At 43.8% G+C, this 243,793-nt stretch overlaps 9 protein-coding genes and 3 long non-coding RNA genes across 28 annotated transcripts; 8 read left to right on the forward strand and 4 right to left on the reverse strand.

Annotated features, from left to right (window-relative positions):
- The first annotated feature begins 24,282 nt into the window (after window positions 1-24,282).
- LOC148642039 (uncharacterized) lies at window positions 24,283-33,381 on the forward strand. Its single transcript, XM_088616997.1, has 9 exons — window positions 24,283-26,758; window positions 27,032-27,156; window positions 27,933-27,997; window positions 28,257-28,456; window positions 28,764-28,932; window positions 29,350-29,520; window positions 30,199-30,266; window positions 30,889-31,031; window positions 31,890-33,381. Exons 1-9 carry the CDS (start codon window positions 24,394-24,396, stop codon window positions 31,950-31,952), a joined length of 3,369 nt encoding a protein of 1,122 aa, XP_088473123.1. The 5' UTR covers window positions 24,283-24,393; the 3' UTR covers window positions 31,953-33,381.
- Window positions 33,382-45,648: 12,267 nt separating this feature from the next.
- On the reverse strand, window positions 45,649-60,343 carry errfi1a (ERBB receptor feedback inhibitor 1a). Of its 2 annotated transcripts, none has more exons than XM_088616745.1 (4): window positions 60,136-60,343; window positions 53,729-53,928; window positions 53,097-53,179; window positions 45,649-50,591 (listed from the first exon to the last, which is right to left on the reverse strand). In XM_088616745.1, exons 2-4 carry the CDS (start codon window positions 53,878-53,880, stop codon window positions 49,465-49,467), a joined length of 1,362 nt encoding a protein of 453 aa, XP_088472871.1. In that variant the 5' UTR covers window positions 53,881-53,928; window positions 60,136-60,343; the 3' UTR covers window positions 45,649-49,464. The 2 variants fall into 2 exon arrangements, with proteins under 2 accessions (XP_088472871.1, XP_088472872.1); XM_088616746.1 differs by lacking the exon at window positions 60,136-60,343 and adding an exon at window positions 54,423-54,518.
- LOC148642041 (uncharacterized) lies at window positions 58,748-64,468 on the forward strand. The gene is made up of 2 exons (XR_015929528.1): window positions 58,748-58,923; window positions 64,241-64,468. It is a non-coding gene; the product is annotated as an uncharacterized LOC148642041 (long non-coding RNA).
- Window positions 64,469-75,933: 11,465 nt separating this feature from the next.
- On the reverse strand, window positions 75,934-162,413 carry LOC148642042 (uncharacterized). 7 transcript variants are annotated; one of them, XR_015929634.1, is made up of 17 exons: window positions 156,776-158,071; window positions 156,215-156,299; window positions 155,422-155,495; window positions 154,684-154,743; window positions 153,743-153,850; window positions 150,003-150,059; window positions 149,615-149,745; window positions 149,062-149,173; window positions 148,761-148,853; window positions 147,280-147,414; window positions 146,589-146,690; window positions 138,937-139,101; window positions 138,362-138,584; window positions 131,443-131,581; window positions 130,931-131,069; window positions 90,230-90,331; window positions 75,934-76,118 (listed from the first exon to the last, which is right to left on the reverse strand). XR_015929634.1 is itself a non-coding variant. In XM_088617297.1 (15 exons), the coding sequence occupies exons 3-15, from the start codon at window positions 158,194-158,196 to the stop codon at window positions 138,459-138,461; spliced, it is 1,341 nt and encodes a 446-aa protein (XP_088473423.1). In that variant the 5' UTR covers window positions 158,197-158,305; window positions 161,278-161,403; window positions 161,979-162,413; the 3' UTR covers window positions 136,725-138,458. The 7 variants fall into 7 exon arrangements, 6 of the variants coding, with proteins under 6 accessions (XP_088473423.1, XP_088473425.1, XP_088473424.1 ...); XM_088617297.1 differs by lacking the exons at window positions 75,934-76,118; window positions 90,230-90,331; window positions 130,931-131,069; window positions 131,443-131,581; window positions 156,776-158,071 and adding exons at window positions 158,104-158,305; window positions 161,278-161,403; window positions 161,979-162,413 and having other exon boundaries at window positions 136,725-138,584; XM_088617299.1 differs by lacking the exons at window positions 75,934-76,118; window positions 90,230-90,331; window positions 130,931-131,069; window positions 131,443-131,581; window positions 156,776-158,071 and adding exons at window positions 158,104-158,296; window positions 161,278-162,413 and having other exon boundaries at window positions 136,725-138,584.
- LOC148642043 (uncharacterized) lies at window positions 88,312-92,002 on the forward strand. Its single transcript, XR_015929636.1, has 2 exons — window positions 88,312-88,434; window positions 90,936-92,002. It is a non-coding gene; the product is annotated as an uncharacterized LOC148642043 (long non-coding RNA).
- On the forward strand, window positions 104,960-115,412 carry LOC148642044 (uncharacterized). Its single transcript, XR_015929635.1, has 3 exons — window positions 104,960-105,668; window positions 106,282-107,672; window positions 113,379-115,412. It is a non-coding gene; the product is annotated as an uncharacterized LOC148642044 (long non-coding RNA).
- tas1r3 (taste receptor, type 1, member 3) lies at window positions 118,660-126,681 on the forward strand. The gene is made up of 8 exons (XM_088617286.1): window positions 118,660-118,862; window positions 119,208-119,508; window positions 119,839-120,195; window positions 120,680-121,117; window positions 122,228-122,431; window positions 123,739-123,859; window positions 124,615-124,985; window positions 125,361-126,681. Exons 1-8 carry the CDS (start codon window positions 118,660-118,662, stop codon window positions 125,928-125,930), a joined length of 2,565 nt encoding a protein of 854 aa, XP_088473412.1. The 3' UTR covers window positions 125,931-126,681.
- On the forward strand, window positions 126,801-137,159 carry odad1 (outer dynein arm docking complex subunit 1). Of its 2 annotated transcripts, none has more exons than XM_088617295.1 (15): window positions 126,801-126,974; window positions 128,984-129,068; window positions 129,498-129,594; window positions 130,267-130,456; window positions 130,965-131,090; window positions 131,435-131,548; window positions 132,078-132,145; window positions 132,438-132,625; window positions 132,878-133,009; window positions 133,198-133,280; window positions 134,067-134,235; window positions 134,530-134,693; window positions 135,222-135,325; window positions 135,585-135,675; window positions 135,846-137,159. In XM_088617295.1, the coding sequence occupies exons 2-15, from the start codon at window positions 129,002-129,004 to the stop codon at window positions 135,948-135,950; spliced, it is 1,698 nt and encodes a 565-aa protein (XP_088473421.1). In that variant the 5' UTR covers window positions 126,801-126,974; window positions 128,984-129,001; the 3' UTR covers window positions 135,951-137,159. The 2 variants fall into 2 exon arrangements, with proteins under 2 accessions (XP_088473421.1, XP_088473420.1); XM_088617294.1 differs by having other exon boundaries at window positions 126,804-126,974; window positions 129,495-129,594.
- Window positions 162,414-166,698: 4,285 nt separating the features above from the next.
- On the forward strand, window positions 166,699-170,565 carry LOC148642047 (uncharacterized). Its single transcript, XM_088617302.1, has 5 exons — window positions 166,699-166,892; window positions 168,492-168,578; window positions 168,992-169,055; window positions 169,335-169,426; window positions 169,540-170,565. Exons 1-5 carry the CDS (start codon window positions 166,842-166,844, stop codon window positions 169,606-169,608), a joined length of 363 nt encoding a protein of 120 aa, XP_088473428.1. The 5' UTR covers window positions 166,699-166,841; the 3' UTR covers window positions 169,609-170,565.
- A 3,199-nt stretch (window positions 170,566-173,764) lies between these two features.
- slc45a1 (solute carrier family 45 member 1) lies at window positions 173,765-184,687 on the reverse strand. Of its 4 annotated transcripts, none has more exons than XM_088617292.1 (9): window positions 184,562-184,687; window positions 182,503-182,904; window positions 182,034-182,126; window positions 180,982-181,206; window positions 179,449-180,215; window positions 178,410-178,563; window positions 178,144-178,320; window positions 176,494-176,699; window positions 173,765-175,673 (listed from the first exon to the last, which is right to left on the reverse strand). In XM_088617292.1, the coding sequence occupies exons 2-9, from the start codon at window positions 182,900-182,902 to the stop codon at window positions 175,401-175,403; spliced, it is 2,295 nt and encodes a 764-aa protein (XP_088473418.1). In that variant the 5' UTR covers window positions 182,903-182,904; window positions 184,562-184,687; the 3' UTR covers window positions 173,765-175,400. The 4 variants fall into 4 exon arrangements, with proteins under 4 accessions (XP_088473418.1, XP_088473417.1, XP_088473413.1 ...); XM_088617291.1 differs by lacking the exon at window positions 184,562-184,687 and adding an exon at window positions 184,318-184,550; XM_088617287.1 differs by lacking the exon at window positions 184,562-184,687 and adding an exon at window positions 183,461-184,155.
- A 2,127-nt stretch (window positions 184,688-186,814) lies between these two features.
- prxl2b (peroxiredoxin like 2B) lies at window positions 186,815-199,504 on the forward strand. The gene is made up of 7 exons (XM_088617565.1): window positions 186,815-186,991; window positions 187,923-188,127; window positions 190,121-190,172; window positions 190,936-190,999; window positions 191,862-191,937; window positions 193,426-193,544; window positions 198,600-199,504. The coding sequence occupies exons 1-7, from the start codon at window positions 186,929-186,931 to the stop codon at window positions 198,624-198,626; spliced, it is 606 nt and encodes a 201-aa protein (XP_088473691.1). The 5' UTR covers window positions 186,815-186,928; the 3' UTR covers window positions 198,627-199,504.
- A 6,877-nt stretch (window positions 199,505-206,381) lies between these two features.
- mmel1 (membrane metalloendopeptidase like 1) lies at window positions 206,382-243,214 on the reverse strand. Of its 6 annotated transcripts, none has more exons than XM_088617559.1 (23): window positions 242,922-243,214; window positions 230,994-231,160; window positions 225,382-225,441; window positions 224,403-224,564; window positions 224,112-224,192; window positions 223,879-223,974; window positions 222,934-223,052; window positions 222,311-222,376; window positions 221,290-221,424; window positions 220,593-220,682; window positions 219,887-220,023; window positions 219,239-219,332; window positions 218,248-218,376; window positions 217,880-217,978; window positions 217,569-217,652; window positions 217,181-217,284; window positions 215,960-216,018; window positions 214,928-215,047; window positions 214,094-214,227; window positions 213,401-213,466; window positions 213,112-213,207; window positions 209,306-209,382; window positions 206,382-208,371 (listed from the first exon to the last, which is right to left on the reverse strand). In XM_088617559.1, the coding sequence occupies exons 2-23, from the start codon at window positions 231,148-231,150 to the stop codon at window positions 208,272-208,274; spliced, it is 2,265 nt and encodes a 754-aa protein (XP_088473685.1). In that variant the 5' UTR covers window positions 231,151-231,160; window positions 242,922-243,214; the 3' UTR covers window positions 206,382-208,271. The 6 variants fall into 6 exon arrangements, with proteins under 6 accessions (XP_088473685.1, XP_088473689.1, XP_088473690.1 ...); XM_088617563.1 differs by lacking the exon at window positions 242,922-243,214 and adding an exon at window positions 232,432-232,563; XM_088617564.1 differs by lacking the exon at window positions 242,922-243,214 and adding an exon at window positions 232,289-232,371.
- Window positions 243,215-243,793: the final 579 nt, after the last annotated feature.

The raw sequence follows: 243,793 nt of genomic DNA on the forward strand, positions 1-243,793 counted from the left end.
ACTGCATCAGCGTCTGTTTCAGAAAGAACATAGCGCAACGTGGCTGAGCACAAACTACGCATCCCTGAATAGTTCATTATTTGGCTTTTCCTTATATTTATTGTCATGTCCAGTGGTTTCATGCATAGGGCAGCACAGGTGAATGTACCTAGTGTTCAAGCTTCATGTTTGTGCCTTCTCTTGAATCATCTTCAAGAAAATAAAAAAATGTATGGTATAATATGTGACTCTTTTAATCTAATCTGAAATCAGTCCAATCTGTGTCCCCCAGTTGACTTGCAGAATCTTATTATGTATTTCGATTGCAGGGCTCCAGAGTTTGCAGGGTATCAGTAGCTTCAGATCTGTGCTGGGCGGCTCACTGAACTAAATTATGAGTACAATACTGTAAGACCTGGCTAGTAAGGCAAAACTTATAATACTTTGTACAGTTTTGGTCCTCCTTACATAAAAGATATGGCTGCTCTGGCAGAGAAGATTAACCAGATACATTCCTAGGCTCAAAGGAATTTCCTACTATGTTAGGCTAAAAGATTAAAGCTGACCCCTTTGAACTTCTTTAGAATCTACAGTGAAACACAAAAACACACATGGGACACAAGAGGAAACTGTAGGGAGCTGTAAATTAGACTGACAATATACTGTAAGGAGCTTCTTTACAGAAAGGGTTGTGGGAGCATGGATCAAGCTACACAGCCATGTTGTCAAAGCAAATACCCTGACGTCATTCAAGAAACACCTGAAGGTTATCAATTATTTACTAGCAACCAACTGAGTAAGAAGCCCTAACAGCCTCTTCTCATTTGTAGCCTTTCTTTTGTTCTCATGATGACTAAGGAGATGCAAAAACCCTGCTGGATTGTTCTGCCTTCATTGAGCAGACTTGGGGAGCCCCGGTCTTTGTCTCTTTGTAGAAATGTTTTCAACAACCTTTCAACAAATGAGAAAGTGTGTCCGTCCCAATCAGAATGATCAGATATGAGGTATCTCCAAAAGACTAAAGTAAAGAAACACAATGATTGAATAATGCCTGAAGTTCACACCTAAACGAGGCTCCACAGTCGAAACATTGTGTTTTCTTTTCAGCATGGAATAAACCTATTACTTGTTCCTTTGCAGCCTATGCATACATGTTGATGCAGCTGCCCACTGAACTACAAATTACATATATATGAGGGAATCAGAATTGATCATATTTATACACTGCACTTAGCACAATATCAGGAGTTATTTAATGCTTAAGACTCTCTGCATATTTATCCTCAAGAATATATCTTCACACGATCGCATATATTTGATCACTGAATGTAATACGTAATGAAAGTTTGCCTAAGGTGTGTACTGCCTTAAACACTGTTTCACAGTAATTTGCGCAGCTCAAAAATGCGGCTTCATTCTACTGATGAGATTTATAAGACTTAACAAACAGACCTGTGTGACTTTTTATCTTTAATTTAAAAAAGTAGAGGTCTGAAGAAAGACATCATTTCATAGCAGAAAGCACACTATAAATAAAAAAAACTTTAAAAAAAACTGTATTTAAACTTTTTTCAGGGAAAGCTTGGGACGTAACTTTTTCTGCTTTGGATATATACAGTTTATATTTTTATTAGCATTTCCTGCATGTGAATTCCTTCAACTTTGTGAAACGTGCGGGAATCTGTGATATCAGTTTGAAATGAAGAAGAAAAGGACAATTTAGGAATGTTAACTAGTGCTGACTGAAAATGAAGAGTCTCTACGGACAGTTTGAGGGACAGTGGTCCCTTTTGTTGTGCTGCTCACTGTTTATATTTATTATAAATTCAAAGACTGCGGATTCAACATTAACCACAGGTAAAGAATATCTTTTTATTTTATAAATATTTTTTTTTCTAAAATGCTCTGGCTTTTATTGGTAATTTTAAGTTACACCCTTGATATGGTGTGAAATGCATCACTGAAAATTTGAATATTAATTTACTAATTTAATTTACATTGAATTGTAAAGCATACAAATCTTCGCAACATTAATGATCTACTTTCTTCTGGGGGGAGAAACATTTTTTCTGTAATGTTACGCTCTTTAGAACAAAGCTCTTCAAATCACATCAATCAAATAATACTTTTATACCCTCTTCAATAATTTGCCACCTAAAAACATAGGATTATCTACTTTGAATCCCAATACAACAATGACAAACTTCTCAATAATAACTTTCTATGTACTTCACATCATCACATTACTTTCAGTGACCTGTTATCCAATTCAGATTTAGAGTTGCCTGGAGCCTATCCTGGGAAGCACTGGGCACAAGGCAGGATACACTCTGGATGGGACGCCATGCAGGCAGGGCACGCACAGACACGAAAACACTCACACGCTCACACTAGCACCAAATTACAGTTAATGAACCAGCATTGGTCTTTGGCCTGTGGGTGGAAACCCAGAGGAAAACAATGCAAATCCAGGGTAAACGTACAATCTCGATGCAGATAGCACCCCAGGAATTGAACTTGGGCCCTGTGAGGCAGTGATGCTAGCCACTTTGCCACCATGCAACCCCCCCCAATCATTCTATGTACTCAACTATTTGAACAAATTAACATTCAATTTGAAAATAATTGGCTATAATAAGTAGCTAAGCCAGAACTCAGGCTGGGCTCCTTGAACTACTTCAATGATTCTTTGTTGGACTATGGTGACTTCGAATGGGTTCCCCTAAGCCGCATATGAAAGGTTACAAAATAAGAGGAATCCATTCAGGGCCCCTGGCCTGTTTGGCAGTTGCTAACTGATCCACGGATTTCACCCAGTTGTTTGTTGCAAATCATGTAAAACATACAAAAGTATTTATGATTAGTTTGTTATGCGTAAAATAAAATGTTCATCTAAAGCACAAGAAGCTTTGCGGTTAGATCCTTTTGTTATCACAAAACAGCGATGTGTATTTAAATGAGTACAGATGCTCATTTACTTAGTTACCTAAATGTGTGGGATGTTGAAAGAAAATACATTTTAAATACAGTATTCTTTCAGAGGATCAATATTACCTACCCTATAGGTAGAACTAAAGCAGTGGGAAGAAAGTACTATGTTAATGCACTTAATTACTATTACTGCATTAACAACAATTGTGACAGATGTCTTTGCTCCACTATGTCTGTAAGATTGGTCAGGGCAGTGACCGGTAGACCAGGGCCAGTAGATCAAAAGCAGTAATTGTCCCAGTGTTGTGAGGTATTGTAGCAGCTGTGTGTGTGTTTCTGTGGAGTTGAGGTAAAGGGCTCAGCTGTCCCCCAGCCAGAGAGGTAACTAAGTATACTGTAGTTAGGGCTCTTATGAGTTACATTTTGTTTTCCATAAAGGCTGTTGTTTTTGCTTTTGGAAGAACAAAAAGCCAGGACTTATCCTGGCACATATACTGGCCAGAACCCTGGGTGTGTTGACCACAAAAGGTTAGAAATACAATAAATGTACCCTTTTACGTTTTAATAAAAAATCTGAAATCTCACATACATTGGGTGATATTCCGAGCTTCCAGTCTGATATAAATCTTCCAAAACACTCTGCATAAGAAAGGAATACTATTGAAGAAGACATTACTTTAATAGAAATAAGGAAAGCTGTTGCTTCTTCTCCTAATAAATCGCCTGGACAGGTGGTTTCACTGCTAAGTTTGACCAAATCTTCTAGCTACAGCTTATTCCACCGATGTTGCAGGCATCTGACAATATGTGGTTAACAGATACTCTGTCTTCATTATTAAGGGAATCTTGAATAACATTAATATATTAAAAGGGCAGAGTTCCCTTGTTATGTGGTAGTAATTGTCTAGTAAGATTAAGATTGAATGTGGGCAATAAGATTCTGGCAAAGATATTGTAATTTATGTAAATCTCTACCATAGCTGATACATCACCATAGGAATGATGAAAATATATTCTTTAGACAAATTAAGATATATCTGATAAAATCATGCTAAACTTACTAAGTGAGCATCTCCTATATGTACAGATTATGCAGAAAAGACTTTCAATACAACTGAATGGTGTTACCTTTTAAATGTACTGGAATTGTATAGATATGGTCTTAATTTTATTAAAGGGATTCAAGTTTTATACTGTGGGCTCCAGGCTTTGATAATGATTAATAATTGCACTTCCTGTTCTTTTAGTTTGCATAGAGGTAATAAATGCTGATGTCCCCTCTCACCTACACTTTTCAATTTTGTATAGAGCCCTTAGTTTGCAAAATTAGGTAATCAAAATGTATTATATGCAGATTATGTGATATTATATCTTACAGATGTACACAAGTCCTTTTCGGGGTAGGCAACATTATTAAAAGATTTTGTAAGTTATCTGAATTTAAGGAAACAGTGATGAATCAGAATGTTTTCCTCTCAATTTTTCACATTTTTATAGTAGGTTTATACTGCATAGCCACAGCAACCGAAAAAGAAGATATTCTACCTCAGGTTGCAAAGAAATCTATTAGTAATGAAACTTGACACATTTATCTTATAGAAATATTAAATCAAATTTAACCCGAGTTACCTTTCACATTATAGGGCAGAACGGAACGGATGTAATTAAAATGACACTCCCTTAAGTAAATTACATTTTTAGAATGCAGCCAGTAGTATTAAATAAAAAATGGCTTGATGCAGTACATACAATAAACATATCCTTTATTTGGGCAGGAAAGAAATCAAGATGCTGATTTGAGAGAGCAGCAATTAGCAAAGGTGAATTTACCTAACTTTTATAACTACCATTTAGCCTTTGTCTCACTTCATGTAAAGGAAAGGTTTAATCCAAGTGCAAAAATAGATTGGGTAAGAACTGAAAAAGATACAGCTGATGGAATGGACATTACCTTAGAAAGCCTGTACTACAGTAATGTATTTTCAGCAGCTTTCAACGATACACGTATTGCCTCATCATTTAAATTTTTTAAGAGCTGTTCTAGTCTTTTAATGCATCTTTGAGTCTTAATCAACCACTGTTCAGATCTTCAGACTGACCCATCAGTGAAGATGGTATTTTATCATTTATCTTAATACACAATCAGATAGATCTTTTGACAGATGTGCCTCTTGTGGGATACAGTAGCAGATCTTAATTAATTAATTGGGATGAAATAGACTGGGCTATGGTGTGGCTCAATGCTAACCAGTTATTAAGAGCAATAAATAAATTACTTCAATTTAAGATTTTAAATAGGCTTTACTGTAATCTAGAGAAATAAGAGAGGATGAAGATCCACAGCACAGGTCTGTGTCTTAAATTCAATATTGATAAAGGATCATTAATGCAACTGTCCTTTTGGACAGCTACAGTGAAAAAAACACTAAGACACCTGGATCTATTGAATCCCATTAACAGCTGTAACTTGCATCTTGGTGGAATTTATCGAACTTTAAAGTATCAGCTCAACATAAGAACATATTTTGACACTTTGCATTTTTGCTAAGAGAGCTATGCTGGAGAAATGGTGGACAATATGGAGCCAACCCACATGGAATGGGTCAGTGAACCATTTCCATTTTAAATACTGAACGGAGATTAAATTACTTTGTGAGCTGCACTGTTTATTGAAATAACAAAATACTTAACCCAAATAATTTCATAGACTGTTGTGCACCAACTTAAAATGTAATTAAATCTCTGCATAGCCATTCAAAATATATATATTTTAATTAATACATGAACTGTATGAAAATATACTTAAATGCCTTTTCTAAAAAATGAAGTTCCTGTTAGCATGAAAGTAGGAGCCCTATTTGCGAAAATGACAGATCTGAGATACTCTATATGTAAAGTTTATAATATAAAGTTTATAAGTTTATAATATTAATAAACTTTATCTAAGTTGTTTAATCAGTATGACAACATTAAACATTAATTTGTCAATTTCAAAAGCAAAACATGCTTCTCCTCTTCTTTTTGTTAAGGGGACAGAATAAACATTAGGCAAAGATTATTTTGCTTTTAATACAGTCCAAAAATATATAACATGGATACAAATATTGTTATTCTTCTTATTATTTTTATTCAAATGTACATTTGCAAAACAATTACATCTAGCAAACACAAGGTCACAAATTTGTGTTTTGGGGAAAAGGGATTGTGTTTTTTCTGCCAAAAAGACAAGCGGAAATCTTTATTGAGTTAAAAAGGTGATTAAAATTAAACTCCAAAATTAACAGCTCTTCATTACAAACCAAAGCTTTTTTGATTAAAGAGATATTCTTGCTAAACAACTATATTATACATCACAACAGCCAAATAATAATTAATGTTATTCAGAACATAAGAAGATACCTGATAATAAGAAAAATTACTATTTCCTAAAAATGTATACTTTGATCTCCTACAGGTGTAAATACAATGCATTCCCCAGCAACAATCTCCTCAACCTCAGGCCAATCTGTAAGTGTTTCAAAAAAAGAACTAATTCTCTCAACAAATAAAACTTCAACTTCAACCCAAATCTATACTTCAGAGCACGTGTCTCCAACTATCAGCCATTCAACACACTTTTCAACAGAAGAAAATCAAGTTTCAAAATCAGCACATTCACCATCCATGTCCACGACTGAAGGAGAGACTTCCATTGCTTCAGGCTCAACTGCAAAGCCTCATACTTCCAGTTTGGAGAGTGTTACTCAAATCCATACTTCAGAAAATGTGTCTCTAAATAACAGGCATTCTACACACTTTTCGAAAGAATCATCTGATGTCTCAAAGTCAACATATTCACCTTCCAAGTCAACAACTGAAGAAAGGACTTCAGTTGCTTCAAGCTCACCTCAAACAGCTCATGCAACCAGTTCGGAGAGTGTTACCCAAATCCAAACTACAGAAAATGTGTCTCCAGCTATCAGCCATTCAAAACACTTTTCAACAGAAGAAACTCAAGTCTCAAAATCAGCACATTCACCTTCCATGTCCATGACTGAAAGAGAGACTTCCATTACTTCAGGCTCAACTGTAAAGCCTCATTCTTCCAGTTCGGAGAGTGTTACCCAAATCCATACAACAGAGCAGGCATCTCCAAATATCAGGGATTCTACACACTTTTCAACAAAAGCAGATGATGTCTCAAAGTCAACATATTCACCGTTCATGTCAACCGCAGAGGGCCAGACTTCAGTTGCTTCAAGCTCACCACAAACAGCTCATATAACCAGTTCGGAGAGTGTTAGCGAAATCCATACTACAGAGCAGATGTCTCCAACTATCAGCCACTCTACACACTTTGTAACAGAAGAAATTCAAGTCTCAAAATCAGCACATTCACAATCCATGTCCACAACTGAAGGAGAGACTTCCATTGTTTCAGGCTCAACTGTAAGGCCTCATACAACCAGTTCAGAGAGAGTTACCCAAATCCATACTACAGAGAATGTGTCTCAAAATATTAGCCATTCTACACACTTTTCAACAGAAGAAACTCAAGTCTCAAAATCAGCACTTTCACCTTCCATGTCAACGACTGAACGAGAGGCTTCCATTGCTTCAAGCTCAACTGCAAAGCCTCATACGTCCAGTTCAGAGAGTGTTACCAAAATCCATACTACAGAGTATGTGTCTCCAAATATCAGGCATTCTACACACTTTTCAACAGAAGAAACTCAAGTCTCAAAATCAGCACATTCACCATCCATGTCCACCACTGAAGGAGAGACTTCCATTGTTTCAAGCTCAGCTGTAAGGCCTCATACAACCAGTTCAGAGAGACTTACCCAAATCCATACTACAGAACAGGTGTCTCCAGATATCAGCCATTCTACACACTTTTCAACAGAAGAAACTCAAGTCTCAAAATCAGCACATTCACCATCCATGTCCACCACTGAAGAAGGGACTTCAGTTAATTCAAGCTCACCTCAAACAGCTCATGCAACCAGTTCGGAGAGTTTTACCCAAATCCATACTACAGAACAGGTGTCTCCAGAGATCAGCCATTCTACTCGGTTTTCAACAGAAGAAACTCAAGTCTCAAAATCAGCACATTCACAATCCATGTCCACAACTGAAGGAGAGACTTCCATTGTTTCAGGCTCAACTGTAAGGCCTCATACAACCAGTTCAGAGAGAGTTACCCAAATCCATACTACAGAACAGGTGTCTCCAGATATCAGCCATTCTACACACTTTTCAACAGAAGAAACTCAAGTATCAAAATCAGCACATTCACCATCCATGTCCACCACTGAAGGAGAGACTTCCATTGCTTCAGGCTCAACTGCAAGGCCTCAAACTTCCAGTTCGGAGAGTGTTACCCAAATCCATTCTACAGAGCAGGTGTCTCCAAATATACGGCACTCTACACACTTTTCAACAGAAGCATCTGATGTCTCAAAGTCAACATATTCACCGTCCATGTCAACAACTGAAGAAGGGACTTCAGTTCCATCAAGCTCACCTCAAACAGCTCATGTAACCAGTTCGGAGAGTATTACCCAAATCCATACTACAGAGCAGGTGTCTGCAAATATCAGGAATTCTACACACTTTTTAACAGAAGCATCTGATGTCTCAAAGTCAACATATTCACCGTCCATGTCAACAACTGAAGAAGGGACTTCAGTTCCTTCAAGCTCACCTCAAACAGCTCATGCAACCAGTTCGGAGAGTATTACCCAAATCCATACAACAGAACAGGTGTCTCCAACTATTAGCCATTCTACACACTTTTCAACAGAAGAAACTCAAGTCTCAAAATCAGCACATTCACCATCCATGTCCACCACTGAAGGAGAGACTTCCATTGTTTCAAGCTCAGCTGTAATGCCTCATACTTCCAGTTCGGAGAGTGTTACCCAAATCCATACTACAGAGCAGGTATCTCCAAATATCAGGAATTCTACACACTTTTCAACAGAATCATCTGATGTCTCAAAGTCAACATATTCACCGTCCATGTCAACAACTGAAGAAGGGACTACAATTGCTTCAAGCTCACCTCAAACAGCTCATGCAACCAATTCGGAGAGTATTACCCAAATCCATACTACAGAACAGGTGTCTCCAGATATCAGCCATTCTACACACTTTTCAACAGAAGAAACTCAAGTCTCAAAATCAGCACATTCACCTTCTATGTCTACGACTGAAGGAGAGACTTCCATTCCTTCAGGCTCAACTGCAAGGCCTCATTCTTCCAGTTCAGAGAGTGTTACCCAAATCCATACTACGGAGCAGGTGTCTCCAAATATCAGGCATTCTACACACTTTTCAACAGAAGCATCTGACGTCTCAAGGTCAACATATTCACCTTCCATGTCAAGAACTGAAGAAGGGACTTCAGTTCCTTCAAGCTCACCTCAAACAGCTCATGCAACCAGTTCGGAGAGTGTTACCCAAATACATACTACAGAACAGGTGTCTCCAGATATCAGCCATTCTACACACTTTTCAACAGAAGAAACTCAAGTCTCAAAATCAGCACATTCACCATCCATGTCCACCACTGAAGGACAGACTTCCATTGTTTCAAGCTCAGCTGTAATGCCTCATACTTTCAGTTCGGAGAGTGTTACCCAAATCCATACTACAGAGCAGGTGTCTCCAAATATCAGGAATTCTACACACTTTACGACAGAATCATCTGATATCTCAAAGTCAACATATTCACCTTCCATGTCCACAACTGAAGAAGGGACTTCAGTTCCTTCAAGCTCACCTCAAACAGCTCATGCAACCAGTTCGGAGAGTATTACCCAAATCCATACTACAGAACAGGTGTCTCCAGATATCAGCCATTCTACACACTTTGTAACAGAACAAACTCACATCTCAAAATCAGCACATTCACCTTCCATGTCAACGACTGAAGGAGAGACTTCCATTGCTTCAGGCTCAACTGCAAGGCCTCATACTTCCAGTTCAGAGAGTGTTACCCAAATCCATACTACAGATCATGTGTCTCCAAATATCAGGAATTCTACACACTTTACGACAGAATCATCTGATATCTCAAAGTCAACATATTCACCTTCCATGTCAACAACTGAAGAAGGGACTTCAGTACCTTCAAGCACACCTCAAACAGCTCATGCAACCAGTTCTGAGAGTATTACCCAAATCCATACTACAGAACAGGTGTCTCCAGATATCAGCCATTCTACACACATTTCAACAGAAGAAACTCCAGTCTCAAAATCATCACATTCACCATCCATGTCCACAACTGAAGGAGAGACTTCCATTGTTTCAAGATCAACTGTAAGGCCTCATACAACCAGTTCGGAGAGTGTTACCGAAATCCATTCTACAGAGACTGTGTCTCCAACTATTAGCCATTCTTCACAGATTGTAACAGAGGAAACTCACATCTCAAAATCAGCACATTCACCATTCATGTCCACCACTGAACGAGAGACTTCCATTGTTTCAAGCTCAACTGTAATGCCTCATACAACCAGTTCGGAGAGAGTTACCGAAATCCATACTACAGAGAATGTGTCTCCAAATATTAGCCATTCTACACACTTTTCAACAGAAGAAACTCAAGTCTCAAAATCAGCACATTCACCTTCTATGTCTACGACTGAAGGAGAGACTTCCATTCCTTCAGGCTCAACTGCAAGGCCTCATTCTTCCAGTTCAGAGAGTGTTACCCAAATCCATACTACAGAGCAGGTGTCTCCAAATATCAGGCATTCTACACACTTTTCAACAGAAGCATCTGATGTCTCAAAGTCAACATATTCATCTTCCATGTCAACAACTGAAGAAGGGACTTCAGTTCCTTCAAGCTCACCTCAAACAGCTCATGCAACCAGTTCGGAGAGTATTACCCAAATCCATACAACAGAACAGGTGTCTCCAGATATCAGCCATTCTACACACTTTTCAACAGAAGAAACTCAAGTCTCAAAATCAGCACATTCACCATCCATGTCCACCACTGAAGGACAGACTTCCATTGTTTCAAGCTCAGCTGTAATGCCTCATACTTTCAGTTCGGAGAGTGTTACCCAAATCCATACTACAGAGCAGGTGTCTCCAAATATCAGGAATTCTACACACTTTACGACAGAATCATCTGATATCTCAAAGTCAACATATTCACCTTCCATGTCCACAACTGAAGAAGGGACTTCAGTTCCTTCAAGCTCACCTCAAACAGCTCATGCAACCAGTTCGGAGAGTATTACCCAAATCCATACTACAGAACAGGTGTCTCCAGATATCAGCCATTCTACACACTTTTCAACAGAAGAAACTCACATGTCAAAATCAGCACATTCACCTTCCATGTCAACGACTGAAGGAGAGACTTCCATTGCTTCAGGCTCAACTGCAAGGCCTCATACTCCCAGTTCAGAGAGTGTTACCCAAATCCATACTACAGAGCATGTGTCTCCAAATATCAGGCATTCTACACACTTTTCAACAGAAGCATCTGATGTCTCAAAGTCAACATATTCACCTTCCATGTCAACAACTGAAGAAGGGACTTCAGTTCCTTCAAGCTCACCTCAAACAGCTCATGCAACCACTTCGGAGAGTATTACCCAAATCCATACTACAGAACAGGTGTCTCCAGATATCAGCCATTCTACACACTTTTCAACAGAAGAAATTCAAGTCTCAAAATCAGCACATTCACCATCCATGTCCACCACTGAAGGACAGACTTCCATTGTTTCAAGCTCAGCTGTAATGCCTCATACTTTCAGTTCGGAGAGTGTTACCCAAATCCATACTACAGAGCAGGTGTCTCCAAATATCAGGAATTCTACACACTTTATGACAGAATCATCTGATATCTCAAAGTCAACATATTCACCTTCCATGTCAACAACTGAAGAAGGGACTTCAGTTCCTTCAAGCTCACCTCAAACAGCTCATGCAACCAGTTCTGAGAGTATTACCCAAATCCATACTACAGAACAGGTGTCTCCAGATATCAGCCATTCTACACACATTTCAACAGAAGAAACTCCAGTCTCAAAATCATCACATTCACCATCCATGTCCACAACTGAAGGAGAGACTTCCATTGTTTCAAGCTCAACTGTAAGGCCTCATACAACCAGTTCGGAGAGTGTTACCGAAAACCATTCTACAGAGACTGTGTCTCCAACTATTAGCCATTCTTCAGAAATTGTAACAGAGGAAACTCACATCTCAAAATCAGCACATTCACCATTCATGTCCACCACTCAAGGAGAGACTTCCATTGTTTCAAGCTCAACTGTAATGCCTCATACAACCAGTTCAGAGAGAGTTACCGAAATCCATACTACAGAGAATGTGTCTCCAAATATTAGCCATTCTACACACTTTTCAACAGAAGAAACTCAAGTCTCAAAATCAGCACATTCACCTTCTATGTCTACGACTGAAGGAGAGACTTCCATTCCTTCAGGCTCAACTGCAAGGCCTCATTCTTCCAGTTCAGAGAGTGTTACCCAAATCCATACTACAGAGCAGGTGACTCCAAATATCAGGCATTCTACACACTTTTCAACAGAAGTATCTGATGTCTCAAAGTCAACATATTCACCTTCCATGTCAACAACTGAAGAAGGGACTTCAGTTCCTTCAAGCTCACCTCAAACAGCTCATGCAACCAGTTCGGAGAGTATTACCCAAATCCATACAACAGAACAGGTGTCTCCAGATATCAGCCATTCTACACACTTTTCAACAGAAGAAACTCAAGTCTCAAAATCAGCACATTCACCATCCATGTCCACCACTGAAGGAGAGACTTCCATTGCTTCAGGCTCAGCTGTAATGCCTCATACTTCCAGTTCGGAGAGTGTTACCCAAATCCATACTACAGAGCAGGTGTCTCCAAATATCAGGAATTCTACACACTTTTCAACAGAAGCATCTGATGTCTCAAACTCAACATATTCACCTTCCATGTCAACAACTGAAGAAGGGACTTCAGTTCCTTCAAGCTCACCTCAAACAGCTCATGCAACAAGTTCGGAGAGTGTTACCCAAATACATACTACAGAACAGGTGTCTCCGGATATCAGCCATTCTACACACTTTTCAACAGAACAAACTCAAGTCTCAAAATCAGCACATTCACCATCCATGTCCACCACTGAAGGACAGACTTCCATTGTTTCAAGCTCAGCTGTAATGCCTCATACTTTCAGTTCGGAGAGTGTTACCCAAATCCATACTACAGAGCAGGTGTCTCCAAATATCAGGAATTCTACACACTTTTTAACAGAAGCATCTGATGTCTCAAAGTCAACATATTCACCGTCCATGTCAACAACTGAAGAAGGGACTTCAGTTCCTTCAAGCTCACCTCAAACAGCTCATGCAACCAGTTCGGAGAGTATTACCCAAATCCATACAACAGAACAGGTGTCTCCAACTATTAGCCATTCTACACACTTTTCAACAGAAGAAACTCAAGTCTCAAAATCAGCACATTCACCATCCATGTCCACCACTGAAGGAGAGACTTCCATTGCTTCAGGCTCAGCTGTAATGCCTCATACTTCCAGTTCGGAGAGTGTTACCCAAATCCATACTACAGAGCAGGTGTCTCCAAATATCAGGAATTCTACACACTTTTCAACAGAAGCATCTGATGTCTCAAAGTCAACATATTCACCTTCCATGTCAACAACTGAAGAAGGGACTTCAGTTCCTTCAAGCTCACCTCAAACAGCTCATGCAACCAGTTCGGAGAGTATTACCCAAATCCATACAACAGAACAGGTGTCTCCAGATATCAGCCATTCTACACACTTTTCAACAGAAGAAACTCAAGTCTCAAAATCAGCACATTCACCATCCATGTCCACCACTGAAGGACAGACTTCCATTGTTTCAAGCTCAGCTGTAATGCCTCATACTTTCAGTTTGGAGAGTGTTACCCAAATCCATACTACAGAGCAGGTGTCTCCAAATATCAGGAATTCTACACACTTTACGACAGAATCATCTGATATCTCGAAGTCAACATATTCACCGTCCATGTCAACAACTGAAGAAGGGACTTCAGTTCCTTCAAGCTCACCTCAAACAGCTCATGCAACCAGTTCTGAGAGTATTACCCAAATCCATACTACAGAAACGGTGTCTCCAGATATCAGCCATTCTACACACATTTCAACAGAAGAAACTCCAGTCTCAAAATCATCACATTCACCATCCATGTCCACAACTGAAGGAGAGACTTCCATTATTTCAAGCTCAACTGTAAGGCCTCATACAACCAGTTCGGAGAGTGTTACCGAAATCCATTCTACAGAGACTGTGTCTCCAACTATTAGCCATTCTTCACAGATTGTAACAGAGGAAACTCACATCTCAAAATCAGCACATTCACCATTCATGTCCACCACTGAAGGAGAGACTTCCATTGTTTCAAGCTCAACTGTAATGCCTCATACAACCAGTTCGGAGAGAGTTACCGAAATCCATACTACAGAGAATGTGTCTCCAAATATTAGCCATTCTACACACTTTTCAACAGAAGAAACTCAAGTCTCAAAATCAGCACATTCACCTTCTATGTCTACGACTGAAGGAGAGACTTCCATTCCTTCAGGCTCAACTGCAAGGCCTCATTCTTCCAGTTCAGAGAGTGTTACCCAAATCCATACTACAGAGCAGGTGTCTCCAAATATACGGCATTCTACACACATTTCAACAGAAGCATCTGACGTCTCAAGGTCAACATATTCACCTTCCATGTCAAGAACTGAAGAAGGGACTTCAGTTCCTTCAAGCTCAACTCAAACAGCTCATGCAACCAGTTCGGAGAGTGTTACCCAAATACATACTACAGAACAGGTGTCTCCGGATATCAGCCATTCTACACACTTTTCAACAGAAGAAACTCAAGTCTCAAAATCAGCACATTCACCATCCATGTCCACCACTGAAGGACAGAGTTCCATCGTTTCAAGCTCAGCTGTAATACCTCATACTTTCAGTTCGGAGAGTGTTACCCAAATCCATACTACAGAGCAGGTGTCTCCAAATATCAGGAATTCTACACACTTTACGACAGAATCATCTGATATCTCAAAGTCAACATATTCACCTTCCATGTCCACAACTGAAGAAGGGACTTCAGTTCCTTCAAGCTCACCTCAAACAGCTCATGCAACCAGTTCGGAGAGTATTACCCAAATCCATACTACAGAACAGGTGTCTCCAGATATCAGCCATTCTACACACTTTGTAACAGAACAAACTCACATCTCAAAATCAGCACATTCACCTTCCATGTCAACGACTGAAGGAGAGACTTCCATTGCTTCAGGCTCAACTGCAAGGCCTCATACTTCCAGTTCAGAGAGTGTTACCCAAATCCATACTACAGAGCATGTGTCTCCAAATATCAGGCATTCTACACACTTTTCAACAGAAGCATCTGATGTCTCAAAGTCAACATATTCACCTTCCATGTCAACAACTGAAGAAGGGACTTCAGTTCCTTCAAGCTCACCTCAAACAGCTCATGCAACCAGTTCGGAGAGTATTACCCAAATCCATACAACAGAACAGGTGTCTCCAGATATCAGCCATTCTACACACTTTTCAACAGAAGAAACTCAAGTCTCAAAATCAGCACATTCACCATCCATGTCCACCACTGAAGGACAGACTTCCATTGTTTCAAGCTCAGCTGTAATGCCTCATACTTTCAGTTCGGAGAGTGTTACCCAAATCCATACTACAGAGCAGGTGTCTCCAAATATCAGGAATTCTACACACTTTACGACAGAATCATCTGATATCTCGAAGTCAACATATTCACCTTCCATGTCAACAACTGAAGAAGGGACTTCAGTTCCTTCAAGCTCACCTCAAACAGCTCATGCAACCAGTTCTGAGAGTATTACCCAAATCCATACTACAGAAACGGTGTCTCCAGATATCAGCCATTCTACACACATTTCAACAGAAGAAACTCCAGTCTCAAAATCATCACATTCACCATCCATGTCCACAACTGAAGGAGAGACTTCCATTATTTCAAGCTCAACTGTAAGGCCTCATACAACCAGTTCGGAGAGTGTTACCGAAATCCATTCTACAGAGACTGTGTCTCCAACTATTAGCCATTCTTCACAGATTGTAACAGAGGAAACTCACATCTCAAAATCAGCACATTCACTATTCATGTCCACCACTGAAGGAGAGACTTCCATTGTTTCCAGCTCAACTGTAATGCCTCATACAACCAGTTCGGAGAGAGTTACCGAAATCCATACTACAGAGAATGTGTCTCCAAATATTAGCCATTCTACACACTTTTCAACAGAAGAAACTCAAGTCTCAAAATCAGCACATTCACCTTCTATGTCTATGACTGAAGGAGAGACTTCCATTCCTTCAGGCTCAACTGCGAGGCCTCATTCTTCCAGTTCAGAGAGTGTTACCCAAATCCATACTACAGAGCAGGTGTCTCCAAATATACGGCATTCTACACACTTTTCAACAGAAGCATCTGACGTCTCAAGGTCAACATATTCACCTTCCATGTCAAGAACTGAAGAAGGGACTTCAGTTCCTTCAAGCTCACCTCAAACAGCTCATGCAACCAGTTCGGAGAGTGTTACCCAAATACATACTACAGAACAGGTGTCTCCGGATATCAGCCATTCTACACACTTTTCAACAGAACAAACTCAAGTCTCAAAATCAGCACATTCACCATCCATGTCCACCACTGAAGGACAGACTTCCATTGTTTCAAGCTCAGCTGTAATGCCTCATACTTTCAGTTCGGAGAGTATTACCCAAATCCATACTACAGAGCAGGTGTCTCCAAATATCAGGAATTCTACACACTTTACGACAGAATCATCTGATATCTCAAAGTCAACATATTCACCTTCCATGTCAACAACTGAAGAAGGGACTTCAGTTCCTTCAAGCTCACCTCAAACAGCTCATGCAACCAGTTCTGAGAGTATTACCCAAATCCATACTACAGAACAGGTGTCTCCAGATATCAGCCATTCTACACACATTTCAACAGAAGAAACTCCAGTCTCAAAATCATCACATTCACCATCCATGTCCACAACTGAAGGAGAGACTTCCATTGCTTCAGGCTCAACTGCAAGGCCTCATACTTCCAGTTCAGAGAGTGTTACCCAAATCCATACTACAGAGCATGTGTCTCCAAATATCAGGCATTCTACACACTTTTCAACAGAAGCATCTGATGTCTCAAAGTCAACATATTCACCTTCCATGTCAACAACTGAAGAAGGGACTTCAGTTCCTTCAAGCTCACCTCAAACAGCTCATGCAACCAGTTCTGAGAGTATTACCCAAATCCATACTACAGAACAGGTGTCTCCAGATGTCAGCCATTCTACACACATTTCAACAGAAGAAACTCAAGTCTCAAAATCATCACATTCACCATCCATGTCCACAACTGAAGGAGAGACTTCCATTGTTTCAAGCTCAACTGTAAGGCCTCATACAACCAGTTCGGAGAGTGTTACCGAAATCCATTCTACAGAGACTGTGTCTCCAACTATTAGCCATTCTTCACAGATTGTAACAGAGGAAACTCACATCTCAAAATCAGCACATTCACCATTCATGTCCACCACTGAAGGAGAGACTTCCATTGTTTCAAGCTCAACTGTAATGCCTCATACAACCAGTTCGGAGAGAGTTACCGAAATCCATACTACAGAGAATGTGTCTCCAAATATTAGCCATTCTACACACTTTTCAACAGAAGAAACTCAAGTCTCAAAATCAGCACATTCACCTTCTATGTCTACGACTGAAGGAGAGACTTCCACTCCTTCAGGCTCAACTGCAAGGCCTCATTCTTTCAGTTCAGAGAGTGTTACCCAAATCCATACTACAGAGCAGGTGTCTCCAAATATCAGGCATTCTACACACTTTTCAACAGAAGCATCTGATGTCTCAAAGTCAACATATTCACCTTCCATGTCAAGAACTGAAGAAGGGACTTCAGTTCCTTCAAGCTCACCTCAAACAGCTCATGCAACCAGTTCGGAGAGTGTTACCCAAATACATACTACAGAACAGGTGTCTCCGGATATCAGCCATTCTACACACTTTTCAACAGAAGAAACTCAAGTCTCAAAATCAGCACATTCACCATCCATGTCCACCACTGAAGGACAGAGTTCCATTGTTTCAAGCTCAGCTGTAATGCCTCATACTTTCAGTTCGGAGAGTGTTACCCAAATCCATACTACAGAGCAGGTGTCTCCAAATATCAGGAATTCTACACACCTTACGACAGAATCATCTGATATCTCAAAGTCAACATATTCACGTTCCATGTCAACAACTGAAGAAGGGACTTCAGTTCCTTCAAGCTCACCTCAAACAGCTCATGCAACCAGTTCGGAGAGTATTACCCAAATCCATACTATAGAACAGGTGTCTCCAGATATCAGCCATTCTACACACTTTTCAACAGAAGAAACTCAAGTCTCAAAATCAGCACATTCACCATCCATGTCCACCACTGAAGGACAGAGTTCCATTGTTTCAAGCTCAGCTGTAATGCCTCATACTTTCAGTTCGGAGAGTGTTACCCAAATCCATACTACAGAGCAGGTGTCTCCAAATATCAGGAATTCTACACACCTTACGACAGAATCATCTGATATCTCAAAGTCAACATATTCACGTTCCATGTCAACAACTGAAGAAGGGACTTCAGTTCCTTCAAGCTCACCTCAAACAGCTCATGCAACCAGTTCGGAGAGTATTACCCAAATCCATACTATAGAACAGGTGTCTCCAGATATCAGCCATTCTACACACTTTTCAACAGAAGAAACTCAAGTCTCAAAATCAGCACATTCACCATCCATGTCCACCCCTGAAGGAGAGACTTCCATTGCTTCAGGCTCAACTGCCAGGCCTCATACTTCCAGTTCGGAGAGTGCTACCCAAATCCATACTACAGAACAGGTGTCTCCAGATATCAGCCATTCTACACACTTTTCAACAGAAGAAACTCAAGTCTCAAAATCAGCTCATTCACCTTCCATGTCCACGACTGAAGGAGAGACTTCCATTGCTTCAGGCTCAACTGCAAAGCCTCATACTTCTAGTTCGGAGAGTGTTACTCAAATCCATACTACAGAGTATGTGTCTCCAAATATCAGGCACTCTACACACTTTTCAACAGAAGCATCTCATGTCTCAAAGTCAACATATTCACCTTCCAAGTCAACAACTGAAGAAGGGACTTCAGTTGCTTCAAGCTCACCTCAAACAGCTCATGCAACCAGTTCGGAGAGTGTTACCCAAATCCATACTACAGAGAATGTGTCTCCAACTATTAGCTATTCTACAGACATTTCAACAGAAGAAACTCAAGTCTCAAAATCAGCACATTCACCTTCCATGTCCACGACTGAAGGAGAGACTTCCATTGCTTCAGGCTCAACTGCAAGGCCTCATACTTCCAGTTCGGAGAGTGTTACCCAAATCCATACTACAGAGCAGGTTTCTCTAAATATCAGGCATTCTACATACTTTTCAACAGAAGCATCTGATGTCTCAAAGTCAACATATTCACCTTCCATGTCAACAACTGAAGAAGGGACTTCAGTTCCTTCAAGCTCACCTCAAACAGCTCATGCAACCAGTTCGGAGAGTATTACCCAAATCCATACTACAGAACAGGTGTCTCCAAATATCAGGCATTCTACACACTTTTCAACAGAAGAAACTCAAGTCTCAAAATCAGCACATTCACCATCCATGTCCACCACTGAAGGACAGACTTCCATTGTTTCAAGCTCAGCTGTAATGCCTCATACTTTCAGTTCGGAGAGTGTTACCCAAATCCATACTACAGAGCAGGTGTCTCCAAATATCAGGAATTCTACACACTTTACGACAGAATCATCTGATATCTCAAAGTCAACATATTCACCTTCCATGTCAACAACTGAAGAAGGGACTTCAGTTCCTTCAAGCTCACCTCAAACAGCTCATGCAACCAGTTCTGAGAGTATTACCCAAATCCATACTACAGAACAGGTGTCTCCAGATATCAGCCATTCTACACACATTTCAACAGAAGAAACTCCAGTCTCAAAATCATCACATTCACCATCCATGTCCACAACTGAAGGAGAGACTTCCATTGTTTCAAGCTCAACTGTAAGGCCTCATACAACCAGTTCGGAGAGTGTTACCGAAATCCATTCTACAGAGACTGTGTCTCCAACTATTAGCCATTCTTCACAGATTGTAACAGAGGAAACTCACATCTCAAAATCAGCACATTCACCATTCATGTCCACCACTGAAGGAGAGACTTCCATTGTTTCAAGCTCAACTGTAATGCCTCATACAACCAGTTCGGAGAGAGTTACCGAAATCCATACTACAGAGAATGTGTCTCCAAATATTAGCCATTCTACACACTTTTCAACAGAAGAAACTCAAGTCTCAAAATCAGCACATTCACCTTCTATGTCTACGACTGAAGGAGAGACTTCCATTCCTTCAGGCTCAACTGCAAGGCCTCATTCTTCCAGTTCAGAGAGTGTTACCCAAATCCATACTACAGAGCAGGTGTCTCCAAATATACGGCATTCTACACACTTTTCAACAGAAGCATCTGACGTCTCAAGGTCAACATATTCACCTTCCATGTCAAGAACTGAAGAAGGGACTTCAGTTCCTTCAAGCTCACCTCAAACAGCTCATGCAACCAGTTCGGAGAGTGTTACCCAAATACATACTACAGAACAGGTGTCTCCGGATATCAGCCATTCTACACACTTTTCAACAGAAGAAACTCAAGTCTCAAAATCAGCACATTCACCATCCATGTCCACCACTGAAGGACAGAGTTCCATTGTTTCAAGCTCAGCTGTAATGCCTCATACTTTCAGTTCGGAGAGTGTTACCCAAATCCATACTACAGAGCAGGTGTCTCCAAATATCAGGAATTCTACACACCTTACGACAGAATCATCTGATATCTCAAAGTCAACATATTCACGTTCCATGTCAACAACTGAAGAAGGGACTTCAGTTCCTTCAAGCTCACCTCAAACAGCTCATGCAACCAGTTCGGAGAGTATTACCCAAATCCATACTATAGAACAGGTGTCTCCAGATATCAGCCATTCTACACACTTTTCAACAGAAGAAACTCAAGTCTCAAAATCAGCACATTCACCATCCATGTCCACCCCTGAAGGAGAGACTTCCATTGCTTCAGGCTCAACTGCCAGGCCTCATACTTCCAGTTCGGAGAGTGCTACCCAAATCCATACTACAGAACAGGTGTCTCCAGATATCAGCCATTCTACACACTTTTCAACAGAAGAAACTCAAGTCTCAAAATCAGCTCATTCACCTTCCATGTCCACGACTGAAGGAGAGACTTCCATTGCTTCAGGCTCAACTGCAAAGCCTCATACTTCTAGTTCGGAAAGTGTTACTCAAATCCATACTACAGAGGATGTGTCTCCAAATATCAGGCACTCTACACACTTTTCAACAGAAGCATCTCATGTCTCAAAGTCAACATATTCACCTTCCAAGTCAACAACTGAAGAAGGGACTTCAGTTGCTTCAAGCTCACCTCAAACAGCTCATGCAACCAGTTCGGAGAGTGTTACCCAAATCCATACTACAGAGAATGTGTCTCCAACTATTAGCTATTCTACAGACATTTCAACAGAAGAAACTCAAGTCTCAAAATCAGCACATTCACCTTCCATGTCCACGACTGAAGGAGAGACTTCCATTGCTTCAGGCTCAACTGCAAGGCCTCATACTTCCAGTTCGGAGAGTGTTACCCAAATCCATACTACAGAGCAGGTTTCTCTAAATATCAGGCATTCTACATACTTTTCAACAGAAGCATCTGATGTCTCAAAGTCAACATATTCACCTTCCATGTCAACAACTGAAGAAGGGACTTCAGTTCCTTCAAGCTCACCTCAAACAGCTCATGCAACCAGTTCGGAGAGTGTTACCCAAATCCATACTACAGAGCAGATATCTCCAACTGTCAGCCATTCTACACACTTTTTAACAGAAGAAACTCATGTCTCAAAATCAGCACATTCAACTTCCATGTCCACGACTGAAGGAGAAACTTCCATTGTTTCAAGCTCAGCTGTAATGCCTCATACAACCAGTTCGGAGAGTGTTACCGAAATCCATACTACAGAGAATGTGTCTCCAACTATAAGCCATTCTACACACTTTTCAACAGAAGAAACTCAAGTCTCAAAATCAGCACATTCACCTTCCATGTCCACAACTGAAGGAGAGACTTCCATTGCTTCAGGCTCAACTGCAAGGCCTCATACTTCCAGTTCAGAGAGTGTTACCCAAATCCATACTACAGAGCATGTGTCTCCAAATATCAGGCATTCTACACACTTTTCAACAGAAGCATCTGATGTCTCAAAGTCAACATATTCACCTTCCATGTCAACAATTGAAGAAGAGACTTCAATTGCTTCAAGCTCACCTCAAACAGCTCATGCAACCAGTTCGGAGAGTGTTACTGAAATCCATACTACAGAACAGGTATCTCCAGATATCAGCCATTTCACACACTTTTCAACAGAAGAAACTCAAGTCTCAAAATCAGCACATTCGCCATCCATGTCCACAACTGAAGGAGAGACTTCCATTGTTTCAAGCTCAACTGTAAGGCCTCATACAACCAGTTCGGAGAGTGTTACCGAAATCCATACTACAGAGAATGTGTCTCCAACTATTAGCTATTCTACTGACATTTCAACAGAAGAAACTCAAGTCTCAAAATCAGCACATTCACCTTCCATGTCCACGACTGAAGGAGAGACTTCCATTGCTTCAGGCTCAACTGCAAAGCCTCATACTTCCAGTTCGGAGAGTGTTACCCAAATCCATACTACAGAGCAGGTGTCTCCAAATATCAGGCATTCTACACACTTTTCAACAGAATCATCTGATGTCTCAAAGTCAACTTATTCACCGTCCATGTCAACAACTGAAGAAGGGACTTCAATTGCTTCAAGCTCACCTCAAACAGCTCATGCAACCAGTTCGGAGAGTATTACCCAAAACCATACTACAGAACAGGTGTCTCCAGATATCAGCCATTCTATACACTTTTCAACAGAAGAAACTCAAGTCTCAAAATCAGCACATTCACCATCCATGTCCACGACTGAAGGAGAGACTTCCATTGCTTCAAGCTCAACTGTAAGGCCTCATACAACCAGTTCGGAGAGTGTTACCGAAATCCATTCTACAGAGACTGTGTCTCCAACTATCAGCCATTCTTCACAGTTTGTAACAGAAGAAACTCACATCTCAAAATCAGCACATTCACCATCCATGTCCACCACTGAAGGAGAGACTTCCATTGCTTCAGGCTCAACTGCAAGGCCTCATACTTCCAGTTCGGAGAGTGTTACCCAAATCCATACTACAGAACAGGTGTCTCCAGATATCAGCCATTCTACACACTTTTCAACAGAAGACACTCAAGTCTCAAAATCAGCACATTCACCTTCCATGTCCACGACTGAAGGAGAGACTTCCATTGCTTCAGGCTCAATTGTAAGGCCTCATACTTCCAGTTCGGAGAGTGTTACCCAAATCCATACTACAGAACAGGTGTCTCCAGATATCAGCCATTCTACACACTTTTCAACAGAAGAAACTCAAGTCTCAAAATCAGCACATTCACCTTCCATGTCCACGACTGAAGGAGAGACTTCCATTGCTTCAGGCTCAATTGTAAGGCCTCATACTTCCAGTTCGGAGAGTGTTACCCAAATCCATACTACAGAGCAGGTGTCTCCAAATATCAGGCATTCTACACACTTTTCAACAGAATCATCTGATGTCTCAAAGTCAACATATTCACCGTCCATGTCAACAACTGAAGAAGGGACTTCAGTTGCTTCAAGCTCACCTCAAACAGCTCATGCAACCAGTTCGGAGAGTGTTACCCAAATCCATACTACAGAGAATGTGTCTCCAACTATTAGCTATTCTACAGACATTTCAACAGAAGAAACTCAAGTCTCAAAATCAGCTCATTCACCTTCCATGTCCACGACTGAAGGAGAGACTTCCATTGCTTCAGGCTCAACTGCAAAGCCTCATACTTCTAGTTCGGAGAGTGTTACTCAAATCCATACTACAGAGTATGTGTCTCCAAATATCAGGCATTCTACACACTTTTCAACAGAAGCATCTGATGTCTCAAAGTCAACATATTCACCTTCCAAGTCAACAACTGAAGAAGGGACTTCAGTTGCTTCAAGCTCACCTCAAACAGCTCATGCAACCAGTTCGGAGAGTGTTACCCAAATCCATACTACAGAGAATGTGTCTCCAACTATTAGCTATTCTACAGAAATTTCAACAGAAGAAACTCAAGTCTCAAAATCAGCACATTCACCTTCCATGTCCACGACTGAAGGAGAGACTTCCATTGCTTCAGGCTCAACTGCAAGGCCTCATACTTCCAGTTCGGAGAGTGTTACCCAAATCCATACTACAGAGCAGGTGTCTCCAAATATCAGGCATTCTACACACTTTTCAACAGAATCATCTGATGTCTCAAAGTCAACTTATTCACCGTCCATGTCAACAACTGAAGAAGGGACTTCAATTGCTTCAAGCTCACCTCAAACAGCTCATGCAACCAGTTCGGAGAGTATTACCCAAAACCATACTACAGAACAGGTGTCTCCAGATATCAGCCATTCTACACACTTTTCAACAGAAGAAACTCAAGTCTCAAAATCAGCACATTCACCATCCATGTCCACCACTGAAGGAGAGACTTCCATTGCTTCAAGCTCAACTGTAATGCCTCATACGTCCAGTTCGGAGAGTGTTTCTGAACTCCATACTACAGAACAGGTATCTCCAGATATCAGCCATTTCACACACTTTTCAACAGAAGAAACTCAAGTCTCAAAATCAGCACATTCACCATCCATGTCCACAACTGAAGGAGAGACTTCCATTGTTTCAAGCTCAACTGTAAGGCCTCATACAACCAGTTCGGAGAGTGTTACCGAAATCCATACTACAGAGAATGTGTCTCCAACTATTAGCCATTCTACACACTTTTCAACAGAATCATCTGATGTCTCAAAATCAGCACATTCAACTTCCATGTCCACGACTAAAGGAGAGACTTCCATTGCTTCAGGCTCAACTGCAAAGCCCCATACTGCTAGTTCGGAGAGTCTTACCCAAACCCATACTACAGAGATGTCTCAAACTATCAGCCATTCTACACACTTTGTAACAGAAGAAAGTCACATCTCAAAATCAGCACTTTCACCTTCCATGTCAACGACTGAAGGAGAGACTTCCATTGCTTCAGGCTCAACTGCAAAGCCTCATACTTCCAGTTCGGAGAGTGTTACCCAAATCCATACTACAGAGCATGTGTCTCCAAATATCAGGCATTCTACACACTTTTCAACAGAATCATCTGATGTCTCAAAATCAGCACATTCACCTTCCATGTCCACGACTGAAGGAGAGAGTTCCATTGCTTCAAGCTCAACTGTAAGGCCTCATACAACCAGTTCGGAGAGTGTTACCGAAATCCATTCTACAGAGACTGTGTCTCCAACTATCAGCCATTCTTCACAGTTTGTAACAGAAGAAACTCACATCTCAAAATCAGCACATTCACCATCCATGTCCACCACTGAAGGAGAGACTTCCATTGCTTCAAGCTCAACTGTAAGGCCTCATACAACCAGTTCGGAGAGTGTTACCGAAATCCATACTACAGAGAATGTGTCTCCAACTATTAGCCATTCTACACACTTTTCAACAGAAGAAACTCAAGTCTCAAAATCAGCACATTCACCATCCATGTCCACGACTGAAGGAGAGACTTCCATTGCTTCAGGCTCAACTGCAAAGCCTCATACTTCTAGTTCGGAGAGTGTTACTCAAATCCATACTACAGAGCAGGTGTCTCCAAATATCAGGCATTCTACACACTTGTCAACAGAAGCATCTGATGTCTCAAAGTCAACAAATTCACCTTCCAAGTCAACCACTGAGGGCCAGATTTCAGTTGCTTCAAGCTCACCTCACACATCTCGTGCAACCAGTTCGGAGAGTATTACCCAAATCTATACTACAGAGCAGGTGTCTCCAAATATCAGACATTCTACACACTTTTCAACAGAAGCATCTGATGTCTCAAAATCAACATATTCACCTTCTACGACAACAACTGAAGAAGAGACTTCAATCGCTTCAAGCTTAACTATAAGGCCTCATGCAACCAGTTCGGAGAGAGTTACTCAAATAAAAACTACGGAGTATGTTTCTCAAGTGTCATCACATCCTTTACATAGTACCGTTATCCATTTCACAGAAGGATCTTCATCAATAAAACCGTCAGAACCTTTTTTTACAACAAGAACTCAGCCTTCCTCATTCCGAACAGAAACTCCATCTTTTTCTAGACTGACTGCATTTCCCTCTGTTACTCATTCATCACATCTTGTCAGCACTACAGAATCCAGAGTCTCACATCGCCCCACCCAAAACACACCAGAGGCGTCATCCCGCCCTGTAACCCAGTCTAGTTCCACACATGCAGCCCCTACCAGGACAAGTACAGCATTTGCCAATACAACAACACAACGATGCGATGAAGCTGACTGCAACTGCAATGGGGCTCCTTGTGCACTCAACGAGACATCTGGAAAATGTCAGTGTAACTGTTTTAAATTCACCATAGGAGAAAACTGCTTAAGTGGCGAGAATTACACTTCAGCTATTATTGGTAAGATTTTTGTTCTTTCAAATTTTATTTGGTAGGGAGCCTTATGTATAATCTTAATTGAAACTTGATTATTCCGAATAGTAATATTAACAGTAATTTGTATATCTATATTCACATAATATCAATTTCATAAAGGGATGTAATGTAGTAATAAATTGCTAGAAATTTTTATAATAAGCATGTGTTCCGAAAAGTTAGTATTTTTGGCAAACTACAGGAAACCTTTCCAAACGAGATGTTAATGTCCAAAATTTCTTTATGTCTGTTTCACAGATAAAAAGGATGTACCAACCAGAAAAGTGAACATCTCTCTAAGAATAATAAAGGAATTTGAAAAGGAATTGGAAAATATATCTTCATTGCTGTACAAGCACTTTTATGATATTATACATCCTCAGGTATGACTCACAAAGAGAAAGCTCAGCTTCCCAATTAATTACACAACCTTTGGCTCTTCAGGGAAAAGGTCAGCTGCTTTGTAACTTACTGTATGTGTCCACTCTTTCACCTTATCTCTACTTGAGGCCCACATTGACAGATGGCATTGATTTCTCATCCTCGTAGGCAATTTACCTGCACTTCAGTCCTTTTGTGTTTCAAAAATACATTTATTTCCCTTATTCCATGAAGCCTACTATCACTGTTGAGTCATGAAACACAGTCAGATGGCCAAGGCAGAAGGACAGTGTAATGAAATGAAGCATGTGTAGTAGCACTTCAAGTCTCAGTTGTCCTCTCCTTAGCACCATGAAACCAAGAAGTAGAGAGTGCTTTATCAATACCCATATTTTAATCATGTAATTTTCTAATTTATATAATATTCTGCATTCTTCTTGAATTTTCATGAGTATTAAAGCAACAGATGTCCCCTAAAAACTTTCTTTGCAGCCTAAAACAGAGATGCTCAAAGTCTGCACTAATTATGCGTATGGTGTTTTACGATATCCATGACCCACAGAACAGAAACGTCATTCGAGAAGTTAGTGAACCTGCCAGCACTACATGTGAATGAGAAACACGTATCATCTTGCAAGCACATGCACATGAATGATGTCAAGGATGTAAGCTGCATCCAGCTGCAAGACACCACAGTAATTAATGTTTTATTAACTGCAGAAAAACAGCATGCACTTTGTGGATAAACTTTTAACTTGTATTACTTTTTCTTTTGTAGTTAGAGGCGATGTGTAAACATGCTGATAAAAACTATTTCAAAGAAGTTAATATCACTGGTTTCAGGTAAGCAAATTCTGTAAAAATTTGTTGCTCATAATTTTGGATTTAGGATTAGATTTCTGGTGTAATTAACAAAAATAACACCTCCCGAAGAAATCTTATATTTATTATTAACATCAGAACTCATGTTGCACGTTGATAACATAATTTGATCCAAAAACTATTACAACTTTAATATCAATGTGGGTTTTAAGGATTAAATGTTTTATTGTTATGTACAGTAAAAATACATTGAAAAACTTTATCTTCTTTCTCTTTTCAGGAATGGGAGCATTATTGTAGAAAGTGTTGCACAATATATCTATCCCAACAACGCAACTCAGATTGCCTTCCTTAATAAAGGGCTGGAAAACACTTTGGAAACAATTTTCAAGAACACTACCAATTACCAGAACATTAATAATGCACTTCATGCAAACACAACACTGTACAAACTTGACCTGCAACCAACAAGTATAAAAAGTAAGTATAAGTTTAAAATTCTACTATACATAATTTCACAGATATTGAATGCATGCTTTATTTAAAAAATATATATATGATTTTAACAATATTTTAATTGGGGGGAGCACTCATTTGTAACTATAACACAACAGAAACTGGCATGAAATCTAGCCTGATGAGTCTCTAGGCTCAAGCATGGATTTTACTAGCATATACTCATCATGTACCAAAAAGAACTGGATTAATCAGAACTGATACTGAACTTATTACAGCAATCCTGACAGCGAGTCATTGTCTGCTATTCTTTTTTTTCTTTTCCCTCTAGATATCAGTGATCTGAAGCCCTATGTAAAAAACTGTTCCCTAAATTACATTGGATACACAGTAGAAGTTGTTGGTGAAAGTTTGCAGTGTGTGGGAACGTGTGCCACAAATACAGATTACTGTAATGGGCACGGGGCATGCTCTAACCTAAAAAATGGACCATCCTGCAGGTAAAAACATATGTCATATTCTGCAAAGTGACCTACTTGATATCTGTAGATCTGCAGGTCACAACAAGCTAGACTTTACAAATGAATTAAACCAGTTTCATCATGGAACATTCAAATTAGCACTTAAATGATCATGTATATCACTATTTCTAATGTCACGCCCATGTAACTCTTTAGAAGGCTGATTTTAAGCATGAATGTACATTTGCATATAATTTGATATCTTTGTTCAATGAGCTGATGTTTGACTGCAGATTTTCAAAAGAGAGATGGTTCTTCTGAGACCACAGCAGTGATTGAGCAAAAGCACAAGCAATGAGGAACTTAAACCCATATTCTCTTCTCCTGATGGGTCCACTGTTTGTATGACTGGCCACTCTCAGCTTTGCTCACCATTTTTGTCTGGGTCCCGCACAGTTGCTTCGCGTCCGACTTCGTCCAGTACTCCGGCGAGCGGTGCCAGCTCTTCGAGAGGAGCGCGGGGTTCTACGCTGTCCTCTTCGGGGTGCTGGGAGCCGCCCTGCTCCTTCTCATCATCCTCATCATCGCAGTCATCGTGCTGAGGAAGAAACAGAACTCAGGATCGTGGTGAGCTGACCTGTCCCAACCGCAGCCTCCCAGAAACCAATAAGGGTCCACATGGGAAAACCAGGGCAGCACGGTGGAACAGTGGTCAGCACTGCTTCATCACAGCACTGGGGCCCTGGGTTCGGCTCCAGACCTGGGCTGCTATCTGCATGTGTTCTCCCTGTATTTGCGTGGGTGGTCTTCAGGTGCTCTGGTTTCCTCCCACAGTCCATAGATGTGCTGGTACTGTAGGTTAACTGGCTTCTAGGGAAACTGGCCATGGTGTTAGTGAGCGCATGTCTGAGTGTGACTATCGTCCGAACCAGGGTGTAGCCCTCCTTGCGCTCATTGCTTGCTGGGATAGGGTCTGGCTACCCTATCTTTCGCGACCCTGTATTGCATAAATCATCTGGAAAATGGACGGGTGGCAAAACCATCTGATTTGAGGAACTTTGGACAAGATGTAGTAGGAACAGTATGAAATCAGGAAAGACCTGAATCAGTCTCAATAGACAGTCTCATGTATAGGACATAAATTACAATCGAATAAAGGAGAAACAGCAAAGTGACTAGTGTTACACTGATGATAGTGACTGTTTACTGTATTCAACGATACTAATATAAAAATATACAAACACAAAGAATACAAATAGAGCAATAATAGATCAGATCGAGAAATCTTTTGTTTTCCAATTTCAGGACTAGCAACCAACAATCAAGAAAGTGGTTTTCACTGGATGAGGAATACTTTAATTTTTCTCACACAGGTAGGTTGTGACACGTTAACATTTCTGCCCTTTGGTTTTACCTGTAACTTGCGTATTTGCATGAACAATTTCGGGAAAGTGACATAACCACAAACAAGGACGTTTTGTTTTTGAAAAGGAGCCACTCGTGCCTCTTACTCCTCGGGATAAACTCTCAGAGAGTGGGTGCAGTCTACTTCCTGTCCCCCCCCACCCACCCACCCTGTCGTCCCAATGTCATTCGATTATTCAGCTATAGAAGTGCTGCCACTTACAGTATCTCTAATGTGCTCATCTGCTACACAAACATTGTGTTAATCTCAGAGGTAACAGTGGCGAGGTAGTTAGTGTTCCTGCATCAGAGCTCCAGGATCCTGGATTTGTTTCCAGCCTCTGGCATTTTCCCAATTTACCCCCAGAACGCACCAGATCACACCAGTTCTCCCACCTCCCAAAGACACATGGGGCTGCTGTGCTTGGCTACTGTATAGGGCTCATCCCTGGGGCTCCTCACAAGGAAGGAAACTGAACACCTCAGCTCATTACCCCGTCCTGTTAAGAGTGACCCTGGTGCCACTCTGCTTCTGCCTCTGGAGTCGAGCATTTGTTGCTGGAATTCATTAATACTAAAATTAATTTTCAGATCTTAGTGGCAGGAGCTCAAGTCCTGAAGGATTAATGGGGAGAACAGGAGCATACAACCTTGAAGACAACCTCACTTACGCCAACGAATTCACTCCAGGGGTTTTCCGGCCTCGGCTGGAAAACGTTGACACTTCACTACAAGTATGTATCCTGTCCTCTAACAGAGCTCTAGCAAAAATATTTAAATCCGTACTGTAAAAATAAAGACCAGCTGTGCATCAGGTGCTATTAATTTCTCTATGCTCATGGACACTCCTGTAATTAACCAATGAATACACCATCATTGCTCATTGCTTTAAATGCATCTCATCTGTCTGTATTTTACTCATGATCTGATTTACCTGTTTGATAAACACATTCTGATTTACAAACACAATAGTAACTTTGTTATTTCATGATCACGTCATCCACAAAAATTAATCTGCAAATATAACATTTTCTGGCTGAAAATAAAATTCTCTATCCCAACTATGGTGTATATTGCACAATGAGTCTTAGTATATTTTGTTTTGCACTGTCAGATCTAAGCCCCCATTTCCTTAAGACACATGCAGATAGTTATTTACCAAGTGCCACACAATACAAAGGGTGTTTGCTCTGATATTGCAAACAACTTTGATTCAATATTACACTCCTACACAAACATTACAAATACATGCACGTGTGAAAAAAAATGAAAAGATGCATTCATAAGCAGCTTCAAAACCTCATAAATGAAGGGATTTAATTCGTTTTTATACTGCAGCCATAAGAGCATCTATACCACTGCTAAATTATGCATTTAAATTCACAGATTAACGCAGTAGAAAAGTGTGATTACACTTTCATGTGCTTTTCTTATTTAGACAAAGGAAATTTAAGAATAGAATGTGTTTGTTGAAGATGATTTTCGTTGAATTAATTAAAATCCAATACGTTTCAAATGCATTTATCTTTAATATTCATTAAAGACACCTACAGTGGCACTTACTTTAAGCATATCTAAAATGTTTTTTCCAGGTAAAGACAAAACGACCAGAAATATTGATGCCAACCAGTGACCAGGACACCAGTAACAACTGAGCTCAGTCCCCTGTGTGCCAGCTTGCAAATGTATTTATTTCTGCAAAAGGATTTGTTTTAGTTTTTTTATGTAATTATCAGTCTGTTTTACGTCTGACATGTAACCATTACAATAATTTAATATAATCAACTGTCACTTTTTCCTCATCGGGCATGTTAATACTTTCTCAGTTCTCTCAACATATGGTGAAGGTAGTTTGCTGGTGGCTTTGACCTCTTCATTCAGGAATCTTTCATGGAATGAGGTTAAGACCAGTTAAGCACGTACTGTATGAGACTGGTAACCCAGTGCTTGGCAGTTGGAAGAGGGTTTGCCCTGCACGGCATCTTAATGGTCCTTCTATGCACAGTTAAGAGCTCAGATAAGAGAAGAAATCACATCCACACGTTACAATGTCACAAATACCACAGATGGCAGGGCTGGATTTGGAATTGAATACTTAAAGGCAAAACAGAAATTGTAATCGATCAGGCTGAACTGACATAGACCTGGAATCACAAGAAATGAACAAAAGGAACTTAAATCAGTAATAATCATATAACTTGGAGAACTGACACTGGAAGGTTAAGTAATACAAAACCTTATTGGTACACGAAAACCTTCCTAAAGATGCTAGTTAGTTCACAAATCAAATATGATAGTGTACAAATAAATTGGTAACTTGTTGTTGGGTTTGGTTTAACATTTTTTAGCACTGTCCTCAGAATAAACAGAGGTTTAGCAAACCTTTATATTGCCTCTGGAACAATAACACTTGTAACAGTTGTGGATTAATCAGAATTAAATGAGACCTTGTTATTTTCTTTGGGTTTACTTATACAGTAACTGCAGTAATACTGCCCCTTCCCTACACTCTTCCATGAAACCTTGACAATACATCCTGTTATTTATGGAGTCACAAACTAATTAATATCCTTCATTTTTGTTTTTGTCACTCAAATTACGTATTTTCTCCATTAAGGAACTGATATATTAAACATGTATTAGTCAGCACTGTTGTTTGTTAGTTAAATGGAAGACACATAAAACATAACTCAGATTTTTGCAAACTCTGCTTTTTCCTCTAATGATCTACTATACCTTGGGATTATTGCAGCACTCTCCATCATGTGGAACTTATTAATAATGAGTAAATTTCACTTTTGCTTTGCAAACAGCCTGTTTGAAAAGTAAATATTAGTAAACAAGGTTAGAAGTGAGATTTGCACATTGAGATAAATTATACTGTTTGATCTAATGAATAAACATATTCATAATCTTAAAACAAACTTAGGAAGGAGAAACACTTTCAATGTAATTAAAGAGACATTCTAAAATATACCTTTTTAGCTTTGGTTTGGGATTCTCAAAGCCAAATAGCTGTGTAACTAGACAGGCTATAATGATATTTTGTAATTTGTAATATCATTAATAAACTGTTTACTGTTATTTGACCCCGACTTGCATTTTGTTGTTCTGATGAGTGAAAACATGTGATCATGCTGAAACTTCTTGACACACTGCACACTACAAGCACAAAGCAAGTCATCAATTATTTCAGAATATGACTCGGAATATTCATCCAGCCGCACAGAAACAAACAAAACAATAAACTGAAGACCAATACGTTTTTGTTCAACCTCTTATATGGAAGGAGACCCACTTCATCCGTTATTGAAGTGCCCACCCAGCACATAACAGTTCAGCTAGAAAAGTGACAAGTTACTTTACTATTTGAATTAAAAGAAATTTAGAGCGTCCTGATGGTGTACGATTAGAGCTGAGTGTATCCGAGACACCAAGGTTAGCACCTCTATTCTGAAAGATGGTCTTTCGTAAAGCACGTTTGGAAGTGCAAAGTACAGTAGTTCATGCTTAGGAACGTGACATTTTAAACATGAAGTGACCTTGTATTTATATGAATCAAACCACCTCACCTCCGAGAAATTATTGTTTTCAACCACGTTTTGTGTCGCACAACAAGCACACCTACTGTAGCACTACAGTTTACTGCCTCTACACTTGTAACGTGTAACATTTTTCAACATTCTTCATCAATTTATAGATTTTGCCTTTCGCTTACAACGACGAATATAAAAAATGAATAAAATGTGCGTTTACCTTACCTTGGTAGGTTAATGTACACACTGTCAGGCTAAATTGCGCGTCAGGTAAGCGACGCCAGGTAAGGGGTTCAAGTCTTCCACAGTGATATTGGTGGGAGGCAGTTAGGTTTGAAATTTGTGAAGACAAAAAAAACGCAAACGGAAATTCAGCTGTCAATAGCTTATCGTAAAGAAAATAAAGTAAAAACGTCAACTGTGACTTGAATAGTTAAAAATTGTACATTTAAATTGGACAAAACACGCGAGAAAACAATTTTCACCCCCCTCCAATATCCCAACAGTTGGGACAGACCTGTGTCCAACTGTCCAGTTTCGACCGTTGTAAAGTACCCGATAATATTGTTAATTGTTTGCAATTTTAAAGATGGTGATACCATACAAAATAAGAAGGTTCGATGCTTCCTTTAGGGCTCCTCGACTCAACTTTGTTTAATAAGACATTTACCGTATCTGCATGTATGCTTTTAATTATGTTATTGGAAGTTGGGTTTCTTCCTGCTTGCACACATTATTATACCCGTATAACTAAGAAGTTTTTTAAAAAAAAAAACTCTTAATACGTTCGTCTCGAAATGTAGTCATGCAACACGTTAATTTTAGCTATTAGTCCGTGGTAAGTAGGTAACTCCACTGTGCATACAAACTGACCCGGGCATCCATGGTGTTTTGACTCAAGCCTCGCACGGGTAATGAACTGTATTCTTTAAAATCATAGTATTAATATCGGCTGACCAATGTCTGCCGTCTTCAGTGTTGTAAATTGGAAATGGAAAAATTTGAGATGTATCCTACAATGCAAGAAGATCTTGATAAAATAGATGTGATAAAAAAAAATAAGGTACGAAATGCACTGCAATAAGTATTGAAGTGGACAGACCTACAGTAACAAATTAAACGCATTTCCCCACAGCTGATGAGAGTATTCCGAGCCGGTGTAACCCCGGTTTCCAGAGGTGAATCACCGCCACAGGCTGTAAGCTTTTCCATGGGTGTAATCCCCCCTCTCTGCCACCAGAGGTCATGCTATAACCGATATTTAATTACAGTGCTGCAGTCGTCCCTGGAAAGTGTTAGAAGGATGAGCAGGTGGTCCCTTTTGTTTTCTGTCTTTAGGAGCTTCCAAAAAGGTGACCCCCATAACATTGAGTTAATTGGTAACTTCTAATCATAATATTAGAGGAACGCTACCGTTAGTTAAATGCTTTCCACTTGCCCCTTTTAATACTAAGCAATCAAAAGACAGAGCACGTCGATAACAGGATTAATATTAACTTCGGCACGGAGACTACATGTTCTGTACTACAGGACGTTGTGGGGTTGATTGTTTTGGGTAGTTTTTGGACATCATATGAGTGACATTCGAGAGGCTAAATGGACGTCAGTTCTGTATTATTATAAGGCCTACTGTATTGGTGGCAAAGTTGGTGTATGTGCTTGACTTCGGGTTTGAAAACTGGAATATGTACTAATTTAAAAGTACATCCATTCGTCCATCCATTTTCTAACCGCCTTTTCCAATAGTGTCGTGGGGTAGTCGAAGCCTATCGCTAAGAGTACATCTTTGGTTGAATTTAAGGAAATCTCCCATTTCTCAAGCCAACGGTCAGCCTCGATATCTTCCGACTACTCATTTACTCATATAGAAGGTATATGGTTTTATATAGAAAATTGAAGAAGGCATTTTTAAAAGCTCCCCAAATTTTAATTTGCGTTGCTTATTCATCGTGATTTGCCTTAAGTTGTTTAGTGCTGTATGACCGTGAACCGCAAAAGTCAAGTAATGATGTTATTGATAATGCAGTACGGAGGTTTAAAAGGAAGCAGGACAAAGCGCAGTGCAATTAATACGTGCATTTCCGATTGTTGTCACTAGAGGGCGGTGTTGGTTCTACATCAAAAACCTGTGCAATTGAAGTGTTTAATATATTTTTTCAGTGCCACTGCGGTGTTACAAAGACTGTAGCTAACAACATCTGTAGCGATGATATATCCCAGATAACTTTTCTCTCCTCTGTCAAAAAGAAGAAGAACCTTGGTGTAACTTTAAGGTAGGGATTGGAATGGCCTTTGTGTTGTGTTTATTTGTGTGTAATGTAAATGTGGAAACCAGATACATCACGCTCCAGTGAGATAACACATTATTTTAGCCCCCATTCTATATTGAAAGCTTGCAGGGTCACCAAGGCTGAGGAAACATAAAGTCAGTGTCATTCCACCCACGCAAGGTCTGTCTGGACATGGACATGAAAGGGATGTTCCTCTGCAGGAGGTCTATGTTAAAAAAACACACAGAGACAGTGGAGCATCACTAAATCGTGTACCGGCTTCAAGGGTTGTGTCAAAAGCTGAATATGCTGGACTGAAGAGCCTAGCTTTTTTCACATGAGAGGTATTGCAGTATACCCATGTGGGAGGATTACTGAAAATATTGTTCCACTGGAAATATTATTATATCCAGGCTCACACCTGGTCAGTACCTGGAGTGGAGACCTCCTGGGAAAAACTAAGGTCGCTGCTGGAAGAGGTGTTAGTAGGGCCAGCAGGGGGCCCTCACCCTGCGGTCTGTGTGGGTCCTAATGCCCCAGTATAGTGACGGGGACACTATACTGTAAAAAAGTTGCCATCCTTTGGATGAGACGTAAAACCGAAGTCCTGACTCTCCGTGATCATTAAAAATCCCAGGGTGTTACTCGAAAAGAGTAGGGGTGTAACCCCGGCGTCCTGGCCAAATTTCCCATTGGCCCTTACCAATCATGGCCTCCTAATAATCTCCATCTCTGAACTGGCTTCATCACTCTGCTCTCCTCACTGATAGCGGCTGTGTGGTGAACAGATGGGCGCACTATACAGTAGCTGCCGTCAGATGCCACCTTTATATCAAATGGACACTTTAATTGGCGCTGTCCTTTCCTGTTCCCTTTGCAGCGTAAAGCTGATCGAACAATTGAGAAATCGAGCCTCAAACAACAGTTCAGGACGTGGCGACACCAAGCGAGAGCAGGTGAAAAATAGAGCAGCCGATGGCAGGAGAGAGAGAGTGAATGGGGAACAAAGACATTTCTAAAGAGGGCACAGTGGTGAGCCATGCAGAGCTGGGGGCCTGCAGTGCTGTCTGGTGGAGTTTGTATGTTCTCCACGTTTGTGTGGTTTTCCTTCCCAGAGTCTCTAGCTCCGGTTTCTTCCCAGAGTCCAAAGGCATACTGGTGGGTTAACTGGCTTGTGGGAAAATCGGCCCTGGTGTGAGTGTGTCTGTGTCTGTGTGTGCCCTGTAAAGAACTGGAGAGTCTGCCTTGTACCTGTTGTACCTGTTGCTTTGCTGGGATAGACACCAGCTCCCCCATGACCCTGAACTGGAAGAAGCCGTTAGATAACAGATGAATGGATTTTGAAAGAACTGTGCGTCTGCAGCAGAAGACTGTTTAAAAGCAGAAGAGGACAAATGTTTTATATAAAACAAAGGCGACTCTCACAGTCTCCTATCCCCTGCACTGATTTCTGCTTGTTACTGTATGTTTGTCTTTTGTAGCTTGCTGTTTGTAATGGAAATTAGCAATAGCCTGCCAAGCTGTAAAAAGGGTTTATTTTAATGGATATACAATAAATAACACAGACAACTGCACTGGGAGTCTTGGCATCACTCGTTCACAATAATAACTTAACAAATGTGAATTCGAGAGGGACATTTGAGTGGTTATTCTGCCTTCAAAATGTTGCTCACACAAACCTGTGTTTGGTAATGAACCTGTAACTCAACCCCAAGGTTTTACACCATGGTGATAAACTCTGTAATCTAATGAAAATCCACCACAAAGCCAGTCCAGCCTTGTGAAACGATACTAGACCGAATTCCTGTTTGGTGGGAATATCCAGCTGTATTGGAAGAGATTTCGATGGAGTAAAAGAATGCTATAACTTCCAAAATGGGAGGGTTGGGTAGCTGGTGATGATCCCTTTGTTTTGTGTCCAGGTTCTTTGAGCAGGCCTTCATATTATAACCATCTCTCTAATCCCATCCTTATTCTAACCCAAAAGGCCTCTTTAAAAAGAAGTTGACGAGAACAACTATAGGCTTGGCCTTGATGTGTAGCTGACATCTACACTGACATCTTCTTTACAACACAGTGAAAAACTGAAATGAAAATTTCTAATGAGCCTGGGTGAGCCTGGCTGATTTAGGCTTGGTGGCCTGACTCACATTCTGATTCTTTGCATTAGTTGACACGGGAGCATTAGAATGCATTTTTAAAGAGAAACCCACGTGAGCATACCTTGGGGGAGAATGCCTGATTACACCTGTCACTGTGATGACTGTCTCACCACGTTCTCTCTGGTACCGAAAGGTGATTCATGGATCTGTGGGTTCTTAGCAGGGAATATTGGACATAATGCAATCTGGAGCACTACTGTAGAAGCCTCAGGTAACTCTGAGCCTAAAATGGAAAAAAAAAACAAAGGTACTGATTCTCTTCACACCAGTATTATAATGAGTTCCACCAACATTATGCGATGAGACAGAGATCGCTTGAGCCGAAACCAACTGAGACCAACGGAATGGCAAAATCCATCTGGAGTATGTTAGACCACGATTAGCGATTCATGAGAAACAGACACTAAGATCGCTGAAACATGAAGGAAGTACGGTTAGTCAAAGTCACAGGTGACAGATAGCTGCTTTTCTGTAGACAGGATATGCTGGAGTCAGCTGGGTGTGACAGATTACTCCACTGCTGCCTTGACAACCCCACAGAGAACTACGCCTCCTCATTGTGCCCTCTGTTAAAGAGATAATGGTGCTGAAACACATTACTTTAATCATAAAAATAATGAATTCTCAATCTTATATTCAGGTGAGCTTGTTAGCAAAATCACGGGAGTGAAGGTTACCCACCCCCACCCCCGGAACAAAAGATAAAGCAAACTGTTTTCAAATCATAACATTTCATGTTTGCCAAGAAGAATATTTGTGGTTTTTACACCGAGTTTACAGAAAACATTTGGGAAGAATAGCAATAGCCAAGTGCAATTGTCCTCAGCTGTCCTAAATCATAATCATTCCTGATGATCATTTCCTCAATTTAAGAAAAGTATAAATACTATACGTCAGCCCCTTATCTCCTTCAGCCCATCTCCTCCTCTGCAGTCAGCCCTGTGTTCAATTCTCCCTCTGCATGGGGGTCCCATTCTCCTCGTCCTACAGGCGGGAGGTTGGCCCTCAGCCAGGAGCGGGTGAAACCCAATTGGCTCTGACAAAAACACTCCAGTTTCTACATTCAAATTCCAGCACATCTAATTTCGGGTGGGGGGGGGGGGTGTTTCCTCATGACCCTTTGATTAAAGAACAGTAAAGGGGTGGCAGTTAGAGTTAATCCAGACTGTCAGTCCTCCCAATAGCAGACTCAGAGACACACGAACGATTCAGGCAAGGCAGACAGGAGGGCACGTGGCCTCCGTAAGATAAGATAAGATCACTTTACTGGCCATATACAATTTCTTGTATTAGGAATTTGTCTTTTTGCATACCCCAACTTGCTCTCCAAGAGACACACCGACATAGAGAGAAGCTTGGTGTCAGAGCGTTGGGTCAGCCATTTTTATATGGCGCCCCTGGAGCAGTTGGGGTTATGGGTCTTGCTCAGGCGCCCAATGGAGTAGGATTCCTCTGCCTGCCATGGGATACGAACCAGCAACCTTCCAGCCACAGGTGCAGATCCATAGCCACAGAGCCACCGCAATGCCTATGGGGCCTGTGCTTTTGTATCAAGGCTTTGAGGATTGACTTGCTTAGGTCAGGATCCGGCTGACATGCTGTTGAAACCTACTCACTGCTGGAAAGAGCTGTCAAGCCCAAACAACTGTATTTATGCTGTAAAAGTTCGGCACTAAGTTAATTTAGGCACTGCTTAATTTGATGGTGTCATCTTAGCATCACCTGGATCTCTGGAGAAGAGTAAGACGCCAGAATTGTGGAGAGCAACCCTGCCCTACAGAACCGCAGGCGGGATTGTGATAACTACAGGCACCAACCATGTCACCACACCGATTTGCAAAGCGCTCCCGTTAGTAAAGTCTGTTTGGGCTGACATTGTTCAGAGCCAGCCGAGAATGAAAATACACTGGGTTGATGTGTTCATCTGGTAGATCCCTGGTCAAGAGAAATAACTCCAGGAAAAGATGGATTTGCTCTGGGAATGCCAGGAGGGGGAGAACATCCGAGGAAAACAAGCCCACATGGCTTGAGCAGTAACCTCTAAGTGTTCCCCCTGAGCCTTGAGTGAATGATTGCTATTACAGAGAAGAATGGTAGCACATTGATTGAAGACCCCCATGTGCCCCCACCTACACTTGATACAGACCTGTATCCTCCAGAGCTCCCCAGGCTGAAGGCTGGAATCCACCTCATCTTGAGATCGTCTTGGGGAGAGCTGCTTTCTCCATTAGCATAGCTACAGCCATGTCCGGTACCATGATTTCTCCGGCTTTCACCAAGATCCTGTGGACGACGTGTGATGCACAGTTTTTGATGTTTTTTCCAAAAGCTTACGCACATGCAGATCTGCTGTGGTTCGGCAGGAAGTGTAGTTTTTCTTGCTGTTCCACGAAGACAAACACGATGCGGTTTACAAGCGAAAAGAACTTAGATCCACATTACAAAGAGGAGAAAGTAGCGGTCAAAATGATTTCTCACCCTACCATTAGTTGCCTGTTTTAAAAAGATATAACATAAGAAGGAACTATCTCAGTCTGCTGTGTGGTCGGACATCTTGGGAGGCAGTAGACTGAGGATGCAGCCCACTGGATTTCGGTTTAAAGGGGAACTGCAATGCTATTTTTCCATTTGGGGGTTATAACGAATCAGCAATGATGAGTGCACGATGAAACTATACCGAGCACATGGTAACCTGTACAACCCCCAATTTACATCACAACAGAAACAAAGTTTAAACATACACATAGTGCCATATTGCCCTCATCATCTACAGTTCAGAACGAGGCAACAAAACTTCCAATGATGCAAAAACAACCCTATTACATTGCGAACATGCTTTAGACCATTGAGTGAATTTTGCTACTATATTAATAGTAAATATTTTCATGGAACAGACACAAGGCAACATATTTTAGATAGTATTGCAAAAAATGAGCAACCTGCCAACTAAATCAAATACACTCACAATAATTAATGTTGTTGGGGGACCATGTTTCTCACTTGCTTCCAGGGACTAGTGAGCAGGAAGGGCCACTTCATGTCACAATTAATGTGACCTCTCGCTCTTGCTGTGGCGAGACCAGGGGTTTGCAACAACATGGCAACTCTACAATACCACAGTACAAAGTTCACGATTTTACACTTAATTAGAAATTCATAAAATTTTGCGATACCACCTATTGATGTATTTTGTTACTGAGATTTAATAACGGCTCTGAGGAATTGGGAATGCTCTTCCCCTTTAACACACCACTTCCATCAATCCATCTTGCATTGCATCTTTGTATAAAAAGCCCCGTATATGCAGAACACAATATAAACAGTACATCAATCGCTCACACATGCACTATAAATTTGAAAAACATAAAAACACTAAAATACAAGATTTGGTATGTTGAATAAAATAGTGAGGGTTGCTCCAGAGTAGGTGTGAGCTGAGATACAGCCTGTGGGTGCAGATTTGGAAAAGACAGACCAGATAGACCAGCAGAGCTTGACACTTCTATTACCTTAAATACCCTTAAAATAATTAAGGATTTGCTGGAACTGACTTGCCTTGACCTGACCTGCACACTAACATCACTGCAGGCACAGCCTGACAAGAAGAACTGCAGGAAGGTAATGATACCGCTGTTATACAGGGCATTTTGAATTTAAAGTAATATGTACAGTAGCTGTTTGCAGTGATAATCACACATAAACACATACACTGCATACCTCCAGTGAGATACTTGGGCTTGTCTCTAGGAAATAAATGGATCAGGCTGGAGTGGAATTTGAGAAAGGCTGACATGGAGCATAGCATTTAAAGTTGTTTACAGCTTACACCTACTCTGTTTTCATAACAGGCACAGGTGAAAACCTTGACTCACACAGATACATGGCAGAGAAAGGCAACAGAAACACGATTGCCTGCAGTGACCGAGAGGAATATTCATTGAAAACACTCATTTGTCTGAATGGAGGCTGTTACTTAAAAGTAAAGTCCCTTCTCCCCTCCAAATTTCAAAACAACAACTGTGAACACATCGGTTTCTAATTGATGACAATCAAGTGAGCCATGCTCAATATCCTGTGAAACCCAGAAGCTTAGTGTTTTTAGCACAAATGACTGAGGGCTCAAAATATAGTTTGAGTGTAATTAATCCTGTTTACCACCATACCCCAGATGGGTACAGTAAGATATGATCACTGATACTATATTCTGTATAATGCTGGCCTAATGTGCACTTCTGCTCATTATGTATCAACTCCAGGACCCACTAGAGAGCACCTCACAGACCACTGGTAGATCGAAGCCCACTGGTTGAGAATCACAGATCTATTGTATGAAACAGCTCATCTGTTTAAAGGGGCTGTCTGCTGCCCACTGTGCCCACAATGAGCAGGTGTTCACTACAGCAATTTTAAAGCATGTTGCTAATTAAAAGTAGTCAATTTACACAAGTTTCTGTTTCAAAGTATTCTTTCATTTCATTGAAGGCCTGTTGTACTGTCATGCTGTGTAATAATATACAGTTTAGAAACTGTAATGTCTTTCAGTTTAAGTGCTGTGGGCGAATTGCCTTGAGCTGGGTGCCCTGTTCGGTTGGCAGATTATAATTTAGTGACAAGGCTGCCCACACTGGGAAAGGCGCAGATTAATGTGGCAGTAAAACTGGAAATAAACTAATAACCCTTTTATGCTTGTCTGAGAGCATGATTGAGCCTGAACAGACCAGGTACCCCACTATCACTGTATTAATAGTACTAAAGATAATCATAATGACTGCAGTAAATCTCACTCCTGTCCCACAGAACAAACTCAACTGAAAATTACTGTTTGCCTTTACAAGTGAGAAATCCAGACAGGGGCGCATTTCTTAACTGTTAAATGAAGCAATTCTGCTTCTTTTTCTCCTTTGTAATATAACACCAGCCTAGCTCACAGAGCTCTTGAACAGGTTTACTGTGTTGAATCTGCATATCTTACTATGCAGGTTTTTCGCCTAAAAAGTCCCATAACAAATACATGTGTTTTCCTTTATACTGTACCTAGTGTATGATACATACAAAATTAGTCCTTCTGTCCATTGCTGGTCTTGTTTCTCATGAAGTAATGGAAGGTACTGTGCAGAGTAATGGCAGAGCAATTGTGTCCCTGCTCCTGTACTAAAAGCCCTGTGCTATCACTCCATGCTGTTGTTGAGGCTGCAGCTTGCTGGAAGGGTTAATTTCCTGGGAGGTGACCTAGATTGCACAGGTGATGTTTGCTCTCATCAGACAGCTGGTTCAGAATCAATGTTTACAAGCTGTAAAGGTTTGTGGCCAAGGCTGATGGAAAAACAAGGGTCCCTATAGAATAAAAAAAACAGGCTTGGCCATGGGTTTGTCAAACACAGTAATCAGTAAAAACAGGAACACCAAGTCTCAGTGTCTGCTAATCTCCTGCACTGCCCAGGCCTTGTTATTGACTTTAACCCAGCTCCCCCAATCCCTTCTGTACTGATAAGGAGAAAAGCTGTTGTTTATTTCATGGAGGTAGTGTGTCAACATGTCAGTTAACTGTCACATGCTGAGGATCTAAACAGGGTTCTCCTGAATACGTCATGCATTACACTGTTGCAAAGCAACTGCTGAGGAAGTAAACTCACCCACAATAGATGGTGTTGGATGGTGACTGAAGCAAGAAGACAGACAACCCTATATTCTCTAGGGGGTCACGGTCTCACGTGAAGAACTCGTATTTAACCAAATCTTCAACTGCTGAATCAGGAGTGAACAGGATTACTTCCTTTGTTGCCACCTCATTGTAATTTGAGACGACACGAAAAGTAAATCTCTTTGGAAAACAAAATATTGCCTGAAAACAGCCTAGAACCAAGTATCTCTAATTAGAAATGACCTTTTTGTCTATATTAGGATAATTTGGTTTGCTTCATGCAATTGTATGTTTTATTTTCAGGCCAGGTGCCTACTGCCACACTAAAGACAACACGTTTGCAGGTGATTTTGTTATAGGATAGAACAGCTTTTGGAAGCACCAGTGACCACAAGTCATACTTGAAACTGTGTGTGTCTCATACCTGAGAGGGCTGGGCACTCCTGTTTTGGTGCCATCAGAACAGAGGCTTCCTCAGGAGGTAGTTCATGCCTGCTTCACCTGCAGGGAGAGAACCAGAAACATTTGCGGGTTTTTCTGTGCTGGGGAGTCCACCTGGACCTAACAGAGCAGAGACAGAAAGAGACACTGCCAAGCGCTGTGAAATCAAGTGGATTAAACACACCTCGCCGAAGCAAGAGATTTCAGAAAAAAAAATCTCAATCGAGTTTTGTGCTCATCGTATTCAGTAATATAGCTGTAAAATGCCATAGTGGTTGGCTCTACAATGACAGAGGATTGCAGACTAAGTCTTTCGTCGGTCATAAACCCTGCTGCATACTTTCCTTTAAGGATTTCAGATATCAGATTTCGGACACGATGAAATAATTAACAGGCCTATAATCTTTAATAAATAACGGTTTATATTAAAATGCCTTAATTTCTTTGTAGAGATTACAGGTTTTGATAGGGAATTAGTACAACAGGTTGTGATTTTCTTAAGGTTTCATCCAGCTAAGCGAGAGAGATTCCTAATGTTAAGGCAGGTGACATATTTAACTGATGGTCAGTAGTGTAATCATTCTTCTATTATCCCATAGTAGGCAATCTTCTGTCCTTCATTGAAGCTCTTCAACTTCACATAAATTTGTTTTTAAATTGTTGGACTGCCCACTTTCATGTAACTGCACTTACTACTCGAGGCCCAATGTGACAAGTGATTTTTAAAGTGTGAGAAACTGATGTTCCTTCAGTGGAAAAATCCACAGTTCTATTGCAGAAATGCGCTCTCTGAGTTTTTAAGAAAATATAACGCACTAAGTGGATCACACAATTGGCATAATGTGGTAGTCGTGCAAGTGGGACAATCCACATGGGACAAAAAAAAGACACCCAGTAAATCGATTTAAAAAACAAATAGTGATTTTTTTGCACGTGCATACATTAAGAACTTCCAACAGAAGGGCAGCATGGTGATGCAGTGGCTACCATTGCAGTGCTGGGGCCTCTGGTTCAATCTAATCTGGGATCAAAGCTATCTGCATGGAGTTTGTAAGTGCTCCCTATGTTTGCATGGGTTTCCTTCCACAGTCCAAAGACATGTCAGCAGGTTAATTGGCTTGTGGGAAAAATAGCCCTAGTGTGAGTGTATACGTGTTTGTGTCTGTGCCCTCTGATGCATGCAGGGTGTAACCTGCCTTGCTGGGATAGGCTCCACCTCCCCCATGACCCTGAACTAGATCATTTGAGTAGAAATTTCAGTGGATGGATAGAACTGCAACAGAATCCCAAACGCCCATGGCTTCATAAATAAGTAATTTTATTTTTTGTTTTTATAGACAACAGAGTATTATGGATAACATACATTTTTCAATATGACAAAAGGAATTTTGTCAAATACTGTACACATTACAACATACTGTAATATCAGTGCATTTGCTTTTACCACACAGTAGAGAATGTCAATTCATTCATGATGAACGTGCCTTCATTTAAGTATTTTTAGTAAGACGTGTAAATAGGTTAAGATATTAAATAATTCACATCTAGCAGTTCTATAAATGTAAACAAGTTTCTGACAAAAAAACGACAAAAACATATATTATCCGGTCAGCATGTCTATCTTTGCATAAATGTATGATGTAGATGGCTTACAACTGTGCTTTTATTAAATATAATCTTAAATCTCCAATGTAATAGATCATTCTGGGGTTAGATCACAAAGGCTGAAGGATTTTAATTTGAAAATAAAAGTTCCAGTACTATTCAATTCACTGCCATCTTTCTGAAAATCTTTCACAGATCCTCAAGCTACTTATAAATATAGTACAGGTAACTTTTATTGGGAATTAAACACGTTTAATCTGCTAAATCTTTTTATGGGGGTAAAAACCCTTCAAAACCCTTGTGATGAGAAACAGATTATTCAGAACAGGTGCAGCAGCAATGTCCTGAATTTGTATCAATGCTCCTCTAGAATCACTGAGACATCACACAAGAGTGACATCTTCATCACACTCATGTATTGGATCACGTCTCTTGATAAAAAAAGGTCAGCTAACAGTTGAGAACAGGGTCCACGTGCTGAAGTAAGGATGAGAAACTAAAGGGCAGGTTAAACAGATTCTCCTTTTCAATTATGGAAAGTATTGAGCAAGAACAATCCCCTTGCAGCTGAAGAGATCTACCGCCATCAAAAACAGTAAAAATCTGTAAGCAGATGCTGCTGCTGCTACCCCTATGTGATTTTTTTTTTGAGGTTACAGTAGGCACCTAGGAGACAACGGCAAACCTGACCCCACATGGTCTTCTGCCCTACCAACCATACAAAGATCACAGCTATCAAAGAAATCCGAGCGGCACCCCTGTCATCAGTTACACCATGCCCATAAAAAGTACCTGGAGAAAATCATACACAAAGCAGAGGGCAGTGCAATTCCCTGCAGAACAGAACAGGAGGCGTCCTCGAATCAGGTGGTTTATCAGTAACATTACTTCTCTGCTAGTGGAGGGGGTGCAGAAGACAGAAGATGATGGAAGCAGGGATTCATTTTTAAACACACCTTACAACCATCCTACGAGCAGAAGTATGCGTTCCTAAAACAAATAAAGTGGCCCGGGGCCCTCTTTTTACTACATCCGTGCTGAAATCGGCAACGTAAATGCTACATATGTAGTTTCAGCTTGACACTTTTTCCTTTTAAAACAAAAAGAGCTTATAAAATTGAAAACGTATTTTCTAGCTTCCAGCAGCCAAAGTCTGCACAACCACACCCACTGTAATCACAGTCAGACAGGAGTCTATGTACAGGAAATGCTACGCATGTCAGATAAGGCCATTTCAGTTCAGTAACCTGGGTTTAATTTTTTTTTTAAGTTGATAAACCCAGATCCTCTAAACCAATATAATTAACATCCACTCAGCAAGGGTAGTAAAAAGAGCTGGATTAAATGATCTTAGAAAGATTGAGTGACTCCATCTTCCCTTTAAATTGACCCCAGTATATTGCAGTATAAAAACCGCAGAGAATGTGCATTGATACCACACACAGACATCTATGAGAACTTTGGTGCGAGGCAGTTGGACAAATGGGATGTACAAACTGGGTTGTTAAAGGAAAGTTCTGAATTTTCCCCACCTCGAAACGCTGAATTTGGAACGCACATGCAGTGCTTGTTACAGACAGCACTTTACAGAAGGTGGTCTTTTTGATGTTGGAATAAAACCTGGCTTTTCAGAAAGCCAATACTATTGCAATGGTTGGATAATGGATTCTATTTCTATTAAATTCTGATTCCCAACTTTTCCTCTCTAGATGATGCTGGATAAAATATGGCCATTTGAGATCAACTGAAAACAAAAGAAAAAGGGGAAAAAATTTACTATAATATTATTAAAAGTCAAAATGTAACAAAATGTGAATGTAACAACCACAGAGTACATGGTATTTAAAAAAAAAAAAACTTCCAAGATTGAGCTTTACGGTAGTATTAGTAGGAGCAAATACACATTTCTGAATAGGCTCTAAAGACCCAAGAGGACTGTAAATCCACTAATCAGAAATGTGTGGCCATGCGTGTCGAAGTTAAAGGAGGGCTTAGCTAAGATACTCCTTCCGAACTGGCCTGGTATTTCCCATTAGCTCAGTCTTGTTCAATGTAGTTAGTTCTAGATTGAGGTAACAGAAAGAATTGGATTATTCTAGTATTTTGTGATTATGGATCAGATAATGTTAGCCATAATCAATTTATTTCCAGACATGACTAGAACAGACAATTTAAAAAACAAACAAAACAATGACATACATTCATGAGCAGAACAGATCCACTTTTTTGTGCAGGAAAAAAAACAAAACAAGACTTGTTGAAAAGAGATTCCTTCATATTTTTTTTTTTAGTTCATCTGGGTATTATGTACTCCTGCATTGAAACTGCTTTAGTTATCCAGTATATCCGGGGGCAAATGATAGCAGAAAAAAAGTCAGGTAATGCATCAGAACAAAATTTTGGCTTTTCTAGAACATCCGGAACAGACAGCACACAGTCCTCACACAGCTGGTCTCCCACGCACGGACACTCAATCACAATGCACAGAACACCATTACTCCCCCCTCAGCCCATCTCACAAACATCGGGAACACACTGTTCTTGCCTTTACAGACAGACGCACACTATACACCACTCCCCAGACGCACACATACACACACTGTACAACCCTTCCCTCATTATACACACAGAAACCACTCTGTCTGGCATTCGGTACGAGGAGAACAGCCGAACTCCTGCTGTACTCCAGTTTCCAAACACAGCCACAGAAGCTGGATTCTGCACATACAGTACACAAAGGAAGGCAGGTTTTGTACATGATGAGTTTTGCCTTCATAGTAACTCAGAAAAGAAAAAAAAAATTTTTACTTCCGCCCCCTCATGAATTCAAAGTGACCCTCTCCGACTCTTCCTACAGCATACACAAGCTGCTGCCTGGAAGTACAGTACAATAGCCACTACTGACAAACCACACACGACGGAAACACTTATCTGCAGCGCTGCGTACGAGAAATAAACACTGAAGAGCAAGGCACAAGTCCAGCTTGTGTCACACCTCCTGACATAGTATCATTACTAGGTCAACACCACAATACTAATATTCATACAACATTCATAAAAATAACAGCAATATCAAAAATAACGTCTGAGTGAATTATATTCCCCACAATAGATAACTGTCTGAATAACTCCATTTTGACTTTTTTTTTTTCTTAAATGCAAGATACTGAATCCATGTCTTGAGGCAAGTTTTGCTTTTCTGGGGAGGGAAAAAGAAAAAACCCCTTCAAACTGTTGGTACATCGCTTACCCCTCCCTCCCAGCAGATATGCTTTACTAATTTCGTAAAATGAAGAGAAAACAAGAAAACGAAAACAACCGTCTGGCAGGCTGTTTTTAAAAGTGTCCACTTTTAAGCGGTTATTGGCTTTGAGGAAAACAAATCGGTCAGCACAGGCGGACAAACGACGCTAGCCGCCCGAACGTTTTCGGCTTGGGGTGGGGGGGGGCGATGGCGGCAGGGCGCTCCCAGACAGCGCCCCGCGAAGGGCGGCCTTCTCCAGCGGCCACGGTTACGGCGACACCACGTGCGCGTGGTGCTTCCGTTTCGCCTGGCAGTCCCACTTGGAGTCCGTGCTGGGGCCGCCGCCGCCCGACTCGGCCTCGGCCTCCCTGAAGTACTTCTCAAAGCGGTCCAGGTAGACGGGCCGCTGGGGGAGCAGGAAGTAGTGGGTGGTGCTGGCCTTCCTCCCGTTCTCGATGATGGGCAGGATGCAGGGGGCGCGGCAGGCGGGCGAACCCTCGCTGTTCTGCCGCTGCAGGCCCTTGCTGACGTACTTGGGGTCTGGGGCGAAACTCTGGGTGGGGGGCATCACCCCGTTGAGGTACGTGGGCAGGCTCTTGGGGCTCGGGGTGCGAGAGCCGCTGCGGGACAGGGGCTCCCTGGGGGGCACCTTGGGGGGCTTGTCCTCGTCGCTGTAGCCCCCCGAGGTCACCTCGGCCGACCAGCGGCGGTAGTCTCCTGCCTTGGCGGGGCGGGGGGGGATGGGCACGCGGGGGGGGACTTCCGGCTTGTCCTGGACGTGGCCGGGATGATGGGAGGACAGGCGCAGGGCGACAGGCTTGTTGAAGGAGCCCGCCGGGCCTGAGTGGGACCGGCGCAGGCGGCGGTGGGGACGGTCCTGCTGTTTAGCGCCGTCTTTGGCGGCTGCCTGCTGCTGCTGCTGCTGCTGCTGCTGCTCGGACTCCTCCTGGCACTGCTGCTCCTGGATCTGGGATCCGCTGGGGCCGTCGAAATAGGCATAGTTGATCTGCCCACAGCCTCTGAAACTGCGACGGCTCGGCACTCCATACCGGAAGGCTAAGGGCTTAGAGCAGGTCTCCGGCACGAGGCAGCAGCTGTCGTCCGAGCTGGTGAGAAACTCCACCTCGCTGTCGACGGCCTCATCCGAGGACAGATCCGCGCTCTGCGGTCCCGGAAGGGGAGGCAGTGGTTTGGCTCCCCTCCCTGGGGTGTGGGGGGGTGTACGCTCGTACACGGACAGCCTCTGGAAAGAGGGGACCACCTGGTCGCCTTCCGGAGAGCTGGACAAGAAGGGGTCCGTGCAGGGGGGCAGGACGAGCTGGGAAGGGCGAGATTTCTTGGGCGGCAGGCGCTGCGCACCAGGGCTCTGCGGGGATTGATGGTGACTGTTTTGCCCTATTGAGCAAAAAAAAAAACAAGATTGGAAAAGCACTGATTAGCCGAGACAGGAAAAATAATTTGTTCTCTATGTAATCTATGGCCAAGGAATACACCCGATACAGCATTCAGGGTCTATTTTCTCAGCATGTGAAGGAGTGCACTGTTGCCAAAAAACAGGAAAGTAGAATACACACTTATCGCATACCAAAAGATTACACTGCACAGAAAGCCCAGAGTACAGACAACAGCACACTTTGGCTATTTTCTTCATTAAAGTATTTTCAGCCACAACAGGATGGCGAGAGATTATTTCAGGAATCGGTTATCAGGGACATAAGTGGCACTATCTTCCAATAACTTCCCATAACCTTCTGTACTTTTAAACAACATCCGCCACCACTTTCAGGAACACAGACAGACCAAACTGCCGAAAGCCACGATTTTCCCTCGTGCTTTGACTCTGCATTGACTGGCCCTTATGGCTTTTACACTAATGGAAAGTCTCAAGGCAATTTACACCAAATGAATCCCCATTGCCATCAAGGGGAAGGTTCAAAACATGCTTGTGTTTCGTTTGGTTTTTTATTGTCAGACACATTTCTAAAGAGTTTTGCTGTAAAGTAACTTTGTATTGTAGAAGATAATGTTCTTAACACAATGGCGGTACAGTAAAAGAAATGCGAGTTATTGGAATGAAGTCCAATTTGGCTACAACAACAAAAATGGTCATTTCGGCATAACTTAATATCCTTACAAGGTTTGTTCCTTCAATTATCCAACTAAATCAGATGCTGCTATTTTGATTTAAAAAAAAAAAACATTAGCCAAGCAGGCATAAATACACAGTATTTAAAAGCTAAATAAAGCTGAGCTACAGTATATAATTGGAGGAGCAGTCAGAATAGTCAAGGAATGCTATCTTTCTAACATCTGACCTGAATGCTCAAGGCAAGAAAAAGCAAACCATCTGGTTTAGAACAGAGACATTCAACGACGTCTTAGTTCTCCCGGGAATTCCAAACACCTTAATTAAAAACGAACTGAAGGAACACCCCCTCTGTAATCCACAAGAGAATTGTTCTGCGTTGACTGAAATGCAAAGAACTCTGCCTGTAGAAATGAGGCAATTATTTCTCTAATGGATTCACAGGTTGGATTTTTTTTTCCAATTATATACATGTTACCCATTTCCTATAGCCTGTGACCTCTTTAATAACCACTTGCAGTCAACAGTCCTATAATTCACACGGCCCTATCGGGTCTCTAGACAGGCTGAAGCTATGAATGGGAACATACTTGACAACCTGAGATTACACCATGGGCGTAGAGGGAGGGGGCTGGCCTGAAATAAAAGCTGTCTGAGACACTCACAGGGCCCTGTTTGATCCAGCCATGTTAGAACAGAACACAACCCGCAAGAAGCAAAAAGGTCAGAACAAATTACAATTGAACAAATAAAGAAAGATCACCATGGGCCGGCTGTTGAGTATTTTTCAAATTCTCTAGTCTGAATTCCTTGCAACTATGTCCCTTTAATTCCCAGCTTGACGCCGTCAAGGAAAAAGGCTTTCAACCTTGAAAAGCACATCCAAATTGAGCACATTCTTGTGCCACCCTTGCAAACAGGGGACAAACTATTCCATATTTAGTAACAGAAGATAATGTACTTGTCACTTGTCTGTTTTAAGTCCTTCCCCCCCACCACTCGTGGCGTTTTTGCTTGATTAAAAAGGTCAGAAAGGCAGAGTATCTGCGTGATTGCAAAGCAGGAAACCAGTATTCCCATCAAGTCTCTGTTCCATGAAGTAAAACTTCTAAGCTTCTAAGTGTTACAAAGCAAACCATTGCAAGGTTTCCTCTGCCAGCCTGTGGCTTCACCAAGTTTCAGAGCTCTAAGCTGCTCACAGCTCTGAAGTGACCGCAAAGCTCTTGCCACAGTGCCTGGGAGTTGCAAGTAAACTAGCTGACCAGACAAACACGTGGTGACCTCTCCCTTGTACGCAGAATACACTCAGGGGTTATATTTAGAGCAGAAGAAGGCTGCCAAGCCCACAACACCCACCCACAGACTGGTAATGCCATTGAATAAAAACTTCACCAGAAGAAACCGTCCTGGTTGAATGATGCAGATTACTATATGGCCAGAAGGAGATTGGTTAAAAAAGCCTATTAACGCACTCAAAATAAATCCCAGCATTATTAGGCGTAAAGCTTGCTATATCACCCAAGCATAAAAACACCATGAACAGAGCTGGATAATACTATTCATTGGCTCCACACTTTGTCACAGCTCAAACTCTTGACACAAAGAAGGAAAAAAACAAACATTTATGCACTGAAATCTATAAATAGACAGCTTGGTAGGTGAGGGTTCCTAGTATATTTGTGTCTGTGTGGGGGTGGAGAGTTCCTGAAGCTTGAGCAAACCAGAAGCAGGAGAGTATGGAATCACTCCCAACAGGAGACTCTGTCTGGGTGTGGAGCCGATTATCAGCACAGGAATGTTCTTTCAGTACTTACTCTCAAAGCTCAGAGACACAGGGACCTGCTGGTGTGGTTTGAGGTTATACCCTAATGACGCTGGATCGAGGCTGAAGTACAAGCTGCAAAATAAGGGAAGGCACAGTGACTAAGTTGCCACAGCGCAGGTTATCTTTAAGTAAACTCCCCTGTAATAAAGCCTCAATTTTAAAACACTCAGATCATAAATATGGTCTGTAAGTCAATATGCCCAAAGACACAATCACATGCATATTTAGCAATCCAACTGGTATACATATAAAGAAGATTCAAATGCAAAAAATGACTTTGGCTCAATGCATAAAAAATGTACAACCTGCTGCATGCGCACATCTTTCTGAATTTAGGAGAAATTGTATTTTACATCTGTGCACAAAAAATGCTGCAGCTCATTACGATATAGTCTATGAAACAGCTGAAATGTATGCGAGCAGCAGATAGGATAATATCCTGATGTTGTGCAAGAAATTTGAAACAAAGTAGTAAAGGAATGGCAAGTGAACACCAAGAACTCACAAAACACACAGATCAAGCAGCTACGCAATTAGTATTTTGTATACGTTACTGAATACAATTTCCCCATTTTACGTGTATGCCTTAATGACTGCTCTCCCAGCAGCGTCAGTACTCACTTGTCCAGGTCATTGTGCTGGTCCCAGTAGGGTCTGGTGCTGGCCATGCTCGGGCAATGGGTCCTGTGCAGGAAAGGGCTCTTCAGAGGCACACGTATCTCCTGGGCAGCAAGTCCTGCTGTTGACATACTCCAGCTGCTATCAGGACGCATCCAAACCAAGAAACTCCCGGCTTTCCTAACTTGCAGCTGCTGGCATACCTTAAAGAAATACAGAGGTGGGGGGTTAGTTATGCAACAGCCAGCCGCTTAAATTAAAAAAGCAAAACAGATCATGAAATACTGTACATTCCCTGTCTTTAAAAGAAATCCAGGGACTTTTACGACTACAAACTCTATGTAAAGGTTAATAATTATATTAATGTCTCAAGGAATAAATGCATACAAATGTGCATGAAGTACAGAAATCTGCGAATTTTCAGTAACCTTTTAGATTCACGAATAAAGGAATAAGAAAGAAACAGTCCAACAGAGTCAAACATACAGCGTGATTGTTTTGTGCAATGCACAGCGATGCAGAAGAACACTGCACATTCCAAGTTGTCTAGGCGCGCGCGCGCACACACACACACAAAAGAAATAAAAGCACACAAAGACAGGGCAAACATTCCTGCTATAGAGGAGGTTCAGCCAATCAACCGCCTCTGACTTTTCTTGCCTCCTTCCCGGTCAGAAGTAAAAAAAAAAACACTCACAAAACAAAACCAAACCTCTGTATACATTTTTTCACAGAGCCCTTGTCTGCAGCCTAGTAAGCGCACAAGCCCTGAGGTCATCTGTGAAGAGCCCTTCCCACCCCTGTCCACTCCCCCCCTTTTCCAGCCCTGCCAGGCGGCCCAGCCTTTTTACCCCGGCCCTCTGTCTCCGCTTTCAACTGAGCGATTGTGCAACTCGCTGCTTGGCTCCGCGCACTCTGGAGCGACAAGCTTTCGGTTTGACAGCACTCTGAGACGCCTGCACCCCCACACCACCACCCACACTGGCTGCAGCGCCTGATCGAAGCTGAAGGGTTTGCGATATGTGAACACCATGCACATGTGGAACATGCACACCCCTGGAATGCAAGGAAACCATTCTTAGGGAGCACGTGTCTTTTGTTAGGGTCAGTGTTTGTTTTCGTTTTTTTAAAGACAAAAGAGGCTTCCCTTATTCTGCTGGGCACAAATCATGATTGAAAACATCATGCCGGAATTTGGAGGCATGCTTAAATCCATTTGAGAAGACCTGGATTTCTTTTACTCCACTGAAAATACAGCACAATCAAAATCGACGAAAACAAGAAGTTGTCGGTGCACAAGAGCAACTCCGATCGGACTACTGAGCCATGCAGAAGGGCGTCCTTCACCATCAGTGTCATCGGTGTTGACAACCTCCTGCTCACTAAGAGGACAGAACGTCCCCAGCATGCAAACAAAAGGCAGCTCTTTTTGAGCCACCAGCAAAATCCTCTGTGTTGCAACAGGCCCCCGAGTCGCAAAACATTCTCAAGTTACTCCTTGACAAACGGCTCCCGTGTAAGGCTGCAAAACCAGGAGTCGTGTTTGGTAAAAGGCCTTGCATTCTGCCACCCGATACTGCATTCGTGGTTATATACGGAATCCAAACTTATATCTTCATGCAATATGATACAGGCTCAAAAAGAGATAAAAGAGGAATAAAAATATAAATTTGTAAATTAAACACTTGGAAAAGAACAAGAAAAAACAGAAACAGAATGTTTGGACACTGGGACATTACACTGAAAGATCTCAAGCCTCCATACTAGAACAAGTCTACAAAGCATATCTTGCCTACCAGGGCTTGGTTATTGTAAGCCAGGTTACTCCAGCATTTCCAGCTGTGTAAATAAGTGACAAAATCTTTATTTAATCTAAAAAGGGTTTTTGTAAGCACTGTAATTGCACTAGAAAGAAGCATGCATCAATTAATAATTAATTGAATTGCTATTGCAATATATCGCACATACAGTCCATCTGTTCCAGATAAACCTTTATTGCTCCTTTATTCTAGTGCTTGACTTCCAGCATGGGGCTGATGACACAAGACAAGCACCATCTAAACACAGGCACAACACAATTCTAACCAATTTAACATCCAATGAGAGCAGGTACAATCCAGACAATTTAGGATCGAGTTTAGGCCTGTATGAACTTAAAACAGTCAAGCCTCTACCAATCATTAAACATTTGTAAAGTTATTTTGTGTCCTAATCCTCCCAAGTTGAAACAGTTCATGGCTAAATCGTCTCTGTTCCCCCTCCGTCAGTCCGGTGCCAGGCAGGGGAATGGACAAGTGATGTACTGCCATCACTGTTAGCCAGGTGAGATCTAGGGCACATCAGCCACTCAGAGTCAATCTTTTGGCAGTGCTTCGCCTCCAGCTCCACCACCTGGGAAGTCCCAGTCACAGTGAGCCAGCAAAACAGCCCCGATTTCAACCAGTCATGCCAGGACTGTAGCACTAACCTGCACCTCTGTCTGCTTTCAGTTTCTTGCTTGACTTTCACAGAAAGACACTTGGTGGCATTAAGGCTGAAATCTGCAGGTGAGCAGCATTTTGCATTTTTTATTAAATCTGCACCATGGTCCATCTCAGCCGTGTTCATTTTTCTAAGTTACGTAAACTGTTTTGCAAAGAAGAAAAAAAACAGGTTCATCTGCAGGCTGTACTATTAAGCCAATACTGATAAACCTACAGTTCCAACAAGACGCCAGCTATAATACGTCAGATGCAATCCGATATGCATTGTGCTGTAGCCTCCAAGCTTAGCACATGCTTCATTAGATATGATCCACGATTTCAGCACACAAGGCAGAACATTGTTTACGCAGTTCCAAGTGTGTTATTTCTTTGTGAACCTGAGTTATTGTTGGGGACCAAATCGTGTTGTTTTTTTTTTAGTCTGTCTGGTTTACACGTCTTTTGCACGTCATTGTGACCGAAAACCGGCCCATGACAAGCAGACACAAGAACAGCCATGCCTTGATGTTGAAGTCAGATAACGAGAAGAATTTGTTTTTGGAAAGACAAAGCCGCACTGCAGCTACATTATGCACATCTAATCAGAATGCTACCACAACAAATAGGAAAATGCAGCCAACTGTGCTGCCAAATGACTGAACATGCAAGCTCTTTTAATAACCTTTTCCACTGTGGCTGCAGACTCGTAACCGTCAAATGTAATTCTTAAAGGAACGTGCGCAGCATTGCCCAAATTCAACTCCAAAACAGAAGACATAAGGGCCTTCTGAGAATGTGATGCACGTACATTACCCCTGAGCAGTGGATTATTCAAAGGGGTTTTAAGAATTTTAAATGTAGTCTATTTTGGGTATCCAGAATAGATGTTTTTTTCTGGGTACAATCAGAGAAAAGCAGACATTCCCATTGGAAGGCTTTTACAGGAAGCTGCGAGAGCAATGCTCCGAAAAAGTAAACAATTTGCTAGCTAGAAGCTTCCCTTTCAACAATGTTTATTGATGCTGGGAGAGGAAGAAACAGAAAGCCAAGGCCATTTCACATGACACCCAGCCTTGTCACTCAGGCCTCTGTGTGCAACTGAGCTGAGGCTTGGTCACATTTTTCTGTGTCAAAACAATAAACTACTGGTTTCCCCCCCCAATCTTGCAACTCTCAGTATGGTTACTGGTTTCTCAGATCAACACCCCTCATCATGCATTCTGCAGCCTTTCTGTTCCTTCTTGCATGTTTCCGTGAGAGCAGTTTAACTAGTAACCAATCCCCAACGAATCACTAGCTCATTAGAGACAAGGAGAAGCTAAAACGGTTTAACAAGACTATAAAGCCCTCAGCGGTCAAGCACACATGTTTGCTGGTTCCCATGACATGAACCAGAATTTCTAAATTCATGTTCCAATGCAATTTTTGCAAAAATATCTATATCTCTTTCAAGAGTTTCACCTTATTTAATGGTTCCCCCTTATTATCTGGAAGTAAATGCAATCAGATTCCTTTGCATTGTAAAATCATTAAATTAATGTAGTTTACATAACCGACACCAAACTACTACTACTGCTGCTGCTGCTATTGTTTTTTGTGCAGCAGGACAAAAAGGCTTTTTTGAATGAAAGGCGCACGTCTCGCCGTCTTCTACGCAATTCAGGATTTTATTATAATACAGCTAAATACTACCCTTTACTAGATCCCTTTTCAAAGCATTGCGCTCCCTTGATAAAATTCGTCAAAACGAAAAGAATTTGCACGATCTTGTCTGTATAAATAATGAAAATGAACGTATTACAACTGGTCAAGTGTTTTCAAAGAATGTTACAACGCGTTGGCTGAACTGACAGGGCTTTTGCACCTCCAAAATTACGTTTATTTCTACACCGTCGTACAGTAGGTAAGCACATACCTGAATTTCTGGGGGGGGGAGAGGTTAACTGTATGTCTTTGGAATATTGACGAAACCAACCATAACACATCCCAACCAGCAAACAACGGCATGCAACTTCAAGCATAAAAGATTTTGTCGGGGTTTTTTTTCCCCAACAAACCGAAAGAACTAAACGTTGACTCTTACTGCGGCTCTTTGCCCGGTACCCCAGGTCACGAATGCACGGAGCAAGACTGTCAGCCGCACAGTGAACCAGCAAGCACGAAACAATTTTTCCAGTATTAGGTGAAACGACTGGAAAGCTGTAACCCGTTGTCTTAGAAACTGATCGCGCACAGACAGAGCTGCCCATTTATTTGCTGCCGTGACCCAACTCTACCCTGGACGGAGCCGGGCACAGCAGCTAGGAGGGGGGTTAGGGGGGACTCGATACCCAACAATGACCCATTCATTCAGCTCGCCTTTCCCCGCGCAACAGGTGCACCAACAGGACTGCGTGCGTGGCGCGGCTTTCGCTGCTGGGATCGCTGAAGAGGACCTTGCAGCAGGCGAACACATGCCCACTATATTGACCCTCATATAGCTGTCAACAAAAATGTTATTGATAAGCGTTTATTATTAACTACGTGGGACCTGGGTACAATGTGTCGAAAGCATATTTACCTTTCCAGAAAGCACGTACTGTGTGTGACTGCGTGCACACCCCGCACTCTTCATTGGGTTGGTCATTGGTTAGAATGCATTTCCAGCTCGTCGCTTTACACAAGCATACCGTACACGCAGAGATACCCGACATCACACAGCCCACCTGAGCTTGCTGTGCATCACGCCGAATTTGGGTAGGTGCAATAAAGTCGCGGTACTTGCTTCATATAAACTTTGCACAATTTCACCCGTTAACGACGGTTTTAAGGCAAATGTTTGCGAGCATTCAAAGCAGTAGGAGAAAATCCCCACAAAAGGTCTGCTGAATCTAGCTGTTAAACTAGAATTACACTACAGTCACGCACAAACGACACAGAGAGACAAAAATCAGGGGACCTTTTTCTACGGTCCCTACTTTTACTGCAACCGGTAAATTGCTGAACGACAGCTTACCCGCAACACTTAAGCAATCTGATGCAGTTTACCGAGACACAGTAACTTCTCCCAGGTATGCACGTGGGTTACTGCATTTTAGTAATGTGGCACTCATTGGACGTGCTCATTTCGAAAAGAAATTCAGTTCAAGGATGAAATAAGGCGTTACATACCAATGCAACAGTTCTGTAGGCTTTAATCTAAATTAGCCTATCGGATGCCCCTAGGGTCACAAAAGCACTTTCTGCTCCCCAGCAGCAGAAACAGAGGCGAGGAGAACAGGAACAATCAGAGGACACACACCTTGCTTTTCCTCACCCTACAGCGGTTTCCGAGCAACCGGACCCGCTCTTCCTGCGCCGCCAGCGCACCTGGGCGCACGCTTCGCTTCCTCCTGCCCGCGCCGCGCTCTTCATTGTATCCGAGCGGCTCACAGCGTGAGTCAGGAACGAATCACTTATCTGCTAACAATTCATTCTTTCGATGGCACGCCGACTGATGAAATAAGAGGCATACGTGCCTTAAACACACAAAGGGGTAGCTATACTGTATGCACATGATGAATATGACTTAAGAACTGTCCCCTACCTTCTGTTAACAATATAGCTAATTAACCATTAGGGCGTCAATTATTATTATTTTTTTGTATTCGACTATCTAATTTAAATCCCTTACTGTGAAGGCACTTTACAATAATTCAAAGAAAAATCATTTTGATCGAGATAAAATTATTTTGCCATTTGCATAAAAATGGAATTTACAATATGACGCGCGCGTGTGTGTGTGTACCGCGTTTGACACTGTACACTTTATTCTACACGAATAACTGCTGTTTTGTGTATATATACACACAGTATATAATATATTGTATTTCATAATCTTCTATCTGCATATTGCTACAGTGCGCTACACACCGCGCTGCTTTCGAATAGCATCGAAGAACCCAGTCCGACGAATTATAAAATCCTCACCTTACACACCGCGTAGTATTTAATATTTTCTCACTCTTCGCCAGGGTTAGCGCATAATCTGTAAATCCCTTGTGACGCTGTCTGTATCCAGAAGTTCCTGTCAGCTGTTACCTTAAATACTAATACAGCCAACCGAATATACAAGTCTTCGACACCTCACCGCCTCTACATTCAGAATTGGGAAAAACACACTAGCTCATGAACCTTCTGCGTTTGCTCTTATACGCTGAGCGCAGTTCTGAGATCCAGCTCCGCCCCTTCACTTAAAGACATCATCAACATTTTAGACGAAAATGTCATTTTCAGACTTCTTTTTGAAAGAGAGTGGGAACATCGACCCTGCGACCTTGTACAGTTTTGGACTCACCGGCAATTGAAAATAGATGACTTGAATAATCGGGTTTTTTTATTATTTCTTTCGTATTTTAAGCACTGCCATAAATGGAGGGTTTTCACTAAAAACCCACCGTATTCTACAAAGTACAGAAACACGGTAAAAGAAAGGCAGATTTTTTAAAAATAAATACAGACCCTCCAAAATAATTCAGTAATGTAGCTCAGCTACGAGATTTCATTTAATGTAAATCTCGCTTCTGCTTCTTCCCCTTGTCTCCAGAGACTGTGTATCCAGTAGGGCTGCAGCAGTGATGAAACTCTGAATTGAGAATATTGAGATTCTTACTCATTAAAGCCGTAATAGGCACGTATAGACATAGAAAAACCACAGTGTATAAATACATAACAGACAAAATGAGATCCTTTTTGAATTCTGTAACTTTTGTGTAGAAAACCACAGTAAAACCCAAGCAGTACAAGAAATACATGAGTAGTTACTGAAGCACGTTTCCAGAAGTATTGTGAACTTACAGAATTGTGTAACAGACCCTTTTAGCCTGGATCTGATGAACTGATCAAAACTACATGGAGACCCGATAACATGTCATCAAAATCTTCAACGGCACTCACACAACCAACCCTGGCTTCTTTCAAGAAACAGGTGGATGAGGAGGCTGGGATCAATTCCATACTAACTGCCAAACATGCTGGATAAGCTGAATGACATCCTTTCGTTTGTAACTGTTCTTCTTTTGTTATGAACAACACACAGGACGGCCTCTCACCACTTGCTTAGGGAGACTTCAATAAGTCAGATTAAAGAAATCCTGTTACTCTGTTCACTCTGTTATTCCGTTATGATGGGGTGGAAGGGTTTCATATCGTCTAATGTCAAAAATAATTCTGACACTTGCCCAGTGACGGAACACATGTGCGCTCATGTTGCAAAGAGCAATTTCAATATTACACTCATATTACAATACTACACTCGGACTCAAAACCACAGACTATTGGGAAGAAAACGTAGATTCAAGCATGTTGAGGTCTGTACAGCTGTAGAATGAAATCCGTTTATTACAATAATGGGGTAATATTTTAAGTACTGTACCTGTACTGTACAGAATCTTTAAAGCCCATTTCATGAGATGGATGCATGATCCAACACCCCAGTTAGAACAGCTTGTTTTATAAAGCAAAATATATACATCTCGAAATCTGCACTATTTGGAGATTATGTTTTTATATGCAAGTGAAAATGAATGACACAGTCCCTGTTCAAAAGGTCTAACCATGGTGGCAACATGTGGTTTTTAAATGAAGCTGTTGCCTAAATGTCAGTTTTGGCAGGGACGGAGCTCAAATCCTGCTGCAACTGGTCGTGCTGCACATCAGGTAAGTAAGACAGACTGGCACAGAGTGTACTCGAGTGTCAGTGTTCCTTCTCCTATCAGGTCTTTTTTCAGGAAAACAGCACTATTATCCATTAACTCCAGGTAAATAACAGGCCTCCCATTAAGAGTTTGTTAAGATAAGCACTTGTACTATCACTTTATTTGTGTCTTCCATCAATGTAGATGCCCTTGTTTGTATTAATGAAAAATGTGTATTTTGCATGCATTTTAAGAATGCAGGTTTTTGCTGTTTCAATATTTATTTTACAGCTCTCAGTATAGCTCTGTAGGTCAAACACAGTTTAAAGGGGTACTAGTATGGCTACTATCTTGTTACTCGCTATAACCCCCAAAACAAGCTGAATAACATGACAGAGATTACTTTAAAAAAATTAAAGTTTCTTTCTATTTAAAGAAAGAATTTGGAATGCTGAAGTCATTGTTTCAGTGAGGCGCTGGAAAAAATATAGCAAACCTGTTTAGTGTTTAGTGTGACCATATTAATATTGGCAGCTTGGTACTGTATATCTGCAGTTAGGGAAAGCTGAAATTAAGCAGCACAGTTTACCCATGAGTTGTAAAATGCACAACTTTGTTAAAGCCTTTGAGAAAAGATATGATTGCTTGTATATATGTTCCAGAAAGAATCAGTCTGTTATTATTTTTCCAGTAAACAAAAATTAAAAGCTAAATTTTGCTGCCTAATTGCAACTTTTGCTCCTCTAAGTCACAACATTTTAAACAAGCACAGCATTTAACCTGCCTTAAATTACTGGTTCCGCTATTACAAGGCCATGTGGTGCCAGCAGGACTATAAAAACCACCCTGACCATTCTGTGGGCTGGAATCTGTTTACCCTCGATTACAAGAAAGGGATAGCAGTTGTGAATGTTTTGTGTGCTGTTCAGTGCCTTCAACAAGACAAAGAGGAGAAGGAGGCAGAGACAAAGATGGTTTGAGAGGGAGAGGCAGTGCAGGAAATAGTGGAGATAATATGTAAGGCAACAATACACAGAGAGAGATAAATGTTTGTTAAGATTAATGTGCTTAGGTGCCTGGATGGAGCCCACTATGTCTGGCTCGTTATCAGATTGATATAAACCATGCTGTTTACCAGCAGCCCCATATGTACACAACTTAATCCTGTATCTGACAGGCAGAAGAAAAATACCATATATAGGATGGAAAAATAGAGTGCGAAGAATACACTTCATAATAATCCAATTCATCTTAATTAGGCAGTCAAGTGTCTAAAAGTAAACATGGCTGAGCAATTAAAACATATTGTCAGAGGTCTGTTTTATATTTGATGTATAAAATGAAAAATCTCATAGCTATTTTTGCAAAACTAAATGAAGTACTTAACCAATACAGGATTTTTTCTGCATACCAGTTTGCTTTCGGTCTTTCTCCATTACAATCTCCTTTGGTCGTTTTGACTGTTTCGCTGGCTCGTGTTCAGCACGGCCGGGTCCTGTGGAAACCACAGCCTGTTGCTCAAACGAATCCCTCACCGGGAGTTTGGAAGCACACTGATAAGGCCAGGGAGCAGGTGATGTGATCAGTGCATTAGTCAGACATGGTGTGTTTGGCAAATTCACCTCTTTGTGTGTATTCCTGTCGTACGTGTGCGTGCCTACATGCGTTGAGAGTTAACGTCAGAGAGCATTTGTTTCTGTCACTGTTCACTTTCGCACACTTGATATGTCTTTTTCTTCTTGAAATGTGTGGCATTGCTAGGACTACAAAAACAGTTACATTACCTATTAACAGCACCAGAAGTAACAGAATGTGGACCTAATATTAAACTGGACCAGAAAACAGTGCTCAAAACATGCAGTCAATGCACAGTTTTCACAAGCCCAGGGATTGTAAGCTTTACACAGGATGGAGGGAATGAAATGTACTCAGGAAGCAGTTGGTAAAGACTTGCAGAATGTCTTCACCTCAGACCTCTCCGCCTTATCGTTGGAAATTTGTCTGCGGACAAGCAAAGCGTTCACTAATCCCCTTCTATAATTTCAAGCACATTTCTCGCATTCCGCTTTTCCAGTTGTAGCTGGCAGGAAAACGTGGGTCTGAGTAAGTACACGAGGGCGTGTGTGGGGGTGTGTGTGTGTGTGGGATAAGGATGTGAGCCGTGTACGCCTCCTCTGAGTGTGGGTGCGTGTGTGCATTGGGTGTGTGTGTGTGTGCGCCAGAAACAGGCATTAAACCCCGCGATTGAGTTGTGGTGTAATCTTTGTGCCGGCAGACACCTATAAGTATATTAAGAAAGAGCGAAGGGAAAAAAAAAACGTGGGCTGTCCTAAGCTGAGATTGCTCTGTTGATGAAAGACGTTTGGCCATGAACTTTCCTCCTCCCCTGTGTCTTACAGAGCACTCCCTCCCTCGCGCTGGGGCTGCGTGATGTCAGAGCTCACAGGAACTGCCTTATAAAGCTCGCCAGGCAGCAGGCTGGCCGATTGGAGCCCTGTAGGGAGCTGGCCGTAGATCTGCACCTGCTGGGAGCATACCACTCAGACTGCACGGCCTAGATTTAAAGCAGTTTGTACCCCATCTTTCAAGAAAATGCATGCAAATAAAGGTGTTTTAAATGAACAAAATGTTTATGCAATAATCACAATGTCTAGATGCAAAAAAAAAACAGTGCAATTATAAGAGAATGTTTACAACAAATAAAAACAAAGAGCTGCAAAAACTATATCAAATTGGACGGTCCAGAGCTTGGAAATAGCCATAAATAGGTGTATGGCAAATAGAACAACAACAGTCCGAGCTCGGAACCCACCTTTATTCATTAGTCTATCACTAACCCTGACATTTAGGAGGAAGCCAATGAAAAAAGGTGGGTTTTTAATTTGGACTCCAACATAGAAAGGGTAGGAACACAAGTGGGAAGAGAATTCCGGAGAGTAGGAGCAACAGAGAAAAAAGGAATACAGTGCACTCTACATACATCAAAACTTTGGAGAACTGACGACGGTGCTACATACAGTATTTGATCGCTCTACAATATATTCTCACAGTGATAACCCTTGAGAATCTGATGTGGTTTGCCTCATCTGTGGATTCCTCTGGTATTTCACAAGCCCTTCAAGTGAAATAGAAACTACAGATTAGCCGGTTACGCACTGTGAGGATCTGTCCTTCGTGGTGCTGTAGCTTTCCTGCACATGTCACACCTGTGGGAAAGGAACGGTGCGGAGTGGTGGCTCTGTGGCTAAGGATCTGCGCCTGTGACCGGAAGGTTGCCGGTTCAAATCCCGCGGCTGGCAGAGGAATCCTACTCCGTTGGGCCCCTGAGCAAGGCCCTTAACCCCAACTGCTCCAGGGGCGCTGTACAATGGCAGACCCTGCGCTCTGACCCCAAGCTTCTCTCCCTGTGTCTGTGTCTCCCTGGAGAAAAGCTGGGGTATGCGAAAAGACGCATTCCTAATGCAAGAAATTGTATAGGGCTAATAAAGAAATATTATTATTATTATTACATTATAAGGTGGAGAGCAAAGGGGGAAATCACCAGCAATTGTTCACACAGAGCTCAGACAAGAGGGAATTTCCCTTTCAGAGACTGGATCACATCACAAGGAAATTCTGCTGATTTCTCTTCAGCAAATTACTACGGAATTCAGGCGGGGTTTGAGCATAACAAAAGAAAAACTTACTCGTCACCCTCTGTAATCAATTAACTAGCTTCCCGTTTATCAGAATTATGACATTTTACTATTATGCATTAGTCAGTACTGACACTGTATGCCTGCATTTCGGTATCAAAGACTTCCTGTGAAATACCACCTCCAGTACCAAAACATTCCTTTTACCAGCAGCCTGAAACAATTATAAATATGACCTAAACCTGGGCTTTCCAATTCTAGTCCCTTTGACCTGTGGGCTGGTTTTGCCCACAGATTTAACTCTTACACTATCAGCTTTCCACCCATAAACAGGAATGCCTTGGTTAAGTTAACTGAAAGATTGAGCCCTGTAGAACTGGCCTGAATATGTAATTACTTTTATGAACAGTAATATCAAAATAAATGATTGAAATTTAAAGCCAGTGGAAACTTGGGGGTGTCGCTGCAGATTGTGATCATTTTAAAATGGGGTTCCCCAGAGAGAAGTATTGTTGGGAAATATTGTTACAGGGGGCTGTTATTGTTATACAATACATTATAGAGGATTACTTCAAATGTAGCGTAAACACTGTAAGTATAACTTCTGTTTTACTATATGTCAATAGTTGTATGTCAACATGTACAGAGCGCATTGGAAATGTTTGACTAATGTACTGTATGTTTAACTAGGGTATAAAAGTTCTAACAGATATGAAGTTGGCTCACATCTGATTTCATGCAGTCTCTGTAAACACTTAACCTACATGGGTATGAGAGAGCTTCTCTGGTATTGTACTGTGACTGTCAGTCACACCAGAACAATGAGCTGCAGAGCTGTGAGCTGTGGGGGCTGGCTGAGCTGTAGTGGGCTGAACTCCCACGGGGGAGGTCGAGTCACTTCCTGCCCTTGGGCCTGTGTCCCACACAGCTGCTAGTGCCATGCACTCCCTCTTCCCCCCCTCCCAGAGGAGAAGAGATGGAGTGTTCCGGTTGGAATCTCCAGGGGCACATAGCATGAAAAAACAACAGAACAACAAAAGCATTCGAATATTCCCCACAACTCTTGACAAATCGTGATTGTTTTTTGGTAAATGGTCCATACTCCACAATATGTAAAATAAATAAACGAAATAAGAAGGTTTTTTGAATAAATATGTTCCTCAACAATCAAAACAAAAATGTTGATAACCTTCTGGATCTTGTGAAATATAGTACAATATTGCATCGTATAAAATCAAAGCTGAGACAGCTTTTTCTGAAGAAACAGATTACTCATAAGTGCCCCATTTAATCGAGTGTGTCAAGGAACGACCGTCCTAAGACTCTATGAGAGACAAATTCTTTAATTCTCTTCAAATCTGAACTTTTTACCAGGGTCTGATCATGCCTGATTGTCCTACATTCCATCTGTATAAACGTGTCTGGTCTTGTTTATTTTCTTTCTTTTTATTGTCTCATTGAACTTTTTTTATTTTTTCTTTAGCACTACGTAAAGTGTCCTTGGGTTTAGAAAGACACTTTCAAAGATTATAATTATTGTTATTATGTATGGAACATAATGGTCTCTCAATGGTAAACTTTCGTATGTTCTGAAAACCCTGGAAGAAGAAGCTGAGTAGGTCTGCTCCCATCTTTGATATGTATTTGCGGAGACTGATGCTGCTTTGTTTTTCAGTTTATAAAAACAGGCTTCCCAGACTATTTACATCACCCACTTATGGAAATTTAAATATTACAAGATTACAGCATGGAATCGTGAATTCATGCACTTCCACCCCTTCTGAAGATTAATCATTTCCTTTAATCTTCCTTTTCTTTCTTTTTAAGGATTTATTTTGGGGGGAGAAATGATAAAACTTCTACCAAACCACAGGGCGTTGACGTCCAATAATGGGAGTGAGCATTTTCAAAATACACACAAAATTGCATTGCATTTTTGTGATGTCATTCAGAGTTTGTTGCTGGTGCCAAAGCCTGCAGCGAGACAGAGGCATCACACTGCTGGGGTGTGTTTAGACTGCGCTGTGCAGCCCACTTGAGATACAGTCACTGCTACTGTCTCATACTGTTAAGCCAATCATATGATTGGCACATTGCATAATTTGAAGACGACATGTCTAATGCTGAAACCAAATGGTGGTTAACATGTAATAATAATTAACAACCAAGTCCAGGAAACGGGGGTGGGAAAGCGCCTGTGTGTGTTCTCAGAGAGCTGAGGTTGGGGGGTGGGGGTTGTGTGTTACAAGCACAAACATATTTTCCATCAATGTCAACTGCTAAAAACATAACATCAGTGTATTAGTAAAATCATTTAAAAAGGTCTCATCAGTGGCCGGCGTAAAGTTATTTTGTTCCCAACAAAAAAATTATCTTTATTGTCTCTGACCTCACCTACACACAGTATGCACTCATCATTCTATTTGTCAACGATGTGGATCACAGTGAACAGGGAGGAATTTAAAATGGGCCTGTCCAGGGTTCCAACTACACCATGATAAAAAGCAATCCCTCTAAATGAGTTCCCGAGGACAGCAAAACACCTATAGGTCCAGCAAGCCTTTTTCCAGTACTGTATGTACGCGTGGCACTGGTCTAAAATAAACAGAAAAGTATTCTTTCTAAATATTGTGTAACAACCGGTTCAGTAAACTTAAAATGACAAAACACTAAAACTGGATGCACCAATTCAATTTTAGAATAATTAATAATCATAATAATTCCATACACTTACATGGTGCTGTCTGGTCACTCCACTCAAAGCGCTTTACAGGTAATGGGGATCCCCTCCATCACCACCAGTGTGCAGCCCCACCTGGCAGCCACAGTGCGCCGGTACACTCACCACACACCAGCTATCAGTGGGGAGGCGAACGGAGTAACAAAGCCAATTCATAGGTGGGGATTATTAGGAGGCCATGATTGGTAAAGACCAAAGGGAAATTTGGCCAGGACACCGGGTAACACCCCTACTCTTTTTGAGAAACACGCTGGGATTTTTAATGACCACAGAGAGTCAGGACCTCGGTTTTACGTCTCATCCGAAGGATGGCGCCTTTTTACAGTTCCTTGCATTATACAGGGGGATTATATAGAATTGCCCCAGCTCAGGTGCTATAGAGAAGATGGTCAAGTGAGGTCTATGAGCTGTAGAGGGTGTTGAGGTTTATGTGTCCTCCCACCCTTTCATTAATTCATTGACCCCCAATTACTGTTCAAAATGTCCAGGCGGCCCATGTACATAACAACTGATGCTTTTAGATCAACACAAAATCTGTGCTTTTCCACTTTAGAAGACAGGATTGCCAATGTATCTACATCGGTAACAGATCGCTCTGAAGCGATAGTTTCTGATGTCAGCAGCAACAAAGGGGTTAAACGTGCGAGCCTTCGGCAGAAGTCGATGAGTATCCCAGGTTTTCCTGTGTTTCACTGGGAGCATTTGGGAGACAGTGTCGGGTTTTGTAAATGTAACAATCAATATAATCCAGTATGACAGAGCAGAGACTAGGGGGAAGAGGGCTCACACAGGCTTCCTGAACTGCTTGCACCCCTGAGAGACACGGAGAGCCCCCAGTCTACTGACGGGTAATAAAGATTTCAGATGTCCAGACAGGGGAAGGAACATCATGCTTTTTGAAAAAAAAAGAAAAGAAACAGACTAAAAAAATAGTCCTAGAAAAATATGTTAAAAGAAAGCTAATGCCCCTCTTTCCCATAATTCTGTCATTTGCTATTAGCCATTTGCTAATTTACTTCAATGCAGGAAAAAGAAAGAAAAACACTCCTTGCTCACGCTCATGCATTTTGTCCTGAGCACTTTTCAACCTCTTCCTGCAGACAGAAGAAAAGGGCCTGTGAACAAAAGGCTGTTTATTTGTATGATTTGAAGTGGGCAGCCATTGAAATCAGAATGTGCTCGCTGCTCCCCTGTGTTTACAATTTTAACGATCTGTTACAAACAAAGATCTGTTGGGAGAGCTTCTGTTGTTTGTGTTCCGTCTTGCTGTATGCATTACGAGTTCGGTTCCATCCATGCACTTATAGACCACAGGCATCCTGTTGTCTTTGCTATAACTAATCTGTAGTATACTGTATCAGTGCTTGTCCTGTTTTCTTCTTGCTTTGCAACTAGGTACAAAAGATCCCATTGTCTTTGCGGCACCTAGTCTGTGCATATATGTTAAGAATAAAATGACTGGTTTGTTAACATAATGTTCCCAATGTTCATGCATATAATTTACACATGGCACGTTTATGGCTAGGGTTGTAGTCGGCTTTCAGACCCAAGCCCTTCTGCTGGTGTTTCCTTTTGGATATGAAGTAGAGAAAAGGAAATGCAAACTTGCCTGGATATGTAAGAGCTCAGAACACAAAGTCAAAAGCTTGCAGGGTAACGCACTGTAATGCCAATAGGGTTTGTACTCCATTAAGGAGAGAGTACATTTTCTCGATTGGATTTTTTTAATGGGCTGAATGTTTCCTGTAAAGACAGCCACGAAAAGGTTTTCGGGTACAGATCTGCAGTGACATTTATTTGTAACTGCAGCCCCAGCACTATTTCTGCCTTCCCTGCAGCTGGTAACCTCAAATTAATGCATACTTCAGTCAGATTGGGAAAAGTCAGGCGTGTCTTATTAGATCACAGCCAGACCTGAAATAGCTCAGACCGCCCGGTGACTCTCATTTTCCACCTGGTACAAGCGGGGAGTCGTGTTGGGGCATTGCTTCAGTATAATTGCATATTCCACGATGTCAAAGGCAAGTAGGAACAATGAACTTCCAGGGACCTTGCCTTTTATGAGCTCCAGTCACTAAATTGCACAGAGTCTGCTAAAAAAGAAAAAAAAGAGACCAGAGCTAACAATGGTATTCCATACCCTGAACCTGATTAATTGAGTAGTGGTGTGAAAGTTTCAGCTGTGCGAACTGCACATTCCTTACAGCACCCAAATGCAGGCTATGTACAACAATTTATTCTGACCTGCTACCAGCACTCTAAAGGCTTAAGGAAAGCTGACAGAGTTAGGCAGCAGCCTGCATTTTAACGTCAGCCTTCAGTTTCAGCACCAATCTTGCATCTTCATACAGTACAAACATTCTGAAGAGAAGTCTTCAAATCATCTGAATGAAAACTGGGATTTGCACGCCTCCGGTTAGTGCTGAGAAGCGAACATTTTCCACGCAATTCTTTAGGAAACAATAGGGCTCTAAAAGTCTTGGAATTACCCAGAAAAAAACTCTCTCCGGATGGAAAAAAAAACACCTGACATTTCACACACCAGCACTCATCTAGATCTTTAAAAAGCCATGTGGTTAATTTGATGGCTGACTCAAAGAGTTAAACAATAAAGCCGTATTATTCCCTTTTGTTTAGGGAATGATGACCTATAATTTACATGCCGTTCCTACTAAAAATTTTCAACGGAAAATGATACAACTATACCTACAAAAAAAAAAGGAATATGACAGTCCTATAATAAGATAAACCCACCACAGTTCAAAACAAGTTAAGTTAGACAAGAATGTAGAGGAAGACCATGGAGAGATGTGCTCTTTGACTTGTTCAGAGTTTCCATAGTTTTCCTAAGGGTTAGTACAGAGCTGGTACAAGCTGGTTGCAACCGGCCTGGGTCAGTCTGGTGAGGGGCTTTGATTTTGTGTAAGGGGTTTGAAAAATGGGGAATGTGTTTGGCAGACTCTCTTTTGTAGATTAAGCACACACAGAAACAGTTTATTTTACTTTGCTTTCTGGCCTCCTGCAAAGGAAAACAGACATTAACAACCCAGCAGCCTGCGATCGGAAAGGCTGACAGGACGTAAATCACTTGTGAGACATAAACTGGCCGGAATATTGCCTTTGGTGCGTGGCAGCGTGGGCGTGAGGCCTGATGAGGTGTGCATTGGATACTGTTCTCCATGGCACCTCTGTGTACCTCCTGTACTCATTGCCCCTGGCACACGTTTTCCATTCACCTGCCACCCGCACCACAGTAACAAGCTACAGATCAGTGCCCCTCACATTACTGGAGTCCCTGTTTCCACATGAAAACCAAATCACCATGAAACTGCTGCAGCGGGGATATGCAAAATGAAATTAAAAAAATGATGACAGGCAGAAAAGCTTAAATACAGTACAGGTTGTTACAATGTCAAAAAGCATCTCAAGAGCGTCACTTTGAGATACACTGCAATAATGATCTGTAGTGATCGATGTCTATTCATCAACAATAAAGCAGTACAGTACTTTACACCCCACGTGGCACATCTCATTCACTATAAAGATGCACAGTTTGCTTAAACTTGAATCCCCTCTCTATAGTTTGAAAAATGGTTGTAGCATAGCCCAATATCTGAACAAGTCATTTGACCTCCACCATCGTTTGTTGCATGAGCAGAAAACAGTCGAATGCTCTCCTGGTTTACTCAGGAATGTAATGTGGAATGTCTGTCCAAATGCACTGAGGCAATGGATTGCTGGAGGTCATTTGACTGGCCGGTGGTTTCTAGTAGCAGGTGGATATGTGTGAACTCCATTTGACTTGATCAAGCAATATCACAGTGTGCAAAATCACCTTCTACTGAAAGAGCAAATAATAAAAGTATTCAGTTTTTTTTTTGCTGGGAATCCCTATACAACATGACCTAAGACAGGTTTTATAAACTGAAATGGAATCTGGCCATTAACACACTGATAAATTGATATGGGTGATTCATTTCTACAAGGCTGCTTTCCAATACAATACAATTAAGGCTGCCAAATATTTTTTTTTATACAGGAAGCCTTTGAATTTTTTTAAACCTGTATCTTAAATGCAGCCATAGAAACAAATACAATATTTTTTTATTTCTCTTTTAGAACCAATAATTTGATTTGCTCACTGATTCTGCTAATCATGTTATGATAGTTCTTTACAGTGATCAGGCAATATTAACACTAATACAGAAGAGATGCAAATTCTAAAAGAATTATTTAAATTGAATCTTAAAATGCACATGCAATTCAAATAAATTTGAACTCTACTGTTGATGTGCATGGGTTAACTAGGCTGGAGTTGACAGTTCAGCAATGATTTAAGCATAGACACGAACCATTTTCTGTCTAAAGGAGTCTTTAAAAATCCTTTATCATGAGTCAGAGCTTATAAGCTGTCCAGTACAGATTCTTACGCACAACCATACAGGGCGTTTATTTCAGTATGTCCCTGTACAGAGGTGAGAATGAGACAGGAGTACAGAACCATTCCCTTAAACACACCTGCAAACCTTCTCATGCAGATTGTAGAAAACAAAGAACAAAAGCAAATCGAATCAATTTGGAGACGTACTTAGATCAGTATCTTGAAAATGAGAAAATACCTGCAATGTACATTCTTATTAAATCAACAATAAGAGAGACCAATGTACAGAAAAGAAATAGACATTAGAATAGAAATAGAATCTGTTTTTAAGAAAATGTGTGTCCTTAGAATTCTGATATTCTTGTTTTGCTGCTCATTAAGATGAACCTTAGCAATTTAGCCATCGTTTTAAAAGGAGAAAGCTAAGAAGTTGCATGTAGATTTGATACATACAGGTACTTTGATTAACAATAACCCATATCAGTACAGTAGTAGTAGCTGCAGGGACCGAAATAAAAATGATAGATAGGTCATTTTGTTGACTATCTTTGTGTGATCTGACTGCAATGTACACACCGTACCATTTTTGTGTTAGAAATGTTCGTATCTGTATGTATCTGCCCTGAGCTGGTTCTGACAAATGGGTGACTCTGAGTCAGGAGAGCTTGGCTCTGCTGCCCTGGTGTTCCTCACTTCCTTAGAGACCTGACGGACCAGAATAACCAGCCAGACAAAGTACACAACACAACCAGATTCCCCCCCCTTCCACCGTGTCTAGCTCTCTGCCTCACCCCAAGGTGCAAAGAACTCGGCACTGCTATGTGGCTGAGCCTATTGTCACTGCTTTCAGCACTCCGACTGCTCAATCACATGACGCCATGGCCAGGACTGAGCTTTACAGGGGGGGCTCAATGCTTTTGAATTTATTTTAAAATTCATTTAACATCAATTCATTTCTCAGGTATTTTATTATACATCTGGGGGCTCACAATAACATTTCAGCAAACTGGCAAACCCCAGTTCCTGATCAGCTGATGGCCAGCTCATTAAATACAGACTTCAAGACCAGGAATGGCCATCCCCAGTCCCAGAGAACCGCAATCCAGCAGGTCACCTTGAACACATCGATTTCCAGCGACTTGAGACTTGTGAGTTTTGACCAATTTAGTCATAGGCTCATTACCTGGCTGTGGTGCTTGAGAGCTATAGGATGCTGCTATTTCCATTTCAGGTTTTCTCTTAAAAATCTCACTCACCTGCTTAAGTGGTCAGAACGAAATCGATCCAAGGGTTTAAGAACCTGGTGACTTCAGGACAGCCTATAAAGCCTGCTCCATTGTGGCTCTCCAAGGCTATGCAGTTCATGGATCAGTTGGCCATCCTTGCTCAAGACCAATCTACCCCAGTACTAGTCAAGATAACACCCTTCTACCATCACCTGCAAATAATCCCGTCCACTTGACTTGAAGAGGGCTCTGCCTGTCTTGTCCACACTCGTCCGGCCAGGTGATCATCCCATCAACAGAGAAGGATAAAGACTAATATGCGGCCACATTTTGAGGTTGGACTGTAACAGATGAAGTACAGCAAAGGTTTTTTTTTCTTTAATTGATAATTAGCCTGAAAACACTTCTACAGTACTTACCATGTATTACCTTGCAAAGATATCTGTGCTAACTAAAACCGCTAAAATAATGACAACTGGTCAAAACCGTGGATCAGCTCAGCAATTTTTTTTTACTTTTGCCAGTCCAGTGAAAAATTCCCACAATTTGAGTCTGTGAGGGAATCCTATTCTACAAGTGACCCTTGGGTATTCTCATCTTCGACTGTGGAGGGGAAAACGATACAATTTGAAACAGATATTGCCATTTCAAGTTCTAAATAGCTCCACATGGCAAAAATCACATTTTCATCTTTTATATGCAGAACATATCTGGACATTCCCTCAATAAAGTAAAGCTGTTTCATTCACAGTTCTGAATTACTAGACTTACAGTATATCAATTTAAGCTATTGATATAAGTATATCAAAGAAGCTATTTGCCATGATGACTGTGTGCTTTTTTCATTTCAATGGAACTACCCTGGGACTGAGTTCTGTATCTTGGTAAAAAGACTCTCAAGGAAGCAATTAAGTGCCTACTGGGCAGAAATAAGATTAATCGGATTAGTGCCCTTTGAGCACTGAGAGGCGGACTGCAATAAATGCTAAAAATAGGCAAAATCAAACACTTTGCAGTCTTTCGAATTTTTTTATGTTCTTACAGTCATTTTAAATCAGTGCATAAACATCAGAAATTCTTGCAAAGAAGAACTTTAGCGCACACATACTGTACATCTAGTGTACATGCAGATAGTGTGATCACAAAGTCCAGAAAATGTAAAAAGGTAAAGGTTCCTCTGTTGTCAATTTGGTACAGGAAAAACCCAACAGACTGCATTGTGGCTAAGGAAATCTGTCATCCCTCGAAGAGCGTCTTTGTTCAAGAACGTAGGAACACACTGTAGCCACTCTGGCTTTCAGCCAAGAACCATGACAACACAGCTCAGGTAATCAGCCATTAACTCCTTCACTGCCCCTTGGGTCACAGGGGACTTGCTGAAAGTACATCAAGACCCTTCTAGCAAGAGCTGAGCACTACAGTCAACCCCAGACCTCAGAGCACTGATGCAGACTTGTGCACAGATGAAACCGGCGATTTTGCATTTTCCCCTTAACAAAATTGGATAAAAAGTTGAGTAATACACAAGACTGCATTTCCTCACAGTGGCATTTCATTATTCACTTTGTCTTCAAGACTTCCATGTTGTGTCAAATGAGATTGATAGCATCTGCCAGCCCCAATGCAACCTTAATGCAAATTGCATCACATATCTGCACCATACTAATCTGGTACACGATCTACATTTAATTAGAAATGCATTATTTTTTTATTTTCAAATGAAAGACTCATCTCTATTAGGAATTACAGCCCCTCTGGCTGAGCTATTCAACGTGCTCATTAAGATTGTCAGCTAATTAACACTTTCACCGTTGTGTTCCTGTCTCCATCTGTGTAGTGATTCGTTGCCCTTTACATTGGCAATACACCATGAGATAAAAATACTGCACCTTCACTCAGAATTAAGGAACACCCAATCTTTAGGTAACACAACTGGTTATTACAAAACGCCTAAAGGGATTTTGCATCAAATCTTAGAAGGTTCAAGGTATTCACGGATTAAGTTTTCTATAAAATCTCAATGTCAATAGCTATTGAGCCGAGATTCAATTTATGCACATATCAGACTTTATATATATATATTTAAATAATATTCTTGTACCACTGACAATGTAATTGTGAGACTTATTATTCTCATAGTTTATGAACACAATACAGGGTAGTACATACACAATACATTGTGCTTTTATTACACAGTGCACGCAAGTAATGAATCCTTCAAGTGGTGTCTTCACCTTTTGAATCTGCGTTTTCAAAACAGAAACATCCTTTTTTTTCTCTCCAAATGAGGAGGTTCTGAGGAGGGAAAAGGACAAAGGAAGAAGAAATAAAAATGTGCTGCAAATGCATAACTATCATTTTTTACACTTATATAAATGTGCCAGAACCTTTCAAAGTTGGGGAACCTGAAAAGGCTGTTGAGTGGCTTTGCTCTTGTTGGTTTAATAAGCTATCATGGTTTTTGGACACCCACTGCATATTTTCCACTGACTGACTTGCTTTGTTGTGAAGAGACAAGCACCTTTTTTTGCTGGGCCGCCTGCCAAGGCCCCTGGGCTCAATGACTCAAAGCTGATCATTAGGCGAGTTGGGTGCCATTGTCAGTCCACATCAATGTCAGGGCACAGCACGCGCCTGCCGCCTTGCCGATTTAAATAACAGGGCGGAGAGAGCTGGTCGAGGGGGCGCGGTTGCCTGGCGCTGGCCACCTGCTTACGAGTTGTTCCTAATGTGTGTACAACCAGGCCCTACACGAGGGGGAGCCAGCAGAGCCATTTGGCCTGGGCCTCACCTCACAGGGAGGCCTCACCTCAGCCCAGGGTGCATGGTCCTCCACTTTAATCCTTTGGCTGTGTTTCTCGACCTAAGTCGAATGTGGAACTTTTACCACCTACTGTGATTCTCGACTAAAGTCCATGGCTGTGAAAAAACATCCCCCTTTCAGTGCTGAATCTACCCTGCTTTAGGAGTTTCAAAATGGCTGCCTTACTCTTCCCATCATGCCATTCTTTACATTCAAATATTTTTTTACCCCTCTTCCCAAACAATGAGGGGGGCTCGCAACGTGAAGTGGCCTGGGCCCGATCTGAGCTCTCAGAGGACCTGTGTACAACGCAATGTGTCCGAGATCATCTCGCTCTGTGCCTGTGCTCCTCATCGTCAGGGTGGTCAGAGTGCATGGCTGTCCGTTAAAATATTGTGCGTGCTGCAAACACAGACCCATGGACCCATCCTCCTGGCCAGAAATGAAAAGAGGCCAGTGTAGAAAAGTACAGCAGCAGCAAAGCCTCTGATGGCTGAACCCGGGATCCACAGAAGAGGAACATGCACAACTTGGAATGTGACTGCAAGACTGGGACCCTTCGAACTTGCTAAGAGTTTCTGCCATTGCCATTGGAGTTTTCTCAAGCTATATCAAATCAAATCATCACGCAGGATGTTCTGGGCTTGTCTGCCGTATTCTCAGAATCTGATTCGCTGAAAAAGGTAAATGCCCTTTTTTATGGGGGGCGGGGGGTGGAGGGTAACTTTAAAGACAGAGTGGCTAGGAATAATTGTTGAGAGAAGTGAAATATCCCAACATTTTAATAACATTTAAATGATGTTATTTGAGGTCAAATCTTATTTTGTTGAACACCACATATAAGAGTTTTTGATCAGCCTCTGTAGATGTCTATTGCCCTTTTCTATTGTAATAGCTAGCTTCATCCTGAAATCGTATGCCTCACCTCTATCAAGAGGCGAAATGAGATAGAGACTTTATAAAGAAATTATATTGAAACCAGGTGTCTAGGATATAATATCTAAATCTTGCCGGTAGTACCTCACAGGTACTGATCAAAACCAACTTACAATTTAGCAATTTTTATAATGTATTGATCTCAAACTGAAAAAAATGAAAAGTTCACACAACATCCATGTGAAGAAATGTGCATACTGTATATACAGTACAGTAGATCGGAGTTCAGTTCTTTAAACCTTTTGAACATCTCCTCTGTTCTTAGATGGGGACTCTTCCCTCACACCATGGCATGAGAGCTGCAACGTAATGTGAATGTGAAAGTGGTCACGAAGAAAGACAGTTGTGGTGGCCAAGATCTAACTTAGAGGGGTGTGGGAAATCGCAGTCTGGTGGTAACAAGTAGGCAGACAGCTTCAAAGCAGGACGGTCCACTCCCTTCGCTACCCTAAACACTTTGCCCAGTCTGATGTCACATACAGGCCTCAGTGAAGCCACAGTTTGTCTACACACAATACACGTAATCTCTCTGGGACAACCTGTCTTAGACCACAGCCTGGGAAGTCCGGTTGTGGCTGTAGTACGCACAGAGATACCAACCACGAGTGGGAAGGCATGGGAACTTAAGGAGGCAGATGACATTGTTTTTGTTCGCTAACAGACCAGATAGAGCTACATTTTCCCACAGTCTTGCTCATCATGACTAAGAGAACAACGGAACAGAGGCGAAGAGGCAGACAGTCCTACGTTTCGGCTGAAGAGTTTGAGTTCATAAGCCCCCCCCCACCAAGAAGGAGGTTATTGTTTTTCACTTTTCTTCAATTATCTCGAACGCACAAGTACGAAACCTTTGAGAAAGACAGCCCACCCCCCCAAAAAAAAATCAGAGCATTAACGACACCAGGACCGGCTTTGACGACCCTGACAGGAGAAAAAGAAACTTTCCCTGTTTACGGTGAGCAGGCGAGAGGCCAGAAAGAAAGGAAGGAAGAGAAGAGAAGGTGAAGCAAGGAAAAAAGAATCAAAGAAGAAAGTGGGGGGGAAATGAAGAGCAGAAGGAGAAAGTTCAGGAAGGAGATAGAAAGAAGTGTTCTTTCCCTGGCAAAAGCAGGTGATGAATAGCATGGCACAACACGGTGGGAACTGGCTGTTGAAAGGGAGCATTATTGCCGTTTGCCCAGGATACGGCTCAGGCAGCACGGGCAGCCCACTCACCCCCGATTCCAGGCTTCGGCAAGGACAGGAGCCCTGCAGGCCCAGCGGGGTGCCTTCCGCCGCCCATTGTGAGAAGGAGGCCAGCGCATTAATCTCTTCGCAGAGCCCCTGCCACTGTGTCAGAGGCACGGAGAGACAGAGCCAGGCCTCAGCCATTGCCCCCCACCCTCCTCGCCTGACAAGGGCACAACAACAGCAGCAGCTCTCCGCCGGAGCCTGGGCTGGCAAGCGTCAATGAAAGAATGAATGAACAAACGAGCGGATTAAAAAAAAAATCCGCTCCGCGCTGCGCTTGACCTCTGCCTCTCCTCCTCTTAAGCTCTCCATTCTCCTCTAACTGGATCCAGGAGCGATTGAACCCCAATCACACAATCCAAGTAAACAATTAGAATCTCGCTACGAGGGCTGCCAGAAAAACCTGCATGCCATACACAGCTCTATAGCTCAAAGGAAAAAGCAATAAGAGCACTATGAATCCTAATAACCACCAAGGCAATACCCTAAAGCAAAAGAACATAAGAAAGGTTACAAGTGAGAAGTGGCTCTTCAATCCATCTTGCTCATTTGGTTGCTTGCTGGCATCTTTGCTCTCTGGTGACAAAATCTTAAAGGGGAACTGCAGTCCCAATTTCCCAGGCCGGTTATTAAATCTCAGTAACAAAATAAAAAATTGACGTTCTAGAAAAATTGTAAAACATTTCTAATTCAGCACAAAATCGTGAACTTTGTGAAAATGCTGCAAGTCCCCATGCTGTCCCAGACTCGTACTCAAGGTCCTAGGAATTGCAATGCGAAGCAGCCCTTCCTGCTCACTAGTCCTCTGTAATGAGTAATCTAATGTGATATACAAGTGAATAAGTACAGGTTGTGCAGCAGACATTTCACTGCAGAACTGTTCCAATACGATCTGCATGCAGAGGTGCAGGTATGAAATATTTGTCGGCAAAACCATCTTGAAGTCGAGGGCAAGATTTAATAAAGATGTATTAACAAGCCTGTTTGTTTACAATGTAATAAGGCTGCAGACTCACTGGAAGTTGTGTGGCCTCGTTCTGAATTGCGGAACATGGCACTGCGCATACCTAGAAACGTAGTCCATTCCGTGATGTAAATGAAAGGTTTTACGTGTTACTGTGTGCATTTTACAGTTGTGTACATCTTACTCTAATTGTGGTTTGAAATACGCTCATCAGTTGATTCTTAAATATAAAAATGGAGTCGCAGTTACCGTTTAAATGCATGATATTGCCCGCTAGAACAGAAGAAAAACAATACCGGAAAAAAAATGATAATTTGAATAGCGACTAAAAAAATCAAGCACTGCAGTTAAAAAAATGAACATAACCAGTGACAGTAACGCGCATGCGGTATATACAGTAGATTGGAGTAAAGTTCTTCATACATTCCCCATGTGCCCAATTTGTAGATAATCTTGATTTGGCCTAACGAAGCACTTTCCTTAGCAGTGAGAGTGCAGTCAGATGATCTGAGCTGACAGACTGTGTGTGTGTGGGAGTGTGGGAGCGTGGGGTGGCAGAGGCTACCGAGAGAATGGGCCCAGATCCCCTTCCTCTAAGACATGTACAAACGGAAGCAAACAATGCTCAATGCAGATAAGATTAACAAAATAACAATTGAAAGCAAAACAGGCCCATACCCTTGAAGCTAGTCATCACATCTCATGGTACGCTAATCTCCCAGACTGTATCAGGCACAGGAAGTGAGCACAGTTCTGCGCCAGACAGAAAACTGACTTCTGCCTTGTTTCAGAGCTTCACAGCTGGTGGAGTCAGTCGGGCAGCAGGACGAGACTCCGGATGGACTGCAGCTCGAGCCGTTCCAGGTTTTGTCCAGGCTGTTGAACTCTGGTAATAATATGGGCATTATCCTAGCAGAGGGTACATTCATTCTTTTTGTCCTAGCTGCTCGTGGTTAGAAATACAATAACTCCAATGTTCTATGTCTTATCAAATTTTAGGATGCTGTGCTCAGTGAGCCTTCAAGTCTTTCTGAAGAGAAATTAATCACAATAATTACTAATTAGAATAAATTGTGCTTTTTGAGTGCTGTGAAACCTTCGCTCATGGTGGTGTGTAGTATTGCAGTGAGTATTCATTGACACAAAAGCAGAGTGAAGAAGAGAACAGCAGACACACATTAACCTGACTGTTGTCCCGTGTGCAAATGGAACATAGAAACAGTTAACCACTGCAACAGGGGTGTGCTTTAAACACCCACCTGTCTCTTCTGCACTTCAGTATTCCATTAACAGCCTTCTGTTCTAGACACATACAGCACACAATCATCGATTAACGATGCTTTCCAGAGGCAGTTTGGTTTTTTTCCTTTATGCAGGCCATTGGCTTGCACAGCACAGCCCGGTTTTTAAAGGGTCTGTCTGAGGCGGGTCAGCAGAGTTGAGGTCACGGTCTGGAGCCACAGAAAACTGGAGAGAAGGAGGGAGAGGCAGACTGAGTGCAGACTGACCCCCTGGAGTCCGACTCACTCGACCTGCGGCGTGGTATCTCACTGAGGCTCAAACAGCACCCATCAGGCAAACTGGACAAAAGGGCTCAATGAAAGGATGGGGGCTTAAAATCATTTTTAAGGCAGGCAGGGGCAGGGGACACATCAACATCTTCAAGAGACAAGATGCAAGATGTTCCCTGCTTTTAACTTAAGTGCAAGATTTCACACTTAAGTGTGTGGGTGCAATTACTGTAAGTAGATCACCTGTCGAAGCCGGAACTCCAGTCTTCACAACATTCAGATACATGTGATGCTTAATGCTTGACTCTCTCTACCCTCAGGTGGCTACTGTGGCAATCTGGTGGCCCCCTGCATACACAGGCTGATGATAACTTTAAAGGGGCACTGCAAAGCTATTTTTATATTGCAGGGCTAGAAAGAATCAGCATTAATGAGTGCATTTAAAACCCAAATAAAACTAGAATGTGTACAGTAACACGGAAAGCCTCCAATTCACATCACAAAATAGAATAACTTTCCAGGTATGTGCAGTGCCATCTTCTGCAATTCAGAAAAAGACAACACAACACCAGGAGACGTAAAGCAGTCCTATTACACTGTAAACACAGCTTGTTTTAATCCAATAGAAACATTGCTTTCGAATTTGAGACAAATAATACTTATTTGTTAGCCCTGCATGCAGATCTCCTAAGAACATTTCCGCTGTGAAATGTCTGCTGCACAACCTACACTTATTTACTCATACATCACACTACATTAGTCATTACAGTGACTAGTGAGCAGGAAGGGCCACTTCACATCTCAATTTACAGAAACTCTTGCGGTTGGCAACAACATGGCGACACAGTTCTTTTGCAAAGGTCACCATCTTGTGCTTAATTCTAAATTCGTACGTTTCTTCTATACCGTCACTTATTTCGGGACCGAGATTTAAAAACCAGACTGAGAAACTGGAACTTCAGCTCCCCTTTAAATTTACGGTGGGCTTGTGCTTAGTCTCAGGACAGACATCAATGTTTCTGTAAATGTTATTTTACGTTCTGTTACGCCAGCTTAAAATCACATATGAAATAGTGTTTTAATGCTTCTTATGCCATTGCAAAAAAAAATCAAGAAAACTGCTTCCAGAGGGAAAACATTTTTTGCTGGAGAAGGTGTTAAAAATAGGGATTGTTTAAAGAATTTTGTGACGTAATACGTGGATTGGAGCATCCGGAGTTAGTAAACCAACGGTGACTGGGACCTTTCTTTTTCATCGTCCCACTGATTTCCTTTGAGGGCTCCTTCCCTGCCAGGGACTTGTTTTTGAATCCGGAGACATTACAATAATCCCCTCCCTCTCAGTCACTCACCTCGCAGCCTGCATCCTGTGAGTCACTGCTGAACTAGACTGCACCGCGCAGCACGGCACACACACAGCCTGCACACAAACCCAGAGACCTGCGCGCACTGACGCGCACACAGAAATTCCTGTTCACCTGATGTGCACGCACAGAAGCAGGCAAACGCAGGGATTGTGGCAAAGAAAATGCAGGCAGGCAAAAGGAAAGGGCACAGACTCACACACGCACACACACTCACACCTACAGTGACAACGGAAGAGGGGCTAAAAAAAACCAGCACACCTGCACAAAAAAATTAAACTAAAAAACACATGCCCCCCCCCACCACCACCACACACACACCAACTGCACACATAAACACACATTGATGTGCACCAACTGGCATCAAATTAACAGGATGTTAAGGAAGGGAAATTTGATAGCTATTACCGACCTCATGTAGAAGAAAATTGAAAATTGTCTCTTTGTAAGACAGTTTGTGAGTGTTAATGTCAATATCATTAGAATACAGTACTAAAGGAAATCTCCTTTGCTGCAAGTTGTACAGACAGTATTTTGAATTCTCGTTAAAGCTTCCCGTATGGTATGTTGGCCTGGGGCAGATAGAGGGTCAGTGTCTCACTGTCTGTGTACACAGGGTTATGCAACAGTGACACAGCACACAGTTGTTTGTCCTCATTTGAGGGTTCAGAAAATAACGTCCTGTCCTGAGCAGGTGAATGCAAACATTAAGTGATGTCTGTGCTGGGGTGCATGGCTGATCATTCTGTCCAACTGGACACCTCAACTCCACAGGATTGGCAGCTATCCCCTGTGCTGATCCACAGTTCAGAACCACAAGTCACTTTGCTTCCTCAGAATGCAGCTCAGAGCTCTCGGATCCCAATGCTATTTGGACTCAATACCTGTCAAACAGAAGGCCCTTTTACCATTCAGAATCTACTGCCTGTCTGTCCCTTGAAAATGCAATAGAAACAAGAAAGCCAGCAGGTATACATCTCCCTGCAAATCACAACTGGCAACCCACTGAAGCTATGCAGCTGTGAGGCTGGCCAGTATATTGCTGGGAAACATCCTGGGAAAGCTAAAGTTGCTGCTGGAAGAGGTGTTAGTGGGGCCAGTAGGGAGCGCTCACTCTGCGGTCTGTGTGGGTCCTAATGCCCCAGTATAGTGACGGGGACATTAGGGGAAAATAGGTGCTGTCCTTGGGATGAGACGTAAAACCGAGGTCCTGACTCTCTGTGGTCATTAAAAATCCCAGAGCATTTCTTGAAAAGAATAGGGGTGTTAATCCCAGAATCCTGGCCAAATATTCCCCTGGCCTTTACCAACCATGGCCTCCTAATAATCCCCATCTATGAATTGGCTTCGTCATTCTGTTCTCCTCCCCACTGATGGGGGGAACACACCAAAGCGCACCAGTAAGCACATTGAGTGGAGCGTCCAGAAAAGCATTATATCAGGCTAAGGATTATTGTTACGAATCTGACTGCACAGAACCAGTTATCACTTGGTACAGATGACAGTGGGACCCCTGAACATACAAGGAAATGATACTGATAGATCTTTGTAAAGAGCAGCTGTAGTGGCACAGCAGGGTCTTTCCTTTATATCGATTGCAGCGGACGTGACTTGAAACAAGCCTTTTCACCGGCTGGCTTGGAGCACCAACAGACCAGTTTCTGCACACATGTGCAGGAATTACTCAATTGCCTGGGAGTTCCGTGCTGAAAAACGTCACTTGGTATTTGAGATGAAGGGAAGGACTCCCATACACTGTACGGGCCATTTGCCGACATAATTCATTTTTATTGTGCACTAGTGTTTCTGAACAGGTCTTCGAAGCCAACTTTTTTTTTTTTTCAGGGAAGCTGGCAGTGTAAAAGCCAGGGATTGCCAGCGCTGATCCCGGAGAGACACACTACTGCATGCTTCACAGGTTTCTCAAACTGATCGTTGTTAATGGAACAAATGGTAAATTTGACCACAAACATCCAGCAGGTGACTTTAATTCATGTATTAAGGGCTGGGATAAAATAAACCCCAGAAAGGAAAGGAGAAGGCTAATCCTGATTCAAGACCATGTGGACGTGACCCTGAATTTTGAAGCAATCAGTATCTTGGATACATTCACAGGATGTGCTAGTTTGCCTTACTGTGCCCTGGTGTAACTTGACTTCGTGAAACGCTCAAAAACCAATTACTTGCTAATTGAGAACAGCGTTCTGCAGCTGCTCTAACCTGGGCTCTTTGACTTCTGCTTGCTCCCTTTGAAGATGCAATACGTTGGGCCTGAAGGGCACTGATGCTCAGATGACAAATGTTCACCGCAAACCCCTGATTCAGGTCCTGGAAATTCAGAGGCAACCATGTCAATTGGGTTAAAGGTGAAAGGGCAAAGGCTAAACCTCGGAAGGACCCTTTTGTGAACATCACATAATAAGGAACAGATGTGGGTAATAATTGCTTCGCCATCAACCCATAACCCTCCCTGAGTGCTACTTTATTGATGTGCTGCTTTTTAAAGGCACCAAAACATGGTTCAAAAAACAGTTTAAGACTCGTAGAAAATAATTCTGAACAGATTGCATTTGTCTTAGATAACAGGCATCATCATTGATGGAATAAGCAAAGGTTTCATTCATTTCATTAACCTCCAATATTGCAACAGTCCTTCAGTCTTTTTATGTATATATGTAAATGCTTAAAAGTTTGTTTCTTATTCAGGATACTGTCTTATTGCCTTTTCTTCTTTTCTTAATTTCTGAGATGGTGTAGAGGCACACAGCAGCCACATTCTTCTGACTTCACCACTGAAACACTGCACTACACCCTGTGTGAGGCTCCAATACCTCCAAAAGAAGGAGATGTATAAAAGCAGTTTTAAAAACTTGGCATTCCTGGAATAGACAATAACAAGCAGAAATAAATTCCAAAGAACAAATTGCACAACCTGCACAGGAATCCAAAACGACTGAGGAACGAAAGAAAGGGCTACAATGCTATAAACAACAGCAGAGGCTAATTGTGTCAACTAATCTCTTTATGGGAAGTTACATGATAGTTTATGTTGAGAAAAGAGTGCAGATCTACATCATTCATGAATGGAGTCCTATGTTTCTGTGAATATCGCAAACTGCTCTTATGTGTAATCCATCTCCAGCTCATTATGGAGTCATTTGATCCTTCCTTCCTTCCGCGGTTTCATTTGTCGACATATCTATCCAAATGTTCATTGAGACCTTAACATGTAGTAACACTCTCTCTGTCAGTGCTGTCTGCATCTGAGCAAGTGGGCGCTACCACATTCTCCACTGCCTCTGAGTGCGCCGAGTGGCATTTCTGAAGCTGTTGTTTTAAAGCATCCATACGCAAACCCACACATTGTTTGTTTTCCTTGTTGCTGTGGTGATGGTGTCATCTCTCACTCCATAAAAGAAACAGGGGCAGGAGGCCGGAGTTGTGCAAGCTGTTTTCTTTATTCTGCGTTACCAACTGGTTTCTTTTACATTTTCTCCCTCAAAAAAAATAAATCCGCCAAAGATATTGGCTCCAGTTCTGAACTGGAGGCCGACTGACCTCTCTGACTGCTCTGGACGAGTTGATCGGATTTTGAAAGCGCACAGCATGACTCCAGGGGTTGCACACATTGCATCCAAGTGTGTGACCGTGAAAGCAGTTGTGCATGCGTGTGTGCGTAATAATTGCATTAGCATTTGTGTGCATGGGCCAGGGCACATTCCTGCTTGATTCTGTGTGTGTGGAATGTTCCTGGGTGTGCCTATACAAAGATGTAGAATTGCGTGTCTATATTGTGCATGAGAGTGCATTTTTGTATTCCTTAGGCAGAAGTCCTCCAGCTAAGGTAATTGATTTGTATGAGTTTCTCTGCTCCGTTAGATATACAGCAGGCTGCATCCTGCTATATACTGTAGATATATTGCTGCATCCCGATTGCTTTATGACCCACTGGCACCAGGCTGTCTGACTCAGGTAGGCAATGGGCTTGGCATTGTTTAAATTTAAACCTCATACAGTATTTATAGAACATAGATTAAAATAATGGAGTATTATTAAAAATATTCCAATGTTTTCCGTAATTATCTGTTATTGACCAAACATCCATGCTTATCTGTCTTGAAAAACCTTTAATGGATTTTTAACAGTTTTGTTGCTATCCCTCTTTCTAGACTTAAAGTATAGTTACAAAATATACTGTAACTTATACTGTAGTATACAGATTGCTTCAGTTCTAGTCTAAAATCTGTCCTAGCTTTGCTCTGTCCTGTCCCAATGGGGCTGGTGAGTGGGCGTTGTTCCTGGAGGTTTCTTTATGTTATGTGGTGGAAAACACAAGCCAGAAATTTCCTAAGCTACTGTCACTCAACAGTGCGTTACATTTTGCTCAATCGCGTAGTTATGAAACATAAGGGCAATCAACACAAAATGGCACCTCGATGCAACAGTGACATGACTTCACGGCATGATACTAAAATCAGAAAGCCCACTCACAAAATGCAGCTTGAATAGGAATTGAAAAAGAAAGACTTGGGAGAACTTGAGAAAGGCTGCCAATTATAGGAGTCCAACAAACACCAAAATGCTCAAGAACCTCAAGGTATCCTTTCTTGAAAGATCTTAGCGATTGAAAAGAGCTGCCTACTAACCTCAGAACCAACTGTGCGTCCCCTTTGTTAACAAAACTCAAAGATAGGGCTGATGTAACAATAAGCCACAAAACATCCAGCAAATGCATTACATTTTGTCATCTGTTCTGTTCATTAGGTTTGTAACAGTATGATGTAATGATTCAATTAATCCCGCACATCTGCTGTGTGTCTGAGTACAGCGACACCCCTAACCCCATATGAATAAATGTGCATGAGTGCATCACAAGACCAATCTGACTAAGGCTCTTATAGGACAGATGGCACAACTGAACTACTGAATTTGTATTTGCAGTGTTAAAGAATATTAAGATAATTATTGCCCTACATATGGAAACTGCATTTTCTATGCATGCTGATATTTGTGAATTTGTGTGGCTTTCTTCAGGTGTTCTCAGTTCCTTCTTTCTGCTCTATAGTGTGTGGTTCACCTCTTCCTATTCTTTTGCAGCACACAATTTTGTCATAGCCCCCCCACTCCAAATTCTTCTCATGTTCATTTCTTTAGAAAAAGGGCCAATCCATTCATCCCTGTTCTAACTTCTTCTTCCAATTCCGGGTCGCAAGGGAGCCGGAGCCTATCTCGGCAAGCAATGGGCACTAGGAAGGGTACATCCTGGATGGGACACCAGTCCATTGAGAAAAAAATGTCTACTTAGGATTTCAAGCCACAATGTTGCACCTGTTGAGGTTTCGTGAGGGGAAGTGTCTGTGTATGTAGGGTATGCCAGTGTAAACATCTGTGTGGGTGTGGCTGTTATGTACAGAACATGAGTACAATGTCTGTGCATTGGGCCTCTGGAGTAGCTCAACCAGTGAAGGCTGAACCAATGAATGATCCAGTGATTGCTGACTGTGACCGGGAGCAGGATGGGATTACTCATCTAGGGCTCTCTCGGCTCTCAGCAAGCACACGGGTCTTGTGATGCACAATCCCTACAGCCGGTGAAGGACATGCCTCTCCTCCAATTGGCACTGAACCTCCAGTATGGGGCCGCGTTCCCCGTGACGAGTCAGAACACAAGGCTTTCGAAGTGGGCGGGTCAGAAGAGCCTGCCCACACTTCCTCATTCTCCCCCGTGTGTGGTCACAGGGTTCGAAGCTGCAAGCTGAGACATGAAAAACACACCACGCCAAGTGCCATTTCCAAATCACGGGTGAGTATAAGACAAATTGACGATTCGAAATAAAACCGTGTTTGGGGGTAAATATTTTCTTTGGAATATACATACAGTGTGCATGCACCAGTTCAGTATTGATAATATTGATGATAATATGTAGGGTTTTGTTTGCGGCTAGGCTTTTGTCTACAGAGGTTTGTGGTTACAGAAGGTGTCGCTTTAAATACACATGCTGCTTCTATTCTAAGCACCTGACTTCCAAGATTTCAGTGTCCGGTTGGAAGGGAAGTCTACTGGGAAAGGTCAGGAGGTTACATTCTGGAACCCGCCAGCAACCAGGGGGGAGGTGTGTGGCAGCCTCAGCATGTCTGCAAAGAGCTGCATTCCACAGCCACTAGAATCAGGACAGCCCCGACAAACCGCCTCTTTCAGCAAGGAGAAAGACAAATTGCAGCCAAACCTCACATGCAATGTGTACCCAGTCTTACAAACATTATCCCACCCTCCTCCCACCTCAGTATCAAAAAGCAAGATGAAGTGATTGTGTAGAACTTTCAAAGGGTCTATCTAATGCTTGGGTCGACAGTCCTATGTGTGTAAGGATTTTGGAAGGCAACCCTGTTTAGCTGTATTGATTTAAAAAAATGAACTTTATCTGAAGCAATCAAACCTGCACAAAGTTTGTGTCGAAGCGATGCAAGCAGAAACTCCTAGAAAAAGAGGCTGGGCAAAATCCAGATTTAGCATTTCGGTGAAATGTGTTCGATGCTCTGCAATCATGAGCAAAATGCCCATTTCTTTCCAGCTGAGTGGAGGTCAGTGATAGAAAAGAATCCACTGCCTACTATGAGTGCAAAACTCAGCACTGTGAGATTCTAATCAAACCCCTTTTTCTGGGTTTCTTAAAGGTTATGCAAAAAAAAAACTGAAGGGGGCTCTGGATTGCTGTTGCATGTGGATTGTTCTGTTTTTGTGTTGTGGCCATTAAAATGAAAAACAGAAGGCCCTTAGAGAAGGGAATTCAAGGCTGTCCAGGGTCTGACTGAGCAGTTGGGGTAATTAATGGGAGGCCTAATGGAGGGTCAGTGTGGATCTCACAACATGCTACTCAGCAACCCTGCGAACAAGGGCTATTCATCCAAATGCTTAGCTCCCAGCCTTGACAACTCCCAGCTTGCTAGAATCATTTAACAACATGAGGACCGAGATCAAAGCACCAAGCTGGCTTTGAAGACCATGGCACCTTGTCTGGGATCAGGAAACAGCTCCAACACAGTTGTAGGCTTCCTCCAGACTTCATTTGACACTGTCATCCCAGTCCTGCCTTGAATTCCTCTAATAAAGCCTTGTCTAGATTAATGCTAATGAGTTCTTGGTTCCTGCTGGATTGCTCTTCCCCCATTAAAACTTTTTCCACTTCCAGATCTCCTGGAGATCAGAATTTAGGAGTCACTCATTTTGACTCCCCCTACAAGACTGGCAAACCCTGCATTTACCTGTATATGCCATACCAACAACATAACCTGCCTTACAGGGCATATTACGGTATGGTTTACACCCATAGCCTAAAAGATACAGAAGGACATGGAATGCATTAGACTGAAAGAAAAGCATAATTTAAACAGAAGAAGCCAGAGGCCTGTCAAAAGTTCTATAAACAACCAGTGCTTTGCTTTTTCCAGGGAAATTCAATGTTAAAAACAGATTCCTCTGAGGATGGCAGTATCAACCTGTTAATAAACACACCCTCCACAGGTTAAAAATACAAAACACGAATGGCGTGAGATGTAATAACATTTACAGAACTGATTGGAAACTGCAAAGAACTCACTTCCAGCAAAGCAGCCTGTCTTCCATTCCTCAGAATCCTGTTCTGCTTACAGAGTCCTGTCACCACTGGCACTAGCATCTGAGGCAGCGGCTGTTCTGTGTACTGCAAGATATGGGGGAGAGAAAAGCCAGATTAACTAAAAATAAAACCTTACACGGAGTCCCGAAGCTTTCCGCCAGGTTTTGCAGAGCTGGCTATTGGATATTAATAGGCAGACAAATTGAGGAAGCAGCTGGACTGTTAGTTTTGGACAGCACTCAATGTGCTACCTTCAACAGGCTCCAGTCTTTTACACCTCTGAGAGGCTGCATCACAGACAGATGCTATTTCTGACATGTCTCTTTCAAGAACAGTGCTTCAGTAATGTCATGGAAAAAACCCCTAGTAGTTTCCTTGTTCGCACCCGATTTACAATGATAGACAAGTACAAAGGACAATTCCACATCTTTCCTATAAAGTTATTCTGCTTTTTACAATACTTTCTCTTTGCTGTTGTTGCATTTTTATTATATTGTGACAAAAGAAATATTTAACCTCAACTGCAAAATTCACATCAGCAACATGAGAAATTCTTTTTACGAAATGCATTGAAATTACATGAACAGAAATGACATAGATAAGTTTCTTATCAACAAGGTAAATCAACAGGGCGTCTACAGTGTGTAGATGCAACACAGTTGGTACATCTGTGACACGTGTTTTGCAGATGCAGTTTTCTGGATTTCTGTCCTTCTCATTAAGCCTGGGCAATCATGTGAATGTTTACTCATCTCTGAACATTAGATGCCACATGCCATCCGAGCTCATCCCACAAATATTCAATGGAATAGTCAATACTCTGGTGAGCAGGACATTCATGTGATACTTGTCAGAGTCTCTTCTCTCAAGAATGCCAGTGTCACTCATTGTTTCAGCATGAGGATGTGTGTTGCGGTGCTGGAGTGTTATCCCATCAGGATGAAGCTCACAGGAAGGACAGCCAAGCCAGTCGCTGAGCTTGGTCAGTACAGCATTGTGCAGTCAGATCAATCGCTACAAGTGGACTTTCATTCATTGACGTCCATCAGGGTGGTCTACACACAAAAGACTAGGCTTGACTAACAAGTCTACCTGATATAATTTAGTTAAGCCTCCAACACATCAGTGGAACAAAAACATTGTTCTCTTGATAAATGAAGTATATAATTAAAACTTATGAGGGATGACAATGTTTTAAATTCAATCAGACTCAGCTGTCGGTAATTTGCAACCACTCCTGATGTCATTTCCTCACCTGAAACACTATAAATCACCTTCTTTCCTTCACATAAGTCTTTTGCATCTCCATCTCATCTCCCCCTCTGCAGCTGCCCCTTGGTCACTCCTCACTCTGCAGGGGGGTCCCAGCCTCCTCGTCCACTGGCCAGGAGGTCAGCCCTCAGCCAAGCAGGTTAAGTCAAAGTTAATTGAGACTGAAACACTCCACAAACCTTACAACACACTTATTTTCTGGGTGCTCATAAACTAGTATTTTGTTTTTTTGCTGTTTTTCTTTCCTTATTTTCACCATTTTCACTAAGCTTGTCTTTCAATAGGTTAAATCACCTCATCATCGACACCTATTCCCTCACTAATGAGGTGATCTAGTCCTTATTAAGTGCAAAGTTGAGTGTGTCACAGTCATGCATGACCATTCATTCAGAATGACACCAAAAACATGTATTACTTTCCATAATGTATATATTTCTATGTTTTTAGAAAATGAAAAAATAAAGTGGTTACCTTTGATGCTTATTTGTAATAAAGTACAATTTGCCATGAGAATTGTAATAGAGTAAAAAAAAAACCTATGGTAAAAGTCCAGAATTACCACAGGAGTATACTTAAGTAGGGTGCAGGGTCTGTGGTGCGTGTTAATATCTGAACAGCCTTAGAACAAGTACAAACTGTTTAAGACATAATAGCAACAAAAATAATAATTAATAATCCTATAATGTATCTGATCCAGCATTCAAACATTATGTGTGGTCAGGTCTTGAAAGATCTTGGTGCATTGCGTAAGTTATAGTCACGGAGCCTCTAGTGTGAAGTGCTGCCAAGTCCCCATAGTTAAGATACACCTGCCGTTTCTTCAGGAGAACTGTGATTGGATGGCCTGAATGTGCACAAGGCATGGGAAAATACCATGACCTCTCATTGGCTGGTATTGTCTACCAAACCCAGTGTACAGGACTGAGACAGACACGTGACTACAGTAGTCAGCAACATGAAGAACAGCACAGGTATTTCAGCTCAGAACAGCTGAATGCGGGTTCCAAGGCATTGACTATGGCTCCTTTTTTACAGGCTGGTACTGTTTTAGAGTTTGTATCACCCAGAGCTTGCCTCTTTTCTGAATACATTGTGAATGCTAACAGTCAGATGACCTGAGCCATAGTTATTTTGCTTTCTCATACACGGTGATGATATTCCAACTTCAGCTTGCAACAAGAAAAAAGGGCCCATTTTGGACTTTAAAGAGATTTCAACTGCATATGCAGGAATAGTCAAGCTTACCCATTAAATCCTGAGACCACATGTAACTTGTATTTGAACTTTCTGAAGTCTATAATCATGTGCCAATTATACTTCCCACTCAGAGGTGTAACTTGACTTTCCATTGGTGACGTTATGCTTTGGGCATTTATGCTGATAATTAAACAGTCATTTCAGGCATTTATTGCTTACTGCGGTTTTAAAAATACACGGAATAAAGGAATGCATAAAAAAATTGTTCTGGAATGTGCAGCACTGCAATGCATTTCTGCAAGTACAAGGTACACAAAGCTTGACATCTTGATGCAGAGTGAGTCTCAACATCTGCATGCAGGTGAGTAAGGGGGAAAATGGTCACAGGATTACAGCTCTATCTGGCAGGGACTACAGAGGAGCACATCCATAAAGACAAAGAGAAGTGAAGCCCAGCACGTCTGTCTGTGCCCGTGGGGTGAAGGCGTTTGCAATCACGCTGAAAAGCAAGCAGGGCGTGACACTCTAGCACTGCAGAAGAAGGGGCAGAGATAATTTAATGTTAAAGAAATATAAATCATTAAATAATGTTGAAGGAATAGGAAAATTTTCCTCGGTGAGTGGCATCATTACATTCCCTTTTCAGAACAGCTCATTTTTAACGATTGCTCCTTTTTTCAAGCGCTGATTGACCTCACACCTTTAGGAGTTGAAAGAACAAGAAGAGGCCGGGTATTCTATCCAGCCGATCATTATCTGATGCAGTTATGAAATGAGGGAGCCCTGAGGCTTCGTGATAGGCATACCTGAGGAAGCTATCATTCATCCCCACTCCACGATCACCACCTGTCTCTTTTCCATGAAATTCGGAGGTTCTTTCCAGAAAGTCTAGGTTAGGCAATACAAGAGCTCCCTAGACAGCAGCACGAGTGTGAATGAGACCCTGGTATGAATGCATGAATGAGAGACTGACAGAGAAGCCAAACTGAGTCAGCAGCCACATTCCACAGGAGTCAACCACTAATGTTACCCCCCTCCTCCCCCCTCCTCCACACGTGCTCACTCAGACACAATATCTTCCCTCTCCTCTTTCCACACTTCCCTTCCTCCTCCTCCTCCTATCCTTCGCCTCTTCGGACTGTCCTCCACACAGCTGGCCCCCCACCCCGCATTCATTACACTTTACTGTGGCGATGACCGCTGCACTAAATTATTTAAAAACAGGTACCTTTGTCTAATAACTTTGTCTGCTATTGGTTCTAGCAGTTCTAACAGTTCCATCATAAAAGGATAAATTCTAAAAGAAGCTGAACTCAGACTCAAAAAAGGGGCTTTCTTTTTCTGATACCTTTTTATACATACTTACATCCATACTTTCTTTTTGGAATGTATAGTGATAGTTAACAAAAGTGGAGTCAATTCTGATTCACTTGACTTAAACATAGCAGGAAGAGCGCTTGAAGTATGCAAGTCATTGCTATCATTGCAAATTCTCAATACTTGGTAGTAATACCTTGCAATAGAAAAGCCCTATATCAACAGAAGCTTCTGTATTACACGAAAGATGAGCTTTCGTGTTTTTATCTCAGGCAACCCCACACTGACTGCCTTTGTTGGACCTAGTCTTCTTTTATTGTAATAGACACCTCTGCTCAGCTCCAGCAATTAAGCTTGGCACAGCCACCATCAGGAACTCCATGAGGCTGGCACACAATAAGGTCTCTATGTCCTCGGATAACACAACGCAGCAGGCCGCATCTCAGTCAGACTGAAGGAGCGCCTTTCAAATATCAAATCACTTTTTCGTCTTGAGTTTATCATCATCTTTCGGTGGTTTCACAAAAACAAATATGACAAAAATAGTACGCGTTTACTCTTCATAAAGTTTCACTGGTCTGTACATTGACATCGGAGTATGAATCAGGATCCCAGCCTTTTCATCAGATTCCAGACAGCAGGCCTTTTAAGTTCCTTAAAAAACTCAAAGTCATTGTCTTTGACCAAGAGAAATAGAATTATTTGATTCAGTAGCATATATACGATTCTTGCCTTTGATATACATCAAATACTGTACATAACTGGATGTTTCTAGTTAGAGGAGCTATAAAGTATTGATGACTTTCCTTCAGCACTGTTTTCAGTGGAAAGTAAAGAAAACTCACAAAGGTTCATTTAGATAACCACGTTTTTTACTTCATAATGTTTAAACGCTGCTTTCCGCATTGCTGGTGATCTTGTTCAAGACTGCATTCTGTGTAGCAGTCCCTGGAGTGTGATAGGAGATGCAGTGGGTGGTGTGGGATGCACTTTGTACTGTCCTGCAGAATTCTATTCACAGAACCTCACCGATGGGCCTCACAACCCTGTGTAGCACCGACTTCCCCCCTCACTTCCTGGCAATGAGTTCTGAGAAGGCCCTTTTTTTAGACGCTTGGCCTGCCAGAATAATTCAATTTGTACGTTTGCTGACATGCTCTGCGATCATCCTGACCATGAGGAAAGACACCCTATCCTGCGAGGATCTGCTGGAATCATCTCACGGCGCAGTACACAGGCTGTCTCAGCAGAAATCTCAACAGGGGCTACTTCAGGACAGCAAAACCTGAAACAAGAAAAGGCCGGGTGAGGGGTAGGGCTGCCCCCAGGAAAACCCGAAAGCAGGCAGGGTGGCAGTCGCAGGGAGGAATGGAGTGGGTCGCATCTGTACTTTCTGGCTTTCGTCTGCGCTTGTCCGGACGTGTGACTAAACAGGCCACAGGCACAGCGGCCGTAACCCAATCCCAGGGAAGCACTCCAGCAAAGGGGCTTCCTGCAAGTTTTCCACACGACTCATCACTTCCTAGGAGGCAGTAAATTGCTCCTATTCCGAGAAGGCCTCTCAGAGGCAATAAACTGACAAGAGCCCTGACAGGGCTCCACTCTGAGCAGCCAAGAGCCCAAGCGCTGGGCAGTCTGCCACCTCCTCTGACTCACATTATTTATATGACTTCATATTACGCCGTTGATTTTTGTACATTTTTTCACAGCTTTCAGGGAGAAGGCTCTGACTCCTGCGTCAATTAGGTGCCATTCTGCTTCGCTGCTGATGAAAGGATGGAGCTGTCAGTCAGTGCGTTTTTTTTCCATTTCGGCAAGGGGAAATTACCTGCCATCAGGTTGCAGTGTTTGCGCTCAGAAAAGAATGGAACACCAAAGGCTCTTGTGTCTCTATTGAGGTGTGGGCTGAGCTTGTGCATTAAGTGCAGATTAAGGGTTAGGGACACGGAAGACAAAGCACTATAATGATATTTGAAACTAATCATAAGAACACTAGTGCAGGCTCCAGGTCTAAGGGGTTACTCACACTCTGACATTTCTCTTTAATTTGCTTCCTTATTCCTTTTCAAACTATCATGTAAACAAAGCCTCACTGCTGGATCTTTAAAGTGGAAAAGAATTAATGGCTTTTAGGGTTTTAAGCTTTAGTTTGGCTCATGCTACCAACATTTTTACCATCAGGAAACATACTTACATTTGCCCAGTTTGGCTTAATTCTATCTGAATTGGTTTCTGATTCGCCCCTTGTGGTTTCTACAGTTTTTCTGAACCCTCCGATTTTGGCATCATCTGCAAAGCTGAAGAATATCCCAAAATCGAAATCATTCATGTACAGTAAATAATGGAGATCGGCGGTCCTAATACCAGTCCTTGTGGTACTTCATTAATTACATGGCACCAATCATTAATCAGTTCTTAATACAAGAACACAGACTTCAATGTCTACTGCCTGCAGTTTGAAAATTAATCTAATAAGGAATTTGCGAATTAAGGTTATCAAAAGCCTTCTTAAAATACAAACATACCATGTAACATGCTCTATGTGTGACCATTAATGTTGTTGTTTTTTCATTCAGCCTGCCCTAGAGACTTATTGTGGATAATCCAGTGGTTTAATTCGAATAACTGCGACAGGATTGCAGGCTAATTTGTTTTGTTTGTTTGAACAATCGACGCGAATGAGAAAAGCGTCATTCCATGCTTTAGGGCCCTTTTCCGAGTTTTCGGGCTAAAACAGAACAGAACAGAGACAGACCGCCAGAGCAATCAGCCCCACGCTGAGGAGGCCCGGGTCAGAGAGCGCGGAGAGGAAGTGGTGTGACACTGCCGCCTGCGCAGACGGAGAGGGCGCCGGGAGGAGACAGGGCTCTTCACACTCTCCCCTTCAAGGAGCTCCTGCAGCACTGCCACACAAGGCCACATTCATAGAGCTTTCTCTGCTGCACTAGCACCAGTGGCACTTCATCAAACAAGGGAGAAACAAACCATTCCAAGCACCGCAAAATCCAAGAGGGAACATTTGCACTGCCTATGGGCATCCTTAAACTAGCACCCCAGTAAAGGTTTATGTAAAACATGACAGTGTCAATGCCCTTCCTAGCTATGAGGGAGAAAGTAGTTTTTACTCAGGCTGGTGGTAAATGTTTCATGAACATGGCCCAAAGCATCTGCTCTGGTATTCTGTGCCTGTCTGTCAGGACCAAAGCAGAGGGGGGTGTTCTTTTTTAACCCAGTTGCTGTCTGGATGGGGCCCCCCATGTCCATAGCATAGATACCTTACAATACCTTAATCAAGAATTTGCTGACACCCACCTACAATAAAGACAAAGCTACGGACTTTGACTGTTTTTGTGCCCTGTTGCACACTAATGAATACATTGTTCATAGTGATAGTCTAACAGAATCAAAAGTGTCTTGCACACCAGAATACAATGGATTGAAGAAATATGCACCAGTTGATCAAAAACCTGCATACAGCATGCTGCATTTATATCGCACACACATAATGGAGAAACCCCAATCTCATTTCCCTTTTAAAGCTTTCTTCTACCTTAAGATCTATTGATAGATTTCTGCAGTGATAGTGTAGAAACAGTTAAAAGAAGCTATTTGATCAACTGCCTGTACCAAGTTTATTCCATTTCTCTCCCTGACAGATCAGTAGATTGGTGAGTTATGATATGCGTGGAGGCTGACTATGAATCAGCAGTCAGATCAGGTCACTATTTCTCAATGTCTTATCCCTGCCTTTCAATGTTTAAAGACTTTTTTTGGCTGCATCTCACCAGGGTTGTGGTAAATTTCCTAAACTTGACAAGCAGTTAATTTAGATCACAGTTGCTACCACTGGGGATTGAGGTTGGCCATTTCTAGTGAAGTTAATTGTTTGTCAGGGTGAGTAATTGCTATAAGTGCTGATCAGCCCACTGAAATGCTCTCCCACTGCTCTTCTGGTTCGTGTGGTGAAACGGACTGTCATTGAATCTCGAGTGTGAGCTATCGTCCATGCATGCATCCACTCCATGTCACTGGAATCTGTGTTATGGAATAATTTTTAATAGGAAAAGGCACATGTAATATTCAGAACATAACCCAAGCAATCTCAAATTCACACTCAAATCCATGCGCTTTACAAAAACAGGAAACAAGGACTATAACAGTGCCTCACATTTTGTCAAGAAGGATTTAGCCTTTTCGGATAATAAAAGTGGTTCTGTAGGGGTTCATTTACTGTACTGTTCTACAGCACCTAATGTTAGTCTGTACTTACAATGTATAAAATTTACGAAAATGTGATGCCTCAAGGGGCAGAGCCGACAAGGAGCTTTACTTTGTCTCAGGCCTCTGCCCAAGATAGCTGACGAGACATGCAGCTCTCAAATGCTAGACACCTGCATTCACTATAGTAGGGATCACCTGTGCACCCTGCTCCAGCACACATAATTTGAGCACTGACCCAGAAAGAGACAGAGATGCATGGGAGAAGAAGCCAGGACAAGAGTAACACAGGGTCATCATAGCTGCCTCTGCTAAGGTGTAAGCTGATACAACACTAATCACACCATTTGGCTATATTACAATCCTTTGGTCTGAAAACTGGCTGCACTGCTACTGCACCATCTACCTGTACTTTATCACTGCATAAGCTGCTATCTTGCCATTACAGTTACAGTGCAGAAGACTTCAGCCACTTGGCTGCATTACAAGCTTTTGGACTGGACAAGGTGTAGCGCTGCCACACCGGCTACACTACCACAGCCCAAGCTGCTCACTTGACATTACAGCCTAAAGGCGCTTGAGGATTTCAGCCACTTGGCTGTCAAGCATGCCTTCCGGGCTAAAGGCAAGCATCTCCGCCTCAGACAAAATTTTACCTGCGTCTGTTGCAGTGACAGATATAAAACCAGTATTGTATATAGTTCCCTTTAAATAAACAACAGTATGACTTCAGACGTGTGTGTGTCTCTTTAATCGGGGCCCCACCTAAAATCAGTGCATCCTCTGTGAGCTTCCACACGCAGCATCTCAAATGGGAGAACAAGAACATAACCATGATGAAACAGTACACTCTCAGGAAATGAAAATTTAAAGCAGTTCATGGGAATGGTGCAATCGTCCGCAGAGATTAGGAGAGATTCCTAAGGGTTGAATGGCCCATCATGGCACTGAGCCGCGGGATCAGCACACGGGTTGGATAAATGCAGGTTGCATGTTCACCTGCAATTCTCACTCATTTAAGTGAGGGACCTGCGGACAGCTTCTCACCATGACACGTGTGACATTAGCGGAAAAGAGATCGTTTTTCTTCACACGGCCTTTCAGCCTTTTGAGGGACACCACCACCAAAAAACAAAAAACGAATCCTGGTTTTTGTGTAACTGTGCGATTTGATTTCGACAAAACAGAAGATGAGCTAATGGCCTCGCGTTTTCTAAAAACTTTCATTTCTGCCCAGTCACTGACACAAACTTCTTCCCGCTAATGAAGAACGAAAAAAATTCACCTTTCATTTCCTCCCCTGAACATGAGTGCTGACGTGCCGCCGTTACCATATTTGAGAAAGTCAGTGCACCTGAGGAAGCGGATATTGAGGTCATACAACATAATGCAAAGTGGCGATTTGATTATTCACACTGAGCTGTCTTCTAGGCGTTACAAAAATGCCGGGTGACTGAGCTGTCACTGCCATTCCAGAGGAACTGCGTGAATGAAAACAGGCTGGACCTGCAGGGTAAATTACATATTGTTCGATATTTGCAAAAGAAAGACGAGTCTTCGTTTCAGAAACTGGGCATTATAATTGGCTTAATCCTAGCTGCTCCAATGAAATTTCTTTCATGGTAGCATTGAAATAAAATGTTTTCCTCTGAATCATCCTTAAGTATCACATCTTGAATTTTAATAGTACATAGAAGATTAGTACAGGTTAAGACTGCAAACCTTTGGGTTTGGTTAATGAGCATGTTATCAGACAAAAAAAGAGTTTGAAATGTCTACCAATGAATGTTAACCACTCTATTTTAGGTATTAGCTAAAAACGACCAACTTGATCATCAACCTAGTTCCAAGCTATTTGATCAATCATTAGTCTATGGCTGTCTTTGTAACTAGAGGTGATACTCTAGAATTAAAATGGCTATAATACATGTTAGCCTAGTGGCCTACCATGCACAACGTGCTTGCAGTGTTAGAGATTTAGGAGGCTCTATCTGTCCTCCTTCTTTCGCTAATTTGGGTAGAAGTAGAAGCTTATGGTCTGAAAGACACTGATTCTGCAAGGTGAGCAAGCACCATTAAATCATTAAATTCCATAAACATCAACTTAGTTCTCAATAACATTTCCGTTCCTCTTCCCTTTCTCTACAGCTAAGCACCAGGGTTGAATCAGAGCCGGAAATTTGGACCAGGAGGGGTGGTGGTGGTAGGAGAGGCATGAAAAAAAAAATCACCACATCTGTGCACTCACTTGCACACCTGGTGACTGTTCCTTTGGCATAACCACTGGTGCTACTCACTGGCGCCACGCTTGAGTTCCCCATTTATAGTGAGCAGAGCCGGTGCCGTGTGATTCATTGTGGGCACAAACGCCCATGCAACTTATCACACCACAGGAGCAACTACCTAATTCTTCCCTCTCTCTCTCCAGCAGGCTCCCACTCCTGCCCCACCTCTCTCTCCCTCTATCTCTTGATCCCTCTCCCAGCCCTTCGAAATGACTCCGCTTCCTCTCTCACCCACACCTGTGCCTTCAGGCTACGGCTGCTAAAAATAAGCGCGGTCATGGAACTCGCAGCCAGCTGCAGCTTGTGTTTTCCTAATTAAAAAGCTGTGCAAAAGGTAGGGGAAAAAGAGAAAAAAAATTAACCCTTGCTGTTGCAACACAGTTTGTTCTCCTGCATTTGTGAACCTTGCAACACTAGGTATGGCCTCACTAGTAAAGGTAAAAATGACAATTGTATAAGAACAACAAAAATGTTTTATAGTTGTATTTTTCTTTCATGATACAATATATAAGAATCGCACTATGCTTTACTCTTTACATTTTACATATGTGATGAAGCTCGCCTACAGTATAAAATGGATTTTAAGAGGTTTCTCCTTGAAACATGAGGCTGCTAAGGTAATACATCCAGTGCGTGCTGAGTTCAAGACAGCAGAGGCTGGCCTTTTGATGTAGCAGAAATCATCATTCTTGGAGGGCAGGTGGGGAGAATAGTTCTGAAACGGTGGTCAAAAAGCCAGCATGAGGTTGCTATTGTCACGCCCTCTACTGCCAGAGGGCTTTCCTACCCTGTCCTGTCCCTAGTTTCCTGTGCTTTGCTGTCCTTCCGGTGTCTCTCTCTCTGGGGCTATATATTTCCGGGTCACTGATTCTCCTTCGCTCAGCATTGATCTTCGGATGTCCTGAGACCCGCCAAGCATCCAGGTCGCCCCACGTCCGCTGCCTGAGGGCATTGGGTGCTATACGACTCCTGAACTGCTGAGCCCGGGCTGACCCCCCGTTCCGCCGCTACGCATATGGGTCTTTTCCCGCTCTCCTGCCTCTCCACGGTTCGTCCCTCCCGACATCCGTGACAGCTATGGGCACACAGGATGCTTTCTGTGCACTAGGACTGAACGCACTCAACAGACAGATACTGGACAGAGTGGGCCAAAACAAAATGGCAAATCCTAGGCTCACTACACACACATGGGTGATTCCTGTCACTTCTTGGGCCTCAGCTGGACCAAGGGCTATGATCGGTGAGAGCTGTTTGCTTATTTCACATTTGCTGCCGAAGTCCTGCTGATTGGAATTCAGACAACACAGGTTTACTTCCAAGGTCCTGCCCTCACCAGATAGCTGTCAGACACGTTCTTTATTTGTTGTGTATCCTGTTGTCTGTCATGCTATTGGACTTCAGCACATTTTAGCACAAATAGCATCTGAAAAGACGTCTATACGTTTATACAATGGAAATATGCACTGATCATTATATGAAGCCTTTCTGCCAGAGATGTGAGCACTTAAAACCTTTGTCCTCCACTGTGACGCGGCACTGAAATACTTCCCCATTTATTCGTTTCCTCTGTTTCGATGATTCAGAAATATTTTTATTATTAGCCACTTGGCCAGAGACTTACAGCAGAGAGACTAAAATAAGTGATGCGCAGATGAGAAAACAACCTAAGCCAGGATCGAAGAGTGTGTACCACATGTGTCGGGCATACCAAGTTGTTTCAAAAATAGATTCTTCTTTCTTTCTTTCTTTAAACAGAGGCTAACTTCTATCTGAGCAATTAAATGAGTCAGAAGGCAGGCAGGTTTGTCTTAGCAATTATGAGCTGTATTGATTAAGCTCCACAGTCTGCGCCAGGCTGACTCAAGTAGGGGTCAGAGAGAAAGAAAGCTGGTTGTCTCAGCCCACCAGCCTAATGCGAGCCGGCCTGTCTGTCCCCACAGGGCCCAGGTGCAGCCTCCTTGCCCTCTCCCCTCAGGAAACCAGAGCTTTAACCTGTCTTTACCGCCCACTGACAGCTGGGGTCAGGTCGCCATGGCTGTAACTACCATGACATAATCCAGGTAACCACTTCTGTGCCCTGCAAGTTACAGCCTGTGCTCTTGTCAGCTCTGCAGCTGGTTAAGAGGAAGCACAACACGTGGCTGATGACTTACAGAATAACAAAGCAATGTACAAAAGAGCAGAAATTCATGGGAGGACTGAAAAAAGCCTCCGGAGGAGTAAATCAGGATACAGGTTATTTGAACAAATCCCAGTGAGGAGAAGAGGTTAGGGCTCTGGACTCTAGACTATTCAAGCCACAAGACTCTGCTGTTGCATCCTTGATTAAGTCAAACCGATCCAGTAAATGATGTGTGATATTATGTTGTGCTATACTGGGTGTCCAGTTTGTTACTGTAAATTCGTTTTCAGTTGACTTATGCAGTCCAATAAAGGCATGCATTCAGAAGTGCTGGCATTCCCAGAATCAAGGGTGGCGCCATCAGCTGGGCTGAGGGAGGAAGCTGCAGGTCTCTGGACGCATCTTGGCAAAGCCTGGCAAAGTCGGAGCCAATCAGAGGGCTGTAGGCTACTCAAGCACCTCGCGCTGCTTCTCAGCTTCTTTTGTCAGGTGATTTTCTTCATTAAAATCCCTGACCCGTTGTGTCGCATGTCAAACACCCATCATCCTCTCATCCAAGCCTCAGCAGGTTCTATCCCATAGCAGCATTATACTGTTCCCTCAAATTCTCCGGCTCCCCCTTGGGAAGACGAACTCCTGTATTTTCTGATAGGACCCATCTAACCCCTGGACATTGGGAACACTGACACTTCAGTCCTAAGGAGGGACAATTAAAATTTCTGTCGTCCTTAACATCTCAACCAAGTTGTTGCATACAGCTTTCAAATAGATTCACTGAAGCTAATGGCCCATTTAAAAAGTTGCTTTTCTATTTACAAACACCAACAAAACTCCGTCTTATAATTTTTGAAGATAGCTAGGTTACAAAAAACCAATACAATATGATCACTAGATTTTCCCCCGTGCATTTTAATTATTTTCAGGAAAAGCTTAGCACATTTCAGCCTGGGGCAACTTTGACAACAATAGGTCTATTTCAGCATAGTAATTGTAAGCTGGCGTAATGATTTACTGAAATACGTAGATATTTTCTGAGCTAATGATTATTATTTCTGTATGATGGAGGTTCTCAGGCCCCAACTTGGTTTAATAAAATAAAAACAATTCAAGAGTAATAAAACTCCAGTAATAAACTCTAATACAGAGACATTTAAGTATGAAGCATGGAAAGAATTTTCGAGAAATCAGCAGTCCCTTCTCATATTCTGAATGTAAGCATAATCTTTTCACACTAAAAACAGCACAAGTAGCAAGTAAAAAGAAAAATGTGGTTCATGTTTTTAGATAATGAAATGGAAAGTTGTGTTACACCAGGGGGTATTTATTTAATGAGACAGGAATCTTCACTAGAAAATTAAAACAAAAAATTAATGTATTTGTCTTTACACTAATGTTATTAGGGGTGACTGTTCTCCTTTATAAATCTGTAGATAAACTTTGATTAATTACACCGCTACAAGTTGATCGTTCTTAGGAAAGATAGTATGACAACAGTGACTTCCAGAGAAAACCACACATATTTTCCAAAGAAGGAAATCAGCATATGCCTTCCGCAACAAACATGGACCAAGGTGGGCAGCTTGATATTTTTATAAAAAAATGAATAATGAACTAAACTCTCTTCAAGCTAAAAACCTCTGTCTTCAACTGCAGCAGCTAGAGGGAGTCTCTCATGCCTGCAGGAGAACAGCATGTTCCAATAGCAAATAAGGTTGTAATTAGGTGCTGAGACTGACGCATTCCCAGCATCACTAAAACCTCAGCATTTGAGAATGGAGACGCCTGACAGCTCTGCACAGAACAGGACACATTTATTGTTAACTGCTTAGTATAGTTTTCATCATTTAAATTACATGAAGGAAACCAGGTATGAAGGAAGTATGTATCTATATTCTCCCAGTCACTGTTACTATTGCATGACACATCATAAGACCATATCATCAGCCGTTCTGAGCCACAGGTCAACAGAAGATTTGTTTCACATGTACAGTACAGCATGTAATAGGGGAGCTGAGGTGAATGCTTCACATTTGTTTCTCCATTTGGGAGCCAGTGAGAAAAACAAAGGCTTGCACAATGCAGAGTTCAAGAACAGGGGGGACAGTTCGGCAGAACAGCACTTCCCAGGATTGCTGTTTGCACAACAGTGATAACCTGCACACTCCCACACACTGTGGACACAGCAAACAGAGCAGGAGGATAGTGCCGGGAACAGAAGCTCCTGTTCTCTTCCCGTGAGTATGCGCTCATGGTCACGAACCCCAAGGGTAAAGGCACCCCCCGTGATCATCTTCACCTCATCTCATTTTTGGATTTAAAAGAGAGCATAGGCTTGCCTTCTGCACCCTGGCTCATTGCACAATGCCTTGATTGGAATTTAGACATGAGCTTTTTCCACTACTCTCCATTATGGCCACCCACACAACATGAAGACCTGGAAAACAATGAGTGTCCTATTCTCTAATGCTGTTTTAGCATCCTGCGCCAGGTTACTGAGCTGAGCAAGGAAGTGCATGATCCCATTGCACATCAGTATGAAGGGGTCACCTTCAGGAAGTGACCTCCAGATATCATTACTCCTCAAAATCATGGGGCCAATTTTTGCACTCTGTTAGTCCACCCTCAGTTAAAAACACCAACGGGGCATGCATTCAAATCATAACGAGGTCCCACTCACCACTGACCTGTGTCTAGGTTAATTGTGAACAATAAACAAAAAGGCATAACCTTATTTTGACCTCACAGGTTAATCAGTGTGCAATGCAAAATAATTAGTTCTGGGATATTAACTTGTTATTATTCCTACATAATGTTGAGCTTCTAAGAAAGTGGTTAATTTTTATTTATTTGTTGTTTTATTTTATACCACTTATGATGTATTGATAACTGAGGGATTGCAGGTTCAGGTCCCTGCTGCAGACAGTGCTGTACTACCACGAGTGATGTACTTAACTCCTGCTCCTCCAGGCCACCCGGCTGTGAGTGGGGACCAGCATCCCATCTAGGGAGGGTGAGTCAGATGCTCTCTCATCAACTTAACGCCATAGAAAGCAATGAGGAGCTGTGTGTGGCTCTGATATGGAAATTGCCTGCCTACCTGTAACGTATTGAACAACTAAGAGGAGCACGTTCCTACTTTTTAAACCATTGCTTCAAAGTTTACTTCTGAGCTGCATGTCCAACGTGTTTTATATCAATCACTCAGAAGACAATAACTTGGAACAGACTAAGAAAGTTTGCAAGCTGCATTTCATTGTCGTATCATGTAACTGAGGCTTGAATCTATTTCTATTTTAAACTGGGTCTTACTTTGCTCAGCCTTAGGTCAACACATGCTGGCAAAATCACGACATCCAAGACAGAGGCTGGCAAAGAAAGTCTCTACATTTCACATCCTAATTCACACAAAAGGTAGCCCGAGTCTGGCTTGCATTTCTTGAGGGATACTCAGCCAAGATGTGCAGAATGACACAGCCTGAATTCAATCCCGTTCCAGGCCAGACACATGGCAAATGGCACACTTGACAAAGAGAGCCAGGTCAGCCAAGAGAGTCATGGATTCATGTTGCACTATCTTATGTCTTTATTGTCACAGAAATAACTCTCTTTTTCTTGGGATACAGCATATGCCTGGGTCTTGCCTCTGTGTTATCAAACAATGAGCCTGTGCAGATGAGTACACTCTGACACACACTGAACCAGAAGAACAGGTTGGTCTGCAGAAGGCCAAAGTGAATCTGGAAGGGAGAAGTGAGTGTTAACACTTTTGGAAGGGTCGTAGTGTGCAAACTGGAGATAAGGGTACAGTGAGGCACTGGGCTGCCACTTCACTCTGCTGGTGCAGATCATGCATGCTGATTGGACAAAGAAGACCAGAGTTCAAGTGTTGGTTTCTACTGATGCAATGAGTAAAAGTCTGCATTCAGGAGTTGAACCATTTGATCTGCAAGGGACAAAATGCAAGCAGCCCTATAATTCCCTGAAAATGAGTGCTTTCAGAATAGGTCTAAAGTATTATTTTTGGGGTTGTAGCAAGTGGATTGTGAGTGGACTGGCTTTGACGTGGGAGGTTCAGAGTGCTGTACTGTTCTGTCTGTATTTCACTTCTGTTCTGATCTATCTGCACCTTTTAGAGATGGGGAGGGGGTGAAGAAGACAGATCGCAAAACGTCTGCAGCCAGATGGGGACTCTCTTAGTATTCCACAGAGGTCTGCCTTTCCCCCTTCTCAAGAGGCAAGTTAATAATTTGTTAGCGGCTGCAGGCTTATCTGGCCAGCGTGTTGACAATGGGCTCAGTGTTCCTCTGGTCAATGATGAAGATTAGTGTGGGGCTGATGGGGAGCCAGACCTGCTCGAGAAACTCTCAGGCAAAAAGGAGAAAAAAAAAACTAATTGTATTTCCCTAAAAAAAGGGCCTTGAAATAATGAAAGTACTTAGTCCCACAGTCCTGGGATAAAGAAAGAATGGAGTATCACATGATATCAAGCCTCTGCATTCAAAACAAACACTCACAAAGTCAGGTCTGGAAATAGGAAAGAGCAGGAAGTTAAGGCTTTTCAATTTCTTAAACTATGATAACTACAGAAAAGACATTTCAAAAGCACACTGAAAAGGGGGAGATCTTGTTTATTGTCAAGAAAAGCTTCTTTGAGCCCACTGCAGGATTTCTGGGTAACTTTATGAAGACGGGGATGAAGGCTTTATTAAGAAAAGACACACAAGAAAGACATTGGAATGGCCAATTTCTTCACTAGAACGGTTAAGAAAAGGAGAATGAGGAGCTTATATTTCAATCTTTTAGTCAGGGGAAATATGGAGATATTTCACTTTAAGGACTCAGGACTTTATTTTTACACAGTTTATCCATCCATCTTATCCCGGTTGGAACTCCTGTAATCCAGACCCTATCCCACAGCTGTGCTCCACTTGGAGAGGATACCACTCTAGTCCATGGCTGCAAACAGGAGGACATTCAAGAGCCAAATCAGATCTAGTCAACATGTCTCTGGAAGGTGGGTGCACCAGACAAAACATATGCCAGCCGAGGGAGAGCATGCAAACTCCACACGGACAGACGAACAACTGAAGCTGGAATCACACCCAAGACGTTGCACCTGTGAGACAGCAGTTTTGCTTCTGTTATGTCACTGTGCCATTTTTTCAGATATCTTTATAGTGAAATTATAAAAGCCATGGCACTGTGGTTTATTTAAAGAACCAGAGCAAAACAAAAAAGCCTGATCAATTTTTGCTGGGTTTCCCTGTGTTACTTATTGGAGTAGCCAGGATCAATCATATTTTTAATAGTAATTTAATAGTCTTCATTTTATAAATTGCACAAAGGCAGCAGGAAACATTTGTGTTCATAAATTTATTATTAAAGTATATAGTAGAATAGAATATCATAACAGACCGCAGACCACTGTTCTAAAAAACTGCAGAGGTTTTTTTTGACAATATAATAAACATACAGTACCTTGTACCATTCTGGCAGTGTTTCTAGAAGTTAAAAACTACAACAGCGAGGAATATTTCAATTAACTCTTCCAAGCCTTTTTTTCTGGAAACAGGTACACTCTGTTGTCCATAGAAGTTCTGCATTTAGATTCGACCCCACTGATTACAAAGTCCCGGCTACAGTACACTGTATTAATTTTAATGAATTTAGAAGCTTATGTATTAAGATGCTTCTTCTCTAATTCACAATTGTGGACTATCTTCTTCACCTTTATCTATAGTGGCCAGCAGCCATATCAGTCTGCAACTCACAGCTGGCAACTCACTGAAGCTCAGCAGGTGTGAGCCTGGTCAGTACCTGGATGGAGACCTCCTGGGAAAAACTAAGGTTGCTGCTGGAAGAGGTGTTAGTGGGGCCAGCAGGGGGCGCTCACCCTGCAGTCTATGTGGATCTTAATGCCCCAGTATAGTGACGGGGACACTATACTGTAAAACAGGCGCTGTCCTTCGGATGAGATGTAAAACCGAGGTCCTAACTCTTTGTGGTCATTAAAAATCCCAGGGCATTTCTCGAAAAGAGTAGGGGTGTAACCCCAACGTCCTGGCCAAACTTCCCATTGGCCTTTACCATTCATGGCCTCCTAATAATCCCTGTCTATGAATTGGCTTCATTACTCTGTTCTCCTCCCAACTAATAGGTGATGTGTGTTGAATGTTCTGGCACACTCTGGCTGCCTTCTCATCATCCAGGTGGGGCTGCACACTGGTGGTGGTGGAGGGGAGTCCCCATTACCTGTAAAGCGCTTTGAGTGGAGTGTCCAGAAAAACGCTATATAAGTGTAAGCTATTATTATTATTATAGTGGACAGCTAATTTGACAAACCCAGAAATACCCATTCTGTTCTTGAAGAAAATGTTTGGAATGGTCACCACTGCCACCTAGTGCTTGAACTCAGATGTTGTGGAGACTAAGTACCTCTAATTGTTCTCCACCATGAAAGGTTTGAAAATGGCTTGTGTTACAAGAGACATGAAAATGGGATGTGTACAAGGTGCATCAGCAATCACAGGATGATAAAAGGGAGTGATTAACATTTAGTCTAGAAGATACAAATGAGTCCTAAATTGTAATGAATAATCACTTCTTGTGACAGTGTCCTGATTTAATAATAATTCCTTACACTTATATAGCGGTTTTCTGGACACTCAGCTCAAAGCGCTTGCAGGTAATGGGGTCTCCCCTCCACCACCGCCAATGTGCCACATCCACCTGGATGATGCGCCAGTACGCTCACCACACATCAGCTATCAGTGGGGAGGAGAACAGAGTAATGAAGCAACTTCTAGATTAATAAGGATGCCATGATTGGTAAAAGCCTGGGAGATATTCGGCCAGGCTGCCGGTAACCTACACCCCTACACTTTTCAAGAAACACCCTGGGATTATTGATGACTACAGAAAGTCGGGACCTTAGTTTTATGTTTTATCCAAAGGTCTGGACAATTGTACAGTATAGCACCCCCTGCTGGCCCCACTAACACCACTTCCCTAGCAACCTTAGTTGTTCCCAGGAGGTCTGGGCAGGCTCACACCTGCTGAGCTTCAGTGGGTTGTCACTTGTGAGATACAGGGTGATATGGCTGCTGGCGGTTTTGCCTTAATGCAGTTCTGGCATTTTCTGATGGAGTTATGACCCACCACCAAACATTGTTGAAAACTAATGAAGGGTTAAGAAATGGCTAGGTCAGCACCATCCTTTGCAAGCATTCTGTAGCAAATCTGTTTGTGCATGGGTTTACCTGCAGGTAAGCGATAAAGAAACATTTTGGATGGGAGATTCCTATCTCAGCTGAAGACTGATACGTTGTATTGATGTGTTCCTTAAAGGGAGTAAATCAGGTAAGAGAAGCAGGAAGAAATAATTTTCTTCCTGCTGGAAGAAAGAAAACTGGAAGAAGGAATTTGACATTAAAAAAAAGATTCCAGCTAGAGGCAAGATGTTAATCAGAGGTCTAGTGCACACTATATCCTGGCCCAATCCAGAAAGAAATCAGCCTAAACTAACTTTCTGAAAAATAACCATGGTCAGCTGTGCACTGGGCTTGTCCAAGATTTCCCTTGGAACAACACATTGGAAGCCTTAAAATAGCTTTAGCATTACAATACTTCTGAGCCCAGTCCATTCTCAGATTAATGCTGCACCTATCTCATGAGTGCCAAAAAAGTCAAGTCATTGTTTTACCACAAACCCAGCAAAATCCCTTCTCAATACACTCATCTATCTTTTTCTGAGTTGCATTATGATTTCAGTTTGGTTTAATTGTCCATGAGATCTAGTGCTAATGTCCACACTGACAACACTTGCAGACAAAATCTTGACAACACTTGCTAACTGTGCTGTGCCAACACTTTCATATGTGCCAATAATGATGATGTTTTACAGTAAACAACCTATATAAATAAGGAAGCTGTTTTTAAGTTGCAACACAGAGTTCCAGAAGATTGCTGTGACACTAATCATCTAAGTACATAAAGACAAACTGATAAGAGTCACCCATTAGCAAGAGTCTTATCGTGTTTTTATGGGAATCATTAGCAAACACCAGAGATCAGGCTGATTAGAACCATACTTCAGGGCACTGATGTCCGGTTAGTACTGCCAAAAAGACTTCAGGACACATGATAACACAGCACTGACTTTCAACACACCATTAAGTGTCATTTAAGGTGAATATATCCAATTATTTCAGTCTTCTGGGATAATCCATCTTTCGTTGAATTAAAAATGTTTTAACATACGCATAAATAATTCATATTTACAAGGGCTGGCTGTATGCCGTGTATTTGTTAACTACCACACATATATTTCCAATGCATGCATACAGTCATTCTGTTAAGCAGTCAAAAACAGGTTTAATACAAAGATGTAAAAAAAAGCCATCATGATACAAAAGCATTTCTCATCCAATTTTACATCACAACGTTTCACCTTCTGCTCATCCTGGAAACAACAAATTAGTCATAGTTTTGCATTCGTAACAGCATACAAACAGGTATGGCATTACATACTGTGCCTGATGTGTTCCACCATCCGAGGCAATGAGACATTTCTGACAGTAACCACCTTGGTCCAATTTGTTCCAGACTGGGCTGGAGCTCATTTTTTATTATGTGCAATTCAATTCTGACCAAATCCAGAATACCATCCGTTTTCTAATTGCTTCCTCCAATTCAGGGTCGTGGAGAAGCTGGAGCTTATCCCAGCAAGCAATGGGCACAAGGGAAGGTACAATCTCTATGGGACACTAGTTGATCCTAGGGCACACATAGACACAGATTCACACACTGACCCCTAGGACATATTATTCCAGAAGCTAATTAAGCTGCACATATGTTTTTGGACTGTGTGTTTCTCTCTATGTGAGCATACAAACTCCATGCAGGTCCAGCACTGAACCCAGGGCCACAGCATCGTGAAGCAGTAACGCTAACATCTCTGGACATCATGGAAAATCGAATTCCTCCTCACTGGAGAACGAAACCAACTGGAAACACACAGGACTTCTTCAGTACTAAACACTCCACAGACGCAAGCATTCGTTTCCAAGCAAGGAGCAAGAGCCCTTTCAATACTGTCCCTGGAGGAAATGCATTCTTATTGAAGGGTTAAGAGGCGTTTTAAAAAAAGGATACTTTTGGTTCATTTTACCCTAGGCAAACATTTTTGTTGCCTTAAGACAGGAATAACCAATGGTAACATTTTTAAATTTTAGGTGCTCTAGGGCAAAATGTCCTACCTATTTGTACATAATGTGGTTTTGTTTAAAGATCCAAATCTAACCAGAGCTATTATTGACCTGAGAAAGAATAAGGAGTTTCTGTTCTGCTGCAGTACAGTTTTGAAAATGTCCTCAGTCAAGTCATGCGAGAGCAATTTCTCACAAGATTTGCATATGTCAAGAGTGTGAAGTGTATGAAGCCATTGATTGTCAACAACAGCAGCCTGTGTCAAGATGTTACTGTTGATAAGTGAAGAATACCTGTTTTACCACTCTCTGCATCACTGCTCTGTCAGCGCTGCCAGCTGCTAGCCTGTCCCACACTGCAGGACTCACCCAAACACCAATCCACAGCCTCACTGGAATATCAGGTCCAGTGACAGCTCAGACTGGGAAACTGGCATAGACTGGCCCGCTGCCATGAGCTTTCTCTTTTCCTGTGTCTATTAACACTCATGTGGTCTCTGTACAGATTCATTTTGTTAGCTTGTCGTAAGTACATGTTTTTTACTATTAATTTCAAATGTATATTTTAAAACAACAAGCAGATGTCCCCTTATTAAACTAACAGCACCACCATCCTCCTGGTGGCATCATAAAAAATGATACATCCATAAACTAAAATCTTAGCTAGTGGATGCTGCCCAAGACGTAAAATAACCAAGAGATTACCACACATTGTCCTGTCCTGACAAAACCATTGTCAATTTCCTAATTTCCTAAATTATAGATGTTTTGCAAACAGAAACACGCAGATTTGATGTTTCTGCTAATATATCAAAAGGGTACAGTGTGGGCCTCCCATGTTCAGCTACTAAACACATTGCAGCCATTAACAGGTTACATGAACAAAAGAGTTGTTGCAGTTTTCATGTTACTTATGAATATTTATAAACAGATTTGACATCGGCTCCAGAACTGAAAACTGGCCTAATTAATAGATGATGAGAAGTCATTTAAATAAATAATCAAGATTTATGTTGGAACAAATACCAGCAGACACCAGGGTCACAAGAGCCCAGTGCATGAAACACCTCAGCAAGAGAACATTTAGGTTATTCTGTGCTGTATGAACTGAATCAAGAAAAAAGTATTCACCTTTTAAAAACAATTTGGCTCTCTCAATCCCTTCATCTTGGGAATGATAGGAAACTGGTCATCTTTGTACTAGATGTTTGGCAAGTGAATACCATGCTTCCACTTTCTTGATCCTCAGGATTAGGGGGCTGGGAATCCATTCATCAGTATAATCCTTACCTGCTGATAATGGGGCTATAGAGTCCTACACCAGCTTGCACTAATCAGAATAAGACAGTCCAGGATTAGCGCTAATCAGGCAATGTAGAAACCAGTAATTAAGCAAGAATGGGCAATGCTGGTCCTGGAGGGCCAGTGAGTCTGCAGGTTTTATTCCAGTTCAGCTCTTAACAACCTCAATCAGCTCATTATTGGCAATTCAACATCTTCTCCTAACTCTTTAGGTGATGCTGCTGGGAGGAGTTGAAGAACACCTGCAGACACACCAGCCCAAGACCAGAACCAGGATTGTCTGCTGGTATTCAGGCAAGAAATCTTGTTGAGATGAATTGCTTTTTAGCCCAGGAAATTATTATATTTATTACAGAGACTTAATGAAACAGACCCAGTAGTGATGTCCTCTAAAACAGACAGCAACTATTTACACAGGCCTCCAATATCGAAATAATAGCATTGCACAGAGCAAAGACATGTTAAAAACAATAAATTGTATTATAGAAAACACTTTCAAAGACACCTACGTATTGACTAAAATTCATCACAAACACATTCACCAGGTCAAAAAATGAATAAAAGCACACAATATACATAAACCGAGCTTCAACTTAAATGTATCCCTCTACACATACATGATAAATAGAACGATAGCATCTACTGTGCATGTTTTTGATATTGATCAAATTTATTTTGTGTTATCATCATATCATGACTTATCTTCTGGGATATTGATACCCAGTAATATCTAGCCTGGCAAGACATAATACCCAAACACAGTCCACCAATGATAGACTATGACCTTGGAAATCACAAGTCATGACACCTTGCCAAGATCAACACATTACCCTTCATGTATAATATTCCTGGTTAGAACCCGGAATGTAGTAATTGCAGTAATTGATGACCGTCTGACTACACAGAGGTACTTGGATTAAGAACTGGGACCTCACTTACTGCCCTTCCTGTGATCTCATCCTGACACAACAATATTCAAGACACCGCAAATTCTCAGTTAAAGCATGGATGCCCCACTCATCAGACCTGAGCTCCACAGAACATCTGTGGGATGAGCCTGAATGACATGTGGCATCTTGAGCTCAGAGACCAGTGAACAGAGATGTGATCATCCAGGCTCATCAAAACGAATTCCACAAAACAGTATCTGCACCCTGGTGTTAGGCTTGTATGGCAGATGCTCAGCTTGTATTGATTGATTGACCTTGTTGATGACATATTATAACCAATATAATAAATGTATTATTGGTTCAATGAAAATCTATACACCTGCTGCAATCATCGTTATAATAACCTCGTGAAATCTGTGCTATAAAGCGATACATGGTACATTTATACTGGTAGTTTCTTTCAGTATAGTGTAGCTCAACTTAGTACAGGCAACACTGAAATAACTGAAGAAACTGAAGAAAAGGTGAGGCTTCTAACAAGTGTTATGTTTGCCCTGCAATCAGTGCTGTGTCTGTAGAGCCATGAAAATTGCACAGGGTCTTTTTTAATATAAGCAGGGGTGGAGTGTCCTGCCTTGGAGTTCATTTCAATATATTTCCCTGAGGTCCTGGGATCGTGCTGAGCAGTGACTGTGGCTGTTGCAGGGAAATGCAATGAAAATTAAAAGAGGGAGAGAGACACAACCTGCAGCTGAAGCGAGGATGATATTTGAATACAGCAATGGTATGGAAGTGAGCGTCACCTGGTTAAACCAGTCTTTGATAGTTCCTCGCCCCTGATAAACTACTAAAGAATAAATCTCCCCCCTGCCATTGTATACCTGCCCTGCTTGGCTTACCCCTGACACACCACTCTGCCCAATCCTTCACATTTTTTACAGATCATAGCAATGTGCACTGAAACACAACTGGTTCATCCTTAAGAGAGCTGTAAGCCCAGCAGATACAGGGTGCCAGATGGGACTACCAGAACAAGATGCCAGTCCATTGCAGGTCACACAGATCCACACATACAGGGACAATTTAGAAAAACCAATCAATCTACGTCTTTGGAAGCTAAGGAGAAACTACAGCACCTGCATCAAACCTAGAATAGAACCCAGAACCCAGAGAGTAATGAGGCAGCCTTGCTAATCACCACCCCACCATGCTGACCACAAATCCTTGATGTGTGTTAGGAATCAAACTTTATCAGACTTTTTCATCTTCTTATCGGCTCTGTTGTTTTACAGCCCTTGCCCTGGTCTAGTTTTGAGTGTTGGTGTGTCCCACTTCAGGGAAGGGGTGGATTTTCTACGGGAAGTAATATCTACAGTATCTATTCTAGTTCTCAGGGAGTCACCCGATGCAGTTAACGTGGAGATAGATGTGCCAATGAGAAAACCAACATCTTGACACATTTTTGCTTTCCCCCAACATGCAAGCCTGATTGCCAGTCAACAGAATCTGGGAATCTATTATTTTCCGAAGCTGTTGCATCAGTAAAAACATTCATGCTTTGCATTTTCTTTTCAGATCTGTCTGGTCTGGGCTCAACAAGCTTCAGTTGAGGTCTCAGTGCTGGGAGGAGTCAAAAGGCTATACATGGCTCAGGAGAGAATATATTATTGGTCATGTCTTTTAGTAAATACAGGTCCGTCTGTTTTTTAAAAGCAAGATTACTTTGGTGAAGGATTCTTTATGGAAACACTTGGGATGCAGAAAACCCCAGGGGGTGAATGAAAAGGTTGGAGTCATATAGCATTTAAGTGCTCTGCATGGACCTGAATCCTTTGTCCAGATCTCTTCCCCGTTTGCTGCGAATCACTCACAATCATACTCAGTTAATAGATGACATCTGCTTTTCATTTTTCAAGCCTCAAACTGACAGTGTCAGGCATTTCAGCATTTGTTCACATCTAATAATGGTGTTCACCGTGCCTAAGTTTTTTTTTCCCTCTATCTTCAGGGGTAATTTGTTTTTGTGGGAGAGAATAAAGATGGAAGTGGAAAGATCTGCTCCTAACAATAAACATGTTACAACCCCTGAAGACAGGTCATTCACTGCACTTGGCCCTCAGGAAAAGTCAATCATTTGTTGTTCCTTCCACACGGCAGACACATCTATTGGTTCTGACTCAAAATGAACAATGCAGTTTGGCCGGGGGTATTGATTAAGGTAGAGAGAGACAGTGGCGTGAGGTATTGTTTAAGGTTCAGTCTTGTAACTGGATGCTCATGAGGTTCAATCCTGATTCAAGGGGGGACCCATGTACTTGTAAAGTGTTCAGTTTGAGTAGAGTGTCCAGAAAAGTGCTATATAAGTGTAATGCATTATTATAATTATTAATACTATTGCCTAGAGCAAAATACTTCATACAAATGTTGGTGAAACACCCAGGTATTTAACTGCTCAAGAACAGACACGAGTGTGAGCTAAATGCAGTACACTAAATATGAGGGTAATATCTGATTAAAAGAAACATTAACTGCCTACCCTAATTGCAATTTATTTTCTGAGCATATTCAAACTATTGGATGTGTCATACCCTCAATCTCCATTAATATATAACATAAACATACACTAAACTCTCTAACAACCAGAACTGTCGATCAACTGATGCATATGCAAAAATACCAGTATGAAACATTTATGCATACTGAGAGACACTAAAGGTGCAACCAGCACTGGAGCAGTGCTATCAGTTTCTTGTGCGTTTAATGCCTCTTACTATAGTTCAGAATGTCAGGAACACAACTGTGACACCTGTAGAGAGAAAATACAAGAGCCCAGGCTGCAGCATCATTAAAGGTTCTGTCACAGGCAATTTCTCATGAGGATGTAGACCTAGATTTGAATGGTAGATGTGAAAGCAATTTGAATTCCACCTTTATTTTAACAGATCCAGAGAGAAGCTCTCAAGATGCAAACCAGCACCAGAATTTGCCTGAAATCCGAGCTGGTGTCAATGCAAGTTAAAACAAATCGATCCAAACACCTCCTTTCTTTTCCACCATAAAAATATGTTTCCCAAACTGCTCCAGCGATTGACCACAACTTTTCTGTTCTCTTTGATCTCAGTCTCATCCAATAAAATAAAAGAAAACACACAAACTTCAACAATATGATAATTTTCTCTTTTTTCAAATTCAACAGTTCTATGCATGGATAATACAGGTGTGGCTCTGTTTTTTTATTTATTTTTGTACTGGTTTTTCGTTAAAAAGGGTATAAAGGCAGTCTCAAGAAAAAAGAGAGACAGTCCGAAGCCTGACTGACCACCCTACTGGACATCTATCTAGGCTTTGTTCTTTCTTGTATTATATTACTGCATTTGAAACACTCTGAGACTTTATTACACCCCCACCACACACACACACACACACACACACACACACACACACACACACACACACACACACACACACACACACACACACACGGTATCCCCGATGGTAAGTGCAGCTCACAAGTTTCATTGCCCTTTCTGGTATATGGGCAACCTGCCCAGTTCCTCGTCGTCTCCTCCCCGTTGTCTTACTCCACTTACTTCTGGATTATACCGTCTGCATGGGGTCCTGAACTACACTTCACGGGAGCCTGGACCGGCTCCCATTACACACACACTCTACGCACTGTATGCTTTTTTCTTATTAAACTTTATTTAGAGTTTATTAGTTTTAATAAGTATATGGAGTAAAAATCGGTGCAGCTTAACCTGTTTCAATTAATTTTAACATACAGTAATTTCATGGGTCAGCACCTTGATAACACGCGGCTTGTGTTCTATTCATTAAAACCATTTGTTACCATGTCTCTTATGAGCTATTTTATTTACAGGAAAACACACTGACTGACAACCCAGTGTGCAGCACAGACAATTATTTGAATACCTCACAGAATGTCCTCATTCTTAAATCACTGGTTTTGTTTTACAAAAGGGACTTCTGTAGCACTTCTGCCCCGACACCAATGCCTTGAAAATTCCAGAAACAATACAACACACAACATGCAAAATAAGAGGATGACCACAAAGGAGATGGGGCCACATAGGGACAACTGTTGTCATTATGACATGCCTCATTTCCATATCTCGCTCTGTGTGCAAAAGGCTCCCTGTAAACTCTAATGTCCTCAAGGGACAATGATTTGACTATCATGTTACAATAAGAGCTACCTTCTCTCTCTCTTGCACTGGAGAGAAAGGCACTCTGTAAACTGTACCTCTCCGCAGAAGAGACGGACTGCACGCTGAGGACTGGATTCTGGGGTGGTCTTCTCAAAGGACCCAATCAGCTTTGCACAGATTCTGGAGGTGCATCTGTCTGTACTGCTTGTTGTACCAGATACTCTGCCAGTTTCTCTCTACTGGCATTGCCTGTCTGTCATTGTTTGGTTCTGCCAGCAGCAAGGACTTGTATCTATTAGTATCTTTTTAACTTGTATCATTCCTTCAAACCCTCTTTTTCTCCTTTCATTTTTTTTCTCCTACCTCCTGTGCCTTCCTGATTTGTGCTTCTCAGCCCCATTCCCCCTCTGTGCTGGTCTGCGCAGTGCAGGAGAATGGAGGTCATGTTGAGGATGCTGTTCCTGCCCTCTGTCCTCTGGACCAGCCCCACTGCGGACCCTCTTCACTGGTTGAAGAATATTTCCACAGACCTGTTCAGATCGCCGGGGGACATTATCCTCGGGGGACTGTTTCCCATCCACGAACTGACCAGCAACCTGAGTGAGAGGAGCCAGCCTGACGATGTGTACTGTGACAGGTAAAAAGTCTCTGAGCTGCTGTCAATGTCTGTCCTTAATATCTTTATATTCAAGCGGTCAGCCCTGTCCCATCTCCAACCTCAACCCCAACCTGAACCCTAAAACCTGTCTTTCTTCTTTAACCAGTTAGGATTCTACTGCTAACAGCTACACTAATGCCACAACACACACTGAAAACACTTATCACTGATTCTAATTTGCCATCGCTATGAATTATAGGTGTCTCAGCTGTTGTACTTGCCATGTGTGTGTTGCAACCGTGCAGTGTGCCCTACAGTAATCGCTCTGACTCTGTGATAGGGGTCCGTGTGTGTTCCAACAGTTCTTGCTACTGCTCTTCCCAGGTTAAACACATACGGTCTGAGCCGGGCGCTGGTGATGAAGTTTGCCGTGGATGAGATCAACAACACTCCTGACCTGCTCCCAGGCACCAGGCTAGGGTTTGAGGTGTATGACTCGTGCAAGCAGGCGTCGGTCATCATGCGGCCAACCATGCTGTTCCTCAGTGAAAAGCACTCCAGGGGGATCCGCGTGCTGTGCAACTACACCGGCTACAGCACACGCGTGCTGGCCGTCATCGGGCCCTCGACCTCCGAAATGGTCTCCATTACCGGCAAACTCTTCAGCTTCTTCCTGATGCCGCAGGTAACCGTGGCAACAGGGCACCACGGAAACGTCCCAGAGAAACCCAGAAACCAGTTACATCATCACGGGGACAAGTAAAGGTTTATTCCACGCTGAAAAGAGCAGAAAAGAAACACAACGTTTCGGCTATAGAGGCTTCCTCGGGTGTGAGAAAGAGAGGAAAGTCAGCAGCTGATAAAGCAGGGGAGAACCTAGGCCAGGAGTTACTGACGCAGCTCCCTACTGGAACTAAATCATCACAGGCTTTCACCTCACACTCCCCAGCGCCACAGAGTCACAGCGAATGAGAGTGTAGTTGTGATGGATGTTGTGTGTACACTTGATTCCCAGATCAGTTACGGAGCCACGAGTGAGAAATTCAGCGACAAGATGCTCTTCCCCTCGTTCCTGCGCACCGTGCCCAGCGACAAGCTGCAGGCCGAGGCCATGGTGCACCTGGTGCTGGAGTTCGGCTGGAACTGGATAGCGGTGGTGGGCAGCGAGGACGAATACGGCAAACAGGGCGTTCTGCAGTTCTCCATGCTGGCCGCCCAGCAGGCCATCTGCATCGCCTATGAGGCCCTGATTCCCATCTACAGTGACCCCCGGGAGGCTGTGGACGACATCCTGAATCGCATCAACCAGACCAAAGCAGGCGTGGTGGTGCTCTTTACTCTGACCGTAGCAACCAAGGCACTGTTTTCTCAGGTGAGAGACACACCCAGCGCTGTGCAAGAACAGCCCAGATTGAAAGAAAACAGGTCTGGCTTATAGCCAGGGTTTCGCTTTACATCAGCGGCAGCTCTTCCATTGCAAGTCTTTTTTTCCTGCTAATCCTTAGTTATTTCAGTAACTGTCAGCAGCGGAGTCTGTTACCCAGTTCTGCTGAGACTTCACATAGCTCTGCCAAGGCCCTGTGCTAGGACTTACGAAATATCAAAAGAAAATAAGGATCAACTGCCAAGCATTTTCTTTCTTTCTTGGCAAAGATAAAAGGAAGACTTAAGGGTTAAAAAAGTCGAAGTGACACTTGGTCATAGGGACTTCTGTTAAAAGCTTTTTCCACACCACATTGCTTCTGTGTAAAAATAATACCCTGGTATTATCTGTCCACGTTTATTAGCGTATGGCCCTTCGTAATCCTGGTCTTCTGGAAAAAGGCTGCTACAGTTAAAATGGGATGTTCCCACAGGTGATCCAAAAGAAGATGAAAGCTGTGTGGATTGGCAGCACTGCGTGGGCTCTAAGCGAAGACATAACCACCCTACCTGGCATCCAAACAGTGGGCACGTTGTTGGTCTTCAGCAACAAGAACACCCAGCTGAGTCACTTCGAGATCTACGCCCAGCAGCTCTTCACCCTTCTGGAGCAGGAAAGGCTGCAGGAGAATTCCCTGGATCCCCCGACCTCCCCCAGTGCGACAGAGACCGAATTCCCCCTCCCAGAGCCCTGTCCGGACTGCTGGAACCTCTCCCAGGCCAACATGACCATGATCAGGGAGCCCCAGCTGCAGCGCACCGCCTTCAGTGTGTACTCCTCTGTCTACAGCGTGGCCCACGCCCTGCACCAGCTGCTCGGCTGCAGCGCCACGCTCTGCCGCAGGAAGGATGCAGAGTTCTTTTCCTGGCAGGTACATGATCAAGAAGCCTGTTCCGAAACAGCACATTCTGCAGAGCCCTTATACGTATGATCTCATACTGCCCATACCTACAGATCGAAAAGATCTGCCTGAATCACACTAACAGATCAATAGAGAAGATTTAAAATGCTGATGATCATTGTGTTATTAAAGGTAAGAATGGGTCTTTTTCAAGAATGAGTCATTAACGAGATGTCAAATTTGGTGGAGTTCTGTGCTGGAAATCTGCATCCTGCTAAACATTTTACCAGTTCACAGGGGCACATGGAAGCCATTAGTTGTCATTGACAAAATTACTGGAATTACTTGGAAGTACGGCCTGAATTTGGAAACAATGACTAGTTGAAAGAGGAAAACAGTGGTATATTCTAGTATCTCCAACCAATTAGCACGCCACATGCAGCAAATCATTTCCCTAGCTAATATTAAGAGCTATGATTGTTGCCTGTCCTAATGTTCTGTGTAACACCGTTGCTTTATTCAGGTTTTATTTTTATGCAGCTGTGGCATAAAACTTACATTCCTAACAAAAAAAAAACCTTACTCAATAAGTGAGTGAATTGTAAGACTAGTCACACTTGATCAAGCCCTACAGAAGACAGAAGACAGTATGAGTTGTGAATCTCTAGGTTACCGTGGCAAAAGGAGAATTCCTGAGCTGTGCTGTCGAAGTCTACCATTGCCAAATAAACCTGTAAGCACACACAGTCCTCCAGGGGTAACCAGAGCTTCACAGACATGTGAAAACTGTGCTAATAAATAAAGAAGCTGAAAGCTGACCTTTTTAGACAACTCTTTTGTGAAAACCACTCAGTATGGAGCCATGAAAGACAGTGACCCCACAAATGGGACTACGGGAGACTGAACACACTTCACATTTTTAGCGACTGCATATAATGTCCTTCTATGCATGCAAGCTGTGGACATGCGTGAAGCTCACCTTGAGCCAATCCTTCTGGTTTATGGTCCATGACACCCAGTTCTGTCCCATTTTCCATGCTTACCAGACTTCATTGCTGGGTCAAAGATTTTCATACTGCAGGTGTTTCAACCGGCCACGTGTCCTGGAAATATCTGTACGTACTCTCTCTCTCCTCACAGGTGCTGGAGGTGCTGAAGAACGTGTCCTTCACCATCAACAACACAAAGGTCACGTTTGATGTCAATGGGAACCCCAGTATTGGGTATGAGGTCTTGACGTGGCGCTGGGATAGAGATGTGTTGCGCTTCCAGAACATCGGCACCTATGAGGGCAAGCTGGTGTTGAACAGGAGCCTGATCCACTGGCACACAGAAAATTCACAGGTAGCATCCAGAACAAGTCACTCCCAGTGAGATATAACAAATGCATGCTTGACGACAAATACTAAATCCAGGGGCTTTTCATTTCATCCTGTTGAGCTTATTGTGGATTTGTAAAAGAGACAAAACAACAAAGGCTTTGTTTAAGCGAAACGATTTTGTCAGTCATGCTGTGGATTTTTTCACCCCTGCATTGCTGTTGTGCATTTGTATCGACGAGCTGCAAAACAGCTCTGACCACGTATTGCTACTCCCCAGATGAGATGAGAGAGCGTGTTTTTCAAGCACTATTACGAACGAGTTGTTATGAACCCCGAGCGGGTCTCTAAGAGAGTCCGATGGCTAACGAGTCCGAGAAGAGCGAGGCAGCAGAGTGGTCAGTAGTTCCAGGCGAGGTCAAATGCGGGTGGAGAAAACAACAAGGCACACAAATCCAAAAGGGGCGAGATGAAAAGGAGTAGCCGAGAGGTCCAAGGTTAGAAGGGTCTTCGTGTCGGTGGTCAGAGGTTTGAGGACGATGCAAGCTCAGGAGGTGGATAGATTCCTAATGGAGGGTTTAAAAAGTGAAGGAAGAGGAGATTGAATAATGAGGATCAATTGACACCGGCTGGCCTGTAACAAGCACAGCTTACCAGTCTGGGGAATGAGGACCACTGTGGATCCCCAGGGCAATACTAGAGGGTTTATTCAGAAAACATTTCATGTGCATAAAAACCTCCACTGAATGAAGCCACAACAATCCTGGCCAAAGGTCTCTAAGGAGATCCTGTAAGGGTGCAGCTGGGGAGGTGGGAGAGGAGCACAGAGTTGAAGGCAGCCAATATTTAAGAAGTACGAGATTATAATTTGACCCTTTTCCAAACTTCTGTTTAACAACTCCCGAGAGTGCCAACCATCAGATCATCTTGAGCACGTTCTCTTATCAGTTACCCCTATGGATATTTTATATTTGTTGAAGATCTTAATCTGTGTATTATTTCCTTTACCATTGTTGTTATTCAGCTATTGATGTTTGCTTCCTCAGAAATTGAGTTACCTTTAATAATGGCCTTCTATTACCACTCATTGTCACTTGAGTGCATTACTATCAAAAATATATGAATTACAACTAGTGGAACTACAGTAGCTGTTGCAGTAACACTGGGTAACATAACTTTATCCCTGTCATTTCCATTTCTATGTTGAAGTAACTGCTATCAGAGATTAATTTTAATGCGATTGATTACTCCGACATTGTGACTACAGATGCCTTGGTGGCAGCCAGTGTGACCCCTGCCCTTTCCCTTCTCGTCCCTGGGGCTTGTCTGCAGGTCCCCAACTCCACCTGCTCCCCAAACTGCACAGCCGGACAGGTACGCAGGGTGAAGGGCTTCCACTCCTGCTGCTTCGACTGCATCGACTGCAAGGAGGGCACCTTCCAGAACAACACCGGTATGTCCAGTGGTTTACATGGATTGTTTTGAAAGATAATACAGTAGGTAGACACTATCCCCCTCTCTTGGCCTCCCAGTAATCTGTTACTGTGCAGAAGTCAACACGGCCTCCTTAAAACGCATAATAAACACTTCCTGAAGGAGAACAACAAAACATATCTTTACAAATCTGTAAATAAAGGGGTGAGGATCATACTGAGTTAGATCCTCTTAATGAAGGTAACAGTCATACTGAGTTAAGATTAACCTCACCCCCTAAATCCACCATGATAACATAAAGGAGCTTTTGCAACACTCTAGAAATCACAAGAAAGTAATTTGTTACTTATCATAACAATGTAAGAAAGGTTGCAAAAGAGAGGGGGCCATTTGGTTCTTCCAGTTTGGGTAACTTAGTAGCTAATTGATCATTGCTAAACCAATGATCTCATCCAGCTGTGTCTAGAAAATAGCCGAGGTATCTGCAAGCATACCTGCTGTATCTGCTGTATTACCTACTGTATGCTGCACCAGAATGGCGGATGAGTGTCCCCCAACATGGATTCTGCACTACAGTGGTGGATGAATAGGGTCGCCACCTATATGTAAAGTGTTTTGTCTTCCTTTGGAATGAAAACCAATATGTCATTGCAAGGAATTATATAGCTAGCTCACTCCTTTTACTCTTGTGTTCTCTAAACCCCATCTCCATTTCCTCTTTCCATCACGCCCTTGCCCTTCCACTCCTCTCTGTCCATCTCGTTCTGCTGGCAGAGGACTTCCAGTGCACGGACTGCCCTGACCGCCAGTGGTCTACCCTGAGGAGCACCAGGTGCACAGACCCCACCTATCACTACCTGAAATGGAATCAGTACGAGTCCCTAGGGCTGATACTGGGAGCGGTGCTCGTCCTGGCGGGCCAGGCGGCAGTGGGCGTGCTGTTCCTGCGACACCGGGGGACCCCCCTGGTGCAGGCTTCGGGGGGACCTCTCTGCGGGGTGGCCCTGCTCAGCTTGACAGGAGGCTGCGCCAGCCTGTCCCTGTTCCTGGGCAAGCCGGGTGATGCAGTGTGCCGCCTGCAGCAGCCCTTCAATGCTTTCTTCCCTGCTGTGGCTCTTTCTATCATCCTAGCCATCTCACTACAGGTAAGGCACAGACACCCACAAACACTGCGGGGCTAACCTGGCCTGAGCATCTTAAACCTAACTCTGTGAACACCTGGAGTCAACCCCTTTCTTTCCAGGATGTGCCAAGGTGGTTGACATCCTTATTTAACAAAGCAAAATAAAGCACAATGGAAGGATTCACTTTATACATTACTGGGCAATCAGAGTAGCCAATGTTGACATGCAAGCACAATACTGTATAATAAATAGCCATCTAATATCATATGTGGTGTCATGTAATCAAATAAAATGAGGATATGATATAGTCCAGTTAGTGTCCTGCATCATCGTCGATGCTGTTATTAAGCTGCAAGCCACCCTCATTGTACCACCCCCTCCCTTCTCCCCCTGTAGGTGATCTATGTGACAGAGTTTCCGGGGGTGACCCCTTCTCGGCTGGACTCTTTGCGTGGGCCGGGCAGTTGGATGGTGGTCCTGACGCTGTGCAGTGTGCAGGCAGGGCTGTGCGGCTGGTTTGTGCAGGAGGGGAGGCCTCTGAGCGAGTACGTGTCCAGGATGAGGATAACTTTCGTGGAGACCTTCCTGCGCTGCGAAGTGGAGCCCATGGTGGGCTTCGGCCTGATGTACGGCTTCAACGGCCTGCTAGCTCTCATCTCCTTCATGTGCACCTTCATGGCCCAGAAGCCCGCCAAGCAGTACAACCTGGCCCGGGACATCACTTTCTCAACCCTGGCCTACTGTGTGGTGTGGGTGGTCTTCATCCCTATCTACACTGGCCTGGGGGAGATGAACAAATCTCTGGCGCAGATGGCCGCAATCCTGCTCAGTAATCTGGGTCTGGTGGCGGCTTATTTTTTCCCAAAATGCCACTTGCTGCTGACTCACCCTGAACTCAATACCGTGGACTACTTCCGCACCTACCTTGAAGGTGCCCCCCCACCCCAGGATGGCCAGGAGCAGTAGATCTCCTCACACCACTTGCACTGGTCCTTTCTGCTGTCACTCCTGGGTAAACAGCACTGACATTGCATATCATTGTCCTGCCCTAACAGTTTGCCCGAAGAACTGTTCATTTATATTTCTTTCTTAAAAGATATTCTTCTCATGTATAAAATATAAACAATTATATTTATTTGTAGTTTTATACAGTTTGTAGTCTGCTGTTATTCTGTGATTAATGCTTCACTTCAGGGCATTCACAATCTCAGTTTATCCTGGTTTGTAATGAATAAACCTCTTTCTTCATTCTTATTACATTCACAGCACTATTAGCTGTTTTTCTGGCTCCATAACATTGTTTATCATATGCATATTTTATTATTTCATTGTCGGATGTTTGAGTTTTGTTAAATAGATTTTGCTGATGCAGCCGGAGAGGTCTCAAAAACTCAAAACTGATATTCAATGTACCCAGAAACATAAGAGATTTAAGTTTTAAACGTGAACTGTATGGCAAGTGTAGGAACGTGAAAAAACTTAACTTTCAACAGATCACTGACAAATGGCCCACGAGTAAAAACAATTTAACACGAAACATCTCAGATCTAAGATTTATTTTTTTCGCACTCTCAACGACTTGAAAGTAATGCTAGAACTATTTTTGAAAGCGAGAAATTTTGCAGCAACTGCCAGCATACTGCATATCGTACAGGAGGTCTCTCGTTCATTCACAGTTATATACTATTATGGAATAAAGGATAAACGAATAAAGAAATGTGTATCAGTCTTTCGCTTCACTGCGTCAAATGTCCTTTACGTAAAAACACGTTTAACGCGTGTGTAAACTCTTCCCCAAATTGTAACACAGCGGCCATAACTGGCCGACCGCCAGCTACAGACTGGCTCAGCATCTCTTCCTGGAGACGGTTGCTAACAACTTGGAAGTGCAGGCAAGAGGAACAGGACGACAGCACCGCTGTAAATTAGATAGTGGTCCCGATAAAAATCATAATAAAAAAGCAACGGCACTCCACGGGAAGCAATATAACTTTCATTTACCACAGACAGGTAATAAATACATTACTGGTTTTCTTTCCGTTGTTGATTGCATTAAATTGCACGGGAACACCGACGGCCTCACTGAATCTATAAATGCAGGCTTTTTGTAATGCTGCAAATTATTTATGCTGTCGTAAATTGACAAATGAGCAGTTCGGCTTCAGATATTAAATATGGAGATTGATATTCACTGCACTGCAATGAGAATTTTAAAGTTAAACTTCCGCATGGAAAATACAGTACCTGACTCGTCATAGTATCACCTTGCATCTAAATATACAGTTTGAAAATTAATTGCAATTATAATGAACAAGCCTATATTTCTAAGTAAATGTTATCTTGTAGTGATATATACAGGCGACTTGTGTTGTGTATTAGCATTGCATTTGTCATCTCTGAAGTATTGTTTTGTTCCTTATCTGTATTGTGAACATTAAACTGATTCCAGATACTGGTTTGTTTAGAGTAGTCAGTTCTTAATAATAGACCGTGAAAGCCATTGATAAAACTGATTGCTTTTAAACAAACAAGGCTGTATTGATACATCAATCAAAAAGATCCCAATTGAGCACCGATAGGAATACTTAAAAACAAACATGGTATACTTTCCAATATATGTTCAGCTCAGCAAAGAACCTTATCATTAGCCCATATTGTTTATTGGCTCATGTCTGCAGGTTTAATAGTTCTGGTGCTCAACTTGAAGTACAAATCGATTATGAAATGGTATGATAAATTCAGCTATTTTATACTGACGTTCTTAGCATGACTGAAATTTTCGGGTGTTAAAGATGACACGCACCATGCATGTCCACCTTTGTCCATATGTACTACTGCAATACCAAGAGAAACCAAGAGGTTTGCACAGAGACGGTAACTTGAAGAACATGTTATTGTTGTTATGAGGTGTTTTTCTAAGAATGAAATCGGACAATAAAAAAGTTATCACGAGAGACCGAGAACGTAAAAAACGTTTCGTAATAAACAAGGTTCCTCTTTCTACCCTTTGGTTACAAAAATTTGAACTCACTGCACCCTGGCTAAAGTTTGGGGCACATTGCTCTCTATCGTTTGACTCCGGTACTACAGCTGATATTTTATTTATGTGACTTTAACAGTACATGCTTCAAAGTTTAAAGATCACTATAGAGCAACTAGAAAATAAGAATATATCATAAGTTATGTATATACAGCAGCCAGCAGCCATGTCACCCTGCAACTCACAACTGGCAACCCACTGAAGGTAAGCAGGTGTGAGCCTGGTCAGTACCTGGATAGGAGACCTCCTGGGAAAAACTAAGGTTGCTGCTGGAAGAGGTGTTAGTGGGGCCAGCAGGGGGCGCTCACCCTGCGGTCTGTGTGGGTCCAAATGTCCAGTATAATGATGTGTACACTATACTGTAAAAAAGCGCCGTCCTTCGGATGAGATGTAAAACCGAGGTCTTGATCGAGGTCTCTGGTCATTAAAAATCCCAGGGCATTTCTCGAAAAGAGTAGGGGTGTAACCCCAACGTCCTGGCCAAATTTCCCATTGGCCCTTACCAATCATGGCCTCCTAATAATCCCCTTCTATGAATTGGCTTTATTACTCTGTTCTCCTCCCCACTGAGAGCTGGTGTGAGTTGAGCGTTCTGGCGCACTATGGCTGCCGTTGCATCATCCAGGTGGGGCTGCACACTGGTGGTGGTGGAGGGGATCCCCATTACCTGTAAAGCGCTTTGAGTGGAGTGTCCAGAAAAGTGCCATGTAAGTGTAAGGAATTATTACTATTATATACATGGTCATGTAATTCAATTTGATTGTGAGACATTACATGAATATATTGTATATAGTAGCTGATTTCCTTAAGAAAACAGGGATGTGTCTGGAGAAAGTATTATGTAGTAAACTGATATCACATTGTGAACTGCGATGTGATCTTTCTTTGATCTTTTCTCTGCTCCTCTGTCCTTTTCAAACGGTGCTCTCTTCATCCCTCCACCCTCCCTCTGCCACTGCCTCTCTGTCTCCCTCTACAGGAAGAAGAGGAGAAGACCATGCCTCGGGGACGATCAGCTGCCAGTATACACTCAGACAGCAGTGAGATGGACATCGATGGGATTGGTATGAGTTGTGCCTGCAGTGCTTCTTGGTTTGACAAAATTGCTTATAGTTTAAGGGCCTACATGACTGCAATATACACCATGACATTAAACTGTACATGGCACACAACATTTTTCATTTTGTACTAAAATACAATGATTGCATGGTGGAAAACACTCTTGCCTCACAGCTCTGGGTCCTAAAATTAAAACCAAATATTTTAGTTAGACCAGCGCCCTAAAAATGCACTATATTTGGAAAGGCTGAATGTGAGCCTCTTTCATGATATGGTATTGGGAATTCTTGGAAAAGCAACTTTAAAGCAAAACCATCCCGCAAAACATTTCTTCTGCTTTCTGTGGTAGAAGTGCCTGAAACATGAACCGTAACGTGCTGTGGGTGAGAAGGCCGAGCAGGTGGGTCAGTGTGCTTGTGGATGTGTTGCAGCAGAGACAGAGCTGGCCAAACTGCAGAGACAGTTCCGCATCATGGAGGGAGACCGGCAGGCTTACGGCATCGAGTCCCAGGACTTAATCCGAAGGCAGCTGTAAGTGCCTCAGGGCTTGTCCCCTTCACACACTCCCACTGCACAACCTTACGCTCAGCCCCATGTTCTATTAGTCTGTTCTATTCTATAGTGTTTTATTACCAGGTCATTTTGCACTTTTGTTTTTTGGAAAGACCTCCATAAAACAATCAGTATTCAAGTTGAGAAGTTAATCATGCAGACCGCTCTGTTCAATACTTATATCAATAAGACTGAAATCTTTACGGCCGATTTAATCTCTGTTTTCACTGCAGTAACAAAAAAGTAGGCTTTATGGCATGGTGTTCTTGAATTTTCTTTTCCTACTTGTTTCACCTCCTGCAAACCCTGCGTTTAGACCTTGTGCTTTGCAGTCCTATTTATTTATTATTTCTGTGCTAACCAACTGTGGGTAAGCTCCTCAACATAGAATAAAAAGGTTTGTAACAGAAAAGTAATTTAGTGTTGCACAGGTGAATATGCACTGTGCTCAAAAGGCTCCAGAACAGCGTCTAATGCTACTTTCTTTCCCTGATAAACTTCTTTGCACTATTCCTATGCATTCCACACTCTTAGCAGCTTTGAATATACATTGAAAAAAAAAAACAGGTATAAATCATACATGTTCAACTAACACAATAAATAGCGTACAGTCATATCATGACAATATGGTGTGCTGCTCTGGGCACTCAGGGCAGAAATGGAGAAGCTGCAGCAGGAGCACGAGGAGCTCCAGAGAAGCCTGCAGGTGTCCGAGAGCCGTGTGAACCGCCAGCGAGACGAGGAGATCACACAGGGCCTGCGCAAGAAGCTGGGGAAGCACGACGAGCTGGAGGAGCAGCTGGCCAGAGAGAAACACACACTCGCGCAGCTGGATCAAGAGGTACCCCCACAATAATGGCGCTGCACAGACGTGTCACTCAGGACACCACTGAACAGCAGACTGTGGGTCCTGAGTGCTTTCGTCCCGCAAGATTTACACTTTAAATCATCAGTTACACAAGGGCTGGGAAAAGGGTAAAACACACCCATTGAAGTAAATAAGAATTAGCACAATAAGTCATTGAATAGGTGGGGTGGAATGAAGTCAGAAGGCATTACAGACTTGAGGACTGGAGCTATAAACCCTTACCATACAACACATGAAAGGAATCAAAGAACAGAAGGCCTCACAGAGTTCAGGACTGCACATTAAAGGCATATTACAACACCAACAGTACAGTCACGTGGTACTGGTACGTGTTATTTGCATACTGAAAGAGAACAGTACTGCACTGGCGAATGGCAGTCAATAGTACAACACTGATGCATCACGATATCAGACCAGAGCAGCAGAGTAGATTTTGGGCAAACTCACCATTGTACTTGTCCTACGTTTCCACGGGTGACAGATCCTCCAGCTGGAGCGCAAGCTGGGAAGTCAGAGAAGAGGAGGGCCCAGTGCGACCCAGGCCCAGAGACCTCAGCCCCTGCACACCCTGAAAGCCTGCCGAACCCTGGAAAACAAACTGGACCGGGTGAGCGACTTGAAGGCCCATTCCAGCCACCTCCAGCACTCGGGGCAGCTGGTTTCTTTAAGCAGTGGTATATATGCCAAGTAGCCATTCCTCTCACAATTCAGGGTCCCAAGACAATGCCAAATCGTGCCCTGAAAGAACGAGTAGCTGGAGAATTCTGACAGGTCTGCCTGATGTTGCGACAGTACTTCTTGAGTTTTTCAGATACCAACATGGATTTTCCTGCACTGCTGAGTGAAGGTTACATTGCATTTGCTGCAGTCTGGGTCAAAGTTTAATTTTCCTTTAAATAACAGTTTGAACAGCTAAAAGCTATGAAACAGGCTGCATGACTATTCCTGCAGGCTCTTACCCGGTTTAACGAGCAGCTGACCAAGAACGGCCATTTGCGAGAGGAGCTGGACACACTGCGAGTGGAGAAAGCCAGATTCCAGCAGCTGTACCGCAGACTGGACAAGGTACAGCAATACCCTGGCTACCCTCTACTGAATCTGGAACAATTGGGAAAAACAACAACAAGGATTAGAATGTCAAATGACTTTCCTTTAGATCATATATCCCTTTTTGAAGAATACCCAATGCCCACCCCCCATTTTATTTGAACTAAAAACAGGCTTAGCATAGTAACTTATTTTCTCAAGTTTTTCAACTCGTTGTCAGCCCTAATGGAATGTGGTTTTAAGGACTGAGTCAGTAGAAAATATTTACATTGAAACAGACAATTCTCCTGCTATGAAATGAATTCATTTTATTTTTTTAAATGCTGATCATCTACTGCTTTGATTTGAAGGTGGCAGAATTAAACAGTTACAAATTTACAAATTCCAGCACTAGACTGTTAAAAAGCTATTTTGTGAGTTGTAATCTTTTATGCAAAGTGTTGTATGTGAAGGTTGCATGTATATAAAAAGGAAATGCTGAGAGGTAGGGATGAGTTAGGTGCCGGTGTTAACGCAGGTCTCACTGCTGCTGTGCTGTCTCTTTCAGGAGCTCAATGAGATCCGCAAGGAGATCGGGGCTATGATTGACACCTCCACTGCAGCTTATGATGCCAGGTAAAAAATACCATTTACAATACTGATCTCGTACTGCACCCAGAGGGCAGAATACTGCTTTATATTCTAGAGTTGCTCTGCAATTAATTGATACGTGTCCTAGTATATACAGAATGAAAGCTAACCCTATGAATCCATTAATGTAGAAGAAATTCAGTGTTGACCACACACTGGATGTGCAGGGTGTTGGATCAGGATGAATACTGTACGCTGAACCTCTGGCTATGTGCAGGTGAAGGTGCAAAGGGTGTCGGGCTGAGCAGTACGAACTGACAGTGAACCTGTTTGTCAGGGTGGAGGCCCAGTCCAAGATGGTGCTCTTGAAGGAGAAGGCAGTGAAGGATCTGGCCCAGTACACCGCCGAGATGAAGGAGCTGGAGAGAGTCATCGCACACGAGCGCCGGCTTAAGGAGTTCATGAACACCAAGAGCCACGAGAGGAACGGCCAAGAGGAGGGCCAGGACCCCAGCCGCAGGCAGGGTCAGACACGCCTGCACATCCCGTCTTAGTCACTGAAAGGGGAGGGTGCTGCACACAGAGAAACACTGTGAATGGTACTGAAACACTGACAACAGCACACAGATACACAAACCCACGGCACAGCCAGCTCAGGCTTGTAAACAGGACACCAGACATGCCAGAATGGGAGAGGTACTGTCCATGCACAGCAGCATGCTGGTGCTGGGATGGTACACAGAATTAATCGAGGAGGGGGAATCTCTGTGTCCACAGCGGAAGAGAAAGAGCGCAGGAAGGCTGATTCAGGACAGGACACTGCAGAATCCCTGGAGGAAGCTTTCCACAAGATCTACAATGTAACCGGAGAGAAGGACCTGGAAGTACTGGTGAAGAGATTCATCGAGGGTGAGTGTATACACGTCACGACTGGAGAGGGTTTTTGGACTTTCTCCGAGGCAAAATCCAGATAAACGGACAAATGCTGCTCCTCGCACTTGTTTGAAATTTGTCAGGTAAATAAAAGCTCGTGCCAGTTTTCTTAATAATGCTTTTTATGATTTTTAACCATCTGTACCATCTGTCTGTACGTGTAGTTGAAGATCGGAACTTCGCTCTCTTCAATTATGTAAACGAACAGAACAATGAAGCAGAGATGCTGCAGGACCAAATCAAACAGGTGAGCTGCAGGAAAGCTCCTTCCCTTTACCAAGCCCACCCTGGACTAGGCAACAGAAAAAAGAACAATTAAAACCTTTGCATAGTGTGTGTAGATTGTCAGCATCCTCAGTTTGTTTTTCCTTCAAGCCCTCCTTCATAACTGGAGCTTGAATCAAATCTTTGAGAGCAAGATAGAGTCTAGGCCAATCTGTCCCAGGATTCATTGCAGTAACGTCCTCCTCCACCTGATTCAGTACCACTTATGTAGCATCTCTTGGGGGTCATGGGGGGTTGGGGGGTTCAGACTTCCTAGGCTTCCTGGCCAGACTGTCACTTCTCTTCAGACAGGAACACCATAGAGCTGAACTCAAAATCCAAAATCATTCTGGGACTTTTGCAATCTTCCTATAACTATGTTTTTTTTACTAAATGTCAGTCTTATCCACTCTTCTGCTTATTGTTTCAAGTATGGATCTAGTCTCTTGTGTGATGTTGAATCTTAATGCTTTGTATGCAGCATTAGTGCATGTAAGGCTCACTCTCAAATAAGCAGCCCATCCTTAAATGTCATTATTTTATCAATAATCTATTGCCTTCACATCATAACCAGCATATGTCTGTTACTATTGATATTTACTTAAATAAATAATTTAACCTGTACTCAGATGCGTTAGGACAATTTTTATATGATCAATATGCACTAGACTCTGATTTTGCTTTAGTTTAACAATGCCATTCACATAAATGTGCAGTAGCGCACTGTGGCTGGGTTTGCCCTATGTGTGAGGGATGTGCTGTCTGTCAGATCCAGCAGGAAATGGCGCAGTTCCGTTCCTTGGGTCTGCGTTTGGAGCAGGAGCACAAAGCACTTCTGCAGGACATTGAGCAGCAACAACAAAATGCAGAAGGGCAAGCACAGGGCTATGAACTCCGAGCCACAGAAGTCAGCAAGATCCTGGACCAGCTCAAGACAGGTAGCAATGGCTGTTCAGTCACAGTGCTCTCTATAAAGGAACTGAGATAATTCAGAGTGGTTAAAAAGATAAAATCACTTTAAACTCTACCGAGAACCAGGCGTATTAGACTGGATACTATGAGACAGGGACCAACTGATATTACAATATTAGGAAGATATTAGAAGGGAATGGGTCAGGACTTGTATTGAATGGATGTTTCTTTCAGAAACTGTTAAGCTTCTGTGTTATCATATGATGTTTCAGTATGTAAAAGTACCTTAAGTGTCTCACTGTACTTTTGCTGTGCTGTAGGAATTGGTGCTGTATTCAGTAAAATCGACTGTGATCGCTCAGTGATTGAGGACATGCTGGGATCCTCTGCTGGGATCAGAGACACCAACATCATGACATACCTGGGACTAGTGGAGCAGAAAGCCAATGAGTTGCTGACTGTCCAGTCATACCTCAGTTCTAAGGTAACCAGGCCCCAAGCACTCCATTGAAGGTTTCACCATCTGTGGCTATCACGATCCTGAATCTAGCAGGCTTTCCATATTGTCTTAAACTATAAACAGCTCTTCATCCCCTCATCTGCAAGAAGTGTTAAACTAAACAAAGTTAGATTAGAAACCTTCTGGATTTGGATTCCACACCCCACAGTACAGATTGGGCAATCCTTGCTATAAGTTGTACATAGAAAAGTGGCGCAAAACGCTAACATACACACAAGCACAGATACACTGACAGTGAAATTCCTCACTAATTACAAGTTCCTGTTGACATCTCATAAGCAAACCCACACAGATAGATCAAACACACACACAGAATTGAATACAAACACAGGTACAACACGAACAAGCATCCAAAAAATTACAGACTGACATCGACCAGACTTGTACACACATATTGCAGGGAGTGAAATATGCAGATCACCTTTACTCTTCGTCTGCAAACGTACTGTATATGCTGTATAAGCTGTTTCATTACTGCCTCCTCTTCTACAGGACTACGAAAAAGATTATGACCCCAAAGAAGTTGCTCGTGTCCTGTTAGGTCAGAGCCCAGAACTTCCCATCCAGAACCTGTCCATCCAGCCACCCTCCACTGGGTATGTACCTATCCCCATCTAATCCATTCAGGCTCAGAAACACTGGACAGTGTCAGAATGAATGTGACTTGTGTGAATATATCCTGTCTGTTTTCACGAGGATCTTTCACCGCAGTGTGTAATGTGTCCAAGGCTCTGATCCTGTCTATAAAGAAAGTCTGAAGCTGTTGTTACTGTATATGTGGATATGTGCATACCTCAGCAATGTATGCAAAACTGCTCTTGATTGCATGTAATGCTATTTCTCTGTGCGAGCCAGGGAGGACTATGACACAGAAGAGTCACTACTCACAGATGAGGAGGAACGACCACTGACCCGGGCAGAGCTGCGCCAGAGAATAATGAAAGGGGTGAGTGAGATTACTCTCAACAGCACGCTGCCTATAGTTCAACACCAGCACACTCAGCACTGTCTCACCCAAGTTAGCCAGTGAGATGTGTTGTGATTTTTACCACATTAGCTCTGTGAGATGTACCCTGTTATACCGCGGTCAGTGAGCTGTGCTGTGTTTTGCCCCAGGTACTCCAGAAGGAGAAAGCCAGTCGCCCTGAAGGAGGAAAGGAGGTCAAAGCCTCCAAAATAAATGTGGCCTCCACCACAAAGAGGCGCTCTCAAGAGGCCTAAAGCTGAAGTGGGAAGCAGCATGTCTTTCAGCATCTCTTCACGCATTAGATCCACACATGTTGTGATCTACTATGCTATGATGCCTCATGACCAGCCCAGACTGTTACACCCCTTACACACAGGGAAACTCTTCTGTCTCCAGTGCTTGGATTCATATGCCAATCCTGATTCTCAGAAAAACCTTAATGTACGAACAACCTGTCTTCTATCATAATCTCCACCAAGGCTCCCAAACATGCTTCCAAAAATACCAATACCTTTTCTTCGTCTCAAAATTGTGATAGCAATGACAAACATTACAGCACAACCATCAAACCTGTAGGTCAGAACTGGTGGGTGTGAAATTGGTCAATTTTTAGCCCTAAACAGATCACAGCCTTTAAACAAGCATGGTCATTGTCAGAATTCAGAGGTCAGGCAGTGTGGCACAGCTCTGAACTTCTGCCGGCAGTGTTAAAGGAGTAACTCGCATGGTGATTGGAACAGCCCCTTGTTTACCTAGGGATGGAGTAATTCCTCATTCTCCCTGACCAATTTCACCACCACTAAATTAAATTAAATACACATTAAAAGACATTTAGTAATACGTCAAGCAAAAAAATAAATAAATTTGTTGTGACCGACGCTTGCTGTCTAGATGTTACAGCAGTAGAGGGCAGCAGAGCTTCAGCTGTGCCTTCAGTCCGGATAGACCTGCAGCCTATCTGATCTCACGGACAGAATAAAGGCAAAGACATCCTGGACCAAATCATAAAATAGAGTCAAGCACAGAAATATTTTTAAAATGCTTTATATTATTTAGAATTTGAGCTATGAAAAAGGAGCAATTAGTTACAAATCAATGTCAAGAAAACACAATGGTTGTGGTACTGTACTCTGCCAAAAGAACTCAATAACCTTTATCACCATGCCTGCATCCATCTGTACAGCCTCCATCACTACACATGAAATTTGTCATTTAATTTTTTTAATTAACAGCATTAAATTTGAAAGATTCCACATATTTTATATACAGTGCGTACAGTAAAAACAGAGGACTGGAATGTCACATAAAAGTTGAGCTATATGAGTATGTAATTACTGTGCGCTTGTTGTAACATGTAGTCAGTGCCTAATCAGGTTCAAGTATTCTGTATTCTGCCTTAAGACTGTTACACTTCTGTTATCTATGTAAAAACATGTGACAGATATTAAAAATTAAAACACAAACATTGCCCGTCTTGTTTTTAAAATTCAAAGTATCTTTTAATTTCATAAATCTTTCTTGGTCCTATGAAGTGAAACTTACTGAAATAATATTATATATTATTATATTATACTTGAGGAGAAACAACAAAATCTAGAAGAGCTCAATGATTTTTTAAAAAGTTCATTAAAATAGTTCTGTGATTGTACAATGAATGACATCATTGATCCCATTCAACCATGCAATAGTTTGATTTTTTTTAAATCCCTTACAAACACCCATGCTAAATATATAGAACATATGGATGTTTTTTTTTCTCTGTGAAAAAATAAAACATTTCTGCATTGTATTGAAGTTGTAACAAAAGTGTGGCTTGGACTTGAAAATATTGTGACATGAAGTTCTTTCTAAACATTTCTGACACCTCCTTTCCTCCAGCCTCTAGCAGTGATGAAAACAATATGCTATCATCCCTCTGCTCTTGTTCAAGGAAGTTACCTGAGGATCAATAGTAGTGTGTTCCATAAGCTAATGCCCGTTTCCATAAAGTAATATCTTTTTCTCTTAGTGTTCAAAACACAATGGGAGAAAAAGTCGTCACTGTGAGTGAATTTAAAAAATAGAGTGCAGCTAAACACCGGCTGGGATGAATGCAGAATGCTTGTCAGCAGACTTCAAGTTAAGTAGGTATACAGTATGTGGATGCAAATGTCTCAGTCTTCCTCGAAATATTAGAATGGGAATATGCATTATATTAAACACTGGAAACACTTTTTTATTATTGAAGTATGAATTTAAATTACTACTAATTAGGGATATGAGTACATTAATTAAAGCCTACATGTTTTAATATTATATATTGTTGTGAGTATACCTCTATAATTACATGCAAGCAATTAGTCCTGTCAGTATTTTTAAATGTTAAATGAATAGTTTAGATGGTGGGAGGACAGCGGGAGTTTAAATAACTGAATAATAAGAAGTGTTTTTACTTCCTCTCTGGCCTACAGCTGTAGGAGGATATAGGCCAGTTCATGTGCTACAGTTATTTTCGGTTTGTTTGCTTGTAAATAGTTATGTTTCCATTATAATCAGCTTTATGAGGTCCAGAGGAGTAACCCCTGTGTTGGTAACTGCTCACTTTGGGATATAAAAGATGGATTTAGAACTCCAGTTGTCTTGAAGGACTGTCTTCTAGCAGGCAGATGGGCATGAGGCATCATACCTCTACAGACAGCTCCCTAGGGTGTCCCTACAGCCCTTGTACTGCCAGCTCTTCCTCTGCGGCTCACAGTACTTTGGGACAGTCCAGGGCTGTTCTCCTAGTCCTGGTCCGATCCACAGAAGACGACTCGGCCCTCCCTGCGTGCACGCTCTGCCTCGAACACCAGTCTGTGACTGGCCAGGGTCTCCTCTGGGCCGGTCAGGATCAGGGAAGGGTCCCCACTCTGCACACAAACACAGACAGGACACACTGCGGACTACAGAGCTAGTGCTACTGCGTATGCACTTGACTGCATTGACATTGTACTGACTATATTTCACCACACCAGCATTAAGCTTTACTTTATAACTCTCTTTGGCATTGTCCCTGTGCTGGACAGTGGGATTTCCCTGCTGTATTGCTTTGGTGTTGTAAAGGCGCTATATTATTTCATTCTACGACCGCAATGCAGGCCTCAAGCACTCTGCAGTCCGATGTGCCGTTCGATGAATGACCATGGCTCGTTATGGCAGTGAGCCTGCCACAGCTGGGAGTGCTTCTCTCTCAGCGGCACGGCGATTGTGCCTGGTACTCACAGCCACAGCGGAGATGAAGCCGTCTATGAGGTGGTAGTCAGCTCCCCCATGACCCCACAAGCCAAGGTCCTCCAGTGCTCCGATGTCGACTTTGTGCTCAGTGGTTCGCCGACTCAGGAAATCAAAGACTCGGACCAGAGAGCCGTCTTCACAATGGAGCTCCCCCTGCAGGAACACAGCGGCACCTCAATTTATTCCTCACCCCTGAGCTTCTCCGGAAAGAGAAAAAAAATATACAGTATCTGTATCTGTCGGAAAGTTTTGACCTGAAAAGTTCCCTCAGAGCAAATAATTATTATTCCAGCTTCTGATGAATAGAGCTTACAGTAGCTTAGACAGTTATTTAATTGACTGTTATACATTAACCTACAGTTAATATATTGTGTTTTTTTTCCATCTAACAGACTGGGTTTTGCCTCCAGAATAATCTGATCTCATCGTTGCCTGTGATCACATTGGCTGCCTTTAGCAGGTCTCAAGCCAACCAGATGTCAGCTGTAAAAATCTCAAAAGGTCCTAGTGCCATTTCTGCTTTGTAAAATTATGCCTCTGGTTAAAAACCGAAAAATGTTAAATTCCACATTCAGTCATCTCCATTAAAACAGAAAGCGAGCCAGGCAGCAGTTTACACAGCCTGGCAGGGCTGGGGGACAGCTCTGTAAGCAGCTATTGTTTGGTGGCGGCTGTGCGAGTCTATATTTACATGTTTATACACACAAAGCTATTTTAACCTTCCTATTCAAACACCAGATTTAGATCATGCAGGAACAATACATCTGATTTAAAAAGAAACTGTAGACAGGGAAACAGCGTCGAAACAAAGGATAACTAAAAAAAGAGTCCAACTAAACTTCGGACTCTCAGACTCGTGCCCAGCGCAACCACAGAACTGCCCAGCTTTTTTTGTCTCACAGACACAGCTTAGCCTGTGCTCAGTTCTCAGAGGTTAATCCAACTAAGCAAGTCAGCCTGCGTTTGCCTGGAACACAGACAAAACTGATGAATCAACAGAGTGGCAAAAATAACTCAGGACCAGGTGGAACCATTCAGAATCTACTTAAAAGCAGTGGTTTCTCTCGATACTACTGTGTTACTTGACTTGTGTTATACCATGCAAGCTGAGTTGTAGGTATATTGTATTGGAAAACTGAACCTCATAAGTTGTTTAGGAGTCAGAAATATTACCTCACAAGATTTTCTTATATGTTTTACGGGTTTCACAGCTGTACTAAAGTGATCCACCAGATTTTAAGTTCAGCTATGCGCAAAATGTTTGATTTCAAATGTATTGTCGTTAAGAGAAGGCAGATTTAAATTTGATCTAAGGTTAAGCACGGGAGTGAAAACTGGAAATCAACAGTCAAGAATGCAAATATCCACACACAGACACATAGAGATGCAGTCGTGCAGACACAAACATGGCCATACATGCAAACAGCCCATCTAGCCTCCATAATTGTTTCCTCTGGTCTGTGGTCTAACGCTGCAGCACCAGAGACAGAGGAGAGTCAGCACAGGGAAGTGAAACTGTAGCAGTCCATGTCTGTCATTTATGGCTTTAATTTATTTGCACAAGTTAATCTTTTCTGAAGCGAGCTTTGCTGAGTGATCCCATGCCCAGACTGTGAAACAGAAGGGGGAGGGGGAGACAGAGGGAGGGAGAAGGAGGGGGCAGGTTGCCTTTGAAATTCGACCCTTATTTCACCCCCACCACCACCACCTCCTCCATCTCTCAACCCACTCTCCCAGTGCACACGGCACTCTCTGTTGCCATAGAAGCACTCCCTTTAATCAGACCGGAATCTCATTTCCTACTGTTGGCATGACAACGGCTCTCGGTCAACCGCTGAGACTAGCCGCACCAATCACCTTTGAGCAGACAGGAGAGAGCCAGTCCCCTTCACTTAAACCCACCCAGAGACAACCTTCCTCTGATCTCTTTCTCCTATTAATCTCTCCTCTCCACCCCCTACTCACCCTCTCTTTCTCTGCAAGCTCCCCCTCTTTCTGAATCAAGTCCCATCTCTGAGCCTGCCTCTGTCCCTCAGGGCTCTCCCTCTGCCTCCCACAGCTCCTGCCAGGCCTGAGCTCTGCCTCGGGACCCCAGCATGCGGTCTGCCCCTCTTCCCTCTCTCTCACCCCCTTCTCCCCCTGGCGTTTCGTCGCTGGGTTCATGTCACAAGAGAACAGCTGCGGCAGTCACAATTCAACATGACCCACACGACGACGCACATCAGGGAGGCCCTGTCCAGTCCCAGAGAGGACAGGAACAAAGAGTGTCGGTGCCGGGAACGTCGAGTGTCCCCCACTAATGGGGACAGGTAGAACAGTATCGTGGCTCGACTACAGTGTAGGTCGAGCTCCGCGGTCCTGGGTTCGAGCCTCCTTCGGGGTACTAGCCCAAGCAGCAGTGTGTCATTGGCCGAGTGCCAGTGAGGGAGGAGTGGGATCAGCAGGCCAGGACTCTGAGTGCCAGTGACTCCTGTGGCCTCCTGGGTGTTTGCAGGCATGTGTTGCTGTCGGTGAGGGACGCGCCTCTCCTTCTGTCACCACTGAGCCTCCGCTGTAGGGCTGTGTTACCTGTGATGTGTTAGCAATAGGCAATAGGAGGAGTCTACCTGCACTTTCTCAATCTCCCAAGTGTGTGGAGGCAGGGACCTCGGTTTCACTTTCAACCCGAAGGACCATGTCTTTTTCACAATGTAGTGTCCCCATCACTATACTGGGACATTAGGACCAATGCAGGCCACAGGGTGAGCGCCCCCTACTGGTCCCACTAACACCTTCTCCAGCAGCAACCTTAGCTTTTCCAGGAGTCTCCCATCCAGATACTGGCCAGGCTCACACCTGCTGAGCTTCTGTGAGTAGCCAGCTGTGAGTTTCAGAGTGAAATGGTGCTGCACACAGCCAGCAGTTGTCACTTGCGCATGTGCACTGCTTTGCCTTTGTAAAATATCTTACATCCACCACTGGTGCCCTTGTACCTAATCCGAATACGTAAGACATGCAGTGTATACAGCATAAAGAAAAGACATTTACATCATTAAGTAAGGTTTCACCAGCATGATTATCTGAACTTTCTCACTCTCACTCCTTAACTCTGCACATACACAGACACACAAAACTCTCACTCAAACACAGGCATGCACACACCTTCACTCACAAGCAGAGATACCTCATGCATGCTGCTGACACACACAAACGCTCCACACACATTGTCTCTTATCTAACCCCACCACTCTGGCCCATATCCTGTTCGTTTGTTTGCTCTCTCTCTCTCCATCTCTCAATCTTCCCTCCCTCCGGTCAGCATCCTGTGCTGGTAATGACTTGCCTCTTTCCAACCAATCTCTCGCTCCCTCTCTTACCACTGTGGGGCTCAATTACAGTCGCTGTCTTTCTCTCTCCTGTCTCCTTGGTCTCTCTCTCTCCTTCCCTCCCCCTACTCTCTCTCTTCTGATCTTGCTACCTCATTCTCTCCTCTCAAATTCAAATAGACTTTATTGCCAGATCTATCCCTATCTAACAGGACTTTTAGCAGGCAACAACACACAATATATGAAACAAAGTATAAACCGGCCTTTGGGAGTAGCTGGAATTCTCCATAATATTTTTTCTCATGTGTAACCTTTCCCCTTTCTCGCAGTCTCTCTAGCTCTCCCACTCTTTTCCTCTCTCTCTGTGTGTTACTCCTCCTTTGCGCCTTTATCACTCAGATATTCAGGAAAGCTCCAGCAAGCCAAGACAGCCAGAGAAAGTAATGAGGAGAACGGGGTTCATTCCGTATGTCTGCCTCCTGCGACACTACGGCCTGTTTTCAGGAATTCGTTCTGAAGTAACAGTTTGAGTTTCGTAAGATCAACTTAGCTCAACAAAAATCTCAACTAAAAAGCTTCAGTGGCGCCAGTTTTACCTTCTTTTTCATTTCTGTTTGAAACTACTTTAAACATTATTTACTTCAAAAACAGATGAGTAAGTTTTAGTTCACTGCTACTGATTGACAAATTCTGCAGTGTTCAAAGACTGACCTTCGTAAGATGTATCAAAGCAGAAAGCAAGCCCAGACAAGGCAGAAACAACTACCGACTGGATTCTGAAGCCAGTGTTACAAATCACAAGACAATATGCTCATATACAGTACGTATGCCTATATTCAATGTTGTTTTCCCTCAAAGAAACTGAAGCTCTACTGTAAATGAGGGGTCAACATAAGAATGTTACAAATGAGAAAAGGACATTCAGGCTGATAGTAGCTAAATGATCTGAGGATCTTATCCAGCTGTTTTTTGAAAGAAGTCAAGGTGTCAGCTTTGGCAATATGGCTGTGTAGCTTGTTCCACACTCACACAACTCTTTGGGCTAAGATATATCTCTGGTTCTGTTTTAAATGCACTTGAATGGGCTGCTGATTTATTTTCCAAAGCTTTGGTACAATTTTAATACAATGTATATATGTGTATATGCTGTACACATTATGTTTTTTTAAAAATAAAAAATTCTAGGATCAGAAAAGAAATGCAAGTTCAGAGCTGTTTCTTTCTCCTGGGAAGCACACTAACATTCGACTGTATGATTTGCAGCACATTGCCGGCAATAACAAAATACAAACGAATGTGCCTCCAGTTTTTTTAATACATATATTTTAGATACATTGTAATAAAACACCTACCTGTTCATTTAGAAATGTTTTCATTAGATTGCTGTTCTAAACCTGTCCACAACCGAAAGATCTGAGCCCTTTGCAGTTTGTTTAAAGTCTCTGACAGAAAACTGTGTAGCTGAAATTAAGCAGGACTTCAGTAAAGTTAATTATATCAATAAAATACAAGCATTTTTCACCATATCTCCCCATGCTGATACATCAGAGCGGAACAGAGTACAAAGATCTGCCCCTCTCCCAGTTTGACTAAATATGGTGTCAAAAAGCTTAGGTCACTGTTTAATGTCAGAAAAAGGATCTAATTTGCAAACAGTTATCACATTATACTGAGAATTCATTTTTCATTGCCTAACCACAAGTCCTGAGGCTGTATTAAAAGAAACTTCTGGGAAAATCGCTCACTTCCAGTGAAAATGGGCAGTTCCTCATGTCTCATGCCTGCGCTAGGCTGTCCACCTGGAAATGAGTTCCGGCCCAGGAGCAGCACTGCGACCTAGAGCCCACCACAGTCCTGCTGCCCTGCCAGCGCTGTGCCTGTGGAAACTGGGCTCCTCCGTGATCCAAACTCCTCATTGATTCAGGAATGCCAGCTCTTTTTGCAGTTTTTTGCAAACATTAACCTTTTAATGTGAGTGGTGACTGACAATATTACCGTACAACTGAGTTCAAAAGGATTTCTTTTTAAATTTGAGATTTTAAGTTGGTAGCAGAAAATCTTAATTGACCCTATGGATGATTTGAGACCATCTAAACATTAAGAAAACTCACCATACCCATACCTTATTGGGAGTTTTAACTACCCAGTGACTGAAATCTGTACAAAAGTGAAAAAGGCTAGTAAGTGAAAAGTGTTTCTGTTTGGATCCTTTTGTTCAAAGTAGTGGTCAAAAGCACTGTGACAGATTTGTTTCTTTTCTTTAACACATTTCTCCCGTGTTTTAATTTCATTTCTTCTCCCTCTCTCTTACTTCGGTTTAATGGCCCAGTGTGTTTATTTAGGCACCGAGCCTGGTGCTTTCCTGTTCTGCTTTGCCTGTCTCTCCTGCTCTGAACTCCAGCCTCCACCCAGCACCTCCACCCCCTTGGCCCTTTCTCCAGGCTTGTTACTAGGCAACTCTGCTCCTACAAAGGCCAGGCCTCATCCAGCCAATGAGCCGGCGGTGTTTACTTTCAAACAGGTATCAGTCAAGAGGGGAGGAGGGCTGTTCTGCAGATACCTGTGAAACCCACACATTCCAGGCAGGCTGTTGTGTTCCTGCCTAAACCATCTCCTTATTTTTGCCACAGGAACAAAGCAAAACATCTCTGCTGCACTTCTTTCTGGCTACACATGGGGGGCTGGTAGATTTAGTTTTTGTTTTGCAAAAATCTGAGATTCCACATAATGCAAATGAAAAAAAGTTTATAAAATTAATACATCTTTTGAATTAGGGAAATACTAAAAAAAGAATAGAATATGAAGAGGGTAGACTGGAGAGCTGCAAGGGAACAAGCAGAGGTTAACTCCACACTGAAAAATAAAACTAAGAATAAGCCGTCTTCAGGTGTGTAGGGTGACGATTATAACATATTTCTGTGACACCCCTCTCTCCTCCACATTTCTGCAGAGGCTACATAACCAAAAAATGTTCTCTTCACTTTTCAGTATAGAATTAACCTCTACTCTTTCCATAAAATATAAGTGTTTCCATTTTAAAAAAAATATTATATTAAAGAGTTGTCATTCCTGAAAGGAAACAGCAGATGTGTAAGGCCACACAAATAACCAGTCCTGTGGACCTTAGTTAACTAACCCATGTTGTCTTCTTCCCTGCTGCTGTTTGTGTTAATTGTATCTTACTTATCTTCACTTTTTTATAAGACATTTTAATAACAACAATTTCTGAGAAACTCTTTTGAAGAATGTAACGCAATAAGAATCCGTCCTTCGGATGAGACGTAAAACCGAGGTCCTGATTCTCTGTGGTCATTAAAAATCCCAGGGCGCTTCTCGAAAAGAGTAGGGGTGTACCCCGGCGTCCTGGCCAAATTTCCCATCGGCCTTTATCAATCATGGCGTCCTAACAATCCCCCTCTATAAATTGGCTTCTTTACTCTGCTCTCCTCCCCACTGATAGCTGATGTGTGGTGAGCGTTCTGGCGCACTATGGCTGCCGTCGCATCATCCAGGTGGATGCTGCACATTGGTGATGGTGGAGGGGAGTCCCCATTACCTGTAAAGCGCTTTGAGTGGAGTGTCCAGAAAAGCGCTATATAAGTGAAAGCAATTATTATTATTATTAATAAGCTTAACTGACTGAACGAGGTAAAGTGCGGTTCTAGGATTTCGCCACTGGAGGGCAGCGTTCACTGCTCGGCAGCCCTGGCTAATGAAATCCGCCTCAAATGGCATCATCCAGGCCGCGGCTGGTTTTATTAGTCCACCACAGTCCATAAACATATTCCAGTCAGAGAAGCACAAGGACAAGTTTGTCGCCTTATTACAGTTTTCCACAGGATGTACTTCTTTACACAGGGAGCTGTGCGTAAGTGAGGAAACCACCCAGCCACCCTGCGGAACAAATTCACCGCAATCTTGCTAGATCTCGATCTTGTACAGATGAGCCCCGGTAACCAAGCTAGCAATATGGGATGCATAGCGTCCCCTAAACCGTCCCGTTCTGTGATCGAATGAACGGTTTTGGACGCCCGGGCACTGAAAAGCTCCCTGTTTCCATGTTGCTGCTGGTCCGACGCCAGGTGACGGAATGGACCGGCAGAGCGCTGTCGGGCCAGGGCCGGCCTGCGGAGCCGCCAGCTGGGCAGCCGGCGCTCGCTCGCCCTGCGGCGCGTCAAAGGACAGGTCGGCAGGACCGGAATACGTGGGTATTTCACAAAAACAGCGATTTCAAACGTCAAAAATCCGCATCGGGACAAGATCCTTTGATCCACCGCTCATGGTGGTGGCCGGGGCACGAGAGCACCCTCTCAGCAGTCAGCGAGGGAGTCTTACCTTGCTCCCGTAGATGGTAGTCCTGCGTTGGCCTAATTTCTCTGTAAAAGCCACCATGGAGAAAGCAGCGGTGAGGCCTTCTTCGAACTCCATGTTGACAACCTGAGAGGCAGTCACAGGGAAAGGTAATAATGTAATAATGTTTCTTTATCAGCCCTATACAATTTCTTGCATTAGGAATTCGTCTTTTCGCATACCCCAGCTTTTCTCCATGGAGACACAGACACACAGACAGGGAGAGAAGCCTGGGGTCAGAGCACAGGGTCAGCCATTGTACGGCGCCCCTGGAGCAGTTGGGGTTAAGGGCCTTGCTCAGGGGCCCAACGGAGTAGGATTCCTCTGCCGGCCGCGGGATTTGAACCGGCAACCTTCCAGTCACAGGCGCAGATCCTGAGCCACAGAGCCACCACTCCGCCCCAGGTCAGGTCAGGTCAGCCCCGCGCACCGGCACCGCCAGAGACGAGAACTGAAACTCTCTGCTCACAAACACGCAGCTACAACAGACACTCGGCTGGCTCTAAAACTCAACTTTTCTGTTCGCACCGACGCGTGTGTTTCAGGGAAGGCGGGGGGGTGGGGGGATCTTCTCGATGGCTAAAACACAATCAGCTCAGTGTCACAAAAGTGCATCCGTTGCTCCCTGACCTGTAACGACACGATTTGATGGGCTCGAGCAGGGAGCGCCTCTCACCTGATTGGTGCAGACGTCGTTGTCACATTGGTAGACGCAGCGGCCGTATGGACCAGTCCGCAGGGCCTCGGTCACTGACTCGATGTCGGGGACAGTGCTCTGGCACACCACCGATACGGGCCAGCCCACCGCACCCTGGGAGAGAGAGCATAACAAAACGAATGAGACGAGCAAAGGTGCCTTCTATTGTCAGGTTTGTCTCACGAAGACCTTAACAGCCAGCCACAGTGTTATCATTCCTGATGACGCCTCTTCTGCAGCCACCGAGCTGGGAGAACTGTGGTGGAAACAGGTTGTTTGTGTCGGCACCCTGGTGGAAACAGCTCCCTGGAGAGGGGTATGCAGATCCCCGTATTTGCCAGTATGATGGCAGACTTTATTCTAGCTTCTTACTGCTGGGTTCCCCAATCTAGGCCCTTGTGACCCCCATTCTCTGCGGGGTTTTGTTGCAACTGAGCGCTTGTTTATTTATTTGAACCCCAAATTTAAGTAACCCCTTACAAATGAGGCATTTTATAATTGCTTTCACTACCGCAACTGGAAGAGATTTTCAAGTTGCCTTTATCTTGACAACTGCAACGTTTCAGGAGCATAACATCCATTCAGGAGGTCCGACCAATTCCGCGCGACTGGAGTCCATGGGGAATGAACGTAGCAGACTCGGGACAGGGAAGGCCCATTAGCAGAATCCTGCTCAGTGAGTAGTCCGCTGACAAACCCAGGAGAGGTTATTTTTCCGTGGCCAGGGCTGCTGACAATTCTGTAATCTGATCCGAGTTGATCCGTGTGCATCTGTCCGACCTCTTCTGAAGATTTAAAATTGTTTCAACAAAAATGTGCGCGGCTCCGGAATCCCTTTTTGGAAGTCCAGTTTCAAGTTAAATTTCAGGGAAATCGGAAGAAGGGAGAGCTTGAGGGCACAGAAGCTTAATGAGGAGCTGGTTACAGGCAGGAGACGGCATGTGGAGTTCAGAAAACCTCCATGTGTTTGAGAGGCGAATTCACTGAGAGACCACCCTGCTGTCACTTCCCTGTTCGTGCTGCGGGATAACAATGTGAAAAAACATGCCTCTTCCTTCACATTTGTTTGAAACATGTTTCCACGTGTTGCAACACTCTTCTGCGAACTTGCTCACGGGCAGCACTCACTGCCCTAAACTGCACTGCCTTGAGTCTTTCAAAATCGGAGCTCAGTGCTACGCTGCCAAGTTCCCATTACAACCCAGACTTCTTCAGCAGGGAGAGAAACTTCACGGGGAGAGACATGCAGCCCTGCGACTGTTCCTGCAGCACAGAGCCAGCAGTGCTGCTGTCACTGGCCGACAGCCATACCTGCGATCAGAATAAAGCGCTATAAGAAAAATGGGCAGCACGACAGTTCCAACCCCGAGCAGAGACCGAGCTCTAAGATCCAGACTAATTCCGACCTGTCTGCGCCAGTGCAGCTGGGCGAGAAACAAGTGTGTCAATGTCTGACTGACCTGTTTGACTCTGTCCAGGTAGATCCTGAGTGCTGAATACGGACAGGAGCCCTCTACAGGACAGTCCAAGCAGCGCTCTGTTGCTCCGGGAGGCTGAGGACAAAAAGGCACCATAAACACAGACCGTGGGGTAACTGATCTCACCCATAGACATGGCACAGGCTGAGCCCTGCTGTCTCAGACACAATGTGCCTTTGAAAGCCCAAAAGTTACAAGCCACGCAAAAACAAAACCCCCCCAAGGGAAAGATTACACCACCGAGATCTACTAACATCGTATAACAGCCCTGCGCCATCCCCACCTTCTGTTTCCAGGTCCCTAATGAGTTCTGTCTGAGATGCACATGCACAGGACGCACCTGGTTGTCCTTGGTAAAGTGGCTCAGGGATCCAAATGATGACACTTTCATGCACCTGGCAGAAGGAAAACACACGTTCAGCTCGAGCACACCTTGGCGTGCACTATCTGCCTGCCTACCGGGCCTCAGCTCTGCCTCATGGGTGACGGGGCCAGTAGACTTCCAGTACCAGTACCAGTACCAGTACCAGTACCCTCCCACCCGCTCTCCCCAGAGAAGGAGATTGGTAGCACTTACATATGCACACATGAGGTCACTAAGAGGGCTATAGAGACCGGTAATGTGAAACGGCACATCAGAATGTCCCAGTGAAGCAGTATACCCTCCTCTGAGGTTTTGCCACCATCCCACGTCTATCAGCCCAATCCCAGAAGAGGCCACTCTAGGTTCCTTGAGCCCACTGCTCCTTTCATTCCTGCTTCTGAAGATCGCTTCAAGCAGACAATCAGACCGCAGTGGGGAAGCACCATTGCACAGCGGCGTCCAGCGGTCTTACCTGCGACCTCCTGCCCAGTAGTGGATAAGGTCGAGGTCGTGGCAGGATTTGGCCAACAGGGAGAAGGAGCTCTCCGCCTCATTCCGCCAGTTCCCCCGGACAAACGAGTGGGCAAAGTGATAGAACCCCACCTGGAGAGGAGCGGCAGAGACATACATGTCATATGTGCAGCGACGCTTTTGATCAAGGGGGCTGGCTGCACCTGCAGGTACTCATTTGGGCTCAGCTCCCAGTGACCTAAATCAGTCCCGTGTTTGTCTTAACTAGCTCAGTTAAGAACTATCCCAAGCCCTTCAGGTGCAGATGCATTAAAGAGGCCTGGATTATTACAGGTGTGGAATACTCCTACAGGAGCGTGTTACAATGAGGCAGTTTCACCGTCACTCACCGGCTCCAGGTGCTGGATGTGGATGATGTCACCAATCACGTTGCTGTCTATCAGCTCCTGCAAAGACACAGAGGCACTGTCAGGCATGCCCCCCCTCTGCCAATCATTCTGCAGCTACTGGGATAAGCCAACGAGGAACCTCATTGGGCGGAGCGGTGGCTCTGTGGCTAAGGATCTGTGCCTGTGGCTGGAAGGTTGCCGGTTCGTAACCCACGGCCGGCAGAGGAATCCTACTCTGTTTGTATGTATTGTATTGTATGTGAATACACTGTACAGCCAACAGAACTACAAACAGAACCAGGGAAGCAGTGTAGTGCAGTAGTGTCTCTCATCTGGGGCCTTTCAAATGAACATGCAAAAGAGGAAATGCTAGTAAAGAAAACTAATAATGAAATAAGCAGATTCATTGCTGTTTCTCTGATCTTTGACTACATACAAATGGAGAGGCATAAGGTCATGACAGGAAAACAACTACTGGTATGAATACCAAGCTACACCTTCATTGTATATCAATTTAAAATACATCTCATAAGCCTTTGAAGAATGCATCCTTATTAACTGTTCACATTTGCAGTTTTCTGATGTAGCAGCATGGAAATAAAACGACAAAATGCTTCAGCTGACAAGAATTCTTCAGAATGTATTTTTTTTCAGTTCTTTGTCCACATCAAAACAGGACAGATTTCCTATGCTTGTTACATCAAAAACGGTAAAAAAAGGCAATGACCAATGTAACTATTGTAGTCTGGCACACCCTTGACGCTGTTCGGATAACCTATTTACAACAGAGAACACTGGCAAAGGGGTTAAATTCTCCAACCTCTGCTTTTACAAGGAATCTGAGACATATGACAGGCCTCTTTGCTCATCTTAAAATTCCCTCCAGTGCAAAAACCAATCAGAGACTGTCTGTGGCCGAGCAGGGAGACTGACAGCCAATCAGAAGCCATGCAGGTGAGACAGGGCAGCCTGGGGACCAATAGGAGGTAAGTGGAGTGAGTTCTCTTAGACTTCGAGCCAATGAGAGAGGGCTGCTTTGCAGAAGCAACCAGACAGGAGCCACTCAAGGGCAGGCAGACGCTGGCAATGCTGAGAAGCACTTTGGCTGCAAGAGTTACTGGAAATTTCCATAGGAGAGCAGCAGGGGGGGGGGGAGGGTGAAGAGGGGAGACAATGCGCAAGCGTGAAAGAAGAAAGCTGTCAGCTCTGCTCGCTCTCCCCCTGTGTGTCTCTCACTCTCTCTCCAGGGAGGAGGTGTAGGGGGTTTCAGGAAACATCACCAAGAATAGCACTTTGGAAATGTCTCAAGTTACAGAAAGTAATGCTCTGAATATATTCCCTCCATCCCTCTCTCTCTCTCCAGTGCTTATCCGTACTCTCAACATCCCCTTCTCCCGCGGCCTTGTCTCTGCGTCCATCCCGCCTTCTAGTCTCAACTTCCTTGTTGCCGCCAAAGACTCCTTGTCTCTCCCTCTTCCTTTCTTGCATTCAACCTGAATTTCTCTCCTCTCTGTCCCCCAGAAATCCCCACTCCTACCCTCGGGTGTCTTCTGCTGTCCCCGAGATGTCTGGACATAGCCTCGCTGGCCGCTGGTGGCTTGGGTGAGGTGGCTTCTGCCAGCCTTGTGCTAAATTCAGCCTGTATATTTGCAATCTGCTCCCAAGTCCCTCAAACCAGCTTAGTCATTAAAGGGACTTCCCACCCTGCTACAGAACACCATCTCCCACAAGCAGTCTTTCTGAGCGTCAGTTACTGGAACCATGTTTCCCTCTTGCAACTACTTTCACTTTACAGGCGATCCAAACTGCTACCTCTATCATACATGGAAACATCCAGGAGCTCTGATGCAGTTTCTGGGGTAGGGACTCAGTATCACTAAAGCTCTGGTTGCCAAGGGCACGTATTCAATCATTTGACTGTGCATTCTTTAAAACAGTGTGGCACAGTGATGCAGTGGTGTCTACCGAGTCCTTGGCTGGGGCAGCACATTCAGAAGTCAAGGCAGAAGTCTTGTTTCTTCGCAGTACGAGAACCCTGGGGTCAGTTCTGGACCTGGGGTGCTATCTGTGTGGAGTTTGATTGTTCTCCCCACGTTCACATGCTTCCCCACTGTATTGTACTCCAGTTTCCTCCCACAGTCCAAAGAAGGCTGGCAGGTTTCTCGGCTTCTTGGCCCTGGTGTGAGTATGTATTTGTGTCTGCAGTTAGAAAAGGCATGGATGGATTTTGAAAACTTCAAAAGTCTAAAGAAAACTAAAGAAATGGGTGGAGCACACGTGGCAAAGTTCAACTAACTGAACAAGATCTGGGGGAGAGAAGAGGCATCCACACGGTCTCAGGATCTGCAGCAGCAGAATGAGATCTAGCTGTACTTCTTAGGAGCAATTTTTCGCACACAAACCCAACTCCATTCGGAGTTACAGGTATCTCCGTCTCCACCTAGCCTCATAAAAAAATAGATCATCTGTCCTCTGCTCTTCACTGGAACAGTCGAGAGCTCCGTGACACAGTCACACCTGAAAGCAAAATCTCACCTTCCCAGAAGCGCTCTGTTACACTGTGGGTGTGGGAAAGCACCCTGAGAATCAGAGGCGAGTGAAAGAGAAAGTACTGTGCAGAAAGTACTGACTGGCGTCAGTTTTCTGTCCCATGTAAGAGTGACAGGGAGGCTGTAGGAAAGGTAAAAGACCGGCTCATGGCAGTGAGCCACACCTGTAATTAAGCTTGCAAAGCTAACAGTAAAGAAGGCCCCCTAATCTCCCACAATGTTTCCACTGCAGTGAGTAATACTGAACTAATGGCCATGCGGAGGACCATGGGAAACCCATTCAAAACTGGAGGGCCACTGCGGTGCGGAACAATAGAAAGGAGCATTCTTGGCTCCCACAGTGCCCTCGCCAATTCTTCAGCCACTGTGAACCTTCCCCCTCTAATCCTGACCTTTGATCTTTGACCCCGCCCCTCCTGCCCATTCGGAAATTCCTAGGGGTCAAGTTACATCCTCCCTCCCCACCTCTTGGTCCAGGTGTTATTACACAGACCTGCCAGCATTCAGGTGGTAAAATGTCCTTCAAGCCATGAGGGCTCCCAAGAAGCATCCACAATAACTACCATGTATATCAACCCCCCAGGTCCAGAACGCTCTCTCTCGGGTGTCATTTGGTCTTGATCAAATGTCCGCCTCTCATTTTGCAGTCTCGTTTTGGTCACGTGATTGCAGCCTACTTTTGCTGCAGAGCAGAACCAGGCTTGTGGTTCCCAGCACAGGAAACTGTGGCACATGTGGTCCCACAAGAACCTTTCACCCCAAATCAGCAGAAATGTATGAAAATGCACTTTTATACACGTCTGAGAGCAGCACACAGCACTCTCACCTGTGGAAGTGTTTAACTAAACTTAACTAATTAGAATGTGGCTCCGCAGTATAATGTTTTAGAATTACATTTATATTTAGAATTATTGCATTAGTGGAGATAATTGTTTTCCATTTCAATGGAATGTCCCTGTTCGTAGAGACAGCTGAAACCATCCTTCCCTGGCCTAAGTAATACAAGAATGGAAATCGCTGGATAGGCTAAAAGAAAGGAATAAAATGATAAAGGGCTGTAATAAAGTATACAGGGCAAGAAAGGTCAATGAAAAGGGATGTGGACAATGAAGGAGAAGAAGTGAGAGGAAGAGTGTCCAGCAGGACAGGGATGGGAGAAGGAATGGAGACAAGAAGAAGGGTGAAGGTTACCTTTATCCTGCGGACGGCAGGGTAGTATCTGAGTACATGGCACACAGCCAGCATCACCCCGCTCTGAGTGCATGTGGACACGATCTCCGAGCAGTCTGCAGCGGTCACCTGAGACACACACAGGTGGGCGGTCAGACAGGCAGAGGCACAGATACACCCCACAGGCCAAAACACACCCAGAGGTGAATCACAGATTCATGTCGAGACTCACACAGATTCAAACGAAACCCGACAGGCACCTCTGGGCATGCAGACACAAGAAGAGACTTTCCATTTACAGGGCAGTGTGGGGATAACGCAATAAAGAAGGAAAGCAGTGATGGGATGTGTAGCTAAAACTGTACAATTTAAATCAAGGTAAGCTAAAACTGTACAGGGCACAAGTAAAACCATGTTTATGATACTGTGTGTGTACAATTCTGGTCACCACATTAAAAGATCCTGCTTCTCTGGAATCAGTCCAGAGAAGAGCAGTGAGATACATTCTCAAGCTCAAAGGAATGTCCTACACTGATAGGCTAAAAGAATCTCAGTTTTGGAACAAAAATGGCTATAAAGGGAATTGAAATGTTCCAAGCCCTCCAAGGCACATGCAGTGGAATTCAGACCGAACAGTGAAATGCAAAACAAGGGACACAATTGGAGAATAAAGGCTAAGAACTTTCAAAATAGGTGCACAGATTTACACAAAAGAGTTGTGAGAGCCGGCAACATGTTAGCCAAACATGCTGTTGAGCCCAAAACCCTGACTTCTTTCACGAAATAACTGGATGAGATCTCAGATCACTCAGTTAGCAGCAACCGAACAAGCTAGCTGGACCACATTGCTTCCTGTCATTTGTAGATAATCTTATATTACAGCGTTAAGCATTGACACACTTGTGAGGCATCCAGAATGTCAGAAGCTGTTGAGTTCAGCCACAATAAAAAGGTCCACTCACTGCCATGGGCTTCTCCAGGAGGATGTGGTAGCCCTTCCGAGCGAAGGCCACAGCAGGGTCCTGAAAAACACAACCCAGCTTCACAAGCACCGACTCCAGCAACGCCCGAGCAGAGCAGCCCCTGTGCCCATACCGAGGTTCCTCCCCAGACTTTTCTTTCCAGATTTTTACAGCACAGACCTCTCTCGGGTTCTGGAAAACGCCAGTCAAACATGGCCAATTTGGAACAGCAGCAAAATGCTCAGGGGCTCTCCTTCGAAGTATTTAAGGAGATCCGCATGTCTCAGAACTGGCTGGTAGCAAGCTGTGCCAAATTAGTTTGAAAATCATGCTTGGAGGCTGGGTACTTTACAGCTGGATAGACACCCAAGCATACCATAAAACCTCTGCTGCCTGCTGATCTAGCCAGTGCAAGTTCAAGTCAAGCCTATGCCCCAGTTCAGTTTCAATCTCTATTTAGTTCAGGACTAAGGCAGATCCCTCACTTTTAGTTTTAGAAGATGAGGAGTGTGCACACGTTTTGAGCTAAACCTATGTCTAAGAGTTCTGCCAAACATGGCACAGAACCCTGAATATTGACTTAGAGCAGAATTTTAGAATCTTCTGGGATATTCTTCAAATTTTGTCCAGGGGACAATAAAGCTTGAAATGCTTGCGACAAAGAAGATATTAGGGAAGAAGAGAAGGCCCAGTTCACATCAAAGCCTGAGTGAATGGGAACCCCTCTCCTGGACGCACCTTGTGAAGTCTGTCAGGGGTGGAGATGATCACTGCGTCCGCAAACTTCTCCCTCTGTGCAGCAGTGCGCCAGTCTGGTGCACACAAAAAGAAAACCCAGAAAGTACCACTCTGTCAGGGGGTAGCCTGCAGACCTACAGTATGTCCAGATGAAACCTTGAAACATCAAGGTCTGTGAAACATCAAGGACAGCTCATGTTGGTAAGCCCCATATTTGCTATTCTTCTTCTTTAAGGCAAAAATATGGAAAAAGTGTATGAATGTGTTTCTGTTAGAAAATGTTTTTGGATTCAACACCAAGTACACTTCTCAGACAAACTGAAGGGTATTCACTCCAGGAGTTTCTAATATCTACAATGGCAGTATCTAGAGGGAGCTTCGTTTACTTTCATTGCACCCAATAATATGGCAGACCAGCTGGCCCACATTCAGATACAGCTGTTGATACTCCTGTTTTTTTCTGCGTCTTTACCAGTCAAATTTCTGTGTCGTCTTTGAAATGAAACAATGTGGCAACACATCCATATCAATGCTTATGGTGCTTTAGACAGGCAAAGCATATGGTGTCACAGTGCAAGGTTTATGGTATGCGAACGTGCATTTAACAACTGAAAACAGGAGCCACTTCTTTACACAAGGGGTAGTGGGAGTGTGGAACAAGTTACCCAGCTCTGTGGTTGAATCTAATATTCTGGCTTCTTTCAAGAAATGGCTGGATCCATTAGCTGATCGATTAGTACTAACTACCAAATGGCCTCCTCTCATTTGTAGCCATTCCTATGTTCTTACGTACCATCAAACACATTCGTGTCTTCTATACAGTGCTGCTCCTGCAGTCTACCGCGAGCAAATGGATTGGGGTCTGCAACTCCCACCACCTGGAACACAATCCGCATGCTAGCCAAGAGAAACTCCAAGCGGTAGCGAACATTACCCTGCGCAATTCTGCTGCGGACAAAAAACTCCTCCACAGGGTGGAAGCAAGAGCTTGAGATTTCCAGCAATCTGCAACCACCCATCAGTTCAGATCCTCCAATTAACATGGAAACAAATTCAGAAAGGAATCGCACCTGAGAGCAAAACACCGTGAGGCAACAGCAATCAACACTGCACCACCAAGTCAAAATGGAAGTAGCTAAAATACTTTTAACAGCCTGAAACCACAGAGAAAGAGCCCCTCCTAGAGCCCCCACCTGTGCGAGTGTTTTTCTGCTGTTTTGTTGTTTTCTAACCTCGCGCTCGTTACACAGTTTCAGTTCTGTTTATGAAACGGTCTGTGACCGTGATGCAGCTTCTCAGCGCCATTCTGCTCCTGCATGACAATCTGACGGGGTGTGTGAAGCAGTGGAAGTACCTGAGCCTGGGCGACTGTCCAGTGGGGAGCTGGCCTGAGCATCAGTGTCCGGATGACACTGCAATTCCATCGGCTCCTCTGATCACCCAGAGCCATGTTCCTGGAGTCTCATGGTTCTGTGTCCATGTGTCCTGTATCCCCACCCTCCGTGGTATCAGCTGTGGACACGTAATGTACTGTGGAACCTTGATCCTACATTATGTGTGTGTCTGCATAATGTCCTATTTCTCAATAGATATTTCTCAATTATTCTGTGCTTATTTACCTACAAACTGATGCCTGCAGATGAGCGAAACAGAATGTACTCCTGTGCATGTTTGCTGTGTATGTCAGAGCTGAAATGTCTCTTCCCAGCTGTGCATCGTTTCCTGAATAGCCCTTACAACGTTAATGAACACTGAGGCTCAAGTGTTTGACAGGAGAGAGTGTTTTAGCCATGGTTATCCTCTCTCCTGTCTCTCTCCCGCCTCCTTGCCCTCTCCACTCTTTCCCCATACTCTTTTCCCCTCTCCTCTCTCCCTGCTCCATGCCCTCTCCCTCCTCTTTCCCTCCCTCATCTTAGAACAAAATCCACTAGAGACCACAGGGCAATTTTTGGAGGGGTTCCAGTATCCATGGCAACCAGCCAAGGCAGCAGGCTGACCAAAAAAAAGCAGCTAATGAAAAAAAAAAAGAAATAACAGGAAATGACTTCACAAAGACCCCCCCCCCCCCCTCCTCCTTCTTGCTCTCATTTTCCAGTTGCAGTGAATGAGTAATGTTTGGACTAGCTTCCTAAGTTTTTTTTTTTTTTAGAATATATTTATTTGACCACCACTTGTCTGGATTCCTAGTCAGAAACCCAGCTGAAGATCCCAGACAGCAAAGGCAGAGTTAGGCCACAGTAACTCTATCAGACCCCTGTGATTCAAACTCCCTTTCAGGCTCTCAGTTTAGAATCAAAGGGAGAAGATAAAGACGTGAGAAAGATGAAAGAGCACATTAGTCTGCCCTGAAAGCTTTTTCAGCCTTCGACTTTGGCGTGGGTTTCAGAATTGCAGCCGGAAACCCGTACAGTATGAAGACCAGCAGGTAGAACTGACAGGGCTGCAGCCTTTTTGATCGCTCACAACTGTCGCTTTGGGTTTCCTCCAATAGTTTTTGTGCGCCTTTCCAAACAGCGGATAAAAATACAACCTCTGCTTCTCACAGCAACGGTTTTCTGCATGAAGAGCGCTCTCCATACCCGGTTTCCTGAACGCACAGTGTAGGTGAAAGGTTCGGCCTTCTCAGTGCTTCGCCACGGCCTGCCTCGGACGGGCGGCAGGCGTCAGCGGAGGGGGTCTTACCCTCATGCGCTGTGGGTGCAGGAGGGCGAAGCGCGCGTACATCTCCCCGCGGTTCCCCGCGCCGGCGACGACCACGTCCACGCGCGCCGCCATGGCGACGGGTTGAGAGCCGATCAATCCCAGCGGCCTCCTCTGTGGATCCCCTGCTCAGACTCCCGCCAGGAGGGGATTGAGAAGTGCAGAATCGGACAGCCTGAGATTTCTCGGAAAAAAAAGAAAATAGCCATAAAAAGAATAAGTTTGAGCAAGAGAGGCAACATCACATTTACAGATTAGTTAAGCAGTAGTAGTCAGGGTACACATCTCTCTCTTCTGGCAGGGGTGTAAAATAGTATGTTATTCTGTATTATTTATTTGCTTAGACGCCCTTACCTACAGCAACATGTTAATTCAATTGCTACAGTAAAATACCCAGCTGTATAAAGGTGTACAAAAGCAATCTTGTAATCTTTTACAAAGGTGTTAGCCTATTAAAATAACTAACAATTACATGATCCTGTTCTTTCATTTAAGGCCTACTAAATTCACTGCTGCATGGTGCTAAGTTCTCATTTTCTACTCAATGCAAATGCTATGGAAAAAACACTTCTCTCCAGGCTTCTCAAATACCATAAAAGGAAAAAAAAACAATGGGGAAGTATCTTTGTGTGCACAGTGCTCTGAAGCCCATTTGTTGACTTGCTAATGGCAAACAGTCACATACTTAACCCCCTTCAGATTCTCACAATAACCCTGTAGGAGCATCAGCTCGTTTGTTATGGAACAACTACCGAGCCTGAGATAACTAAAGAAACTAACAGAAAATCATGCGCCAGAAGACTAACAACAAGGAAGTACTTATGGGTATGGGCGAGGGGAAATGTGAGCAGACAGTAAATTTAAAAAGAGCAAAATAAAAACCGGTCCACCGGGCTGCAAACTCCAGCTCTGTAGCACAGCCATTGCCGCCGTCAGTTCAGTCCGGCCCGCCAGAACAAATTCCGTTCCACAGTTTTCACACCACCAGTTCCAGCATTGGAGCTGCTAAGACAATGGAGCCAGTCTGGCAACACTGCATGACAGGAGCCCACGCCATCTGTGAGCACTGAGCAGCCTTTGTCATATCAGGCTCATTACATTAAACAGCGGCTCTTAATGAAAATATGGAAAGTACAGTATCCCTCATTCACCTTGTTGGAACTGAGACAAATACAGGAGAATGAGAATACACTGCCCCCTTCTGTAGGCAGAGAGGAATGACAGGTGATGGGAGCTCTTCAAATAGAAATTGTTCTCATCCAAATTTACTTTTTTGGTTTACAATTTCCCTCTGTGTTCAAATTGTCATTGTTAAAGCAATGTGGATCGCAATTGTATGTTTGCAGTGATGCCTTTTTTTGCTCTCTGTCCACTCGTTTTTGCAACATGCAATACCCCCAATTCATTTTGTTTTTGCATGGAATACATCCAGACCGAGACATTCCTCCAGCCGAACTCTCGGCTCTTGTCCTCTCCATCTCCACCGGAGCCTACGATGGGACAGCAGGGAGAAACGGAACATGGCACTCCAAGGAGAGGGCTCGGCTCGGACGCCCTCGGCCTGGCAACAGGGACTCCAGTTGAAAGGGCGAGTGTGTTCTGCAATTCTTTATGTGACAGGCCACACACCAGGCATCAAGAGTGTCACAGCAGAAATCAAAAAGTTAAAAAGTTAAAAAGTAAAGTTAGATAAAAGAACTCAGAATGTAAAGCAGTACATCTTTATGCAAAGTAAAGTTAAGAGAATACTGTCTGTCCGTGTGCGTCTTTGTCTTGCGGGGGGGTAGGAGCAGGGAGCGAAAGAGATTACAGGGTGCGGGGGGGCGTCGATCTGAATGGAACAGCTGCCTTGTTCAGCTCCCATCTGCAACACAATGCCCTCAACACAATATGCTAATGACACAGCGACAGTAAACAAAGACTCAGAAGTGGCCTCGCTGTGTGTCAGCGGGCCGCGAGTGACTCACACAGGAGACACGCGGCCGGGCTGGATCAGCGGCGAACTCCGAGACAGTATCATAACAATAACGGAGCAATAATCATGACAATAATAAACCACGTAATGTCCCTGTTTGATACAACTGCCACCTCCACGATAGAAATCGGCGAAGACGAAAACGTATCCTTCTTCTAAATGTGCGCAAATGTTATTTTTCAAAGAGAACAAAACGTAACATAAATGCCGAAATCTAAATCGCTCCTGGATTGTCGATAATTAAGTTTATGGCATAGATGATGTTTTTTCCCCCCTAATTTTATTCCTTCCGTGTTCATTTCCTGATACACTCTCCGCAAACAAGACACCTTAAATTAGTCGTAAGAGTCGTTTTCGGTCAGATGACACCCATCACAGGGATGAATAACCTTCAGACATTGGCCTTCGGTCTTCCGGTTCATTTTGCGTTTAGTTCAAGCGGTAGAGTGGACGCCAAAGTTGAAATACGGTACTTAATGTGTTCAGATCTTCTCTAATAAATATGGTACCGACTTCTCGTGATATTATCACTCGCTAAAAGGGATTTGTAATTTGACATTTTCCCATTTTTACGTCAGAATTACTATGTTAACCACGGTGAATATACTCAATCATTTTGGATCCGGTTGTAACGATTATTAATCCAATACACTGTTGCACTTAAACCATTGCCTTATATGTGATTTTCGGCTTCTGTGAATCGCACCGTTTTAAAGAACACAGCTCAACTCAACTCATTGCGTTGTACGGTATGATTTTAAAGCACTCAAACTCTGACAATGTTACAGGTGGGGGCGCTAGCACTGACGTCTGTACCTAATTAACATCGCACATTTTGAGGAACAATGCACTGTAGCTTTTCATTAAAACAAAAATGAATGGTAAATTAGGACAAGCTAAACGAAACTGGAAATTCTGGGTAAAATCCGGATGTATAAAAATGATGACATTTTAAGAATAACGCGCGGAATTCTGGAAAAAAAAATGCCCGAAGTGACTTTTATCCAGGTTTCTGTTTTGTGCAGGAGACGAATCCACACAAAGCTACAGCTCAGTAGTCTGTTTTCGCTCCGATTCATCTTATGCGTGATAATGCGACGTCCGATTCGAGAAGTCTGCGTTGCCTTTCTGTCCGTCGTTGCTGCAGGACTGTGATGCAGGAAGAACGGCGCTCTCCCTACCTGCAGGTCCTGCCGGCCGCCCCGGCGTCTCCTCGCCTTGCTCTGCGCGCTGCAGCTCGGCTCGGGGCGCCTGTCTTAGCGCGGGGCCTCCGAGCGGCCTAAAGACCCGGCTGAGACGCGCGAGACCTGGGCGAAAAAAAAATCCGTGTTTTATTTTCGAATTCGCTGAAGGCGCTAAACGAGGAAGGACGCAACGCGGAGGTGTTGGTGCAAGACCACGCATTTGTTTTATTCTCTGTTGTTTCAGAGCTCCGTTGTCCCAAATTCAGCACCACAACAATTCAATAGAAAAAATGCAACACTGAAGTCTTTTTGGTGTACTGTATTTTTATTTAATCATTAGATGTTTTCATACTTTGGATTGTTGATGTTATCTATGCGGAGCGCATGCCGTTGAAATAACATCATAACATAATACATATTATTTCAAAATGTTTATTGTTTTTGTTATATTATCTTTCAAACAAACAGTAACGTAACGTGTTGGAATCACATTCAAGAACGAAGAAGGTGTGGCAAAGAAAATGCTTCCTCTTCTCTTTAAAATGTAGGTTCAGCAGCATGTTTCTAAGGTCGTGCATTTTAATTAGCCTCTCACACACTAATAAAAATATATATTTTTTATCCTTTACTGCTACTAAATAATACAAATCAAACAGGTTTCTAATCCAAGTTATTTAGAAAAACCGTTGTAAAATCACCAAGCTTATGTTCCCTCCAGGACCAGAAAAGAGAAGCACATTTTAAGCTTTATGCGCGGTTCTAACAGAACCTGCACACAACGCCCCTTCCCTTTCCTCCGACCCCACAGAAACTGCGCGCACGGTCTGGCTTCCAGTCAGCACTCCTGCCGCTTCTCTGAGGCCGCCTGTCGCGCAGTTCTCCGCCTCTGGCTATTACAACCAGCACTGCCTCCCTCCCAGTTCCTCGGCTCTAGAGCCTCCACCAGCACTGCCTCCCTCCCAGTTCCTCGGCTCCAGAGCCTCCACCAGCACTGCCTCCCTCCCAGTTCCTCGGCTCCAGAGCCTCCACCAGCACTGCCTCCCTCCCAGTTCCTCGGCTCTAGAGCCTCCACCAGCACTGCCTCCCTCCCAGTTCCTCGGCTCTAGAGCCTCCACCAGCACTGCCTCCCTCCTAGTTCCTCGGCTCCAGAGCCTCCACCAGCACTGCCTCCCTCCCAGTTCCTCGGCTCCAGAGCCTCCACCAGCACTGCCTCCCTCCCAGTTCCTCGACTCCAGATCCTCCACCAGCACTGCCTCCCTCCCAGTTCCTCGACTCCATTGCCTCCACCAGCACTGCCTCCCTCCCAGTTCCTCGGCTCTTGAGCCTCCACCAGCACTGCCTCCCTCCCAGTTCCTCGGCTCCAGAGCCTCCATGTGCACTGCCTCCCTCCCAGTTCCTCGGCTCTAGGCCCTTGGTGAGTCTGCCTGCCTTCGCATCTCCCAGCTCTCTTTTTGCAGTAACCTCTAGGGCCACCTCCGACTCTTTGATAATTAAGACATTCAATCCAGCTGCCCTTGTTTTGCTTTGTGTCTGTTCTAATTTGGAAAATCGTTCCCAGATGGCGTGTGCCCATAGATCCCTGCCTCTGGTGCAAGTCATCAAGGAAGTGCAGGGTGTATTTCAGGGGAGGGAACCGCCTGAAAGACGAGCTAGAAGCACTGAAGGAACAGTAGCGTTTCATGATGCTGAAAAAACAGTAGTGGGTGCTAGAATAAAACAGTATAAAAACAATTAAATATGGTTGAGAGATAATCCTGTGGTCAAGGAATAAGATATCTATACAGTTTTAAGTGCACATTTTGTGAATTTGAAGTCTGTGAAGTGAAAGGGGCTCTTGGCAGAGAGAGATGGGTCATACGGCTTGGATTTCCTGACTTTGCTGCATTCAGTACAAAATGCCTTTCTTAACACATTGTGAACTTTGACATGGGGTTATACTTTAGTCATTTTACACCTTTGACCTTTCAGATCTTTGTTTTCCAATTCTACTGAAAAACCGGGCAGGCACTGCCCAGTGTCTTTTGCAGCAGTGCCTGTTCTCGAGTGAAAATAGCTAAGCGTTTACGGGCTTTTTTTATCTCCATTGGGTTTTCTTTCATACATTTGTCTTGATCGATTAGCGAGGCTGGTCCTGCTAGAGAACAGTCATTTGAAGTCATAGAAAGGGGAAGTACCGACTATCACACTGACACTAACAGTCAAATTGTGTACAGTTGTGGTCACTGTGTCACAAAAAAATAAGATATCGCTGCTGTGGGATCAGGCCAGAGAAGAGCAACCAGATGCATCTGGGGGTTTAATGTCCTGCACTGACAGACCGAAAGAACGTGAACCTTCTTAGTCTTGAACTCAGAAGACTAGGAGGGACTTGAGGCAAATATTCCAGACTCACAGAATCACCCCCAGAGGACTCGTGAAACATGAAGGCACAATTGGAAACTTTATGGAAGTGCCCTTGAAAGTAACAATAGGAGGCACATCTTTACCCAGAAGGTGGCGGGGGTGTGGATCAAGCTGTGGCCCAGCCCTGAGGATGAAGCCGATACGTTGAATTCCTTATGGAAATGGTTGGGGGAGAACCTGGGCTCAATAAGCTACCTGAACTACCAGCCGGGCCTGCTGGGCCACATGCCCTCCCTCCTTTGTAACTTTATCTTTTGTGTCTGCTGCCACCCCTCTGGAGGACAAATCAGAAGAGCATACTCTTCATCCACTGGAAATAGCTCGCTTTTCTGACACACCTAGTCAACTCAACTTGATTTCCTTGGAGGGATTGGATGGTGACTCTCTTCCCAGCTTCCCCCTGTGCTAGGATCATTGCAGATCTCCTTGCATTGTTCTCCGTCTGACGTCCTGTGAGGGCGACACAGCGTGCCGAGACAAAAGTAGGAGATCTGGGGGCAGTCGGCAAATTGCCTGGTATTGAATGCCAGGGCCCCGGTCTTTAGTGCTTCTTCTTTTTGTCTCCTGAATGAAGAGCCAGCTCTGAGGGGCTGTGGCTCCTTCTTACCATGAGAATGGCCTGGTGCGACTTCCTGCTGTTGCTCCCCCTGTTGCTGCAACGATCGCTGTAGGAACACGTAAAGGTTTATTCCACGCTGGAAGGAGGAGTGAAGAAACGCAACGTTTCGGCTGGGGAGCCTTCTTCACACCTCCTCCGCAGCCGTGGAGACGTGTGGCGTCTCTTTTCAGCAAAGAATGAACCCTCGCCTGTTCCTTGGCAGCCTACGCCTGCTGACGCAGCTCCCTACTTGAGTTTCGTGATGCCTGTAGGCCGGGCTGCGTGATGGAGACCACTGACAAACTGCCCTCCGCACGCCAGCGGTCTGTTCGGCTCTTCTCTCTCTCTCTCTCCTGCCTGACACAAATCCGACTGCCTCAGCTTGGGGCTCGACCCCTCAGACCCCCCCACCCACGCCAGGCCCTGCTGTGGAGACACCGAGTGAGAAAGCCTGAGGACTCTGTCCATACTCGGACTGACCTCCGGCACCAAGCTCGTAGGCCTTCCTCTCTGTTTCCGTTTCTAAAAACCCTGGCGCGCAACTCAAGTCAGCTCCGAACGGTTCTCGCCAATTCTCAACGGAAGGATTGTCTCGCGTCTTGACAGTCCAGGCAAAGCTTGCCAAGGGGCTTTGCCATATTTGGGGATTCATGCACTGAAGCCGATGGGTCTGTGACAAAAGTCATGTTTCACTTTGGAGGACACGGCTCTGCTCCTGGTATGCAGAAAGCAGACATATCCCAGGTCCTGGGAATAAAAGCTCTCAGCCTCAAATGGAGGAGAAGCGCTGTCTTTTTTTTTTAAAGGAGTGCAAATCAAATTAAAACGAGCCTTTCTATCACTTCAACTTGAGCTCATCCAGTAGAAAAATAGGAAATGGAGTCTACGTGTCCTACAGAGGTCAGAGAACAAAACAGAAACTGAGCACCGAGGCTTAAACATTTTTAAAGCCTGCTGGCAGTACTAAGGACTGCAACATTAAAATGCAAAGTAAATCAGTGGTATTTTGCATTTTGGTGCGTCTTGTGATTTTACAAAGCCCTGTTTTGTATAGTGAACGGTACTTGCAGTCCAACCCATACTGCTTCCTACCATTCATTAGTTCAACGGGACAGAATAGGAATATGGCGGGCCTATTTAATTTGGAAAGCTAAAAACGGTTCCGTCCTCATCGCGTTCACGCTGCTTCAGGAGCCTGACTGTGAGGAGGGAGACCTGAAATAAAAGCGCTATTAACTTCGGTACGTCCGGATCAATTAGTGCTTGGAAACTTTTCAACGTCAAAATGCGGCTTAAAATAACGAGAAGGCGGAAAGCCCTTGATGAACAGAGTCAACGGCGGATCTTGTGAGAGCGGGGGGAGTTACTTTATTAAATAGTTAACCTGGGTTGCGCGCTGAAATTTGATACCTCTCTTGTCGAGACTGGAAAAAACGAGGCGAGAGAGAATAGGCGACAAAGGAGATAAAACGCGTAGCCTCGACACGGGATTCGTGTTTTTAGAAAAAGCAACGCTTCTAATGTTGAAAAAGAACAACCCGAGGCTAAGAATAAAATCGAAAAAACTTCAGAAATACAAAACCCATTTCCATTTAAAAAAATAAAACCCAGATCCACTGACCGCATTAATTGTGACTGTGTCACTATAATGATTTCTGAAGGATATTTCATAGGCTCTACCGCATACTTTTGGTTGCATGCCTCTGTAATACGTTCGTATTTCTCGCTCAACTTGTGGTTTATTTTTACTCTCTTACGCATTTCACACTTAAAAGATAAACAACGGTTGCGAAAAGCCTAACAAAAACATTTTAAAAAGTTTCCAAATAAAAAGAAAAAGAAAACTCGTGTATTGTAAAGATTGCCGAGAGTAAAGCAATACAGTATGTGTTCTCCGAGTCTCAACACGTTAGTGCCTGCCAAATAATATCAGAAAATACAACGTGTATGCTGTAATGCGTGGGCTGGACAAGAACTGCCTATTTAAATGATCCCTCTCGGATTTCCAACCAGACCTGTGGAGCAACGAAAAGTAAATTAGGGAGGATAGTAAATACATATACATTTCTTTATTGACATCTTAAATATCCAATAGATACAAAGACAACAGTATCTGTTTTTTAGGGGGTGGGTGGGATTTACCGAGGTATGACCGACAGGTGAAGAAGCCAATGAAAGACCTCGTATGCTAATTGCTTTGTCCCCCCCCCCCTCCCCGGGCCAAGAGGCGTGGCGTTTTCCGAGCCCAACCAATAACAAACGATTGAACGCACCGCGGGGAGGGGCGTAAAAAGCGGGACGCTATAGAGATGATCGACGTGTCCCTTAGCCAATAGAATTCTGCAAAGGTTTCGTCGTCCAATCCCGTGTCAGCTCGGGCTGCCTCCTCAGGAGGATTCTATTTAACTCTCAGGTTTGAAGCGATTTGTTTCACTCCTCTCCTCGCCTCTGGGTCTCTGACTTTGAATCAGCGAAAGGGGTCATTACCTTCATTACAACAGAAGAAATATTTACCACTTCTTTTTTGGTTATCCTTCGGGTTTCCTCGTATTTTTTAATAATGGCTGATACCGCAGTTGATACTACCACTACCACCGAGGTTACTCCCAAGGTAAGTTTGATTTGGGTTAAAGAGGTTTTTTTTAAAAAAAGATAAGGGTTCTGTCTTATTCAAATGTGCTTTAATTTAGTTTTCTTTGTCTTGTGCACGTTGCTCAGCACCACGCGGTTCTCGCTATAGGTTTTAGTCTAAAATGCGAGATGCTGTTAAACTACATGGAAACCTTTTTTTTTTAAAAAAAGCCCTACTCAAGTTGCGTTTATTGAAAATGCATATTTATATCTCTAAAGACCTGTTTTAGGTCTTGATAGAAGATTCTTAAATGTACTTTTGTTTATTTATTCCAATATTCCGGTTACGGTTTGCGGACGGAATAAACAGCCGGTACTGTACCCTGTCGTAGAGGTGAGAATGATGGTTTACCGTAGGAGGAAACTAGCGCTTTTTGTTCCCGGTTTCTGGTGTTTTTTTTTAAAAAAACGAAAGAACCCACGTTTACGCTTCCCTTTTCAAACTGGAGTGGGGGGGACTTTCCTAGCTTTACGGCCGACGTTTCCTGTTCCGAGTTTGGTTTCATCGATAAACTTGAGCTGCGTCGTCTCGTTTCCGTCGTTCGGTCTCCCTCCACCTCGCCTGACCCGGGTCTGGTCTCTGGAGGACCGCGGCCGCTGTATTTATACCCGAGGAGGCTGGGAGCGAAACGGCGGGAAGCGCGCGCGTTTTTTTTTTTCTTCTGCTCCCCTCTCTCGCAGCACACGGCGTATGGGGGGAGCGCGCGCCACGTTTCTCTCTGGGATTCTTTTGTCTGTTAGTCGGCCGCGCGCCCAGCTTGCCGTGCTCGTGAGGAGGAGGAAGGGGGGGGGGGACTCGTGCACGCGTCCTGCCTGGTAACTCCCCCCCCTCCTCCTCCTCCTCGCCCCTTTGTTCGGCGGAACATGAACAATCCGACTGTTGGTTCGTGAACCGTTTGAATTTTTCATAACGGTATTGGGGCGGCTTTAAGCCGTTGGTGTGCGGCGGTTGAGGAAAACATTAATTGTCAGAAAGTGAAGTTTCGGCTGGTCTTGTCGGTAGCGAGTACTTGAATGAAATTTCGGGGTTAAGAGTAAACGTTGAGAAACCGCAGTTTCGCTACTTGGCAAATAAAGCGAAGGCCCCGAATTCCCCACCACCCCGGTTTTAATAGCCCAGCAGGGGCCACGGCTTTCTTCCGCGGCCGTGTGGCCCCGCTGTCCGCTTCACCTGTGCGATTCCGCATTTCCAGCGCCGAGTGTCTCAATTTGGCGCGCCGGGCCCCCGAGGCGCCGACACGGCCCCGGAGCCCCCGGCGGTGTGCGGGAGCTGCTCCGGAGGCTGAAGCCCAGGGAGCGGTGCGCGGCGCTCACGGTCTGCGGGCATGACGTTTTCCGACCTGGGCCTTTTTTTTCCGCCTTCCGTAACGTATTGAATGGGTTTTTTTTGTTGAGGGTCATAAATTCTGGCTGAAAGAGGGGTGGGAGGAGCAGGCGGGGATGGCGGTGAAGAGGGGAGCGGCGTCAATTACTCAATATTTTCCAAACTTGGGAGAGTGAACCCCCGTTTGTGTTCGGTCAAGGAGGCGGGGAGTGAGGCTGGAAGTAACGCCGCGGTATTGAATTCCCTGTTCTGCAGGATCTGAAGGAGAAGAAAGAGGTGGCGGAGGAGGTGGAGAAGACGGAGAAGGAGAACGGCAGCGGAGACGCACCTGCCAATGGCACAGTGAGTGCAGCTCGGTTCCCCTGTGGCCCCCGGGCCTTTGTCTGCGTGTGCGCTCGGCTCCCTCGCTGTGCAGGTGTTGGGCCAACTCCCCGCCCCCTTCACAGCCCTTTGTTGAGGTAGCCAGGCAGCTGAATGTGCTCTGTGTGCTTCCCACTTCGTGTGGAAGCTGTTTACAGTAGCCCGAAGGATTGGATTTCTTCCTCGCCCAAGGAAGACTCGGTAGCTTGAGGGGTGTTCTTCCTTCCCATCAGTGTGGAATTCTCCTTTACTTGTTGCAGAGAGAAATGTTGGTCGGATTCTTCCTGGTGGGATGAAAGCATGAACAGTTTTAGGTGTGGGTGTGTGTGTAAAACCAGCCAAGGTGAAGGTTGTTTTTGAGAAGTGCGTGATAAACAATTTTCACTCTTTTGTAGGAGGCAAATGGTGCTGACCATGGTGAGGAAACCCCTGAGGATGAGGAGGAGGAAGATGAAGAAGGTAAGTTGCCTGCCTGATATCTGGGAATATGATTGTCCAGCAGAGGAAATGGACTAAATTTGTTTTGAGTCTTTTGCACTACTGTTGGATGTGAACTGCACAAAACTGCATTTTCAAATAAGCATTAGAATCTGAGGTATGCACTAAATTACTTTGGAGTATCGGACTAGACCAATTCCATCTGGTTATGAAATGACCTGGCTGCTGACTGGCCCAGTGGACTTCCAGTTTGGGTTAGTGTGGAGTCTGCTTGTTGATCTGCTTTTAATTTCCTTCTAGCTGAGGGAGAGGGGGAGGAGGATGAAGAGGGAGAAGAGGGTGCAGAAGAGGAGGCTGATGGCCACCCTGTGAAGCGCCCAGCTGAGGAAGAGGTAAGTTTCCTTCAGTCCTGTATGTCCGAGATCTGCAGTTGGCTTTTACTAACTCAAGAACAAAGTGATGCTCTCAAGTGGCAACTAACTTTGAACCTTTTCTGTTCCATCAGGAAAAAGTTGAAACAAAAAAGCAGAAGACAGAAAACGGTGACTCCACAGAAGCTGAAGCAAAAGCTTAGAGTCTCACTTCATCCTCATTAGCTCTGTCCGCATGGTCAACTTTACCTAGTAGAGGGTTGTGCTTTTTATGTACATTTTACAGAACTTTTTTTAAATACTGTAATCGCACTGGATTCCTGTAACATTACACAACTTTTTGTTTTGTAAAATGTTATTTATTGGTCCTTGTATGACCAGTTTCTATTAATTGCTGCAAATAGGGCTCATTTTTAAGATCCGAGTGCTTTTTTTATATGTACGAAACATCTGAGCTATGAAGCACATTTTCTACTTTGTTACCTGACCAGCCGATGCACACTTGAGCAGCTGTACCCTTTCTTCGTAAGGAAATATTCAGACCTCTATGGTGACCTCTCGAACCCAGTAAAGACCAAAGATGTTGGAGTTAAGCAGGGGATAATAGACGATTGTTAGCATTAGAATCTGATTTGTTAGGTATAGTGCCATTGCTGCTTTTGGCACCCTTTCATTTCCTTGGCTGATGTATGGTACAGCTGAAAACTGAGGCGGGGGCTCCTTTTTTTTGGCTAGTTTTAAATTACGGAACTGTATTAAGTTAACAAGCTTTTTTTTATAGGAGCCTAATGGCCTGGTGAAATATTCTGCAATGTTTATTAACCCCTTTCTTAAATCTGAAAGTTTTGGTCATTGTTCTGTATGAATTTTTTGAACTACTTTTTGTATTTTTTCAGTGTACAGTTTTAAGTTGTGATTTTTTTTGTGGTCTGAAAAACCCCAGGTTAAAATTTTACAACGGCTTGTCTGTAAGACTGATTTGAATAATATCGCAGTGGTGTTCCCTGAGGGTTCATAAAGTTATATAGGCAGCCACATTAACTCGTACAGTCTGTCCCCTTGAGCAAAGTTTTTCAATTTGTATTTTTTTTTTTTGGTTGCTTGACCACTGCTTTGTATATTCTGGTTCTCAATTATAAATAAATCAGTCTTGTCTTTTTCTTCTGGTGTTCAGTTGTCATTTTAAAGCTAACTTTAGTAATTTGACTTGGTAGCCAAACTATTGACTGAGGTCAAGATAAAAACTTTCAAGACCATGCTTCTCAATTTTGTTCCGTCTTGGCGTTTTTAAAAACCTGCACCATTCACGTTTTTAGCACTGAGGAAATGGAAACGGGTGAAAAAATGGTGGTAGAGGATGAAGTTGCAGTTTGGGAAATGGTCAGTTTGAGCTATGATTTGTTTAAATGCTCTGCTAGTCTTGGGGGTTTAATTTGTTCATGGTTTTTGTCATGAAACTGCTGTGATTACTAGAGTAGCTCTAGGAACAGGGTTGAGAAGTTTCCTGTAGTAGGAAGAATTTGTGATATTGCTAGCATTTTGATTGTCAGCCAATTAGATTCGACTAGAGGGTATATTTATATGGCATATTGGAGATGGAGAAACAAGTTCTGGCTGTTGATAATGCCACCATCTGCTGGTGAGCTGTGCAATTACACTTAGTATTATAGATCTCCTGGTAGTGAGAAATTGAGGTAAACAACATAGACCAGCAAATAGGTAAAAGGTTTTAGCTCAGAAAGGAGCTTTTTTAGGGATGGAAATCTTGCTGGGTGGTAGTAGAGGTTAAGCAGAATAGCTTTTGTTTGTATTCAAATTGCAATTCAATTTAACTGCAAATGAAGTTGAAAGCAGAAATAAGATGCTGATTACTCCTCTCTGCAGGACAGATCTGGTACTGCAGCTGTGCACAAACCTCTGAAAGGAAAGTGAAATACTGTTGTGCATCTTAGAATCTTTCCATATTAGGTCAGCTACAGTGTTTGGCTTTCAGGGGCCTTGAGAGAAAACAGAAGTTTTGATTACATGAATGACTAAGCCTGGTAGTCAGATTTGGCTTATTTTTCTCTTTACAGATGAACTTTTTAAAGTTGAAGTCAAAGTAATTCTTTGAACAAAGATTATCAGCTTTTTCCCCAAGGGAGTTTCTGAGGTTATGAGCAACACTGCCAGTGCAGTGCTGTTGAGAACATGGGCATGCTCTTTGTTGTCTTCAAGTTTCCAAACCATCTCGATCCTATCTGTATTTATACAAAAAAACTTCATTTTAATAAGTTGCATACAAGCAGGATCTCCCAGTTCTGGTCCTATGGGTTCTTCTCATCTTTTTTCAATTAGTATTGGACTTAAGACGGGCATCTTCAACCCTGGATCTAGAAAGATGCAATCCAGCTTGTATTGTGACAGTGTAATCAATTTCTTCCGATGTGGAATAGTGATCAGTGAACAAGGCTACGCAGGTTCAGTAATTTAGAGATCATTTTGTACAAAACTTTGAATAATTTAAATATAGCATGACAAGTTCTCTTAATTAAAAAGATGGTTTCATTAGTCATTGCTGTTAACATGATCCCAGTTCCAAACTCATTTTAAGACCTGTTGATAAAGGGTCACATTGGTCCAACTGTGGCAACATTAAGAACATCAGGAAGGCTGCTAATGGAGGTCGTGCATGCCATTGAGGTTCAAGCCCTTTCCACAGGTAATAAACAACATGCTGGTCTGACCCTCAAGGACCACCACAGGGGGACCTTTGACCAGCAAATACTTCCTTTTTTCATTTTCCCCAGTGGTTGCCCTAGTCAAACTGCAGACCCTTGGGCACAAGGCACAGCCTCCTGTTTTTTGTGCCGGTGAAACACATTGGACCTATTCTAAGCCTCGGTCAGCTGGATTGGAAGATTTCTGTGATGCAAATAAACAAACACTGCATTGCAGAAATAATTAAGAATGGTTAAGCTAATACCTGGGATCGAAACTAATCAATTCCTTAATTTGAAGATTGGTAAATCAGTCTTGTGAAACCACTGTACTAAGTGTGAATTGTCATCCACATGTGCAGAGCTTCTTTGCTTTCCGTTTCTCACTGTACGATGCCATAACACAGCTCCATACTCTAGACTTGGCCTGCAAGCAGCCGGAGAAAAGGCCATTCAAACTGAAACTCGGTGGATAAAAGATTCTTCTCAGTCAGGGCTGCCGGCTTCTGGAATGCAGTCTCTTCATGCTCTTTTTATCCAAACACCCAGTCACTGGAGCTAACTGTGATTAACTGGAGAATTGTTTGTTTTTGTTTTAAATGTAGAATAACCATTATTTTTAGTTTCTGTACTCGCGTGATGTGGAAGGGGCAGATGTGTCTTCATGTCTCGGCGCCCAGAGATGGCATCCCTTTCACAGAAAGAAGAAGTGCTGGCAGGCTTCTCCGACACGCCCACCCATCAAGCTCTCCACACTCTGTCACATCGGGAGCGCCACAGTAACCGCCAGGAGGGTCATGTCATAGGGCCCTCTCTTATACCACGAACTGCAAGAGCCCTGGCCAGCTAGCTCCAGCCCTGCCACCAGAAGTAATGGGCTTCTTGTGTCTCTACTGGGGAATTCCAGCTGTCGTAGTGCTCAACCTCCACTGAGGAATGCATGGGGGTTAGTGGTAGAACCACTGATCCCCTTTAGGCTTTCACAGTAGACTTGCAGTGAACTGAGTGAGTGATCTTGTTCTCACAGGTAACATGAGAGCTTGCAGGTGCCCTCTCAAGTCACTAGCAAGCAGAGATACCTGACTCACTTGTGCAATTCTGGAGTTTTGGCTGGGCTTGATTCAGACTCTGGAGATCCTGGTCTCGGCCATCTAGTGACGGATTGCAGACTCGGACTCCTAACATCTGGACTACAGGGTTTGGTCTGAGTTCCGAATGGGCAGTTTTCATGAACCACCAAGGAGGCCTCTAACTGGACAATTAAAAACCTCCCCCCCCCCAGCGCTTCAAAAGACCTTATTGCCAAATAAGAGTGTTAAAACATCAACTGTAAGTAAAATAAAATACACCCGTTTGAGCTAATAATACAATCCCTTAAAAGTCAGAGCAAAGGTTTGTCTGTATTCCAGCAGGTTTAATAAATCTCCTTAAATCATCAACAGCAAAAGACCTCTGGAAGAGGGTTAATTGGACTAGTTTAACCTCCACAACTTAAATTGACCAATACAAATTGGCAGCACCCCCTGAGGTGTTGCTCTTGAAGACCAGACCTGGGGAGACCAGTACAAGCTCCTTTCCCTAAAACCCCTGTGATGTCCACTCTCCTCCCCTTCACCCTCTCCGTCCTTTCTGTCTTCAAGTCAATCTATGCACACAGAGATTATTTAATCACTGGTATTTTTTATTTGAAAATGATACATTTAAATCAAAACAAGGTAAATCATTTGTATATCAATAATAAATAATAAAATAAATAATTTCTAGCTGTACTACTAACAGAAAACGCAATAAAATAATGGCTTTTATTTTTTTTAAAGTATTGAGAAAAAAATGGCTTACCATGGACAGCTTTTAAGGAATGTTTGAGAGAATTCTGCTGCTAAAGAGGTTTTTTTTTTTTGATTAACGCAATCAGGTCTGATAACCATCCACTTTTTCAGTGTTAAGAGAAAAAATCTGAAGCTCAATCCAGAGGCTCAGAATAAAACATTCCTTAAAGCAAGGCATTTGTGTGTGAGCAGTGTGTGAGATATGATGAGAACAGTGCCTGGGAGGAGTGTTCCACTGTGTACAGGAAGCCAGAGACAAGACAACCGGCACAGGGCAAGATCTTCAGGACCAGTGTTTAGTGCTCTGAGGGCAGCCCTTCCTGTTGAGAGCTCACAACTCAGATGGTGAGTTTTCAAGTGCCCATGTCTGCATCTCACAGCCTGACCTGCTGTTATTTTACACCCCAGGGATATTGGACAAATGTCTAAAGCAATCCGATGCAATTTCACAGGTTCAGACATTTGGTATCTGTGCTAGGCTAAGGGAGTCAATGGTGAGAGCTGCTGTGGCATTGTGACTGAATGCCTCTCAATCAGAATGCCCCCTAAAAGGTTTAACAGCATGCTTTTTCAACACTGAAGGAAGTCTCCACCAAAGCTTCCGGCTATGTGCTAGGTGTTCAGGTGTTAAGGATCAGTCGGAGGCCATGAATTGGGTGATGACTGCAAAAAAGTTCGAGTCCTATGTTGTTGGACCCACTAGGAATTCTCAAAGCAGTTCCCTGTCCTCCTGATAATCTCCAAAATAACTTTCTACATGTGTGTTTGTGTGTTCTTGGACGTGTATGTGATCAGTGCAGGGAGACAGATGCTCAGAGACACTTGGAGAACGGAAAGGCGCTAATGGGAATCCAGATGGTTTCTTTCAATCGGACTGAGTTGAAACATTTCGGAGGCAGACAGATCAACAAACAGAGCCGAATTCTCCACCAGGTCAAGGAGGTCGGTGAGGGAGACAAGAGTAAAGCGGATTGGGCTCCAGAAAACAGCTTCATGCTACACTGTCAGGGAGACAGTACTTCTCTTTCAGCAGCTGGAACCCATACAGTAACAGCCAAGTAGTCAGCAACAGCTGAACAAATGTGCCGCAAGGCCTTTCGTTTTATTTCTGAGCAACAGATCAGCATTTTGCATCCTCCCCCCATACAAAAGTACAGCCCCGGTATTGCTTTTTAAGCATGATGAGAACTTTGGACACATACAGGTGTGGACCGACAGGGAGACACAAAAACCATGCATGAAAGAATACACAGACAAGACCTGGCTGTGAGGATGCGTCTGCGTACACAAATCAGAATGTCTGACTCCCACACAAACCAGTGGTGTATATATTCCTGTCAGCCCGTGAAGAAACAGGCCGATACTGAGCGCGAGAGGGTGAGGCCTGTCTGTCTGTGCTCTAAGGAAGATGGCTGAATGAAGCTGTGCAAGGCACAGTCTTCCCTGAGGGGGTGGGGAGGGAAGTCTCTAGATATGTATGAGCAAGGGCTGTGCCTCGCTGTGGGGGGGGTCGCTGTCCGGGGGGGGCAGGTGGTACACCACACACAGGGAGGAATAAAGGCAGCCGACGAACGACATCGCGCTCGCGAAGTACATCACGCCCCTCGCCCCACCCACCAGCGAGGTCAGGGGGCCCATCACCACGGAGACCAGGATCTGAGCCAGGAAGTACTGGCAGCTGAGCAGGGAGATATCCATGCCCATCCCTCGCCGCGTCCCGTCCTCTGTGGAGCCTGTGAACTGGAGCGACACAGGCAGACACACAGCGTTACAAAACAGACAGTACCAGACACACATCCAGTATAGCTAAATACACTGCTGCTGCTTAAATTACACACATACAGGTATTACTGTAGGATAAAATAGCCAGACAGTTCCACAATCTGAGGGTTAAGGCAAGGTAGATCAAACCTTATGAGCAGAATAAATAAATCCTACACTTAACCTTTTGTCTCGGTTGACAATTAACTGATTACAAGCAGTTGCCTTTGTAATACACTAGTCTTCAGAGGACATCACAAATGATATTCACAAATGCAGATTTGTTCCTTATTTGGGGCGATGTATTGTTTTCAGTTGGTCCTACACATATTTGCTAACAATTGACGGCGTGTTGCCACATCGCAAAATGTACATTGTGGCTTCAGAATAATTTCAAAGACGAGCAACAAAGTTCCTTCTCTGCCTGATGGGGTCCTGACTGGTTGCAGACAGGTACCGATTTTGTTTAGCCTTGGGCAGGCGAGACTATGAAAGGACTCAATCGGACTATTTAAAAGCCCCAGAAAGCATTGACAAAGCCAGCCCTAGAAGAGCCTAGCCCAAAGCCAACTTGTGGGCACCTGGAGAAAGATTCACCGAACAGCTGGGTATGACTGCTGTATCAATTAACTAACAAAACCAGCTGGGAAAGACGTGCCGAATCCCCCTCCTGCCCTCTCGTCAGCTTTCGGGCAATCTTTCTCACATTCTTGGTAACGTCCTGGCTGCCCTGACTCAGCAACACGAGGGCCAGGCCACAAAGACACAAGAGGCCCCCCACGCCGGGCCCGGCTCTGACCTGCGGGCTCTGGTAGTACTCGCAGAGCAGGGAGTAGGGCAGGGTGCACAGCGAGGAGAAGAGGACGCCGTAGGTGACGCACAGGGACAGCACCACGTACAGGTTGGTAGAGAGGGTGGCGAGACCGGTGCCCAGCCCGAACGCCAAGTAGGCAAAGAAATAGAGGGAGCGCAAGGAAAATCGCTCCTCCAGCTTCTCCAGGATCGCTGAGGGACGGGCGGAGAGAGAGGAACAGGAGCGGGAGAAAAACAAGGAAAGAGAGAGGAGGACGAGGAATGTTAGCAGTTAAAAAGATGAAGGCATACTTGCAGTTGGCCGGGTAGCGGGCCGATCTGTTTGTTTGTCACTCTGTCAGTGCCACAGAGTGACAAACCCCAGCGAGGACATTTCCCCCTGACACCTGTGTCACCGTGTCTGGATCCAAGACAGTGACGCTAAACACGCAGCATGAGGGTAACCACGGTAACTGCCGTTGTCTCAGGTTTGAAATTGGGTTTGTTTTCTGTAGGTATCATTTTTAGCTTGAGCATGACCCATCGCAAAAATCAGTCACTGTGTCGTTGAAGATTTGAATGCTCCCTCGGTTTGTTTTCTTCAAGTAACTGGGAAGCATTTTTTTAAAATTGAATGCAATTCTACATTAGTAGTGGCAGCGACTGGCCACGCTTCAGAGGCTGTATTGCTCAAAACTGTTCCCTGTGAGAGTGAGAGCTTTACAGACAGTGCAGCGTGGGCAAGACCATGCCACAGTGCCAACATCAGAGAAGGATGCTGGCACCACAATGTCCTAGCTGAGTGTACAAACGTCATGACTACAATGTGGTATATTTTCAGCACAGTGTCAGCACTGTGTCTTACTCCTTGCTGCCTTGCTGTTATTCTGTGTGAGTGCATGCACGCACAAGGCTTACAATCAATGTGTGGACAAACTTTGAGAAAATGTTCCTATATAAGTACAGTACATGGTGGACATAGGTACAGGTGACATAGGTACATTCCCACAACATGAATGACTTTTATTTAGGACTTTTTTTCATACACCAGGTGGCATCTGCTAAGTTTGAAAGTGTCAATATCCGCCTTAAAGTCCTTTAAACGTGACAGTGCCAGAAGCATTTGGGTACCACTAAGATCAGTGGCTGTAAATGCATTTCTAAATGTTTTCTAAATGAAAAATAGTGATGAGGTTTTCAGAGAAAGACAGATTTGTGATAATGACCACCCTCTACTGACATGTTTCGAAAGCTTGCCGAACGAAAACATTTTTCCTTCTTTCTTTCAGGTTTTCAGCCCTGTACTTCACAACTACTTGTTCCTTCGCGCTTCTGCTGCAGACTGCATGGTAGTAGCATAATCTAATCCTGACCCCTGCCTGAACCACACCCCTGCCTCTAGGCTTACAGGTATGTCATGATTCCTAGCTGTTGTCAATGCTTTTTAACTGTACAAATAACCACTTCTAACATTAATAAAACATATTTAAAGGCAGCTACAACAGACAACTAAACTGAAGTGTGACATAATTGCTTCAGGTCTACTGATCTACAGCCCATTTCTTTGTAGTACAGGGTAGGAAGACGAAATAGAATGAGCGCCTATGGCCCTCCCCCACAAAGACAGGAGTAAATTGTGTTAATGCCTGTGTCTTACCAGAGTAGAAGGCAGCACTGAAGGCATAGATGCACATACCCCAGCAGCCCATGCTGACCCCACTGTTGTATAGTCGGTAGGGCTCTGAGTCGTGGGGGGCCTTGGGGTCACCCCCGAACACTGCCTCCCCCATGAAGTCGGTGTAAAAGAGCAGCATCCCCTCAAAGGACAGCCAGCCTGAGTGACAGACGGACAGCTGTGAGCCCCCCACACCACTGCGACCCCACAGACACACACAGAGCCCCGTGCGGGAGGGTGACCCTTACCCAGGAAGTGGTTGGTGCAGAGACTGCGCAGTGGCTGGGGCATCCTGTAGATGGCGTTGCACAGCACCCTCATGGAAAGCTGAGTGTCTGGGACCTCGGTGCTGTTGCTCAGGTCGCTGTCGTAGCGCACCCCGTTCAGGAGGATGTTTGCCACCTGGGGCAGGGCAGACAGGACAAAGAGGAAGAAACACATCAGGACCGAGACATAAGGTCTCTGAAAACTTGAGTTCTGTACCTGAGCTTTGACTGAGGAAAGCATGGGATTTTTTCCTATTGCTCAGCAAAGTGAATCTCAACTGCTCTGCGCTAGACGGCTATCCAAACTCACCTGGCTGACACTGACCACAGATTGCCTGGTTGTAAAAGCAGCAATGGGCAGAATCACCTTCCTATTTAAAGCTCATGCCTGGTAAAGAGAGTGCTCACAAATGCAGAGATACTAAGCACACCTACGCATCTTCAGTTCTCCTCGTTCAATAAGGGCAACATTCATGTAACTAAAACAGGGTGGAAAGCAAAGTATTGTGCTAAAATGGGAGATAAAGGAACTAACAGTAATTCCAAAAAAACTTCAGTCCATCACAGGTCAGGTGCACAGACACAGACAGACCCACACTCACCCCAGGGCCACCCTTCCTGGAGGCCGATAAACCTCCCAGTATGTCTTCACACTGTGGAAGGAATCCCACGCGAACACAGGGAGATCATACAAACCCCACGCAGATAGGGCCCCAGGAATTGAACCCAGGGCCCCAGCACTGTGACTCCTTCTTAGAGTCTTTGGAAGGTGGGAGGAAACTGAGGAAACTCCTCACAGAAAACACGGGAAAAGATGCAAACCCCTCTCAGGCAAGTACCCGGAATTTAGACCTGAACCCAAGAGCCTGTGGCCGCCATGCTGTCATGATCGTGCACCCCAAGTGTAAAATGCACTTCAGATAAAACATGCAACCTCTGCCGACAATGAAACGATGAGAAACTCCTATGATCTGCGCAAGCTGGAAGACTCCCTTCCTCCTCCCCGCCCTTTCAGACTGACCTGCTGCCTGAAGGTGACAGTTCTCCTGCGGCCGTTCTCTGCCCCAGGGCCCGTGGGCGGCAGAGTGTCGTCCAGCAGAGCCAGACTTTGGGGGCGCTTCAGGATCCCTGAGCTGCCTGCCCTTGGCAGGCCTCCCCCCGATCCAAGAGTGGGAGGGGTGTCCCCCGCTGGGAGAGGGTGGGTGCAGCCATCGGGCTCAGGTGGCTGGGGTGTCTGCTGTCCTGTGTAGCAGTCGATCAGCACGCTGTCGATGTAGGACGTCCCGAGAGAGGAGGCGAACTCGTTGATGCCAGTGAGGGAGCTGTCCCGGCTGATGAAGCTGCCGTATTTGGGCGTAAGTGGGCTGAGAGGCGAGAGGGGGCTGGTGAGGCCAGCGTAGAGTCGCGTGTGGGTGCTGACAGACAGAGCCAGGGGGTCGGGCTGGCAGGGGTTCGGGTCATAGCACTGGTAGCTATGGAGTTCTTCCCCAGCAGCCCTCACGTCCTCATTCCCCTCTCCATCGTCCACCTGCGCCTGCCCGGGGGGGACAGGGGGCGAGGGGGGCAGGGGCAGACTGGGGCTCTTCAGCGTGTTCCTGGGACGCTTCAGGGGATGTGCCTGGGCCAGGGGCCGCTCCGGGATGCTAGTGAGCGTCATCGCCGTGGCGACAATAAGGGTGATGCTGGTGAAGAGGTAGATGACCCTCAGCTGACCCCCCAGTGACCTCCCGAACTCCGTGTGGTCCCAGTTGATGCCGCCAACCACGTAGCCAAAGCCGCCGCCGAGCCCTGGCGAGAGGGACAGAGCAGAGGTAGAATCAGTGGATACTGGACTTCGAAAGACCCGGTGGTCACGAGCCAGTATGACTGGGAACACACTGTCCTTTTCAAAGGAATACGGCACACAAAAGAGCTTGGTTTAGTTACCAGGGAGAAAGGTAATTCGCATATCCAAGCTGCTGTGGCTCAGCAGGCCAGAGCTGCTTTCTGTGACATTCAGCGGAGGAGACAGCACGTGACTCTTCCTCTGGACCGGATGCTGGTCTAGGGTCGGGATTACCCTTGCTATGGCAGTGCTGGCTCCCACTAATACATCTGGGGCAACCGGAGCAACTGATGTCAAATTCTGCGCCCAACAGAAGGCACATCAGAAGAGCCTGCAGCAGGTGCTTGAACCCACAATTCACCAGTCATGAGTCTTTTGATTTCTGATGAAATCCACTGTACCAATTAATGAGCGACCTTGAATGAAAGAGCCCTTTCTGTGGCACCACAGCGCTCAGATTAACTAAAGCGAGGAACTGTAATATAAAAATGGGAGAATATGATCAATATTTCAAATTGGTGAGCCCATCTACCAGAGTGTTGCCTCTAGCTGGTTATTGAGGAGAGCGCGAGGAAACAGCAGTCTGCTGTCTGACTGAAATTGTGTTTGCTTGCAGCTTACAGCGCAGGAACAAGGGACCTTGTCCTTGCGTGTGTGGAGCAGAGGCGCATCAGGGCTGGAATGGTTACAGACTCTGAAATCCGGGGACGAGGGGCCGTGCGTCCTGACCTGCCAGCAGCGCGTGGATGTTGAGGCCGCGATCCTGATCCTCCGGGCTGCACACGTCCATCATGTACGCGTGGCTGGGGTTGTCCGCCGAGTCGGCGCTGAAGTCCATCAGGACCACGCCGCACACGGTCAGCACGATCCCCCACTTGTGATTGGCCGCAGTGTCGGCCAGCGCTGTCCCGATGTCCCGGCCGTTGAGCACCAGCGTCAGGCCAAACAGCGCCCCTGGAATCGGGAAGACGATCAGGCTGGTTACTACGGGATCATAGGAGTAATCAATATAGAGGATGAAATTTTCTGCAGGCAACATACCTCTCCAGAGTTTTGAGTCAAAAACAGAAAAGGGGAGAGGACAGAAATCACAGACTCCACACAGTCACTGAGCAATCATCATAACAGAATCACGTCCTGGAAATATACATATTCAGCTTTTAGATTACTTCTGCTGAGAATGTATCATCTCCTAGTAGCCTATGATCACTATGGGAATCAGAAGGGAGGAAGCTACCTGCTTGGCGAGTGGTTTGGGGCTTTTGATGACATGAACTAACAAGCCTGCCTATAGAGATGTCAAGTCTGGTTTCACTGCTGGCTTGGGGCTATGCATTAAGACACTGTGTTATCTGAGACTAAACTCCATCATCCCATTTTCTAATGGCTTTTTCCAATTCAGGGTCACAAGGGAGCCAGTTAGCAACGGGCACAAGGCAGGGAACACTTTGGATGCGACGCCAGGCCATCACAGGGCAGACAGACACAAACACGGATGAACTCACTCCAGTGCAGTAAGCAAAGATAAGGACCTGGTGACACGCTGCTCCAGGACATACATGTTGGATACCATGTCGACCAGTGCAGACGCATGTGCCTCGACAGCTCCAATATGTTTTAAGCTATAAAATTAGGCCACAAACAAAATCTGAGAATGGTCCTGTGCCAAGTTAGCTCATTCTGTCACAGGACCGCAGCGCAGCTGGTCACGTGACCACTGGCTGATCAGCTGACCAGCCGCAGAGCCGCACCGCGAGATCGCAGTGAGGGCGTGTCCTCACCGATGGCCAGCACCAGGATGAAGGGCCGGCGTCGGCCGAAGCAGGAAGTACAGCGGTCACTCCACGCACCCAGGATCGGCTGGACCAGGAATCCTGGGGAAACCGGAGATACACAGCGAATCACGCTTTGACCCTTTAACAAAACCGCACACCTTAATAATCCCTAAGGAGGAAATGAAGTTGCCAACACAGCTCGTAGACATACAGCAAAAGAACACAAAAACACTTCCGCAGCGATCACTGACACAGTTGATTACCCCATGCAGTGCAGGATGTTTAGAACAAGAACAGCAAATATTTAATAAAGATGAAAAGTCTTAAAATGCTATGTTGAGAAATCCCCTCTTCATGCTCTTAAAGAGTGTGGGCCCGTTCTAGGTGTTCATCAGTCTGCACTGCACTTTGAGTGTGTGGGTACATCTCGTCAGGGCCCTCCCACTCTCTCTCAGTAGCAGGGGCACAGCGTTACCCAGTATGGGGCTGATGAACCACACCAGGCTGTAGAACTGGTCGGGCAGGCCCATCTGCAGCAGCACGGGGGTGACGTAGGCCGTCTCCATGGCGTAGCTGAACTCGATGCCGAACAGGATGCAGCCGTTGAAGAGCAGCTCCGGGAAGGTGCGCCGCGGCGGGGGCAGCTCGCTGAGGTCCAGCTGCCCCAGGGGGCAGGGGGTGTTGGGGGGCGGAGGGGGCGAGGGCCGGATCAGCTTCCGCCTTTTGGGGTGGCGCTTGAAGTTGTTGGCGCGGTGGCTGAGGTGGCGGGTGGTGGATGATGGGAAGCCAGAGGGGCCCCAAGCTGCTCCGCAGGGGCCCCCCGGACTGGGCAGGAGGGCATCGCTCGGTGTGCCCGCCCCAGGGGACGACATCATAGCTGCACACAGACAGGAGATGACAGCCCTTATGAATGAACGGCACAATATCTTTAGTCTGAATCATTTTCTGCTGGTCATATTATGTTGGCTTGGTCTGCCATCAGCTACATTCATTCATAACAATCGGGCTAGTCGGATTTAAAACAGAATGCCAAGTCCAGATCAGGACGGTCGTTGATCTGCTGTATTTGTGCCCTGTGAGACCCACGTTCTGAATCCCAGCACTGTCGGCAGATATACTCCCGTCACGGCATGTGTCCGTCTTGCTGTCACAGCGGAAGGCGCCGTTCGTGAGAGCTGCTGAGTCAGGAGATGGGACCAGCATTTTGACAGGTGCGGAGCAGCATCAGCTGCATTCATTAAAACACACAAATATGTATGTATATATAAAACAATACAAAACAGAGCACGCAAGGACGTTAAAGACCGTATAAGAGACCATCAATTACTACTTCACGCTAAACCATCTCCTAGCGATTACAGTTCACACTCCTAATTACACCAGTAATTGCAATGGACGCGCAGATTATTATTATTATGGAAAACCGTTTTTACCTTATGCCAGAGACGAGCACTTGTTTGCTGCTTGCAAGTCTAATGCCCTTACCATACGTTACAATCTAAAGCCCAAATGAATCATTTTTAACAGCATACTACTGGTAATGTACGACCCCTGCATCTCCTGGATTCCGCCAATTCGTGCTCGCTCGGGGCCGGAAACGCTGCGGCGGCGTCCGGCTGAGACACGAGCCATCACGATGAAACTGCAGATTTTTTTTTTTTTGGACCGGGAGAGCGAGGAGATCGGCACCACTGCACGGGGGAGGCTACTCCGGATTCCCCGGACAGCGCAGGGCGGGCTAAGCGTGCAGCCTGGGAAACAAAGAAGCAGAGACGCTTCTGGGTGGAGGTGATTTGGCTGGTATACTGTAGGTCCCCTCGCGTTGGGATGCAGAAGGCAGTATCTACTTGCCGGCGCGCAAAATCCCATGTGCTCACATCAGCTGAGAGCAGCAGTTCACAATGTATCAGCAGCTCACGTCTGTTCCATAACGGCGCCGTAACCGTACTTCATTTTAGACCGGATGCTTCAGTATTCGCTTTATTATAAAACTACAATGGAGAGAAAGAGAAAGAACGGAAATTCCACGAAATTTGAAGCCGCGGTTATCGCCGTAACACTGTACTACAATCTACAAGGTATTTAGTATACGCGGACGCATGCCAGGCAAGCTGAGGACCGCCCAGGATCTGGTGTGTCTACAGATCCGAGCCCTGTTCTTGTGCAGGCCGTGGAAAGCTCTGTGAACTGTCACTTTGTATTGCAAAGTGAAGATTATGCAGACGAATATATTGCTCTGTTCCTCACCGGGACAAAGCGTGCAAATTAAACACGAATGAAAGAAGATTACCTTTTTTTTCTGGGGTTCAGGTCTTTAACTACAGCATACTCTTTGTTTCAATTGACAAATATCTCATTTTAGGTACCTGCTCTTCTCTAATGTTTATGTATTTTTTTAATTTCTCCCTATGTCTTTGATGCAGTTGTCTCAGCTTTCCTCATCCTCTCCCCCTCTCTCTCCCTGCCCCGTCTCCCTGTCTCTATGGCGACGTCACTCCCTCCCTTCCTCATTTTTTCTCTGACTTGTTCCTTACATCCTTTCTGCCTCTCCCCCAGTCTTCCCAGCGCCCTCTTACAGATGCCGCATCAGCACCACTGGAGCTGTGTTACGCGCTCCGAGCCTTTCGCTTTCCCGGTGCGCGCTCCCGCCGTTAGATGAGCTCGGCTGCTTCTCCTCTCGTAACCATAGCAACCGGAATTCAGGCGATGAAATCGGTAAATGAATGGATTTCTGAGAAATTCATTCGATTAAATAATGTCATCACTAATTAATGTTCAATATTTACCTAAAAAAAACAGCTGAGTATTGCAACATTTGTGGTTGCCCAATGTCGCAATATACAGAGATATCTTAAAATATTAGGCAAGATTTTGATTGATTGAATAAGACCAGATGTAATTTGAAGTTTAATCCTGGAATATGTGTTCTTATAGAAATCCATATTATATATGGTAATATCTACTACCTTAGTAATTTTCACGTAATGTAAAATACCAGTGGCTGTATCTTCTGGTGCTCCCTTAAAGAGCTTGTTGGTAATAAGGTGAACCTCCTGAGAAAGTTAAGGTTACTGCCAGAAGAGGTGTTAGTGAGGCCACTAGGGGGCGCTCACACTGTGGTCTGCGTGTGTCCTAATGCCCCAGTATAGTGACGGGGACACTATACTGTAAAAAGGCACCGTCCTTCGGATGAGATGTAAAGCTGAGATCCTGACTCTCTGTGGTCATTAAAAATACGACAGTGTTTCTCAACAAGAGTAGTGGTGTTACCCCAGCGTCCTGGCCAAATTTCCCCCTGGCCTTTGCCAGTCACGACCTCCTAATAGTCCCCATCTATGAACTGGCTTCATCACTCTGTTCTCCTGTCCACTGAGAGCTGGTGTGTGGGGAGCGTACTGGTGCACTATGGCTGCCGTTGCTACACACTGGTGGTGGTGGAAGTGAGTCCCAGTTACCTGTAAAGCACTTCGAATGATGTGTCCAGAAAATCAGTATATAAGTATAAGGAATTATGATTAATTTTTATTAATAAAAAAAAATACAGGTCTGACAACCGACCTCGGAGTCTCAGAGTTTTAAAGAACACAAAATATAATCTCACACTTAACAGGTGCATTGCTGAGACGTCAGTTTCACAAGCTTGCACTGTAACTTTAGTGATTTCAGAGATATTTTAATACTCCAGTATATGGACAAAGACACATACTCAATCTAAAAACCAGATTGTACCATGTCAGAGTAATTGAACTTTTCTCCACTAATACCTTAAGCTGTGCAAGTTTAATGCACATTCTCGTACTTTCTGAAAACCCATCCGGTTTGACAAAAACACCATCCCATCCCTCTACAATGGAGGTTCTGGTGAGGGTCTGTGAGACTTAGCTGCACATTTGTTCGGTTTCACTGGTGTCACACAGACCTGAGATCTGGGCTCTGCCCTGGCCAGGGAGGTGATAAAATCCGTCTTTCGTCTAACTTGGAGTTCTGAATATTTTGTCCACAGCTGGGTTAAATCATAGGCCTGTGTTTGGCTGTTCTTTCTTCTTTACTTCTGTCATTGGATCCTTATACTGAATTAACAGTTCTTCCCATTAGGATTCCATTACTACTTTCAAGTGCCAGGAAAATGTAGATTGCAGGTTCTGTTCTTCATAAAAACAGAATAGTTGAGTTAAACCGTCCATCCTGGATTTGATGGATTAATGAATTGAATGCTCATAAAAAAATGTAATCCCACAGATACAAGGGTTCTGAAGACCAGGGTTGAGAAGCCCAAATAAACTGACACCAGCAGTAAAGTGTTACTTTGCACTACCTTCTAAGAAAAACAAACTTTGATCTTTTTTTTTGTGTAATATTTTTACAACAAGGACTTTCCAGTGTACTGTGAACTACGGCATTTTACCTAACGTTTGCACCGTTACGGTACACTTTTTAAAATCCGAATTGCCCCAGATAAAGCATTTCGCGAAATAATGAAAGCACAAGAAATACGGACAAGACCATGTACTGATTCGTACTGAGTACGTCACAATGTATGTATGACTACAGTGTCACAATTCTTTCCTTGCTCTATGTTCGATCAAGAGCACAAATCAACCTTTCACCCTCACTCCTCGTGGCCACACCCTCACATTTTACGCAACTCCTAGTCTAGATTTATGCAACACGACACGCCCTCATACTCCCTAATATGGAATCAGTGCCCTTACGTCGCGTCGTGAGTGGCCAGAACAGATCGACTTGTGAATGCTGATTGGACTGTGGTATAGGAAGGGGGCGTGGTTAGTGCTCAGGGGCTGCTTGGAAGGCACGAGGGTTTGATTAAGCAAAGTGCAATGTTTGGAGTTGTGAACTTGCAATAAGGAAATTGTACACGGTTATTTTTTGAAAAAGACAAAATGAGCGGTCTGGACCTGGCTAAAATCGGAGTAAACCTGTTGAAGAATGCGGCAACGGGAGAGGTTTGTACAAATATCTTTAATCTTGCAGTATTCAAGTGATTGTTTACGTGATATAGAGTAAATGAGTTGTTCCATCATTGAAATGAGTGTTTTGTGTTTTCAGAGCAACATCTAAAATTATCGCCACCTTCACTCTAATTAACTTTAGTCGCATGAAAGTCATGTAAATTCTCCCGAGTTAGTCATATTTAAACAGCTAAACTAAAATACAGTCATTGTATAACGCTGGGTGACTGACAATTGCCCGGAGAGCCACAATCTAGTGGCGTGTAATGCGTCACCCTTACATTACCGGTTTCTAACCACTTGGATCAATATCTTTTGACTGTCGAAGCATTTGATTGGTTCATTAAGTATATAAATCGCCTGAAATGAAAATCCTAATACCCTTAGTTCTCAACGACCACAGTTAGTCGCTATATCTGGTTTGACAGAACCAATGAGCTTATTAAATTATTTAAAACATGCTTATATTTTACGTCGATACAAAACGGGTGGTTTTAAAGTATCCTAAGGTATCCAGACAGTCACATACAGAATAACATTTATATGTCATTGTTATGCTTTTTAATGTTTGGATATGTTAGACAGTAGGCCTGTAATGTAAAGCGAAGTGGCTGTTGCATTGTCATCCAGTATGCATTGCACAAATTGAATGTGGGGAAAAATAGGCAAAGATGCGTTTTAATTGTTGTCACAACACACAGGTTGTTGTCGGTGTGGGTTCTGCTCCCACACCAAACAAAGCCCAACGTAAAAGTGCTGGATCTCACCCGGGTGTCGTATAACAGAAATGTCTCTCACGAAGCTTGCCAGTGGGCTTTGACGGTGGAGAGTAAACCCCAGTTAGCTACGAGCCCCGATCGGCAGTCCACCGTCGCAGTGACAGCTCAAGCTGTGGGTCAGTGGTTGGTCTGTCATCCTCTCCCAGATGGTGGAGCTGCAGGCCCTGTGGCAGGACCAGGCCGTCGTGCTGTTTTTCCTGCGGCGGTTCGGCTGTCAGATTTGCCGCTGGACGGCGGCGGAGATCAGCAAGCTGAAGGAGGACCTGAGTCAGAACCAGGTGGCTCTGGTGGGCATCGGGCCCGAGGAGACGGGACTCCAGGAGTTCAAGGAGGGAGGCTTCTTCAAGGGAGGTGAGACCCCCGGCCAGAAAACATATAAAACATATCATGCACAAAACAACCAAACTCTAGACTTATAGGGACTTACTTGTCTTTTTCATCAGTCCGAGAACAACTAAATATATGAAAAGGATCCAGAAAAGTCGTCTGTGACCTCAAGCACTCCATTAGCACTGCTGTTCTGTATGGCACACTTTAGATGCGTGCATAGACAAAAAATCAATTTGCAGTCTGCACTTAACATCGCACAATGGAAGAAAAACCTTTAGTGAAAAACATTGCATGACTTTTTTGCTAGGAGGAGAGTGATGACATAATTTGACATGTGCACCTTCAACAGGCTCCACTGGGGCACTGCTCATAGCCGTGCAGTATCCATATCACATGATGGTATTGCAGCACACTCTGGTGCTCGGTGCATTCCTAGGCCTTTAGAAACTCTAAAAACTAGAAATTTCTAATGCAGTAAAAGCTTGTCCAGAGAAATTCTTTAGTCATAGATCCAATGGAATATTTTAAACTCTTCCAGTTGCTATGTTGTTACAACATGCCTTGTGTAACCTCTTTCACAATAAGGGAGAGAGGGTGGGTTCTGCTTAACTGTATATGGGAAAAAAAAAGAGGTGTTAGTGGGGCCAGCAGGGGGCGCTCACCCCATGGTCCATGTGGGTCCTAATGCCCCAGTATAGTGATGGGGACACTATACTGTAAATAAGCGCCGTCCTTCGGATGAGACGTAAAACCGAGGTCCTGACTCTCTGCGGTCATTAAAAATCCCAGGGCGTTTTTCAAAAAGAGTAGGGGTGTAACCCCGGCGTCCTGGCCAAATTTCCCATTGGCCCTTACCAATCATGGCCTCCTAATAATCCCCATCTATGAATTGGCTTCATTACTCTGCTCTCCTCCCCACTGATCGCTGATGTGCGGTGAGCGTTCTGGCGCACTATGGCTGCCGTCGCATCATCCAGGTGGATGCTGCACATTGGTGGTGGTGGAGGGGAGTCCCCATTACCTGTAAAGTGCTTTGAGTGGAGTGTCCAGAAAAGCGCTATATAAATGTAAGCAATTATTAAGCCAGTTCATAGATGGGGTTTATTAGGGGGCCATGATTGGTAAGGGCCAATGGGAAATTTGGCCAGGACGCTGGGGTTACACCCTAATCTTTTCGAGAAACGCACTGGGATTTTTAATGACCACAGAAAGTCAGGACCTCGGTTTGACGTCTCATCCGAAGGACGGCGCCTTTTTACACTATAGTGTATATATGTATATATGTCAAGTATGAATATTGTTCCAACACAACTGAAAGCGTTCGCTGCTATAAACACACCCAGGAGAAATTCCAGTATGAGTTGTGTGCACTGCACAGCAACTAGAGACTCCACTGCATTGCTGCCTGCCCATGAGGTTCTGGTACTTAAAGTAAAAAAAGAAGCACAAATAAGCTGTTAAGTTTAAATTTGAGTTTCAGATAATATTTAAACTTAGTCAATATTGTTTTAACTTCATATCAATCTTTGTCATACCTCTTTGTGATGATGATGATGGTATTTAATAATAATGCCCTGCAATTAAATGGTGCCTTTTCGTCCACAGATTTCCAAGAGTGCTTCATATATAGGTGGGGGGGGCTGCTTTATCCACAACTGAGACAGGATTCACCTGGGTGATGCACAGCAGACATTTTGGGCCAGTAGTCCCGTTTCACAGCCCATTGGAGAGAGAAGAGAGAAATTGCTATGCCAGTTCAATTGCAGGGGGATTTTATGCAGACCAAAGTGGGATTCAGCCAGGACATTGGGGTTAATACCCCTAGTTGAACAAAGAGTGCCATAGAATCTATAGTGTCATATCTCCTCTGACAGATGACACCTTGTACAGCAGAATACCCCCTTTCACCTTAAAGTGATGGTTTTGAAATTGAGTTTGGTGTGAGAGCTGGGGACTACGTATTGTGTCCTTCAGAAATTTCTAACATGCAGCTCTTTGACTCCTGTCTGTCTAGACCTGTACATTGATGAAAAGAAGCAGTGCTACAAGGACTTAGGCTTCAAAAGGTGAGTCCGCTGACCTTTTCTTTTCAAACAGCAAAATGGACAGAGGGAGAGAAGGAAGCCCATTTTTGTCTGAACACGTCAGGTCAGCAGGAAAGTAATTACTGTCAAGTCATTTTAAACCTTCGTCTAATTTCGTACTAATAACCAAAACCGTGACCGGATTGCATCCTGGATTTGCACTGAAATTCTGCAGCACCTTGCCAGAAATACTGTAGGAGGAGAAAGCAGGGTGTGTTTTGTGAGATGGAATACAGTGTCCATGCCACGTGCTGATATTACATCACATTCTGGTGCTCTGTGCATTCCTGTGCCTTTAGAAACCCAGTGTATTTCGAATACAGTAAAAGCTTTTCCAAGGAAGTCCGTTACTCATAGATGCTTTAGAATATTAGCTTCAGGTGATCTGAAGTGTGTGGTCCTGTTCCTCATCTGCCAGAAACCAGGCTTCTTGTGTGCAGAACCACCTCACTGGAGCTCTCCGTCGAAAATCATTTGAGACTCTGCCACTGTCGGCGTTTTAAAATCCACACGAAGACCGTCCTTTCTTCCTTTCTCTCTAGCTTTGAGCACGTAAACTAGTTGTACTGTTCGTCGGTTTCATGTGCATTTCTCTTTTTGCCTCTTTGATGCGCTATGTAAAAAGCATAGACAAAACAACACCCAGAGATGAAATGACGTTTGTGCCGTTCAGCAGTTGCAGGCCTATAGAATGAATTCGCGCACACGGTAACAAGCGAGCTCCACGCTTCTGTCTTGCTCACAGGTACTCGGCTTTGAGCGTGGTACCCGCGGCGTTGGGGAAGAAGGTGCGCGACGTCGTCACCAAGGTAACTCGGACAAGCCTGGTATCACTGATCGCAGAGGGTCTGCTTCCAATTGAAGAAAGGTGCCAATTAGGCATCGGCTCAAATTCAGATTGAATGCTAAACAGCTGTCTCTGTGCATGTATTCATTGTAACGGGTATCGGATTTTTAAAATGCTGGTTTTGCAGTCTGGAAGTGTCAGTCAGTTCTCATGCCGGATCTCCCCAGAGCCCTCAAGTGTCCCTTGACAAGGGGCCTGGCCTTTTGGTGTAGTGGGTGTGAGTCTTGCCTGGGCTGTGCAGGCTGGGTGTCTTGAGTCAGCTGAGAGACAGTGGTTCGCAGGTCAGTCCCTGACTGCTGATTTTACAGCTCACTGCCCTAATGAGTAACATGTCAAATACTTGGTGCTCACGGGGTTTTGCAGAAGGTATCCCTGGAGCATTTAAAATCAATGCAATGCAAGCTTCTTTTGATCAGCAACATGGTGCACTTTTCAGGGTTTTCAGAGGTCCCAGAGTTCTGTTTTTCACTTTGTCCAAACAGTAATTGACTATGATGTCACATATGAAAATGTTATGTGTACTGGACGTGTGATGGTGTGTCATCTCACACTGTTTAGAGGAGGCCTATAAAAACCCAAAACAGCCGTGCACTTTGCTGTTGCAGAAGGTTCGTATTACTATGGAGGGTGCAAATTAAAACAAAACAGGTGCTGCATAGAGCTCTGTTCTGCAGTGAGTGTGTGTTCCCCAGGGGCTAATCCAGGCCTGCTTTTCCTGAATAGAACAGAAGGCACTGCTCTTGCTGGTGGTTTGAGGGGTGCAGAGAGTACTCCACACTGACCTCGCTGGGTGTTATAGGAGCAGTACTGTTCTTCCTTTCCAGGCGAATGCCCAGGGGATCCAAGGGAACTTCAGCGGCGATCTCTTACAGAGTGGAGGCATGCTCATCGTAGGAAAAGGTAAAGTAAAAAGTCCTGCCACCTGTAGAGTTCTGTGTGAGTTCAGTCTGGCACAGGGGGCAGGTAACCAGGAGCTGATCAGTCCATGGTTGAGTGGTGCCACTGTAGCTCAGTTAAAGTAAGGCATCACATGGTTCTGTGTATTGTTATGATTCACAACTAATAAATGCTAAAAAAAAGACGCAATGTTTCAGCTGTGGAGTCTTCTTCAGGTGTGAAGGCTCACCTGAGCACAGCTCCACAGCCAAGATGTTGCATCTCTTTTCTTTTTCCTGTCAGCATGGAATAAACCTTTACCTGATCCTTTGCAGCCTGCACGTGCTGACACAGCTACCTTCTTGAACTTTTAATAATAATAAATTGCGTTTATACACCCGTACTGCTTTTTAATTAGTTCCCAAGAACCCTTTTGTATAGTGAAAATCTGTAAAACGAAAAACCTATTTCCATTTTTTCTTATGGGGAACAATTGCAATCCCTTTCATACCCCAAAATTGTCACCCCTACTTTTACTTTATTCACCACAAATTGACAAAAAACAGCAATCATAACTAAGATTCATACTCTGGTTTGTGTTTTTAGTAATAAGAAACGCTGCTTACCTGGTCAGACATCATTAATGATACCTGAGTACGTTACTGTACTGTGCAGTAACCACAACACTTGCTTTTTGTGTAGTTACGCACACCCTCACAGTTTTCATTTTCTGAACACCTCTAGGGTCCATGATGAAGTTAAACCACAAAAAGTCTTACCAAAAGTCATGGCACTCGCAATAGTGAACAGCACGCAGCGCAAGAGGCGGTGAACTGTATCACATGCCTCTTGTGCCACTCTGTAGGCTCTGGGCTAGCTCTCACCCACTGCACTTTGTGATACTGGGCAGCCTTTCTGCACCCACAGCATCACTGTGTAACTGATCAGGAGAAGTAACTTACTTCACAAACTCAATGAAGGGGGGAATTGAAGGAAGCTAGATTGTGCAAGCCCGGAGCGGAACTCAGTCAGGATACAGGGGGTGCTCTTGCAGGCAATTTGGAGGACAGCTGTCCTCTGAAGTGTCCTTTTAGAGTTAAGGAAAGGCTTACGTTTGCATCTGTGCTGCTCAGACCTGGTTGAGCTATTGTGGTCACCATCGTAATGCAAACACCAGAGGGCAGCAGTGTATCAGGATTGTCCAGTTTCATCCTGAACTGTTGAGGTGAGCTCTGCCCTTTGTAATCTTACATCTCGGACACTGGTTTAAGTGAGAAAAGGAAAACTTTTACTGCTTTTTAAAAACTGTGCAAATATGAAGGTAAAGCATAGTAACAGCAGACATCATAACTCTGCGATTTAAAAGACAATTTCTTTTGCAGAATGGGTTAAATTTGCCTTTCTTGTCTTTCTGTTTTAAAATTCTTGTCTGGGTATGAATTTTATCATCTAATTAGGGACACTTCCTTTTAGGGTGAATTGCTAACTGTATTGCTTGTTGCACTGCCTCAGGTGGAGAGAAAGTTCTGCTGCACTTTGTCCAGGACTCCCCAGGAGATTACGTGCCCCTGGAGACCATTGTCCAGACACTGGGCATCAAGGCCAGCGTGCAGCCTGGCCAGAGACCACAGGTGAGTGAGACCAGACAGAGCTGCCCACACTAATTTATTTGGGAAACAAGAAGTTGGTTGAGGTGGTGGTGAATAATTCCTACAGGCAGATTATCTCCTATAGCAGTGGTGCCCATTCCCGGTCCTGGTGACCTATACACCAGCTGGAGTTTGTGCCTGCCGAGCCCTCAGTTACACAATCAAACCCTTTGTTGACTTAATAATAATGAGATCAATTTGAGCTGTTTGTTCTCAGCTCTCAGCTTACACATGTGAATACGCAAATATTCAGTTGAAGCAACTTCTTAGATCAGGTAGAGCTTCACTGATCTGATGAAGGTGGGAGGAATTGAATACCAGGAGCTGTGTGAGAGGACCGGGTTTGGGTACCATGGTCCTGTACCATGCTTGTGTTTTAAAAGCGACATGAAGAAGTGAAATTCTTCAAGGAGAGCATGAAGTGGCAGGTGGATCAAACACCCCAAATCCATCAGCCTCTCTTGTTCTTCATTTCTCATGGGTTGAACATCAGACAATTAAAGATTTACAATAAAATCTAATTTAACAATCCAGCTAAGCGCAAGAATTAATCGCTGGAGTAACCTGCCTTCTTCTGGAGTAATCTTCTGAGTGCCTTGATTGATTCTCCATTGACTGGTCCTCAAGTACCACAGTGTGTTTCTGATTTTCAGTCTCACATGTGTGCTCCATTTCCTCATTTTGAACTAATTATTCATATTGATTGGCTGTGTTTTTTTCCCTCCCCCCACACGTTTTTTAAAAGGTGGGGGCATACAGATGAATAGGAAATGTGCAGGACAGTGTGTCTCCTGGATTATAATCGACCATTCCGATTGGAATGTGACCATTGTGACCGTTCCTGCTGTAAATGATGTGTCCAGGATGGGTGTCGCTGACTGTGTGTGAAGGATTTTCTTTCAGGATGCAAGAATATACCAATCATGTCACAGGCACAGTGTTGGGAACAGTGTGCAAAATCACAAAAAAAAAATCAGGATTATCAGAGTCAGTGCTAACTCAATACTGTCAAGGTTGAATAATCTCAGTAATTCCAAACTCTACACAGGAAAAAAAAATCTGTAGTCCTTCATCAGATATTGTATTGGATTCATAGGTTCTGTGACTTGGTGCCGAGGGCACTGCTTTGAAAATGGTTAAGATCATTGTGCCCATTCTAGAAAAACGTGTGAAACAACTTTAAGGGGGGTTAAAGTTACTCATCTTTGTGAATAGAATTTACAGCTGGGACTTGGACAACAGATTAACTTCACATAGTATAGACACAGTGACTGTGCTGTAGCTGACTCACATGGTAACCCCCTGTGGCACGCAGCTGCTTGTAAAACTGCGTCCTTTAAAGCTCATCCAGTCTTGAATTCCCCACTTTCTTTCCTCTTCCATCCAGCTGCACGTGGGGTTGGTCGGCTGTCCTGAATGGGGCGTTTGTTCGCAGAAGTCAAAGTTATCGCTGTGCTACTTGTACACCTGACCCCACACTGGATACAACAACTGTAACTTCTTTGTCTTAACACGGATGACGGAAACGAGGAATAACTCGATTAATTTAAAAGGGGAGAAAATCTGGCAGAAAACATCTTCCAACAGGCACTGAGGGTTCTAGGTTAATTACGGCTCTGATGTTTCCCATGCTAGAGAACAGAGCAAAGTAACTTAACGCACTTCTGATGTACGTCTTTGTCGAATTGTGCTCCAGCCATCCCCTTAAGTATTCAACTGTTAATTGTAAGCAGGACCCACACTTGGGCAGTCCTGTGGCTCAGCGGTATTGCTGCCTCACAGCGCTGGGGCCCTGGGTTCAATTCCGGACCTGCGTGGAGTTTGTGTGTTCTCCCTGTGTTTTTTTGAGTTTCCTGCGTGTGCTCCCGTTTCCTCGCACAGTCCCAAAATATACTGGCAGGGTATTTGGCTTCTGGGAAAACTGGCCCTGGTGTGAGTGTGTTTGCGTCAGTATGCCCCGCGATGGACTGACGTCCCGTACAAGGTGTATCCCGTACTTTGGCCCGTTGCTGGCCAGAATGGGCTCGTGCTCCCCTGAGACCTTGAATTGGTTAGAAAATGGATGATCAGAACCTGCTAGTTGTCGTTTCAGGTTATATTATAGTACCTTGGTGTTAGTCAGGTTTCTGGTGCTGATCAAAGCACTGTTCAATGGAAGCTGTCATGGATTGCGGCAGTTAACATTGTTGCGAGTTTGCTCAGGGCAGGGATACAAAAAAAAAACAATTTTGGCTTTCTAGAAACCTGAGAAGAACATCCATTTGCAAAATCTAAATAACTGGGATAGGTAACCACTTACGAAAATTCACTGCCCCTGTCATAGCAGTCTGGGAACAGTGAGGTTATGTCGCTGGCACCTCGCTGTCTACCTCTCTGCCAAAGTCTGATTCTCTGCACCCTCCTGCAGGAAACAAGCAGGCTTAATTTATTAGGGTTTCTGTAGAATTTGCTAATTTCCTTCTTCCTCTGGTGTATTTTTAACATTAAGTTTTTTTTTTGGTGACCTTTTCATATTCTCCAGTTCGGTACTCTCGGATACGTCAGAAAGCAGAATGTACAGCACAGTGCAGACGTGCTTTCAGTCCTGCTGGGCTGTTTTGGATGTTTTGTTTGGGTGGGTGGGGTGGGGTTTGAACCATAAACTTCATGGTGACACAATTGTGTGTCTCTGAGAGGCTCTTCCAAGAAAAATAATCCAAGAGAAAATAGTTAAATTCTAAAGGGAGCTGGAGTTGAGATGTGTTCCTCTCTGGAGTTCAGGCCTCTGCAAGAGCTGCTCTGTTCAGTTGCTTCCTGCAGCTTAAGAGAGAACTAAATTGTACTTCTGAATCATGGCGGATGCCAAGCAGCATCTTTAACACATGTTATAGGACCATAATAAGATTGAAAAGATACCAAGAAGAGGAGTCTGTTTGATCGAGCTTGTTTGGTTGCCAGAAGATCATGGATCAGAGGGTCTTATCCAGTCATGGATAATCTGCAGCCTTTGGTAAAGGCGTGTTCCCTGTTCTCAGTCTTAAGCACACTTTCCCTTTGTCTCCACTTATGTCCTCAGGTTCATATTTTTGCTGTCGATTATGAAGAAATCTGTTGGGTGGAATCTGTCTTATATAAACGACAAGGCAGCCTCGGTATAAAGTTAGTTGGCATTTTGGGAGAATGTTTTAAACATGGCTTTTGTGCTCTGTTGTAGATTGACTCGTAGAGGACGTTATTGATGCCCTGTCTGTCAGTCAGGCTTGTCTACACCTTGCTGCCTGCGAGGCTCTTACATTGCGCTCTCTTGTGTAAGAAAGGTGGTTTTTGGTGGAAAAACTTCAGTTTTTGAATTTGTGTGCGTCGCAGCAATTCAGCCTGTCTGACGGGATGAGAATTCGATCATATCGGCGTTATCGTGCCGGCTCTCGCCAAGCATTTTCGGACAATTTGATCAGTTTGACTTCCTTTTTTTTTGTTTGCAAAGACAGCAGGTCTCCTTAACAGCTCCACCCCCCTCCCTTGGGGTAATTTTTGAAGTGGCCAGCAGGTAATTTTAGTCACAATTAAAATAGGTGGCAAGGGAACTCGAATAATAACACACAGCGACCCCTCCACCCACCCACACACACACACACACACACACACCCCATCGGTAGCTGCCTCTGCCCGCCCCCCCCACCCTCCAGAGCGCAGGCCCAGCCAGTGCCCAGCCGCTCTGTAAACAAGGTGTCGCTCAAGCAGCTGTTATCGGAGGTGTGGATCTGGGGTGGAAATCATAAACTTCTCCCTGACGGATCTGCCTCAGTCACCAGGCTTCGCCAACAATGCCGGGGCCTCTGAGATCGGGGGGGGGCTGTTGTTCTCTTTTTCCCTCAGGAAGGAAGGACATGTCCAGATCTGCAGAGCTGCTCCACTGTGCTCATTATTTTGTCGGCAGATATTTCAACAGGATAGACTGCATGCTGCTCAGTCCCACCCCACCCCCCCCGCCACACACACACTTACCCCCTCCAATCTGAGCCAGCCCAGCGCAGATGGGACTGTCACTTGCTCATGTGTTCATTTTATTTTCACCTGACTTTAGTGGGATCCGTCTTTAAACCAGCTCATTTGTAAGGGCGGGCCCGAAGACATTAAACATAGCTTGGGTTTCTTTTGCATTGTGTGGGGCTCTTATTTCACAATCCCAGTTTTCCACCATTAACCAGACAGCGATTCCAAGAAGGAGTCTGGGACAGTATAAATACAAAACAGTTATCTGCCTTTTGGGAACAAATGGAGCAATACTCCTCTTTTGTAACTATTCAAATGCAAACTAAATGGATGCCCCCCCACACACACACACATTGCACTCTCAATGGTTTTTAAATTTAAACAGCCTGCAGATTAGTTAAAAATGTGCGTCCCCCTCTTTGTCCCCTCTCCCTCACAGGTGTTTCCCTGCCCGGGCCTTTCCAGTCACAGCGCCCTCGGGAGGAATCCCAGAGAAGCGTGCTGCCTGCCCTCCCTCCGCCCTGGTTGTCCTCAAATCCCCTCTCTCGTCTCCCGCTGTCTGTGGGCAGTCACACCTGATCAAAGACCCGCTGTTCCCTGACGGAGCAGGGGAGCGAGGATTAGTCCTGACATCCTCGAAATCGCCGTTTAAGGGCGACGGCGCACGCTGCTCTGCGGGGAGCTTGTAATTGGGCTGTCAGACCTGCGGAGGCCAACCAGCCGAGCAGAAACACACCCGGCTTAATGAGCTCGTTATCTCCCCTTCCAGGGAGAGAGGGGGAGGCAAGGCTGGCTTGGGGGACCTGGGAGCACAGAGAACTGGTGTTGAGTAGCAGTTACAGACGGGTGGCTAGGAGGCAGTGTTGGGTTATTGGCAGAGACCCAGGAAACGCCGTGGGGCGAGAACGATCAATTAGGTACGAGGGACTGACAAGGGCAGTTATTTTCAATCCTCACCGCACAAAACAGGAGTAATCAGAGGTGTTCAAAACCAATTTTGTGATTCTGATTTCACCCGGTTTTCATTTTTTTTGTGTGTGTTCTGTTTGAATCATGTCCTTCCAGTGCAACGACGAGGTGTGCACGAGATAAAGTCGCTGGGAAGTCCAAAGGACTCTGGGAAGCGGACGCCACATTCCGGAGTTTTCCTTGGAAGCACTGCAAGGCTGGGCAGCCCTCATCTCGGTTGGAAGGAAGGGTCTGTACTCCCCCCTGACAACACGGCCTTTGAGTTAGTGGTGTTCATGATTTTACAGTCACTTTTGGGTTTATCCGTTTAATTGTTTATTACAATTATGTTGAACTTAAGTGACACCCTAATTGAGTTGTTAAAAGAATTAACTTATTACCACTTTTTCCATGTGCATGAACCTCATTTGCTTCTGTTTTGATGTAGGTCTGAGAAATACAGGGCAAATATAAATAAAAGATGTTTTTGAGTAACAGATTCAATTAATGATAAGGTTGGGGGTCTAGTACATTTCTGTAAAGGTGTCTTCTGGATTCATATAGATACAGCTCAAAGGGATGGTATACAGATGTCCTGCTTTCACTCTCTGGGACTGAACAACTTGATAGATTGCAGAATTCATACACTTAAGTCACCAGCTATAATCCTCACAAGCCACTTTATTTTCTTGTGAGGAGTGGTCCTTTTTGATGCACCCCCAAAAACTGTTCTTTGCACTTCCTGAGGTCTTGCGTAGTCAAATACCAGAGGTCTGGTGACAGGCGGAGCATATGTCCCTCTCAGAGTGTTTCAGTGTTTTAAATCTCATGTATTGTTTCAGATGCCATTGGGTGAAACAGACTTCTGCCTAACCTTTATAGTGCTTACCTAGGAAAGGTCTGGAATTATTTGGTACAGGCTGATCTTACTGAGAAGGATTATGAAATTATTTTTATGTTTTATAAACTTGTACATGTTAAGCTTGCATATGTCATCTTATTAAAACAGTTAGAACTTTTGACTACTGTGTATTTGAATTTCAATGCGTTACTGATAATGTACATGAACGATGCTTCATCAGGCTAAATTTTGAGAAGATTTCAATATGATGTATTCCATGTTTGCAGAAGAGTAGTAAGGAGGCCTCCACAGTCTGTATTGGAAGGTTGCAGGCTTGGGATCCTGCTGTAGACAATGCTGTTATCACTTTAAATCAGGTACTTTACCCCTTTTGATCTAGCAACTACTAGTATGATGGGATGTGTGCATTTGGAAGATAAAAATGAACAGCCCCTACCAATACTCTATGCAGTTCATTGGGGACGTGCTCTTTAAAAATGTTAGAGAAGACGAGTAAGCACAATTTTTGTGACACTTTGAGGAAGTGTTATTGGTGATGTTCATGAAATATATGGAGTGCAGGGATGGCCAAGCATGGCCCCAGATGGCTGATGTCTTTGCAGTCTTTCCAGTTCAGCCCTGAATAAGATAATCCCTCAAACTACTGGGCTTAATTGGATTTATGAGCTTCATGCAGCTCTTCAGGTGCTGCTGCTTTAAAGAGACTAAGAGCAACCTGCAGACACGCCAGCCAGGACCAGGATGGGACACCCCTTGTACAGAGTAATGACTTAATATCCTTCTAAAATACTTTTATCATGCTTGTCTATCTAGGAAGACGACAGTACATAATGCATCTGCAGTAAATGACATCCTTTGTGAGAGAAATGTGTTCTGAAGTAAGAGCACAGGTTTTTGTGTACAAAGTTCAATAAATGACAAGTCAAATAAATGTACACCACTCTTGGTCCCATGCATACAAGTGCATTTTTTGCATGCTGGCTGGAACATGGAGACCCACTTCCACACACAAATGCTCTTGTGTTGCTCTGTGAATAACAATCAGTGTGTTGAATGTCCTTGAAAGCTCCCATAGAGTCACTACACGCAAACCACAGAAGAGAAACGCAAGCCAGATCATTCTGTTTTTAATGGATGGAGTTGTTTGTCTTTAATCGCAGAGCACATGGTACACAGCGGTTAAATAGCAAAAGCTGATTTGTCAAAGCAGTTTTTACATAATCTCATTAAAAACTACCTAATAGAAACCAGAAATTGATAACGAGTCTTCTAATTATATGATTATCACAATGGCACAGAGTCGTAAGAAAAGAGAAATCCATTTTTTTGTTGTTTTCTTGTAAACAGTCCACGGGCAGAGCTCCTGGAGGCGTTGAGTAATAATAAAAGGAATTTCTGACTCGCTCAAGCTCTCTTTTTATTACAAGAAGGCAATTTCGTGGAAGGCTGCTTCCCCGGGCTCAAGGGGATGTCTCTCGATCACAAGTCGCTGCTGTGTCTCCCTGCTCTCGGTCTCCTGAAGTGGGATCAGAGGGCCAAGTAAACAACAGTGGCAAGAACTGTGGCTGCTGTCCCAGAGGGCCTTGGTTTTGACCAGACTCCCCTTTTGTTTGGAATTTTACTTATTTTAATTATTTTTGGCTTAGTTTACTGCCTCTTAACTCTTTTGCTTAAAAAAAAAAAGCCAATGCATTCGTTGGTCATGAAAGGGGAGCTGCAGTCCGAATTTCCCAGACTGGTTATTAAACCTTGACGACAAAATGAATTCATTGGCATTATAGAAAAAATTGTGCAAATTTTGAATAAAGGACAGAATCGTGAACTTTGTGAGAGTGTTGTGAGATACCATGTGGCCGCAAAGCGTAAGGGAAAAGCGAGAGTTCTCACGACTTGCGATGTGATGCAGCCCTTCGTGCTCACTAGTCACTGTAATGTGATTGTATGAGCAACTTAAGTACAGGTTGTGCAGCAAATATTTCACCACAGAAAGTTGTTTGACGTGATCTGCATGCAGAGTTAAGAAGTAAGTTCCATTTATCTGCAAAATTGTGTCGGAAATGAGAATATTTTTTATTGGATTAAAAGAGATGTATTCACAACCCTGCTTGTTAAAATTGTAATGGGGCCACATCACTTCACCAGAAATTTTGTTGCCTCGTTCTGAATTACAGAACATGGCACTGTGCATATCTGCAAATTTCATCTAATTTGTGATGTAGATTGATTACTTTTATTGTGATTGAAGTGCACTCATCAATGCTGATTTTCCTAACCCAGAAATATAATAGCGTTGCAGTTCCCCTTTAACGGATGGGAGTGGGGGCGGGGGTTGTCAGCTGTCATGTGGTGAAGGGGGAGTGGCAGATCGCCCTCCAGTTTAACCTGCTCTCGAACCCTGAACTGCAGAGCTGAGGCGTGGATACGGCGGATATATTGGCTGAGGTCGCGCAGCCCTGTGCCATCCGGGAGCACACAGACAAGAAAACATGTCTTGACCATCGCCTTAGCCGACTGACCCTGGTGCCGAAGGTCATGTTCATAATTAAGAGGAGCTGGAACAAAGGCAGTGTAAACACCAGACTGACCCCGCCTTGGCTGGGCCACACTGCCCCCTGGACACAGGAAACAGCATCACAGCCCCTGACTCTCCTTTAGCATTACTGAGCGCCTCAGAGGAATCTCTGCCCAGTCCAGAGATAACACTGTCATTATTAGTCAGTACAAAGTATTCACATTCATGTTTACTGTACAGGTCATTAAGACCTCAACTGGAGGGAAAGAGAAGGTGTAGAGAAAACAGGCTCTGCTCAGACGTGCAGCTGTTCTGAAGAGCGGACAGGGCTGGAGCTGTGAAGATCAACCCTCATGTCCAAATGGTTCGCCCACGGCCACAAAGCCAGGTTAAAACACGTTTCTCCCTTTCATTTAGAACTTCTGTCGTTCAATGCTGTTGGTTGCGGAAAATCACTGATGTACATAAAACAGATCCCACAAGATGGGCAGCATGCACGAAACTTAGCATCACCTCAGCTAAACGTAAGACATACAGTATTAAAATAGCTTAGCTAATGGTAGTATCTTCCATGGTGTTTTTAAAAGTACATCGCGACATTTGCATTAAGTTTTTGGCTTATTGTCTAAACATGATCACTGTGTTTTCTGTAATGCTTTTAAAGACTTGTCATGATTTCAGTTCCTTCTGGTTGAGGCTATGCTGCCCTGAACAAAACAAGGTGATTTACTCCCCATAATGCCTTATTGTTCTCCAGAGCAACTAGTCAGGCTACTAGTACAAAACAGCAATGCCCTGCATGAGCCTCAGGGACAGATAAAGCAGCAGGAAGAGTGAGAAGGAAAAAAACAAATAAAGGATGTGAAAGGAGAGAGTGTGTATGCAGGTCTATACATTCAGTGAGCTGAAGTCGCTGCAAGGAGAGATAACAGTCTATTACCAAGGCCTGAGCCTTTCTGCAGTTTGCAGTTTCTGTACTGAGATCGCAGCCCCTGATCTAGAGACTGAATAAAAAGCAATAAACATAGTTAAAAGGTTAGCTGCAGAGGTTCTGAGACTGGAACGGCAAAGAGTGTAAAAAAAGTCAGCTGACTAGAGTAGAATTGACTGGACTCTTATATGCTAAAAACACCTGGCCGTTTCTGCTCATATAGATCATTATATGAAACCAATTTGCTATACTGTCAAATACATAATGTCTATACAGTCAAAGGAATGCAGTGCTCCTGTGAAATTCTGTTATTTTAATCAGAAGTGCATTAGAATGAAATAACTATGCTTTTGTCTTTTGTCTGATACTTTTATCTGTATATCCTTATATTGATTTCTTGAAACTGCTTAACCACCCAAGACTTATTCATTGGTAAGCTCTTCAGGCTCAGTGTTTCTCAGGGTGGTAATGTTGCTCCCAATGACAGCAGTATCTCGACTGCCTGCCCTGATCTGCTCAGATCTGCTCTCACAAGCTCAGCAAGGCTAGACCAGGTCAGGCCTGGGATGGAAGGCCTCTCAGGAAATAAAAGGTGCTGCTGTAAGTTAAACAAGCGCTGTATAATTGCAATTAATTCTTAATTATTATTTTTTTTTTAATTCCGCGTAATGTTCTGCAGGCGTCTAAATTAAATGTCTCCTACCGCTTGTCCGCCCAGTCTCACATTTTCTCAAAATCTTGAATTTTTTATGCTGCTTCTATCATGCTTGCTAATCCTCCTAGTTTAGTACCATCTGCAAGCTTGACTATCTCAATAACTATATCAGAATGTAGACTGTGGTGGGCCTAATAAAAGTTCCTCTGATATATCATTAATTTCATCTCCCCAATTTGAGCATTCAGCCATTTCTCTGTTTTCTGTTCACAATTCAAATACACCATCTCTCTTTAATGCCTACCACCTGCAATTCAAGAATGAACCTTTAATGGCGGCCTTTATTAAAAGCCTTCTGAAAATCTGAAGAGGCCATATGCTTTATCATTGTTACCATTACTTGTTAGGAGAATTCTATGAAATTTAAGTAAAACCTATCTCTCCTAAATCCATGCTGACCACCCTCTATGATCACATTGTCAATCAGATCATCCAGTAATTTACTTCTTATGGTCACATCCATAACCTTACATGTAAAGGAACTGAGTCTTGCTGAAATATAAGAACCTGGTTTGAGATGTTAATGAATTATTACAGACATGTAAGGATAAACAGTTGGGGCTTCCTCTTTGCCAAACAAAATGGAATGCTGTTGACTTATGGTCAGAAGTATTTCAGAAGCCAAAGAAATGTTTCAAATGCTTTGCCTCAGTGTTGTCCAGGTTTTCGCAGCTGGAGCAGTAGAGCTGTGTAAACCTGCTGTACTCAAAGCAGCAGATGGGTGCTGCTGTCAAAAGAGCACACTTCTGACACCACGCTGCAGTCGGGTCGTGGGAGTGGGAACAGGGCAGCAGCAGCTACAGAACATTAAACTGAACTCCAGGCGTTTACTGCTGTGTTGGGGGGAGGGAGGCCTTTGGAGGCCTAACGTCTTTGATCCAAACCCAAACGTCAGTCATGAATCTTGTGGAGTGAACATGCTGTCTATCATTGTGCAGCAGGATTCACCAGGCAGTGGATTGTTCAGCCACAAATAGGCTAGATTAGCTGGGACTAGACTGTCGTGAGACTGGCTAGTTTTACCTTCCTGGTGATGAGATGCTACAGTGGTGATCCTGCTCCATATGGGAGGAACTGTAGACTAGGTGTTTGCTGTCTGTGCTGGGCTGAGGATGTGAAGTGTGTGAAGCTGCGTTCAGTGGGATCATTGGTTTTATTACAGAATCCCCCCCCCTAAAAAGTACACGGTCAGCTACCAACTGCTGCGGAAAAGAAACAGCGAAAAGGCTGTCTCAGACTCCAAAGACACTTGTCGTGTACAGAGCTGACTGAGCCGGTACTGCTCGGCTGCTGTGAAACAGCACCGCCCGTAAGATTTTCTGTGAGGTTAGGCCACGGAATTGGGACAGCGGAGCCGTCTAGCCGTGACCAGGTGCTGAACGCCTAGGCGGCTGGTGCAGAGAGAGATCGTTTAATTCAGCGCAGTGTAAACTCCGGAAGGACCCTGCGGGGTTTATCGAGTGAGGAGAGGGACGCGTCTCTGTAAACACGCTGTTCTGATTACACGATTGCCAGTTATTTTTAGTGAGACTTCCTTCCCGTGCTGACAGCCAGTCTTGTTTTGTCAGGTGGGATGAGAACTGAGAGCTGGCAGCCCGTTCTGAAATTGCACTGCCTAAGTACTGCTGTTCGAGCCCAGTCTGATAGCAATCACCATCAGATTCTGTGGGGAGCTTAGTAAAACACATTACTGATTTGGAATATCCCAGTCTTGGTGCAGGAGAGCCATAGTCTTTGCAGTTTCATTCGTAAACTTAGATGATCAGTGAGTAGAGATCTGGAAGCATGCTGACTTCCTCTAATTAAACAATTAATTGGTCCAGTTAAGTCCATTCCAAATACACTAAAAAAACACCAGCTCTCCAAGGCCGGTACTGGACACCTCTGACTTAACCAGTGACCAAAAGATCAAAAGCAATTTAACACGCATCGAAGGAAAAACTAAAGCTATCAGCCAAAGTCTGAGCTGCCATTTTAAAGATGAAAAGCATAATTACTTTGGAGTTACAAATGTGCTGCACATCTTATTATTGTATATACTGTACATATAATGTTATTTTTTTCATTTGTATTCATCCGGTTGGAAAAAGGTTGGCTCTTGCCATAGAGGTGTCCAGATGGCTGGACAGACAGTTTTCGTATTCTGCGACAGAGGCTGGGGAGGTCAGGCCTTCAACTTGCATGGGGCAGTTTCCACATACAGTTGGAGACAGACAGAAGTGGGAATTGGCCTGGCGGCCCTGAAGGGACCAGAGCAATGTCGAGTCACACAAAGCAGCCAAGTCTGATAATGCTGACAGAAAATGTGGGTCTTTCACCCTTTTAATTAATGGGAAGCTTTGAGGAGAAAATGCACCTCTTCTGAAAATATGTGCTTTGCAAAATATATAAATAGCGCTGTTTTTTAAATATTCAGAGCCTTACACAATCCAGGCCTACATAATAAAGAGTGTTGAGTGGCTGATAAAAGGCCCATCAACATCCTTCAGATCCCATGGGTCTGCGTGTTGCATGTCAGCTGAACACTTGGCATTTAAAAGCAATGAGCCAGTATGCCTTTGGAATATATTAGGGCTTGTGGAAATACGTTCCTTTAAAAAATTGCCTGAATGTTTTTTTTTTGTGACCATAATAGCTTGGAAATATGATTACGGAAGGAAACCTCTTTCATTTGCTTCCCATTGTGACACTTGGTTGTCAGTTCGAATAGCACTTCAGCAGGGATAAGGACAGGCAGTTCAGAAGAATGACAGAGAAGAGACAGAGATTCGGAACTGACATTCTGAAATTGGCACAAAGCAAGCCACGAGGAACACAGTGCAATCCTAGGATTGGTATCCTTACAGCATATCTAGAACAGAATGGCTCATCAAAACATACACAGCAGAAGGCTCTGGAAGGAAATGTCTCCAATGCACTGACAACCCCTCCAGACTTAGTTTAATACTTTTTCATATACAGTATGTGAATTTATCCATAATGCTATGAAGTAATAATCATAATACATTTGATATTAATATTGAGAAGCCCTTAGCACTCTATCTTAGTTACAATTTAAGTATTTAGTACATAAGTAGATGCCACAGTTTTTTCTTACTTTATATACAGATACATTTAAAATGCAAGACTATGCTAGTTGAAAAGAAAAAAGCAGAGCACTGTGGCTTATTCTTCACAGTGTTTAAAACACGGCGAAGCATCTTTGGCTGCTTGAATTTGGAGTAAATTAACGTTTTGTAATGCTAGACCAGAGGTTTCTAATTTTGGTTCTGGAGGGTTAGTGAGTCTGCAGGCTGTCTAGGTTTCTTTAAAGCAGCCAAGCCTGTACAGCTGGAAAAAACTGTTAAATTAGTCCAAATAAGCGAGTAATAAGATCATTTAGGTCATTAAGAGCTGAACACAGTGACCCTCCGGGACTGGAACTGATCAGTAGACCTGCCTGATTTGCAATGGGTATAAATGTATCTTAAAGACAATCAATGCAGACGTCCTCTCTTAAAACAGAATGAAACACAGTACCTGGTTACTGAGGAAACACTACTAGAATAATACAATCCTCAATCTAGCTCTGGGGAAAATGGGATTTAGACAGGAAGTAAAATTGTGTTTTTCTTGTTAGCCGCGCTCTGTAAATAACTCCATATAAAATGAATCAAAAAATAAAATACCAGTGATAATTTATAAAGGACACTCTGGAATTAATTAAAATGTAATGCTACAATATATTATTCTGTATCTATAACAGTACTGTAGTTTCAGGTGTACGTTTCTTGGCATACTTGACTTTGTCAGAAAAGGCAGTGACAGCACTACAAGCCACCTGGTTAAATTTGAGTTTTAAAAAGCAGAAAATAATTCAACAGTCTTTCAGTCTTGCGTCTTGCATTCGATGCAGCCAGCAATCACTCTTATTATCCTATATGCTACACACTGGGTACTAAACAACCATCTGGAAAAACCCAGAGTCCTTTCCAGGCCTGTTTTTTAAATCAAATGCTTTTCCTAATTGTTTCATATCCTGTAGTGCGTATCCATTGGAAATCCCTAATGTTTATTTAAGCTTTTTCTTTGTTCCGATCAGGATTTTTGTTTGCAGTGCTGATTAACTAAACATTGTAGGACATTGATTTTTTTTCCCTGGGCTGCGGGCAGAACTAGAGAAAATGAGGCTATGGGGGATTATGGAAGTGTCGCACAGAGCTTTGCCAATGGGGATCAAAGCATTGTGCAACACCAATAATCCTCCCCACCACACCCCTTTCCATCACCTTCGGAGAGCTCCTTTCCAGGATCTTACCACAGACTAAGAGATGCTGTCAAATGAAATATTTTGAAGGGTGTTAGTCTGTACTTGTTAGGCATCCTATATTGAGTGTTTCTGGTTGATATGAGTGTAAAAAATGTGTTATAATTCTGGCAAACCAAAACAACAGCAGCCTTAAGTAGCCTTGCACAATGACTCCAAATACAAGATAGGCAAGTACATTTTTGTGTATGCATGGGCTTCATATATCTCATCTACTGTATATTGCACCAAACGGCAAGATTTTAGGTTGTTTAGTTTTACTGCAACTACTAGTATATATCCTAAGTAATTGTAGATCGCTCCTGCATTTCTGTACCTGTTTCCTGTTATGACAATCAGTCAGACTGCATCGAAGCCGCCACTCTGATGAGCAGGCGGGACACAAACTGTATGGTCAGGCACGAGATTGTCGCCCCAGTCGGTAAGCAATAGCCTGAGGCACCCAGAGAAAAGACCCCCCCAGCTACCAGACTCGGCATTTGACCTCAGGGTGCATGGGACTGCCCTTTTGACAGTGGAACGCCTCTGAGAACGCCCCGAAATTCTGGAGAGAGCCCATCACTCTGTGGAGGGAGAGAGAGAGAGAGAGAGGCGAGGTGACCGCTACAAGATGGAGGTAGGAATAAATTACACTCGCAAAGTGTGGGAAGTGGAATGGAGAGAGGGAGACAGAGAAACCAGAAGGGAGAAGGCCAGGGGGACTACTGTAATAGGCAGGAGAGGTTCTTCGGGAACGTTTTTTCCTTTTATTAAAGCCCTACCTGAGCTTTGATTACCCTCTAGGGTCATTTTGTATCTGTAACTCCAGGGCATCAGAATACCGTCAGTACATATTGTACTGCTGGAAAAGTAAACTAAGACAGAAACCTGTTTGTTCTGACCCATGGCCATCTGGTTTCTGAAGGATTTGTGTGAAGAATCCTTCCTTTACTTATAGTTAAGGAAAAAATGTGTTTTCAGTATTGATTTTTTTTACTATTTTAACCTGCTTTTGGGGTAATTCTCCTTAATTCCCACTTAAATACACCAAAATGCTGTAATTATCCAGAATAAATCAAGATGCTTTACGTTTGGCATTACAGCTTCTGGAGTGTTTTGCCTAGTCAGCCTCTTAAACACTGTTTCCAGGTGATGCTGATCACCAATTCAAAGCCTGTTTAAGAGCCAGAGCCAGTGTACATGGGGATAGATCTGGAAAGGAGTGTATTTATTTTTGAAAGTTGTTAAACGAGACCAGTCTTGACAATATACTTTTTCTAGAATGTATATGTATGCAGTGTGCAACAATCACAACAACAATATTTAGAATAATTCTGTCTCAAGTAAAAAAAGTCCTGTACTTGGAGAGCAATGTTTTCCTAAAACTGGACTGATTGGGTATTGCATTTTAAAAGAAAGCATGTAGTTTTAAAAGCAGGTGTGTGCTCATGGGAGGACTGGAGTTAGACAGACCTACCAAAAGGGTTAAAACACCCATTGTCAAGTATAGTAACTTACCTGTACTCTAGGGGGCTGTGTGAGTCTGTCTTGATGGACTGACTTGCGTATTCAGGCCTGTATGAGCCGCACCATACCTGAGGACAAAAGAGAATAAGAGTTTTAACTGCACGCAACTGTAAAAAAGCCCACATCCTCCTGCATTTTGGTAATACATTGATGAAAAAGCCAGGCAGGTAAAAATTATGATGGTCCAGTTGATAATAAAAAAGTTTGTTTTGCACACAATTGCTGGTTTAAATCATGACTGACTCTGCTGCTTTCACACTTTGTTACCTTGAACAGGATATTAAACAGGATGAGATTTAAATCCAAGTGCCTATTGTGTCATTTGAGGATTATGAACTCAAATTTATATTGTCCCAGGAAATTTCTTCATTTGTAACATTCAATCCCCATTTCATACAGTAATAATTGCTTATACTTATATAGCGCTTTTCTGGACACTCCACTCAAAGCACTTTACAGGTAATGGGGACTCCCATCCACCACCACCAATGTGCAGCATCCACCTGGATGATGCGACGGCAGCCATAGTGCGCCAGAACGCTCACCTCACATCAGCTATCAGTGGGGAGGAGAGCAGAGTAATGAAGCCAATTCATAGATGGGGATTATTAGGGGGCCATGATTGGTAAGGGCCAATGGGAAATTTGGCCAGGACGCCAGGGTTACACCCTAATCTTTTCGAGGAACGCCCTGGGATTTTTAATGACCACAGAGAGTCAGGGCCCCAGTTTTACGTCTCATCCGAAGGATGCCCCTGTTTACAGTATAGTGTCCCCGTCACTATACTGGGGCATTAGGACCCACATGGGCCGCAGGGTGAGCACCCCCTGCTGGCCCCACTAACACCTCCCTATTCTGGATGCACCTTTTCCAATTGTACACCAAGCTCCAATTGTGCTGGACCAACCCTGGCCACAGTCATCAATCTTGTGAGTCAAGTATGCTACACTGGTACAGCCATTGGGTTCTAAGTCCTTGCACTACAGTACTAATTCCCCTCCTGAACTCCTTGGACAGTGAAGTCACCACATGATCTTTGATCGCAGCTGATGTGGCTTGCAGCAGATTGCTGATTTGCAGGCAATATGGATGGTGGGGTTTGGAGGGAGTGAGATAAATTGTGTCCAGAGAAACCACACCACACTCTATCCTGAGAACCTTGAGATGGGAATCTTGGAGAAGAATCAAATCTGCTTTTTTCACACATTTGTGCCTTCATTCATGTTAGTGTCTTTTCTGTTCCTGCTGATGGGTGTGCAGTGCTCATGAGTGCTTTGTATTCAGTCAATAACCTTGCTTGTTCTTGTAGCATCTGGGTTTTTTGAAGAGCAGAAGTTCATAACCTTGGGCGTCTCTTGGCCTGACGCTTCAGTTATGAAAGAAATTCTTTTTTGGTTTGATTTCTTTGTTAATTTACAATGCAGCTTGTTTAGTGTGCTTCAGAGATACAAGAAGCACCACCACATTCAGGAGATGTTTGTCAGTGTCTCTGCGGTGCACTACTATTGGTCAATATGGTTTGGCGTGCATGCTGATTGGAGGATGGCAAGACATAATTTGCATGCCACAAGTGACATCATAAAAACCAAAAGGTCTCATTTGAACGAGGCTAAATATAGTCTTTTTTTTGTTCTTTGCTCTTAAATTATTGTCTTACACAAGCTTATACTGTACCATTAATATACATATAGTAAACTAGTTTATCAAAATAACTACTATGAACGTGTAGTGGGTTTATTGTCACAAGTATTGCTTCTAACACTCGCACATCTGTTTAAAAAACTTTCATTGCAAATTGAGCACTTTCGAAAATGGATGAATATTTAAAATACTAATAAAATGTCATGTGTCAACATGAAGCCACATTTTGCTTTGCTGGTGGAGACCTCCTCTTGTTGCAGCGTTTACAGAGTGAAAGTGTGGTCTGATTTGTCCAGTGACACGTCCCAGCGAACTCTCTCCATCTGTGGTAAACAGAGTGGTATTAAAATCATCTGATATTTATCTGCCGCTTATTTGTTTTTCTGCTGTGGTTTTTAGTATTTTTGGCACAGGCACTGACGCAGTCTACAAAGACCCCTGGGGGTCCTTGTATCCTGGAAGTTGTGTGTGTTTTCCTCGTGACTGTTTTTTAAGCGGCACTCTGTGCCTCAGCTGATTAACTGTTTTAATCTGTTTTAATTCTGACAGTGAAAAGAAGCGCTTTTAAATGAAAATACAACTCTCTTGCGTCAGTGCCTCTGTGGCTAACACTGGAGGCATTTACAATATGTACCACAATACATCTGGTATAAAGGCAGCTTCCAGAGGGTGTTTTTAATTATAGGACTTTGGTATGTACTGTACATTCAGCTACTTTAGTTTTAAGTTTTTTACCCTCATGTTACACAGGCTCCAGATGAAAACATCTGCAAGGAGAGCTGGAGGTCAGTGAGGTTCTTAGGGCCATTTCTAGGTTGTGTGTAATGAGTGGAAGATACTAAGGCCTTGGAGACCATGAAGAAACAGAAGTTTGCGTAGTGACCACTTTGCAGAAGAATTGTGCCAGCAGGACCACAGCTGTAATCCAGAACTTGCTACCTTACAGACTGAAATCTTCCCCTTTTCCACATCGCCTGCGAAGCAGCTTCAATGTTGTGAGTGTAATGGCCTGCATTGTGTTTAATGAGGCAGTTATGGTCAAGTCAGGTCAAGTCAGGCCTCAGCACCCCCAAAAGCAGGGGGGTTCCTCACACCCCTTGAGTTTTGGCTTAATGGACTTCTCTCCTTGATTGGTGTGTAGTATATGGCTGGGAAATGCCCTAGAGTCAGTAACAGAATCCTGTTTGGAGTCACTCAGGCCATTTTCACTATGAAAGAAAGACTTAGTGGACTACATTGGTGTGTTTTTAACAATTGTTATGCCCAACCAATTTGGATTTGTCATTTTTTACATCTTCGAGTCCTGTGCAGTATGGAGAAGAAAGGAAGACACGCTCCTACCCATCAACCCCTCAGAGCCTCTCATCTTTTAAACATGCTGCTAGCTTCACAGTGCCTGACAGGAGAGTTTGCACTGACTGGAGGAGACATGCATCCCTCACTGACCTCACTGCTAACCCGCAGATACTCAGCAAGTCAGAAACCCCGACCATCTGATCTGAACCCTACGTCTTGCAATGCTCAGCTAGTGACACGACCCAGGCTTGAACCCACGACATCGGTCAATCTCTGCTCGATTCTCAACCTGTGCTAAGAGTGAATTGAGCCAGGCCTCTTTTCTGTCATACAGAAACGTTTTTTAACTTCCATATTTCTTCTCCAAATTTCACTTCTCCCTCTTCACTGCTCTGTGCCGCCTTTTCTCCCTCTCTCCCCGGTTGTTGGCTCTCACTAGTGTACTGCTGGTCTTTCCATCCCCATATCTGTGTCTGCTCCTCCTGTCTCTCTCTCTCCTGTTTTGTGCTCCTCTGGGAACTCGGAACATTCTTGCCCAGTTCCCCCATCAGCCTCTTCTCTTGCTCCTTTTCTTCTCCTCTTTCGGTATCAAACGACAGCTAAGCATTTGCACGTTCCACACCAAAACACGGCTGTTGAGATTTCAGCCAGTGTGGCGCTCGTCATTCTCTCTTAAAAAGGCAAAGCTGTTGGAAATGTCAGTGCTTTCTCTTGATGTGGGAGGATTAGCAAGCTCTCTCCTGCTTTTGACCTTGTGTTTCTAGCCTGCCGTCGTTTCAGTCGCCGCGCATTTCAGCGCCTGGTGAGTGAAGCAGCATCTTCACTGTCTCTGTGTTCCCTGCCCCCTCCTTCTCTCTCACCTGTGCGAAGTTGAGGAAGAAAAGCTGCTTGTGGTCAAGATCCAGGCCAGGAAGACGGGGCTCTTCCCCTTCTCTCTCCACCCACTTCAGGTATGCCTGCCGGGCAGATGGACACAGGTGATGGATGGGTAGACAGGGCAGACAATGGACACACAATACATTCAAAGATGGGGAAACCACGAAAAGCACTAGAATGATATAAGATTAACATTAACCAGGGCCGATTTATGTTAGCACTAGAGCCATCATTATCGCTATTAGCCTTAGTGATGGCAATTAGAGACCTTACCTTATAGGCTTGCCGGACACCTCCATTGTCTGCGATGTTCTCTCCAAGTGTGCTGATCCCACTGACCTGCCAACACAAAATACGTTCTGTCACCGGCACACAGGCCCCCCCACGTGAGAGACACACTGCCAATGCCTCTTGCTCTGACTCCGCCCTTGGTCTGTTTTTAACTTGCTGCCCCCTGGCAAAAAGATGCCCGAGGTGCTGGCACTGGCTGTGACGCTTGTGAAAGCTCCCAGTGTCCCACCTTCTCCCATTCTTAGCTTAAAGTTGGTTAAAAGAATACACAGCACATACATGCATCACCTCAGACTCGGCTTTCAGCTGGTTCTATGAGATGTGTCTGTTTTTAGGAAATAAATTGGGGAAAAAAAGATGTATTTTTAAATTTCGGTACAGGACTAAAGAAAGCTATGCAGGTCAAAATGTCTTTGGCTTGACTGCAGACCTGTAGTGACCAGTAGTATAACTGTAGCCAGATTCGGTGTGTGTGAAGTTTTGTTTTTTTGTGAGGAGTACATTCATGAAGGGCAGACAGAAAGGAACTTTTGAGAGCTGTGAGTGAACACTACATCTCTGAGCTGCCTGCAGATGGCGCTCAAGATGCAGTGCTGAGTATGTTCATCAATCAGAGTGCCCAGAACAACACCCCAGGATTTCCCGTTAGTCCCCTGTTCAAGCCGCCTGACTCACATTCTGCCCGCCTGCCAGTTTCCAGGTGAAGTTTCCATACTGGTACACCATGCACTGGGACTGCTCCTTAAAGTGCATGGCCGAATAATTGCTCCACCAATCAAACATGTTCCCGTCCTTGTCGAAATTCCTCCCTGTTTTGGAAGAGACACAGCAGAAGGACAGCATCTCATTTTCTAATCAGGGAAGATGAATTATGTTCCAACCCTTAATTAAGGCGCCTCCTGTATTGACCGGTGTTGACCTCATCCTGGAGCTTGAAGTTCTTGTTCTATTGCAACCTGCCTGTTTATACAGTATGACAGGCAAGTTCTCATTTGGAGGGTGATGGAGGAGGAAAAGATTGGACAAGGGAGTATGTAGAGAAGAGTTTGTCGGATGTGGAGAGAAAAAACGCTGATATTTTCAGGGTAGAGATTCTCAACATGAGTGTGAATGTGCCTTAACGTCCAGGTACTCGCAAGGTACTCTCTTTCTCAGCCTTTAGTTCACTGTGAATGCCTGCTTTTTACTTTTTACTTTTTTACTATGTGTTTGCTATCTTGTGAGAGCTAATCACAGTACAACCTGGACTGCTTTACTGACTGGCTTATGCTGTGATCTGAACTTTAATTCAGTGGACTTTGATGTTTCCTATGGCTCCATGTCGGTCGTGCTCTGCTCGATGGCAGTGACGTTAGATGGACTACGCTGTCCGCTGGCCTCCTCTGCGCAGGCTGAGCGAACCGATTGGAAAGGGACGAGTGCAGAGGTCAGGAAGAGAGAAGCATCTGGAGAGATCAGGGGGCGATGCTGGGCGTGTTCGCGTGTGTGTGCGTGCGCGCTCACACGTACCGTTGTCATCAAAGCCGTGCGTGATCTCGTGCCCGATCACCATGCCGATCCCACCGAAATTCAGAGCCTGGGGCTGCTGCTGGCTGAAGAAGGGGGGCTGTAGGATCCCGGCGGGGAAAACTGAGAGGGTAGAGGCAAAGGTTAGCAAACAAAAACAAGCTGAGTGAAGATGATGAAGGTTTCAGTAATGCAAATGGCCTTAATTGTCAATGTTCAGTGCATTTCACTTGTAGTCCTAAGTACTATCATATATTTCTGTCTGTCCAAGAGCAGATACGCAACTGTAGGGTTAGGGGAAAATGTCTTATGTCACAGAGATGTCTTATGTACATTTCTGGGCGCATTTTTTTTTTGTGGTTGTCATTTGAGACCTACCCCATCTGAAACCGCTAATTGTTTCTGTACATCTGGGCTCTTAGCAGTGACCCTGTGCTCCACAGGAAGACTAAGAGGGACAGACAAGACCATGCTGCAAACTCCCCAGTCCCTCACAGGCCAGTGGCCGCTTGTCCCTCACCAGGGGCACTGCAAGCCTGCAGGAGCTGCTGGCTGGCTCTTACCCTGGGGCCACACTGCCAATTGTGTTCATGCCTCACAGTCTTAAACAACTCACCCTGCATGTGGAACAAGTGCCTTTACAGGCTGAGCCACTCAGAGTCCCTTGTGAAAGTATCTTTTTTAAAGAAGACAACCAATCTGACAGCCGATTGCCAGGAAAGGAGGAAATTAATTGCGGTAAGAGAGGACAAAGTGAAGGAGAAATCAGAGAAGACTAAGGTAGGAGACTAAGAGAGACCCAAGGGGAGTAATGACTGAGGGGCTGACAGTCAGCTGGTGACAGTTGATGGGGGAAGTAGACCATGTTCTGTATGGGAATGAGAGTGTGCTAGGGTGAGAAGTCTGCACTAAGTACATTCCCTCCAAACTCTTCTCAAGTCACAAGTCGTAAAGTCACGTACAGAAGCACACCGAGGTTTCTGGCTGGCTTGTTACCGATGGTGTTTTGTCACATCCCCTGTCCAGAATGCTCACCTATCTGGTTTCTGTTGGGGGAGTAAAAGGCATTGACAACTGCTGCCCCAATAATCCACCTGCAAAAAGAATGGAAATTGAGCACAATTGAGAGCTCTTTCACTGGAAGGCTGCCCACTGCCCTTAATCTGTTATCTTCTCATGTGCTATGCCCAAAGGAAAATTTTTTTCATTCCTCCAAAAATGTTTTGATCTTTCCCTCTCCCAGCTGAACATTAATAAGCTGATCACCATCGACAGGAAAACATAGGTTTCTGGGAATGCATCCGCTTTTAATTTGCTGCACACTTAGTCCTTGTCTTACGAGCGTGTTATGTTCCCGAGACTTGTTCATACCTCAGGCTGTTCTGAAGTCGAAACATTTTGACTGAAAGTGCTCTTCATTTTCGCCGCAAAGGTTATTGCCTGTTGTTGTCACTCCTCCACTGCTCAGCCATTTTTACGAGTTATTAACACTCCAAATAAACCCCAGAATCACAAAGCAACAGTTAGATGTTCATATAAACAAACCCAAAGTACACTGAGTGACTCATTGTCTCCAATAGCCTTGAGCCATCCCGACACTAGTCAGTATCACTTTGCTGCTTGCTATTCTACTAGACAAAAATCATTTCTTATGGGAATCAGTGCATATACTTATGAACATCTCAATTGTTCATACCTCGAGGGCAGAGCATACTTTCTTATCAGTGCCGATACATTGCAGGACCCCTAATAATGTTAGGTTGTCTTTACGGCTCTGGTGGACTGCAGTCATTGCCAATGGAGACGTGATCTCTCTAGGTGGAGATAGATGGACTGGAACAATGCGGTCACGTCCCAGTAGACTGATCTGCCAAACTAGCTCAGCAGAGCTCAGCAATGTGCCACTTCCACATTGGCAGACACTGCATTGTGTTCTTTGAAAGAGATCCTGGTATTGCAGGGTGTCTGGCACCCTCACTTGGATAAACTTAGTACAATATTCTTCATAACTAACATCTAGGGGAACTGCATTAGAGAAGTAGCTCATATTTTCACATCATTTTATTCTCTGGGTTGTGTAATCTTTTTTTCACTAATGCTGTCTTCTGCTGTGCCTTTTCCTCTTTCTGCTTCAGCAGAAGTGAAGTCTTTAACAGCTGCACCAGTTAGCAGCAGATTTGCCTCAAACCAGCTCTGAAAAAAAGCTACAACCCGTCTCTTACCGCAGGAAGACACCCGTTGCTGGGTGTTACTCACAGGTCTGGGTCAACTCGCTCCCTGAGCTTCCTCAGGCTCTTCTGCGCCCCTGCGTGCAAGTTCTCCAGGATGTTCTCAAAGTAGTTCTCCTCGCTGAAGTTCAGCTGCAGGGAAGAGGGAGGGGCGTGGAGCCGCTGGGGTCACGGGGTCACGGCAGGAGCACGCGTCGCAGCACAGAACTAACACACAGCGTGTTCATTTGTGGCATCCCTTTAACCTTCCTGTTAGGGTTCGGGTAAAACTTTTTCCGTTTTGGAATCAGCCTTATGTTCTTTAGGTGGAAATCGGCATTTCTACAAGCATGAGCTTGACGAGAGAGCTTCAAGAGCAGTGAACACTAAAAAAGCCCCCCCCCCCCACCTCCCCTGACCTTCTCCCCCTTCCTCACATGTGCGTATTCCTGATCCAGCTTGAGGTTTTTCTCCTCCAGGATGTGGTCAGGATAGCCGATCTGCTCCTTAATGGCCATGGCCTGCAAAACAGAGCAGCAGCTCGGTACCCAGACACCTCCTCAGATCACATTAAGAGCTGCATACGTTTATCACTAATCACCCCTCACGGACGGGTGACTTTTGTCCTACAATGAAACAGCACAACATTTCTGTTTTCATCTTTAGCTGCTGGTTGCTGTGGCCAGTGTACAGTCGTGGTGGTGGTGGTGGCAGCGTGCGGTGGACGACAGTGCATCTGACCCCTGACCTTGTCTCTAGCCTTCTGCTTGGATTGCTCGTCCATCCAGCGCAGCTCCTCCAGTGTCTCCACAAAGGCCTCCTGGATCTTACTGATCAGCTCCCTGACCTGATGGCAGGACACACAGACACACACAAAGACACACAGCTGCTTCAAATAGCGACGCTGATGTGCTCCACCGCCAGGCCCACCGAGGCCCACACTGAGTCTGCATGGCAGAGTACATATGGTCAAAGAGTGATCTCGTTTATAATGTAACCTGTTGCAATTTAATGGGGGCCCTGAGAGTATACACTAGAAATGCAGAAAGTTCAGTGGTCATTTTTATGGATCAGTTTACAGCGGATCACGTGGATATCGATAATCTGGCTTCTCACCATGCGTTTGCTCTCTCCGGCGAAGGTCTCCCTGACGTACAGAGCGCCCACGGCGTTCTCCATGTTGCTCTGCACGTAGCGCACACAGTCCCGCCAGCGCGCCTCCTCCACTGTGGTCCCGTACAGCGCCTGGCCACACAGACACAGACCCTGAGCGAGTGCGATCCTTGGTGGGCAAGGCAAGCACCACACGACTGGGCACAAGAAGTGATGCATTGATGAGTGCATTCTAAACCACAGGGAAAGTAAAATTCACACAGTAATTTGTAAAACCTCCAATTTATTAAATTTCCAGGTATGCGGAGCACCATATTCTGCGATGGAAGGCATGAAGCGCCCTATGACATTGTAAACAAGCAGGCTTGTGAATACATCTCTTTTAATCCAGTAGAAATATTGCTCTCGATTTATAGATGGTTTTGCTACAAATACAACTTACTTGTTAATTCAGATCACGTTGCCACATTTCTGCGGAGAAATGTCTGTTGCACAACCTGTAGTTATTCGCTCGTACCGTACAGTACATCGCATTATATTAGTCATTACAGGAACTAGTGAGCGGGAAGGGCTGCTTCACGTCGCAAGTCAAGTGAATTCTCACTCTCGTGACGAGCCCAGTGATTTGCATAAAGATGGAGACTATACATTACTTTGACAAAGATCACAATTTTGTGCTTATTTGGAATTTGTAAAATTTTGAGATAGCGGTCAATTAATTTATTTTGTCACTGAAATTGAATAACCGTTCTGTGAAATTGGGACTGCAGTTCCCCTTTAATTCACTGAAGTAGATTTGCCAACTGAAAATGCGTCATCATGCTAAGCTAAATGGATTAAAGGTCCTTGTTTAACTTAGTTGGCTGTGGTGTACACCTGAGCAGACAGGGTACAAAACGCCCTTCTCTGCCTCTGCTAGAGTGTGTGCTGTGCATGTTGTATCAAAGCCCATTCCCTGCTCCTTGCGTGCTGATTGGATGGGGGTCAGTCTTGCCTTCCTGTAGTGTGCTCTGGCGTCCTTAAAACGGCGACTCAGGCTGCTGACTCTCTCCATGACGAGCTGCCAGGTCAGGTAGTTCTGCAGTGTCCTGGTGGAGAGAGCAGACACAGGGAGAGGCCTCACAGAAACATGCTTGACTATTATTCACACGGTAGGTTAGAGGGGTGCAAAAACCTTCGGAATTTGTTTGACACTAACAAATGCTTTTGCTTTTAACATGCATCCATACACTTCCTTTAGTTTGAAAAGGATTTTGGGGGATTTTTGGTAAGCCTTTAAAGACCATCTGTAGACAGCAAGGACTGTTCAAAGAAATAAGGAAATCAAAGCAATTTTGTGGCTTGGCTGTTTGGGTTTAATTTAAAATAAGGATGGTGATAGTCTATAGGATTTCCTACTATGCTAAACAAGCCTGGAAAACAGCACACTTGCAGGTTAACTAACTGTATAGCTCTACAGTCCCAGTATAACATGCAGTGCCCTGTTTTCTGGTGAAGCTCACTGCAGGTAACTTGCTATTTATGTTTGGAGAGCAGTACAACTCATTCCGACACAAACGTTCATGTTCGCGTGGGCTTGCAATCCGCTCTTGAGCCCAGCTCAACAGATTCATCTTAATTTCTGGCCCTTCCTTCCTCTCACCTGGTGGAGTGTTTGGCGAGGACATCTTTTAGTTTCTGTAAGTAGGGGGCGCCATAGACCACCACCTCCTCCTGGGGTTGCACCTCAATATTGACACTGGACAGCACCCCCTGCACGAACCTTGTCCAGTTAAAGCCCTGCACAGCAGACCACAGAGAAAGAAACTGTAAGGATCTGAGAACGAAGCCCTGTGGCCTTTCCGAAGGAGCCAGATGCAATATTGTTTATATTTATATTGTGTAATATGTTAGCTAGTTTTTGTAAGTATATCTACCACTTAAAATAACAGTCTCAACACTGCTGGTTTTAGCAGTATGTGATACACTATAAACCAAAGTATTCAAGTACATTAAATTCTGTTGCAATCAAACATGAACTCCATTATATTTCTTGTTTGTCAAAGTATTTTTTTCCTGTCAAGTGTAACACGAGTACTAAAAAAACAAATTAGTAGTAGCAGTGGACTGTGAGCTCTGTTTTGTTGTTAGAAAATATCTAGGAGGGCACTACACACTACGATTCCCAGTTCAAGCAGGTGCTCCTAATTCTGACACAATTGGCAATGGTTTCAAAAAATATATTCATTATGATAATTGAGTCAGATCGAATTTCCAGCCCGGACATCCTCTTTCACTGTTGCTTTCTATCTCTGTTTCAGGTTCGAAGGTGGACCACAATGCCCACCATATGCTGGAGGCAAACTCACATTCAGACCGAACTGCTCTTGCACCTCCCTCAGCGCCATCTTGTGGTAGAGCAGGGTAACATCGTGCCGCTCCTCTACAGGGGAGGTGGCCTGTGGGCACAGAGAGGGCAGTCGACACCGCACATCACTACCAATAGCATCAGAATTTTGTCTGCAGGCCTCACCTTGGCTATATTAAGAGCTTTCAGCACAAGAAACAGCTCCAGCGTGGTAAAAAGGGACTTGTGAAAGTCTACAATGGTTTGCTTGCTCCTGAAGGATTGAAAGTTCAGTTTGATCACTTTATTTCAGTTTTTTTTTCTAGACGAATTGTTAAAAGGCTTAGACGTGTAGTTTAAAACATAAAAAGTAAAGTAACAAATGAGATGAGGCCATTCCATCCATCTAACTCCTTTTGATTGCTTGTAGTTAAATGAGGCAAGGATCTTATCCAGGTGTGTCTTAAAGAAGCCAGGATATTCATGGCTGGGTAGCTTGATCCAGATATAAACATGTTTTATAAAACTATTCCAGAATCAAAAAGGTAAGGACTAAATGAGATCATGAATGTGTTTATGCCCTCTTATTGGATGGTAGTAGTAAGAATCAGTCACTCGAGTGACAGAATGAGCAATGTTGTGGGCTGGCCAGCGCTGAACTGGGCGTGTCGCGGCTCGAGATAGCTTTCCCGCCCTGGGCGTCGAGGGCGCGGACTCACGTTGGCGATGTCCGTCTCCAGCTCCATCACGCCCCTCATTTCCTCCCAGACCTGCTCCTCGTCCCGCGTCAGGTTCCTGTCCTCCCGGGCCATGCGCGCGATCGACACCATGAACTCCAGGTAGGCCTCCCGAACCTGCCGAAGAAGAGCGCATGCTCAGGTGGGCCTGGCGCTGCTGCTCACCGCTCCTCTTCCTCGCCCGCCCGGAAGAGCAACACTGGCGCCGCCCTTTGCGAGACTGTCGCACAAACCAGGCTTTTCATTCTTGACTTGTTGACACTGCTAACGAGCTGGTTAACACAAGAGATTTTGATGGGACAGACTTAGAATTCAGGCAGTGGGGAGTCTCCATCTCCATCATTGACAGCAGAGAACAGTCAATCCTTGGTTTAATGGGCTAACAGAGAGGTTAGTCAAAGTCTGTTATTGCAGAGTACCCATTAAAACATTAATTATGTTTTTTTTCCACCGATAAACACACTCTTATATGATACATCTTCATATACAATATCCTGTATATCCTTTATGGATCTTATGACATTTTAGCAATTGCAATCAACACATTTAAAGTGTCCTTGTGTTGTACCTTTTCATCATATATGCACAGGCTCTTTATTATATGTGTAGTAAATACTGTACTGTATAAAACTTAAAGCATATGAAACGCACCAAACCATGAGCTCTTGTGTTTACTTTACTCTTTTTTCAGGTCATGATTCACGTGATCCAGTGATCTGTATAGTGCCAGGGAAAAAAAACAACACTTAATGTTGAATTTGGGCAGTCTGAGGCGCAGAACTGGGTTAATGTACTTCCAGATCATGAATGCGTGACGTACAGCAATGGGTATAAAAGCACGAAATCCCCAGAAATGTTAATATGGGACAGAATGTGGTACACTCGAGGAACATTATGTAGGTCAGAAAGAGTTGTTTATGAAGATTGTTTTTAAAAATTTTCCATTGCAGCTTACAAGATAAACTAAAAAAGATTCCCTGTTATTGTCTCGAGAGGAAATTACCCGTTTGTAGTTCCCATCATTGAAGTAGTAGTCCCGGGATGGCATTCCTAATCCAGGCTGGTCGATCTGGGAATACAGGAGAAAAACATAGTTAGGCTTCTTCTTCAGAGAACCTGTAATGCATACTCGGTTCAAATGTAATACGTTTAGTTTAGTATTCTGATGTGAAAAAAGAACTTGGTGGTTAACTTTTAGAAAAAATATGAATAATGTTCTAGTCCAATGATTTTTTTCATCCTTCTGGTTAGGGGTATTGAAAATCTGCACCCCGCTACTACACTCCCTATGTCAGCACGGGTGGACTCTGGGCCTGTTTTCTGAGAAGTAAAAGGAAGATGTCCTCCGTCTTTCCTAACCCTTGGAATCAGGTACACCTTCTATATCTTTTTGGAGCTTCAGGTCATTTTCTGAAATTTGTTGGCTGCTTCGACTTACTTCTTGTACAGCTCTGTATGTGGTCTGCCCACCTGTGATGTGAGTGCCTGTGATGGGCTCAGAGATGGAAATATGAAAATTCGTGGAACATTCGTTCATGCACTGAAAAACATCTTTCTGGACTGGCTGCCTGACGGTAACCCGGTAGGGACAGTGTCAGGTGGCCAAGCTGAAAGGGTCGTCCTTACATAGATTATGTGACGACTGGAGTCGCGGTCATCCGTCCACACAAACAGGTCCACCAGCACCTTCTTATGGAAGTGGGAGTTGAGGGTGGCCAGGATATCCTCCAAACTCCACTTGTCCTCTGTGAGGGTGGACAGAGAGATTGATACACCGGTACCCAATATAGATACACTGATGTCTGATGATGCTAATATTGCAGAATCAGTCTGGGATCCTGCATTACATGACAGGACAAGATCCTTGGTCAAAAACCTTCTGGCAACTGAAAGGAGTCCTCTCATATATATATATATGCCATAATAATATAATAATTATAATATATAATATATATGGCAATAATAGCCATATATATAACGGTATAACCGTTCTCTTGTTCCCTTCTCTTCCACACCAGCACAAAAAGGCATTTAGCACACACATCTTGCACAATCAAGATGGGACATCTGTATTAAATTCATAAACAGTGTGTACTATGCTGGTAATTACAGTATATCTCTAAAATGAAGGGTACATGCCAACTGACATTCAGAAGCAGAGGATGCAGAATTTGGCAATCAAGAGCTAACTAGATAACTAGCACCATTCGACCTGGACAGAAGAACTCCCTCCTTCCCCAATAGTGTTCGGTCAACCAAGGCTCCTTTAACTGGGTGAAGGCAATGAGTTGCTGTAAATTGTGATAATGATGTACAAGCTGCAAATCAATCACCCCGCTTAATTTGTCCTTGAATGTCGTTGAAAAATATTGACCAGATGCTTAGAGTGTCAGTCTGTAGAGCTTTTACTGATTAGATTCAGACACTGGATTTTCTTTTATTTTCTGCTGTGGGCAAACTGCCCACTCCGAAAGGAATGAATAAGACTGGGCATGTTGCCCACTACAGTAAATCAAGTCCCCTGTGTGTGCTCCTCTTGCAGAAAACCACATGTTTTTAAATTGTGTCTACCTATCATGCTATCCCAGTCCTCTGATGCAACAGGCCATCCTCCAATGACATCAATGAGCTTCATCAGGGGCTGGGAGTCTCTCTTCTCTATTAGACCTGCAGGGGACAGCACAGGAAAGCCATCAGCCAAATCCACGTTCTCCAATTGTCAGCAGTGCAAAGAAACTGGTAAGCTGTTAGTATGCCAGTGTATTTGTTTCCATGCATTGGGCTGCCACTATGCAGAGACTCACTTTCGTTCATGCAGGAGATGTACAGAGTCTTGGCTTTCTGGAAGGCCTCCCTGTCCTGTTCATTTGCAGTCTCCAGAACACCTGTCAGGGAGAAACAAACCAAACGAGAATCATTGGATTGTATAAGCAATGCTGCCTCCTCATATAACTTCACAGACAGATAATGTATCGCAGGCACATCAAATTCTTAACCTACTTAATCCACAAAATAAGAAAAAAGGGCAGGTTGGTTTTCCTTTCCTGTGTGCAGTGATGAAGAAGACACAAATCGAAACTCTCCTCGGTGCTCACCCTTCAGGATGATCTCTAGCTCATCTCTCAGGATGTCAAAGACACTGTAGCGGGAGCTGGTCTCTGGGATGACATGTCGCTCAAGCCAGCCCCCACAGGCATACTGGTAAAAGTTCTGGCATGGCTCCACCCGGGGGTCCATGTTCTGGATGAGCCGGGCCGCTGAAACAGAGAGAAGAAGGGGAGGGTGGGATACAGGGGTGACTAAGCCCCTTGACACATCAGTTGCCTCATTTCTGTTGACTTACTCTCAGCTTACGCTGTCTTTGAAAAGTGACACAGTGACTGAGCAGAGACTTAGGCTGAAATAATTAGATGTGCAGCTCTCCCCAAAACAGAAATGACTGTAGGGCAGGTATAGGCTGTAGTGCAGGTATTGGCAGTTTATGGCAAAGGCCGTAAAATACCCAGCTGCAATTACAGGAAAGTGGGCAACATGGTGGTACAATGATTGTGCCTTGTAATGCTGGGGCCCTGTGTTCAATTCCTGGGGTGCTATGTGTGTGGTGCTTCTATGTTGCCCCCATTTTTGCGTGGGATTCCTATGGGGCTCCAGTTTCCTCCCACAGTCAGAAAACATTCGGGTAGGTTATTTGACTTCTGGGAAAATTGGTCCTGTTGTGCCTGCCCTGTGAAGGACTGGCATCCCATCTAGGGAGGAAGTACAGAGAAGCAGTGGGAACACGCCAGAGGAGAAAAGGGCACTGTTTGGGCTGGTCAGGCAATTCAGAAAAGAAGGAAGAATGGAACAACAGTCAGGACTGTGGTTTTCTAAGGGTGGTCGTGTAGACATTTCTTCCCAGTAACAGAAACCAACAGAGACGCAAAACACTTTGCAGGAACACTGAAGAGGATCTCTGTAGGTAGAATGTTTTTATTTCTACCCATCTGTCTGCATGAAGTATATCTGTGCATACCTGGAGGCCAGGTGATTAGACTACAAAGGCTGAGCTCTTCTATTGGTGAGACGGGCACCTACCTGCAGTGACACAGCCTGGCGTGGTGCACACATTGTTGACACTGGCTCGGTAGGCGGGCTCTGAAGGGACAAAAACATGCACAATCTTGAAGAGACACATACCACACCGTTCTAAAGGGGCAGAAAATGCACAGTTCTGAAGAGGCAAAAACCACATGATTCCAAAGAGTAAGAAAAACTCACAATTATAGTAACTGTCGTCTGTGTCCCTGCTTCTCATTTAGAGTTCCTCTGGAATGTTGTTGCTCCCCTTTTGGGATTGCAACAATTTGCTGTTTATAAGATGAACAGATTTGCGAAACATTAGTACATGTGATTGTTCCTTGCGTGAGGACATGGTTGATCATTCTCATCTGACAGCCTGTATTTATAAACAAGAGTCAAAGCAAATCGCGGTGCTTTACTGGTATTGCGATTCTTCTGTGACCAAACTGAGTTTTCTCCCTCAAGCTTGTGCCAGTCAGCACAGTCACAGTCACAGATGACCGGCGAAACACACACAGCCTGCAGTTGTCACTTAAAACGGATCGGATGGCTTTGACCAAAAGGAAAAGATTTCAAGGCCTGAAAATCTTGCTTTCATTTGGCAAACTAGTGTAACCTAATTGAAAACACAGCCGGAGATATTAGAAACTAGCCTAGGGTGCTAACTCAGTCAGTACTGCCTCTAAATCACAGGCAGCCATGATCCTTTTTTGCACTGTGTTGAGAAAGACTTACTTTATGTGCACTTAGTTTGAATTGGTTGTGTCAGCTCCGTGTCAGGGCTTAGCAGTACAGTTGATAGTTGTGGTGATGATGAAGCCGCAGTTGAAATCAGGAATTTGAAAGAAATGGAGCTGACCCAGGTTGGCACAGTGGTAAGCAGTACTGCCTAGGGCAGTATTACAGCACTAGGGTCCTGGGTTCAATTACTAGACCGGCGGTGCTGTGTGTGTTTGCTTGGATAGCCTCCAGGTGCTCCGGTGTCTTCCCACAGTCCAAAGACAGACTGGTAGGTTCATTGGCTTCTGGGAAAATTGGCCCTGGTGGGAGCGTGTGCTGTTCAGCTCCCAGCCCTTGGTCTCCACGGCAACGGACTGCGTCCGCACTTGGAGTAAAACGCCTGGTGCCCTGAAAACTCATTCGGAGCAGCTGCTCATGCCATCTGCCCCCACTTAACAGGTAATTAAGGTAATAATTATCTTATCAGCTCCAGGTTACTGCTCCGCCCATGGTTCGGTGCTCTGTCATTGAGTTTCCTACTGGGTAGGGAAGTGCTCTTAGCACGAACCAGCCTGTCAGCATTAGAGGTATCCAACCAATTCAGGCTATCGACTCAATCCCGAGATCACAGCCACCAGATCCCAGGTCTGTCCCCTTTTCACTATGCCCTCACAGCAACCAACCAGTCCTGGGTCTCCAGTCCCCTCTGCTCAGCTGCACTGCGTCGTCCCTGTTCTCTTCTGCAGGGCACGGTCCCTGTGTCGTCCGCCTTCTGTCTGTCTGTCTGTCTGTCTGTCTGTCTGTCTGTCTGTCTGTTTGCTCAGCCCCTCCCCCAGATCTCGCCTCCGTGTAGCAAGCTTGTAGACTCCTCAGCTTGCCCTACAGCCGTGAGTCTTTTCAGCTCTGCGCCGCGGCGTAACGTGTGTGTGGCTGTGTGCCTTGTGATGGACTGGCATCCTTCCCAGGGGTGTATCCTGCCCTGTGCCCATTGCTTGCCTAGATAGGCTTCGACTCCCCCGGGACCCTGGACTGGATGAAGTGGTTAGAAAATGGATTGATGGAGCTGACCCGTGATCAGCAGCAGAGTGGCCACACCCAGCCTGCCCGGGGGACTAACTAATCTTCTCTCATTTAGCTTCTGGTGGGTCTTCTTTCCTGTGAAACACGTTTTGGTTTCTCAATGGAATGTTTGTGGAGATCACTTTGCTACGCCCCCCAAAAAGCCATCCCGAAAAGCAGTAGTTTCTTTTTTAAATGTGATCTGTCTGAATGGGGCAGAAGGGAGAGGTGAGCTCTTACTCAAGGCAGGGAATACTCCCAACAAGCCGAATCCAAAAAATCACGAAACAAAATCCCTGTCGATCATTTCGCTGTCAGGCTAAATAAATCTGTACATTTTCTTGCTTTAATTACGGTCAGAAAAAGCTGGGATAAAAAGCATAACAAACAATGCTGTCTGTTATCTTTTCTTTCGAGTCTTACGGTAACTTCCCATAATATGGAGCACGAAACGGGTGGAGTTCGTTTCAGCGATAAGGAGTGAGCGAACGAGACAGTGGTCGGAGGTGAAGCAGTGTGTGTTTGGGCTGGGAAAATATTATTTAATCATCTCTAATTTAGAAATACTGATGGACCTGTAGCTGTCGCCCCACAGGCTGACCGATTCCACAACTTTTGTTTACCGTTTCAGTGCAAAATGTGCCCCCATATTGTACAGCAAACAATGGAAACACGTTAAGACACAAAATAACAAAATACACCTTTCCTGTGAGAAGCAGGAAACCAATGGCTTACTCGAATAGTTAGTTTAATAATAATAGCCTTTTCCCTATAAAGAAAACGGAAAGTTATATTTGGAAAGGACAGCGAGTGTTGAATAGTCTCACATAATTTTTCCATTCCCCTAAAACGCGCCTAAGAAAAGTGTTCTGACTTCAAACTCTTATTAGAGGTGTTAAAAATAATGTGACGGTGAAACAAACCAGAAACCCCCTTACAAAATGTCTTTCACTAAGAAACAGCCCCCCTGCCGGTTGAAACGGCCTGTCATCGGCTGTTAATTTCACGTCTGACCGCTTGACAATTTAACAAACCTCCTTCCAGCGGCCAGGGGCGCACTGAGGCGCGCCGCGGGACGGGATTAGGCGCTCGGCGGGGATTGCGGTGAGAATCGGCTGTTAAACCTCGCCATTCTCCCGCACTCACTCTTCCACTCTCCTCCCCTGCCGAGCCAGCGCATAGGTGGAGAAATGAGCAATTTTGTCCAATAGGATTTACGAATGAACCTTTTAACAGCAGGACTTAAAACACGGGAATAAATTATCCTAGCTGCTTACTTTTAACAGCCTCTGACATCCCAGTCTTGCTGCATCTTTTTCACTTCGGTTTCCCCCCAAATTAAAACTGCAGATCCCTACTCTTTGATCTAAACTGAATCCTTCTGAACAACTCCAAGATCCGGACCTCGACTTTCCACGGAAAACTTGACCGCACCTGGCCAGCGTCCAATCGTTTGTCTGTGTAATCATTTTTAATTGCGTGTGCCGCACACAAATCCTGACTTTGATAGAACTAAACAGAGTGTAAAGACGAAATACAAAATGAACCTGGAACGACATCAACCAACGTAGATCAAGTCGTGGGCTATCCGCAAGACCTAATTTGATTCACCGTAGCATTTTATTTTTAAAAGTTATCATTTTTCTGGGTTTGGAATCTCGCTGTTCCTGCAATTTCTTTTTTTCCCCTAGTAGGCAGAGGTAGAAGAGTTGGCTACGAAGAGAATGCATAATACAAGGAATACTACAAGTCACTTCACACAGATCCTAGCAGGATTCTTGGTGGCCCTTAACTATAGGGACCGTCATATACCAATGAAGTCTTTGAATTCAGTTGAATTGCTGGGTGCGTATATTTTGACAACCGAACGCCGACATAACCCAGGAACGAAAATTTGGTTAACTTCTCCAAAGCTAACACCCCCTTAACTCCAATCCCAGCTCCTTCGAGTACAGAATATTTAACACCGAGCAGATAAGCACCCAAGAGGATACCCGCCATCGGTAGTATCCACTCCAGATTGCGTCAATTCACTTCTACGGTCACGGCTGTGAACGGTTTGTGTGCAGAGTGGTAACAAAAAAAGATAAAAAAAAAGATTATCTTTGATAGGAGGTCGGGAGATACAGCAAGTCTTTCCAGGAAAAGGAATTCGGTCGCCTGTCGTAGCCATATGCCAAGCTGCCACTTTCTTGTTTTTTTACACTACGTCTCGTCTACAGCTGTATGAAGGCATAATCTTGTGAGCATGAATAGATAATGTATCTATGCTAGTTAAAACCGCTTGCTCTTTGGGACAGTCAGTTGAACAATTGATACAAGAAATTTGGGGAAAAAAATGAGCTTAGAAAAAACATAGTCTTGATGTATCTAAGCTTTTTCCGTAACTTGGCAGTCAGGATGCGTGGGTGCGCAAGAAGAGTCGCTCATTTATCGTTTGTACCGAGTGCTGGTGGATCAGTGCTGTGCGGTTAACAGCGACTCAGGGGTGAGAGAGGTGAGCGCTTTACCCAGGGACTCGTGTCCCACTACTTTTCAGCTTTCAGCGAAGTCAGTGAAGCCAGACTCACAATTTAGAGGACTTGAGGTTATTTTACACATACAAAAAGGGAGGCGTTTCTGTGCGAAACGGTTTTTGCTTTATCTAAAAAACGCGTCTGCAATCTGGATTACCAACAGCAACAATTGTGATTGCTTTAAATTATTTTCCGTTCTTTTTTCATCATTAGAAAACTAATGATCCTTTTCTAACGTTCAGCGAAGCTCTTATCTGTGCAAAGTCACTCTATATTGGTTGAAAAAGGCCCTACAGATGCATCTTTGGTATCACAGATTTCGGATTCTAAAAAATGTTATTCAAAATACAAGTCATAAAAAATGTCCACAGCTTGCTTACCAATAGCTCCCTGCGTGTCTCTACTTTTTGTGTGGAAAAATACCTTGTGTTTTAGATGACTATATTGAATTCTGAATTAAAATGTAAAAATGCATTCCAACAATGTCATGTTGCATTATAACCGTCAAACATGTTGTCAGTCGCTGCGCCCGCTCCTTGACTTATTTATGATGTAGCTATGGGAGAAATAAACTTTTCTAATTCCGGTGTAAATAACTGCAGACTAGGCCTCGGCGGGTATAAAGGTTATATGCGTAATTCTGTGTAAATGAGTGTTTTTACAGAGGGTCAAACACCTGCATTCATCCTGCATATAGCCCACCTTGAAATCTGCAACATTGGAAAATAACCTTATACTACTTTTACTGTAAAAATAATAGTCTTTTTCTTTTTATCTGTAATGAACGTTGACAGCTCCCGGCAGCTGTTCCTTTGAAAATAATGAATTATTTAAGTGGTAGAACATAACGTTTTCATATATTATATTCAGATCTATATACAGTATGTTAACAGATCTCTGCGTCCACTAATATTCTGCAGTAAAACCAAAAGGAAACCTCCATTCGAAACCATCAACCGAGACATACGATTTCTTAATTCGTCGATATCAATATTAGCCTAAATGCTTCTTCGCTGGATATTGGCTAAACTCCGATCTTAGAAACTTTAAGGCAAGCTGTTAGGCTACGAAATAAACGTAAAAAAAAATATTTTTGTTGTCAACAATGAGAATAATTGGTTATATAGCTAAACGAAATAATTTAAAATAGGCTTACTTCAGTAATAATTATTTATAATATGAACAGTTCGGCTGGTAGTCTACTCCAGCCATTATTTCCCTTATCCCAGCCTAACGCAGAGCAGTAGGATTCGCGTCTTCTTGAACTGACCTCCGAGAGAGGGGTTTTTAGGGGTGCGCGGGCAAGAGGATGGGGTGCCCCCCCAAACTTACCTTTCATGGCCGAGGTGTAGAGCACCGCCAGGCCGGCCAGCGCGCAACTGACCAGCAACAGCAGCACCGTCAGTCCGATCTCCGCCACGCTCCAGCGCCGCTTGCCCGCTTTGCTCGATTTTTCTACAATGTCCATCTGGCTTTCCGATTTACCCATTATTGTCACTCTAAGAAAAAAAAAAGAGAAGAATCGTTGGGGGTGAAGGACGGAGCGAGTGTGTGTGTGTGTGAGAGAGAGAGTTTTTCAAGTCGGAAAGGAGAGCGAGAGAATACCGCACAGGTAAGACGAACTAGCCGGCGTGCTGGTTTTCGCGAGGTAAACAGCTGGTTTTAAGAAGCACAGCAACGCGCAGACGCTGGTAAAGGGATCTTATTAGCATAACTAAATAGCTCAAACCAGTCTGAGAAGAGAAACAGGCAAGCAACTGCGAAGGAGACACACCGACAACTTAATTGATTTTAAAGACAGGGCTGAAAAAATGATTACACATATTTATCTGCTTGCTCCACTCCCGTGGGCGTGTTAGCAGTCGGCTCCTCTGTCATCTCCGGCGAGGGGCACTTGTGGCTGCAGTGTCACCTAGTTTGTCCCACTGAGCGCGGCGTGACAGGAGTGCGTGTCTGGGCTGGGCGCCGGGCAGCGGTGGGGTGCTCGGCTCCTCAAACACATCGCCACGGGATCCGTACCTCCGAGGCTTACCCGCTGCCAACGGGTTGCCTCCCAATTGCTAAATTGCGTCCCCCTCCACCATTTCCATTCAACTCAATAAATGCATTGGGAATAAATAAGAGGTCAGAGCAAGGCTCCCTGGTCCCCTGATCGGTGATGAGATATCAAGGCGCAACGAGAGCTCTCCTCGCCTCTCTCTTGCGGCAGCTTGTCCTGTTCTATCGTGCGCAAAACGCAAAATGCAGGGCGATCTCATTCGCACTTAACTTCAGTTCCTTACACAGAACGACTGCTGCGTACTACAGCCCCTTCCCACCGAAAAACAGTATCCGCGTTTCATGGCAATTCGGGGAAACCGCGTGAATTAAGGGGGGGAACAGGGATGAGACCAAAGTTCAGCTCTGCGAAGGCTTTGGGGATGATCACATTCGTTGCCTTCAAGTCTGAATTCCTTTGGCGAAACAAGACCCCGTTGACTACGTAGAAAAACACACACACACCCCGAAACCACCCCAAGCTTTGCCGATTTGACAGGCTGCCGGCAGGAACTTAAAACCGGCTCTAATCGCGGCGCAACGCGGATCCGAGGCTCTCGGGACGGCTGAGCAGATGCTGCGGTTGCTACCTGGATAAGCCACGCGCGCCGTAGTCACAGCAACACCGCTGCTTTCACGCGCGGTGTGGGCGAGGACTGCAGATGTACAGGGGTAGATGCAGACTGCTCGTGCGCTTTTCCGTGTTAACAATAGTTTGGCGTTTAGTTCTTACCTCTGCCGCTCGTTGTTCCAGGCTTAAGGTATGTTCATCCAGCGAAAGGAGGGCAGGCTGCCAAGTTCACGGTATTTCCCCGGTCTGCGTGTTTTTTAGAAATCGCTGGAAATAGGCTACAAAACCCCTTCAGATCTGTAATTGGCAACATGGGATTGCGTGCCGCCTTCTTAGTTTTTAATATGCATGTAAAGTAGAAAAGGCTTCTTTTGGCAGCGTGGAATGTAGAATCGTCTATCTAAATGTCAAGATCATTAACCGACGGTCATTTTTGCGCAGGTCAATCAGAATGTTGTTATAATAAAGGAGATTTGATCTTGTTCCGTTTAATATTTTATGAAATACCGGTGTTCTTTATATAGGGTAAACGAATGGTAACTACATACCCCGTCGTCTTAAAATGCCACTGCAAGGAGGAATAAGATAGAATAATTGCTATTATGCAATAAGATTGCATTTTCCGTATTATTCCGAATATTAATGATAAGGTGAGGGCTGGAGGATTTCACATCTCAGTGATCTGTTTTCAACTTTTCAGCAGTTTTTAACTGTTCGCAGTGGGGGGGTGAGTTTTGGAAAACAGTTTTTTTTTAGAATTTCCTGCGCAGTCACGTGCTGGAACCGTGGAAGTTTAAAGCATGAAGCCTTCCTTTATTTTACCAAAACAATTTGCAGTTTGTTTAATTACTATATTTGAATATAAGCAACTGCCGATAACGGTGCATTAATACACCACAGTTAGATGCCAGGAGAAACTGCAGGAGACAGACAATCCAGCAGTTCGATCGCCCAGCTGCGCTAATTCCTGCGTCCCAGCCTTCCCACAGCTCGACTGTAGCCTTGCGGGAGTCCAATCTACCGGCAGGGAATCCGCATCGCCTTCTCATCCTGTTGCTTTGTGCAGGGCCGGATTTCCCATTAGCCACTGCAGGCACGGTGCCTAGGGCCTACGAAATTTTGGGGGCCTACGAAGGAGGGAAACAGGAGTGACTAACGGAAACCCAGCTGAAACGGCATGCTTGCGATCGACTGTCGGTGCTCCAAATCAATAATTTGATTCCTATTCATGCGCCCTATCTAGCGGCTGTTCTAGAAACCAGAAGTATCGAAGTGATGGCCGCTCGACTCGCTCCATCAATCACGTGGTTTAGCATTAGAATCGTTTCAAGTGCATCATGTCAATTGATGTAATTCAGTGAAAGTGCCTATAGGGCCTACAAACACCAAAATCCGGCTCTGACTGTGTGCTCTCCCCTGTTTAACAGATGGAATAGCCCCCATTATTCCTGCCCTGTGCTGGTGGTTAGTAGGCTCACAGCTCTTGGGTTCTGGTCTAGGGTGCCTTCTGTGTGGAGTTTGTATGTTCTGCTCCTGTTCGCGTGGGTTTTCTCGGGGCGCGCAGGTTTCCTCTCACCCCTCGAAATGCTGGCTGGACCTCTGAACTCTGACCTCTGTGTTTGTGTCCTGAAATGGGGCTGGCGTCGTGCCGGTCTGCTTGTAGCCCCAGCTCGTGCCCTCGGCTTCAGAGACAGGGGCCGGCTTCAGAAACGAGGGATGTGCCTGCGTTAAACTGGACCACACTGGACACTGAGTGTGGTTTAGGAGTCAGAACAATCTATCAATCTGGTGCAAGAATGAGAGAATACAGGACTGAAGTAGATAAGGATAGAAATAAGACCAGCCCTTACTCTACTTTCTAACAGTTTTAGCCAATACAGGCATGGGTCACATGGGAGTCTGAGCCTGTCGCAGCAAGCAGAGAAGGCAAGGCAGGGTATTTCCTGGGCCAGTCCATCACAGGACACAACCAGACACAAACACAGACACGACACACCCACACCAGGGAAGCCAAAATGTGAACAGTTTGTCAAAATATTTTTTAACTGAATATCCAAAATATCCAGCCATTCCATTATCAGTAAGGAGCTTTGATCAGCATATTAAAAATGTCTCTAAAGCGTCTTTTGACATCTGAGAAAGCCTGTGAAAATCCAACACATGTTTTCCGTGCCTGAAACTGTGAGAGATTAATGCACGCTTAAGATCATGGCTTGAGTATTGTGCTGCTCTTTCCCCTGATACCTCTCATTGTACTGTTTCAAGAGAAATACTGATGCGCCAGACGGCTGCCCGAATTTTAACAAGACACAAGTAATCTGAATCTAAGAGCAATGCTCCTGCCACAGCTTCTTCCCTCAGCCCCTGGACTTGCACGGGTTAACGCCCTGTTAATCTGAGCCCATATGTCCCCAGTCCGTCTCACAGAACAACAGCCTGCTCAACGTCCCACAGGTGCAGAGGAAAGACACAGGTGACAGGGGTGGACAGACCCTCAGTTTTAAGCCCCTAGACTGTGGAATGATGCCACCCTCTTGTGAAAGGAATGTTTATGAATTTTTAAAGGAAGATTAAAATCACCTCTTTACAGTTCTGCTTTTAGAAAACTGTGAGTATATCTCTTATAAATGAGCAGTCTTGTATTGTACACTGTTAGGAATAGGCGCTGCTCTTGCTTATGTATAGTTTTGATTTGCACAATTATCTTATGGGAATGGTGTCATTGTTTTTTACTTTGTCTAATTTGACTTCATTTTTGCACCACCCTTGTTTTCTGTTCTCACCTTTGTGCAGTTCGGCAAGGCCATCATTTGTGACAAGAGCTCAACATAACAATGAAGACAGATAGATATAAACGGCAGGGATATGGTGTGCCTTTGAAGTGTAGGGTGCAAGATGGGACAGAGGGCTCGTTCACTGCCACCCCATCTCTGGACAGGACACCAGTCTGTCACAGGGCCACGGAGAAAGACTCAGCTCAGATTAGCCAATGTAGCCTAGTCAGCACAAACCAGTGTCCACAACACAAGAAGAACATGCAAACTCCCCACAGACTAGCACCTGACAGTGAATCAAACCAGCAGTGCCAACCACTGCTCCACCCACTTCCTTATCCCTATTATATTAGACGAGATATTTAAAATAGATATATAATAGCTTTTGAAGAGAAGTAGGAAATACAGTAGGTTTCAGCCTACACACACGTTCACACAAGTGTATTAACTTTGATATAATAAAAATACGGATGCTGCGGTCTGCTTCCACAGTCCAAAGACGTACTGGTTTGGAAGAATTGGAAGAAGCGGATAAAAAATGGGGATCGGCACTTTCAAGCACTGCTGACTGCTTCAACCTTTAAATTATATGCATGCATAAAACATTCGTAAGTAGTATGCCTGATATATTTTTATAATACCAAAAACGCAAATAACCAGTTATAGCTCCTCATAGTAAAAACAAACAATAGTAAATTCATCGCGTTCGACAGGAAATATAAACATTTTTCGCGTGACGCAAAGGGTACAAAATCGAGTTTGAACAGGATGTAGTGACCCATTGACTATACAACAGTGATCCCCCTCGTACAGTGACCACTACAGTGAAAGCCTTCCAATCAGTAACAATATATACTGTTTCTAACTGGATACGTGACTTCTACGGGTGCTATTATAATGTCCCAAATTCATGTAAAGTTGCTATAACACAGTGTCACCGGTAGAGGGAGGTGCTCCCAGTTTTAAATGCCAATGTGAAGGTGTTGATTACTGAAGCTTGAGTGCCATAAACGGAAGAATGTATGTCGTGCACTCACGTTTATGATCATTAGTAAATAATCTAGTGCTTTAAAACTCATACATCTAAAGGTAATTAATGCAACTGGTATAAGATTGACACAGAGATCAATGTTCATAGGATAACTGTTATATACTCTCCCAGAAACAATATTTCTAATAAAGAAGCTGATAAATTTAAAACAAAATACCCTTTTTTTCAGTTTAGATTCCTTTAAGACTGACAAGAGAAGGAAGAAATGGGAATGCTGATTTTCATATTAGTGTTGAAAAATATGCATATGCTCATCTCGCCTGTCGAGTTTTTAGTACCTAGCTGATCCTAGTTTGTATAATCATTTATTCAAAGAAACCAGTTTGCATCATACTTCCACATCCCTTTGTGTAAAGTGACTTCTATTCTCACTCAGTTTTGCTGTTTCTCTGCCTAGCAGTTTCCACTTATGCCTTGGGGTTTATATTTTACTCTCAGTTCTGAAGAATGTCATTGGCTTTTCTGGATACTGAATATTTGAATTAGGTCCCATTGTAGTCTCCCCTGATTCCAAATCCATCCTGTCCCATGCTACTTCTCTATAACATGTCTGTGATGAACTGCAGGAATACTGTTAGAGTTGATTGGAGACAGCAGCATACACAATCATATACATTTCCATACATATTTTACATTTTATCCTGTAGTAATTCCTAATTTGGGAAGTTAGAATTTCCACAGCATTTAAATGAGAAAGGATATTTTGATCATTTGAAATCATATTACCGGAGGAAAAAATGCATTAGCACAATCATATGCCTTCTTCTAAACTGTATTAGATTAGATTAGCTGACTTAGGTTTTTGATTATTCTGTCAGCATGTTCAAATCACCAGGAAGGTCTCTCAGATCTGGGAGGCAGAAGGCTAATCTCTCGCCGAACAGACTTGAAACTGTGAATTGTGGGTGTTGTTACTGTATTTATTCAGGATAACTTCTGAATTAATATCGTTTTGCAATGGTTCTCTTCCACCAGCCTGGTAACGAAAAGTTAGGTTTTCAGTCTTGCATTCTGTTGTAGCTGTGATAAAGCTGTAGGCAGCAGCTATATCAACCTGCAACTCACAACTGGCAACGCACTGAGGCTAAGCAGGTGTGAGCCTGGCCAGTACCTGGAAGGGAGACTCCTGGGAAAGCTAGCGTTGATGCTGGGAGAGGTGTTAGTGGGGCTGGTAGGGAGTGCTCACCTGTGGGTCCTAATGCTCCAATATAATGACAGGGACACTATTGTGTAAAAAAGTGAGGTCTTTCAGAAGAGAGCTAAAACCAAGGTCCTTATCTTCCATGGTCAGGGGCATTCTTTGGAAAGAGTAGAAGTGTTGTCCTGGTGCCCTGGGATGGCCTTTACTAATCATGACCTCCTAATAATCCCCATCTGTGAATTGCTTTAATTACTCTGTTCTCCTCCCCACTGAGAGCTGATGTGTGGTGCATCATCCAGGTGGTGATGAAGGGGAGTGTCCAGAAAAGCAGTTACAAGTGTAAGGAATTAAATAAGAAATTAATGTTGTTCTACAGAAATGAGTCAGTATTCCAATTGGAACATGTTTTCATTACAAAGTAAAACCAAGCAGTTTCCAATAACTAAACAATAATATTCAGTTAAATACTCAGTGAAAGTCAGTATTTTGATCATTTGATAATTCTGGTAACTGCCCAGGATTTTGATGCAGAAATGATGGCCATTTGAAAAGAAAACATTCACCTGTCTCCAGTCTGCTGTGCTTAAAACTGTGGTTATTGAAACTCGGCTAAATTGAAATTAGAGTCTGAAAAGGAGGATAAGGGAATCAAACTCATGTGAGCTCTTTCCTGTACTTATCATGCTGACATACTGACATCATACATCTACTGATTTCAGGATACTCCATTTAAAAAAAGCTCTCACGTTGCTGTGATGAGTTTGACTGCATTGATTCCGGCTTTGCAAGGAGTGTCGCTGGCCATAGCCGTGAAAAGTTGTAGAAAAGCTAGCAGCCTTGCAAAGCCGCGATGGAGCTGATGTATGCGGAGGTGACAGTAGTCTGATACTGAACGTGCCTGAGAAAACTGGGGGACTTTTTATGGATGTGCCGCAGCGACTTTACAGGATCAGTCGGAGCAAATCACTCCCTTCCAGCAGCAGCAGTCAGGCGAGACGCATCCATCACACCGCCAGCAGATGTGTGTCTGCGCACATTCATCAGGTAGGGCTAATGAGAATGCCATTAGAGCCAACAGCACGGAGCTCACATTTGGTGTCTGGCTTGTTGATTTCTCTCCAAAGTAGCTGGAGTGAGTGAACAGGGGGGACAACGCTTGGGAACAGGTGGCGCCTGAGCGGAGAGGGGCTGACATCTCAAATACAGATTTGATAGAAATGGCACAGAAACTACATTAAATATAAAGACCCCATGGCATGTTTAAACATGAAGCATTGCTGGGAGTTTGCACATTTAGTCATCGTTAGGTTAATCCTCAGACCCAGGAGGTTTAAAAGCCTGGAGGAGGTGATAATCTGGGCTGCACTCCCGATGTAAGCAGAAATCCACCCCAGTCCTGGGACAGACATTGTGGAACTGATCTGCCTCGTTGGGCCTCACTCCATGCCCTTTGAAAGGAGCAATTTCAGGGCAGATGGTTACTACGCAGAAAATATGAACTCTGGGATCAGTGCATTAAACACAATGATGGCTTGGCCAGAGAGCAGTGGAGACCCACTATTGCATAGTCCTCCCTACTCCCAGAGACACCCCAGCAATGGACTGGAATGTATGGGATAAAGGATTTCCAAATCTGAGAGCAGATTGCAATAGGAAAACTCTAAATCATATATAATGTAGTTTTGAAGCAGATCCAAATAGTACAAAATGAAAGCAGCATTTCACTGTACAACTGATTAAATGCTAAGCATGTGCTAACACCTCACTGAACACAGCAAGTATCTCCTTTGCAGTGCTCAGGAACTACAGATATGTCATTTCTCACAGTTTCTAAATCTGGACAGGACAGCTTGCTGGTTGTTCATTACATTGAGGTACAAATCCCTGTTCTTCTGCAAAGTCCCGAGAGATGGCTAGTTTTAATGGCACAGGGGAACTGTGGATGTCTCAGCCTTTGCATAGTTATGACTTTAGCAAGGCTGTTTATTTTGAATTGTTTTCTCTTATTTTTAAAAATCAGAATCATAATTTACTTTTTTATTGTCCATCTCCACCCAGTTGGGAATGGTTAGTGGTGTCTTGGCCAAGAGCAATGTCCTGTCTACCCACACACAGAGAATGAGTAAGGCAGACAGACCCCTATGAGCCCTCTACACTTCCAGCCATTCCTCTACAGGTAAGCCCAAGATATTCTGCTCTACATGTAGCAAATGTATGGACCACCCAGGGAGTATAGCTTAGGGAAAATGCTTTTGCATTTATTTAACACTTTTTATCCCCAAAGGATCCAAAGCATATGTGAAAGGGCTTGCTACATTCACCCCTGAAGTGGAGCTCTCACCCGTATTGCACAGATTGCACAGATTGTACAAGCCAAGAGTGGCTTAACTATATTTAACGATCTTATCGTTTGACGAGTCAATAGCATTGATGGCTTATCATGTCAGTGCAGACAGACAGGCCATGGGATTACATCAGTGTTGGTAATGTCAGTACGCTAAAAAGAAACATTGATATTTAGTCTGCTGGGACATTGATTTGCAAGACTAACCCAGTTTGTGTTTACTTAATAACTACAGACCTTTTTCAGGGGCCGATGGAAGACAAAACACAGAACAACAAAAATAGTGAAATAATTCATTAAAAAATAATTTAACCATCTTAATTAGATTGGGGAGATGTAAACTGTGGAAGGCGCTGGGCGCCGTGGTCAGGATGCAGAAATAGGATCTCAGTACCTATCTTCTCCAAGCCTGAACTTCAGCTCTTCCTGTTCTTCACTGTCGGAAAACTGCCAGGTTTGTTGTAAATTAATTAAATGGGCAGCTTGCCCAAAGCAGAAACTCAGGCCCACAAGAAGTGCCAGATTCTAGTTGTCATGCTTGACTCAAGACCACTGGGAAGGGTTACACTGGTCTCAGTGCTTCATTTGGATGTGGAAAGTGACGATCGTGTGGGAACGGCTGGCCTGGACCTGCCATCAGCTGAGCAGGTCAAAGGTGGACCCAAGCACAGGTCACCTGAGCCAAGGTCTGCTTTCCTGGGTGCGAAGTGACCTTGATTGACTGGGTTCGAAATATGAATCTATGCCCTGCTTTTGGTGAAAGGCTGGTCTGTACTCAGCTTGCCAAGAAAATGCTACAGTTCACAGTCTAGGCTCATATGAGATCTGATCATGCACTGAAAACAGAGAGCATCTTTCTCCTTTAACTCTCTAGGAAGAAGCGAGTGGGGAATTGAAAATTCAAAGGCTGAACATGGGGTTAAAAGAAGTCTTGGACACTCTCCTTAAATATAAAATGAGCATTTCCTTCCAGGAATACAATGTATACAAGCTAGATGTAGTTGGTAAAATTGTTTAAAATCTGTCCCTTTACTGGGGCTCCTGAATGACTCAACCACTTAAGACTCTCACTAGGAGTACTGATTCAGCACTATAGTGTAGACAATGCAGTCTAAGCCTGGGAATTGTTGAGAGTTGGCACACAATTGGCTGGGCATCGTTGTGACACCTGGGACTCACTGGGTGCTTGTAGACGTGCAGTGCCGTCAGTGTGAGACACATCACTCTCACTCCAGCTGGGGCTCACTCTCCTGTAAGGCAGTGTGGAGCTCATTAAATGGTGGAGCACATTCACAGTCTTTGTTTTCCTATGCTGATGGGTAGCAGTGAGACAAATTGATAAATAATTGTAGATTCCCAGTCAGAAGGATCCAAAATGTAAAATAACAGCTGTTGCAAAAATAGCCTTCAACCGGATATAGAAGACAAATCTTTGTGTTCCTTCACCAGAGCAGCATATCAGCAATGGAAAGACTGGCCTGTGGATCTATTTAGAACAGATGCCAAATGCTCAAGATGATTTTTGCTCAAGAATATAAAACTTTGTACATACATTAGAAGCACAAGATAAGTTTCATCAAATGCAATCTGTGAAAGAGATTTAGGATTTTGTATCGATTCATCTTTGTTCACCACAGGGCTGTGTGGGAAAGCGATAGAGAGGTCATGTGAAATACTGGAGTATGTATTGAAAAACTGTAGAAATTAAATTTAAGGAAGTAATGTTCAAAATTATACTGTTTAGACCTAATTTTGAATAATACTCAAAAATCTGGTTACCATATTAATTAAAGGGATATTGTTTCCCTCAAAGCAGATCAGGAAGAAAAAAAGAGAATTCCCCTTGGTGTAAAATGAACATCCTACTAGACAGAAGCGTTTTAGTCTTGCGCAGAGAAGAGCAGTTGATACAGGTATTCAAAATCCAAAACATTATTGATAAAACAATGCAATGGACTACTGTATTTCTTACCTAAAGCACCATACCCCAAGGGTACAGATAAAATGAAAGGGAAATCATTGATTGTATTATTAAACATTGGCATCACTTCTTTATAAACACCCACAGGTGCCTGGAATAAAAAACTGTGTAGCTACATTCTAGCTACCGCATTCTGGTTTCACAAGGATTCCTCTAGACTTTCAAAATGTAAACTGCTAGAATTGAAGATGAGTTCATTAACCTCTATTTATGTACCGAAGAATTGGAACCCTGGGCACTTATTTCTGTGGGGGTAAAAACATATTTAAAGCTCTACTGTTAAACATTTTCTGCACTTTCTAAGAAGTATATGTCCGTTGTTTCAAATGCCACAGATAGGTGTCCTTTAAAAAACATATTACACTTAAATATATTATTACAACTGTATTACTTTTACTAGTCAGGACTGTATTCGACAGCACTGGAAACTTAAAAATACAGTTGTTCTTTGCTCTATGTGTTGTCTAAATGCATGAACCTATGGTTATTGCTCAATTTACCATTAAAACACAATCCATACCACCTACTCTCCAAATGTTTAAATTGAATTTTCTCTTACAGGAATTCTACTTTTGCAAGGTTGGTATTGACCAGAAATTGACTTTCAAAGATTTGTTTTTCCACAAACCAGAATAAAGCAGGAAGCTGAATAGAGAGCTGATGCAGACACACATTAACCTGGGGGAAGGCAGCATAGATTCTCTGACAAGATCGTTATTGCTCATGCAAAGTTGATTAAGTATTGGTTCACTGTTATTGTTATAAAGAACATGAGTCATTGTTGTACAGTATGTTTATAGAAAGCCTTCATTTGAACTTACAAACATCACTGTCATCCAGAAAGTCTGTTTAGACCCAACTCAGAAAAGATCTGTGGAGCAGACGTTAAAAAGTAGGTGCTGCAGATCCTGTTACAACTAGATTTGTGCTTGGCATGTATACCCCTTCTTTCTTCAAATACAAACACTGAGCAGCATGGAAACTCTAGACCAGGACTGACAGATCCCGAAATTCGATTAAAAATATGATTTGTCGGAGTTTTGACTGCCTGTCAAAGACATATTGTTTAAAACAAAAAGAAACAAGATATCCTGGGGTTGCTTTAACAGGACACGTCAGTATCATGACATGAATTCACAGAGTTCACCACATGCTTGGAAGATACGCTTTAACATTCAACATCAGTCATCAGTCTTCGTGAAAGCAAAAGGGATCCACAGAGAGATGAAAACTGCATGGGTCTGAGAGGTGAAAGATGAATGCACCATCAAAGATGCCATCTGCTTTTCTTTGCCATTTTAATGCACAAAGCATTGGAGGAGCACCAGAAAGCTACTGGAGTGAATGCAAAGTCCTCTTACCTGCCTACTGTGTGCTGAAGTCCTCTCCGAGACCAGACTCTCCGAGGCACCAAGTCAGTGCAGCTCAGTACAGGAGCACGCACCTCTGAGGTTTGCTGGCTTGGAGTTCCTCCACCTTCTGTCCTCCATTACATTTTTTCATTGGTAGGGGTTGTGGTGGTGGTGGCTGAAAGTGAGTGTGTGTGTATGAGCACGCGCGTGTGTGTCTGTGTGCGGGGACTGGGAACACTGTGTCCGTCTGCGCTCTGGCATGTAGCGTGAGTGACGGAGTGCGAGAGAGGAAGAGAGAGGAGACGAGAGCCCGAGAGAGAGGAGGAGAAAGAGATTGAATCTTTTTTCACGCTCTGAGATCCGGTGCGATAATAAGCAGTCTCGAGCAGCCTGCTGTTTGAGAGAGTGAGGGCTGTGCTGAGGCAGGGTAGGGAGGATGAGGGAGATTGTTGGAAGGGTGGGGGAGAGATGCAGTTCAATGAAGCTGTGTTTGCCATCCCTGCCACCCTGGGATTCCTCTTTCCTTCTTGTTCTCCCTTCCCTCCCCTGTCTCGCTCTGGAATAAACACCCTCACGCACTCACACACACAAAAACGGAGGGATCCGTGCAAAAAGCTTGGATAGAGTAGCCAAAAAGCGTGGGGGGGCAGAGGACGATTTCTGATGAGGGCACGAAAAAGAGGGGGATGAGGTTGGAAAGCCAGAGGAAGTTAGAACAAAAAGAAACTGGGAATGCAAAGGGGGTTAAGAAACAGAGACGCGCAGGAGATGCAACGGAGACAGTGAGAGAACAGCAAGAGCACTTGGAAGCTCGGGATAATGAGGCCACGAGCGAACGGATTCCCATCATTGTAATTGAAGATGTAAACGGTAGTTTGAGA

Source organism: Lepisosteus platostomus, chromosome 23 (assembly GCF_059453375.1).
Source record: "Lepisosteus platostomus isolate fLepPlt1 chromosome 23, fLepPlt1.hap1, whole genome shotgun sequence".
Taxonomy (NCBI): Eukaryota; Metazoa; Chordata; class Actinopteri; order Semionotiformes; family Lepisosteidae; genus Lepisosteus; species Lepisosteus platostomus.

Bases quoted from the DNA above. Each gene is read 5' to 3' on its own strand.
- LOC148642039 (XM_088616997.1), top strand. From the start codon at position 24,394: ATGTCCACGACTGAAGGAGAGACTTCCATTGCTTCAGGCTCAACTGCA. The intron at 28,457-28,763 runs GTAAGTATAAGT...TTTTCCCTCTAG, and splicing joins GCAACCAACAAGTATAAAAA to ATATCAGTGATCTGAAGCCC. The intron at 31,032-31,889 runs GTATGTATCCTG...TGTTTTTTCCAG, and splicing joins ACGTTGACACTTCACTACAA to GTAAAGACAAAACGACCAGA.
- errfi1a (XM_088616746.1), bottom strand. From the start codon at position 54,503: ATGACCTCAGGGCTTGTGCGCTTACTAGGCTGCAGACAAGGGCTCTGT. The intron at 53,929-54,422 runs GTGAGTGTTTTT...TATTTCTTTAAG, and splicing joins CAGAGGTTTGGTTTTGTTTT to GTATGCCAGCAGCTGCAAGT. The intron at 53,180-53,728 runs GTGAGTACTGAC...CTTATTTTGCAG, and splicing joins CAGCACAATGACCTGGACAA to CTTGTACTTCAGCCTCGATC.
- tas1r3 (XM_088617286.1), top strand. From the start codon at position 118,660: ATGGAGGTCATGTTGAGGATGCTGTTCCTGCCCTCTGTCCTCTGGACC. The intron at 122,432-123,738 runs GTAGCATCCAGA...GCTTGTCTGCAG, and splicing joins GGCACACAGAAAATTCACAG to GTCCCCAACTCCACCTGCTC. The intron at 123,860-124,614 runs GTATGTCCAGTG...TTCTGCTGGCAG, and splicing joins CACCTTCCAGAACAACACCG to AGGACTTCCAGTGCACGGAC.
- odad1 (XM_088617294.1), top strand. From the start codon at position 129,002: ATGCCTCGGGGACGATCAGCTGCCAGTATACACTCAGACAGCAGTGAG. The intron at 129,069-129,494 runs GTATGAGTTGTG...GATGTGTTGCAG, and splicing joins GATGGACATCGATGGGATTG to CAGAGACAGAGCTGGCCAAA. The intron at 134,694-135,221 runs GTAACCAGGCCC...CCTCTTCTACAG, and splicing joins AGTCATACCTCAGTTCTAAG to GACTACGAAAAAGATTATGA.
- LOC148642042 (XM_088617296.1), bottom strand. From the start codon at position 156,871: ATGGCTCTGGGTGATCAGAGGAGCCGATGGAATTGCAGTGTCATCCGG. The intron at 156,300-156,775 runs GTACTTCCACTG...ATTGTGTTCCAG, and splicing joins GGACAGTCGCCCAGGCTCAG to GTGGTGGGAGTTGCAGACCC. The intron at 153,851-154,683 runs GTGAGTGGACCT...TGTGTGTCTCAG, and splicing joins TCCTGGAGAAGCCCATGGCA to GTGACCGCTGCAGACTGCTC.
- LOC148642047 (XM_088617302.1), top strand. From the start codon at position 166,842: ATGGCTGATACCGCAGTTGATACTACCACTACCACCGAGGTTACTCCC. The intron at 166,893-168,491 runs GTAAGTTTGATT...CCTGTTCTGCAG, and splicing joins CCACCGAGGTTACTCCCAAG to GATCTGAAGGAGAAGAAAGA. The intron at 169,427-169,539 runs GTAAGTTTCCTT...CTGTTCCATCAG, and splicing joins AGCGCCCAGCTGAGGAAGAG to GAAAAAGTTGAAACAAAAAA.
- slc45a1 (XM_088617292.1), bottom strand. From the start codon at position 182,902: ATGATGTCGTCCCCTGGGGCGGGCACACCGAGCGATGCCCTCCTGCCC. The intron at 182,127-182,502 runs GTAACGCTGTGC...CGGTTTCCCCAG, and splicing joins GTTCATCAGCCCCATACTGG to GATTCCTGGTCCAGCCGATC. The intron at 181,207-182,033 runs GTGAGGACACGC...TCCCGATTCCAG, and splicing joins CATCCTGGTGCTGGCCATCG to GGGCGCTGTTTGGCCTGACG.
- prxl2b (XM_088617565.1), top strand. From the start codon at position 186,929: ATGAGCGGTCTGGACCTGGCTAAAATCGGAGTAAACCTGTTGAAGAAT. The intron at 191,938-193,425 runs GTAAAGTAAAAA...GCACTGCCTCAG, and splicing joins CATGCTCATCGTAGGAAAAG to GTGGAGAGAAAGTTCTGCTG. The intron at 193,545-198,599 runs GTGAGTGAGACC...ATGTCCTTCCAG, and splicing joins AGCCTGGCCAGAGACCACAG to TGCAACGACGAGGTGTGCAC.
- mmel1 (XM_088617558.1), bottom strand. From the start codon at position 231,539: ATGACAGAGGAGCCGACTGCTAACACGCCCACGGGAGTGGAGCAAGCA. The intron at 225,442-230,993 runs GTAAGTTTGGGG...TTGTCCCTTCAG, and splicing joins CTACACCTCGGCCATGAAAG to AGCCCGCCTACCGAGCCAGT. The intron at 216,019-217,180 runs GTGAGTAACACC...TTCTTTTTGCAG, and splicing joins GAGCGAGTTGACCCAGACCT to GTGGATTATTGGGGCAGCAG.